We start from the raw sequence: 282,960 nt of genomic DNA on the forward strand, positions 1-282,960 counted from the left end.
CTTTCATCATCTGTATCATGAACAGGTTGGAATAAATGACCTCTTCCAACTCCAAATTTCTGATTCTTAGCAGCTATCTGGTAAACCTGATCATTAGATAGTCAATCTAGGTATTCTGGACACACACACACACACACACACACGCGCGCGCGCGCACAGAACCTTTTCCTCAGTGATAGATTTTTTTAAATTATCTTATTGGGGTAATTATTTTAACACAACACAAATAATAGAGTATTATGTTTAAACTTAGAAATTCTGAGTCAAAAAGGATCTTTTTAATTATGCTTCAAGAGTCAAAACTATTACCATGGATGTCAAAGAACAGATAAGAAATATGTCAAAAATACAGCAACCTCCTTATGCTAGTGGGGTCTCCAGACAGGTATAGCAAGAAAAATAAGTCTTTAAACCTCATCTAATCACCTGAAGTTAAACTCATTTTCTTTCCTTGCCTCTTTATGCTATTAATTTTTCAGGTATATTTTTTACAGGTATATTTTTTTTTAAAGTTGGGGTGGCAGGATATGAAGTCAGTGCTTCACTAATAGCTATTCTCTGATTCTGTCACTTTGGAATGCTCTAGGCCGTGGATGAATTGCTCCAGAGGAGGAGATAATGGGAGTCCCAGTTGCCACTCTGCTTGTACAAGTACCTTTCTCACTTCCTGGTTATGAATAGAGCAATATGGAAACACATTTTATTTTATTCTATTTCCAAAGAGTACAGGAGAGAATTGGTTAAATACACAAAGGTTAGGCAACACTATGGCAGGGTAGTATCAATGAGAGGGGTCCAGGACTAGTTAATGGAGATATTAGATTCATGAGACCGATAACAGTTCACACAGAATTACTATCCATTGCAAAAAAATATACACATTATCCATTTTATCATTTTTAAATTATTATTGATAGTATGAATGAATAAATCAGTATACAAATCTTATATCTTAGCTAAAAACATGTACATAAAATGAAATTTATCTTCTCTATATATATCTCCCTCTGACTTTGTCTATATCTGTCTCTCATCTCTCATTTTTTCTCTCTCTCACCATTTTGTTTCTCTGTGTGTCTCTATCTCTGTTTCCCTGTGTCTCTCTTAATTTGTCTATCTTTATGTCTGCCTCTGTGTCTCCATCTGTCTCTCTATCTCTTTTTCCCTCTCACACAGTCTCTCTCTCCTTCCTCCCCTCCTTCCTTCCTCTTTCCTTTTTCCTGTCATGTAAAACAGCACACTGAAAGAACAGCAACAGAAAGGAAGAGGAATCAAGTTCAAAATAAATTGGTTGTGCTGAAACATTTGTAATTAAGCATGATAACCAATTACAGAAATACCTGGAGTACTTCTGTGATTCACTCTCCCACATCAGAGGTTTCCTAATCAATTTGAAATAACTAGACGGTGTTATAGAAAATAAGCAAGATCACAGCATTTGCTAATGAGTCTCAAAAATGGATTTCACTGCATGAAAATGTTCATTGTCAAGAGAAAGACTGTTTTCTGAATCTTTAGGGCCATTTGAATTTGCATTTGATTGGAGAACAATCCTTTGTTCTTGTCTCCCTTCTTACATCCTCTACAACACTGCTTATTTTTGCTAGTGATTTCATATTATTGTATCAGTATGGTATCCCAAGTGCTAAAAATATACCCGAATAAATCCCTTTGTGCTGAAGCAGCAAGTAGCCACTTCAATTATTACTTAATTTCACTACGTTGTATAGGTTTCCTTGAATTTAAATTTGCAGATTTATGACTTTTTGAAAAACTGTTTGACAGAAGACAGAGTAGCAGAGCTCAGAAGTTGACACCAAGGCAAGGTATTTGTATCATGAAGAATAACACTTAAATATTTCTGAAATGTAAAACCACAGCAATCCCCCTTCCCCAGAGACTTGGATTCTTGGTGAACATGCAGTCTGAAGCTCACCAGTTCCCAAAAGGGATCCTAAGAACCAGCAGTGGCCCTCTAAAAAACATCACAAGCCCCAAGAGAATCTGTCATTTTCACAAGAAAAGAAAGACTGGCACACTCCAGACAGAGAGAAGGAACTGTCACTTTTATTTTCTTAAAGGCAATATTATTTATGGTGTCTGTAGATTTGCATAAGTTATCACAAGACCTTTTGTGATCTTTTCTCACAAATCTCCCAATAAATATGTAGTTGCTATGATTTATTTATTCTTTCCTAAACCTTAGTAGAACATAATTTTTCCCTTTCTTCCTTGTCCTCCATCCCATTTCCCTCAGTTGCTTTCTCTCTCCCTCTGTTTTTACTCAGGACACTTCCAGATTTCTAGGTATAATAGGGAGGTCCATTTGACTGTGTTGTCTCACAGCAAGTCTTATGTAAGACAAGACAGATCATCCTCCTGGTACTGATTATTAAATTCCATAATGATCTGAAACATGCACTTCTCTGATCTTTACTGTCAGCAAACCTTCAAAAAATACTTAAAAATTATTTGTACTGAAATATTCATAATTATGAATGCTAACCAATTAGAGAAACACCTGAGACAATTTTTTATTTCTTACCTTATGACTGCAGAAAAATGAAATGGGTGGTTTAATAGTTATCTGTGAATTTGAAGCACACATAATCATGCTAGATATCCCAAAACAAATTTAAAGAAATGTTTAAGTTAAAAACAACCCCCAAAACTCTGTTTTCTTCTCCAAACTATCAGGGGGCTCAAGCCTAAATTCCAAGAATTACTATATTTGGTTTTCAGTTACTTTGCCTGGATAAAGATAGCCCAAGGAAAAGGATATTTCAAGAGCTCAGCTGGAAAAGTAGCATTCAAGTCCATTGCATGAAATATCATCTGACCTTTTCTTCATAAGGGCAGTAGAATTCCATTACTTTACTATGGTTAGATCTTCAAGGGGCCTAGGACTTCTGATTGCATGAAGAAATGAAAGCCTATAAAGATGAAGGGACTTGCTCATGGTCACCCAGCTAGTCAGTGATAGATCTGGGATTCAAGCATGAATCTCCTTCATTCCTGGACTCATGCTTTTCCCACTATATTAAAAATCTTTGTCATCAATCTTTAAAGTAATGAGAAAATGTCTTTCACTCTTTACTTGGGTCCTAGGGAATCTTTTTCTTTTTGTTTGTTTTCTAACAATCTCTCCCTCACAGCAACATAAAATTGAACAAAAATAGAAAATCAATTAAGTAAATATTTATTGAGTTCCTAACCATGTAAACCTCCATTGGCTAGGCACTAGGAGGAATGAAAAGAAAAACAGATCATGATCTTTGCCTTTTATGGGGATCCTATAAATATTTTTGAGCAGTGAAGTTACATGATTTAAGTTGCATTTTAGAAAGATTAATCTTGCAATAGTGCTCAGAATAAAATAGGGGAAGAAGATGATTGAGGCAGAGGAAGGTGGAGACCACTTAGGATACTCTTTTTTTTTAGGGCATTGAGTGTTAAGTGACTTACCCAGGGTCACACAGCTAGTAAGTGTCAAGTGTCTGAGACCGGATTTGAAGTCAGGTCCTCCTGAATCCAGGGCTGGTGCTTTATCCACTGCACCACCTAGCTTCCCCCGCACTTAGGATACTCTTACAAAAATCTAAGTATGTGATGAAAAGGTCTTGATTCAGATCTGTTCTTCAAATAGGGAAGATATTGTACACTGTTGGTAAAATTAAATCAATTTATTGTTCTTGCTTTGCTTCCAATTTCCCTAATAATTGTAAAATGATAGCAAACTAAAGCTCATATTTTGGTTGTCTTTGCATTCCCTAGGTTCATAAACTATATAAAGTTAATTTTCTAAAAATGTCTGGACACCAGGTTCCACAAACTATTCCTAATCAAACTTGTGCTCCTTGCTAAATATATTGGTATCTATAGATTCTTTTTTAGTGTCTCTCTCTCTCTCTCAAAAAAAAAAAATGTTAACCAACACTTGGAGGCCAGAAATATGGAGATCTGGAAGAAAATCAGAAGAAACTACAATCTCCTCTGGATAATGATTGATTAGAGACATTCTTAGGAGGGAATAAACATAAAAATGACTAATGTTTTGCTAAAAATAGGGACCTAAATAGAGTAAGTAGAGAAGAATGAAAACTCCCTTTTCCTGTGTTATGCATCTTTCTTGGAATCTCATAACTATTCTGTGCCCAGGGCTAATTTGTCTGGAGCAAAGTTCACAAAAGAGACAAAAAAGAGAAAAGGATAGATCTCCAAGTGGGAAACTTCTGAATACATTCACTATGTCCATGGAATCCAAAGACCTTGGAATTATAGCCAAAGATGAATGACCAAAGCGTGTTACTGTTCTTATTTCCTGTCATCCTCACTTAGTTATCTGCCATTAGGGAGCTTCCCATATGAGAAGATGAAGGAAGACAAAAAATATGTGAAGGTAAACCCAGTGGTCCGGAGCTCTGATTGTGACTTGATGTTAGGAAAAAGCATGAAAACATGACTGGGACAGCATATTATCAAGAGAATGATCATTATTATGAATATCATTAAATCACTTTCATTTGATTGTACAAACATTAATTAATCCTCTTCGAAATATCTCTTCTGGAAGCAACTTTTTTCTTATGCCAAAGTTTTGAAAAGGCTTTACTTGGACCAATCTATTTGGCAAAAACAGGCTTAGAAATGCCAGTATTGATCTTAAACCTGGTAACCCTGTACAAGATATTGGGACAAAGCTTGACAAAAAGCATTCTTTGAAGCAAATCCTAATTTAGCTCGCTGTTTTAAGCATCCTCCCTTTACTTCTATCAGTGATTTTCAAATTTAGCTTTGTTTTTGTGTTTTGCTGATGGTATGTGTGAATATGTGTGTACTCATATGTGTGTGCATGTGTGTCTAATTTGATCAGCCTCATGGAGATGGAAGAAATTTTAAAATTATCTAACCAAGAATCCCTTAAAATACAATTAAGTGTCAAAACTTTCCTACCATGGTTTACTTGAGATGAAACACTTCAGAGAGGCTTACATTTCTCTTCTAGTTTTTTATTTATTCATTTTTCCTAAAGGGTTGTATAATATAGGGTTCTTTTAAAAGTTAGTGTATTTACCCTCAATTGATTGGTTCTTTTCTACATGACTAATCCATTTGACATTTGGCATTAACTCAATCTGGTCATTACTGCACATGCAACAGATGTCATATGATATAACAGAGCGATGACTGGCCTTGGAGCAGGAAGATGTGGTTTCAAGTCCTACCTCTGACAAAGAGGTTGTATGACCTGACATATGTCACTGACCCTCTCAGTACCCCCAAGCAATTCTCTCAACCTATAAATTATGGAGGAACTTCCCATCTGCCTCAATGTTCATAGATGAATTCCCTATACCAGTTAAATGAGAGGTCAGGAAAGAAAACATTTAGCATAGATAATCTATTCTTATTCCTTCTTTCATTCCCTTTGCTTCTCACTTTCCTTTAATGAGAATTTTCTGCGTTTTTTTTTCTTATATTGGATTCCATTACCTAATTCATCCTTTTAATTTCTACCCCTGAGCACACTGAATTTATTTCAAATGTTCATGACAGTAGCTTTCGTTAACTGCACCAGAAGGGGTTTGGGCCTCCAATGGTCTAGTATTCTTTTCTTTTCCATTTCCATTCCCATCCATAAGAAGACTTTTGTCTCCTACTTCCTGAAAGCTTTTATTTATACAATCAGGAGTTTCTAATTTTGAAAAAACTCTCCTTCCAATTTACTCTTGTAAATCTCAAATGCATTTCTTTTCCTCCTTTTGTGTCTTATCCTTTGAAGTCCACTTTATTTAGAAATATCACACATTCCCTTTAATATCTGTATTACATATATATACATATCAGTGCATACATACATGCACACAGATGGAAAAGAGAAAAGGGAGGTATCATATATTTGGGTCTGTGGGTGTGTGGTAGATAATATGAATGCAACAGCCAATGTCCATCTGAGATTTAAAATTTAATAATCTGTATATGTTCTGAAACTATTTAATTAAATATTTAACAATACACTAGAATAAGAAAAACTCCCAGAAAAAATAAAATCAAACATGGAAAGAAAAATGCAAATCACACCATTTAAAAACTCAAAAACTTCATTTTATATTGAATCTTTAAAAGCACAGCAACTGCTAGCTAAGCAAACAAATGAACAAAACAACCACTAATTCAAGAAGAAAAGTAGGAACATAGACATAATCTACTAATTTATTAATCACTGATGGACATTGGTCCATTGATAGATACTAGTCATTATTACTTCCCATTGTAATTTCAAATGAGAAAGTAAGAGCCTCACACCACCATATCTTTCTAGATCAAAATTAAAACAGGAAAAATTCTAGATAGACTTTTTTCTTTTCTGCTTTCATTTATAGAGTTTGGAAAACTTTGCCTTCTTGAATATAGTATCAGCACTACTACTAAGAGGAAGAAATTAAAGATCCTATATGTTTCTATTAGATGAACACCTGGTTGATTTATGACCACCACCATCATCATCCCTCCTCCTCATAAACAAAATGGAAATGCTAAACTAATCCCACTCCCCACACCCAGTACTTCCTTCCTTCTTAGAGTCCTGAGAACATGTATTTTAAGTAATTTTAACATACTGTAAAAGTAAAAAACAAAAAGGAAGCAGTGACTAGGGAGCTGACCATAGAAAGAAGTCTGAAAGAGCTAGGCTCAAATCCCACCACTAGTATGTGCTGGCTATGTGACTCAGGGCAAGCTTTAAGCTCTCTTTGCTGTAGTTCTCTAAGAAAAATTGCAGAGCTGGCTCTGAACTTCATTAATAGAGGACAATTCCTCATGATGACTTCTCCATACCAATTAAATCACAGGTTCTTTCCAAAATAAAAAAGTAAAAGGAGACAGACAATGTTTGCTTGCTTTTGTCCATGGGGTAGAGATTGGTTCTTTTTGATTTGCAGTTTCTGTTCATTTTTATAAGCTATATTTAGCCTAAGAAAACTTTCAAGGATAGAAGATTTCATAAATGTATATAAATATTTGTTTTTTCTCATCCCCCAAAAAGGGAAAGGTAGATATTTTTTTTCATCATTTATGGTTTTGTTTCACTTGTCTAATTGAAATTACAACCTTTAAGGAGTCATTTTCTCCCCTTTTAGAAGGAATATGCATGATATGTGTCATAAGGGGAAAAAAGTGTATCTAAAAGTCACATAAGTGACAGGGACAGATTATTCCCTTTGCAAACTAGTTTTTAAGAAGCTACTTTAAAATTTATTTTTCGGTATGATAGATATGTTAAGGTAATGTGTTTTCAGGAGGCAATTAATGAAATACAGGGAGAGAAGACTGTGAAAAAAAGGAAACATGTCAGAAGCACCTTTCTTGACCTACTATGTGTCAGACACTGTTCTAAGTCCTGAACACTGTGGTAAGTCCTGGGTAAATTCTTCCATAAGCTGGTAAATGACCTTCTGTTTTTCACAATAGAACTATAAACAGAAGCTTAATTTGTGAGTGTGATGATTATTCTTTCCTGTTTGCAGACATAAGCATCTGTTCAGTCTTTAGCTATAACATGAACATGACCACCTTTGCCACATAACTTACACAAAATGTAGGACCCATATTGTCTATGGCTGCTTTCATCACCTAAAATATTTAAATATGTTCTGTGCTTTGCTTAAATGCTTTCCATCTTGAGCCAAACGTGTAACATCTCAGCACAAAACTGTCTGATAACAGATAATTTAGATAAACCTCTGTTTGTCATGCACTACTTTGTACATTCTGTCACTTGAAACCCAAATAATTCCATAATCTTTATGGTATTTCATTGTTTTCACATAGTATCATCCCACTACCATATCATTCATCTGCCAAAAATGCATCATCCCCTGTCATTTCATTTGTCAGCCAAAAATATATTACTGGAGCCCACTCTATGGTATCAACTCAAACACATTCCAAAAGTTTTGTCCTTCTTTCTTAATGTTGGTCTAAAAAAAAAGTTGCCCCACTTCTAAAGCTGACATCGAGAGCCTTCATGCTTGGCATCTGAATTACTACAAATATATCTCTTGGACTCATCTCCAAAGTGTTAATTATTTCAGTGTGGATATTTTTTGCCATGTATAAAATTAAAATTCTGGTCTAAAATATTCCCTCAAATGACTGCTCTGTTTCTCCAAAGTACTCTTTTTCCTTTGGTCATGTTTTGCCTTTTTCTTCTCATCTTTGGAAATTTTGAGAAGCAGCAATATTATTTATCAATATCAAACTCACCTTTTCCCTTTTCCAGAATGCCTCCTTTGTCTTTACTACATGTATGATTCCATCATAAAATCTCATAATAACAAAAAATTATGATAAACAAGGTAATTGATGTGTTCTAAGGATTGTTTCATAGAATCAGTGCCTTATTGATCCAATTATATTGTTTCATACAATCTTATGTCTGGTCTTCTCCTGTGTAAAAGCCATTCTCTATTGTGGCAGAATTTGATCCTGGGCTAGTGGCCTGACATTACATGGATATTCTACCCATCTGTCCAAGTCAACATGTCCAAAATATTTTTTCCCAAAAACCTGATTTTACTCCTTCTGGCTTCACTCTTTCCATCTCTTTCAACATTGTTTATCTGCTCTCAAATGCTCTTGATCACTTTCATAATCTTTTATTCTCCTGAAACCCTCATCATATCCAGGCAGCCTCTTATTCCCATCAGTTCCCTTGCTCCAAAATCTCTTGCAACCATCTCCTCCTTCCTATTCCTAAGGTCGCTATCCAACTATAGGCCCTCCTTTTACCATCTACTTAACTAATGTGATGCCCTTCTAATAGGTGATCCCACCATCCAATTTTCTTTCCCATTCAGTCCATTCTTCATACCACTGCCAGAATAATCTTTCTTATACACGTCACTTTTCTCATCAAATAACTTTGGGCCTTATTGCCTCCTCAGTAAATTTCTCACTCCACAGCCTGTCTATTAAGAACTTCTACAGCATATTGGTACCCTTATGTTCCCAGACTTATCTCATATTATTTCCTTCATTGCACTGTAGCATTTATTTAAACTGTAGCACACTTTGCTATCCTACTCACGCTTTCCTTGGGCTCTTTCCTATGCCTAGAATGTCATATTTCTATTGTTAAAATCCAACCTATCACCCATGGTAAAGAGTGCTATGTACATTCTGATAGTGAGATCATAGACTAAATATGCAGCGAGACAAATTAGTAGACATGGTCAAAATGGGAATTTGTTTTTGTTTCATTATACATATTTTCCACAATATAGCATTTGTTTCTCTCGTGGGGAAAAGGTGGTTAAGAGAAAGAGAAAATAAATGCTTGATTATTGAAAAAAAATCACTTAAAAAATTCTTACTCATTCTTTAAAGTAAAACCTAATTTAAATGTTGTGTCCTCCAAGAAGTCTTCCCTAATTCCTCCCTTTGTTGATGATCATGCCCCTCAGACCTCACTTAGTAATGTATTGTCCTTGAGAGAAAGGATTGTTCTGATATTTGTATCCCTATGACCTAATACTGTGCCTTGTCCATAGTAGAAATTTAATAAATGTTTGTTTAAGGGAACTGAATTATAACTTTCTAATGCACTGAGCACCTATACACACACACACACATGCATATATATATATATATATACATATATATTCTGTATTATATCTATCTACATTGATGCCTCCTGCCCCAATTAGACTGTAAGTTTCCTATAGGTTCAGTCTTGTGACTTAGATATTTCGTATCTTCCCCTTATCTACAACAGTGTTCTACACATAACAGATGGTTACAGACTGTCTTACTAAATTGTTGCCTTTTGTTGTTATTTCACACTGTAATGGAAGAGAAGGTAGCTGATTTATGACAGAGTTCTTTGACCTCTTTTTGTCATGCTATCAAGTAGCAATTACTCTTTATATCTCTTCATCTTTTGAGAAAGAAAAAGGTGGGGGCAGATTTGGAGGAGTGGTGCAGGAGGTTTGGGATTTAAAATGGTAAATAAATAAATAAACAGACAAACAAATAAATGAATGAGTAAAAAAATTTAAAAATAGATGAATGAATGAATGAATAAACAAATAAATAAATAAATGAGAAAAAAATTTTAAAGGAATTTAAAATGGTAAGCAATAATAGGAGTAATGAGAAATTACTGAAAAAAATTATTGATATGATCCAATTGGTAGTCCATAAAAACTGATCTTGATGAATCCTCTCCTGATAATTTGTAGATAATAACCTTAGTTAAATTCACACTCTCATCCTTCACATTAATATTTTTTCTTAAAATTTTCCTTAGCATAATCACCAGTGCCATATAAAAGAGATGACAATGCTATGCTGTGATATAAACAAAGAGCTAGCTAATGTGATTTGGTAATCAAAGTGACATCAAAAACCTCAAACCTTAGGACTCATCATGGGAATTTTAAAATATTCTATGTATACACATATATTTAGTTGGTTAGAAGTTGAAATTTTAAAAAGGGAAATTTTTTTAAGTTGTTAGGTATTTTGTGGGGTCCATATCTGTCATTTCATAGGCATAGGAAACTCCCAATGTGGAAATTCCCTTTCCTCATGCAGATAAGCAATTCATTTATGGTATATAGTCTTTTTGAGTCGCTTGGGACAGCTAGAGATTAATCAATTTACCTATGATCACATAGCTGGTGTCAGTGGCCAAACTTTAACCCCAGTCTTCTTAGCTACAAAGCCAGCTCTCTAGCCACTACACCATGCTGTCACTCATTAAATAGTATCAATATGTAGCTAGATCCAGATTAGCATGAATAATGAATGCTGTGAAGTAAGTGACTAAATGCATTTGAATTCACATTATTCAAAATTATCATAATATAAAATATGGTAATTGCTTCCAGCCCAATGGAAATATTAAGAACAAATTCAAATAATATGACGACTTCATGAGGTTCATTATTTGCACTAATCCAGCTTTTAGGCTACCATTTTATAATGGTAAGTCAATTATTATAAAACTTTTTAAAATTTTTCTGCTACTTCAATGAAAGCACAAATACCAACTACCATTATATCTCAGCATGAAGTAAAAATCTTATTTCTCCTGAAATATATGCTGTCTGAGAATATGGTCCATGTTTTATACACACATGTTTTTGAAAGAGGACTTGAGTTATGGATGACTCTTATAGCAAACTAACTTCTTTTTTAAAAAACCAGGAGACTTTTAATACTATAGGTATACCTCATGTTATTACACTTGACTTTATTGTACTTTGTAGATGCACAGCATTCATTATGGAGATTTGGGGCATGTTGGGTTTTGGGGGTTTTGTTTTTTGTTTTATAAATTGAAGGTTTATGGCTACACTGTATCAAACAAGTCTATCAGCATTATTTTTTCCAATAGTATGTGTTCATATCATGTCTTTGTGTCACATTATGATAATTCTCACAATATTTCAAACTTTTTCTGTATTTCAATATGTCATGGTGATCTGTGATCAGTGATCTTTGATATTACTATTGTAATTTGGGGTAAAAGGGCACCATAAACCATACCTGTATAAGAAGGCACACTTACTAAGTGTTGTGTGTGTTCTGACTGTTCCTGTCTTTTTCTTTTTCCTTGGGCCTTTCTATTTTCGGAGACACAACAATATTAAAATTAGACCAATTAATAACCCTGAAATAGCCTCTAAACATTCAAGTGAAAGGAAGAGTAAATGGATGAGGCAAATTTCATTGTTGTCTCATTTTAAGAAATTGTCACAGCCCCCTCAGCCTTCAGCAACCACAACCCTGATGAGTTGGTAGCCATCAGTATCAAGGCAAGACCCTCCACTAGCAAAAAGATTGCAATTTGCTGAAGACTCAGATGATGGTTAACATTTTTAGCAACAAAGTAGTTTAATTATTATATGTTCATTTTCTTTTTACATAATACTATTGCATATATAATAGACTACAGAATAGTGTAAACGTAACTATTATGTGCCCTTAGAAACCCAAAAGAATTCATGTGACTCACTTCATTGCAAATATTTTCTTTGTTGCAGTGGTCTAAAACCAAATCTGCAATATCTCTGAAGTATGCCTGCGTTGCATTCTAAGAACTTGAATAGAAGTTACATCTTCTGATAATTTGAAAAATCTCTATGGCTCTTCATATGTTAAGTGCTTTGCAACAGGGGACTCTGAGGCCCAGGGGGAATGCAAGTCCATGACAAGGCAAAAGCAAAGGGGGAAAAAGACAGTTCTTCCAGTCTGAAAAAAAAAAAGTCTTCACTAAATGCCCATATACTGTTGTTCTTTTTTTAACTTAAGACTGAGTCTGCCCTCCAGCCCACTAAGTGAAGATTACTTACCAGTTTCAAATTCTTGGATAGTGACCTAGTTAAGGTCATCAGTAGCCATTCAAAAGCTCACAGTATTCTAGAAATTGTTACCTGTGGGGGGAAAAATGGAACAGGTAGTTGGCCCAGTGGATACAGCACTGGCCCTGGAGTCAAGAGAACCCGAGTTCAAATCTCACCTCAGACATTTACTAGCTGTGTGACCCTTGGCAATTCACTCAACCCCAATTGCCTTAAAACTTCTGAGGCCATCTCCAATTGTCCTGATATGTATCTTGCCACTGGACCCAGATGGCTCTGGAGGAGAGAGTGAGGCTGATGACATTGCACAGCCCTCCCTCACTTAAATCCAATTCTGGGCAAGTCATGATATCACTCCAATATCATTGTCCCCTTTGAAAACAAAGGACAAACAACAACAATCTGTGAAAACATCACAAATTAAAAGAGATTTCCACCTGATAGACCCAGAGGTGGGCTATGGTGACCACACCAGGGCATCTTAGGTCAGAAAATACTAAGAGGTCACCATGCTTTCACCTGGGGCATATTGTCCAACATGGAGCACCAATGATAAAGATACCAGGGGTTGTTTGGAGACCATGCCATCATTTTATATTCCAGGGATTAATCTATAGACTCATGTAGGGAGAAGATTACAGATTAACACCTAATGGGCATTCTGATACAGCCTTATTTACCAAACAAAAGTGGGCCCCAGCATGATGATATAGCCCCAGTTTGTTACAAATCAATAACAACCTGAATGATCTTGTAAATCCAATAATGCTTTGTGAAAGGGACCACATATGATTTTGAAAATCAACAAAGAATTCTCAAAAGGCAAATTTGTGATCAGCAGCACAAATGCAGTTGCATATGCTAATCTACACCTGCCACAGTAAATAGTACAATAGCAGGTATTTAATAAATATTTGCTGAGTTGAATTTAATGATAAGTATCCTGAACGATGCAACTCCATTAGTCTTTCAAACCTGTTGTTAGATGAGGCAAATCCTTAGTCATTTTTCAAAAGGATCTTTTCATCTAATTATTCTGCTACACACTTTTTATCCCCCATGAGGTAAAGGTGATCAACTAAATTTGGCATGTAGAAAGATTTGGTCAGGGGGACAATCAAGAGGATTGAAGACATGTCATTGAAGACAGGCGCAGTGTAACTCAGGCTGCTACAATGGATGCATTCCTCCACGCTTCTTGGCGGGGTAGGATGACCTAGCACAATGAGTTCAGTAAATGAGCGATGGTGTGAGGAGACAGTGTATTTCCTCACACTTCCTTACACCCCCTTTAGCCCTTTTTCTGAAGCTATCAACCAGGGAGGCAATTAGTACCAGTTACAGTGGTGGTCTGGTGACATGGACAGCTATTCGCTAGCAAATAGACCAATTCATTTCATCCAGGTCACTGAACAATCATCTGATCATAAGGACTTTTAGTCAATGCCAAACTGAACTGCATTTGAACTATTGACCTAATTGTGAGTGGTCATCTATCATTGCCATTGCTATTCAGTCACCCATACAGACATTATGTGGAAGATAAATATGATACCCTCCAGAATGAATTAGGAGTTTTATTCTAAATATAAACATATATATATATATGTTATTCTTGAGCATACAAAATAATTAAATTTAAAAGGAAGGGATATCAGATTTTACATATCCTCAATCCATTTTTATCTTTCTGATTTCATTACATTTAGAAAGTATCTACTGAAGGAAGCCTACATGGCAATATTTGTCACTTCTCTAGCCCAGTTTTGTTCAGGACTTTAAACTTTTTTCTGTTTTAAATGGGGGAGAAGGAAAAAAGGAAAGAAAAAACTAGAAAAGGAAGAAGATCAGAGTTAAAAGAAGATAATCGTGTATTCTTAGTACTCCTTCTCCCTTTCTCCTTCTCAGTCTCCTTTGCTAAATCTTCATCCAAGTCACACCTATTAACTATAAAGGTCCCTTAGGGCTCTGACCTGGGCCCTGTTTTCTTCTTCCTCTACACTGTTTCACTTAGTGACTTCATCAGCTCCCATGGATTCACTTATGATCTCTATGCGGAAATGATTCTCAAATCTACTTATCCAGCCTCAGCCTTTCTGCTGACCTCCAGTCTCATATCCCCAACTGTCTGTTCAAAGTCTTAGATCGAATGTTTCAAAAATATATTAAACTCAACATGTTCAAAACTAAACCCATTATCTTTCTCCACAAATTCTTCCCTCTTCCTAAATTATTTATAACTGTAGAGGGCTGTACCATCCTCCCAGAGACACAGGCTCACAACCTCCATGGTATTTTTGACTCTTTATTCCCTCTAAACCCCCAATCTATTGCCATGGACTGCTCCATTTACCTTCATAAAATCTCTCACATATATTTCCTTCTCTCCCTTGATACAAATATCATCCTAGTTCAGGATCCCAGGATTATTACAATAGCCTACTGGTTGGTCTCTTTGACATACATCTCTCCCCTCTCCAATCCATTCTCTACTCAGCTGTCAGAGTAATCTTCCTAAAGCACAGATCTAACCATTTAAATCATCCCCATACTCAATAAACTCCAGTGGCTTCCTATCATCTCCAGGATTAAATATAAAACCCTCAGTTTGGGATTCAGAGCCCCCTCTCAACTTTCCAGTCTGCATATAGATCTCACACACACACACACACACACACACACACACACACACACACACACACACACACAGACTCTGCAATCCAATGACACTAACCCCCTTGCTGTTACTCAAAAAATACACTTCCTCTCCCAACTCTGAGCATTTTCCCTGGCTGTCTTCCATGCCTGGAATGTTCTGTGCCTCATCTGTGCCTCCTGGCTTCCCTGACTTCCCTTTGAGTCCTAGCTAAAACCAGATCTTCTACAGGAAGCTTTTCCTCATCCCTCTTGATTCTATTGCCCTCCCTCTGTTGAAAATACTCAATTTATCCTGTAAATATGTTGTTTGTACATAGTTGTTTGCAAATTTTCTCCCCCATTAGATTGTGAATTGTTTGGGGTCAGGGGCTAGCACAGTACCTGGCAAATGCTTATTGACTGAGTAACTAACAAGAAAAGGAGAGGTATAATTCAATTCAATTCAATAAATGTATATTAAGCACATGCCATGCATCAGACACTGAAATGAAAATACAAAGACAAAACCAAAAAGGGTTCCTGCTCTGAAAGACCTTATATTCCACTTAACTAAGTAACTAAGGCTTCAGATCAATAAAAATTGTTCATTTTCTTGTTTTCATATTTAGATGTGCCAAGAGAAATGGCTTCCTATAGTTGAAAGAATTTTGGATTTCAATTCTGAGGATTTGTTTTCAAATCCTGCATCTCAATGATTACCTTTGTGACCTTTGGAAAGTCACTCTTCCTCTCTGGGCCTCAGTTGTTTCATCTGTAAAATAAGGAAGGCTATAATAGCTAATCTCTAAAACATCTCCAAACGATAAATCTTATGAAACCTACCAATGAGTGACAACCTATTCAGAGGCAGCATAGTATAGTGCCTAGAGGAATGAATTAGAAGTCAAAGGCCTCAGGTTCAAGTCCTGGCTTTTAAACACTGTGGGGACCAATTTTTTAATTGGGGAGTGCCAGCTAAGCGGCTCGACGCAATATTGGGGCAAGGAAGGAGACTGGCAGCCTCCCTCAAAACAGAACAAGATTTATTTTAACAAGAACGAACTTAAAAAAAGAAAAAACACAAACAGGATCAGTAGGATCAAGGGAAAGGAAATAAAATGGGGAAAGGGAAATTATAATACCTGAAAAAATACCACTGCCCAGGAATCAGCTGAAAATACGCAGCAGAACTCCTGTCGCTCTCCAGCTTCCCCCTGGAATGCCCAATTCTCCTCCCCCAAACCTAGAAACACCCCACAGAGTCCCAGTCAATGGGATGGCCACTCTGACAGTCACATGACTGCCCTCACTAAGCTTCCAATCATTATAATTTTGCCAGGCCCATGTAGGCTTCGGTGGTGATGACGTGAGGTGCCAGAGCCCTGGCAAAGGCTACAACCAGTGGGTGGAGCACCGTGCAGTTGCGGAGTCCCAGGCCAGTGCGCCCGGAGGCATAAAAACCTCAAATAACAATTAATTCTTTACAACGCTTCACTTTACTTTCTAGACCTCAGTCCCTCCATTAGCAACTTGATGAAATTAGACTAGATGAAGTCTCTCCCAATTTTAACATTCCACCATAGATAAAAATTTCATGTAAAGTTTCACCGTCCATCTACAGTAGAGAGAAGGAAGGAAAGAGAAAAAACAAAAACCATTTATTAAGACTTACTATGTGCCAAGCACTCTTTCTGAGCCTCATAATAATAGTGGAAGGTAGGTACTACTCTTATCCTCATTCTAAAGTTAAGGAAAAACTGAGGCACAGAGAGGTTATATAACTTGTCCAGGGTCACACAGCCAGTAAATGTCTGAAGTAGCATCTGAACTCAGGTCTTCCTGATTTCAGACCCATGCCACCTAGTGACCTCAGCCACCAGGAAATGATCATGGAAGAATAGAGGTGGAAAATTCTAAATATCAAAGAAGCAGACAGTGCTGTATTATTAGTATACCCACTTTAGATAGATATTCTGCTTTCTTGAGCAGATGTGGGGAATGGCTAGAATGCATTTCCCAAACTGTCCCTAAGGAATACCTACCAGCGATTCATCTAATTGGGCAATGGATATCTTTGCTGCTCTAAGCAAATGAAGATAACTCTCTAGATCAAAGAAAAGAAACAAGTGTCCTGTTCTTCCTTCCTTCCTCCCTTCTTCCCTCCCTCTTTCCTTCCCTCCTTCTCTTTTCTTTCCTTTTTTTTAATAATAATAAACATTTTTATTTAAAGTTTTGAGTTACAAGTTCTATCCTTCCTTCCCTCCCTCCCCTACCCTCTCCCTGATGTAGTAAGCAATTCTCTCTTTCTTCCTTCCTTCCTTCCTTCCTTCCTTCCTTCCTTCCTTCCTTCCTTCCTTCCTTCCTTCCTTCCTTCCTTTCTTTTAGTCAAGGTTGAATTATCAAAGCTTTGCCAGAAGGGGAGGGGGAAGGAGTAATAAGAATATTACAGTGCCATCTGCATTTCCTCAAATTGGCTTTTTTATTTACTTGTTTGAATCTAATACCCTTCATTTTTTTCTTTATTAAAAAAAGGGATCTATAGCTCATGGTATGCTGTGCTATGAGAAGCTAAAATTACAAAAAACGTTTGTTTTCTACAGTGGTCAGTCCATCGCACAAGGTGATGTTCTGGTAAAAGAAGCTGAGTAACAGATGTTAATGTGCCATCCGAAGCAGATGCAGTGCAGCCTCTCTGACAGGCTCTCTTTTAGAAGTCCTCTTTGAACTACAGGATTTCAGGATCTTAGTGGCTCATCATGCCAAACAGGGAAAGAAATGTTCCTTCCTCTTCCCCTGTCAGCCATGACTACCCTTAATGAGATTCAGTTTTGGTTCATGCCATGTCAGTAGATGCTGTGAGGGAACTGGGAACTATTTTCCTTGGTATGGGCTTTATATTGTAGCAAATCAACCATTTTATGTATAAAATTATATTTATTGTTTTCTAAATTTACCCCAAAAAAGAATTCTCTGAAGTAGATGGAGGCTTCTATTTTACAGATAAGGAAATTAAGTCTTGGGGACAATAAATACTTGCCCCTTAATAAAACAGCATAGAACTGAAAAGAGAAAGAATGCTTTAAAAGGCAACTCCTTCATGCCATTGTCTTAAAGAAAATGAAGTGCTCCCAGAAATCCCTGAAATATACTTTGTGAAAAGGAAATTTAAAGAGGAAAAATACACAAATATAGAGTTATATGTATGAACTTGTGGTTTTAAGATTTTAAGATAGCTATGTATCGGTAGTTGAAGCAAGGAATGATGCCCATTAACTGAAATCCAGCTCTCATTTGAAGTTCAGTTATATGTCACATGGGGAGAGAAAGGGATTTATCTAAATGTGTTTTTTGTTTTAGGAAAGACTCCTCAGTAAAAGGAGTAGTGAGACATTCATAAATGCTATCAAATTTATTCTGTAAATGAAATGCCAAATCTAAGAGTGCAGGAAAATATTCTTTACATACTTCCCCGAAAGATAATGTGATAACATGCAACTTTTCCTGGACTTGGAGTCAGAAAAGACCTGGGTAGATTCAGTTCTTGTCTCTGCTGCTTACTTGCCAACCATGAGCTCAGTTCCCTTTAGCCCTAGTTTCCTCATCTGTAAAATGGAATGATAGTAATAGCAATTACCCCCCCAGGACTGTCATGAGGATTAAACAACAGAGTTGATATAAGCCACTTAGCAATCTTTAAAGTGTTATGTGAATCCCACCCATTATTAATAGAAAGCACATAAATAACTTTTCCCCTTTTCTCTTGCTTCCCATTCAGGAGCATATTTTACTAAAATATATTTTTGGCACAAAAGTTCATAATGTAAGACAGATATTAAAGGTAGATCCATGATATGGAATCTAAGTACTTATAATAAAGATATATTAAGTCTCTATTATCTGTAATGAGCTATATTGGGAGTTGGGGAATTACACAGATAAATATGATTGAATCTGATAATGATAGCATTTTATAAATGTTAAATAAAGCACTATATATGTATTATCATCATCACCATCTTCATCATCATCATCGTTATTGTTATTATTATTAACTATCCCCAGTCTCCCTTCACTGAAGTCCTAGTCTAATGCCTCACTGGGTTCTTAATGACTAAGCCAGGAAAGAATAAACAAAAGAAAGAGAAAGAAAGAAAGTGAAAGAAAGGTCCCATGTATAGAGCTTTTTATATGTACCTTCTGAGAATCAGTCTAGCAAAGAGGGGATAGCCTCATCAATGGAAGGCTGAACACAGAGATTAATTTTGAGGACCAGGGTGTGGTGAGGCACACCAGTGTATGAAGACTATCTAACATGGCATGGAGACATAAGAATCTGCAACAGTAGAAGTAACACATATGCAGATAAAATGATGGATCTTTTGAAACCTCTTACCTTCGAGGAACTTATAACTTCTTGGGACAGACTGCCTTTTTGTGCGGAGCAATGAGGGTTAAGTGACTTGCCCAGGGTCACACAGCTAATAAATGTCAAGTGTCTGAGGCTGGATTTGAACTCAGGTCCTCCTGAATCCAGGGCCAGTGCTTTATGCACTGCTCCACCTAGCTTTGTTTTTATTATAAACTTAACATTTCAACAAATATTCCAAAACTTAACCAATATTAAATAATCACACATAAAACCACAAACCACAAATCATATATGATTAATTTTTGAATAGTCTATATAAACCTTAAGTAAATAACAATATTTGCCAACATGCACATACATACAAGTATGTATGCATGAATACACATACAGCTATATCTACATACGAATATAATGAATGTCCCAAAAGTCTTAGTCTAATTTTAAGTTATTAAGGCTTAAAGTTTCCATCAGTCCTAGCAGCATATCTCTCATAATCTGTCTTGACTACAGTCTCATCCATGCTATCCACAAGCCATTAAACCTTAACACTGAACTGTTATATATGTATATGTGTGTATGCACATATGTATGTATATATGTATATATATGTGCATGTGCATATACATATGTATTACATGTGCACATGTACTATTATAGTATATATATGTATATACTATATATGAAAAATCTTATTGAATCCTCAAAATACTGTGAAATGGATGTTAAATGATCCCCAATTAAGAACTTGAAGCTATAAGAGGTTAAGTGATTTGCCTAGGATCACATTGATAATGTCTAAGACAGGGGCAGCTAGGTGGTGCAGTGGATAAAGCACCGGCCCTGGATTCAGGAGTACCTGAGTTCAAATCCGGCCTCAGACACTTAACACTTACTAGCTGTGTGACCCTGGGCAAGTCACTTAACCCCAAATGCCTTACCGATAATGTCTAAGACAGGATTCAAATGCAAGTCTTCCTGACTCCAAGTCCAGAAGACTTTTACCCTACTATACCACTTAATTTCCTAATAATAATAATGACAAAATGTAGTTTGCTTTTGTGATTCCTTTTCATTTCTTTCTCTCCTAGATATGAAGAAAACTATGACTTCCAGAAGAGGAGTAGAAAGTCCTGTGAGATCAAATGAGGAGATAACTTTTTTTGGGGGGGGGGGCAATGAAGGTTAGGTGACTTGCCCAGAGTCACACAGCTGGTAAGTGTCAAGTGTCTGAGGCTGGATTTGAACTCAGGTCCTCCTGAATCACGGGTCGGTGCCTTATCCAGTGCACAGGAGATAACTTCTAGTTGTGAGAGGAAGGTCAAGGATGGCTTCCCAGAGCAGTAAGCATTTCAAGAATGGGCAGAATGCAAACAGATAGAGATAGGTAGATTGAAGGATAAGTAGTTCATACTTAATTTGATGAAAAATGTAAAATGATTTAGCAAGTCAATGAAGATGTTTGAGCATGGTCATGATTTGATCTTCCTGTGTAACAGGAAGATGAATCTGACAGTCATGTTAGGAAGGGAGAATCCAAAAGGCATGAACTAAGACATTAACAATACAAAAGGGGGGGAGGAAGATGTGAGGAAAATTGTGGAGATCAAATACTAAGACATTGTAGCAGTAGCCAGTACTCCAGAGTTCCCCAAAGAAGTCGGGATTGAAGACAAATATCTTAATTCAAAGATCATCACATAAAAGTCTGGTAAGAAAATGTGAGGATTTCAGTGCATTGAAAGTTATATGTGGGATAACAGTGTGATATAGTCAGTCAATAAATATTTATTAAGCCCCTACTATGTACCATTCACTGTGCTAACCACTGCAGATACAAATATAGGAGTATGCCCTCTAGGAGTATACCATCTAATGGGGCAAAATGACTCACAAAATGAAACTGAAAAGGGAGGAGGAAGGAGGAAGGGACCTACCTGCACCTAGTGCAGGAGAGAGGCAAGTCCAAGGGAGCATAGCAGAGATGGCCGACCCTAAGCACCTTCCTTACATCGAGGTTCTGGGAGGGCTCTCTCCTCTGCCCTCCAATCAGAGGGGCCCCAAGGGCAGAGAGCATGAATTCCAGGGCTAATATAATCTTGCAGATTGAAGAGGAGGTTCTTGGGACATAAGGGACGTGTCCAAAGGAAGACAGCTGGGTTGCAAATTAGGAGAACATAGAATCCAAGAAAACTAAATCGGCCTTAGTGTACATTAAAAGAGTCATAGTGGGATGTGATAGTGTCACTCTATTCTTTTCTGATCAAACTACACCTGGAATATTGTATTCTGTTCTGGGAATCATATTGTAGAAGGACATTAATAAGCTGGAGAGCATCCAGTGGAAGGCAACAAGAATGGGGAAGGGCTTCAAGTTCATGCCAAATGAGGATCTAGTGATAGAACTGAGGGATGTTTAATATGAAGAAGAAAAGACATAGAAGGTACAGGCTAACCGTCTCCAAGACTTTGGATGGTTGGGTGTAGTAACATGTGTTTGTAATCTCTGCTACCTGGGATGCTGGTGTATCACTTGACCTTGGAAATCCTGATTTGTAGTAAGGGTAAGGCAATCAGGTGTCTACACTAAGTGTGGCATCTATATAGTGACCCTCCATGAGCTGTGGGTCACCAGATTACCTAAAGAAGGGCAAATTGCCTGGGAGAAGGTCAAAACTCTCATACTAATCTGTAGTACGATTGGATTAGCAAACAGCTCCTGTTACTTACAGCCTAGGAGAGATAGACCCAATCTCAATTGAAAAAAAAAAATTGAAGGGTTGTCATGAGAAGGAAGGATTAGATTTGTTCTATTTGGCTTTAAATGGCAGAACAAGGAATGATATGTGGAAATTGCAAATCACCAAATTTAGATTTGATGCAAAGGGAAGAAACTTCAGGAAAATTAGAGCTATTTAAAAATTAGAATGGGTATTTCAGCAGGTGTTTGGTTCTCCCTTGTTGAAGGTCTTCAAGAAAAGGCTAGATGACCATTTCTTGGGCAGATCATAGTGGACGTTATTTTGTATGCAGAGATTGGACTAGTTAGCCACCAAGGTCCCTTCCAACTCTCCCCACCACCCCCCCCAAGAAAAACTGTGTAACATAAAGCAGAGAAGAACACTGAATCTAAAGTCCAAGGACCTGAGTTTGAATTTGAGCCCTGGTATTCTTTTTGTATTCATTACCTGTGACCTGGAACAAGTAATTAACTTTGTTTGTTTGTTTTTTTGTGTTTTTGTTTTTTGGCTGGGCAATGGGGGTTAAGTGATTTTCCCAGGGTAACACAGCTAGTATGTGTCAAGTGTCTGAGGCCGGATTTGAACTCAGGTACTCCTGAATCCAGGGCCAGTGCTTTATCCACTGTACCACCTAGCTGCCCCTAAGTAATTAACTTTTTAAAGAGTCACAGGACCATACCTTAAGAGCCAACAAAGCTCTTAGATGCCATCTAACCTAATCCTCTCGTTGTACAAGCCAGAGAGGTTAAATAACTTGTCTAATGGCCCATAGGTAGTAAATGGAAGAACTGGAGCTTGATTTAAGGCCTCTGACTCTGAAAGCAGTTCTCTCCTTTCTCTGAACCTCAGTTTCTTCATATGTAAAATGGAAGTATTGGACTAGATGAATTATAAAGTTCTTTCCAACTCTAAATCTAATAATCATGCCCATATCATAGGATGGGAGGAGGTCAAAAATTGTACAATCATATAAAACAAAAGAATAGAAAGACTATTGAGGAGGAAAGGATGGTATTATAGAACCAGAAAGGACCATATAGTCCAACTCCCTCATTTTACAGCTGAGGAAATTGAGGCCTACAGAAGGAATAAAGGGAATAGTATTTATTAAGTGCCTTTAATGTGCCAGGCACCATACTAGCTAAGTGCTTTGTATTTCATTTGAGCCTCATAACAACCATAGGTGGTAGGTGCTGTTATATTATTATCTCCATCTTAAAGTTGAGGAAATCAGGGCAGGCAGAGGTCAAGTGACTTGCCCATGGTCTGCAGCTAATAGTGCCTGAAGCTTGATTTGAACTCAGGTCTTCCTGACTTTGGACTCAGTGCTCTAGCCACTCAATGTGCCACCTAGCTATCTCATGGAGGACTGGGCAGATTAAGAGACTTGCTCAAGATTACACAGGCAGCAAAGATCAATGGCAGGACTGAATCCTGAAGACAGATCAAAAAGAATAAGAACAAGGAAAAGTTCATTTAATTTGGCAATGTGGAGGTCACTGGTTCTCTCTGAGAAAGCTGCTTCGATAGTATAACTGGAGAGGTGGAAACAGAAATCTGAAAGGGTTGGAGTTATATGTGGGCATAAAGAAATCGAGGTAGTGATTGAAGACCACAGATAAAGGAAATGAGTTTCAAAGGAGATATTTAGGATTATTAATAGGAAAATACATATATATATGTGTGTGCATATATGTATGTATGTATGTATATATACATATATATGTGTGTGTGTGTATATATATATATATATATATATATTAGGATTTAAATACTCCAGGACAAGAGATTAAGGACTAGAAGATGATGAAAATTAAGTTAGAATAAAGAATGAAGTTTTAGAAAAGGCATAGCCAACATTAAAGTGCATAGAAATTAGAGCTTTAAAAAAGCCTTTTCAACCCTGGATGATCTGGGCATTTCAGTTTCCAATTAGGCATTCTAAGAGAATAGAATTTTCTGACATTTATTTTATTTTTTTTCCTAGTCAGACATGTATTTGCATATCCGCATGAGTGATTGATTGAAAATGCCAGCATCGCTAAAGCACTTGGGGATGGCCAGAAAGCAGAGTTTGGAATCTGTGTCGGAGCCTCAAGAGCAGGGATTAAGAGCTGGACCTCCAAGGCAAAGCAGCTTTGGTGCTAGGTAGGGCAAGGATAGCTCCTGCCCTCCCCAAAGCAGGCTAGACATAGGGAGTATTTTTATTTTATTTTATTTCATTATTTTAAAAACTGGGTTTCGCCATCCTGTCCAGGATGTGCTGGAAGTGAAGAGGCTACTCTCAAGACTGATCCTACTACTCTTTGTTCCTACAACCACTCCATTTCTGCTCTGAGCTGCTTTAAGCAACTTAATAACCCCTCTTCTCCCAGGGTCTCGACATATTAGTGCCAAAATTAGTGCAGACACCTGGCCTCCATAACCCACTGCAGCTCATAGCTCACAGGCTCAAGAGATCTGCCTGCCAACCTCAATGTCTCTGGGAGTTCAGAAGCTGGGATTACAGTTGTGGATCACCACATCCAGCTTGGAAAATATTTTCAATAAACAGTCTACTTGTTATTTCTTTGTATAGAAAAAGAGCCATAACATAAGCTCCTGATTAATTGTTTTCTAATTGTTTCATGTTCTATCTCCCCAGCTACCCAGCAATCTCTTTAAGGTGTGGAGACTGTGTTCTATTTCTGCAGCAGTCCATTGAGCACCTTAGCGAAGTGCTAGACACTAGACACTAGACAGGCACTCAATAAATGTTTGTTAATTGATTTTTATTACTTCGTACCAGAGGCAAGGATAATCTGGGTACCAGAGGCAAGGATAATCCGGGTATCCAAAGTGCAAAAGTCATAGCTTAAATTTAGGGAGCAAATAAAAGTGGAATTTTTAAAAACATACATTTTGTTCAGTGGTTTGTTGTGCAATGATAGGGAAGTAATGCAGTCTCACAGAGCCAAGTATCTTCTCTAAGGAAACACTTTAAATATAGCAGAGAAAAACAAAATAAATTAAGCATATTCAACACAGGATTTAGAGTAAAAAAGAATCTTCAGGATCAAGTCTAATCTTCCTTTTCCTTCCCCATTAAGTAGATCAGGAAACTGAGACCCAGGGAATTTAACAATTAATCAGAGATAATAAGTGGCGAAACCAAGATTTGTACCTATATCCACCTAGATTCCAAATGGGTGAACTATTCATCATATTCTTGGGGAGGAGGGTGGTTAGCTTTTCTACACTCCTCAAGCCCCTCACTCTACCATCCTCCCTTCTGTCAGTGGAGCATCTCAACATATGATGATATCATCCCTGTTTTCAAAAGAATGAAAATGGGTTCCAGGGGCAGCTAGGTGGCGCAGTGGATAGAGCACTGGCCCTGGAGTCAGGAGGACCTGAGTTCAAATCCAGCCTCAGACACTTGACACTTACTAGCTGTGTGATCCTGGGCAAGTCACTTAACCCCAATTGCCTCACAAAAAAAAAAAAAAAAAAGAAAGAAAATAGGTTCCACACACTTTATACCAGTGATCTTGCAAACATGCTTAGCAACATTCTAGAAAGGAAAGCCATGATCAGTAAAAGTCAATATGGCCAATGATTATCCTAGCCTCACTTAAAAATAATGACCTTTGTTGGTGAAGAACATTTCTTGATTCAAGCAATCAATCATTACTAGGATGAACATGGCCTATAAACCTCTTTTGATAACTCTCCTGGACTGCTCCACCTATTCACCAGAAGCCTTGCCCCAAATGTACCCTCTTCTGTCTGCTCCTCCTCTTTCCATCTCTCCTTTATGTTTTCTCTTCCCCTATTAGAAGGTAAATTACTTTAGAGAATGGATCATCTCTGCTCTTTTGTATTCATAGCTAAGCACAATACTGGGCAAATAGTAAGCACTTAATAAGTGTTTTTAGATCTAAAGTGGACCAAAGGCCCTAGGACATGGTAAAATGAATATTCAAGTCACCAAGGATATAGGTAACAGGTAAGTGCATCTATGTGGTTACCAGGGAGGTCCCCTTTTAGATTCTTCATTTGTTTATATGAGAAGTTACTACTTTTCCAACATATCTTCTTTGTGCATAATTGTTTGCACAGGATTTTTTGATTGATTGCTGATTATCTGTTCCTTGTCTTTACTGTATGAAGAGCAATAATTATACCAGAAAGCACCCCACATCACTTGCTTTGAACACCTGAAGTAACTTTTAGAGGTTCCCAGCCCCTGCGGCCTCAACCAGGTAGTCTCTCAACTTGGGAGGTAGAAGGGGGACGAAGGAGAGATTCCACCACCTCTGAATTGTTATATATTTATTATACTCACACACACAAAAGGAATTCCTTATATTTAAGTTTAAAAATACATCAAGGGGGTGGGGCAGCTAGGTGGCGCAGTGGATAGAGCACCAGCCCTGGAGTCAGGAGTACCTGAGTTCAAATCCGGCCTCAGACACTTAACACTTACTAGCTGTGTGACCCTGGGCAAGTCACTTAACCCCAACTGCCTCACTAAAAAAAAAAAAAAAAATACATCAAGGGGGGCAGCTAGATGGCGAAGTGGATAAAGCACCAGCCCTGGATTCAGGAGTACCTGGGTTCGGATCCGGCCTCAGACACTTGACACTTACTAGCTGTGTGACCCTGGGCAAGTCACTTGGCCCCAGTTGCCTCACCAAAAAAAAAAAAATACATCAAGGGACAAATGTGGCTAGATAATAGTTCTTGTGATAAAGATTGGACAATTTTGTGGATTACAAGGCAAGCATGCTTATCAGATTCATAGGTTTCATTAAGAGAAACCCTGTGGCCTGAGAGAGGTGATATTTTCTCTATACTCTGCTCTGCCTTTAGATCACATATGTTTTCCATTTTGGGTGACATGTTTTAGGAAAGGCAATGGCAAACTGGAGAATGTCCATAAGAGGTTATCCAAGACGGTGAGTGGACTCAAGTGATAACATTTCTTGAAGGAAGTGAGGGTGGTATTTACATTAGAGAAGAAAAGCCTAAGCATGAGCTGGATAGCTCTTTTCAACATAATAGGGACCTGAAGCTTTGCAATTGTATCAGGCTTCCTAGACAGCTCTGGCACAGGCATTTAGTGCTTCCTTGAGGCCTCTCTGATACTAAGGGCAATTTGCATGCCCTAGCCCTAGAATTAGGAGAGATATTGACTGGGGCCTGAGACTAGAAGAGGTGATAGGATTTAGCAACCCTAACTCAAGAGTTACTATCACATTTGACCCTTTTTTCTCCTTCAACCTTTTAAGTGCTTACTATGCCAGACACTATACTAAGCATTAAGTATACAAATACAAGCAAAAAGACAGTCGTCTATCTCAAGGAGCTTACATTCTAATGAATGAAGATACCATATAAAAGAGAGCTGGAAAGGAAGGGGAGGCTGAAAGGGTCACTCAACAAATTGTGTCAATTTTTCTTTTACATTTTTGCTCAAGACCATCCCCTCATATCCATTATTACTGCCTCCACCCAATTCGGGCCAACATTGCTTGTTTTTTTTTTATCCAAACAATTGTCTTAAACCCCTGTTTTTACTGACTTGAGCCTCTCTTTTTAAATTATCTTGGTGAAAGCTAACGGAGTAATTGTCCTAGACCACATGCCTTATGCTGTTTTGCTTAAAGCCTTTCGGTAGCTTCCTCTCACAAATAAATAAATAGCTTAAAAATGAATGAATCAATCCCAAACTCCTTAGTGTAGAATTAGAGGTCCTCCATAAAGGGTTCACAGTCTCTCTTTTTTTGTTGCTGTTTTTACTTATGACGCACTGTTCTTCACATAGACTGTTTCATCCAAACTGGATTACAATCTCTAAAAATGTCTTTTTAGTAGATACTGTTACTACCACTTGGAATATTTGAAAACTGATCACCTTACACAGCCATCTGTCAAAGATCTATTTATTTTGCAAGGCCCAACTCCAGTACCTCTCCCTCCATGAAGTCTCACCTTTAGTAAGAAAAGATTTTTTCTTTCTCTTTGTCCCATTTCTGACATTTATTCCATGTATTATATTTTATAGTTTTTATGAACATGCCTTATCTCTCCTACTACACTGTAAATTTCTTGATGAAAGAGGTCATTTTTAATTCGTCTGTATCTCCCTGATGATGCCCAAAACACTCTAGGTATTTACTAAATATTTTTGAATGAACAAATGGAACAGAAAGACTGGATATGAAATGGATAGCCAAACTATACTAGTAAAATTTTGATGGATGTGAAAGCAAAAAAAGTACAGTGACTTTTTAGATTTTCAATATTTCTTTAGCTTTTCAGCTGGAAAAGTGATTGCAATCCATAGCTTATATCCAACAAATATGATGTAGCTCAGTGAAACTATACAATTACTCAAACAATTGCTCACTCACCCAAGTTGAGTAAAGATTAATGCTGGGTACATTGTAGAGAACGCTAATTTCACAGCTTCATAGTTCCTAGGGAGACAGTAGGTAATAAAGCATGTTTGTAGGGTGGAAAACATTTTGTACTCATTTACAAGGCTAACTTGGTTGAACTTGCTGCCATGTGCTGCATTGAAAAGATGCTATCTCCTTCACTCTACCAAGAGCCATCTCACCTATTATCCTCTATCTATTTGAACATCTTCCAGTAGGCACAAACATCAGATTATAGTAAAGTCTGTTTAGATGATGCTGAGATGCAGCCACATGATAGTTGTTTTCCCAATGTCAGGTTGTATAAAGTGAGTAAGTGGCTAAAGTGCCATCTGATGGAATGGTGGTAGGATCAAAGAAGAAAAAGAAGATGAGGACAGCAAAGTAGGTGACATTTATGACCACGGGCATAGTTGTAGCAAAAACTCCTGTGAACTAGCAGTGACAGACAGGCATGTATGAATTTCATGATGGTGAACATAGGTCATTCATGAAATGACTATTACCCCCAAAAGCCACTTAAATTTTCCAAAACTACCTCCTCAACTTACTCATAAACAGCAAGTAGTGCTATCCTAGAAAAGCAGAATTCTTGAGAGTAAAAACTTTATTAGCCAACTAAAGCTGATGTCAACAACCACAGACAGCCTATAAATTCAGGGTAACTACCTCCCTTGCTAACTGTATGGGGTTTGCTGCCCTGAGAGAAATCGTACTTAGGCATGACATGAAAGGCAGATGGCGCGATGCACTAATGCTGCCATGGCCAGGCCTAGTTGACAGTCCAATTTTGTCACTTTATATTGGTTACAGAGGACTAGGGAAATTTGAAATACAAAGTAGTGCCTTGGTTCTTTCTATATTCCTTGTAAGATAAGCTGAGGAGCTCTTTGGTATCAATAGTGTAACTACCTGGGAGAAGCAGCACCTACAGGATAGGGTGGGGGTGCAAAGACAGGAAATGTAAAGAAATTTCCTTACCACAACCATATGAGTTGGTTAGTGAAAGTGTAGATAAGCAAACATGTTGAGAAATGAAGTGATGATGTTCTGCCTCAGACTTACAAACTATGTGATTTGGGGCAAGTGTAACCCCTCATAGCCTCAGTTTCCTAATTGGTAAAAAAAAATGAGATAATAACATCACATATTTCAAGGGGTTGTTCAGCAAGGCAGAGGCAACTCAGGGTATAATGGGTAGACCAGTGGGCTTGGAGTCAGGAAGACCCAAGTTCAAATCTGTTTCAGACACTCACTTACTATGGAACTGTGGGCTAGTTACTTAACTTCTGTCTGCCTTGGTTTCAATAGGGATAATAACAGAATCTACCTCATAGCGTTGTTGTGAGGATCAAATGAGACATATTTGTAAAGCACTTAGTATAGTGCCTAGTACATAGTAGACACTCTACGAATGCTTATTCAACTTCCCCCTTTCTTTTTTTTTATTTTTTATTTTTTTTAGTGAAGCAATTGGGGTTAAGTGACTTGCCCAGGGTCACACAGCTAGTAAGTGTTAAGTGTCTGAGGCCGGATTTGTACTCAGGTCCTCCTGACTCCAGGGCCAGTGCTCTATCCACTGAGCCACCTAGCTGCCCCAAACTTCCCCCTTTCTAAGGATGAAATGAGATAATATGAACAAAGTGCTTTGCAAGCCTTATATTGCCAAATAAATGTCAGGTATTCTTCTAATCATCATAAAACTAATAATAATATAAAAGTAGCAGAGGTGAAATTAGGTATCGTCCAATTGCATTTGATTAGTGGATAGTAAACAAGACAAGACGTAAAGCTTTTGAAATTCTGAGTCAAAGGGATGTGTGACCATGTGAACATGCCTGCTTTTATGATAATATATCTCCTATAAAGAATGAGAACTTCATATTCTCTCTTCTGTTTCACCCTCAACTAAATATTTTTGCTATAAAATGTGTGCTACCACTAGGGACTAGGAGCTGACATATCTCACTGCTGGTCTCTCTACAACCAAGCTGGGCCACATCGTCAATATTTGGCTTGCTTTCAAAACTCTCTATGACCCTGGTTTTTTCCCTCTCTGTTGTCTCTTTTTCGCTTATTATGGTCCCTTACAAAAAAGTTATAGCAGCTAATTTGGGTATGTGGCATAGCAGCTGGGGTGGCCTAAATTTGTTAGTTGCCAAAGTTAGCCAGGAAAATCGGTCTCACTGCTAATCGTCCTTGAGTTTTCCTTGCACAAAACTAAATAAGGATCGTGGAATTGCAAAGCCCCAAACATCAAATTAACAAACTGGCGTCATTAACTCAATGAGCTTGCCATGTAGTGAAAAAGGGCAGCCAGCTAATCTGCCAGCTGCAGTTACCCTCGCAGATTAAAGCACAGGGTGCAGAGATTCAGAAACCATGACTGCACACCCAGGGAAAGGGAAAGAGGAGGTCCGATCAATCCTCATATATTTGTACTGATTTGACAAAGGAAATAGAAAATTCATGCCTAAAAAAAAAAAAGAAAGAAAAGTTTACTTCATTAGCAAGGTACTGTGAGGAACAACACACACATACACACACACACACACACACACACACACACACACACCCCTGAATTATTCAGATAAATCAGTTCTATAGTCTTTCTGAGAATCAGATGAAGTCTACCTAAGTAGGTAAAAGAGTTAAGCAGGCCAAGTGTGTTTTTTGTTGTTCTTCCTCCTGCTTTCTAAAGCCCTCTAGTCCCCTGTCTCTCTTTCACAAGGGACTTGCCTTATGGATTCATTCCCACAAAGCTTAGCTCTCAGCCAGCAACCTAATGAATCTTTCTCCACTGAGGCCTCAGCTGATAACTAGGCTAAGGGTATCATTCCATGGGATATTTGTATTTTGAGAGTAGATCATTAAAGACCAAAAAGAACATTTAATAAGTGACAAACACTGTTAAGTAATTGGAGAAGAGAGAGAGACAGACAGAAAGCAAAAATCACCCCTGACCTCTAAAAGCTTACATTTTAATGGCCATATATGCATAAACACAAGATAAATACAGAAGTAAGATAGGTTCAAAAGGTAAGTTACCAGTAGCTAATAGTAGAAGTTTAGACTGGTAGGTGAGATATATTTGAGCCTTGCCTGTAGCCCTAAGATTTTAGCACTTTAAGTGATTGCCTACTCCCTAGGCCAACCTCAATGCAATACCCAACATTCATAGTTCATTTACCTGCTGCTGATGTGGAATGTGCTGTTTTCCATAAGTTGTATCATCCACACAATTGACACTTACCAAAGGTGCCTAAACTCCATTTATCTTAACCATTGTTGCTGAAAATCTTTCTAAAATGCTATCTTTCCTTGCATTCTTATACAGATTGCACCAGACAATAATTAAACCTTTTTTTGAATTCTTGGGTTTCATCACTGTGAGCATTCCCCAAGGCAGAGGGAAGGGTGTAATAGAAATAATTGAGAAACTCTGATTCCCGATTGGGAGCCAAACCCTATATTCTAGTCCTGGTTGGCCATTTGACTGACTGTGCTATTTACCCAACCTGAAACTCAGTCCCCTAATCTGTAAAAGGAAGGGGTACTACTAGAGATTCCTTGAAGTACTGTGTCTTTTTCTTCTGTTATTAGTTTATTATTTTGGCCCCTCAAAAGTCAAGCTACTAAGTCTCCCACTTGCCTCTAACATTCTTTTTGTCCCTGTACTCTATCCCCCTTCTGTTGCATGACTTCTAATCACTTGTGGGCCTGGGAAACCAGATAACCAAGCTCATTTGTGAAATGTGTGTCAATAATGTTGTATGCTTTCTCCTAGGTTAGGGCCAGAGTTCTGAAACATAGAGGTTGTAAGAAACTTCACCCACCTCTACATAAAAAAGGCATGAGTCTGTGTATTTTTCATTTTTCTTTCTTTCTTTCTTTCTTTTTTTTTTTGGTGGGGCAATGAGGGTTAAGTGACTTGCCCAGGATCTCACAGCTAGTGTCAATTGTCTGAGGTCAGAATTGAACTCAGGTCCTTCTGAAACCAGGACCAGTGCTTTATTCACTGTGCCACCTAGCTGCCCCCCACAGTCTCTGTATTTTTCAATCTTTGTTTTATTCTCTACCAAAAAAAATTAGCAGTTCTCTTTTTATCCACTCTCTATTGCCTTCCTCCATCACTGTCCTTTTTTCTCTGGTTCATATATGAAATTAAGAAAGGGTGTTAATTTGAAATTTTTTTTCAATTTCCCTTTTATTTTATTTTATTTTTGTATGTGGTATCTTGGGGAACTCACAACAATTAGGATGTTTTTCCCATCAAGTGAAAAATCATTTCCAAACACCTGGCCCGAACAGAGGGCCACACACTGTGCCTACTTTCAGTTTTAAGCACATTGGAGAACTGAATGTGAAATGGTTGATCAGTATTGCCAGGTTTTTCCACTGAAAACCATTAAAACTGCACTATTACAAGCCTTGTTCTTGACGTAGAGGCCAGCTGAATTCTCACATACCCCAATATTTGATGTCCCCAAATGATTTATATGTGTATGTAAAAGAGTGATTGTGAAAATAATATGTAGAAATTCTAGACCCCTAATACACATGACAGAATTCTATCTGACTGGCAGCCCCTTGGCTGCCTCCCACGGATGACATGGCTGCAATGCCATCAGTGCTAGCTTGATTGTAAACTACCATTACTCTCAACTCTCATAGGCCAGAATACCACTGGCAAGGAAAAGCAGAGGACAGAGGCAATTACTTGGAGAACTCAAATAGAAATAACCTTGATTTTGGCTGAATTATTGGGCTAGTTCAGGCAGAAATGGATTTCCTACCTGGATTATCTAGGCAATTGCTTCAGTTCCCCACTTCACTTTGACTATGGAGACCTAGCCAAAGAACATCCACTCTTGTAAATTATAAGCGATTGCATCCCTAAACAAATCATTCATCGGGTCTTTTATTATAGCTATAGATCCCTCTAGAATAACAAACAAGAATAAGCTACTCTACAAGCTACCTATAGGAAGAGAGAAGATTCAGTAAAGGCTTTTTAAAAGTATTAATTATAAAATTAATATAGTTTTCATTAGTAATCAAATCATATCAAGGGGATCACGATGGCATGGTATTTCAGTGGCAACATATTCTTTATAAACGTTCAACAAGGTTTTCCCTTATAACTGGTAAAAATTTTTTTTTTACAATTTACAAAGCAAAATAATATTAATATTGTGGTTAGTAGCCATCTGCTTCATGAGAATTCTGTGCAATCATTAGTCTAAACTGATGGCATTGTGGCAAGCTGCCACTTCCCAAGAGACCAGTCTCCAAAACCCATCAGCATCTTTGAATCAGCCTCAAATCAGAGTGGACAAATCACATGCAGGAATATCTGCTCTGTGCAGAGACCTTACTCACTAAATCCAGTTTTTGGACACTCAAATCCAAAATATTATCCCACAATGAACTGTAGTATGAACCATAGATGGTAGGGGAAATCAAATGGAAGCACCAGACAGCAAGGAATAAACAGGAGGAATTTAGGTCAGATGCCAGGTCCAACAGAGTTACTAGCAACCTATGTTCTACTCAACAACAGTGGTTTTCACTACAAAGTCAAAACTTATCATGCTGTGGGTTCAGCTTAATGCAAAATCTCACTGAAGTTCCTATAACTTTTCAGGGAAAACTGCTGCAGAGACAGCAACATGCAGAGGGATTCAAAAGAAGTGTGAACTAAGTAATATTTTTCACATGCTTTCCACTAGAAGAATTTCCACTAGAAAAATCAGAATTTAAATTTTAAACCTGAAGTTAACTACTTTTTTCCATTCTCTCTCTCTCTCTCTCTCTCTCTCTCTCTCTCTCTCTCTCTCTCTCGTTCTCTCTCTCCCTCATGTCTCTGCCTCTCTCTCACATACACATACACACACACACACACATTACAATAGCATAATCTAATTATCTTTAATATACTGTATGAGAATTCCTATATTTTCATGTTAGGTTAACCTTTAAGAAGTTCTGCCTTATTTCAATCATGGACTATATGAAATCTTGCAGAGGAATGAACGCACCAAAAATATTATCAGGAAATGCCTTAACTAGCTCTCTTTAGGGACCTTTAAGGTAAGAAATAATTTATCTTGTGGAAAACCTTAAAACCTTGAGGGTCAAGAGGCGAGAGGATGAGAAAAATGAGGTGATGGGGGGGAAAGGAGCTTAATGTCATAGAGTGACCCCATGAAGTCAGTCACCATTCCCACTCTACCCCTAGCTCAAGACAGATCTTTTCAAAGTAATTATCTGGATAATTCAACTCTTCCTGATACTTTCACTTCATTTAACTCTTTTCAAGTGAAAACTTTTTCAAAGAGTAATGATAGATGGACAAGTAGACACAGACAAATAGACATAGATAGATAAAACCCAAAACTTTATACTTGAAGAACTAACATAAAAAATGACTTTAAATGTGAGGAATTCATAAATTTTAAATGAAGCTAAAATGATACTATCAAATTTTTAGCTGAAAGGGTTCTCAAAAATTATCTAATACCCTCTTTATACAGGTGAAGAAACAAAAGTGAAATGAGTTATCCAAGGTCATATTTGTATAAGTTTTTTCCTTTTTTTTTTTTTAAACTGTACCTTCAATGCTGCTTATCCTCTGGCTGTCTTTACCCATGTACCCTTTTTCACTCATCCCTCAGACACAAACCCACTTTTCACCTCTAGTTTTCAGAAGAGTAATCAAATCAACACGAACATTTCTGAAAAGAAATTTGTGAATCAAATTCCCTATTGCTCAATTTCTAGTCCAAATCACATCTCTCTAAACAATATTCCCTTATTTCTCATCTTCTCTTTTATTAGAATGTAAGTTTTGGTTTGGTTTGGTTTGGTTTTTCCAGGACTGGGACTATTTTTGCCTTTCTCTTTTTCCTTAACACTTCACACACTTCCTAGCACATAGTAAACACTTAAAAATGCTTTTCATTCATTCAAAGTAATAAAGTAAACTCATATGATAACTCATAACTCCTTTTTCCAATCCATCTTTCATAATAATGGCAAACCAATTATTCATTATACATAGATCTAGTCATGTCATTGTTCTCTGAAAAAAACTCTTCAATGACTCCCTATTACCCACTGAGTTAAGTTCAAACTACTGAGTCTGACCTTCAAAGCCCTCTACATTCTGACATTACTACAGGCTAAATTTACTAAACATTGTTCCATCCTGTACCTACTCCAGACTCCAGACAAATTGAACTGTATTCTCTATTCTCTCTTCCTTGGGGTTTTTGTGCATGTTGCACCTTTTATTTGATAAACCCACATAGTGACCCCCACATCCCTGTTGAATCTCCCTTAACTTTAAAGATCAGACAATTCAAATTCTGCTTCCTCCTGGAAGCCTTCCCTATTTCTCTCCTATTTCTAACAATTTCTCTATGTCCCCCCTTTATTTCTGACAATTGAAATCCACTGCGTCACCTAGCTGCCCCATAAGGCTGCATATTTTAATGACTAGAAGCACTGTGCTTGTAATCAAGAAGACCTGAGTACAAATTCTGCTTCAGATACTTACTATCTGTGTTACCTTGGGCAAGTGATTTAACCCCTCTGTATTTCAGTTTCCTCATCTTCAAAATGAAGAAGTTGGACTGGATAATCTATAAAGTCCCTTCCAGCTTTAAATTTATGAGGTCATACCTCATTCAAAATGAACAGAAGATATACAAAGGGCAGTAAAGTAATAGTATATATTAAAACAATGTTCTCAGTTAGGATATCCACAAACTGGAGAGGAAAAGAATGCTAGAGAGTATTAGGATAATTACCAATGAAGAAACAGAAAGGTGAAATTCTGTGGAAGTATAGACAAGGGAATTCAAGAAACAAATCACAGACCAACATGACACAGAAATAATGAGAAACGTTGGTTATCTGTACTTCTATGGCTGCCAAAATCAAAAAAACTTATCAATTTTTAATTTATCTTAAGAGTAATTTCATTGCTCAAAAGATGGAGGAAGTGATCAGGGGGACTGTCATTCTGGGCCTGATTCTTACCAGAAAGAAAAAATTGGCTCCTGAAGTAGAAATGATGGGAAACTTGAAAGAAAGTTATTTCTGCCTCTTAAAACCTGGGATTGAAGAAAGGAAAGTCAAGTACAGGCTGATATGAACCTGAGATTTGAGAAAAACAGATTTCAAATCATTCACGAAAACAATAGGTATCATCCTGTTCTGAGTTCTAAAATCTTATAGGGGAAGTATATACAAGATTAATGAAAAGCTCTCAAAAATAAAATTTTAATAACACAAAAATATTTTCTGTGACAATGAGAAGGGGGAGCTATTTCAAAAGACTACTGTGGTTTCAGAGAAACTCATTGAGCAACCTAGCTTTTTAAAAGGACAGATACAGAACAAGGAAGATCAGGTAAGGAAAAATAAATACAAAAGAAACCCATATTCTGGTAAGAAAATTGTCAAGAACCCTAAGCCTCAGAATATATTGAGAGGTTGGTGGTGAATTCTAAGGGTAACTAAAAGGACTTTAAAGTTATGTTGAGGGAACAGAAGGCAGAGAAAAGAACTAACACTTTTGCTAGAGGAGAATTATTGTTGTTGTTTCTCCTTCATTTCAAAAAGGACCAGTGACATCACAGGGTGATGTCTTGGCACATGGATGAATTGTATTTAAGTAAGACAGAGTTATGAAAAGTCATTAGCCTCACTCTGTCTTCCAGAGTCATCAAAGTCCAATGGCTATACAAAAGTTAAGCTGCCCAGTTATGGCCTGGGATGCAATGGATGACCTTCGAACAGACATCTTCGAAGTCTGAACAAACTCTAAGTAATCCACAACACCTGCTTCAGCCACCTTTGTGGCCATTGGAATAAACTCTTCTCATTGGCCCATTCTACCAGGGGAAATCTTCACAGGCTTAGGGTAATCATCCCCCTAACTCAACAATGGGTTTGAGGGCCATGAGTTACCTTCAACCTGGTTTAGTCCATCTGCTGAGTTGGTTTTCCAGGGTGTGGCCACTGTGCTTGCTACAGCTTCTTGGAGCCACAGGTGAGAGTTTGGTGACAGGTGGATATCAAAAGTAGATGAGCAGCACTAAAAAAGGCTCAGCACATCCTCACACAAAAGGTGTTCGTCCTCCCTGAGTGCCCTATATAGCCATAAGGAGAAATATGACAATGTTAATGGATGATGAAGACAAGTTGAATTACTTGACTGATTTTAGTTTGATTCTTTCTACCAAGAGCAGCTAGATGGTACAGTGCATAAAGCCTCTAGCCTAGAGTCAGGAAGACCTGAGCTCAAATTCAGCTTCCAACATTTACTAGCTGTATGACCCTGAACAGATCACTTAACACTGTTCGCCTCAGTTCCTCGTCTGTAAAAGGAGTTGTTGAAAGAAATGGCAAACCACTGCAAGAAAACCCCAAATGGGGTCACAGAGTCAGATAAAAGTGCAAGAACTCAACAACCACAACAACCACCAAGAAAAATGGTACTTGGATTAAAAAAGATAAGCCAAGGGCAGCTAGATGGCGCAGTGGATAGAGCACCGGCCCTGGATTCAGGAGTACCTGAGTTCAAATCCAGCCTCAGACACTTAATACTTACTAGCTGTGTGACCCTGGGCAAGTCACTTAACCCTAATTGCCTCACTAAAAAAAAAAAAAAAAGATAAGCCAAAAGTAGTCAATTGGGAACTGTAATATAAGTGAGGAAATCATGAAAGAACACAGCTGCTCTCATTGAGCTTAAGTCATCATATCCAGATGAACTGGTTCCCAGAGTCTCTCATGTCATCCTTGTGGGTCATATGAAAAAACTGAGCTAATTGGTAGTATATTTTGGTATATTTAGAACCTGCTGAATGTCTGGATCAAAAGAGAAGACATTAATGAATTTGTGAAAACTTAGATGGTGATTCAGTGGAATCTAGTGCAGTGCATCAGGGGATCTATTTGGGGACTATGGAAATTTTTGGATGAAAGCATAATGCCAGTTACATTTGCCAGTGACATGTGGGGACCAATTTTTAATTGGGGAGTGTTAGCTAAGCGGCTTGCCACAATATTAGGGCAAGGAAGGAAACGGACAGCCTCCCTCAAAACAGAACAGGATTTATTTTAACAAGAATGAACTTAAAAAAAAAAAAACACAGGGTCAGCTAGGTGGTGCAGTGGATAGAGCACCGGCCCTGGATTCAGGATGACCTGAGTTCAAATCCGGCCTCAGACACTTAACACTTACTAGCTGTGTGGCTCTGGGCAAGTCACTTAACTCCAATTGCCTCACCAAAAAAAAAAAAAAAAACCAACAACAACAACAAAAAAAAAAACACAATAAAAACAAAAAAGCCACAAACAGGATCAGTAGGATCAAGGGAAAGGAAATAAAATGGGGAAAGGGAAATTATACAACCTGAAAAAATACCACCGACGAGGAATCAGCTGAGAATACACAGCCCTGCTCCTGTCGCCTTCCAGCTTCCAGCTAGAATGGTGAATTCTCCTCCCCCTCCCAGCAAACCCCAGCAGCCCCCAACCTCTGGCCACTCTGACAGTCACATGACTGCCCTCACTAGGCTTCCAATCATTATAATTTTGCCAGGCTCAAGTAGTCGTTGGCCTGTCGTGATGACGTGAGGTACCAGAGCCATGGCCACGGCTACAACCAGTGGGTGGAGCACCCTGCCTTTTGAGGAGCCCTAGAGGCCAGTGGGAATGCCAAGGTTTTTTTTTTTTAATTCTAGCCAAAAGATGGGGTCATAAAAAACTCAAATAACAGTGAATTCTTTATAGACACAAAGATGAAAGAGTTAGTACATTATGGAATTACAAAAGTTATGGAATCAGAATCCAAAAAGACCTCAACAGGATAGAACAATGAATGAAATTAAGAAGTTAAAATTTAATCAGAATACATATAAATTCAGTCATCCAAATATAACATAGAAAAGATGTAGTGAAAAAGATCAGGGAGTTTTAGTGGACCACAACATTGATAGGAATTAATTATATAATATGGTACCCTAAAAAACTAAGCTAATCTTAAACTGCATTGAAAGACATATTGTATAAAACAAGGGAGATTATCATTCTGCTGGCCTCTGCCCTTGCCTCCTTCAAATGTTTTATTATCTAATCATATTAAATTCTGAATACCACATTTTAGGATGGGCATTGACAAATCAGAATGCATTCCAAGAAAAGCAACCAGGAAACTGTAGTGCATCTTGTAATTAAAGGGAAAAAACAGTTCAAGGAACTGGAGGAGAGAAAATTTAGAAGAGACATTATACCTTCAAATGTTTGAAGGACTATTATAAAGAAGTGGGATTTAACTTTTCTTGCTTGACCCAAAAAGAGAAAAGTCAATGGAATTAGCAGACAAGCAGATTTTAGTCAATGGCAGTGAAAAATTCCTAACAAATACAACTATACAAGAATGGAATGGACGGCCGTGAATGGTCATAGACATCCCTGTCAGTAGATGTCTTCAGGCAGCACTCTGAAGGGTCACTTGTCCCATAGGCTATACAGTGGATTCTTGTTCAGATAGGGCTTGGACTAGATGACCTCTGAGGACCCTTCCAATTTTGAGATTCTATGAATCTGTTGGTCTGGGGTTTGTAACAATCTTTCATCATGCCAAGAAAAAAATAACATATGACTAGAACTGTTCTAGATATTCCAGAATGACGTAACTTCTTTATTTTCAACAGGTTTGTTTTTTTTTTTGTGGGGGGAGTGGGATATGGGGGAGACTTAGTTGCAGTAGACTTCACTAACTTAAAAATGTTTTCTTTATAATCCCTCATGAGAACAGTGCTTTTTTTTTGCTTTTTTTTTTTTTTTGTGAAATGGCTAACTGGAATTTGAAGTGCAGTCTGTGGGCCATGGTAGAATGATTTTCTGCCTGTAATGCTAACTGGCTCAAATGGTCATTGAACTCATGACCTGGGCTTTTAAAAAATCAGGCTGTAATCACCCAGCTCTGCCTACCCACATATCTCACTCTGGTAGGAAGTACTTGAAACCTGACTCCCCCTCCCCCCATTTTCTGCATATGCATTCACACTTGGTGTATAGACTAGCACATATATTACACATCTTGATTACTTAAGGAATTATTGAGTGGAAAACAAATAAATAGATTTTTTTCTGATCTCATGGGAAGATTATAGATAGGTGTACAAGGAGGAAAGGTGTTCCCCTTTGTTAAGGTAGTTGTAAATTTAAACACATTACATGCTAGAATAGAAACTGAAGGTATTGTGGTGCCAAATATGTTGGCTCTCTACACTAAGGCCAATTCCATATATATTTTGATGGAATATTGCTGACCTACTGTAAATCGCTCAGCTTCAGCTTAATAAACTCTTACTGGCACTCCAAATGGCCATCTTCCTGGAGAAGTAAAGTATTCTCCTAGGTGACTTCAGAGCTACAAGCCCCATTTAACCACACAAGGAAAACCGATCTGGTTTTGCCTTTGGAAGCCTTAACAGTAAGGAACCCTTAGGGAAGAAACCTTCTTTAGAGGGTATTATAGGACTACAGACAGTTTCATGTGGCCCTGGAAGAGCAGTCGCCGTGAAAATTTGATTTTTAATTCTTCTTCCTCTGTTAAGTTTCCTTTCAGATTGACCGAATCCTGGGGGTAAAGTCCTAAACCACCTGTCTACTTCTGTGTGGAGAGACTGAATTTAAAAGTCCTTTAAATACTATCATTTAAAAGAGCTCAGCGATATTAGAGCCCATTTATCAAATGATTGTGCCTTTATTCTACCGATTCTTCTTAATTTTAGATGGCTGAGGAGTTCTGTGGACATAAGTACTTACTTTAAGAGATCACTTGTACGACAACTTTCATCTATGGATTTCAAAAACTTTCAGAGGCTTTAAATATAGTAATATCTCTGGGCTTCGAGTATTCCCCCTCCTACCCCGCTGCATTAAGGCATTTTACAAAGAAGGACATTTATCAATAGAGAGGATTAGATTACTTTCACTGTTGGGCAAAGGATAGTTGTCAGAGCCAGGAGATAGACTTCAAGAGTTTGGGCTCCAGACCCAGAAAGCGGGTGTTCCTGGCACTGCCTCTTGACGCTACCAAACCGAAGCAATAAGAAAGGGGGGTGGGGGGGGGAAGAAACCCCGCGTTTAAAAATATTCATTTAATCGCGAGGTAGGGGACAAGAGAATGTGTGGATGTATATTTTTTTGTGTGTGAAGGTCACCTTTTATTTACATCTTAAAGAATGATAAATGGAGGAATTGTCCCAAGGGAAATGCACTATGTTTGCCGGTACTCTGTATTCTGTAACATTATGAACCTGACCTAATGGATAGCTGAAAACACGGTTCTATTTTACTGGGAATTGTAATTGTTTAGTGAAGGGGTGAGGATGGGGGGAATACTCGATCATTTCTGATAATAGTATAAAGACGACAGCTCAATAGTACAAGGGGAAAAACATATGGACTCACACAAGTTCCGAGTATGTTGTAACCTTAAAAAAAAAATCCCTGCACATACTATGGCTGAGGGAGGATTACTGTGAGCTGATTGCTCTGGACTTCAAACACTGGGAGTCATTCTGTCATGAGGAGGGGGTGGGCGGGGAGGGGGGGTGAGAGAGGTTCTTTAACAAAGTCCTCCTCTCTCTGCACCCTCCCACTCCATTCACTTGCAAATCAATGTGTGCCCAGAAGAGCCTGCTTTCCCTAAGCCCCATCACCTTCCCATACTGAGTGCTGCAGTTTGAACAGGAAGCAGTGGGAACTGTGTAGGCTAACAGAGCAGCAGCAGCCCCAGGAGCAGAGGCGGCAGCAGTGGTAGCAGCGGCGACGGCGGCAGCAGCGAAAGCAGTGGGGGCAGTAGCAGCTGGAGCAGCGGCTGCAGCAGCAGCAGCAGCAGCAGCAGAAACCGGTAGCAGAATCTTTTCGTGTTTGTGACTAGGGGAAAGGGTTAAGGTGATCTCTTGTGTTGTTGGGGTGTTTTCTTTGCTCTTGTGGCTGTGGTTTCTGTCCTTGTTTTCCTTTTCATTGAATGGAAACCAATCCGCTAGAGGGTTCCTTCAGCTTCCGCTGCATGCATGCCAGAGTTAAAAGTGATGCTCCAAGAGTCAAACCCTTAGTTCCATGCCGGTAGCTTCGCCGGAGGTGGCGACACCAGGCAGCCCGTGGGAGCGGTGGGCTCACTCCCAGGCAGAGTGGCACTGCGGCCGCGGACTGGCCAGTGTGCTTCTCTAGGAGGCTGAGGGCTGGGTGCGTGCGGGTAAGGACTTCCTCCAGGCTCTAGACTGGTGTAGGGCAAATGTTGCGCTCGCTGCTTTCATCAGTAGCTCACTGGTCTCTGCTCTTTCTCCTATAGCTGCGGCTGACACTGGGTCATTTTGCAAAGTTGGCAGCTCTGTTGTGCGGGCAGCCGGCGCCCTTGGGAACAGAGGCACCGGGCTTGGGCACCTCTCTATACCGCCCAGGGTAGGGGCAAGGCTTTGGCAGGTGCAAATTTGCTCCTGGTCCTTTTGCACGTAACGAATGCTTTCTGAGCAGGAAAACTTTAGCTCCAAGCAGTCAGTAGATAGCTAGGGACAAGAAGAGAAGGAAGTCGGTTGCATCCACCTTTTGGACAGTGTCTTCTCGTGGACCTAGTGCAAGAGGGCTGAGTTTGAGAGGAAAGTCCCCCTATTATATAGAGTGAAGTTCTCTGCATATGGAACCTACAGTAGAGGGAAAAGTCAGTTGTGCGGTGGTTATGCAGCCCTGGAGCTGTTACTGAAGATGACAGATGAGACGCCAAGTCTTCTCTGTGTCAATGTGTTCTCGGGACAGGGAACGGAGCAAGTGTGTGTAGCTTTTGTAGGTATCTGACAGAAGAAAATCGGAATACTTGCACCTAGTCCCAAATGCATTAATTTCCAGGAATAAGTGATAGTAAGCTGGTAAGTAGGTTTATTTTGTGTTTCGTGTTTTGTTTTAGTGTATACATAGCTACAGTTACAGAAACGGATCTAATTTTGGATTTAGATATTCTTGTGTAAGGAGTTTTGTGACCTGGCGATAAGAGATGCTGTAAAGGGGGGGTTGGGGGAAAAGTGTTGTCATTGCTGCAATAAAATCCATATTTTATGGGGAGTTAAATGCAGTTCTTTGTAAGTGAAAGTATATGTTCAACTAAGAAACTCTAGGTGACATTCAAGGATCAAGAAGTTTAATGACCTGAATTATACCCAGAATACCCATACATCTGCTGGTGATATTTAAAGAATGAACCTTTGTCCGAGAATCTGATTATGATATTCATGCTACAGAGTTTTATTACAACTCTCAAAGTAAATTCTATGACCAGACTACTTAAGTAGCTATCTAAGGCTTCAGTTTTCATTTAGGGGTAAGGTGAAGGAAAGGGAGGAGTGTGAAAAAGAATATGTATATAAATCAAAAATAGGGTAGGAACAGTCTTGTACACATGTGACTGTGTCATGTATAGACATACACATTATGTTTATAATCTTTTCCAGTACTATAAAAGGGTTGCAAGTTTCACTCCATGCATTGGGAAAAGGAAAGAAGAAAAATGTAACTTTAAGATAGCATTTCCCTTGCATTAATAACATCAAAAACAATCTTCAAACCATAATAAGTAGTATCTGGGTCTGTTTTATTTTCTTTCCTTTTGGCAGGTTGGCTTTACCTAAAAAGGTTAGCATGGGAATCTAAGTGCCTCTACATACATGCATACATATATGTGTGTATATAGTTTATTCTTCCTGAATGCCTCGATCCAAAGTGTAAGAGTGTTCTTATCCCTGGGCATGCTGGCTTTGCTATTTTAAAGAAAATTAAGTCAACAAGTTACATTGTGAAGGGAGGATACATGGAATATAATCAATCAGATGTCTTCATTTTGTCATAAAGAGGGTGAAGTTTGTACTACAGGCGGGATTTTCAATGGAGAAATCCTTTTGCTCAGGAGTCTTAAAAAGAATCCAGCCGTGTACTAGAAAAAAAAAAAGCATTTACGTTTGTATCACTTTCTTTACACTTGTAGATTTTAACTAGTTGGGGGAGCATTTGGGGTGGGAGAGAGAGAAAAAAGGTACATAATACATGTTTCTACCTATTTTTATTTATTTTTGATATTTTTGGAGCAAAAGAAGAAACCTTTTTTTTTTTAAAGAAAACTCTAAGAGGCAGCAACATATTTTTCAAGGAAAATGGCAATGATTCAGTTCTACTGTAGTTTTCTGCAATTATCTTTTGCAGCCATTATAAGGAATTGGCATGTAAGAATCCCTGTAGGGACTTTGCAATCCCTCTAGATATTTAGTTTTTGCATTAATTCATTGCAGTTACATTTCTGGATTCTAACTCTGAAAAGATAAAATAGAAAAACAAAAATCATCATTTTCCATGTTGCTTACTATCAAAAATATACACCTTCTCTCATCCACCCACCACTTCCATCAGCTCTGAAAGTATAAACTTACTCTTAGAGGCAATATTCCCTTTAAGGAGAAAATATCTTTTGAAAATATTGTTTCAGATATATTTGAAATAGCGAGGATTGAAAGCATAGTAACAGACCAAAGCCCAGTGCCAGATAGTATGTCCTCTTTGCTAGAAATGTTTCAACTAGTATGTTGTACTTGACAAAAAGTTCTGATTTTCAAATTGAGCAATAGTATGGTTAACTTGGATGGAAAATGGCCAAGTGTTTTCATGAGGGGCACCTTCCCTTCCTTAAGACATGAAAGGTGTGGAGCCCGCTCCTGGGTCCTAGTTGCTCTGCAGTCATTTGTTTCCTCCTCATCGGATAGATGTAGTGGTTTTCTTTTAATTATAGAAACTTTTTTGGGTGGAAGGGACCTCTAGTGGGTCATCCTGTGCATTTCTCTCAGCATTACAGTTGCAGGAGGGCTTTTGCTGTCTGAAGTTTTGAAAACATAGCATCAGCTTCTCTATTTAAAAAGGAAGGGGGGAAAATGCCTGTCCAGAATAGTCTGACTTGTATGTTTATAAAGTGGCCTATCATCTTTATTATTTCTGTAGATGTCTCCAATTGGAGAACCTCAAAGTGTTTATTTTGTTTTTCCATGTCTCTGGTTAAAGGTTTAAACACAATGAGACTTTCACATGTATTTAAATGAAATCAGTAGCTACATGTTCACGTTCATTGAAAACGATAAACTGAGATTTCATTTTTTTGGACCTTGCCAAGAATGTACTTCTTGTTGCACAACTCTTATATCCTCATTAATAATTAAGTCTGATTTACATTTTTTTAAAAATCCATTCCCTGTGGTACAATGACATTACTGTTATGATTCAAGAAGGATAATATAAAGACCATGGCTCTGAGAAAAGTTGTGGGAACATAATTACCCTTTCAGAAATGTATAGAACTTCTCCACTTCTGCTGATTTAGTGGCTTCTGATTTAAAGAAATACCCATTCATATAAGTATTTGTTAAAAAGAGACCAATAGACTTTTAGATGTGCATGTCACCAGTGGGGATTGTCTGTTTTGGTACATAGTTTTGCTTTATTGTGATGCTTTTTGGGTACCCAAATCTTTTAAAAAGCATTCCCTGGCACTTGGAGTTAGATAAGTTCTATGTGGTGAATCAGTCTCTTCTGCTGATACTATGCAGGGCTCGACTTCCAATTTAAAAATCTGTTCTAAAGTTTGAAATGTGTTCCAAATGAGATAACATCCGGCAGAAGCTAGTTACCTCATGTTCCTTGCTTAGTCATGGCAGCCCATTATTTGGGGTCTGTAAGAATTAGGGTCTGGCTTATAAAAATGGAAAAAAATGACTCAGTCTGAATTGCATTTCTTAATGGTGTTTCAGCTTAGCCAGTGTCTACTGAGCCTACCTTATTTGCTTCACAAAAAGGTGGAAAAAAAGCAGATAATCAAACCCTTTCTGGCTTAAAAATTGTGAATAAGCCATCATAAATATAAAGAATTGGAATATTGTGCTAACAATGGAGTTACTGAAAGAAGAGTATTAAAAAAACAAGGAATTATCTATCAATCTTATTTTTGTTACACAATTCTAATAATTTTGGAGAAAAGAAATATAAAAATATTGGGAGGGATGACTTTTATTTGAAGATTTTCGGAGAGGAGAGGAGTTAAGGTGCTTTCTTAAAATTTGGTATACAATATTTTGTTGGGTTTTCATTCTTCTGAAAACTAAATAGGCTACAGTATTTTAAAATGTCCATATCACTATGTTTCTGTCTCTTTATCCATCCCAGTTCTCCCTTACAGTAAGTTATGAAAGGACCTCCAAGACCTTCTGTGTCAGGCACCATCATTATTTCTTGAGGTGGATAGTTTTTATGACCCTTTAAGCAACCATGTAGGAAGGCGGAAAAGAATGACTGATCTTCCAACAGGGTAAAATGTACCCTTGGCCAATACCAAAAAATACATTAAGGATGAGTTCCTGAAGCCAAAGAATGGCAGAGAAATGATTCAATAAACTAAATACTTCAGGCAAAAAACCTAACTTGACTTGAACTACCTAGGAATTTATCTGAAGAACTCACAAAGACAATTTAATGAAGTGGTAATGCCCTTTTGTGACACAAGCAATTTTTAGACCATAACAAGTGTACAACAGATCCTGGATACTTTTATCCCTCTATATTTAGATGTCATTTCAGTTAGCTTAACCTATTTACTCTCTTTCCACTGATTTTGTGGTACCTGTTTCTGGATTTATCATTCCATCTTGATGAGACTTATAAGCAGAAGAGTTTATAACTAGTATGTTACTATTAAATTTTATTTGCAGTATTGATAAAGCAGCATGTGCCTCAGTCTCCTCCTAATGATACATGGAACTCTTGTCAAAGAGTACAACCTATGAATGAAATAACACATGGCCTTCTTCTATGGAGGGTTTTGAATTATCTTAACCTAAATGCTGTTCCTATAACAAAGTCAATTGGTTCACATGTCAACAGAAATTGAAAACCACAAAAGAAATATAGCTTAGTTGAGTTGTCCATGGATTAGTAAAAAGTGAGTGAAATGGAAAGAGGGAGAAAAATGTTCAAGGGCAAATTGAAAATAGAAACAGAGATTCAGATTTGACATTTTTCCATATGTGGAATTATTGTTTCCTATCATAAGAAATGCAGGTTCATATGCATGATTACCATGTAGCCCTTGTCTACCATGACATGCATATTTTAAGATGGTAGTCTCTGCCTGAAGGGGACTCACTGTGTGTTTCAAGGAATTAGAAGTGGAATGAAATCTTTGCATTCAGGGATCAGCTCACAGATTGGCTCCCAAGAAGGTGATTTGAATTCTTATCAGAAAGCAAATATTGCAGTTAGTTCCAAAATGTAGAGCCTTGGATAGAGTTCCCCTACTTAACTGTTTAAAAAAGATTAACTTATTCATAATAATTAACAGTCATGAATGTTATCAACACAAGTCTAAAATAATTTGCTCACCATTGTTTGCCACTATCTTCCTTTCCACACCAAAGTAAACTAAAGAGACCCATCTTCTAAAGAGGCTCATCTTCTTGGACAATAGTGATAAACACAAATATGCCAACAGAAAACAGGGAAATCTACAAATAGTATACTGTGGTAAAATATGTTAGTAACAATATTTCAACTAATACTAAATATAGTGTTATGTGTTAGAGCAGCCTTAATGATAGATGGTGGCCAAAGAGGCCAGAGACTAAAAAAAATCAAGGATAAACTTAAGTCCTTTAGATTTAAGGCATTGTTGGGGAACTCTGTGGAAGTGGTTAATATTAATGCTTGCCTGAGTCTAGCCACAGAAGGACCAATGGATGACCTGGGAGGATAAATGGGAATGCAGGAGGTTGAACTAATAACATTTTGTCAAGGAGGAGGCAGATTTTTGAGGCCAAGTAGACTTCTTACAGGTTTTTCAATTTTGAAAAATCTATTTTCAAGGCTTTGTTAGCAGAGGGAGTGTTGTGGACATCTGAGTGCTTTGTTTGGCCATAAAGGCAATTTCAGTGACCTAGGAATCCATCAAAAGATTTCAATTGCAAGAGAAAAATTTATGGAGGAGGGACAATGAATTTAAAGAAATTAAATAACTTTAGTTTCCCTCTGGATAGCTATGATTCTTATCCACCTGTGGGCATCTCAGGCTCACTGGATCCTTTCAAGACTTATCTCTGGGCTCTCTCAGTGTACTTTTTACCTGATGGTCATTATTAGGTAAAGTTTTATATTGTTTCTACCCTGATAAGTGAAAAGACATTTTTTTCTTTCATAACAACATCATGGTCATTTACTTAGTATGTAGTTGGCATCAAAGTTCAATATGTACATAAACTGCAATTCTTTCCATCATAAAGTATTATACCAAAACACACTAATATGTCACAGTGTTGAAAACAAAGTAAAATACCGGAACTGTGTTTTCCCTGTATTCACTTTGTGAGTGTCTCTGTGTGTATAACTTTTGTGTACTTATGTGGGGGGTGGGGGGCAGGGAGGGGGATTATCCTTCAAAAGACAGACATTCTTTGAGGGTAGGGCCTGTGTCATTTTTTTCTTGTTTCCTCAATACCTAACAGAGTACTTAACATATATAGTAGGAGAATAATAGATCTCCAAAGCCTTAAGAAGCTGCTTAGAATTAACAAATGCTTCTTGACTGATTGGTTGAAAACAAAGAAAAGTCATAAAACTATTTATTACCTAATGCTGATTTGGCAACTATTGCAGGTAAGGCACCTTCCTTTATGCTTCTCTGTCTTTCTAAAGGTTTCACTATTAAAATGATCATGTAGAAACCTCTCTATTCTCTAGATTCTGATTATGCATTTTTTTTTGAAATATATAGAGAATTCTGTATTTGGAAAGGAAATGAAGAGGTAAATTGTTTCAGTCTCTTTGTTTTATATTTTAAAAATAAACAGTGCTGGACTTGCCCAAAGTTTTCTGAGGAGTTTATCCATGTCTTTTTCTGTTCTTTTTCTTTTTTCCCTTTTTATTGCTAAAAATAGTTCATTGTTTTTATTAGTAATATTAGATTATGGAAACAAGAGTAATTAAAATGCAAGCTAGGAAACATAACTGAATTTCTAGCAATTATGTGTGTGTTGGGGGGCGGTAGGTAGGTGTGTTGTGTGTATGTATGAGTGTCTAACTGTTGCAGAAAGGGAAACTGTTGAAACTGAGAGCTAAAAGGAGGTTTGGGTTTTTCATCTGTGATTTTCAGCTACAGTATCTTAAACTGGGTATATTTCAGTTACCCACCAAGTAGGAAAGAAAAGGAAGCTTCCTGTAATCTGTGGAAACTGCATATTTGTCTCTAATTTTTCAGGACCTTCATAGGATCATCCATCTAGAGTAAAAGGTGACCTTGGAGGTCAATTAGTTCAACCTCATCATTTTACATATGAGTAGACTTAGCATTAGAGAGACAAAGTAAATGATCCAGATCATACCAACTGTAAATAATAGAACTGAGATTGGAAACCAGGTCCTCTGACTAAATCCAAGTGGTGTTTTGTTTGTTTGTTTGTTTGTTTTTTGCTGTAGCATAAGAGTAGAGCTGTGGAGTAGTGGATGGAACACTAGACTGGAGTCAGGAAGATCTGCATTCAAATACAGCCTTAGACATGGACTGGTCATATGACCCTGGAAAAGTCACTTAACCTCTGTCTACCTCACTTTCCCTAGCTGTAAAATGGGTATAATGATAACACCTTTCTCCCAGGGTTGTTATGAGTATAAATTAAGATAGTATTTGTAAGGTACTTTGCAAAGCTTAAAGCCATACAGGTATTATTATTATTACTACTACTACTACTACTACTACTACTACTACTACTACTACTACTACTACTACTACTACTACTTTAAATAAAACCTTTCAATACCCTAATCTTTCATCAAACCAGATTCTAGATATTTGGAAAAGAAAATATGGTCACCTTATCTATATCTCTTTTATTACTAGAGCATAAGAACTCTAGACAAATAGCAAAAAAAAATGACCTAGTTATTGTTATTGTAGTTTTATTAAGGTGAATAATTTTCCATAGAAAAGTAATTGATCTTGGTGTTGGATTCTCTTTTTTGGACCTCAATAGAGTTAAGAATGACTATGCCTTTTAAGTCAGCAGACCAAAAACCACATTAGTCAAAAGCTGTTCACCTACTGTCCCCTTTATTATACCTCTTGTAAAGAGAAACTTGTACTTGTACATCAAGGAAAACCTTTTGACTATATCAGCAAGAATTCTGAAGTTATGCTGTGCCTAATTTTCTCCAAGTTCATATGACATTAATTTGAGTACCTGGTTGGTTGATGGATGTTCAGCAGCAGACGAGGAGGCCATATCTGATTACCTCAGCTCAGTTTTACCCATGTAGCAGAAAGGGGCATCCTTAACTTGAAAAGAATATGATTTCTGCACTAGTTGAACAAGGCATTTCAAAGATGTCTGTTTCAATTCCTAAAAATGTCTTTCCATTTTATTTTTAAAAGGCTCACAATCCTGCTTTTTTTGTATATGTCAGTCAAAAAATAAAATGATCATCCATTTTGAGCTGTTTTTTGCAGGGCTTGTTTTGTTTAGTTTGGTTCATTAATCCACCGCCATACGTAACTTCTGCTGTGTTTGATTCTGAGCTTCCCTTAGCAACAGGTTCTCATTTCACTAGTCACCATCAAACGGTAAGATTCTGCTTATCACAAATTTAGAGTGCTACAATATAACCTATCCAGTAAATTACCATGCTGAATCCTAATTGAACAAAGTTGAGCAGCAGCATTTCCCAGTTATTGCTCTTATCTCACAACCACTCACTTAAGAGGAATTAGGATTTTTGTCAGGATATAGAAGAGAAGGGATTCAGTAAGGTAGGAAATATGATGAAAATCAATGCTACAGCTGGTTTCCTCTCTTCTTGACTCCCTCATTTGCCTTTTTCTCAGGAAGAGATCACTAAGGGGGTAGTCCTTGACAAAAAGAGCTGAAGAAATTACTTAATCTGTAGTGCCCTCTAGGAGAAGTCGGTCACAAGCCTGAAAATACAAAAATGTTTTGGAAGCACACAAAACGTGAAAAAACTTCTGCATTTAGAAAAAACAATGTGGTCATGTTCACGTTCAGGCCAACAGACTGGATTCCATCTTTGAAATGGATCAGAGAAAGTGACATGATGAGGATTCCCATTGAGTTCCTATTGTTCCTTTTTCCCATTTACTTGTGGGGTTGCATTCTCAGAATCTCCTGCTCAAGATTAACTGTTTAGCAACTTGTTTGCTTCCCCCCCCTCCCCGAAATACTCCAGTAAACTCATTTCCATTCAATTCAGCAAGAATCTATTAAGCACTTTTTGTGTCCCAGGCAGTGTGCAACACCTCAAAGGGTTGGCTAAAATTTTTGCTGATAGGCTCAGTGGCAGGATCTATATTGGTTATCAGGGGAAAAGAAAGGAGCTGACTTTCCCCTCAAAAAAGGTTGATAGCTACTTTAACAAAGTTAACACCTACATCAAGTGTACCCCAGCATCTTAGAGTAAGATTTTGATATAAAATAGAGATTTAGAGAGAATCATCGAAACAGACAAAAGGTAGGTTAATTAGGTAGCAATGAGCAAGAAACTTTTCATTGTACCCCCAAGAAGCTGATAGTGTTCATTTAGCATATGTATGTGCTCCCATTTATTATTTCATTAGAATAGGTTTTTTAATTGTTTGCATTCTGTGTGACAATCTGATTATCATGGCTGATGAGAAAAACCAATCACAGAACACTACAGCTCAACTGATGGCCCTTGATGATAATTAAGAAATATGCAGTAATATCCATGACATCATGAAGAAAGGTTTCAAAACACTGAAGATCGGTGCTGCATGTTAAACTGAACAGTCTGGATACTAATGAGAAGTTGTGGATGTACAAAACCTTAAAGAAATGCTTTGCTTGTCAAACAATTACTTCCCCATTCTGCTTAGCTGACTGACAAGTAACTGCTCCCTGGAATGATTTTCAGGAAGAATTTTTGGAAGGTTCATTATAGGAATTTCTGCACAATAAGAGTCTTTCGGGAATAAGTGTAAGTAATTTTATGGGACAGATAAATTCTACTGAAAATAAAGAGGTAACTTTATTATAACATAGCTCCTCTGTCACCAGAATGATTAGCTGAAAGCATTTGAGCTAGACACCATTATTCTAACAAGCTGATTTTCAAAAGATGCTATACCAGTTTTGGACAACAAGATAGTATCTTAGATAAACATTTCTCCAACTTTATTTTCTGTTCAAATCCATTCATTTCCAGTGAAAAATCTGGCTTGTTATATTCTTTATTCTAATAACATCATATTTAATAATTCAGAATCCTTTAAAAAGGGTCCTGTTTCAAAGGAGACCATATCAATGGTGCCCTGAAAGCCTGAGGGTATAAAGATGCTGTTGGGGATACCCAGTCCTCAGATTCCGGATACCAACTCTCTTCCTCCTTTAGGCAGATTTTTTATTAAACTCAGTATTAAACAATGTTGCCTGAAGCTTGATTAACAATTTATGTCTTCCTAAGAAGGATTAGCAGCAGTCTGTCATTTTGATTTTTTAATTCTAAATTTGCATCTGGAAATGGGGTAGGCCTCTAAGTTTACATTTTTCCAATAGATTTTGCTTTTCGGGATTCAAAAGTAAACTGCATGCTATTCTTTCTGGTGTGATTTTTCTTCTTTTCTAGTAGGGTTGCTATGCTTGCTAATGAATCTTGGCTAACTTTAAATAAAATGTAATTGCCTCTGCCTTTAAATGAATTTTCTGTCTTTCATTTGAGCTTTTATTTTCATTAAAACCATTTATAATGAAATTATTTGAGGAGCAAAAATCAGATGGGGTGAGCATATATGTAGATATATATTCAAATACATGGAAACAAATATATGAAGGGTTTTTTACCTTTCTTTGTGCCATAACATCAGTGGCAGTCTGATAAAGCCTCTGGACAGCTTCTCAGAATAATACAAATGTATAAGATTGTAAAGGAAAATAATTATACTTAAATATAGATGTAATTTATTTTCTCATCCATGTTCATAGACCCCTTGAAGTCTTTCTACAGATTCTAGTTTAGGAACCCCCTCCCCCACACACAGGTATTGTATATATGTGTGTGTGTGTGTGTGTGTGTGTGTGTGTATACACATATATATGTATATGCAGATCTAGATGCAAGATGTCAAAAATCTTAGTGTAGTTTCAAGTTTTAATTGTTTGAAACTACCTTAAGACTTTTGGGAAACCCTGTAGATAGACAGGTAGATAGATAGTTAGATATGTTTATGTGCATATGTCTGTGTTTATATAGCATTTATATATAAATATAAACATATATAAAGCAGAGTAAGAATTTTAAATAAATACATATGTGTTTTGTTTATATGGGATTAAGTTTCAAAAGTAGGCAAGGGCAGCTCTCAGAGTTCTGGCTTTGAACCTTGCCTCTATCATTTCAGAGCTGGAATTTGGACAAGTCATCAAGTTCTCAGATTCATTTATATAAACCTGGAATAATAATATTGGTACTACTTACTTCATAGGGTTGTTAGGAAGATCAAAGTAGATAATGTATGTGAAAGCCCTCTGTAACCATACAGAGCTATATAAAATGTGAGTTTCATTAATAAAGAAACTATAGCCTGTATTTTCATCCTTTGTATCTGTTTATATCTTTGTATTTCATGTCAAAAATATGACAAATTTCCTTCCTTTTTAAAGCATGGTGTATGTGAGGCCAGAGCAGCAGGTGTTTCCCCATATGGATCATTTAGCTTTGGGCAGAGAAAAAGACAGTCCCATGCATGGCCCCAAATTCACCCCAAGTTCTTGCTGTCTTGCATATGCTTAGTCTTGATCCCAAAGGGGATCAGTTAAAAAGTGGCTGGCTCAGGGCAAACCACTTCTGGACAGGGGGCAAACAAAAATGCATTTCCTGCTCATAATAGGCCAATATTATCACATTTATACACCAATGACAATAATATAGATTCTGGTTGACAAGACCCACTTTTTTTTCTACCAGTCTCATGTACTCCTTAGATGTACAAATCATCCTTTGACTTCACATTATAAAAGTGTTTTGTATAGTCCATTTCTATTCTTGCTCTGCATTTTTTAACCTTCTGGGCTTAAAAAAGAATCATCACACCGCTGAACACTGTAAATGAGTTAGTCCACATATCAACTTACTCTCTTCTAGCGTTGCTGGTACTTGACCAACCCTCCATTATTCTTCTTTGACTTGCTGCACAGCAGTTTTACACAGATTATAACCAGCAAACTTTGTTGCTGCAAGCATTACTTCTGTACAGGAAGGCTGACTGCATTTTAGGATCTCAAATGGTTCCTGATGTTATCTAGACATTAAATGTTAATTATGGCATTAAGAACACTCTGATTTAAACCAGCTGTCATTAAGCTGGTTGAATGGTCTTTAGTAAGTCCAAGTCTTTTAGCCCCAGTGATATGATAACAACCTTTAGTTAAGTTAGAGTACAAAGCTGCATTGACACTGTAACACTAATTACCTAGAGGAGGCACGATATGCCTGGACCTCTGCAGTACTCATACCTAGCAGAATTGAGGGTGGGACTTCAGAACCTTTAGAATCTGCTTGGGATGAAGCTTTAATGGGCCTTATAAGGGGAGCAGGATAAGATGGAGATGACTGGCACGAGTAGCCTGGCTAGGATGAGTGCCTAATGACAGTTAATTGAGGGGTGGTAAAGTTGAAAGAGAAGGGAACTTCTTCCTGAGCAGAATGATCCTGATTGTGTATCCTCTGAATTCAAGGCAGTTTGGTTGAGTAGAAGGGGCTCTATCCTTGAAATGAAAAGATTTGGGTTTGAGTATCCCACTTTCGAACTGTACGACCTTGAGTAAGTCACTAAGCATCAGTTTTCTCATCTAAACTGAGGATAATTATGAGATCACCTAATATGCAGAGGAAGAATATTGTAAATCATAAAGTATTGTGGAAATATGAACTATTATTAGTTATGGAGTAGCAATCAGGTGAGAGAGGATGTTATGGTGACTCTATTAACCAAATATAGAGATATTAGTGTATTTAAGGAAAACAAATTCCTAAAAGTAGAATTTTTTACTTAAAGGGGGCTTTCTAAATATTAGTCCGGCCTTTCATTTTATAGATGGGAAAAATGGAACCCAGAGATATCAAATGATTTCCCTAAGGTTGCCCAACTAGTTAGTGGTGCAACTGAAAGTATATAACCAAGATCTTCTCTTAGCCAGCTCAGCAGTCTTTCCATTTATAGTATATTGCCTCCCAAGAAGCAAGTAAATTATAGCGTTTGGCTCAGGAGGAATTTCTAAGCCGTCCTTTAAGAAACCAGACCTTGGAAATGGCAAGATAAGGCTTAGATGTCACCAGAAAAAGAGATTAAGCTGAAGACAACAGAGTAGATCTGACAGAGTAGACAGAAGGAAAACCAGAAGGTTACAAGAAATGACTAAGCCTAAGTCGGAGGGATGATCCACTAATGGGGCAAGATATTTTGAAGTAGTTCTATTAGATGGATCACAGTCAGCATAAGGCAATGTAGTTGACTTTTTTAGGAGCATCTACAGTATCCTAGAATAAGGATCAGAGTAGTCACCTGCTCAAATTGGATAGACAGTTTTGTTATGGAATCAATCAATATGCATTTATTAAATTCCTATTCATGTGCCAGGCACTGTGAGAGGTGCTGGAGATCCAAAGACAAAGCCAGAAAAAAATTTCTGCTTTTTGTCAGCCTGTGGACTGTTATGGATTTTTTCCTGTGGCCTTACATCTAAGTGTTGTTGTTTTTCTTTTCTTTTAATAAAACTATTCTTTGACATGTTGTGGCCAGGCTAATGTAAATAGAAGAATTGCTTCTAGCCAACCAGACTATCCAGTGGAAAGATTTTCTGTTGTGGGTTTTTTTTTTTTGGTAGAGATTCAAACTCTAATAGTGAGATGCAGTGAAATAAGATGAAATTTAGTAGAGACAAAAAGTAAAACCTTTCACTTGGGTTGAAAAAATCAGTTGTATAGAATGAAGGAGAGATGTCTACAAAGCTGTTTGGTAAGACAACAACAACAACAAAAAATCTAATGGATTGTAAACTCAATATAAGCCAGCAATGTGAATTGATAGTCAAAAGTTACTGTTACTTTATGTTGCATAAAGAGAAGTGTACACACACACACACACACACACACACACACAGAAGCGTACAGGAAACTAGGTGTCTCAGTGCACAGAGTGCCAGGGCTGGAGTCTGGAAGGCATCTCCCTGAGTTCAAATGCAGTCTCAGATGCTTAACTAGCTGTGTGACCCTGATCAAGTCCCTTAACCCTGTTTACCTCAATTTCTTCACCTGTAAAGAAAGGGCAACACACTCCAGTATCTTTGCCAAGAAAACCCCAAATGGGGTCCCAAAGAGACATACATGACTGAAAAACAACTTTATAACAATAACAAATAGGATCCATATCAAGGAAAATGGTAATTTTGCACTGTTCAAACTACATCTGGAGTGATGTATCCAGTTAGTAGATCTGCATTTTAGAAGAGGTATTGACAGGCTAGAGTGCAATTAGAAGAGAAAGACCAGGATACTGAAGCTCTGAGAAGAGAAGACTCTTCCTAAATATTCTTCCTAAATATGAGTGATGCTTTCAAACATTTCAAGGGTTATTAATATGGAAGAATAATTTTTCTGGTTTGTCCTGGAAAAAAGAACTAGAATGAATGGATAAAAGTTATAGGGATGAAAATTTTAGCTCAGTATAAGGAAAAACTGCCTAATCATTAATACTTCACAAAATAGGATGGGTTGCCTTGGTTGGGGGAAAGGAGGAGATGAGAGGGTGGGAAGGCAGGGTGAAATGAGTTACCATTAATTGGATGTCTTCAAAATAAAGGCTGGATGGCACCTTGTTAAGAATCATGTATATAGGAGCCATGATTCGGGAACCAAATGAATTATTTTCAAGATTCCTTTCAACTCAAAGCATCTGTACAGGTTCCTTAACTTTTTTGTGTCATGGACTCCTTTGGTAATAATGTATTTAAATCCACAAAAGAGGATGCATAGGATTATAAAGGAAGCCAATTATATTGAAATACAGTTATCAATTTTTTTTAAAGTTCATAGACTCAGGGTTAAGAAACTCAAAATGAAGACCATGAAGTTGCTAAAAGACAACCTAGATCTTTTGTCACAGGCATCTTAAGAATCAAAAGGGGTTTTGTAACTATGGGGAGCTCTGGGGGCTCTAAAAACAATGTGCCTCAGCTCAGTCTCTAGTGCATGCTGGTAAACTATCTAAAATTCTCCCTGTGGCTGTCCTTCACAGACTCAATGTCAGGGAATGAGGATGAGGAGCTTAATTTTAAGAGTCATAAAGTTAAGGATGCAGGGAGAATGGGGAATTATTGTAGGTTTGTAAGTTCAAAGATGTAAGGAGCTTTATAGCAAAAGTTTTGTCGATCATTGAGAATTTGGCACACACCAGTAGGTACTAGTTCATGCATCTATGGTTGGGAAAGCACTGTTCTAAAAAGACTTTGACTTTCCTTATTGCACTATTGATTTCTGTGTTAATTATTGTTGCTTTGGCCAGTGCATCCACTAAGTAGAAAGTGTTTATGGTTTCTTATTACACATTGACACTGCAAACTTTAGCAATGATTGGTGTAGGTTAGGGTGTGACCTGAGCTGTCCTTTGTGATATGCTATAATGACTACAAAGCATCCCGTTGTATCATATATCTTGTGTGAACACTTTCAGGACAAAATCAAGATTATCCAGAAAAATCTTGTTTGTACATAGTTTGTATGCTGTCTCCCCCATTAGATCATGATCTCTTGGGGATCACAGGCTATCTTTTGCCATTCTTTGTATCTTCAGCACTTAGCATAGTGGCTGGCTCAGAGTAGGCATTTAATAAATGTCTATTGACTAACTTAAATGCCAGTCCTTCCATGAATTCCCCCCACCTCGAACTTTCTGGTCATTAATAACCCTCTCTCCTAGATCCCTCAAACACAATAGTTTTTTAATTCTTAATGAACCCATCATCTAATATTGTACATCACAGTTACCTTTATTGATGTTTTTTTCACTCCCACCCTCACCTGACTCTTATGTTCTTTTGGGGGCAGAGACCAAGTGTTATCCAAACTTGGTATCTATACTAGCACAGTGCTCTGCACATAGTAGGAACTTAGCAAATGGGTCTTGTGTTCCATTTTATTGTATTGCATTATATTCTCATATATATATGAGAGGTTCTGATGAGGTTCTCTATACTTTTTTATGTAAAACAAGACATCTGTTAGCCTAATACTGTGTGATATAGATAACAGTAGCTTAATTGATTGAATAGGAAATTATTTCATTTTATGTAAACTGAGTGCTTAGGCTAGAGTACCTACATTTCTGGTAAAGTGACATACTGTTCACTAACTCTGTAATGGAAAAATCCAGACAAAAGGAAGAGTAAGAGAAGGTTCTCAGGTTATGACTATAGTTGTAGGATAACCAAGCCTAGAAGAAATAACTGAGTTGACTAGGGAAAGGAGACAAATGTCAAATATTGCTTGGAAAAGGTTCCAATGTTCTGAAAGGTCAGCAAAGTGAGATAGCCCAATGTAGGGCAGAGTGGGCTGGATTTCAAATCAGAGAACTTGAGTTCCAATTCTAGCTCTCTTACATAGTACATTGACTTTGGACAAGTAATTTGCTTGTTTCACTTAGTTTCCTAATTTATAAAATGAAGGGGGTGTAATAGGTGGTCTTTCATATCTATTCTAGCTGTAGATTTGTGCTCCTCTTTCATACTCTAAGTGGAAGTAAACTTTTGATTTAGCCTTTACATTAGTTTTGAGACCTGTTAGAAAAAAATTAGAATTTGTTTGGAAAACTGTTAGGAAAAAAAAGAAAGGGGTTTTTTGTTTTTGTTTTTGCAGGGCAATGAGGGTTAAGTGACTTGCCCAGGGTCACACAGCTAGTAAGTGTCAAGTGTCCAAAGCCAGATTTGAGCTCAGGTCCTCCTGAATCCAGGGCTGGTGCTTTATCCACTACGCCACCTAGCTGCCCCAAAAGAAAGTATTTTTAACTAGAGATATAAAAGTCAACCGGCTGGGAGGAGAGAAAATTTCATTTTTGCCATCATAGTTTCATGTAAAGAATAACCTTCATGGGGTCGAGATTTGCTACCTTATCCAGTTATCTGCATTGCTCTCTGTGGCCTGGCTCTAACCTCAACTTTTCTAGCTTTTTCCCAGAGTGTTTTCTTTAAAAAAAAATTTACCTTGAATTTAATCCTAAACATTGACTAAGACTTTTAAATAGTCTCCAGCAATTATTGGTTTAAAAAAATCCCAGTAGAATAATTTCCTGTTCGTTTTACAGCTAAAAATCCCCAGTGCTTCTTTTGGAAGGTATTCTCCTTTCTGTTTTAGGAAAAAGGAAACAATTCTTCACAGATGTACCATAATGCAAATTTTCTACCTTCACAGGATTGCAGTGAGGTAAATGATTGAAAATTGTCAAATATCTAGCACAGTGCTGATAATAAATGTTGAATGAGTAAAAGTCTATTGAAAAATCACTTTTTCCTCATTTCCTCCATTATCTGATTAACTTAGTAGGAAAAAGAAAGGTGTTTTTTAATTGTTTGCTTAGACCAGTCACACTCTAGAGGAATGACAGAATAGAATAGCTATTTTAAAAAAAATATGAACTCCTTTACAAGAAACCCTACCTCTGTGACTTCACCTCTTCACAGAAATGTTAATGTGACAGAGATGTCCTTTATGCCTAGCACTTTAGGGGCAAAGCCTGTAACTACAGAACCTTTCATATTTAAGAGATGGGTTTTCATTCTCAATTTTGAGGGAAAAAAGGAGGGCACTCATACATAGTTTCTTGTCATCTTCTTGCTTCTAAATATCAAGTGAGACTCCAAAGTCACTGTTATTTGACTTAGTAACCTCAATGATAAAATAAAAATAAACTACCTGGGGCCTTGGATCTTTTTCTTGCTCCCTAGAAACTTTTTAATTCCACAGATTGGGACTAAATACTGCAATCATTGTGATGTGGTGATGTTACTGGGGAGAAAAATAATGAAGTACCTTGTTCTGCTTTGGGCGTTGATATTTATTTTTTTCCTTTTTTTAGTTTGAACTTGATTGCAGTTGTATATAAGTACCAACACAGATTCCACTACTAGTGTGGAATGTGTAGTGTAGTCATAGAAATATATAATAGAAAACTTCCTAGGCACTGAGAAGTTAATTAACTTGCCTAGGGTCAGATAGCCAATATGTGTCAGACAAGTGTAAGATTTGAATTCAAGTCTTCATGATTCCGTGGCTGGCTCATTCTGCATTATACCACATTTCCTCATGTCATAATAGCTACAGTAACCTGTTTGTACTTCCTTCACAATGTGGAGAAACTTTCTGTTTGCCAAATGTGACTCAAATCCAGATTCTCCTCTTATCCCTGCAGCATTCTTCCAAAGAAATCCTGTAGACAAGTCACTGATCTCCAATCAATCCTATATGGGTGAAATGAGTTAGAAAACCAACTGTAGAATGGAGTGGGGACATCACTGAATCTATCAAGTAGCTATGTTGGTCATTACCAAATGGCTTACATGTCTTAAATTCTTTAAAGCTTTTAAGGCGCTTTTTGTACATCCCCTGTGAGACAGGTGGGGGATAAAGAGGGAAACCAGAGAGAGACAGAGAGACAGAGAGGGACAGAGTCCTGGATGAAGAAACTCCCACCCATGGTAGTCAGCATTTTCTCTGCAATTTATAGGCATAGTGATTTTCCTTCATGAATTTGAAGGGCTAGATGTAGTAGAACTTGCCTGGCCTCTCTGCTGCTAGAGAGGGTGAGGCTAATGGATTTCTTGAACTCACGAGTTCAGAAGTGCAGTGGGCTAAAGCCAATCAGGTATCCACACTAAGTTTGGGACCAATATGTTAAGTCCTTGGGGAAAGGGGAGTAGGAGAGAAAGAGAGAGACAGTGGCAGGGAGAGACAGAAAGAAACAGACAGAGAAAGAGAGAAGACACAGAAAGAGACATAGAGAGGAAAGAGAAACAAGAGAGAGACAGAAACAGCGACAGAGAAAGAAAGGAAGATACAGAAGTGACAGGGAGAGATATAGAGAGGAAAGAGAAACAGAAGAGAGAGACAGAGAAAGAAAGGAAGATACAGAAAGTGACAGAGGGAGAGACAGACAGAGAAGAGAGAAACAGAAAAACCGAGAGACAGAGAAGAGAGATGCCTAGGCTACTCAGAGATTAAGTGACTTTTCCATAGCAGTGAAATGTGAGATCATTTTCCCAAGGTCACACAACCAGTGTGTGTCAAGGGTGAGACTAAACCTTCAAGTCCCCATGGCTTCGATACCAGTTCTCCATCCAATACTCCACACTTCCTCTCTGAAATAGGCAGTATATTTTGGGATTTTTTTGTTTTTATTTTCTTCCACCTCCATTTTATATATAAGGAAGCAGAAGCTCAGAGGGGCTAAGTGATCCATGATAACAATGCAAGTAGCAAGAAAGCACATAATCAAATCTTTGAGAAATGAAAACATACAGAAAGTAACAGCTCCAACAGGTTCTATCATGAGGACAATGGGAACTGCTGCTGCCTGAAGGGCATGTATGTTTCGTTCTGTCTCCATGATTCCTTAAAAGTCTTCTTGGGATTTTTCCCTCCTATTGAATTTTCTGATTTTTCACAATTCCATCATAGAAAGACAACTTGAGTTCTTTTAAAGACTAGTGAAGGACTATGAATGATTTTTCTATGGGCCTATAGCCAGGCAAGTGATACAATCAATGATATAATTAATAATCATCATCATCCAAAAAGAATCAATCGCCAAGTATATGTGGAATATTTTATAAATCAAAAAAGTAGAAAAACTTTCATACTGTTCAAGTCAATGAGATTTCAAGTGGAGTAGTTTGGGGTTGTTGTTGTTTTAGTCAACTCAATTCACCAAACAGTCCTTGCCTACCTTTTGTGTGTAAGACACTGTACTAATTGCTACTGAAGAAGCAGGTTCCAAAGGTTGAAAAGAATACAGTATGAAAGGAAGGAAGAAACATCCACAAAAATAATTATAATGCAAATTGGAATATAATGAAATGCAGAGGAGAGGTCAAAGAAAGTGCATTTGAATCTTGAGAACATACCACTGTACCTGGCACATAGTAGATGCTGATTGATTGATTGATTGATTAGCAAGGGAAGGAAAGATCTCTTTTAGTTGAGTTGGATCAGGGAAGATACTGTGGAAGAGGTATCACTATAATGCCCGGAGTTTGAAGAAAGAGGATTTTAGCAGGAGGATATATTGGAACATTCAAACACGGTAGGATGGCATGTGCAAATGTACAGGGGAAGGAGAGAGCAGGACAAGTGTGGAACAAAGGAAAAACTATGTAAGGGGAGAAGAGTGAAAGAGCCCGAAGAGCTAGGTTGGAGTCAGGGAGGGAAGAATTAAGAAACAGCATCACTAGCTGCTAGACTCTCCAGCTGGAGGTCATCTCAGCTGGAGAGTAAAATCTTAAGCTGGTCCCACCTGCAAATCCTGTTGCTGCGTAGATAATCAGTGGGGTGCTAGATTGTGGAGGGTGGGCAGGTGAGAAAAGAAAATAGCAGATTGTTTGGTGGAAAAAGGGAGGCCCAGGCAGAGCAGTAAACTGCTGTTTAAACAGGTTTACACAAAATGTGATTATATTTCTTTTTAACAGCCTCTAAAAGTCTTTTTTAAAAGCCTTTTAGGAAGCTGTTTCCTCTTCCCAGTAGAACTGTCAATTGGCAGATGCCTCTGGGAAGTGAACCTGCTCTCTAAAAGACTCTTAAATAATGTTTGTTAAAAACTACAGCATCATCACTTAAAAGCGCTCCACTGAAGAGCTGCTAGCTCCACCACTTCTGTAAAACCCCCACACTGTCACTTCCACCCCTTTCTTCAGGCCTTCCTATGCTCTCTGCTAATACCAGTGATACATCACCATAATGATTAATTTCCACTTTGTCTTATAAACAAATGTTTTCTGAATCATTTCTAATGTGCAGTAGGACCATTCCAGCACAAGCCACAGGGCACAACATACGCAAAGTTGTGCATGCAGTTGTGTCTGGGACATCATATACAGCAGGTGTTCCCCTCATTCTAGTGTGGGCTGGTTCTTCACATGTTTCTACCCTTTACCCCTTGTAGCTTCAGTAAGTTTCTGGTACTGGCCACAAGAGTAACAGTCTCGTTTTAAGATGTCATGGTTCAGCAGAAGGCTTTCCAGGGAACAGGTTGTTTACTACTATTCCTAAGGCACATAAATTCTTCAAAAGGTAAGGGAAATAAGAGAGGAAGGGGGAACAGGGAGAAGAAGGACACTTCTTCCGCAACTTTGGAGATTTTAGAACCAAACTAAGCACACAGCACAAAATAGACGTAAAAAACAGTCCAACCATTTATAAACCATGGAACTTTCTGTAATGAAGTTCATCAGACCCTTTCCTCCTGCTCCCACCCCACGGGGTGAGGGCTGAAGGGGACTAACAACCATCAGTTTCTTCTTCACAATTCTCTGATTAAAATTGGCATCAGCAGGTATGAATGGGGCTGGCCAATCTATGGCCTTCAGTCATTTGAGATCTTAAGTTTTAGAAGGGCAGTGAAATGTGTTGCTGAGATGGATCTGGGCCACGTAGGTAATAAAGGTCCTCTATGAAACAAACAAACAAAACCTGCCCAATCTAATCTATGAGTTCAAGTTAGCAGGGCCCCACGTAGTTGGGTTGGGTTCTAAAAAGAAATGGGGAGCAGTGGGATGGGGAATCAGCCACTGGGAAGAACTAAGTTGAAACTGTTGGCTCCTTTACTAAGTATTTCTTCCCATTGATATCCACTAATGAATGTTATTCTGACACTAATAACAGTCTTTAGGGTTGAGCCTTAAAATTTTGGGATTTAAAAAAGTAATGCTTTATTATGCACTCCCCTTTTTTGTGATTTTGGTCTCTGGGAAGTTTTAGAACTCAGTTTATGGAGCCCAGTGCATGCATCTTATTAATGAAATCCGTCAGAAGATGATATCCAAGATCTATGAGATTTTTAATGACAAATGATTAGCTTTCATTATGCCTCTCCTTTTCTTAGTTCATCTGAGAAATACTATAGAAACAGATTGGTGAACTGAGAACAAAACTATAGGATATACTATAGCAACAGAGATAATAGTAACAACTAGGTAGCACAGTGAATAGAGTGCTGAGGCTGCAGTTATGAATAACTCAGTTCAAGTCTAGCCTCAGACATTTGGTGAGTGATCCTGAGCAAATTACTTAACCTCTTTGCCTCAGTTTCTTCATCTATAAAATAGGAAAAATAATAGTACCTACCTTCCATAGTGGTTGTATGATAAAATGAGAAAATATTTGTTTTTGTTTGTTTTTGGGGTTTTTTTTGGCGGCACAGTGGAGGTTAAGTGACTTGCTCAGGGTCACACAGCTAGTAAATTTCAAGTGTCTGAGACCTCAGAACTCAGGTACTCCTGAATCCAGGGCTAGTGCTTTAACCAGTGCGCCATCTAGCTGCCCCCAAAATGAGAAAATATTTGTAAAGTGCTTTACAAACCTTAAAATGCTACATAAATGCTAGATATTATTTTGATTATTAGCTAAATGATTGATTACATTATCTCATTTTGATCCTCACAAACATCCTATAATTGAGAACAATTTACAAATTGATTATAGTAGTTTAAAAGAAAACAACATTTAAAGACATTAGAACTCTGCTCAATGCTGTGAGGAGTTCTGACTTCCAAAGATTTGATGATGAAGCATGCCCCTCCCCCACACCTTAGCTAAGGGATGATAATTGATAGGTGCTAAGCCATGTATTGATTCATTTTGCTTAATCACCAGTTCTCTTATTCAAGGGAGGAGGGGAATCATTGAGAAGGGACAGAGAGGTTAGAAAAAGAGCATTTATAAAACATTAACCTTTAAAGAGAAAAAGAACAAGACTATGAGGTAGGTACTAGTATTAAGATCCTGAGTTTATAGATGAGGAAATGTCAGTACAGAAGAGTTAAAGGAACTGACTAATAAGCAAATACCAATCAATAAAAATTAATTAGGCACCTACTATGTGCCAGACATTTGTGCTAAAGCCTAACAATCAAGAATTCAAATTCAGTTTTTGGAAATCCAAACCAAATGCTCCTTTCATAATACCTGAGTTGCCCTACAAAGAGAAAGATAAAGAGTAGAGAAACAATTACAGTAATCAGAGGACTATTATGGTTTATCTTATTTTCAGAGTTTTCTTAAAATAAATGCTGGTGTAATTGTTAAAAGATTAACTACAAAATGAACTAATAAATAATAAACCCAGTAACATTAGATGCCACATTTGTGAGACAATAATAATATTATTCACCCATGCATCAACAGGATTTCTAAATTAAATACTTGAGCCTATTAGAACCAAATAAAAACATTTAATTCTCTGTATTTGCATGCCATTTCCATAAGACAAGAATAACTGAACCATAGACCCTTTAATCAATTGGGTACAGGGGAAAGTGTACTTGCTCCAGAATCAGAGGATTTGAGTTCAGTCTCAGCCCCTGCTTACTACTTCTGTGACCATGGGAAAGTCACTAGACCTCCCTAGACTTCAGTTTCCTTGGCTGTTTAAAAAAGTTTAGGGAGCTGGACTTGATATCCTCTTGAGGTATCTTTCAGCCTTAGTGCTCTGATCCTTTGAGGCTATAAATCACAGTTTATACAACTACTAAGAAGGGAGAAAACATTCACATGAACTAGATATAATACATCCAATCAATTCCATAAATTAAAAATCATTACAGGGGCAGCTAGATGGTGCAGTGGATAAAGTACCAGCCCTGGATTCAGAAGGACCAGAGTTCAAATCCGGCCTCAGACACTTGACACTTACTAACTGTGTAACCCTGGGCAAGTCACTTAACCCTCATTGCCCCGCAGGGGGTGAAAAATCATTATAAAACTTTGGAGATGTACTGTAGTGGAATATGTGTTAAAATCAAATATGGAGAAGAGCATAATTTGGTATGCAGAAGAGATATTGTTCTTTTCAGATCAATAGGTTTAAGGCATAGTTAGAATAAGAGCTAAAAATAGAAAAACTTAACAAGTACATTCATATTGAAAATTTCTAAAATAATTACATTGCATCATAAAGAAATGTCGATAAAAATATAAAATCACATTATAAATTTTTCACTTGAATAATATATTATTGGGGGGGCAATGAGGGTTAAATGACTTGCACAGGATCACACAACTAGTATGTGTCAAGTGTCGGAGGCCAGATTTGAACTCAGGTCCTCCTGAATCCAGGGTCAGTGCTTTATCCACTGCACCACCTAGCTGCCCCCTGAATAATATATTATTTAACAGACTTTTAAATACTTCAAATCAAATCATATCTCTTTGAAACATAATTGGGGTGGAGGGGATGGGTGGGAGGAGGTGGGTGAACAAATAGGGGTGATAATGGAGAAGGAAATCCAATTACTGGAATGATGAAAGGGGTAGACGTGGGGCTGAAGGTGTGGGTATATGAAGGTAATTCTTTATTTTCTCTATGGGTTGAAGATAGAAACAAATTTCGGTTTCAAGCTATCTAAAATCCATTGGCTATTCAAAATGAGATGGGCTTTCCTTGGTAGGTAGGCAGTTTGTTTCTGCTAATTGGAGGTCTTCAGGCAGAGGGTAGGTAGCCAATATGTTATCCAGTAGTGAAAATTATTTTTCTGGCATGAATTTGACTAGATCACTACTGAGGTTCCTTCCAGCTCTGAAATGATGTAATTCTAGATATAGATTACATCCTTCTACATGTTAAGTCAGTGGACAGGCTGGAAATAAGCTTTGTGATTTTTGTTGATCAGACCTATGGGCTTGTCACATCCAAATTTACCTCACTTAAAAATGTGGGTGCTTGATGGAACAGCCTGAAGCAAGCTATTTTTCACTTTCTTTCATTTTTTCTTTTAACCAAGTCTTCTTGTACAACATGACAAATATAGTAATGTTTTGTATAATAATACATGTATAACCCATATCTGATTGTTTGCTGCCTCAGGGAGGGGGGGAGGGGAGGGATAAAAATTGGAACCCCAAACTAGAAATAAAAGTATTTATTACAAGAAAAAAAAAGAAATGTTTATTGTATTGAAAAAAATGTGTGTGCTTTCTGCAGCTTGTAGACCTATAATAGAGGATTTGTGTAGAATATATTTTATACACCATGTAGTTAAACCATATGTGTATATATAAGTATATATCAGCTTCAATTTCAAGGATATTAAGGCTACCTTTTATGAAAGTATAAGAAGAGAACAGAAAAAAAACTTTGTACATTAAATTGGATCCCAGACCACATAATATATCAGTTAATAAATTCTCTAATAGACCACATCCACCCGGTTGACTGAAACATGCAAAGGAGACATGATCCTGCTGTGCTTATTTTTTATTGATTGCATATATTTTAAGAAATCATTTTGTTCAGTAGAGCAAAGGACAGCATTAAACTCTTCCCCCAAAGTGTCTCCCTTGTATTTGGAAATATCAAACAAGTTTCCTTGATAAAAGCAATAGCAGAGATAATTGTTGTTCCTCTAAATATCAATATCAAGCAAAGCATAAAAGGAAGACATATTTACCAAAGATATTTACTACCAAAAAAGTGTGCCAGGGCACAGTCCAAGAGGATTCCTTACGAAGATTGCAGTCTTGCAATTAATCCTGGTTACAGATCATATGTTGAGTGTGGTAAGTCTCAGAAAACTATAGTCTCCTAAATTAAATGAACAACTTCTCAAGAGTTCAGCCTAGCAATCCACTCAAGAAAAACCAAGTGGATGAAGAATCCCTATTGTTTAAACTCTGGTATAGAGTTGAAAAGAGAGCAAGTAGAGCTGAACAATCAAAATATATATCCTGACCAGGTAATGCAGGTGGAAAATGAGTTGAATCCAGAATTGAATAGAAAAGAGAGAATGGACTAAATTGATTTGGGGAAATCCTTCAGGTTTTCTATGATTCCACCTTGCTTCCTCATTATTATTCCAGAAGTGCTGGAGGACTGTGAATCATTGAGAAGCACATTCTCCAAATCATCAAAATAGAAGCGATCCAAATGTCAGTGGAGAAATGGTGTGGATTCAAGAAGGCTGGAGCCTGCTGCCAAGAAGTAGGATAAAAGGTATCATACAAGAGGTAGGCGAGCAGAAAAAGTGAACTCACCCTGTAGTTAGAAATGACAGCCTCAGCACCACAGTAGTACTCATGTATGTTCAAAGACCTAAAGAAGCCCTCTCCGTAAGGTAGTAGAACCTCTTTGGAGGATTTCTGGGAGGACATGGAGGAAAATCACAGAAGTTGAAAAGAAGCGGGTCAGTTATGATCTGTGCTACTAAAGGTTACAGGTCTATTGAAGTATTATTTTATTATATTCTAGAGGCAATTAAGTAATGCCATGGACAAAGTACTGGACCTGGAGTCAGGAAGATCCGAGTTTAAATCCACCCTCAAATACTGACTAGTTGTGAATTCTAGGCTAGTCACTTAGTCTTTGCTTCAGTTTCTTCAACTGTAAAATAGGTATGATTACATAATAGCACTTAGCTTCCTGGGTTTTTGTGTGGATCAAATGAGATATGTGTAAAGCACTTAGTTCATTACCTGGAACATAGAAGTGCTTAATAAATTCTTGTTTCCTTTCTTCTCCTACTACCCCTTTTTTTAAATATATCAAACACTTCCTTTAAAACTTTTTTTAATCCAAACACTTTCTGATTCTATTACAGGCTGTAGGCTTCCATAGAAATCAATGGCACTAGCTCATAGGGTCTACACAATATCAAATCAACCAGAGAAAAAGTCACAAATTTATTCGTCATATATTTGGAAAAGGAACAAGAATGAGAATCAGGACACCAAGCTTCTTGTCCAGTGTCTGCCACTAATTAGCCATGTAAACTAACTGATAAATCTGTAGGAAGGAATGTTCACAGATAAACCTGGCTATAAACTATGAGGGAATTGGACCTCAGTTTCCTCATCTGTAAAATAAAGATATTAGAACAAATGATCTCTAAAATTTCATATACTATAAAAATCCAGGATTCTGTTTTGTTTGACCAAATATGTGTTTCTTTGCATAAGTTAATGTTGCTGTTTGAATTACTTTGAGCTGTTGAGAACTTAAGATTTTTTTAATTAAGCAAACTGATTTGATAGCTTTGTTTTTACACTGTTTTGTTTTTACAGAGTTTCATTTTTAAAAATTCATTTGGGGGCAACTAGGTGGCATAGTGGATAGAGCACCGGCCCTGGAGTCAGGAGTACCTGAGTTCAAATCCAGCCTCAGATACTTAACACTTACTAGCTGTATGACCCTGGGCAAGTCACTTAACCCCAATTGCCTCACTAAAAAAAAAAAAAATTCATTTGACATAACAAAGTATTCTAAGCAGTCACACTTATGTGTGTAGAAATAGGCTGAATGTCCTTTTCTTTTACTTGGTTCGTGTAAGTGTGTGTGTGTGTGTGTGTGTGTGTGTGTGTGTGTTTGTCCTCATTGGCCCATCCAAGGTGTTAAATACATAGGTAAGGATTAGGTTGGTGATATATTTTTGGAAATTTGGTTGCTAAATTTCAGAGGGTATTTTGTCCCATTATCATTAGCCCCTTTTAAATTTGTATTTTAGGGTAGATTTCGATAACTAAGTTACTAAATAATTTAATTAATTAATATAATCATTCATTTCAAATTTAAAAGCAGTTATTATGACTAATTTGAAATATCCTTACAATATCTTTTTAACTATGTTACTATTTAAGCTTCATTATTGTAAAGTTATATTACTCTAATCAGTATGGCAAGTAGATACAATATAAGCACTGAGAGTCATAGAAACAAAATAATTATTTTGCAGGGGAAAAATATGTGTTCCAGCCACTTTCTACTAAGAGGCTTCTAGCTCTGGCTAATGCAGGCCTGGGCCCAGGTTCATTCTTGGAGGAACCCCTTCTCTAAAGAAAGGGTTTGGGTTCTTTTGTTATATCCCCTGGCTTTTCATAATCTCCCCAGTATTCTTCCACCACCAAGGAAAAAAGCACTTAAAACTTAGTTATGGCTCAAATCTAGGGTGTCTCTAAAAGGTATCAGAAAGGTGCACAGTAGATCAGGTATGGGACAGTGTTTTTTTCCCCTCCATTATAAAAGAAATATGTAACACAAAAAGACCCATACCTGAGGTCTGGCAAATGATACATAACCCCTAACTTCAATTATACTCTCCAGGGAGGTAGATGTTAAACATAGAACACTTAAAAGGATTATTCACCCTAATCTTGACTCTACATTTTGTGAAAAGCTTCCTAAAGGGCTATGTCTTTTGTTCATCCAGGCCAGGGTATACTTGGAGAAACCATCTCTGGTCACCGATCAACTCTACCTAGTGGCATCAATCCTTAAAAATCATAAAGTTTTTCCCAGTCTGGAAACGTCCATTTCATAATCATTGTTCAGTGATCTATTTTAAGTCATTTAAATTTTTTTTAAATTTTTTTTTTGCAGGGCAATGAGGGTTGTGACTTGCCCAGGGTCATACAGCTAGTAAGTGTCAAGTGCCTGTGGCTACATTTGAACTCCTGTCCTCCTGAATGCAAGGCCAGTGCTTTTTATCCACTGCCTCACCTAGCAGCCCTACTCAGTCATCCATACTTGAGAAACACAAGTGGAAGAAGCAGCAAGAGGCCCAGGCAGAAATCAGAAATGTCTTTCTTTTTAAGTTATACTCAGTGTGTGGTTCTTTCTTTCTCTGTGTACAATTAGAGAATTGCTTCCCTTTCTCAAAATGCAAAATCCTTCAGCACCAACCTAGAAGTAATGGGGCCCACCAAACATAACAGATTCTAGCAAAGTAGAATTACCATAACATGTGTGTACTTCCATCACATGCACACACACACATAAATAACAACACAAAAGCAAACTAAAAACCCCTAATGTTTATAGAATTATAGCATTATAGATTTAAACCTCGAAGAGATTTCAGATGATATCTAGTCCAATTCTATAGTTTTTCAAATAGGGAACCCAGGCCCAGGAAGGTTGAGAGATTTGTTAGGTTTACATAGGCAATAAGCATCAGAGATGGGATTTGAACCCAGATCCTTGGACCCTAGAACTGGTGTGCTTTCTACTACACTCTATATCTTACCTGTTTCTTTGATGCTATACCTATGTAGAAGAAAGGTTGTAAAGTTAATTCCAAATATCATATAATTTATGAGAATACATAGAAAAGTACAGGTGTCATAAAAAGAAATTAAATACATGACCATTTATTTCCATAATGAAGAATCTTTTGTTTTTCCTAACATGTATACTAGGTCCTAAATCCTTAAGCCAATGTCTCCGGATCTATTCAATCCAGAAGACATTTTGAACCATGCCTTCTGCCAACTAGGGTCCTTACTTGAAAGCCTGGAAGCAGTGGGCAGAACACTTTGTCCAAAGCCGCAATGCCTTACGCGTTTGCGCAGGGGCCAAGAATTGAATCAAAAAAACTGGAAAGGATGCTAGGATTCTCTTTATTCAGTATTTTTCTTTGCTTAGCTTAATCTAATAAAGCTCTGATTAAATCAGAGTGGTTTTTATAATAACTATCATGAAAAGAGAGCATTAGTCTTTCCTCGCATCCTTTCATAATTAAAAGAGGAAGTTCTGTGTGTTTTGCTATGACAAACATCCCCTGTTTAGACCACTAAAGGGACTTGTCTGAATATACATCAGGCTGCAAGGGCGCCAGCTGCTGATCAGTTTCCCCCTTCTTTATTAAATTAATAGGAGAGATTGTTCCCATCTGGGGAAAGATTCTTTCAGTCCATCATCCATATTCATTTTTTTTTAAGAAATTCATCTAATTGTTGAGTATTGTCGCATCTTTGGAAGCTCTGCTTTCTTTTTATCTGTTTATTTTCATCTAGCGCAATGATAAACATTATTGAATAGGAACATGTTTTGAAAGGAAAGCATTCCTATGAGGGTTCTGGTGAGTTTTTACCCAAATATGTGTCACTATTTGTAGTTAGTTGGTCAGATACTACGCCGTGTAGAGTTTACAAGCAGGATTTTTAAAAATCCATTTTATGTTCCTTACAAATAACTGCCCATTGCTGGGCCTCTGTTATGTCACAGCAAGGATCAAATGAGATAATATTTATAAATGCTTAGCACAGTGCCTGGCATATAGTAGTCACAATAATTCTGACTTCAAAAATACCAAAGATCCAAGACTTTGGTGCTGTGGGTGCTCCCCGCATTGATACAGGTCATATGATCATAAGCCTAGACCTGGAAAAAACACTAGAGGCCCTCTAACCTACCCCCTCATTTTACGGATAAGGAAACCAAGGCCCACAGAAGTTGAGTAAATGGGCCAGGGCACAGAGGTGACAAGTATCAAAGTCAGAATTTGAATCCAGGTCTTCTAAATCCGGTCAGTGTTCGTGTCTTAGGGCAGTGGACTCCAAACTTTTTTTGATTACAGACATCTGTCTACAAAAATTTGTGAACATATACACACATGCATTTATTTATAAATAACATACATATACTACTGCCCTAATATATGATTTACATTATGAAACATGAAAAAATATATTTAAAAGGATGCAATGAAGAAATAAAAATATTTTAAAGTTACTTTTATTAGTGAAAAAGAAAACATCTTTGCTCTAAAATAGCCCATTTAATTCATAATAATTTGATTTTTAGCAAGAATGATGTGATTGAATATCTTCATTATTTTTAAAATCTTACTTTAACACTTTGTGAAACAGCAGTTAGAGGTCTGAATATAAGTTCAAATTTATTATGATAGACTGGTTGTCATAGCTGAAAAAAGATATGTAGATCCAAATGAAAAAGGTGAATCTTTGGCTACACTTGCTAAATCACATCACCTCTTCACTGATTATATAAAGGATTTTTTCTTCATTTAAACTTAGTAAATTTCCATCTTCCCTAATGTCATTCAGTTGTTCTTGAAATTAGTTTGAAAGTGTTTCACTTTTACATTTTTAATAAATGGGTTCCAAACCCCTTAAAACTCTTTGGAATATTTTTAAACAGTCTAAAAAGTTCTTTTTTCACATTTTTCAAGTATGATGATATGAGATCTTTATAGGTTATATCCTTTCATCGTTTTTAGGAACAAAAGCATAATTTGTAAATATCTTGCTAATTTTGATTGCTTCATATTATCATTAGCTAATATATCAAGGCACACAATATGCACTTAGGGTGAGACTCATCATTACTGATAGTGGCTGTAAATCCATATTTCAAATAAATCTTTTAATTTCAGTTCTCTTTTGGCTGACTTCTTGTTAGATATGGTTAGATCATCATTGTTTTTACCTTGCATTGTGTTTAATGAATAACTCATACTAAGAATAAGAGAATTATCAGGTTTTCTTGTTATTAAGAAAATTATCATTTTTGTTGTTCACTTGTGCTTGCATTATTCATATTTTCTTTAATCTTTTGTTCCTCTGCAGAAATCTTTTTAAGCCACTTGTCCATTTTGTGAAGTTTAGTTTCTATCAAACTAGATAATATAACCTATAAGTCCACTTAACTTGTCACATCTAAATTCAATATCTCACAATAAATAAGTGAGGGTACCAGTGTCAATCCCTCTTCATTGTAGAACTCTCACTTTTGCCTCAGAGTATCTTATATACCAGCGATAATGTGTCTGTCTCACATACAGACCAATCGAGGACATCATTGTTGGTCTATATTAAATATTAATAGCATTTTTTAAAATTTAGATAAAAAAAAATAGTAGTTTTATTATTTTGTTCCTGTTCCCCCAGTGGATCATCTTAAGTACACCTCATTTTGGATACCATTGCAGTGGTGGCCAGCATTCTGGAGGCAAGCCTCTCTACATTTATTAGTACTGGTCCTTGTATGACAGATGGTAGGCCCCTATAGCTTGACTGGATATACTTGTTCTTCCTTTGGGTAGCCTTTCAAAATCCAGGGTAACCTCCATGCTAGAAGGAGGTATCCAATAAGACATCTAATGGAGATTAGAAAAATAAAGCATAAAATTATTTGGATATCTTCACCTTCTAATTAGATCAAAATATTCATTTCTTCCAGTTGTACCCTGATGGCACTGGACTTTACTGTTAAATATGCAAATGTATTTTCCTTCAATTACACTTTTTTCTGAGTTTCAGACATAATTATAAACATTTCACCTTGTCAAAATGGTGGAATTGGGTGTAACATTTAGTGTGGCAGATAATTTGAGAGGATAAATCAGTCAGAGATCATTTAGATAATTTCTCCACATAGGAAGGCATGAGTTTACATTTTTTCCTGGGGAGATTCTGCACAATTTTTTAAAAAATTAAAAACATATAAGAACATTTACCTTTTAAATGTCCTTGTGGCAACAATATATACCCAAAGCAGAACATAAATTAAATCAGGCTAATTGGATACAGGTTTTACATCTTCCTGTCCAATTTTATTGATAAGTTCTTCTGGTTGTTATTATAATGATTATTCTTAGATATTATGCTTCAAAACTCTATGCCATTTCACTGATAAGGATTGCTTGGTAGATGGTCTTAGAGATTTGTCAGGGCCAAAACAAAATCATTAACCTATAGCCAACCTGATGAGGAATTTCCTCCACCTTAACTACACTGATCCTCCAACAACAGACACATAGTCTGTGTTTTGTTGTTGTTGTTCAGTCATTTTTCAATCCTGTCCAACTCTTCATACACCCATTTGAGGATTTCTTGGCAAAGATAGTGGTGTGGTTTGCCATGTCCTTCTCTAGTTCATTTTACAGATGAGGACACTGAGGCAAAAAGGGTTAAGTGATTTGCCCAGGGTCACACGGCTAGTGTCTGAGGCCAGATCATAATTCATCCCTGGCGCCATAGCCAGAACCTTCTAGCTTGGCAGAATCTTCGAAAACAAATACTACACTGCATTCCTGGGCCCACTTCCTCTTGAAATATTGGATTAGGACTTGAGAGGAACCTATTATTTTGCAGAATATTTTCATTGATAATGTAATCTTTTTTGGCATTTTAGGATACAAACATACTCACCAACAAAAGAAAAATATTTTTAGTTAACTGAGCATCCTCTCTTGCTTCCTATCCAGTAAGTCTTTCAGTAGTTGATAGAAATACCCCCTTTTTTGTCTTTCCCACTTGACTCATCAGCATGTTGATCATAACCATCTTTCTCTTTTGAGTGGTGTGGATCAGTTTAGAAGCCTTTTGAAAATGAACTGCATTTCAAGAACAGAGGCTTGCAGTGGGGAAATTTACTCCTGAGACTTGTGTGATACAAGATATATATTTCATCTTCCTTATTTAGGCTGCTTTCCTCTGATTTGAAGTTCAGTATTTCTCCTTGAAGAATTTGTTGTCACAAAAATTAATTACTTTGCTGCTAATAAAATTAGGATTTCAGAATAACAGTAGCTTTGTAACATTATCCTTCCTTCTGGGAAACATCTTTGTGCTCTCTAATGTGGAACCTAGTTGTTTTATAAATCCAATACTTTGTTTAAATAGTTTAATGAGATTCTTATTTTATTCTGCTTTGTAATTATTTGTAAAATACTTTGCTCTCAATGATTTATTTAAAAAAACTAATTAGTGTGCCATGGCATGATTTGTCTTTCATCAATTTCGATTAATGTTACATTTTGGTACCAGTACTGTAGGTTGCATTGGGTTCCCTATGGACCACACTGGGTGAAATGCATATTTATCTTTATAGTGATTACTAATAAGTGAAATGAGTCAAAAGAGAGATCAAGGATCCTTGCCAAGAGCACCAAAATGTGAAAGTTATTCATGTGGAATCCCATTAGGAATTTGTATATTTCTTTTTTCCAAAAAAACATAAGGAAAAGTACAACCATATTTTAAAGTGGGGGCCAGGTATCTAGTCTAGAGTTTCTAATCCTTTTAGAAGTTATTAAAAATGACAAACATTTACATAGCACTTTAAGATTTTCAAAATACTTTATGTGTTGTATCATTTAATCCTTACAAGAACCCTGGGAGGTAGCTGCTAGTGTTATCCCAATTTTACATATGAAGAAACTGAGGCTGACAGAAGTGATTTGCACAGTCACTTAGCAAGTGAGTGTCTGCAACAAGATTCAAACTCAGGTCTTCCTAACTCCAATTCTACTATTTTATCTACCTAGCTACCTCATTAATAAAGTCCTTCCCGAAACATTCCTATTTATTTCCATTTTCCTATGCTTAGCTCATGAATTCAAGTAAGTACTTAGTACCTGTTTTGCATGAATTGGGTTTTTTGTTTCCCCCCCCCAATTTCCTTTTAACATATGAAAGTGAACCTGTGTTCAGGAAAGCTTCTCTGAAATACCTAGGATTGACATGCAGCATGAATTCATTCATTTAGTTACAGAGAAGTCTCTTTTTGCCCTCCCTCCCCACATCTCTTCTGCCTGGTATTCACAAATACAGCATATTTCACATAGTAGAGAACTGGAAAATTGCTCAGTTTCCATCTTCATGTTTATCATTGTGAGTTTTATTGTTCTGATTCCTGCAGAGAAAAGTTAGAAATTCCTATTTTATCTCTAGAAACTTGTAGTACAAACTCATAACCAAGAATTATTTATATTCCAGGAGATTTCTGATAAAACCAGAGAGTAATCCTAGGCTCCATCCTGATTCAGAAGCTTTCATGTTTGGTGTAGTAGTAGGAGGAGGAGGAGGAGTGATAGTAGTAATAGTAGTGGTAGTGGTAGTAGTGACGATAATAATAGTATTTAATTTTATAGTGTGCTTTACATTTTCAAAATGCTCTATATACTTTGCCTAAGAAAATCAGATAAATCTACCCTATGAGATAGGTTAATCCTGAGAGGCTAAGTGTGCTTACCTGTGGTCATAGATCTAGTAAGCGTCAGAGGCAGAAAACAAACTCAAGTTTGACTCTAAGCCCTCCAAGACTCTTCCCACTATACCAAGCTGTCTCTAGTAAAGAAGGACACTTTGTGAATTGAACACTATCAAGGAAAAGAGGGATATTTGCCCTCAGCCCCAAATCACACTGATGTCTTAGTGGACATTTCACAAAATAGGTTTGGTTGATTTTTTTTTTGTTTTGGGGGGTAGGGGGCTTGTGCTAGGGCTGATTGAGAAGAAACTTTGAAATTATTTTTATAGCCCACGTATTTCACAGTGAGAAAAAAAGACAAGAGATATAATTTATTCAAGATCACAAAGTCAGTTATTAGCAGAGACAGGGCTGTAGCCCAGATATCTCTAACAGTGCAAGCCACTTTCTGCTCATATAATTAGGTTCAATTAAACATTTATTAAATGCCTACTATTTGCAAACCTCTGTGTTACCCATCACACTATGCTGCCCTTTGCTGCCTTATTCCCCCATTATACAGGGACAAATAATTAGAGATTAATCAGATGGGTAGAGTCATCCCAATGAATGAATGAATGAGCTCCATTATTGCAGAATCGGTAGCTTTGTAAAATTATTTAAGAATTTCAAAATATTTTACCTCATATAAAAATGAGGTTTGGTACCTCCTTGATCTCTCTCTCTCTCTCTCTCTCTCTCTCTCTCTCTCTCTCTCTCTCTCTCTCTTTAATCTAATAATGATAATTTAAGTATCTTACAGATAACTTATATTTATATAACATAAACTATGCCACCTACCTGTCCACTTTGTTATACTACAACTTTTGGAATAGAATGAAGTGATGTCAAGACTCCAATTCACATGAAAAAGACAAAACAACTAAGCTTCCTGTTATCATTAAGCTTTTTTTTTTGAGGGGCAATGAGGGTTAAGTGACTTGCCCAGGGTCACACAGCTACTAAGTGTCAAGTGTCTGAGGCCAGATTTGAACTCAGGTCCTCCTGAATCCAGGACTGGTGCTTTATCCACTACCACCTAGCTGCCCCCTATCATTACACTTTTAAGTACATAGTAAGTATAAGTATATGGGAGCTAGGTGCTTTCTTTGTTTTATATTCCTCTCAAGTATGCAACAGAAAGGGCAACTAGGTGGCAAGGTGGATAGAGTGCTGGACCTAAAGTCAGGAAGACTTATCTTTCTGAGTTCAAATCCTGCCTCAGACACTTACTAGCCATGTGACCCTGGGCAAGATACTTGACCAAACTTTGCTTCAGTTTCCTCATCTCTAAAATGAACTGGAGAAGGAAATGGAAAACCATTTTAGTACCTTTGCCATGAAAACTCCAAATGGGGGCATGAAGACATGACTGAAATGCCTGAACAACAAACAAACAAAAAAATACGGGTAGAATTAGCAATTAATCCATTCCTAGCCTGGTCCATCCATATCCAGCAACACTTTATCTTTCTTCCATCCTTATGGCACAAAACTCCTTAGTTCCTACACTGCATTCCAGTGAAACTGGAATGCTCATTTCCCCCTGCATGTATCTTATGCTTCTTAGTCACAGCCCTTTTATCACAAATCTCTCTAATAAACTGTTTCTCTTCATATGCTTTTTTAGCATGGTGCTCTGTATATAGTAAGCACTTTTAAAATATTTGTTGAATTGATTTAAAATGTATTACTATATTTCAAGTTGAATGAATGAATAAGCTTCATTATTGCATATCAGTGACTTTGTAAAATTGTTTTAAGAATTGCAGACTACTTTACCTCTCTTTTTGCATAAAAATGAATTTTGGGGGCAGCTAGGTTCGGCAACCCTGGATTCAGAAGGACCTGAGTTCAAATCCGACCTCAGACACTTGACACTTACTATCTGTGTGACCTTGGGCAAGTCACTTAACCCTCATTGTCCCTCACCCCCCCTCAAAATGAACTTTGGTACCTCAATCCAAAAATGATTGTGACTAATATATATCATTGTATTATATAGTGTGGTTTATTAAACTTTATCTTTGTGGAACTTAAACTGAATAGAAACCAGAATAAAGAATTCTAGAAAATTTTTCTCCCACTCAGCTATGGGGCATTTGCAGTAAGTTTCTAAAGCAGTTTGACTTTTTCCATTTGGGAAGTTTTCTCAGCCCTAAGTAACTCAGATGCTACCGACCAAACCAAGAAGTCTGCTTAATTTTTATGTTAAAAAAGGTGCATCTGGAAATAGTTAAGAATTAAAAGAAAGTAAAAGTTCTGATTTAGGAATTGTATTCTTATTCTTTTTCAGCAATGCAAATAGGGAGAAACAGTTCAATTGCCTTTAAGCCTGGTCACTGAACACCCTCATATTGGTAATTATTAAGGGGCAACATAATTACATTCTGCTAGTTGGTGAAATTGGTGATGTAATGTAGTCTGCTGTCTATTTCCCCCAGCTGGTGATTAAAATGCCCTTGACTTGGCTCATGGTATGACAATTACGACTGAGTGGTGTCATCTGTTTCACAATTAAGTTCTATCTTCCATGTCCTCTCAACACTATACTGGAGGCTTAATTGGATAACGATATCCACTATGCTGCACTGTTACTATGTCTCTACTACAAAATCCAGTTAAACATACCTACTGCAAAAAAAAAAAAGTCCCTAGTATACCTGCTTTTTCACATAGAAAAAAGAGTATTCATTTTTTATACCATTACAGGTTTTCCTCACCTAACATTTTTAATTAGTTATAGGAAACTATGACTTTAAGTCAAATAATATTGTTGTTCAGTCTTTTTAGTCATGCCCAACTCTTCCTGACCCATTTGGGTATTTCTTGACAAAGATACTGAAGTAGTTTGCCATTTCCTTCTCAAACTCATTTTACAGATGAGGAAACTAAGACAAATAATGTTAAGTGACTTGCCCAGGTCACAGCTAGCAAGTGTCTGAGGGTGAATTCGAACTTGAGTCTTCCTGACTCCAGGCCCTGTGCTCTATCCAGTGTGCCACTTAGCTACAAGAGGCTAATAGTTCCATAGCAAAAGTATGATAAATGGGAGATAGTCCCTAGGCAGCCAGAATTTAGATGGTGGAACCTTATTTTTTTAAACGAAGTCCTGAGACTGAATGGGACTGCTAAGGTAGCTAAAGAGCATATATTCAGGGTTTGAAGACCTGAAGTCATCAGAGGGAGCCCCATATGGAGAATACAATAGAAGAGCCTTATTGGAAGATAGCTAGGTCAGGGACAAGAAGCAAGGAGTAAAGCAACATCCTGGAAGGGAAACAGGAAAGGGGCCCATGTCTTAAGAGAAATACTCAAATTTACAATTTAAGATCTAGCTAGAGATGACAATTCCAAATTATCTGATTTTGGACTTGGATATGAGAGAGAAAGAAAGAGAGAGAGCCAAAGACAGAGAGAATTCTATACCTTTCTGTATATGTAAGATTTTATACATATGTACATACACCTATACATGCACATACACGTGTTGATGTGTATCTGTATGTATACATGTGTATATTACCCTAGGGGTATGTGTGTCTATGTGTGCATGTATGTATACATATTTGTATACATATGCATGTATAGATACATGTAAACACATATCCCCTGGGGCAATCTGTGGAAAGGGGAACATGAATTGATTAGGACTGGAGTGAATTTCCTTTGCCCAACTCTTTCAAGAGACTCAAGAAATTGGGAAACTCATAGGGAAGTGAACTGAAACTTGCAGAAGTTAAGCAAAAAGTTGTTATTTTTTATTAGGATTTTTTTTCTGTCCTCTTTTCCTTTGTGTCCCAAAAGCAGCTAAGTGGAGCAATTAACTTGCTTTTTCTGTTTTTGTGAATGGAGCTACTGCTAGTAAAGGAAATTCCTTTATCAGAGACTTCTTTGTCTAAAGTATTTAACATCTCTGAGATATTTCATGACTAGACTGAAGAACAAAGTCTCAAACTGGGCATGAGGCCTAAAGAATGGCAGTGTAGTGCAGTAGAAAGAGCTCTGGTTTTTGGACCTCTCTTCAGGCCTTCACTTTGCAACTCCTTTTGTGAATGTGATATTATTACTTATTTTCCTTATCTGTAAATAGGGAAATGGATGTTGTACTTTCTGTCGTCTCTTTGCCTCTGTAGCTCTTGATTGATTCTATGACCATCTGAAGCATATACTATCAGGAGCCCCAAGTTTAGGTTGAGACTTGTTCACATGGGATCAGGCCCAATTTAATGTGGAGTATAAATATAGTTGTATAAACCTAATTCTTCTATTGTGTATGCCTGCTTTCACATACCTGTACCCACTCCAGATATGTTTTTTTTTACAATAATATGACTTGAAATGGGCAAAATATCACAGAGAGAGGAAAACATTCCTTTTTTATTACAGATGCTCCTTCTATAATTATTTCCATAGAGGACTGAAAAACAATAAATGCAAAAGACAATCTGGGACAAAGGAAACCTCAAAAAAAATCCAGTTCAAACCCACCTTCATGCTGATAAATACTTTATATGTATTGTCCCCAGAGTATACTATATCAATCTTATCCACATACACGCCTTGTACTAAATACAGAGTTTAGAGATTGTCTAGACTAACCCCATAATTTTTAGATAAGGAAAATGAAGCCTAGAATCATTTAGCAAATGGCCCTAGGACATACAGCAATTGCTGGACCCTGACACCTGATCCAGTGCCCTTCCCACTCAACCAGACTACCTGGTATTGTGAATTCTGGCTATTGCAAAATCTGCCTTCTTTATTTTGCTCTCAAGTGTATAAATAGAAGGTGCAGCTAGGTGGTGCAATGGATAGAGTGCCAGATTTAAAGTCAGGAGGACTCTTCCTTGAATTCAAATCAGGCCTGACACTTACTAGCTGTGTGACCCTGGGCAAGTCACTTAACCCTGTTTGCCTTAATTTCCTCATCTGCGAAAGGAGTTGGAGAAGGAAATGGGAAATTAATCCAGTATCTTTGCCAAAAAGAAACCAACTAGGGTCATAGGGAGTTGGACACACAGGAATGACAACATGTAACAGTAGGTGCTATTCATGATACTATTCATGCTTTTATGGGGAAAAAAGGGAGGCAGCAAACTCAAAGGCAAAGTAAGAAGAAACAAATAAGTCAAGAAAAATGAAAATACTTTTTAAAAAGCTATGATCAAAAAGCTATCCATGTGATAATCCTCACTAGTCTTAAATAGAACGGAAACCAAGTTCAGTTAAAAACAAAGTGGTAATGAGAGGAGATTGGAACTGCACACAGAAATAATTAAGAAATGAAACAAAGCATCCAGTTATATATGCTTTTTCAAGGAACAAATGAAAACTTTTAAGTGAATGTGCAAGCCAAGGATTTCTGACTGTAGCCCTCCTGCAACTTACAGCAAAGTCTTAGGGACTTTCCTGCTAAGTGACTCACTGAAGGGCACCCACCCATCAAGTGCTCCAGGTGGGATTTGGACCAAGGTCTTCCTGATGCCAAACCTTATTCTACTCTGGCCTCTATACTGCCTATATCTATTAATTAATGTGAACCCTGGAGGAAAATGTGTAAAGTCATTGTGAAACTAGACACACTCTTCAAATTGCTGATTATAATGTGTAAATATTTGTAGGAAGGGTTTACTCTTTTATTTTCTTCTAATCATAGCCATATTTTTTAAATGGGGGTTGGGGTTTTTTTGCTAGAAATACATTCTAGTGCAACATTTTCCCCCTGTTCTTGTGGCAACTGCCGCTTATTTACACATTTCTAACATGACTTTGAATCTTATGATTCAGAGTTGTGACTATGAAGGCCAAATGTTTAATCCCATTCGGTAGTTTTAAAAATTCATAGTAATGGTTTCTAAAATTTCAGTGTTTATGCATAATGGTCTTAGAATCAACTAATGGCAAAAAAGGCCCAAGGTCTCTGAGGTCTGGGTCCCTAAAGAATTATAGGAATTCTTTCGTTCCAACCTAGTCTTTGTGAATTATTGATTGAAGTCGAAATTCTTGTGATTTAAATTTATTGGCATTTCACTTGATTTTAAGTACTGCAAATATCTTCCTCATTTGTGACTATAATAGTACCAACATACATTTATACTTGTAAGCTTTGTAGATAATTGCCAACTAGTAAAGCAGGCAGGGAAGAAATTATCCTCATTTTATAGATTAAAAACTGAGATTATAAAAGTTAAAGTGAATCAATTCATTTTTAAAAATTTATCAAGCACTTTTTTATTCAGTAAGTTCATTTATTAATGCCTGTTATATATCAGGGATGAAGCACGGTGTTAAGGATACCAAGACAAAAATGAAGCTATCAGCCCTCAAGAAGCTTATATTCAATCAAGAAAGGAAACAAAATATGTACAGAGAAGGAAATAGAAAATATATACACAAAAAATATGAAGTAATTCTTGGTGGTTATGGGAAAGTACCCACAACTGGCAGAATCTGGGAAACTATCTTTCCTGTGATCACACAAATAGTAGTAATAAGTAGCTGACAAAGTATTTTAATGCAATATTTTCTGATACATAGTTCAGGGGTATAAATTACTTCCCAAAAATAAGCCTTACAGCCAAGTACTACCAGAAGGGATATTCTGTTGAGAGGGAGGTGCCTGGCACCTAATACTGAAGTGATGTTTCTCCATAAATCACTCCCAATAGCTTTGTTATCTCGATGGTGGTGGTGACTCCTTGGTCATCTTCAAATTCTTTACCTCTGCATCAGAAGTGTAATTTTTTTTTTAATTTCACAGAATAGATGTTGGCATTTAGCTGCGATTTTTTATCTCACATTACTTTGTTTTCAGCTATTTAATTAGAAATAGTTAATTGGCCTTCGTGTCTTAAGGCAGGAGAAAAAATGAGTCTTAAACAGTATTAAGCTCCCATAAATATTTCACTTCATGCTAATTCCTATGCTTCCAGCTGGGCTGTTTGAAGTTCTCAGAAAGCATTTTTGTTCTCAATTAAATACATAACTGGAAAACAGTAGAAGGATTATACATTTTACTATCCCAAATGTTTTTAGAATGGTAAGGCACCCTTTGCTTTATGTTGTCTGGCCATCATTTGATTACATTCTACATATAATTTATGTAACCTGTACTATCCACCCTATTTCCTTTCCCACTTCAAGTGCCAAGTACACTGTTTCCCCCCCCAGAGGCCTGGGATTTACTCTATAGAAAGCTTGGGGCTCCCTCTAGTGGACGTAGGATAATGCTTTATGATACCCTAAATGCTGGGAGATAGATAACTTTTTCGCAGCACCTTCTACTCAGAATAGAGAAATTTACCTGCCCCCTTATTAGAAGCAGGAAAAGGTCTTCAGTTTCCAGCAAGAAATATGAAAACCAAAAGTGATAATTTACATATTTTTTCCATGAACAATATTAGGAATGCAAAGCAAAAACAAAAAACAAACACAAATTACCCAAGTTAAGAGCTGTGGGTTTTTAATTGCTTCTATTTTAGACTTTCACAGTACAAGATGGAATTGTGCTTTGCCAACAGTATACTTCTCATTTGGATACAAATGTATTTGCTCAAACATAATGGGGAAAAATTGGGGAGTGATTACATATGCCATAATCAAAATATTATGAAAATATTCATTTGACATGTAAGGGTGAAGAGGAAAAGAGATGATTACTAAGAGAAGAAATAGAGGTAGAATACATATTAATTCAGAAGTTCATTGGCAAAAAGTCTCAATATTGAACAATGTTGCCACTGAGATAAAAAATTATCAGACTTCACCTGAGATAAATATCTGATTTTTAAAAAAAATTCTATATGATATAAAAGTAAAGATTTAAACTTTTGTTTGTTTTTTCTTGTTTTTTTTCAACATTTAGATTTTTTATTTTCCCAAATTACATGTAAAGTACAAATTTGACATCAATTTTTAAAAACTTTGTATTCCAAATTCTCTTCTTCCCTCCCTCCCCCAACCCAAGAACTTAAGCAATTCAATATAAGCTATACATGAGCAGTCCTGCAAAACATTTCCATATTAGCCAGGTTGTGAAAGAAAACAGACAAAAACAAAACTTCAGATAGAGGAACTAAAAAAAATAATGCTTCAATCTGTATTCTGATACCATCAGTTCTCTCTCTGTAGATGGATTGTATTTTTCATAAAACTTTCAGAGTTGTCTTAGATCATCACATTGCTAAAAATAACCAAGTCATGCACAGCAGATCATGTCACAATATTACTGTTATTTTGTATACAGTACATTTCACTTTTTCATCAACTCATGTGGGTCTTCCCAGGTTTTTCTGATAACATCCTGTTCATTATTTTTTTATGATAAATTACATTTATATAGTAATTTAAAGAGACATTTCCTTACAATAAACCCATGAGGTTGATTATTACAATAACAGTAATAGATAACAGTTATATAGTAGTACCATGTACCTGACTAAGAATTTTCTTCACAATAGCCCAGCAAATTGCCATCAATCAATCACCATCCATCTATCCTCCTCCTCATCAATCAATACAAATCTTAATCAAACAATCCTACTCCTCATCAATCAGTCCCCATCATCAATCCTTCCTCATTTTCATCCAATCATCATCAATCCATCAATCAACCAATCATGATCATCACCATCATGATCACCATCTTACATTCTTCTTGCCTCTGCTTCAAACATTTTTTCAGTTACTATTGTTAACTGTTTCCCTCCATCCTATTCCCTCCCCATGATTTTTACTCTATTTTCTATCTTCTTTCACCCTATCCCTCCTCAAAAGTATTTTGCTTCTGACTGCCTCCTCCCCCATTCTGCCCTCCCTTCTTTCACCCCTCCCTCTTTATCCCCTTCCCCTCCTACTTTTCTGCAAGGTTAAATAGATTATTCCACCCAATTGAGTGTGTATGTTGTTCCCTTCTTGAGCCAACTCTAACAAAAGTAAGGTATTTGAGTCAATTCTGATGAGTGTAAGGCTCATTCACTGACCCACTCCTCTTTCATCTTTTCCCCCACTCCATAAGCCCTTTCCTGATTCTTTCATGTGAGATTTCACCCCATTCTACCTCTCCCCTTCCCCTTCCCCCAGTGTAATCCTCTCCCCCATCAATTTTACCCTAACGATGTCATCGTGGGGCAGCTAGGTGACACAGTGGACAAAGCACTCACCCTGGACCCAGGAGGACCCAAGCCCAAATCTGGCCTTAGACACAAGACATTCACCAACTTTGTGACCCCAGGCATGCCACCCATCCCTGACCACCCCACAAAAAAATGATAAAAAATAAATCCTTTATAGATATCATTCCTTCATAATCAATTACCACCTGTGTCCTCTATCTAAATTTATTCCTGTCATCTGACCTAAAATTGAGAAAGTTCTTATGAGTTAGATGTATCATCTTCCCATGTAGGAATATAAAAAGTTTAACCTTCTAATGTTCCTCATGATTTCTTTTTCCTATTTACATTTTTATGCTTCTCTAGGGTTCTGCATTTGAAAGTCAAATTTTCTATTCAGTTCAGGTCTTTTCATCATGAATACCTGAAAGTCCTCTTTTTTACTGAAGTCCCATTTTTTCCCTGAAAGATTATACACAGTTTTGCTGGGTAGGTGATTCTTGGTTGTAATCTCAATTTCTTTGCCCTCTGGAATATCATATTCCATGCCCCCCCCCCCCGCCCCCGATCCTTTAATGTAGAAGCTGATAAATCTTGTGCTATCCTGACTGTGGCTCCACAGTACTTGAATTGTTTCTTTCTGGCTGCTTGCAATATTTTCTCCTTGACCTGGGAGCTCTGGAATTTGGCTTTAATATTCCTGGAAGTTTTCATTTTGGGATATCTTTTAGGAGGTGATTGGTGGATTCTTTCAATTTCTATTTTACCTTCAGTCCCACTTCAGTCTATGGCCTCACCTCAGTTGATTATTTCCATTTTATTCTACATTTAGCTTATAATTGTTTGCATGTCTTCTCTTTCATTGGACTTTGAGCTTTCTGGGAGCAAGAACTGTCTTTTGCATTTCTTTGCATCCACAATTCTTAGAACAGTGCCTAACACATATTAGGGAAAGGAAAGGGGGGAAGAAAATAAGAATTGAGAGAGATAGTGATAGAGATAGAGATAGAGATAGAGAGAGAGAGAGAGAGAGAGAGAGAGAGAGAGAGATGATGGATGGATGTAGATATAGATATATCTTCTAGTATGTCAGGCACTACACTAAGTATTTTACAAATGTTATCTTATTCGATCCTCCCAACAACCCTGCAAGGTAGTTGTTGTTATTATCCCCAATTCATAGTTGAGCAAACTGAAGTAAACAGGTTAAATAACTTGCCCAGGGTCACACAGCTAGTAAGTGTTTTAGGTCACAATTGCACTGGAGTCTCCTGACTCCAGGCCCAACACTCTATCCACTATACCACCTAAATGTTTATTGATTGTGACTGAAAAAAATAAAATAACATAGCACCAACATTATAAGAAGAATATATAAATTAATGCATAAAGCTAAAAAGGTGAGGAAGGACTCCATCAAGTTGAGTGGTAGTGTTCACAAGAACAAATCCCCAAATCTGAAATAGTTTTGGAAAGAAATTTATCAGGTTGTTTGGTAGAGAAGAGTGACCTTGAGAGAGGGTATGTCTTCCTCTTGTTTAGGCTCTAGAAGGATTAAAATATTTAGGATTTAGACAAGGGAATCTGTACAGGAACCACACATAAACCAACATGAGGGAACCCAAAATGCAAGCTTAGGTGGACCATCACAAATCCTGGGTGTGGTAACACAAAATGAGAATTCTTTGGGTGTGGGGCAGATAGGTGACTCAGTAGATAAAGCACCAGTCTTGGATGCAGGAGGACCTGAGTTCAAATCCAGCTTCAGACACTTGACATTTACTAGCTGTGTGATCCTAAGCAAGTCACTTAACCCCTATTGTCCCCCCCCAAAAAAAAAAAGTTGTTAAGAATGCTTTGGATAGATCTAGGACCTGGGGAAACCCAAAATAATTTGTAGTCATCTCAGAACATTCCTAGGAAGTTACTGGGGTCAGGTGACATTTTGATTGTGGACAACCTTTAATCACATAAAGTTGTATTAAACATTAAAATAATGTTTCCTGGGGAGCAGCTAGGTGGTGCAGCGGGTAAACCACCGGCCTTGGATTCAGGAGGACCTGAGTTCAAATCCAGTCTCAGACACTTGACACTAGCTGTGTGACCCTGGGCAAGTCACTTAACCCTCATTGCCCCGCAAAAAAAAAAAACCCTGTTTCCTGAACAATATAATCATTTTTCCCACAGTCGACCCCTGTAACGTATACATGAGAAGGTGTGAACAAGAGTTCCATAGGATGAGGAAATATGGATAGGTTACAAGCTTTATCATTGGAAGAAATATCCATCTTGACATTATCACACACCAATGGAAGTACTGGGGCTAAATAATTCTATAAAATCTTCTGCTTTGTGGTATAATTTTGCACCTAAAATATTTAGTTAATGAATAAGTATACATACCTGAGAGAAATGTTTGCCCCAACAGTTACTGTGTTTTTCTCTAAGTGATAGTACTAAGATAAAGGATGTATGTAGCAGAGGTTGACTTGTGTTCTCTACAAAAGTACAGGGAAATGCCTCACAAGCTATTTTGAAAAAACAAACTAAATATACATAAACAGATCCATAAAGATGGAATAATAAGTTTGAGTTACTTATGAAATTAATTTTATCACTCTCTGGTAATTCCTACATAAGGAATATATGCAGAGCTGCAATATGGTGAGCACCCAAGAGAGGATGACCATCTGGCTGCATAAAGAGGGATAAACCAGCCCCAGTTGGAAAAAGACTGTCAGTGTGACCAAGCCCTTGAAGAATCCTAGGTGAGAAAGCCTGGGTGAGACCTAATCACAGATAGATGAAAGATAGATAGATAGATAGATAGATAGATAGATAGATAGATAGATAGATAGATAGATAGATAGAGAGATAGAGAGATAGAGAGATAGATAGAGAGATAGATAGAGAGATAGATAGAGAGATAGATAGAGAGATAGATAGAGAGATAGATGATAGATTTGTAGATACATAGCTAAATAAATGCATACATAGATAGATAGAAACATAGATACATAGATAGGTGATAGGTAGGTAGGTAGATAGACATACAGATGGATGGATGACTAGATAGAATTGAGATTCAAAAATTCAACAGTTTAACAGGGTACTGTAGAAGATGATGAGAAATTGCAAAGTTGGGGTGGCACTGTGGATAAAGTACCAGCTCTGGATTCATGAGGACCTGAGTTCAAATCCGGCTTCAGACCCTTGACACTTACTAGCTGGGCAAGTCACTTAACCCTCATTGCCCCACCCAAACAAAGAGAGAGAGAGAGAGAGAGAGAGAGAGAGAGAGAGAGAGAGAGAGAGAGAGAGATTGAGATTACAAAGTTTATACAAAGATTTGGTTCCTGTCTTTATTCAAGGAATTAATGTTCTAATATGAGAGACAGATCTCACATAAAAATAACCATAACAGAAAGTAAAACCAACCAATCAACATGTATTTGTTAAGCACTTACTGTGCACCAGGCATTGTACCATAGATAATGGGGCTAAAAAGAGATATGACTGTAAGTGCCTGAAAGGTACAAACCAAAGTTGAATATAAATAGTACAAGATGATAATGAGATAATAGTCACTGATTAGTCACTTTTCAAGAAATTGTTACTAGGAATTAAGCTAATTCTGATCCTCTATGAAGCCTCAATAATTAGGAGAGGGAACCAATGCAAAGTCATTTCTCCTGTATAAAAATAAATATTCTTTCCCAACACCTTAGTGAGTTCCCTCTGTGGCATTTTCATTGTCACTCCATTTCCTTGCTACAAAGGCTCCTCTAACCTATGTACCAAATCATAGTTTAGCTCATACCCAACTTAATTTCTGTTTACCCCCTTTTGTTATTAGTTAGGTTAAATGTTGCTGTAAAATTACTTATCCCCTGAAATGTTGCTCCTTTGAATTCAGTTTTCTTTTTGAGTATTATTTAGGACAAAGCTACTCTATGCATGCCTTCTGCCATATGTTTGCAGTATGTGGCCTTTCATGAGACCCCTTTGAAACAGTTAGGTGAGCTTACCACACTGTGGTCAGTGATATTACCTATTAAAAGATAATCCCATGCCCATTTCATGTATAGAAAGCCAAAGTATCTGACTGAGGATCAATAGCATAACCGTGGGGGAGTGAAATAATTCTATTCTCTATTACAAAGTAGGTATCATGTGGCTTCTTTTTATGGATGTTTTTTAATCTCATCATTGATGTACAGGAAATATGTGACTTTGCAAAGCTCATTATTCCACAGATTTGAACTTCACATAATAAGTACCTTAAAACCAATTTTACATTATTTAAGACTTTTGATGCTTTTTCCCCACATGCTTTACTCCTTTAAGAATCCATTTCATTGGTGTAGATGCTGCCTGAACCAATGCAGATGACAACCCTCCACTATTTATTAAATGTTCTTCATGGATTGCTGTTGCCAAACATAACAAACATAATAAAAAGGTGGCTTAATTTTCAGACAATGAACCCTTCTGTATTTAGACAAACTAACCTTTGGACGTAGGGATGTTGTTTCTCCCTGAATTTATAATCAGAGCCTTCCCATGATGCTAATCTTTGACAGGTTCCATTGGTATCTTTTTCAAGAAGCTAGGGCCACCTCTATGCCACAATAAAGCAACAGAGGAGGTTTTTAATGGCAGCTACACCCCTATATGTTACTGTTCTTTCATTTTGAAATCAGCTCATCTTTCAGTCAAATTACTGCTGTGTTGCTATCAGAACACTTAAAACTTTAGAAGTTTATCCAGAAGCCTCTTCAGTCTGAATTATGTTAATTTTTAATTATTATTTTGTGTCTAACTTACTATAATGACATGGGAAAGTTACTGCTCAGACGTTTTCCCTTGTAAACAACAATTGGATTGAACTACAGAATGTCATTTCTTCTAAACGATTGATTGGTAAAACTCTTCATTTTAGAGAAACAAGCCCCCAAGCCAGAAATTTCTTTGTAAAAATATGATTTTTTGTTGTCAAGAAACAAAGAAGAAAAGTTGATCTCTCATTTTCATAATGTATCTTAGATTTTCATTCTTTAAACATGGGAAAAGCTAAGTATGTGATTCATACAAAATGTATTTTAGCCTCACAATTTAGCAAATGAAGAAACTAAGAAACTTCTGATTTAAAAAGGGCAGAGCATATTGTCAACTATTGAGAATTCTACAGTATTTGATATACTTATGCATATAAAAGTAGAACTCCATAGTCTTTCAAGGCAGCTAAAGTTGTCGAACAATTTTGAATAGAAATTCATTATTACTTGTACTTTATTGAGTCATTCTATACATTTTTCTAAATTGTTGACAGCCAATTAGTTTAATATAGATAAGTTTATTATAATTACTCTCTGGATTTAGAAAGCATATAACCATTTAGAAATTCATATAGACTTTTTATTGGGAAGTAAACATTTACATATTTAATGATTCATTAAAACAAATATTTTGTTAATAATTATAAGAATAAACAACAGTTTAATGATATTCAGTACATCTAACCAAATCTTGGCTACGTTATGAGTTAGTTGGAGGTGTTTTTGATTAGTTGCAGAAAAGGAATAGAAAAACTTGAATGGACCACCATGAAATAATGATAATACTTGCTCCACTTATCCCTATTATATTTCATAGTTTACAGACAGCTATGTCAATCAAGGTCTCTTTAGCTAAAGAAAACATCTATTATTTTTTCACCTGTATTATAATATTGTATTCATTCTATTCCCTTCAAAGTATCATAATACTCTACGTAATAAAGAGCTGATGTGAGCCTAATATGAAAGTGAGACAGACGTGGTAAAAACACATTTCTCTATCCTCTCTGATTAGTTCTTTGAGATAATCCACTCTGTCCATTCAGGCAAGCTTGCAGACTTTGATAATGCTCATCACTACATTCAGTCTCCTGCCTAAAATAATAAATACACACCAACTTCTTTGGTTGTGTCCTGCTGTTTTTCTTTTTTTTTTCTTTTTGTTTGTTTGTTTGTTTGTTTTTGCAGGGCAATGGGGGTTAAGTGACTTGCCCAGGGTCACACAGCTAGTAAGTGTCAAGTGTCTGAGGCCACATTTGAACTCAGGTACTCCTGGATCCAGGGCAGTGCTCTATCCACTGCGCCACCTAGCTGCCCCTGTCCTGCTGTTTTTAATCTGTTACAACACTTCAGAAGACAAAGAGAATAGCTCAATTTGGATATGTCTTTTCCTAAACAATCAGATTGTTTAGGAGTGGTTTCTAATGCTCTAGACTTACTGTGGAGTCATATATATAAGTCCATAAAGAGTAAGATTTATGTAACTAGGGGAGAAACCCACATAAACCTGATCATAAACACACACACACACACACACACACACAGAGTTGTTGGTCATTCAGTTTCTGAAGAGGTTTTTGGTTTGACAAATGAGATTTTCTGGAAGCAAATGATATATTAAAAACGAACAAGCCAAATAAATTCAGCTTCTGATGTGCTTACTCAGCTTTACATATTACCTTATAAGAGAAGGAACAGGTACATTTTTGTGGCCTACTTTGTCACATGGGAAGAAGAAGCAAAATCCTAGGTGTTGGACACTTTTTAAGGGCTTCATTGTAAGGGGACTATGCCACTGGAACAATCCCACAGTTCTGCTCCTGAGTCTTATGGTCTTCCTGAAGCAGTATGCCAACTAGGTAAAAGGACAGTGGTTATTAGGACCACACATTTCAGTGAAGGGCAGGGTCAGATAGGAACTTTCCAGTTCTATCTCTGTAAGTTACATTATCTACCTCAGACAAGAGGCCACAAAATTAAAATTATTAAGGAAATATATGTGTGGTGGAGATATAGGGAGGGGCAGAAGGAGTTTGTTCTAAGCATGAGGAAATGGTACGTAGAAATTGATGGAGGTATAAAAAGGCATACAAGGAATGGCAAATGGTCCAGCTTGGCCAAACCATAAAGTATATGTTGGGGAATGGCCTGAAATAAGTCCAGAGGGATAGATCGGAGGTAGATTGTTCAGGACCATAAGTACTAGGCAATGAGGTTAAGTACTTTGTTAGCGATGTGAAGTCACCAAAGTAATTGGGGATGTATCAATTGACTAAAAAAAGACTCAAGAGGGGACACGATAGGTATACTCAAATATTTGAAGGGCTATAATATGAAGGATCAATTCAACTTCTTTCAATATGGTCTCAAAGGACAGAACTAGTTGCTGTGGGGACCAATTTTTAATTGGGGAGTGTTAGCTAAGCTAAGCGGCTCGCCGCAATATTGGGGCAAGGAAGGAGACCGGCAGCCTTCCTCAAAACAGAGCAGGATTTATTTAACAAGAACGAACTTTAAAAAAAAAACAACCCAGGATCAAGGGAAAGGAAATAAAATGGGGAAAGGGAAATTATTCAACCTGAATGAATAACACCACCACCCAGGAATCAGCTGAGAATAGGCAGCAGCTTCCTCTTGCTTTCCAGCTTCCAGCTAGAATGGCGAATTCTCCTCCCCCTTCCCAGCAAACCCCACATAGCCCCAGACAATTGGCTGGCCGCTCTAATAGTCACATGACTGCCCTCACTAGGCTTCTAATCATTATAATTTTGCCATGGCCCAGGTGAGTGGTGATGACATGAGGTGCCAGCTCCATGGCAACGGCTACAACCAGTGGGTGGAGCACCATGCGGTTTGCGGAGCCCCAGGCCAGTGTGCGCCAAGGTTTGTTTTTTTTTAATTCTAGCCAAAAGATGGGGTCATAAAAACCTCAGATAACAATGAATTCTTTACAGAGCTATGCAGAAAGGCAAGCAGACCTAGGTTTAATTTAAGTTAAAAACTTCCTAACAAATTAAAACTATATAAAAATGAAATGGACTTCCTCAAAAGGTATATTTTTGAGAGGATTAGTGTACAGGTATGTTTCAGTTTAGCTTCTAGGATCTCTTCTAACTCTGAAATTCTGGGTTTTTGAGCTCAGGATACAGTTCTACAAAATTAATATGCACCTATGTGTATAAGGCATTGTGCTGAGCACTTGTGATGGAAAGGCAGAAATGAAACAACACCTCTGTCTTGATCCTAAGGGCACTTCGTGGCTACAGAGCATTTTCCTGAGGACTGGCACTGTGTTCCAGGTCAGTGACAGATTATAAAAGCCTCACTCCCACTTTTTTTTTTCATTTGGGGCATAATAGAATAAGTTATTAAAGAAAAGAAAGAATGGAGGCTTTGCAGTTTTCTTTGGAGATCTTATTACTTTATCATTCTTATAAAACCCAGATTTCTTTGAAACTTCCAAATTACTATGGAGGGTACCTCCCTCCATAATATTATCTTCAAACCCTCCCATTCTTACCCACCTTTCATATCCATCCATTTGCCAAGTCTTGTTATTTCTAATTCTACAACATTCCTCACATCTGTCCCCTTCTGTCTGTTCACATAGCCATTACCCTAGTTTATTCAGGTTCTCATTACCTCTTGCCTGGTCTATAATAAAAGCATCTTAATTGGACACCCTGCCTCAAGTCTCTCTTTTTTCTCCAATCTACCCTTCACACGGCTTCCAAATTGATTCTCCTAAAGTGCAATTCTGAGCATGATTTCTTTTCTACTCAATAAACTCCAATGGCACCCTGTTGACTTTAGGTTCATATATTATTTCATCTTTATTTCATCCTTTTAAAATGTCTGCTTTAAGTTTAATAAAGTACATAATCATCAGCATATTAGAATATGTATCATGTATATAATTTATAAAAAATGTAAATTTACCTACACACATTTATTGATGGAGCAAGGGTTTGTAAACCACTGGCTTACAAAAAGTCTGAAGCCTGGCATGTACTCTTCTTTCTTTGGTTACACATTTTCAAATGCCAGCCTCAGAGAGGCTTGATCCAGACACATAAAAATATGACTTTTTTTAAGACTAGAGACCAAGACAATTTGGACTGGACTTTTTCTCCCCTCTTCACTTTTGGTGCTATGAACTATGTCTCTAAACCATTTTTCTATTAGTTCATCTTTCTTTCTTCCACTTGAAATTTTTCTCCTTTTATACTTTCCTAGGATGCAATACATTGAACTTTTTTAATCTCTCTCAAACTATGTAAAAAAAAAAAGTATTTGATGGGAAATGGAATCATCTGTTTCCTTAGGCAGAGAGCTTCAGTTTAAAATTCTGATAAACAGAATTTTGAATGTAATGGATTTATAAAGTAGGGAAGTAATTCATTTAAACAGAGCTGACATCATTAAAATAAGGAATTTATACAGGAATATGATTTGCTGGAAATGGTGGCAAAGAAGGTTACTGTAGCCTACCTGTATTAGACATTGTAAATACCTAATAAAAAGAAGCAGATACAAATTTCAGTAGTTGTGGGTATAGATTTAGGGAATCCTGAGACATGAAAGAAATTCTTGTTTATCTAATAAGACCTGAGAAGCAAGTGACCAGGAGATCTGCAAAGTGCAGCAAATTGCTATGGCAAAAGGGAAAGAAAACTGAGATAAAAAGAAGATTACAACTCTCAAAAGATAGATGGTACAACACCTGATATATAATAGGGATATCTATATTCTTAATTTAATTATTGATAAAATATTTCAACTGACCAGTGACCTGCACTCCCTAAGTAAGAAACAAGTGACCTCTGAAAGTTTATTGTCTCCCTTATGCCAATCCATTTGCAACTTATTTCTACTCCTCCCTCAAAACTAGCAACAAAACTGCCTTGGACCAGTCATGGAAGTCAGAGATCTTGGTTTCAGAGCCCATTCTGAGCATTACTGCATGTTGCCCACCTTGAAAATTAGAAGATTGGACTCTGATGTGCCTTCAAGTTCTAAACCTGTAATCATATGATTCTATAAAATCTGCCAAGTGTGAAAACTGGAAAAGAAGTGTGGGACTTAATGAGCAAAGATACTGAGGATAGAAAGATGACTATGATCTTGCCCCTTCCTTAAAGGAGTTTATAATCTAACCCAAAAGCTAAGAGGAGGACAGAAATAACTACAAAGTACATGTCAATAAAAGAAGTACGGGGTCATGTGCCACTTTGAAGGAGAAGTCATATTAGAGTAGTATTCTGGACTAGAACTGACTTATGCCAGTCTTTTCTGGTAGTTTCAGTTCCTTTTTGGAAAAAAATGAGATATTCATAGGCCAATCAATAGATAACAAAAGTAGATTTACTTAGCCATAACAGGGGAAAGTTAGGATAGGCATTGAAAACACATGGAATTGATTCTGCCGAGTAAGGGTCTCGACTCCTACTTGCCCTTCAGGATTTGCCAGGCAATCCTCAGAGCCATACTGAAGCCCTAGTGAGTATTGTTAACTTAACATGACCTGGAAGGGATCTGTTTTGCCTCAACTCTTAGTCCCCTAAGCAAATGAAGTCCTGAGGATAGCTCAAAACCTTTGAAGGAAAAAGTGGCTTCATATGAGCAGTTATTAGAATATTACTCCCATTCCTAGGTGGAAGAACATAGTATGCTTAGGATAGTAGTAATATAGCAGCTTAATGTTCCCAAAGTATTTTCTTTACAAACACCATGGTGGTATTGTCTTTAGAAAGATTGATTATTGTTGTTGCTGTTATTTTAAAGCATTTTATCATGTGCTTATTTTATTAAAAAGTAAACTACATGGTTGAAACTATTTTTAAATTAATTTTGAACTTAAATAAGACAAAAATGAAACATTTCCATGTACACAGCACAAAATCAAAACAGGATTCAAAATAAAACCATGTGTTTTAATTTCTCACTGTTTACTTTATTTTTTAAAAACTGTATAATAAATACTAGACATCATTTTCAAAGCTACTCTGCTTTTCTGTGCTTCCTTCTAAGTATTTTTTTGTTCTCTGCTGTGAACTTTTTATATTTTTTTCTCCCTCCCTCCTCACCCTGCCCTAAAGAAAGCTACATTAGACATAAATATATATATATATATGTAAAACCATATTATACATACTAATATTTATCATTCTTTCTTTGAATGTGGATAGCTCTTTCTTCATAGGTCCTTTGTTGTGGATTTGAGTGTTTATAATACTCAAAATGACAGTCATTTAAAGTTGTTCTTAGAACAATATTGCTGTTACTATGTACAACATTCTCTTAGTTCTGCTCATTTCACTCTTCATTATTTCATGCAAGTTTTTTCATACAGTTGAAACTATCGACTTAAAGAAAAAGATGACCATTTATATATAAATGACTGTAACATCTTTTTAATCACCTTAAAAGCTACAAAGTCTTTTGCATACATTATCTCAGGTGAACCTCACAACAACTTAATGAGCTTGGTACTACAAGGATTATGATCCATATTTTGCAGATGAGAAAACCCAGAGAGGCTCAAGGCCTTTGAATTCATGCCAATTGAAGATGAGCATGAAGGTCTGAGAATGTTCAACGTGGAGAAGGCTGGAGGAGGGGGAAGGACATAAGAATTTTTATGGAGTTTTTGCAATGTTGGCATGTGAAGGAAGGATTAGACTTCTGTCTGCTCACAAAAGAATAACCAGGCTCAATAAATAGTTGGGATTTGCAAAGAGGCAAATTTAGGCCTTATATAAGGAAAAGCTTCCTAGCAATTGGGTTTCTAACAATTTAGATGATCACTTATAATAGGGATCCTTAACCATTTTTGTATCATGGACCCCCCTTGTCTATCTAGTGAAACCTGGAGATGAACCCTATGTTAAAATAATGTTTTTAAGTGAATAAAGTAAAATATATAAGATTACAAAGGAAATCAATTACATTAAAATAAAGCTAAGAACATGTATGTGTGTATATTTGTATGTATATTATTTATATATATATATATATGTATATATGTACACACACACAATGGGTTGAATTAAACAGTGAGTAAAGTTCTTTTCACCTGTAAAATTCTGTGATTATTTGATTCTGACTTACCTGAAGTCATGCACCAATTACCTGGAAAAACCAAGACTAGAATCCATGTCTCCATATTCTCTGTATTTTGATTTTTCCAAAATATTAATTTTTGTTGTTTAGTGAGTGAACAAGCATTTCTTAAGCACTTAACTCTGTGTCAGGCACTGTGCTAAGCTATTGAGATACCAAAAAGAAAGAGTCCTTGTTGTCAAAGAGTTTATAGTCTAATGAGAAAGATAATATCAAAAGAACTATGTACAGTCAAGCTATATATGTGACAAATTGGAGATGATCAAAAAAGGGAAGGTTCTTCAATTAAGGGGGATCACAAAAGGATTTTTTAGAAGATTGTTCTACATTTTTAGCCCACTCAGTTATTCATTTCATTTCTTTTCCTATGCACCACTGTACTGAAAGTGCGCCGGACATAAAAATGTTATCTAAATGGACTTTATATGCAAAATGTATTGACAGTGATTGATTCCTGCTTCCTTGATGTCCTGTGCAAATGGCACCAAATATGTTTGAGAATTTTCTTTACCAATAATAAGATAGATTGGAGATACAAGGCAAGTTGAATATGCTTAATGGGCTGCTCACTCAATGCACTGAAATAAAAGCAAGATCTCGCATGTGGTCTTCCAGGTCCGAGGTTATTATCTACATTTCACAGATGGGACGACTGAGGATCAAAGAAGTTCAAGTCGTTTCCTTGAGGTTATAGGGATAATGGAGCCAGGAGTCAAACTTGGGACTCAGGGCTACAATTCCAGTGCAGTTGACACTATGCCAGGCTATCTCTAAAGTCATCATGAACAAAGTGGCATTTGACCTAGCCCTTGAAGGATGGGTAGGAATCAAACAATGAGATTGTATTGCCTGTATTTTAGACAGACAGATTCATATGAGCAAATGACTAAGTATTTCTTATGTGTTTACTAGGTGCAAGTCCCTGTAAGAGGTACTGGGGATATAAAGACCAAAGTGAAACAATCCCTTCCCTCAAGGAGCTTGCATTCTATAGATGTACAGGTATATACCAAGTAGAATGTGTTGTGTGGTGAGGAGGGGAGTCAAGAAAGGAATCATGAGAAAGGTGGTGCTTGAGCTGAAGCTTGAAGGACCTTAAAACTTGCAGGAAGTATAGGCAAAGTGGAAGTGAATTTCAGACATGGCAGACAACCAAGGCAAAAGCTCAGAGATGGAAGATGTGGTGTTGTGTTTGAGGAATAATAAAGAAGTCCAATTGCATCATAGAGTTTGCATGAAGGAAAATCATATGTAATAAAGCTGGAGTGATGTGTAAATAGGTGGGGGGGGGATGTGAAAAGCTTTGAATGCCAAATAGAAGAGTTTATATTTGCTCCTAAAGGTGTGAGGAAACAAATGGAGTATTGTATGGGGGCGGGATGGGGGGGTGGTGATATGTTCAGACCTGCACTTTAGGAAAATTCCTTTGGCAGCTGTCCAGTTCATTATATTATCAATGTATCGCGGGGAGCTAGGACTGGAAAGGTAAGGTGGAACCAAATCATAGAGGGTCTTGAATGCTAAATGAAAGTGTTTACATTTTATTTAGTAAGCAATGAGAAATCATTTAAAGTTTTTTGAGCAAGGGGTCAATATGATCAGAGCTTAAGGCACAGAATTTTAGAGCTGAAAAGGAACCTTAGAAAGCTTCTTGTCTAAACGCCTCATCCTATAAACAATAAAACTGAATCCCAGATAGATTAAATGTCCAGGCCACAGAGAAAGTTAGTAAAAAGAAATGGAACTCAAGCCTCTTCACTTCTAGTCCTCTGAATTCTCTCAGAATGATTTTTCTTTGTATATAAAAAGGGGAGAGATGATTGGTTAATGTTTGCAACCTAAGGATAAAATGACATAATGGACATGAAGAACTTGACTTGAATCTGATCTCTGAAACTACCTGCGTGACTATAGTTAAATAATTGAACCTGTCAGAGCCTTAGTTTTCCCCATCTGTAACATGAGGTAGGAGCTACCTTAGGGAAATGCTGTGAACATAATAATATGTAAAGTTTTTTGCAAACTCTAAAATGCTACATCATTGTTGGTTATTATTTCACATTGTCTGCAAAGCGGAATATCTCTGCTTCTTCATTTTGTGGTAGAAGATCCATTCTTTTTTTTTATTTGTGTATAGGAATTAAAATGATAAACCTAGATCATTAATAGGCTTTTGTATGAAATATGAAATAATCTAAAAAACCATCCCCAAAGATAAGGTTGACTGAACGGCCTAGAAATTTGTGGCTAATTAAAACGTACTTTTCAGCAAGGTGGCTGTAAAGCTGCTCCTTTCACACAAAAGCATGTAGCTAGAAAGCCACACATATATTAATCTTAGAGATGGGTTAAAGAGTGATAGTGGATTGTATGATGATAAGTGAAGTGTCTGTCATGGAAAAAGAAGAGCATTCATTTGAAAATGCTCTTCCTCAAAGGTTATAAATTAGAAGAGGCACAGAATAGCCAGGAATCCATATCTCTCTGGCACTGGAATGAAACATGAACACCAGTTTCATTGGCCTTCACTTTATCAAGGAAAGGGGAAAAGTTTCATGATATGCCCTGAAAAAGCATATCATTTTAACACAGACAATTCTTCAAAGGACTTTACAGACCATTGAAAAGAATGCCTCTGTCATCTCCTTAACCCCATTTATTCATTACTTGCTAGTATTTTTTCCCTGTAACTGGGCATAAATGAATTAGGCAGAAGAATGATTTTTCAGCTTCTGGGGTGTGGGGAGAGGGGATGTATCATGGTGTGTTGAGGTCGTTGAGGGAATTTGTTCCACAAAGAGATACTTTCCCTCAAGATTAATAGTTACGTCATTAGAAGCATCGAGCCCTCTGGATGGAGCTAGTACATTGTGGTACATGGCTGGATTATTCATACAACACACACAAAAGAATGTCTGGCCACTGATGACTCATGTCATAGCCTTCTCTAGCATATACAGTAGTACCATCTAGCTCTCCTCCTTAAATGTGAAAGATTTAAAATATTTTCTCAAGGCCCCATTAGCTGGCAGAAGAAATATAATCTGATGGTTCACATCACATGTGAAATCATAGATATTTCTTGAATTCCGCAAGTAATAGAAAAGTTTGTTGATTTGTTTTTTCCCAAATTACAAAGTACAAAATTGGAATTGATTAGCATTGACTTCTGAGTTTAAAGAGGCATAATGATTAAAAAAAGTAAGACAAATAAATACTTGGCATTATTCTTGCTTTAAAATAAATGCAAGATTGTTGGTGGAACTGTGAACTGATCCAACCAATCTGGAGAGCAATTTGGAATTAAGCCCAAAGGGCTATAAAGTTGTGCATACCCTTTGACCCAGCAATACTACTTGAGTCTTTTTTCCCAAAGAAATCATAAAAAAGGGAAAAGGACCCACATGTACAAAAATATTTATAGCTGCTCTTTTGTGATGGCAAGGAATTGGAAATTGAGGGGCTGCCCATCAACCAGGAAATGGCTAAACAAGTTGTGGTATATAAATGTAATGGAATTCTATTGTGCTGTAAGAAATGATGAGCAGGCAGATTTCAGAGAAACCTGGAAGGACTTGCATGAACTGATGATGAGTGAGATGAGCAGAACCAGGAGAACACTGTACACAGCATCATCAACATTATGTGTTGATCAACTGTGATAGATTTGATTCTTCTCAGAAATACAACGGTACAAGATAGTTCCAAAGGACTCATGATGGAAAAGGCTCTCAAATCCAGGAAAAAAAAAAAAAGAACTGTAGAATATGGATGCAGATTTAATCATACTATTTCTTTTGGTTTTGGTGCTGTTTTTCTTTTTTGAGGTTTTTCCTTTTTGCTCTGATTCTTCTCTCATAACGTGACAAATGCGAAAATATGTTTGTTATTGTACACATATAACCTATAAGATTACTTGCTGTCTTGGAGAGCGGGGAGGGAAGGGAGGGAGGGAAAAAATTTGAAACTAGGAATCTTATAAAAACAAATGTTGAAAACTATCTTTATATGTAACTGGAAAATAATAAAATACTTTTATAATTTAAAAAATAAATAAATAAATGTTAAGACAGAAAAAAATTCAAGAAGTAAAGTGAGCTCTAATCAATAGGGTGCATAGCTGGATAAAATGACAATATAGTAGAATACTATTGCATCATACTAAATGTACATGAAGAGTTCAGAGAAACATTGAAAAATTTGTTTGAATTGATTTAGAACCAATTAAATAGACCCAGGAGAAGCAACACTAAAAGGTAACCAAGCCATGAGTAATTGAAATGACCAATCTCAGTCCCAGACAACAGGTCTAAGAATACAACACTCTACACTTGGTATAGAGGTAAGGAACTGAAGATACAGCATAAAATATGTACTGCCTGATTAATTTTTTCATCATATCAGTTGATTTTAATAAAATCATGGATTTACAGGAAGAAGGAATTTTATAGATCATCCAGTCCAGCTTTACATCATCCAGTCTCACTTTACAGGTGAGAAAATGGAGACTCAAAGAGGTTAATGCAACTAGTGTCTGAATTAGAATTAGAACTCAGATCTTGCTGACTGCAAGCACAGCAATCCTGGCATGGATGAACTGCTTTTCCTTGTTGCAAGGGAAGGTGCAATTTGGGCTATATTGAAAAATGACCAAAAATGATGACCATGGTATAAAATCAAAAGGCATCAATAAACCTTTTTTTGAAGCCAACAAAGATCATTTGAATGAATGAACAGAGGCAATATTTCATAGTGCTCAGTCCAGCCTGATCAAGGGCAGAACACTTTAAAAGTGCAAATCTAAATTTTACTTCTGACACTTCTGATAAGTTTGGCATCAAGCCTAAGTAATAACATTCTTAAGGTCATGACCCCTACTTTGTGGCATTTAACACCGTTTTAAACTTTTAATTATTTCTTGCAATTTCTAATTGATTTTGTGTTGCTGCATTTTTATGACAACATCAGAATCACAGTATAGAAGAATGTCGAGAAATTTACTCCTAGTAATGACTAGAGGTTATTTAAGAAGATTCTTACAAGATGTTTTAATTTCTAAAAATTATGGGTGGTAGTGGTAGTAGTTGTGCTGCTCTTGTTGATGCTGTTGTTGTTGGCTTAATCAAGAACATGGCTCATGCAACACTAAAGTCATTTCTTTTACTGATATGATTATTAGGTCTGGCAAATGTCATAAATATACTTTACCTGTATTTTAGCCAAGCATTTGGCAAAGGCTCTCCTATCTTTGTGCACAAGATGAATGTGAGCTGGACAATAAAAGCACCTGCCTTACCAAGTTGTGAGAATCAAATGAGATAATAAATGCACAGCACTTTGCAAGCCAATAAAGCACCACACAAATGCTAGCTATCATTAGTATTGATAGAGTGAGTAGAGGCATGCCTAGAGTGTGGGGCACTATGCTGGTATAACCCAAGGCAAGCGTTACTATTGGCCCCTTCCCCTCAGTTAATCAGTAATCATTCATTAAGCACCTATTTTGTGCCAGGCACTGTGCTAAGCACCGGGATATGAAATAATTAACAGAGGGAAGGCACTATAGAAAGGATGGGGAAGGCTTCGAACAGAAGAAAGGATTTCGTTTGGACCTTAATTTCCATTGTTCTTAGACTCTTCTAAAATACTCTGCTTTTTCAGATGTTTAGCCACGCCTTCCCCATCTTTTAGATTTGTAAAGTTGCATTTTTGAACTGAATACAAGACCTTACAGTTATCCTTATTCAGTTTCATCGCAGTAGATTCAACTCAACATCGTAGCCTTCAAAACCTTCAGTCCAGGTCCTTACTACCATGTGTCTGAATCACCGTGACAGTAACTGTATCAGAGCTATTCTCTCTGACTCAATTCTCTTTTCCTCATCAATCTATTCTGCATAAAACTGCCAGATTAATTTTCTACTCTCCAAAGAAATTCAGCGTCTAGTCAGTGTATCCCATTATATCCAGAGCACCTCCTCTGACTCTAAGCATGTGTTGGAAGGCAGGCAGGAAAGGCAGGCAGGCAGGAAAGGCAGGCAGGCAGGAAAGGCAGGCAGGCAGGCAGGCAGGAAGGAAGGAAGGAAGGAAGGAAAGAAATAATTGAGAAATAACAGTGCCTATTTGTGCTAGTTAAAGATCTGCCTTGCTGAATTCAATATCTCCTTACTTTACTTTAAGAAACTGACCCATGTAAATTGTTTTGCTCAAAACAAATGAGACAATATTTATTTTGCTGTTTTGGGGGGAAGGGTTTTGTTTGTTTGTTTGTTTGTTTTGCCAAATCAGTTAATTAGTATGAATAAAACTAGCCCAAGACAAGCTGTGAGCAAAGGGTCCCTGTGGGTCCCTGGGAAGCCTTGCGATTAGTCAGGGTCTCAGGAGTCATTCCTGACAACTGAATTAGGGCCCTAAACATTTGTATAGTACTCTAAGGTTTGCAAAAAGCTTTACAGTTTTCAAAGCATTAATTTCATTTGGTTCTGACAACAGTAATGTGAGTTAAGTACTATTATTATCCTCATTTTACAGATGAAGAGACTGAGGCTGAGAGAATTTAAGTGAATTGCTCAGTCATACAAGTAAATAAGTATCAGAGGCAGGCATAGAACTCAGGTCTTCCTCACTCCAAGTACAGGGCTGTATCTACTGCACCCACCTACCTCTCTATTAAAAAAAAAAAAAAGATTTACTTGCAAGATGAAAATCTCTCAGAATCTCAATTGGTTCGGAAGAAAAGCTGCCTGCAGAGGATTTTATATTGGTTATGGGATACCTGATTGGATAGGTGGCAGCTGGAAGAACCACAATAGGTGGTCAACTATCAGAAAAAGAATTGTAGTATAGTATACAGGAGAGTGCTGTATTTGCAGCCAGAGGGTCTGAATTCACATTATGAATTCAGTGGATTCAAATTATCTGTTTTGCTGTTGTTCTTTAGTTGTTTCAGTCATGCCCAACTCTTTGTGACCCCATTTGGGGTTTTCTTAGCAATTTCCATTTGCCATTTCCTTCTCCAGCTCATTTTACAGTTGAGGAAACTGAGGCAGAGTTAAATGACTTGCCCAGGTTCACTCAGCCGGTAAGTGTCTGAGGCCAGATTTGAACTCTGGAAGATTAGTCTTCCTGACCCCAGGCCTAGCACCCTATCCACTGAGCCACCTAGCTGCCTATATTTAAAATAATATTGATCATTTATTCTAATATATTAGCTGGGTTCAACAGCAACCTTATCATTGTTACCTACTACCTTTGTGACTTTGGATATGTACATGTTGTCTCAGTTTCCTCATCTATAAAATGAGTAGAAAAAGCAGCACATTAATAGCCAGAGGACCTGGGTTCCAATCCTGTCCCTGTGACCCTGGCAAGTCACTTTAGCTGTCTTAGGTGCTAGCCTCCGAGGTCCCTTCTAGTTCTAAAGCTATGATCCCTCTGATCTCATGACTAGATGTTCTCTAAGGTTAATTCCAGCTCTGTGGTATGTCAGAATCCTATGTTAGCTTTGCTGATGTCATCTTTACTCTGGTAGAATCAGAGATGGAACTAGTTATGTGCATCCAGAAGCAACTGAGCTCTGAAAGTAAGACATCCACTCAAAATGCTTCTGACCATGTCATACCCCTCCCCATTCAGTGGTTCCCTGTTACCTTCAGGATCAAATATAAAAATCCCTTCTTGATATTCAAAGCCCTTCATAAGTTGGCCCCTTCCTACCCTCCCAGCTTTCTTATATCTTACCCGCCTCTACTCTAAAAACCACTGACTGGTCTCCTTGGTCTCCTTGAGCTTCCTCCCACAAGATATTCCATCTTCTGTCTCTAGGCATTTTTGCTGGATGTCCCCAGTGCCTTGAACTCTTTCTCTTCTCATCTCGTCTCGTCTCCTGGCTTTCCTGGCTACCTTCAAGTCTCAGACATTTTCACCTTTTACAAGAAGGTTTTGCCTAACCTCTTTAATATCCCTGAGATTATCTCCAAATATTCTTGTTTATATCTTATTGTGGGTTCCAGGCCCATGATAAGAAACTGAGTCCAAGGGGCATTAAGTGACTTATCTAGAATCATCTTTTTGAGTTAAAATCTGACCTCAGACACTTACTGGATGTGTGACACCAATTTGCCCCAGCTCCCCTTCTATAAAATGAGCTGGAGAAGGAAATGGCCCCAGATGAAGTTACAAAGAGTGGGACACAACTGAAACAACCAAACTACAACAAATATCATAGTTGGATATGAGACTGAGTTCCTTGAGATCAGAGACAATGCTTTTCACTGTTCTTTGTACCTCCAGCACTTAGCAGAGTACTGGATACATAGAAGGACTTTTGTTATTGTGTGTTGAGTTGATTCGGATTGTATAATGAACTGAGTGTGTCCAAAAGGTATTCTTGGGGCAGCTAGGTGGTGCAGTGGATAGAGCACTGACCCTGGAGTCAGGAGGACTTGAGTTCAAATCGGGCCTCAGACACTTGACACTTACTAGCTGTGTGATCTTGGGCAAGTCACTTAACCCTCATTGTCCCACAAAAGTCTCATTTCTTTAAAAAAAATATTCTTGGGAGAAAAAGCTATTTTGTACCAAAATAATAAATGAGTAAAACCCTACCATATGTCAAAATTCTAAGCTTAGGAAGACATAAAACTTTTCTGCATTCTGTGTAAGTCACTTAACCCCTCTAGGCCTCAGTTTCCTCATCTGTAAAATGAAGGGTTGGATCTGATGGTCTCTAAGGTCCCTTCCAACTCCAAATTTATGATCCTTTGATCCTGTGAACAATTTCTCTTGAAATTTGCCAAATTTTTATTGAATGTGGTTTGGGCGATTATACTGACAAAATAGGCAATTCCCATAAGAATTAATCTCTAGCCCCTAATGACTACAACACAGAAAAGGCAGCAATAGCAAAGATATATGTGTTGGAGACTATTTATTTGTTACAATCTTATTCTAAAGATTTTTCCATTAAGGTTTAACGTAGTTTAGTTTAAAAAAATTAAAAATCAATCTCATAAATACAGAGGTTCATAGCCAACATAAGAGAAATTGTTTAAGGAATTTTCATTAAATAATATATATGGTTCTCTTTCCTCATACCTCTCTCTCTCTCTCTGTCTCTTTCTCTCTCTTAAAAAAAAAAAACTACCTTTCACTTTGTCCAGTCAGGCTTTCTTTCTAATGTGGCTAAATCAGGAAAGGAGGGAGAGAAGGAGGGGAACAATTTCTTGCTATGAATTTATTGTTTATCTCCTCAGTTGACAAACCAAACTCAAAATGATTTTTAAACAATATGTGTGAAAATTTTTTGTATGCTGAAACCAGTAATGACCTGCAGGAGACAGAAAAACAACAAAAAACCCACTGTCTCATTCTCCATATTTCCCTCTCTGCCCTACTATGTCGGCGCCAGATATTCCCTGATAATAATGCATATATCGCTTTCAAACTAACTTACAGGCAACTTTAATTTACTAGACAACTTTAATTAAAAAAAGAAATCTATAATAAAGTAATCCCTGAATACTGTGAAAATTCTCTTGATTGTACCATTTCTTTTCATGGCAGCTTTCTCTTTAATAGTTCTTTTCATCTCTTTACTTTGGTACTTGTTTTAGTCTTATAATTATTCTTCAGACTCCTTCAGGTTAACACAAGTAGTAAATCTTGTATAGGTGAGTGATAAATTGGATGCTAACAAGTTGTACTGATTTTCTCTTGGAATTCTTCTTGTTTGAACTCACCTACCATAAAGCAACATGAAAAAATACCTACATTTCCTCTCCAGAAATCCCTCACTAGAAAAAACTTGCATGAACAATAAATCCAGATAGTATGAGAGGCTGTGTTTCGTCTTCAGGAAAGAGTTCATTCCTGTCATACCCTTAGCAATAGATTTTAGGGGACGTATTTTCTCTGGGCTCCCTAGCACATAAATTTCCAAGCACAGATATGCCACACTTTACAAATTTCTCATTAAGTTGCCCTATCCTGGGAATTGGAGAACCTTGAATTGTTATGTGTTAATCTTTTTTTCTTTTTAAACTTCTCTTCCAATTGTTACTAAACTCACTAACCCCCCCTTCTTGCTGTTCACCCCTGTTTCATTCCGCCAGAAAGAAAAATAAAATATGGAAACTTGAAGGATTGTCTTTTCCTCAAAGTTTAGATAACCTAGAAAGCTAGAGTTTCTCTGAAAATAAAAGAGGTTGGAGTGTGACATTCTTGCTTTTGTAGTGAGAGGATGAGTTGGCATTCAGAAAATGAAACAAGCCAGCCCTACGTTAATTTGCCTTGACCATATCATTTCACAATAAAATAATTATATTATAACCCAACAACACTCTAAATTGATGGTTCTCTCTATAACATTTAAGACCAGCTCGATTTGCATCTTTGTACTTAAATATCATAGAGGAATATTAAACACTTTATTGAAACAGAAGCAAGCAGCTCCTTCCACAATAAAGAAACATCAAGTTAATCAGTCTCTCTGCAAAAAGAAAAAGAAAAAGAGAACAGAGAGAAAAAATGTTAAAATATTCTAAAATTTTAACCCATATTCCATAAATTCGGTGTCACTGTTCTAGTAATTGCCCCCCTCCCCATTTTCCTGAAAGAGTGGGGATAAGGGACTCTAGTTACTGAACCCCCAGGCTCCAGTTCTGATCAGCTACCCTGCTCCTTTCCCCACATTGTACTAAGGTTCAATATTTTTCCATTGTTTTCTTTGTCTGAGGAAATAGATACTACTTTCCCCCAATTGGGAATAATTAATTTGTGTTTGAGAGATATGCAATGGCCAAACTCATTTAAGATTTGTCATCTGTAATTAAGTCTCAAACTGGCTGTTAGGAGATTCTTGGGGAGGAAAAAACTAGCTTCTCATCCTTTTCTCCTCTTACGATTTTTCTAGAATCTTTATTTCCTACCTTCAAGCTAGCTGCCCCTACTTTATTCCTACCCAGTTTTGCTACTGAAAATCTCAGAGGTCTCTGATCTATTGGAAAGAGTGCCGCCTTCAGAATCTGAAGAATTGACCTTAAATCGTAGCAGCGTTTCTTATAATCTGTGTGACTTTAGCAGCCTCTGGTCCTCTGTTTCCTTACTCCTAAAATGAAGAGGTTAGAGTTTGACCCTAAAGAAGAGGCATAAGAAGACACTTCCCCCAATTCCTTTGCAAAGAGAAGGCAGATAGCATGGAATATTGCATATAATGTCAGATTTTTTTTTCCAATATGTTGACTGTTTTGCAGAATTTTTTCCTCTTCCTCTTTTTCTTTTGTAAAAAATCCTTATTATAAGTGATGACTCCCTGGGAGAGGGGAGCAGGAGAGATACAGGTGGAAAGCTACAAGATTTAAAAATAAAAGATGTAAATTAAAATCTATTTTTTTCTTAAGTGAGGGGGTTGAACTAGATGATCTCTAAGTTTCTTTTCGTAGGAGCACTCTTGATATCTGTATCTTGCTTTTCCTTGGAAAGTACATCTTAGTTTGGCTATTCTTTTTCACATAATGCTTTGGGTATATGTATTCAAGAAGTCCACAGAAGAGCTTAAGTAATTACCACTTGACCAAGTCCCTTTGGGTTCTAAGTCCTTTGACTTAACTATATCAGATCTCGGGTCTGCTACCGTACCTCTGTCTCCAAGCTCAGGTCAGTCTGGTCTACATTTAGTCTCTGGTCTCTGTACGTTTTAACATAACTATGGTCTGAATGGTGGCTGCTTAGGAACAGAACTTTCATTTAAACATGGTTGCTATGGAAATAACTGCCCCCTACAACTCTGTCTTACCTAAAATGTTTTACAGAAATTAACAATGCTGGGGGAAATGAGGTGGCTGGGCTTTATATCTTAAGAAAAACTTCAAATAGAAGAGGAGGGAAAGCACCCTTATTTCTCTTGGGAGCTGAGATGGCATTTTATAGACCCCTTCATTCAATATCCATCCTGGGGGGGGGGGAAGTCCTGGAATGAAAATCTTGAATTTGAGTTCCTTAATGCTGATCCTTAGCATCCTAATTAATGGTTACCCATGACCCAGATCATGGAGTATTGCACAACTGGCATTTCTGGTCGTTGGCTGCAATTCAATTAATTGAGACTTTTTGCTGTTGCTAAAGGAAAATGTGAAATGGGGGTATTTATAACTCTGGATTCCTGGTTTTTATTTAAGGTTATCTGTAAGAAGTTTTACACCATTGACAGCAGTGCTGTAGCCTCCTGGAATTATAATATAATGTTGGCATTAATAAGCTGAGGCTCCAAAATTTCACCTAAGTTTTTGCCTTGCCTTCAAAGGAGACTTTTATACATTTCAAAAGCAGGTATATGCTTACTTCAACAGGGAGGGAAAAATGATCATTTTATACAACTCTCTGCTCTGTTGTGGAGAAAGGACAATTAGATTACACTCCATTAACAGTCCCAGACTCTGCAGATGTCCCCCAGCAATAGCTAGAAATGACAATTGCTTATAGGTCTAAAGGATGTTCTGAGTTCGTTTGCACATTCAGGGAGATTCATTTTATAATTGGCAGCTGTGCTGATTGTTATATTGGAGCACTTCAATTTCTCTATTATTACAGAAAATTTATCTGAAAGTATTGAGTTCTCTCTGCCAACTGAATTTGAAGAGACAAGGAAAAGGCATTATCAAAATGCTCCCCACCACCACCATTTTTTTCTGAGAAAGGCATATTTCTGTTTAACCAAAAAAAACCAAAATCAAATCAGATTTTTTTTCTTATTTAAACTAAACTTCATTTTATGTTCCTTTCAGATGTTATTCTTCATTTATCTTAACTAACCAGAAAGATTTCAGATTTTAGAATGTATTACCCCGTAGTACAGAATATGATTCACATGCAGTGGGGCACTCAATAAATACTTGTTGAATTGGATAATCAATTAATTTGTTAATTAATTTATATTGATCTTTTACTATTTTTATTGATATGAAATGCTGAATACAAAAATCATTGAGCCTATATGGAAGGAGGAGGGAAGTTCATTCCATTTTACCAGGCATGAGAAAAGGTGAAATTGGGGACACTCAAGGTGAATACTTCCTTGGACCTATAGATCTCCAGAGTTCAGGTGTGGATGAGCAACTAGAGAAGGGATAGGATCAGCCAATAAGTAAGTTAACAAATAATAAGTACTATGTGCTGCCCAAGACAGATTTTCCATCTCCCCAATTCATGCGCACCTCTTTCCAAAATCTAATAAACAATTCCATTAATAATCAATTTTAGTGTTTACCTTTGCTATACAAGACTTCATTCGCAGGTCTCTACATTTTTGCAAAGAAGGTGATGGCCAGATACTTCTTCTGCCTACCAAAATTGGCATGCACTATAAAAGGTTTTGCTTTAAGCTAAACTTAGAACTGCCTGTATCTGAGATATTAGAATATTTTATTGGAGTCTGGAAGCTTCCAATCAGGTGATCTTTAAAAACAAACATGATTAGGGATAAAGAATGAAAAAAGGATGATTCCCTGGAGATGCCTTTCAAATGAATATTTCTCTAAGTGGTAGTGAAGGTGATGCCTAGGATGCTTTTATTTGATCTTTCTCATAAAGATAGCAAAAATACTTTCATAATTTTCCTTTTCAATTCTCACAAAGCTAATCCTAGTGAAATTGACTCCATCTTGATAGCTCAGTATGTTATCAAGTAATCTTTATTGTCTATTTTACAAGGAGGCAGTATGGGTGGAAGACTGGAAAGTGCCAGAAATAACAGTGAATACCTGCCTTCATATCCTGCTTCTATTATTTCCTTGCTGTTTGACTTTGGAGAAGTCATTTATCTTCACTGAACCTCAGTTTCCTTATCTGTAAGATGGAGATAATGCTTTTGAAAATTAATTATTTACATCAATCATTATTCACCGTAGTATATATTGTAACGATTGAAATGACGACACCTTCTGGGGACTAACTGTAGAAGAGCTCCGCCCATGAGATGAAGGTCTTTGAGGGCAAGACCATGCATCTTTTCTTTGGCATCAGGAAGTGACATTTGCTTGTGGGAGGAAGAAGGGGGAGCCTGGCGCTCTGACTCGGGGCTTTTTCCTGAGGACTCTGGTGGAGAAGGGAGCTAGAAATGCGCTCTCCCTTTAATAGATAGATGAATGTAGGCCTTTCCTTCTCTCTTTACCAAATTCTTATTCTCCTTAATAAATGCTTAAAAGCCTAACTCTTGCTAAAGCTTATAATTTATTGGTGACCACTCATTAGATATTTTAGACAGACTAGCTAGAATTTTAGCTTTAACTATATATATATATATATATATATATATATATATATACACACACACACACACATATACATATGCATATATGTATACACATATGCATATATGTATACACATATGCATATATGTATATGTGTCATATATACATATACACACATATATAGTTAGATAGTCATCAGTAACAGTGATATCACTAGTAATTGTTATTAGTAGTAATTGAGTTGTATTCAACAGAGGTGGAAAACAGGGATCCTGAGAAGTTATTTGAGTTCGGTAAACTGGAGGAGAATTAGGACAAGGATCTAAAATTCAGTACTATGGGCTCTGTCCTTATAGTTACAAATCATGTTATTCAAGATTTTTTCTTGAACTTTAAGTAATTTTATATTTGAAAACTCCCTTATATTGTTTATGATGTGAAAAATTATCCCATTTCATATTAGTGTTATGTGTAGCACCTCAATATTCAGATCTAGTCTATTATAGTTCACACTAGGGAAGAAATGAATAAATGAACAGAATTGAAAAGTACTTGATTTGATGACTGAAGTAGTTCAACTCACATGGAGTGATTATTTTGAACAGTAATTTTCCAGTAAAATTTTAAAAGAGTTTAGTTCCCCACTGGCCTTCATTGCTTTTCTGGGTTTCTATTGTTTTTAATTGTTCTCTAGCCTTGTGATAGCCACCATTTAATTAGACATTGACCTTCTTTGACAACAGCAGTAAGACTTGAGGAAGGATAAATGATGGGTTTTTTTTGGTTTTCCATCTTCATCCTTCACTTACTTAAATATGTATTAATTAACTTGTTCTGGCAAGTGTTAGTAAACATTGAACAAGGGCATTGCTTTAGTGGTATAATTAAAATTCTCTTTTAAATGTTTTGCATAATACTTTATGCACAATTTGGCTCAAGTAAACAGAGGTTCTAATTAAAGTTTTTAAATGAAGCTAATCAAAACTGATAAAATGTTCAACATCCTACTGTAGCAAAGAGAATCTTTCTATCCAATCCAAGTTTAATGTTATGGTCAGTTGACAAGGATAGACCTGGATCAATAAATACATATATTTCTTTACTCCTTCCTTCACCAGTTTATCTGCTTAAAGGGAATACAATTTAGAAATTGCATTAACTGTTTCAGGCTACTTTCCAAGAAGTTGCTGGATTTTATCTGTAAAATGGGCCTAAAACTAGCTGACCATCCGGGGTTCTTCAGAGGAGAAGTTAACTTAAAATTATTGTGAAATCTCTTTTTTTTTGGGGGGGGGGCAGGGCAATGAGGGTTAAGTGACTTGCCCAAGGTCACACAGCTAGTAAGTGGAATTGAACTCAGGTCCTCCTGAATCCAGAGCAGGTGCTTTATCCACTGCACCACCTAAATGCACCATGAAAGCTCTTTTTAAAATGTGTTGAATGGAGGAAGTGCCTTTTGTGGTTTATATTTTGTGATATTATATAAATATCATTTGCTAAGTAGGTTTCTTCTTATGTAAAAAAGTTACTGTAGCCTCCATGGCTAATACCAGGAGAGGAGAAGTGAAAGCCCAGTTCAAATCCTCACCCCTGCAAATAAATAAAAATTAAAATTGTGACAGGAATAAAATCCAATTTGCCCAATCTTTTTCTAGACAGGCCTCAAGTGAAAGATAATATTGAAGAAAAGGTTCTGCTGGGTGTTTGTCTGATTCTTCCACTCGAGGTATTTTTCTGCTTCTTCCTTGCAGTGGTTCAGACTTAATCCTGAGTCCTCCCAGGTAGTGCCAGCCAGTACAACCCAACTGCTGCAAAGTCTTCTCATGTTGGATAGGCTTAGATTGTGGCTCTGGAAGAGACAGATAGATGTCTGCTATGGGAGATCCAGCCTCAGTAAACTGTGAGAAGCTCATCATAACATTGGCTGCCAGGTATAAGTTTTTCAGTCACAGCAACCGAGGAAAACAAACCTCTAAATTATAGAGGGATTTGGAATCTGCTTCTTTGGAAGGAGTGTTCACAATCACCACTGCAATTACAGTTTGTTTTTTAAAGTATTAGAATAAATTTTGTCTAATTAAAGTGCGGCTGTTCTGACCAATAGATTTTACCCAAAGGTGCATTTTGAAAGAAGACCTTGTTAACTGAAATGGATCTCTAATGAGGAGACTGCACAGCACAAATTTTCTTAACATTTTTGTGTCATGGACCCCTTTGGCAGTCTGTTAAAACCTATTTCTAAGAATATTTTTGAAACGCGTAAAATGAAATATATAGGATTACAAAGGAAAGCAATTACATCGAAATAAAGATGTACTCCTCCCCTCCCCAATTCAGGACTCCCTGAAATCTGTCCCTTAGATAGACACCTTGAGGGTGTGTAACAATTTTAAGGGGGAGAGGACTGCCCTCCTATCCACTGAATCACAGAATTATTATAGTTGTAAGGGAACACAGTGACTGTCTAGTCCAACCTATACAATCAATAAGCATTTATTAAGTACCTGCTATGTGTCAGGCACTGTGCTAAACACTAAGGATACAAAAAGAAGCAAAAGACAGCCCCTGCCTTCAAGTAGCTTACAATCTAACAGGGGAGACAACATGCCAACAAATATATTAAATAAATGCTAATTCTAGCATACCCGACAAGCAGTTGTACAGTAATCTCTAAAATTGAGTAAAAATTGTTATAAATTAGTGGGGAATTCATTTCAGATAAACTGTACTTTTTTTTTTTTAGTGAGGCAATTGGGGTTAAGTGACTTGCCCAGGGTCACACAGCTAGTAAGTGTTAAGTGTCTGAGGCCGGATTTGAACTCAGGTATTCCTGACTCCAGGGCTGGTGCTCTATCCACTGCACCACCTAGCTGCCCCTAAACTGTACTTTTAAATAGTGACAGCTCTATTAATTTTTTTTTTTACTAGAGAGGCCTGGGCTCCTGGCTCATGGAGCTTCATTGTAAGTAGATGCCAACTGTAGGTGCAAAGGCTAGGAAGATCATCCTCATCTCCATTCCCTGTCACTAGGCTGATGTTGGGATACTCTTTGATGTTTCCCACTGGTACTGTAGGTGTGGCAAATTACTTTATTATCTTCTAAGCCCTCACTCTTTGTATTTAGTAAACAGTTATTAAGTGCTACTGTGTGCAATGAGGACTGTGCCAGGTGATGAAAAAGAAAAAAAGAAAAGAAATCCAGCCCTGAAACTAGATCCGTAATAAGAGTAAGGTGATTAAGACTTTGGCCATTGTCAACACTCCCCATGATGAGGTGTAGGCTGGCATCCTCACATATTCATGGTCTTGTCTTAAGTTGTGTGACAAGGCCTTAGCCCTTTCCCCTTTTGCTCTCCCCACTTATACTCATCACGTTGCCCCTCCCTCTGGGGAGCCTGCCTCACCAGATGGACAAATCTCAATCTGTTTTCTGTGCCTCCAGAGAAGCTGGATGCTGAAGTGGTTAGAGCACCGCACATAAAGTGCAAAAACTCTGAATTCAAATCCAGCCTGACACACTAACGTCACTTAATTTCTGTCTGCCTCATTTTCCTCAACTATAAAATGGGGGGTAATAATGGTGCCTGCCTCCTAAAGTTATTGTGAGGATCAAATGAAATAAGATTTGTAAAGGCACATAGTAGGCACTTGGGAAATATGTTTCCTTGCTTCCTACTGCCCAACACATTTTTTTTTTCAGCACAGTTCTAAATGGTTCTCCAGAAAGGTTAATTCAGTTCACAGTTCCACCAACAATGCATTAGTGTACTTATTTTTCCACATCCTCTCCAGCATTGTAATTTTCCTTTTCTATCATGTAAACAGTGTGAGATGGTACCTCCAAGTCGTTTTAAATTTCATTTATCTAATTATTAGTGATTTAAAGCATTTCTTCATATGACTATTGATGGCTTTGATTTCTTCTGAACACTGCCTGTTCATATCCTTGACCATTTATCAATTAGGGAATGGCTTTTATTTTTATAAATTTGATTTAGTTCCCCATATATTTTATAAATGAGACTTATATCAGAGAAACTTGCTGTCATTTTCCCCCCTCAGTTCCTACTTTCTTTCTAATCTTGGCTGTTTTATTTTTATGTGTATGAAAACTTTTCAATTTCATGTAATAAGATTTATCCATTTTACTTCCTGTGGTCCTCTCTATCTCATTTGGCCATAAACTCCTCCCTTATTCATGGAATTGATAAAAAATTTTTCTGTGTTGCCTTAATTTACTTTTGATATCCACTTTTATGAATCGTGTACCCAATTCTAAACTTATCTTTCTATACAGTGCGAGATGTCACTGTGTACCTAGTTTCTGCCATACTGCTTTCCAGTTTCCCTAGCAGTTTTTATCACATAGTGATTTCTTTTCTCAAAACTGGGATCTTTGGTTTTATCCAATACTAAGTTACTGTGGGAATTTCTTTATATTGTGTAACTAATCTATTCCACTGATCAACCATTCTATTTTTAAGCTGGCACCATATTGTTTTGATCATTACCACTTTGTAATATAGTATGAAATCCAGTACCACTAGGGTACCTTCCTTCACTTTTTTACCCACTGATTTCCTTGATAGTCTTGACCTTTTGTTCTTCCAAATAACTGTCAATCCAGTTTTTAAGGGGAGAAGACAAAGTATAAAGAAATCACTTGCCCAGAGATTTATTGAAAATTAGTAGCAGACCCAAACTGAGAAACCATATTCTTTGATCCTTAGTTCAGTGATTTTAACTTGCATCACCCTGTGCTGTATGTACTGCACCAACAAGAACTTTACACATGGTTACCCCACCTCAATCTCATCCTTGTGTGACATACAAGGGATGCTAAGAAGATATTCCTGGTCCCAAATATCTTCCCCTCCCATGGATTGAAATTCTTTGTTTCACTTTATCATGCTCCCAAAAATTTCAGCAATGTGGGCTTTTGCTTATTTTGTTTCTTTTTGTACCAAAAAACATCCTAAAAAAAACCCTGCCAACACCCCAGGAGGATTAGGTGATGAGTCATTCTTACCTGAATGTGTTTAGTATAATCACATTGCCATCCTAACACATGGACATTTGAAGAAAGATGAGAGAGAGGTAATTTTAGAGCCTAGAGTTTGGGGGAGAGTAAAAGAAAGATCACAAAGCTATGAGTCTGAGGCTTCCAGAAGTCAGTAAGAAAACATTGACTTCCTAGGGAAAGAGGAAGGAAGATCAAGAAACTAGGACTCATCACAGGATATCTGGAAAGGATGTTGGAAGTCATCTAGTGCAACTCTTTCATTTTAGAGACATTTTGTTTTACATTTATTTGAGAGGTTAAGTAAGTTACCCATAGTCCCATAGGAATACATAGAGAAGAACATTGGCTTAGAAAGGCATCTAAGAAAAAATTTGGCAACTCTGTAATTTTGCCTAGGGCTGGCCTTTACAGAACTTGAAAAACCTGAAAATTGAAGGATGAGGAAGCAAGAAAACATGAAAATAAAGCATGTGATAGGAGAAATAAACTATTTATTTCTTCATTTCCTCATTCGTAGACTAACTCATTCAACTCTTCTGCTCCTAACTCTTCAATGGTTCCTTATTGTCTCCTAAGTGAATTTCAGATTTCTTATCCTGGTATTCAAGGGACTGCACAATTTGATTCTATATTGTTTTTATTGAGGCAGCTAGGTGACACAGTGGATAGATTACACTAGGCCTGGAGTCAGGAAAACCTGAATTCAAATCCAGCCTTAGACATTCACTGTTTGATCCTGGGCAGGTCACTTAACTCCCTTCTCCTTTCCAGCTATACATACACACACACACACACACACACACACACACACACACACACACAAACACTCCTCCCAGCCAAATTAGACTGTGCTCCCTAACCCTTCCCACCTCCATGCCATTACTAACCTTTTTTCCCATTTTCCCTAGATTATCCTCTTCTTCTCTTCTTCATGTTGAATTGTTACTTATCCTTCCAAAGCTAATTCTAAGGTCACCTTATCAAGGAAGACTTCCCAGATTTTTTATTTGGTAATGGCCTTTTGCATCCCTATCTGCACCCCACCCCCAGACCTCATTTAGCCCTCTGCTTTTACTTGTCTTAATAATTTGTAATTATAAAGGGTGTCATGCCCTTCTAGACTGTAAGCCTCATGAAGAGAGGTAACATGTCTTATGTAAACTATGAATTCCCCCTCTACCTGAGTACCTAGAAGAGCATCCTAAGAATAATAAGCACTTAATAAATGTTTGTAAAAATGATGTTGCATGTAATATTTTATGCTCATAATTTTCTTTTGTTCTTGTCATTTTTCAAGGGCACTGATTAAGCTGAAAGAGTTCTTGTAGCTTCCAAAAGGGACCCAACTTGTAAGCAGACAGTAGTGTATAGTGCTGGCATAAAAGCTGACTCAATAAATTATGCACTTTTACAATCTAAAAATAGTTTCTGCTTCTGAAAATGTCAAAAAATCCACACAACAAATATCTAGGGAAAAGCACATTTGACAGAAAACATCTTCCTCTCAGTCTCCTACCTCACTTCCTTTCCTACTATATGGATCCAAATCCAAAAGGAAGGAGGTGACATTGGTTAAAACCATAGAATTTCAGTGCTGGAAGGGACCTCAGTAGTTATTTAGTCTAGTTCTTAACCAAAAGATGAATCTTTTCCAAAACAGACTTGATAATGTGATTTCATCATCTTCACTTGAAATCTTCAAGGGGCATCTTGTCATTTGGAATCAAACAAAACAAACCAAGTCAGCAAGCATTTATTAAGCATCTTCTACATACCAGACATTATGTTAAGTACTGGGGATACAAAGGAAGGCAAAAAATAGCACCTGCCCTTCAGGAGCTCGGTCTCATATGGGTGGTGGTGAGAGGAAAAAATATAAACAACTATGTACAAACAAGGATATGCAAACTAATTTGAGATAATCTCAGATAAAAGACACTAAGATTAAGGAGGACCTGGAGAAACTTCTTTCAGAAGGTTAGAGTTTAGCTGACACTTGAAGGAAGCCAGGAGACAGCTATAAGTAGGGAGAACATTCCTGGCTGGCATGGAGGAAAGCCAATGAAAATGCCCAGAATCATAAGATAGAGTGGTGTTCCTCTTGTGTGAGGAACAACAAGGAGGTGTCATTGGGTTCTAGCATCACTGGATCACAGAGTCCATATTGAAGGTAAAGGAGGAGTATATCAATGTAAAAGATTGGAAAGTTAGGAAAGGACCAGATAGAGTAACTGGATGTTGATAACCTCAATAGTAATGGAGAAGTAAAAAAGGAGGGGAGGGGTTGAAGAGGAAAAATTATGAGTTTGGGTTCTGGACATGTTGAATAAGATGTCTACTTGACATCCGGTTCAACATGGTTAAGGCTGCATAAGTAGATCTGAGAATTATCAGTGTAGAGATTGATAACTGAATCCACCAGAGCGAATTAGATCACCAAGTATAATAACATAGCAGAAGAGAAGAGGGACTAGGATAGAGCCCTAGGAGACACCCAGGGTTATTAAGAACAAATCTAATCTCTCTTCCACATAATAAACCTTTAGCTTCTTGAAGAGTGTTCTCAAGTGATTCCTAAATCTTCTTTTCTCCAGGCTAAAAGAGCATAATTCTTTTGATCGGTGTTTATATGCTGTGGTTCCAAGTGTCTTCTCATCATGGTTGCCCTTCTCTATATGAGCTGCAGTTTGTCAATCACCTTTCTGAAATACAGCACCTATCAGTGCTGTATTTCAACAGATGTAGTCTATCAATTGTTTGACACAGGATCAGTGGAAGTAAGGTATCAGTGGACAAAATACTCTGTGTGGTCTAATCAAGGTCGTTTTTATCTTAACAGTTTTATCTGGGGATATAATAACTCTTCATTTTAATATGCCACCTCAGCATTATTTCAGCACTTCCTCCAACAAATACTTCACATATACAAATATTTACTGAGTGACTGCTAGGTACAAGACACTATGCTAGGTGCAATGAAACATTTTGTCTTTGTTTTCACTAATATTGTATGTCGAACATAATTTCAAGGCAAGTATAACATTGCAGAAATAAGTCATTTGGAAGCACATCAGTTTTCAAACAGATTGGCATATTATCTACAAATAGAAGCATTTACAAAGAAATCTGGCTCAAATAAGTGGTTGTGTTGCCATCCCAACCCACTGGCAAAAAGAAAATGCTCCATGGTGAGAGATGCCAGTGTTGTGTGACACATTTCAATAAAGCTGATTATGGACATAAAGTGGCACCAATTTCACTCAACAATGACTTTGACATTTACTGAGAAATGAAATGAGGGCTTTAGTGGTAAAGGTTTCATGTGAAATATCCACCAAAACATGAAAGTTGGCTCCTGATGTCAGATCATCTGAGAAAGAAGGTCAAAGCAAGGTAATGATTGGCAATGACATGTTTCCATGAGTTCATTTTTATTTGAAGCAGCTGGTGACTTATTTAAAACACAGAAGGTCTTTGCAAGATCAGAAAATTGATCTTGAGCAAAACCTGATTAGGTATAAAACTTTTCAGATGGAATAGCTTACATTTTTCCTGAAGATTTGCCTTAACTAGTATTTCAACTTGCATCAAAATGCCTGCAGATCTACATTCTTCTTCATTCTATTTAATATATTATAGGGGTATTTCACATCTCTGATCTTCTCCTTTTATTTTACAGTTCTTTGATCTTTTCCTTTTAACTCTGAGCCCTTTTCCTGCTTAAGAAGTCCTGTGATTTTTATCAGTATGGCTACTACCTTCATTAATGCAGGTCACAACATGTTATGGTGAGAGACAGTGTGGTGCAGTGGGGAAAGTCCTGATTTTGGAGCCCAGGGACCTGGGTTTGTATCACATATCTGCCACTTATTCCCCGTATGACTTTGGGCAAATCATTTCCCCTCCTTAGGCTCACCTTTCTGTTAAATGGGGCGTTTAAATGGTCCGTAATATCTCTTCTAGCTCTAAATCGATGATCCTGGCATTAAGTTTCCCAAGTTGCTGTAACCAGAAAAAAAAATTATGACCTCATGGCCAATTTCTTATCATTACATCCTTTACCAAAACCAAACTAAATGGGACTAGGAGGATTTCAGGATTTGGATGGATGAACTAAAGATGGGTATCAAAAAATCATGGCTCATTAAAGTGATAAGATAAGGATGTGACTTAGATGCTCATAAATAAACAATTGTGTTCTTTCTCCATTAAAGATAGAAAATGAGGGGCAGCTAGGTGGTGTAATGGATAAAGCACCGGCCCTGGATTCAGGAGGACCTGAGTTCAAATCTGACCTCAGACAGTTGACACTTACTAGCTGTGCAACCCTGGGCAAGTCACTTAACCCCCATTGCCCTGCAAAAAAAAAAAAAAAAAAAGATACAAAATGAGAAAATGAGCCAAGAGTTAAGGGGTTTAACTTTAACATTATAATAACAGCAGCAACCCATATTGATGTGATATTTTACTATATATTACATATATATGTGTGTGTATTCTCACAACAATTCAGTGAGTCACTTATTTTTATCCCTATTTGGTAGATAAGGTATTTAAGACTAGGAGACTTTAATGTCTTGCTTATGGTCACACAATATGTGAAAGAGATAGGACATAAAAACATGTCTTTTGGCTTCAAGTCCTGTACTTTTTCAGCCTCACCATAGCTTACAGCCTGAATTGATCATCAGTGGATTAGATAGCAACATTACAGAGATACCCCTGTGCCTGAAATAGTTTAGGTATTGCTTAATTAACATCAACTAAATGCATGCTGTGTAGAGGGCACTGTCATAGGAGTTATGGGGAGAGTTTTAAGCAAAAGAAGATATTGACTCTACCCTTAAGCACCTTATAATCTAGTTGAGAGATCAAAATAATGTAACCATTGACAGTATTGTACAAATTAAGTACATTTGGTATTCTTGGAGAGGCACTGTGGTAACATATTTTAAAAATGGAAATTAGAGTTAGAACTGGGTTACTAAGATTTAGACCTGGTAATAACATTAGAAATCACCTCTCATTTTACAGATGAGGAAACTGAATCCAAGAGACATTAAGTGACTCACCCAAGTCACTTAGTGGAAGAGCTGGAATATGAACCCAAGGTCTTTGCCTTCAGATCCAATGCACCTTCCACTATTTCACTGCCTCAAATTTGATTAGTGATCCTATGTTTTACTAGCCATGTGACTATAGACAACTCATTTCAGTCTTCTGAACCCAACTGCTGATCTGTAAGACAGGTTTTATAGGGTTATTGTGAGGATTAAATGAACTAAGGCATGTAAAAGTGATTTATAAGTTATATATCACTATATAAATGTGAGGTGCTGTTAATAGGGGAACAATCAGTCTGGTGAAGTAAATGTAGAAAACTTCGAAGGTGAGTTTTGACTTGGGAATCATTGGAGAAGGGTGGACTTGATCACAGTCTTTTTTCTATCATGTCAGTGTGTCTGTGAGTCTACCAATGATATGGATCAAAACCTGGCCAAAACTTCATCTATAATTCTTAGAGATTTGCCTGAGACTTATAGCAGTTATTTATCTGTGATCACAGCTAGTAATTGTTAGAAGAATTTGAATTTGGGCCTTTCTGATTCCAACTCCAGTACTCTGTCCACTATTCCACTAACTATTTTTCTATTAATTCATTAATAATTGTAGCAGTGATACTGAAAGCTTGTACAATTATGCTTGATATTTTGGTAGCTAGGTCATTTTGAAGTTGAGAGGTATATGGGAGTTCAGCTGTTAACATCACACCTTTTTTCTGTGATGAACTATTTATTTTAGTTATATATGGGTATGACATGTCTCATAACTAGTTTTAATCTTTTCACATGGTTATTGATAGACTATATCTGTTGGACTCTTGTTTGACACAGGATTTCTGGGAAACTGATGAGGAATGAATGTCTGAAAAAGCAATAGCTATTTTAAAATGTAAAACTCTATTTTACATGCAAAATGTTGATTGTATAAGGCAAGGACAGTTGAAATAGTGTCTTTGAATTTATTTTTTAGTTATGGTCAGGACTGATTCACATTTTTGAAGTTGGCATAAGAAATAACAACTACATCTGATACTCTATAAATGAATTTTATTTTTTAAACTTAGCAGTCAACAAATGTTTCAGATACCTACTAGGTGAACAAAACTATAGTAAAATCTTTTTTTAAAAAAATCTTAATAGTATTTTATTTTTTCCAGTTACATATAGAGATAATTTTCAACATTCATTTTTATAAAATTTTGAGTTCCAAATTTTTCTCCCTCTCTCCCTGCACTCCCCCTCCCTTTACTCCCTCCTCTCTCTCTCTTTCTCCCCCTCCCTTCCTCCCTCCCTCCTTTCCTCTCATGAATCTTCAATCTCTCTTTCATTAGTTCTGGTCTTACAAACATGCTCAACTCTAAGAATCAGAGTCAATAAATATTTTAAAGCACCTAATATGTACCAGGCATTAGGTTAAGCGGTAAGGATACGACAAAAAAAAGCATAAAACAATCCATGCCCTTCTAGAACTCACAATAGGGGAAGCCAACATATAAAAAGAAGCCAAAAAGCTTGGGGGGGGGGGGAGTTGGGTAGAGGGTAGTCAGCAGGGATGGGAAAAAGGATTATGAAGACCTCCAGCCTGGGTAGGAAATAATGAGGTAAATGTCCTGTGTGCCCTCCTTAAGTGGTGGAGGACCTGAAAAGAGCTTTCCAATGTATACTTTTCACCCTCTCCAATGAGAAAGAGAGTAGGGTACCAGGGGTAAGAAGTGCTGAGGAGATAGGAGTTCAGACTTTTTGTCATCTTGCAGGATAATAAGTTTCTTGAGATCATGAAATGCAGGGGAGCAGCTGGATGGGAAATGATTAGGGAAATATTCTCTTCAACCTGGTGGGGGAGGAATCCTTCCCTTGACTCTTCTAAGATATCTAGCTATCATCCAATCTTTCCCCTTACTTTTGCCACCGTTTTAAAAAAAAAGATAAGTTGTTTATAGTTAATATGTATGCTTTCTTCATCCTCCTTCAGTTAACCCCTGCTCTCTCATCACTCTACTGAAATAGCTCTAAAAAAGCACAAATTATTTAATTGCCTAATAATGAATGCCCTTTTCAGTTCTCATCTTCCTTGATGGTTTATAGAATATAGCACCTCTGCATTCTAGACATTCTCTCATTCTTTCTCTTTTGAGACACTACACCCCCCCTGATTATCCAACTACCTCTTTAACTGCCTCTTGTCTGTGTCTAAGGACAGAGAATTTGCTAATAAGGCAGCACTTCCATTTGGAGTCTAACTTACTGTTTTGTTGTTTTGTTTTGCTTTGTTTTATCTCGAAGTAAAACCTGACTGCAGCTTTCACCCACTAGTTTTAGTTCTGTCCTTTGGATACAAGCAAAACAAGTCTCAACACTGCTGTAGCTTACTTGAACAATCAAGTTAATTTGAATCTCCAAGCCAAGAAAATTGCTACAATATCACCCGATTCTAGACAAAATTAATTGGGGGAGTAAATTAGTGAAAAGTCTGAATTCTAGAGCATTTGTAAAGAAAATGGAGTTTTACTGTTTTACTGTTTCTCAAGTCAGTACTTTAAAAAACAAATGAATGAGTTTTACATCAGTAAACATGTGTTTATTAAACACCTGCTTTATGCATGCACTATTCTAGGCACTTGGTAAATAAAGACAAAAAAGTGACCTTCTAGGAATTTGCATTCTATCAAGGGAGACAATGTGTACAAAAGATATACATTTAAGATAATCTCAGCTAGAGGAAGCATTTGCTGTGGGGAATTAGGAAGGGGCCCATGGAGATGATCCTTGAGTTAAACTTTGAAAGAAACTAAGAATTGTAACAGATGGAACTGATGAAGGAGGTGCACTCCAGGAATGGTGGACAGTCTGTGGAAAGGCATGGAGATGGGAAATGGAGTGTCATGTGTGAGGAACGGAGAGAAGTTCAATTTGACTGGAGTGACATAAAGAGTGATATATGACAAGGCTGAAAGAGTAGGTTGAAAGCAAGTGGAAAAGGGCTTTAATACCTAACAGGTTTTTTTAAATTGTTACCTTGTAGAAATCCTTAGAGGATCTTCTTGCAGCTTTTAATTTATAATCCTATGGTTCTATGATCTGTTTTAATGAATAGCTGAGGCTGGTTTTTAAATTAGTATATCAAGTGTTTATATTCTAAATGTTCCTTCAAAAGTGCTTGAGGGACTTTCCAAAATAGTTTGTTTTGATATTATTTTAGACATCCTACTATATAATCTTATTTACACTATTAATTTTCACATATCCCTAAAGGGTTTGATCATCAAATATCTTTGGGTTTCCAAAAGAAAGAATTCAACTTTTTTTCTGAAATCTTATAAATTCAAAATTGATGGAGTTGAATTCATGATATAATGCCATAAATGGAAATATTCTGGCTAGCCTCTAAGTTAATCATTTTTTAAATTAGATTCAGGCCACACATCCTTCTTATGACTAAGGTACCCACAGCCATCTGTCTTGACTGAAGTAACCAGTTGCATATATCAGTAGTTTCAGAGAGCACAAGAAATACAGGCAACTGTCCTACAACCATAGATTATTATGAAAATAAAACCAAGAAAAGGAAATTAAAATGAGAGTATATATTAAACTTATTTAATACTCATTTTTTCAGATATGACAATGAGTGATGTTTAATATTGTTGGGGGGGATTCAGCTGTTGATGTTTTCTGCATCACTGGAGAATACATAGAGGCAAGTGAAGAGGAGGTGGTGTGAATTGGTATTTTTTTCTTTTCTTAAAAAAAACTCTTTAGAGTAAACATTTACTGCCTACTTATGTTAGAAGTCAAACCTTTCCTTTTAAAATCCACTCTCTATCTACACCTTTGCTTCTTTTCCTTGAGTTCTGGTTTCCTGCTTTTTTTTCTTGAAATGAGCTGCGTCCTATATGATTGTGACTTGAAAAGCTGCCTATCTATTACTCTGGCTTCCCTAGAATCAAGAGCTTTGCCACACATCTTGAAGTTTCAGTGTAGCATATCCCCTTTCTTTCTTTCTGAAGATGATACTTCAACTCATCATCCAGCAACTAACTGCTTAAGAATCCTGTTGCTGGTCTGCTCCATTTAAGATAGTTTTTCTCTTGCTTAGGAATAGATAAAATCTGAGATTTCTGTGCAGTTCGTAGGAAGTGAGACAAATTCTTACACTTTCTAATTCTAAGTAATATCAGCATGTTATATATAAATATTTCACATATTTGCTTCTCAAAATAGCAATTATAGGATATCATGTTCTTTTCCCAAGAAGAAAATTCTTCAGCTGAAACTGGGGTTCCTATTTTTTTTTACCTGAATCAGATAAAGCCATTGTAAAATGAACCAGAACAAATAATTGTTTTATTTGCACAAACGATACGAAGTCTTGTACTTCTGCAGTGTTCCTATTTATGGCCCCTTCATTTAAACCAGAGGTTGTTAACCTTTTTTGCTTGTGCGCACAATTCCCTTTGGCAGTTTGGTGAAGCTTATGGACCCTTTCTCAGAATGATTTTAAATGTATAAAATTAAAAAATTCATAGGATTACCAAGGAAACCAATTATATTGAAATGATTCACTAAAATATTAAAAGGATGTTTGCAGACTCTAGGTTAAAAACTTTTGATTTATTCCATTGTTGTAGCATTTCAAGACATTTTCTAATTTTTTTCCCCATTTTTGAGATGTTTGTTAGTGTTAACGAATCATATGGTAAAATTTCCACAGCAGTGAAAAAAATAAAACTAGAGAATTGATTCATTAGGATTTTGTGCACATTTCTATTCTCAGGAACTAATCTCTTTGTGTAATAACTTCTCCCTTAATTTCTGCTGCATTTAGAAAAGTTTAAATGGAGAGAATCAGTATCCTTAGAATTTGTCTAACCTGATCTGTATTCTATTGCTGGATATATCAGAGTAAAAGTTCCAGTTTGGAAATGCAGTGCAAAGAAATACTGTGTGATTTAAGTTCTCCTATCTATTGTTTTAATATTTTCTACTATAGAACTTATTCTTAGAAATTCTATAATATTGAATGTATCATTGCTATAGTGCAAATAGCCGCTGAATCTCAGCTTTCAATATTGAATCGCTGGTTAATACACCACAGCCTCATTGTGGTATTCCTTCACATTTAGGCAGAATGACCTTAATTTGGATTGCACTTAGGGCACATTTTTCCTGAAAGAAAAAAATCCTCCCGCAAACACTTTATACTTTATATCTGTGATATTACAGAAGAGCTAATATTGAACATCTGAGCAGCACCAGATTGCATAATTTACACAAAACACCCACGGGTATAGATTTTCCTTTAAACTGCCCTTTATGATTTTGCCTTTTAAAACAGCTGACAGGGCCATTCCCCATGTCACTCTTTCCCTGCCAGCACCATAGGGGATACATTGGATGCAGCACACATGTCTAATTCTTCACCACAGGATCTTTCTATGCAGATAATTAAGAGTGTGGGAAACATAGGGTAAGTGTGATTTCCTGTATCTGAACCCTCATATATATCGGAATCTGTACAACTGGAAAGAAAAAAGAGGGGGAGTAGATTTATTAGTAGGCTTTGCTCCATGCACACCTCATCCGTATGCCATGAAGAAAGAGAGAGAAGCTGCTCATTACCTAATGGATCATCAATCATGCTGTACCTGTACCAAAAGCCAACCTAAGGGCAAGAGTCCTGTTCACTGGACCTCAGCCAACAGTGTTAATTGTCACAGTACTCATTTATTCACCTGTGGAATTTCCAACTTCCCTAGCCTGCTGTCAGGAAGAAGTACGATAATGTAATGAAGGTTCAAAAAAATGCTGAATACCATAAAGTGCCCCATTTCTATCTCAACAGAAAGTATCCACCAAGCCAGATGATAGGTGACTATCAATTTCACTGATGCAAAAGGTAGTTACTGTTGCACCTCCTGTTAATGGTAACAAGAGCCAAGTGTGCAAATCTCCCAATCGTAGGAGGAAAGAAATCGAAACAAAATGCTGATCTGTGAATATAAAATGTGTTCATTGCCTTGTTGGAAATGACATAACTGGCTAATTGTTATTGTGTTCTGCTTTGGGAAGCACTTGGAATCCTTTTTTGTTGTTGTTTAAACAGACTCATTCCATTATCAAGTAATCAGATAAAGAAGTTAATGATATGGTTTTATGCCCTTGGATGGTTACTGAGAAACGTAGGCTAGGGAGAGCAAGTGAATATGTGTGCATTGTTTTAATCTCCGAGATTGGTAAACCAATTTGTAGCAGATGTGCAGAGTAGGGTGGACCTAGGATCTGCAAAGATACTAATCTGAACATAAAGGAAATCATGTTTATGAAAACTTAGATTTTTAATTTTGAAAAAATTAACCTGTGAAGTACAGGGTATGTGGAAAGAGCCATGGATTGGGAAATCGGGAGAGCTAAATTCTAGACTGGGCTCTGTCATTAACTTGCTCTGTGTCTCTGGGTTGGGCACACAAGTACAGAACTCTCCATCTAATACAAGGTATACCTGGTCAAAGTCCCCTCTCAACGTAAATGGTCATCTAGCCTTTCCTTAAAAACTTTCAGACATCCACTTCCTTCCAAGGCAACCCATTCATAGTTACTTATTTCTCTGAACATTTGTTTCCTCTTCCGTAAGACAAAAAAGTGGACCAGATAGTCCCTTCTAGCCTCAAGATTCTATAACTCTATGAGTCATGGTGCCATACCTTGTAAGGCTCTTGAAGCTCACTGTCATCACTGTGATGATGAGGTGTATGTGAAAGTTCCATGAAAGCTTTGTGGGCAAGTTAAAAATCGCCACCTTCATTTCTTAAAGTATCCAGTTGAAGCAATTGATTCACTAGACATACAGAATAATGGGGGCTGAGTTTTAATCAATTGGACTATATTGTGATTGTCCATGATATTCATTTCCTTGGACTTGTGCAGGAAAAGAGAAATGCAAAGAGAACCAGGAACAGCCAGACTCATTTCCTCTAACCAGATCTCAGCCCACACATGGAGATGTGAAAGAGTTAGTAACATAAATCCATTGTGACACTTTGTCCTATATTGAAGCTATTACTTAAACAGGGGGTTTTAAGTAATTGAAAGTGAGAGAGAAAGCATCTGCCTCCTACCCAACACATATTCCATTTAGTGTGTTCAAAGGCCACTTTCTACCTTTCCAAATTGATAGCAGACTTTTTTTTAGGGGATGGGGGGGTTGGAGAGAGGGAAGGCTATTCCATTTTCTGTTCTACTTTTCCAGTTTATTTGCTATAACACTGAATTTTAAGTATCTCTAAAAATGCTTGATATGTTATTATTCTTTCCAGATATCCTCCGAGACCTAAGCAACGAACGCTAAGGAAGAAGGGAGGAATGAGGCTGGATACAGTGCAGTAAAACTGAACACTTTAAGGACAGGAAGAGGCACTCCAACTGAGCCCTGCTCTGTGCAATCATAATGAGAACTTACCATTACTTCTTGCTGCTTTTTTGGCTTGGTCAGCCCTACCAAAGTTTCTCAAGCCCCTTCTCTAAGAGGACTAGTGGCTTTCCAGAGAAGAAAAAGGTACTGGAGCTATCTGGAAGTAGCAAGAATGAGCTTAATCGAGCGAAAAGGAGCTGGATGTGGAATCAGTTCTTCCTCTTGGAGGAATACACAGGATCCGATTATCAGTATGTTGGCAAGGTAGGATTCCTTTGCACACTTTTACATTCTGATTGCAAAAGCCTGAAGTCACTTCTCATAAATAGCTGGGCAGGATATGAGCCTCTGTACACTAAGAATTGTTGCTTATCTGGTAAGACTTTTTTCACATGAGTAGTTTCGGGTAAGAAGACTGTAGCAAGAAGCTGAGAAATGTTAACAAAGAACAGGGGAAAATGCTCTCGTCAAAATGAAACGCCCACAACTATCCGCATAGGATTATCATAAATCCTTTAATTTTTACCTTCACATGAAAAATGCAGTCCAGTTATGCTATAAAGTAAGATGCATTAAAAATAGCGCGATGGTGATTAGGCTTTTACTCTCTGAGGGATGGAAAGTTTCATTTTCTCACTGTGAAAGCCAACAATCTAAGCTTAGCACATTGACTGTCAGCTCCAAATTAACTATTTCATGGTAGCTCTACCTCTCCCTGCTCCCCTCTTACTCATTTAGGAGGAGAGTTATTTAGCCCTTCACTATGTTACCACCCTATGGAAGGGTCAGGTGGTGGGAGCTTTTACCCTAAAATGCTTTCAGAAGCAGTGAGATTAAAATCCTCTTTCTAAATTATGGTCAAGTTCACAGAAATCCCTATGTAAAGATGCTGTTTATCTGATCACTTTATTGACCCAGAAGTGTATTGGAGGTTTTGTTTATTTCTTTACAGTAACCCCTGCAGAGCTGCCAGCGCTGAGTCAGGGAAATGAGGCTTGCTTATGTCCTCAGCCTGAGCCTCACAGAAATTAAATTGTCAGCTACATTCTTGGCGCAGAATTTCTGTAGCAAGCGAAGATGTAAGAGACAGAAAGGTCTGATTCTTTAGGGATAATGATACTGTCAGGAGGAAAAAAAAAGCCATCCTTTCAGCTCCAGAGATGAGAAAGTGGACATGGAAACAGCAAATAGGAGACTGTAAAAGATGTGATCTTTACAGACAAGTTTTGATTATCACCACCTTTTTAAACATCTCTTCTAAGAAAGCTTGTAAATAACATGAATGCTACTGATTCTAAGAGCTTCCAATGTTCACTAGGAGACTTTCACACATATTTGAAGTAGAGTGTCAGAACTCACACCTTAGGAAATGCTAAAATATCACAGAAAAGAGAAAGAGGTACCATACATTGTTATTCCCCATATCTAAGTATCCCTTATTTTCAGTGAAGAAAAAGTCCTCAATGGCTCTGTCTGAGGCTTCTGGTCTTTGTTCCAATGTACTGAATTATTAATGGAGAACAATGTTTGAGAGGAAATATTCAATAGAAGGGTGAGGTAAGGCCTGGGGCTCAGAGGAACTAGCTTACCCCTACACACACACACACACACACACACACACACACACACACACACACACACACACACACACACACACACACACTCTCTCTCTCTCTCTCTCTCTCTCTCTCTCACTGTGAATCTCAGATGTAGTGGTGCCCTGAAGAAAAATCTTAATTTCTTTATTCCTCAGTCCCTTTCCTCTCTGAAATTTGAGTAGTTCTAAGTTTATAGGCTTCTTGTGAGGATAGTTGATATAAAAATGATTATATAGCATTTTGTAAAATGTAAAAGTGCTTTATTAGTGTTAAGTACTAACAACAGATGGTGCTTTTTATTCGGCATCCCTAAATCCTTCTTCAATAATGTGCTTTAAAGCTTTGCTTCTCAAATTCTGTTTGTGCATTGTAGCAACAATTCTGTCATAATTTTAATAAGGAAGGGACAGGATATTTCAGGATTCCAGAATCAACTGTGGATGAAGTTGTGTAAGAGGTACTCAAGAAAATTGAGATTGGTCAATAGCTTGATACTTTGTAGCCAAGTTCCAGAAATTATATTCTCCGATGAAGCTGTCTTAAATGTACCTGTAGGCAATGAACCAGCAATGCATGCATTTGGTAGCGCCATGATGGGCCATGAATAAATAAATACATTTGAGCCAAAAAAATAGCATTTGCAGATATGTCTAAAAAAAGTCATTTTGTAACTTCTTTTAATATGATTGATAGTAGCAGTGTGGTATAATAAAAAGTGTGCTGGGGTACTTAAGTCAGTGGAATCAGATCTTGGATCTGACATATTAACTGAGTGACTATGAGCAAGTCACTTAACCTCTCTGAGACCCAGTATTTTTTTCTCTCTTAAATGGGGATAATAATGTTTCAACTATCTTACAGGGTCATTGCGAGAAGAGTAATATGTAAGCTTGCATGTACTTTAAAAAATGTAAGCTATTGTGATAGGACAGTCAATCCATCGATTCATCAATTGACAACATTCTTTAAACACCTATTTGTGTGCCTGGAACTGTACTAATCACTGGAGATAAGAAGACAAAAATGAATCAGTCCTTGTCTTTGAGGGTCTTACATTCCAACAGGGGAGAGATTTGTTTCTAAGGAAACATAAAGCAGGTACCAATCTGATACTTTGGGAAGAGGAGCTTTGGATGGAAGAGGAGAACAGCCTAGTGCTACCCAATATATCACAACATTCCTCTGCTTGCTATAGTCCTAGTCAGATATAAAGACAGATCTGTTACCCCAGTCTTACTTCCACCTACCATTTATCATGGATCAGTGTTCTCTAGAGCAATTTAATTTATTAAGAATACAGCTAGTGTTCAGTAGCTACTGCCCTACCTGTGTTTCCTCATTTCTGAATGAATGAGAAATTGGATCTTTAAAAGCATATTTTATTGATCAGCCTAAACCTAACCACAGAGAGAACTTTGAAAAAAATTTTGAGTGAAATTGGTCATATTGCTGAACAACCTGTGAAGTCTGATACCAAGTGGAGGATAATTGACAAATCTTATTATGATCTTGACCTCTTTCCCCTCCATGATTTTCAGATTGTGAAACTTGGTAGAAGCTCAGTTTAAAAAAACAACAACAAACAGAGGAAGAAAGGGAAGAATTAAGAGTCTAAAAGTGGCCAAGGACAATTAGAGCAGAAACATTGCAAGTCAATTTAGATTCACTTAAGGGGCTACCCCTCCTTCCCCCCACAACAACACTATAGTCACATACACTCACATACATACATACATACATACATACATACATACATACAGGTAGATGTACATGTGGATAGTCTTATACACATATACATATGTATTGTGTATATATGTGTATGTGACTACAGTGTTATAGAGGAAAGAGGCAGAGCCTTAAGTAAACTTTTAATAAACTGATATTAAGATTAGTTCCTAACTATGAATTCATTTGTTAATGCTTCTGTGTGTGTGTGTGTGTGTGTGTGTATGTGTGTGTGTATACACATCTCTCTTTTTTTTTTTTGCAGGGCAATGGGGGTTAAGTGACTTGCCCAGGGTCACACAGCTAGTAAGTGTTAAGTGTCTGAGGCCAGATTTGAACTCAAGTACTCCTGAATCCAGGGCCGGTGCTTTATCCACTGCACCACCTAGCTGCCCCCCAACAACATCTCTTTACATAAATATACATATATAGATATATTCATGTATGAATGTACATATGTGTGTAATTGTGTATATGCATATATGTGTGCGCACACACACATATATATGCATGTGTGTGCATGTGTATGTCTGTTGTATGGACATGTGTGTATTGCAGAACTACATGAAGTGTATGTTATATAAATCACTAAGGACTGAAACTACAAGCCTGGGTTTCCATAGTTTGGGCAATTTCTATTCTGACTAAGCATAAGAATCATAGTCTGACTTCTTACTGATTTGTGGGTAGACAGCAAGTCACTTTATTTACCCCAATCTAATGAAAAAATAAAATTACTTTCTATTTCTGTAATAGGTCAATAAGAAAATGGTACCATGAATTAGATTTAACACATAACTATTGCTCACTCTCATATATGAATTCAGAGGTATATGATTTTGAAAACATAAGGATCTTGCCCAGTGATTTTAAATAAGCTAAAATTATGTCTTACCTTCCTCATAATTCTTTAGCAAAGTCCAAATCAAAGATGTTTCATTGAAAACATCCAGTCTCCAGCTGCTCTTTATTTAAACACTGGAATCACTAGAAGTGCTTTCAGAGCAATTTTAAGGAATAAACAGAGAAAATGATAGCAATCTGATCTGGAGGTTAACAAAGGCATGAGTCATGTGGTAAAGACTACATCATGGAGAAAAGGCCATAAACACCGCTATGACCTAAGAATCAGCTAGTAAATAAGCACCCCAAACACACTCCCTGTATCTTTGGCACGAATTAGTCCTATTAATTAAAGAAATTGCAGAGAGAAATTGCCCATCCATGTTTTCCAGCTGCTCCTCCCTTCCTACCAGATTCATATCCTTCAGCAATTCATTGAGAGATGTAATTGTCACTGCCCCTTCCCCACAAGGAATCCAGCAGGATAATAAGATAAGATTAGGTTCAATAAGAAAACAAATAAGATCATTTCCATTTGGATAGGACTTTCATACATCATTAGCACAGGGCATTCTCATAACAGTTTGTGAAGGAGGCAGTACAGTCATTATCATCTACATCATAAAGAAATTGAGCCTGGGAGAGCCCTAGTGACTGATGCAAGATCACACAGTTAGCAAATGGTAGATCTAGGACTTTCTGACTCTGTAATATATGCCATATTGCCATCTGCTCGATGAGAAATTGAACATTTAATGTCTCAAAAACATGTACTAATTGGAATGGCCAAAGTTGTGCACATCAAGTCTAACTGAAACCTGGATAGAAATCTCTGAACAAGACCCTTAAGAGCCTCCATTTGAAGGCCTCTGTTAAAGCGGAACAACCTCTTGAACTTGTTCTACTTGAAGTTACCTTTAATTGTTAAGACATTTTTCATTAATTCCATCAGAGGCATCTGTTTCTCTGCAGCTTCACAGAAGATGAGATTGAAAAGGAATCTCTAAGGCCATCTAGTCTAACTCATATCCAATGAAGAATCCTTTCTAATACCTCTCCCATATATCACCACCACCAAAATGGTCAGCCAGTCTCTGTGTAAAGAATACTAGTGTGATGTATGGGGTGTTCAGGGAGGACTAGCACCTCTGATGTGAGGGCTAGCTGAGCCCTTTTCAGGGCTGCTCATTCCCCTTTGGTGTCCACCTTTCACCCAGCTCTCAGCTGTGGTTCCAAGAAGCTGGAGACACATGTGCAGTGGCCACACCCTAGTAAAATTTTCCTGGTGGATAGGCTAAACCATGTTGAGGGTAACCAAAAGGCTTCACTAGTAAGTTACGGGAGTGTCTACCCCAAGCACATGATGACTTCCACCTAGGGAATGGGCAGATGAGAACAATTTATTCCAGTGGCCATGAAAGCGGCTCAAGCAGGCTCTGTGGAGCACTTAGAGCTCAGTCAGACACTGGAAATGCCAAGGTCCACCACTGTATCCCGGGCCATAGCTAGTCATCTTGACTTTTGACCTGCCACTGGACTTTCAGTGACTCAGGAAGAGAGAGGCTGATGACTTTGTGCAACTCTGCCACACTTAAATCCAATTCAAGCATAAGTCATTACATCACCCCTCTATGTCATTGGTCCACTTAAAAAACAGCTTGAACAACAACAAAACACTACAAGAGGGAATTGAGTTTGGGACAGTTCTAATTATTAGGAAGTTTTGCCCATATTGTTCTTAGGTCTACACTCTCTCTTCCACATGACAGCCTTTCAATTGCTTGAAGACAGATATATTGACCTTCTGCTCTAAAGTTGTTTGTTCTCTAAACTAAAACTACTCTGTTCTTTCAGGCAATTTTCATAAGATATAATCTTCAATTCTCTTATCTTTATCACTGCCCAGTTTGTCAGTGTCCTTCATAACATGTATCATCTAGAATTGAATATATGAATCCAATTATACTCTAAAGTTCAGTCACATGTATGGGCAGTGAAAAGAATGGTGGATATAGAATCAGAGAACCAGTGGTTGAAATCAAACTTACTATCTTCAAGATCCTGGCTAAGTCATTTAGGATCTCTGTGCCTAAGTTTCGTTAGCTATAAAATGAAACTGTTAGTCAAATCTAAATCTAAAATCCTATAGCCTCCCTCTTTTTAGACACTCTGCTATTATTAATGCAGTCTATGATTAGCTTAGGTTTTTGGCTACCATGTAATACTATTAAGTCATTTGACCCAAAAGACTCCAGATCTTTTTTGCATAAATTGGCTTCTAGCCATGCCTTCCTCCATCCTGTTCTTCTGCCACTGAATTTTTGAACCCAAATATAGAAATATATAACACATATATATTTATACACATACAAATATATATACACACACATATATATATATACACGTCTTAGTTTTCCTTATTCTCCTGTAATTTCCTGCTCTAACATATTACAAAGATTTTTTTGTCCTGAAGTTGCAAAAATGCCTTGTTCACATCAGATCTTAATCTCATACAATCATAGATATAGAGCTGATTTTAATGGCCGGTTTGTCCAGGTCTTTCATGTTATAGCAAAGGAAACTGACTTATCTAAGGCCATACATGTCATAACTATCAGAGGCAGGATTTATACTCTGCTGATTCTAAACCCAGTGACCTATCATTGTATCATACAACTTATTGATGAATTTTTAAAAAATGTTGCTCAGTTATTTTAGTCATGTCTGACCTTCATGACCCCATTTGAGGTTTTCTTGGCAAAGATCCTAGAGTCCTTTGCCATTTCCTTCTCCAATTCATTTTGCAGATGAGGACACTGAGGCAAACAGGATTAAGTGAATTGCCCAGGGTCATACAGTAAGTGTCTGAGGCCTAATTTGAACTCAGGTCTTCCCGACTCCAGGCCCAATACTCTATCCACCAGTTGCTATATTTAGTAACATATACATTTACTCCCTAAACATAATTTTAGAAAATATACTTTTCTCTTTTTCTGTAGAGCTGAGTTCATTCCATTTTATTATGGCTGTGACAAAGAATACTTTATCAACCCTGATCATCATCTTTCTGCTTCCCTTTCTGGCCAAGTGCTGCCACTGCCTTGGTCTCTCCTCACTGGAGAAACATCCTATTTGCTGAATGATGATGAGACACCACTTGCTATCTTTTTTAATCCATCTGTGTCAGGAGGAAATTGGGAGTTCTGCTTTCTGCAGTTACTACCACTTTGCCATGAATCATCAATATCATAGCTTCTGGGAGAGTATTTGATTATTCTAAATACAGGAATGCTGTTAAAGGAACAAAAGAAAAGATGGGCTGCTCATCTTGCTGCATCTGGAAATGCTTTGCTCAAAGCATTTTCATGAGATAGAAGGGATGCTGAGAAAGTGTCTGGGGCAGCAGCGGGCTGCAGCTGCTGAAGTGAGCTCCATACAAGGCAGCCCATGCAAAGAGTGATGGAATGAGCATATCTGACCAGGACCTTTAGCTGCTTCCATTACCATATTCCCTGCAGGCAGGGAAAGTGACAGAAAACTAAGCAGCTAAATAAGATAATCACACTAATACAAGGAATCAGCCTTGGCTATGTTGTGCAATGGCTTGAGTCTTCTATATCATTTTGACTATGGGGACTTTTCTGCATGTTCAAGTCTGCTTTTCAGGAGAAAAAAGTGAATGCTCAAGAAGGTGAATGAAGTTTCAAACAAGTCTCTTCTCTGACCATAGCAGTCTGTACACTGACCTACGCTCTGCCTCTGTGTCCACCCACAAGCTGAACTGGCCTATAAGTTTCCAGAAGATGAATTTTGGCACCTCATACACATCATAATGAATCCCTATCTACTTTTTTTATACTAATAATAATTTTTTGATTTTTATGATTTGTTCGCTGCAAGGGTCAAATCAAGATATGTACAACCTTTTTATGCTAGGCAAAATCCTTATTAGTTATCTTCTAAGTTCTTTTCATTTGAATAGGAGCAAGATGTACAACATATCACTAGCACCCTAGCTTCTGCTTTATTTCAAAACACAATTTTTTTTCTAAAGTCCTAGTAAATATGGAATGAAATCTTGCTTTGAATTATAATGGAAGCCATGGTGTTTCTGGATAATTTTATAACATAACATGCTTGGGCTTAAAAATATCACTTTCTCACAAAGGAAATGCCATTTTAGCCACCTCTCCTTTTAAACATGGTAATGAATAAAATTCTCCAATATAAGGAGAATCCGTGGTTAATAGCTATACTACAACCCACAAAAATGAAATCACTAAATTTTCCAGTCTAATTGAAATTATGAATAGTGTCAGTATATCATTTTAAACATGGGAAGCCAGGAACACGTTACGATCAGCAGTATATGTTTAAATAATGGGCCCAGAAGCAAAACATACTTGGTATACAATAAATACTTAATAAATCTGATTGATTGGTTGATTTTTAATTACAAAGTCATGACTCTCCTCCACCCTGATAGGTCTAAGACAGTATTTGGGTTTCTTATACTATTGACACATAGGAGCAAACCAGCTTTCTTTGGCTCAGTGCAGCTATCTGATATCACAAGACAGCATCTTGTTTTATCCATGAATTCGGATGACAATGAATTAGAACCTTCATCAGTATGCACTTTAAATGTGTCTGCATTCACAAAAACTTCTTTCAAGACTGTTGAATATAAGGGTGAGGGAAGAAGAGAATTTCCCCAGAGAACCAAGAAAGAATCAGTAGGATCTGTTGGGTTTTTTAAGTGCATGAAAAGAGAAGTGTAATAAGGATTGTTGAAGGCTGAATGAAAAATTGAAGTTGAAATCATGATTCATGGGAGGAGGAAGAAATGCAACATTATGGAATGTTTCAGTTGAAAAATATTTATATTTCCTTCAACTCCTATGTTCACATATTACATATATTCATGAGGAAATGCATTTTAAAGGATTAAAATCTATTCACTTGTGAAGATAAGGATAAACATTTTAGATGGACCAGTAGATTTCAGAAGACTGGGTGGAAAGAATGTTGTGGCAGAGCTAAAGGCATAAAAGATCACTTTAGATGGGACTTTAGAAGTAACTGAAGGAAAGAGAAATAAAAGTCAGGAAGAAAGTTGAAAAAGTTATCACAGATAAAGTATATTAAGGATAAATGTGGAGAGAAAGAGATGAGGAAAATGTTTTTCATTGATGCGAAGTATATGGCTGTTGTTAAAATGCTGATGAAAAATGAAAAGGGGGAGAAAAGGAAGAATTCCAAGACAAAACTGTAGACTCTCTTCCCAATCTTTACAGAAGAAAAATACAAATAGTCAAGGAGATGCTGATGATAAGTCCACTTGGGGTAGGTGTTTTGTTTATAGTACTGTTGGGCCCAGGAGGTGATACTAAAGATAAGACAAGCTATGAACTTGACTCTAATAGCATATCAGGAAGTTTCTGTCCAGGAAAAAAACTCTCCTCTGGAATAAAAAAAAATGTTTGGAATCCAAGGTTGAAACCAAGAGTTTACTGTTGTGCAGACTCTGTCCTTCAGTGGAATTCCAAAGAAATAGGGAAAGAGAGAAGATGGCATTCTTACAAAGGCACATGTTAAACAATAGAAAAAAATGGAAGGGGGGACCTGCCATGGTGTCACTTTCCAAAAATTTAATCATGATAAACAGACCTTTCTACTATACCACTTCGTATCTCCAGCTAAACTTCATTCATTTCATAAAATGCTTGTTTATTCAAGCACTAAGCCATGCACTGGGGATAATGAAGCACAGACCCTGAACTTAGGAACCTTATGATCTAATGGGAGAGAAAAGCATATTCCCAAATTTAAAAATGATACAAGGATGAATAAAAGAAGAACCAAAAAGAGATATAGATCAACTATTATGAAAAATTTGAGGAAGAAAAAATCTCTTTCACCTGAAAAGACCAACAAAGATTTAATGGAGGAGGTTTCATATGAGTTAAGCTTTGAAGGAAAGAAGGGTGTCCCAATCCACTGAAACTGCTTTTGGACTTTAAAGAGTTTGGATGAAACAATCAGACTTACCAGTGACACTAAAAACAATCATCCTTTACTGCAGGCACATTTTAACTCACAGAAAGGAATCCCTGACAGGAGAAATTTGGGACTAGGGAAGGATCATCAAAGATAAATAAAAGCCAGAGTGATTGAGGACACCAGTAAAGTTTTTCAACCTAATGTAGATGTGGGGGAGATAGTGGGGAGTGGGAAATCAATTCCAGGATTAGCAGAAGGAAGTGTTCTGCTTGGCTACAGAAGATAGAACTAAGAGTACAAGTAGAAGTCAGAGTGAGGAAAAATTATGCTTAATGTTGAGGGCAGGGGGAACTCCCTAGCAATTAGAGTTGTCTGAAGAATGGGCTCTCTCAGAAGAGGATGGGTTCTCTCTCCATAGTATTGTTCAAGAAAAAGTTGTATCAAAACTTGTCAGGAACATTGCAGAAAGACTTTTTGTTTAGGTTGAAATTAAATTAGATGGTTTCTGGGTTCCTGCTGGGAAAGTTTCAATGGGGATCTTTTCGCTAATCTCTAATCTCAGACTTCCAGCTATCTGATAGACATCTCCAACTACATTTCCCTCTATCACCTCAAATTCAAATGGAACTTATCATCTTCAGTCTCCATTCTTGTACCTCCTAAATACTTATTTCTCTTCATGGTCCTCTACCTCACCCCTCATATTCAATAATCTACCATATCTTATTTCTGTCTCATTTGTCTCCTGTTTCTCATTCAAATTTACAGCTTAACTCAAGCATGATTTCCTCTTGCCTGGATTATTGAAATAACATCCTAACTGGTTTTCCTGTTTATGCAAGTTTCTTTTCTCTCAAAGTCATCCTTTAAAATACTACCAAAATCGGGGCAGCTAGATGGCACAGTGGATAGAGCACCAGCCCTGGAGTCAGGAGGACCTGAGTTCAAATCCGGCCTCAGACACTTAACACTTACTGGCTGTGTGACCCTGGGCAAGTCACTTAACCCCAATTGCCTCACCAAAAAAAAAAAAAATACTACCAAAATCATCTCCCTAATATATGAGACTCATCATGTCACTCCCCTGCTGAAAAAAATTCAGTATCTTTCTATAGATTATCCAGTAAAATACTAACTCATTAATTTGGCATCTAGGTTCTATTAAATGTAGTTTCTAACTATCTTTCCTTTCAAGCTTTACTATAGACACCCTGTCATTCAGGGAAACTGGGCTCTATACTTGATCATCTCCTGTCTTTTCCTGTCTTCATATATTTGCACATCTAGAAAATACATATCCCAAACTCTTGAAATTCTTTTCTGCCCAAGAGAAATATTATATGAATATCAGTAAAATGTAATAATCAGAACCAGGAAAACATGATACACATTGACTCCAGCAATGGAAATGGAAAGAACAAGAACAGTAAAACTGAATACTGCAAAATTATAATGATCAACGTTGGTCCTGAAGAAGAGATGAAGAAATGCAAATGCTTCATTTCTTTGTAGAGGTAGAATGCTATAGGAGGAGAACACAGTATGTACTGTAACCTTGGTTGATATGTTGGTTGGTTTTCCTGAACCACTTTTTCCTCCTATTTTTTATTCTGTAACAAGGATTGAACCAATAGAATAGAAAAGGAAACAGGAATATATATGGAAATGAAGGTGGTGTCTGCCTGTAAATAAGTCAAACATAAGGCACCAAGATCTGTGGTAATCTCTTGAAAAATACAAAAACAAAATTGGAACAGTTAAGATTGCCTTCTAATTAAGGAAAAGAAGTATATGTAGAATAGATACAAAATTAAGAAAAATAATTTGGAGAGGGAGCAAGCTAGCAATCGCAGGGTCAGAACAGGCTTCATGTAGAATGTGGCCCTTGAGTTTAGTCTCAAAGGAAACTAGATATTCCCACAGGCAGAGGTGAGGAGGGAGTACATCCCAGGCTTGAAGGCCAGCCAACTCAAAGGCATGTAGACAAAGGCAGTCAGGTGGTGCAGTGGATAAAGCACTGGCCCTGCAGTCAGAAAGACCTGAGTTCAAATTGTCTCAGATGCAATTTGAATCTTACCCAAGGTACCAGCTGTGTGACCCTGGGCAAGTCACTTAACTCCAGTTGCCTTCAATATTTGGGCCATCTCCAGTCGTCATTATGTATATCTTGCCACTGGACCCAGATGGATCTGGAGGAAAGAATGAGGTTGGTGACCTTGCACAGCCCTGCCTCACTTAAATCCAATTCACTGTAAGTCATGACATCACCCTGATGCCATGGTCCTCTTCGAGAACTAAGGACAAACAATAACATAGAAAAGGAATGGAGGACCATGTGTGCAGAACAGAAATCAGTCCAGTATGACTGGACCATAGAGTGTGTAGACAGTAATAATGTTTTAAAATGCTAAAGCAACTAGGAGAAGACTGAAGAGCTTTAAATGTTAAACAGTAAGTTATATTAGATCCTAAAGGGGATAAGGAGCCACTGAGTTTATTGATTAGGGTAATGGTATGGTCAGACCTGTGTGCTTTCAGAAAATCACTTTGGCAGCTGTGTGTATGGCAGCTGTATGGTGGTTAGATTAGAGTAGGGAGAGGTTCGAGGTAGGGAGAACAAACAGTAGCCTCTTTCAATAGTCCAGGCAAGAGGTGATGAGGATATAAACAAGAGTGGTGGCTGTGTAGATGATAAGAAGAGTGCATATGTGAGAGATATTGTGGAGATAGAAATGGGAAGATTTGTCCATTGCGTGGATATGTGAGGGGAATGAGAGTGAATAGTTGAAGACGACACCAAGGTTGTAAATATGAGCAAGTAAAAGGGTGGTGATGCCCTTAACAGTAAAAGGAAAACTCAGAAGAGTGGGTTTGGGTAAAAACATAATGAGTACTCTTTTTGGACATAGTGAGTTTGAGATGTCTATGAGCTATCCAGTTTGAAATTTCTAATAGGCGCTGCGTGATGTGGGACTGGAGTAGGGAAGAAAAACTAGCACTGGATATTTAGATCTGAGGGTCATCTGCATAGAAATGTCAACAGATATGGAAACTAATGAGGTCACTAAATGAGAAAGTGTAGTGAGGAAAAAAAGAGGACTTGGGGAAAAGCCTTGGAGAACATCCAGTGTTAATGGAAGTGGGATGGATGATGAATCAGTAAAGGAGACTGATGAGTGGTTAAACAAATTGTCTAACCCAAGATGAAGAGAGTATCCAGCAAGAGAGGATGGTCAGTAGTGTCAAATGCTGCAGAGAGGGATCAAGAAGGATGAATATTGAAAGGAAGCCACTAGATTTGACAGTTGAGACCATCATGAAATAATGAACAAAATGAGCAGAACCAAGAGAGCATATACAGTAATAGCAGTATTGTATTAAGAATAAGTATTGAATAAATAATTTTGACTATTATAAATACCAAAATTAATATGAAGGTAGACATTATCTGCATCCAGAGAAAGAACTGATAAAGAGAAATATGTATAAAATGTTTTTTCATATCTATACACATACACACACACATACATACATATCTGTGTCTATTGGTAGCCGTCTCTAGGGTAGGGAGAAGGGAAGGAAGAAAAAGAGGGGAAGGAATTTACATGCTTCTTTATTATATATTTAAAAGGAATACTAATTTGTACATAATGGATTTGCAGTTTCATATGGAATCTTTTTATTATATTATGGAAATGCTTGTTTTATTCCATAAATTAAAAATATTTTTTTAAAAAGAGGTTATCAGTAACTGGAGAAATCTGTTTCAAATGAATAATGATTAGAGATCAGATTTCAGAGGATTGAAAAGTGAGTGAAAGGAAAGGAAGAAAAATTTGGAACTCAAAATTTTAAATAAAAATGTTTATTATTTAAAAAAAATGAAAGGAAGAAGAAATGATAGTTTTTTTCAAAGAGTATAGTTGAGAAAGGAAGGAGAGGTATAGATTAATTTTCTGTAATGATAAAATCTAGTATGGATTTTTTTAAGAATAGAAAATTTTTATATATTTGTAGGTATCAGGGAAGAAACTAGCAAATAGGAAGAGGGTGAAGATGAGAGAGGAGAGAGAGAGATGATAGTAGGAGCAATTTACTAGAAAAGAGAGGAGGGAATGAGAGCAAAGTACATATAAAGAGATTAACTTTGTGAGGAGTAGCACTGCCTCTTCATCAGAAACTTAAAGAAAGAAATGGTGAGGGGTGACATCAAGAAGTTGTCACATAAAGGAAGAAGAACTCTCAGTAAATGGCCTCTATTTGAGAGGGTAGGCAAGGCCTGGGAAAAGAAGATTTGAAATAGCCCTTGTGAAGTATATGATAAAAAGTCAATTAGAAAAGAAAATTAAATTAAATTAAAAAAGAAAAAGAAAAAAAGAAAATCAATTAGGAGGGAATAAAAAGATTGCCTTGCTGAAATGAGAGTCTAGTTGAGATTAGATGACTTAATTTTGTCATGGATTCAGTTGTGATTTCCTTCAGTTCTGTCTAGCTGCACATAAGAAGAAAAAAAGCAGGTGGATTATGTGGATAATTCAAGATTGGGATTCAGGGTTGTTGATAAAACAAAGAAGCAAGAAATGTGAGAACAGGTGGTAGAACTGAACTGGTTCTCTAAGGGTTCGAGGTTGGGAAGAGGCCAGAGAAGGGATGATAGCCAGGAAAAATACTGAGGGATACAGAGATTGTAGGTTATGATGAGAGCAATGAACAATGGGGTACGTATAAAAACAAAAGATAGCAATACAAATTTTAAAAAACAATAAGAGGGGCAACTAGGTGGCACAGTGGATAAAGCACCAGCCCTGGATTCAGGAGGACCCGAGTTCAAATCCAGCCTCAGACACTTGACACTTACTAGCTGTGTGACCCTGGGAAAGTCACTTAACCCCCACTGCCCTACAAAAAAAAAAATAAGAAACAAAAATAAATTAGCATCTGCTTTTAAAGGTGTACCTCATGGGGTAGCTAGGTGGCACAGTGGATAGAGCACTGGCCCAGGAGTCAGGAGGACCTGAGTTCAAATCCGGCCTCAGACACTTTACACTTACTAGCTGTGTGACCCTGGGCAAGTCACTTAACCCCAATTGCCTCACACACACACAAAAAAAAAAAAACCCAACCACCAAAAAAAAAAACCAAAAAAAAAAAAAAACCAAAGGTGTACCTCGTGCCACTTCCCTTGATAATCTGCCTCCTTCCTCAAATCTCCCTGCCTATGAAAAAATATGAACTTTCTCATATTCTAATACATTAGTTATTTGCATGCATATCTCTTTACTCCAATCAGATCATAAGCTGCTAAAAGGCAGATATTCTTTTTCATCTGTGCATTCCCAATGCCTAACATAGTACCTTGCACATAGTAGACACTTAATAAATGCTGTATTTACTTGAATTAAATATTAGTTCAAGGAAGGTGGCTTCAACAGCATGAAAAGAGATACAAAGTTGGAAGAAGCCAAAGCACAGAGTTAGAGGATAAAAAGTAAATTCATTTTCTAAGAATTTACAAGAAACACCAATGTGCAAACAAATCAAGTGAATGTTCTTTCAGGATGAAATAAAGAAAAAACTTGAGAAGGAGGAAGGAAGCCATGATGCAGGAGAAAGTAGCTGATGGCAGCAGCCATATGTGATGTGCTATCAAGAAAAATGAAATGGGACACAAGTCGTAATTCATTTTTACCAGCTGCATTTTCTACCAATCATTTTTGAACTTTCAACAGAAGAATATTTATTTCTGAAAAACAATTTCCTCCTAATGCTGCCTCCCCATTACTTGTGCTATTAAATACAATTTAGAATGGGAACATGAAAAAAAATCTCCCAAGACAAAGTCAGCATTAAAATGTAGCTATGAAAGTTATAGCACCTTCCTGACTTGGATTTTGCTTGCATGATTTTTTTTTTCTTTTAGTGAGGCAATTGGGGTTAAGTGACTTGCCCAGGGTCACACAGATAGTAAGTGCTAAGTGTCTGAGGCTGGATTTGAACTCAGGTACTCCTGATTCCAGGGTCAATGCTCGCTCTATCCACTGTGTCACCTAGCTGCCCCTATAGTATATATTTTTGTTGTTTGCTTTCATTTTTTCAGTTGAGAAAGGGCTGGGCATAAAGCAATTAATGACCTCTACTGGAAACCGTGTTTTTGTTTGCTCCCTTTTAAAATTGTATGTGGAGGGGGCAGCTAGGTGGCACAGTGGATAAAGCACCGGCCCTGGATTCAGTAGTACCTGAGTTCAAATCCGGTCTCAGACACTTGACACTTACTAGCTGTGTGACCCTGGGCAAGTCACTTAACCCCCATTGCCCAGCAAAAAAAAAAAAAAAAAACCAAAAAACAAACAAATTGTATGTGGAATAGAATCTACATTTTCCTCCCTTAGGATCATAGGTCTAGAGTCGGAAAAGGATTCAGATGTCATTTAGTTCAACCCATTCATTTTACAGATGAGGAAACTGAGTTTGTTCCTTCTAATCTTTCCCAGGTCATGAATTGTCTTTTCCAAAGAAGCCATTAGCAATCTACTGGATGCAAAGCTATGCCTCAGATAAAGGAGCATTGTTTTCCTTGCCTCTTAAAGGGAAGTATAGTGGTTAAATCAAGTTAAGAAATTAGATGTCTTGTAAATTTTACAGGAGAAATAAAGCAGTTTTTTAGCCCATTTCTATGTTTTATTCACCAAGCTTATACTTTATCTATTGCAATGTTCTTAAAACTCTATGTAATAAAATGGAAAGTAGGTAATCCTAGCTCAGCCACCAAGCATGGATAAGACCTTGGACGAGTCATTTCACTTCCTTAGGCCTCATTTTTCTCTCTGTAAAATGAGGGGTTAAAATTAGATGACTTCTGAGGCTCCACCCAACTCTAAAGCTATGTTCTCATGATCTTAGTCAAATGCTTTTTCATACATATTATATACATATATCCTGCAAGTAATAACAGAGATTGCATTCAGGAAGAAAAAATAATCAATAGCTACATAAAGGTCAGATCCAATCCAGTGAAACAATAAAATAGAGATGAAAAAAGGAACCCAATAAGCCAGTAAGGTAGTGTTACAACTAAAAGGGATCAACAGACCATTTAAGGACCATATTTATTCAGGAACTTTTGTGAGCACAGGAAGAGGAAGGATGCTATTACTTGTTATTTTTAAATTTACATCTACTGAAGGCTGCAGCAAGTTTCCCATGGACCATGGTGGGGGAAATGAAACATCTGTGCATGCTAAGGAGCTTAAACATAGAGCAAGATAAATCGAGTCTTTGGCATAGTATCAATCTCTATTCATTGGTCCCAAGGAAATTGTATTATTAGTGATTTCAAATATGCATATTTTTAATTTAATCGTGGTATTACTATCCAGGTACTGCAACTTCTACCAGTGCAATCAACTGTGAAATATCAATTTCTCTTCAACATAAGGTTCACAGGTGGTTTGTCAGAGAGCAAAACAGAGATGTAATCATTCAAGATTCTATAAACTGGTTCTCAGGAAAGAAAACCTTTAAGAAATGAGTTTGCCATTCCTAGGATTTATTACCCCTGTTTCCATGACTATAATGGTGGGTTTGCTAAAATGTTCCATAGAATATACATAGGAAAATATTTTAAATTTTTAAAATTCCCAATGAGTTAAACATAAAAAAGAATTTCTTTTTAATAGATTTAAAATAAACTATAAAGTTTTCACCATTCATTTTTATAAGATCTTGAGTTCCAAATTTTTTTCTCTCTCTCTCCCCTCCCCCCCAAGACAGCAAACCATCTGATATAGGTTATGCATGTTCAGTCATGTTAAACACATTTCTGCTTTAGTCATGTTGTGAAAGAAGAATCAGAACAAAAGGGAAAAACCATGAAAAAGAAAAAAACACAAAAAGGGTGAAAATAGTATGGTTCAATCTACATTCAGACTATAGATTTTTCTCTGTATGTGGATACCATTTCCCATCATGAGTTTCTTAGAATTGTTTTTGATCATTGTATTACTGAGAAGAACTAAGTCTATGATAGTTGATTATCACACAATGTTGCTGTTACTGTGTACAGTGTTCTTCTGGTTCTGCTTATTTCACTCAGCCTCAGTTCATGTCTTTCCATGTTTTTCTGAAATCCACCTGCTCATCATTTCTTATAGCACAATAACATTCCATCACAATCTTATACCACAACTTATTCAGCCATTCCCGAATTGATGGATATTCTTTCAATTTCCAATTCTTTGCCAACACAGAAAGAGCTGCTATAAATATTTTGTACATGTGGGACTTTTTCCCTTTTCATGATCTTTTTGGGATAGAGACCTAGTAGTGGTATTGCTGGATCAAGGGGTATGTGCAGTATAAAAATAGGATTTCTAGTTTGTTGTGACCCCTTGAGAGCACCCCATTTCAGACATACACCATGCTAGCCAAGAATGATTTTCAAAAGCTTCTTCACCTGAATTAATATGCCTCTGGTGATGCAGACATGCATTGTTTATGTATATATCTATATTTGTATGCCTCAGATATATATATATATGTATATTTATGTGTGTATGTATGTTTATATATGTGTTCAGACGATAGCCTATGACGCTTAGATATGGCAATGGCTAAAGAGACTACACATTAAGCCAGAGAAGTAAGATCTGAACTGCTGAGATTCAGTGCCGCACTAAATCAATTTCTGCCTCGGTATCTGGCACTCAGTTTGATTTAGTGTGAGCATGTGAGTTTGAAAATGTTGGAGTAAACAACAGCCCAGTCTGCTGTCACAGTCTGCCTGGGAGGAGCCATACACTGCAGCATCCAAGAATGTATACCCCTCCAAGATAGCAGCTATGGGCAGTAAACTGTAATGGGGGGGATAGCTTGAAGCTGATGATAAACTAAAAGGCATTTGTTTAATTGATAAAATCCCAAATGAATAATAAAATCCATTAGGTCTTATATTATTTGTGCCAGGAGAATTTTGCAAAATAACCTTGTCTGAGATCTAATTCAGTCCATACGAATGGAACCAAGGAATTTTGTAATCTATAGAAAAGAGCCCCAACCTGGTATATGCAATGCTTGAAGGACTTTGAGCAGATGAAGTTCACCTTGAAATCCAAGGAAAAGGAACTACTGCCATACTGTAGTTTTTATCATTTGATATTTACTCTACTTCCTCTAACATTAAAGTGTCAGTTCAAGGTATTCAAGTGCAAAAGAAAATTGTCAGGGGAATTAATAAATTTCTCTTGAGCTTAGATTAAGAACTCCTTAGCTTTTAGCACACTGCCAAAAATTCTCTTCCCCATAATGCAAGGTAGGTTTCAGTGGCTGCTAAATCTACCAGAGGACACAAAATGGAATTGAGCAGAGTAAATTGGCATCACTGTGAATGTTAGAGCTTTTATGTGATTATTTGAGTGCATCGAGAAGCTGTTTACTGGGTATGAATCAAGAATGTTTATACACAATGCAGAAATCCCGGAGAAAATATTCACTTATTTTCATGTTGACTTTGCCCCAACCCCAGCCAAATGAAAAGACAAAAATAATAATATTTCACATTTCCATAGCACTTAAAGTTATAATTATATTCCTTTTCTTCCCAACAAGGTAAACAGTTTAAGCATTATTCTCCAATTTTACTAATGAGGAAACTGAGACTCAAAGAAATTGAGCAACTTGCTCAGGATCACAAAATATTGCTCAGAGAGATAGGATTTGGTGATTCCAAGTCCAATGCACTTTCTTATTAGAGAATACTTTAAAGGGGCTAGAAATAAAATAAGACCAGCCAAGTCATCATGTTAGTTATCATTATCCATAAAACTTGTCTAAGAATTTCAAACAACTAAGGAGGTTATTAAGAATATAGAGAGAAGCAGAGGGCTTTCAAACTTAATCATTGTTTGGGTTTTATTTGCTTTTGCAGAAAGAATGATTAATCCGATGTATAAAAAAGGTTCCTAGACTGAACTTATTTTCTTTTGACTTTGTATTTAAATTACCTAGTGAATGATTACATAAAATAATTGTGTGTCATTCTTTGAATAAAAGGATAATTCTAACTGACCATGGAACAACAGAATGGCTCAGTGGATAAAGCACCAGGTATGGGGTCAAGAAGACTACTCCTCGAGGTCAAACCTGGCCTCAGACATTTACTAGCTGTATGACCCTGGGAAAGTCACTTAACCTTATTTGCCTCAGTTTCCTCATTTGTAAAATGAACTAGAGAAGGAAATGGCAAACCACTCCAGTATCTTTACCAAGAAAATCCCAAATGTGGTCACAAGGAGTCAGACATGACTGAAAAACCACCGAATAACAACTGACCATTTATAGGACATGTGCTTTGCATGTTTTTTTAAAGTAGTAGTGATGTCTGCAATGAACATCCTCAACCAAGGTCAAATGGCTAGTAAATGTTTGAGACTAGAATTGAATTAAGGAAGGTGAATCTTCCTTGACTCTAAGTCCAGTGCTCTATCCACTGCACCACTTTGCTGCCCTAACTACACGTATACATATAAGTAATAAAAAAAAAACATATACAAAGTCATATCAAAGATCAAAGGTATTTAGTGGCTAGCAGGGCAAGAGGGAGGGGACAGGGAGGAAAGAGCTTTACCAATCAAACAAGGGTTTTATTAAATTCCTACTATGTGCTGGGCATTATGCTGAGTGTTTGGAATATAAGTACAAATAATGAAACAATCACTGATGGAGTAGACAAGTACACACACACAGATATGTGTGCATAGCTTGAATATAAAGAAAATAAATGCAAATATGTACAAAGTAATTCCTATACCATCTTTCACATATGACTTTTCTTTACCATGCCCACTCCAATTCGAGACCTTATTTATTACCTTTCTTTTGGAATAATAATCCTAGCAGTATTATTCCTTCTGGAATAATAATAGCATCCTGCTAACAGGGACTTTGTTTCTAGTCACTCTATCCTCCAACTCATCTTTCATGCAACTGAAAGATGAGTCTTCCTGCTTCCTAAGTATGATCACATCAATTCAATGCTCAGAAATCCTTGAGGGTTCTCCATTGTTTACTGAATAAAGACCAATTTCTTCAGCCTGCAATTCTAGGCCTCCAACAGCCTGGCTCCCACTTAACTTTACTGCCTTTTGAAACACTATTCTATGCCATGTATTCTACCCTATAACAAAACTGAATCACCCTGTGTCCCCTATGCATGTTTTCCACCTTCTTTTCTATAAACATTGGTTCATACTGTTTATTATTCCTGGAATGTCCTTTCTCTCTAAACCTGTTGACACCCTACCTGTCAAGGTTCAGTTCAAATGCTATCTGTTCCAGAAAGCATACTTTGATAATTATTTGACAATGATTTCTTCTTAAGTTGATCTAATTAATACTACTTTATATTCCTCTTGTTTAATTATACTATATCCTAGTATGTTTATTTTTGTCATCTTCCTGTGGTAAATTATGTGAAGACAGAGACTATAACTTTCTTTCCTTTGTTTCTCTTCCACTGTCCCCTTTTCTCCTTGTCCAATACATTGTATATAATAAAAGCGCTTAATGTTTGTTGAGATCAATCAATTAATCGACAAAAATCTAAGCCCTCTTTCTCAGGTATCTACCAGAAAATTCTCAGAGTGACTATTCACAGCCCAAAATGTGTGTGTGTGTGTGTATATACACATACATATATACATATACGTATATATATATATATATATATATATATATATCAAGCAATTTGATTTCATTAATGTAGATCATTCAACTCAGTAATTTCACCCAGCTTCAATCCTATAAACCAAAATCCAATTCTGGGGGCAGCTAGGTGGTGCAGTGGATAAAGCACTGGCCCTAGATTCAGGAGGACCTGAGTTCAAATTTGGCCTCAGACACTTGACACTTATTAGCTGTGTGACCCTGGGTAACTCACTTAACCTTCCTTGCCCCCCCCAAAAAAAAAGAAAGAAGGAGAGAGACAGAGAAAGGAAGGGAAAGAAAGAAATTCTTATCTACGTTATTTGAAAAATGTAGAGAGGCTTTAGGAATATATCTATAGTAACATGTAAATAGTATATCTTTTTTAAATCTAGAAAACATTTTCAACATGAAAATGATGAAGCAATTGGTGTTTTGGCAAGTTTTGTAAATGAGCATTAGAATAATGCTTGTTCTCGAACCTAAAAAGTTTCATATTTTGGCTGTGAAGATTTGGTGAAGCTGTATTTGGCTGTGGTTTTTTCCACAATTTCCAATTATGATAATGGGTTCTAATTCTGCAAGTTGAGAACTTTAATGATGTTGTTTGGGAACAGCTATAAAAGTATAAATGTTCTCTTGTCAGAGATAATGCAGTGAGATTTAGAGGGTTTTTTTATCAGAAAATACACTTACTTAATGGTGGTATAGTTAGAAGAAATAGGGACAAGATTACAGTTTTAAAACTATGGAAGTATGCTGTGTATTCAAAAAGAATTTCTTAAAGCATTCAGCGTCTGTATAAGGAGTTATGTTCCAAATACAGCCATATGCAAATGTGTATATCACACATTAGAATAAACACAGCTGCATTCATTTCCATGGCTTTAAAAAGGGAGATTTCATGCTCAAAACCATCACTAAGAACAAGTTTAATCTATCGGTTAGCATTATGAAAAAGGCACATGTTAATTATTTCCCTTATAACATGCCATTTCTCAAATTTGTCCTGTAATGTTTTGTGGCTGAACCATTGCTCAGGATGGTGTTCCCTGTGTATGTCTGGAAGCATTCCCTTCTTCCTTTTCTTTCACCTTTCACCTGGGAAATCCAAGCCACGCTCAAAGCCTACCTCCAAGATCTAGGAATCTCTATGAAATCTTTTTTGCCCCCAACCCTTAAAAGGCCCACTACAGGTATGAAGACCTTTGCATGGAGCAGCCAGGTATCCTTCACGATAGGATACATTTAGCTAGACAGAAGGAAACTAGATTCAGATGCTGTTGCAGGAACAATGATAGAGACACAATCTGAAGTCAAAATCCAGAGGGCTGAAACCTAAAAGAGACATAAGCAAGAGGATTTTTTTTCCCCAAGGCATAGTGATGAGGTTGAGCAAAACAGCCCAAGGGAAGCAAAACAGTCCAAGAACCAAAAGTAGAAGGATGTATAGATAAGATCATTGTCACACTGTTGTTCAAAGAGCCCAAATAGCAAATCTTATCCCAGTGGGGAAGCCAAAAGGTCAAGGTCAAGGTCCATGCACTGACTCCTCCCCCAAAGTTGTTGTACTCACCAGTGCAGATTCACCTCCTCTTACTTCTAAATGAATAGTCACTGTTATAGCACTGGTATTTGACCATTCTGGCCAGAAGTGATCTGTCACTTTTTGCCTCTGAAATCTCCTTGCTCTTCTTATCTCATTTATTGATTCATGTCCAAGTTATATCATTATGTGTACCTCTTTGCATAATAATTAATCACATTTATATATTGCTTTATGTTAACAAATGGTCTGACATGCATAATTGTTATTACCTTAATCCCTAAGAACATGAGGAATACAAACTTATCTTCATTTTGTAGATTAGGAAATTGAGGTTCAGAGAGGTTAAACAATTAATGCAGCTAGTAAATAGTGGAGCAAACTCAGGGCTAGATCTTTAAATTCTAGCATTGCTCTCTATCTACTACATAATGTATTAAAAACCACTTTAGGTCAGGAACCAAATCCTATTTACTTTTGCATCTATCTCAGCACTTAGCTCTGTACCTTTTATATAGCAGGAACTTCAATAATTGTCTAATTAGATTTGTCATATTATTCATTCTATATACTAATATATTGTCAATACTTTAGGCTAATGATGTTACTTCAAGACATTGTTGTTTCAGATCACAACTGAGCCATACCTTCTGATCCTCTATAATCCTTGCCATGTTCCTCAACATATCCTCTATACTGGACAACCTCAATATACTGACAATTTTCTTCTAAACCTTATAATACTGCACAAATCCCAGTAAAACACTGATTGTCCATGAGCCTCTCCCTCTTCCTGTATGAATGACCTGCCTCCTTCACAATTTATGTATATTTTTGAGGAAGTCTTTCCTTCACTTCTGGCACACAAGTCATCATTGGAAATATAATATACCATACTATAGACAGTAGGCATCTTATTATCCTTTAAGCCACCAACAACTATGATTGTTTGGAAAGTGCGGTATAATCCACAACTCATTGCCATGTTACTTAAGAGATAATATGGTATAGTGGGTAGAACACTGGACTAGGAGTCAGGAAAACCCTAGTTCAAATCATACCTCATATATTTACCAGCTGTGTGATCCTGAGCCAGTCACTTAGCTTAAAGCCTTCTCTTTGCTTCAGTTTACTAATAGGTAACATGGAAGAGATAGACTGAATGGACTCTAAGGTCCCTTCTAGTTCTAAATCTATAATCCTGTGACCTTGTTGGAAAAATATTGGCATGAAAAATGCCATGTTACTGAATTAGTCATTCAGTAATTTTTATTTTATTTTATTTTTTTTAGTGAGGCAATTGGGGTTAAGTGACTTGGCCAGGGTCACACAGCTAGTAAGTGTTAAGTGTCTGAGGCCGGATTTGAACTCAGGTCCTCCTGACTCCAGGGCCAGTGCTCTATCCATTGCACCACCTAGCCGCCCCTGTCATTCAGTAATTTAACAATTTCTTACAAAGGAATATTTATATTCATATTCATATAAGCAAGGTGGATGTACATAATCAACAAAATTGTTGCTGGTAAACTATATGAAGTGTAATGTTTGCTCCCAGGAGCACACTCATTTCCTACAGTTATTGTCCATTGTAAATGTTCATGCTGGTGATAGTTCAAAAGGCCAGAGAGAGTTAGGATAAGGGTATGGTTAATATCTTGGATTGGGCAGCTGCTCATTTTTAACACCAGTTGCTACTTCATCACAATTTGGCAATATTCAAAATAAAGGTGAAAAGTCACAGAAATTTAATGGAGGGTAGTAATTCATTTTGTAATATACCAATTCAAAATCTACAGTTGTGGTTTTGGTTTTGGTTTTGGTTTTTTTGGGGGGGGTCATAGATTTGGAGCTTGAAGGGACCTTAGAGGTTATTGAATACAACTCCCTCTGTTTTAGAGAAAGGGAAACTGAAGCTGGAGGAGGTTACAGGATTTGCCCAGGGTCACATAGCAACTAGTTCTTTGAGGCATGATTTGAACTCAGGTCTTCCTGACTCCAGGCATTCTATCCATTAAACTACCTACCAGATTTCTGGAAATCCAGATCTTATACTTTTGCTGGTATGAATTCCAACTCTGTTCCCAGTGATATAATTTTCTGGACTTACTCTCCCACTTTCTCTGTTGTTTACACCATTCTCCTCATCAAGTAAAATTATTGTGTTTGCCATTGAGCTTGTTGTTTCATTTGTATTTTACATGTTGACTTTCATCATCATTTGTCCTAAAATTTCTAAGTCTTACTCAGTTACTTATTTGCTTCATCTTGTGATAGATACGTGTGTTAATTTTATTTCTTCATTTAATTTCTTTAGTGTGTTCATTATCCTTTTTATTGTGGCTGTAAACAATTCTGGCTTTTTTCTCATTCTCCTGTTTGTGTTGTTATAATGTACTCATCTTCTGGAGGTTTTGTTTCTGTTCTTTTGATCCATAGTGTTTCTCCATTGTGTTGAAAAATTTCTGTTTGCTTTTTCCTTTGAGTGATTTTTCCCCCAAAATAATTTTCTTTTGAGGATTTTTGGGGCTTTTGTTTAATTTCTGGTGTTTCTAGTGTTATTTTTGAAGGATATGGAGAAGGTATGTTTTCTTGCAATCTCTCACACCTTCTCCCCAGAAGACTGGATGATGATAGCATCAAAGAACTGGAAGGTCTCTGCAGAATATCTGTTTTAAGTTTATTTTACTATAGGAAATCACAACATATTAAAAACTTAACATATTTAAGAGATAAATAAATTAGAGGTGGTTACTGGATCTATAAAACATTTTTTGAATTTGCTGATTGATTTTCAAAATGTAGTGCTTCCTTTAAATAATAAATCAAGTATATGTTTTGACTTATACAATTTCAAGTTACATGACAGTTTTATTGGGACAAATCTATTCCAATAATGGATAGTAAACCTATATTAGTTTGCTTTATACTTAAATTTCTTCTGTGTTAGAGGAAAATATCAGATAATAGCTGTTCTTTGAAAGTTAAGAACAAAGGGAGATAGGGGCAGCTAGGTGGCACAGTGGATAGAGCACCGGCCCTGGAGTCAGGAGTACCTGGGTTCAAATCTGGCCTCAGACACTTAACACTTACTAGCTGTGTGACCCTGGGCAAGTCACTTAACCCCAATTGCCTCACTAAAAAAAAAAAAAAGAAAGGAAAAAAAAAGAAGAAAAAAGAACAAAGGGAGATTGTTCACATGTACTTTGGGCATTGTTATCCTATCACCCAACATAAAATTATATACAATATCATTTATAGAATCAGTTTGTATCTATATCATATGAACTTGAATTTAGACATATAAAATGTAAATATAATTTAACTCAGACTTTATTCTGATGAATATTTAATATTCACATCAGTATCTAGATAATCTCTAATATAAATTTCCCTTGTGCTTGTCATGGAATAAATGGATACATTCCATTTCCATATTAGACATAGTTTGGCACATACTTATTATGGATTAAGTATATTACTTTGAAACTTTGAAGTTAAGTAGATTAACCACAATTAAAATTTAAGAAGATCTAGAAAACTAGCTAAATGTAATGCATGCTAAAGTCTCTGGCATTCATTCAGCAATGAAAGAATATTAGGTTTGGAGTCGATGAACCTGGGTTCAGATTGTGCCCTTACCACTCACTTAAGCTATGTAATTTTGCATAATACTATGTCATTTAACCTCTGTAGACCTCAGTTGTAAAATGAAATAGTTGTACCAGATGACTTCTGAATCCTTTCCAGCAGCCCAACTATGATTTTGAGTAATGCTACAACTTGCAAAGAATTTCTGGATGACTGAGGCAAAAAATGATAGTTTTGTAATATGTTTGGCAAAAGACGTTTGATGTGCTAGTTACTCACCACTAAAAATCTACATTGACACTTTTGGGGCACTAAAATATTATTTGGGGTTTCAGATATGTTGCAAAACAAATGTAGAATATCATAAAACCAAAGAATTTGACACTAGCTGTTCAGGACAATCTTCCAATCTATTGCACAGCTTTATAGGAGTGTAAGAAAGGAATCTGGTATTTACTAATTAAACATTGACTATGGCTTGACCCTTTTTATTCTTTTACAGCTGTTCTGAATTATCACTGAAAGGCAGTGTAGAATAATGGAAATATTACTGACCTGGGAGTTAAGAGAAAGAAGTCTCAGAATGATATTCTGGGCTTCTGCTTTCTCACCTATAAAATAAAGGGTATGGTCTATAAGGCCTTGGGTGTCTTTGAAATTATAACAGATTGAGGGTAACTTAGGGAGTTGGAAGCTAATGCTAGAAGTAAAGCTTGAGTTTCTTAGCCTCCATCCCAAAATTGTTTCTGTTACACTAAATGCCCTTTTTTATCCCTTTAATAGAGTTAATCTCAAATGGAAATGGCAAATATTAAAGACATTTTGAGAAGCAGTGTGATATAATGGAAGGATCATTGGACTTGGATTCAAAAGACTTAAATTTTCATTCTAGCCAACAATTCAATTAATAACAAACCTTTATTAAGCACCTACTGTATGCAAAACATTGTGTTATATTCTGTGACAAACACACCTTTTAGAAAGCCCCAACCTTCATGCACCTTACAATCTCATAGAGGCATTTGACACATGGTCAATAAATACAATAAAAACACTTAAGTGGCTCATCCACTTACTAGTCATGTCATCTTAGTGAAGTAGTCCCTTAAAATCTCTGAGCCTCAGTGTCTATAGCAGTAAAATATGAATTAAAAATAAATATAATATATACTTAACAGGGCAATTATGAATGCCAAATGAAAAAAATATATAAAAACTGTAAAAAATATGTAACTGTATGTAACTATATATGTAAATCTAGTACTTTAAAGTTACAGTTTTTAAAAATCCAAATCCAGTTCTCTTTCCACTGTATCACATCGCTTCTCAAAATGTCTTTGATATCTGTCATTTCCATTTGAGTTTAACTAAATTAAATGGATAGTGTAACAGAAACAATTTTGGGATGGAGATTACCATGAAGCTCTATTCTGTTACATTTTCAAAGATATCGAAATCACAGAACATATGTGTGGGTATATACATATATACATCCATGTATATACATATATATGTTTTGGAATCATTTCAGTTCTGTCCAACTCTTCATGATCCCATTTTGAAATTTCCTTGGCAAAGACACTGGAGTGGTTTGTCATTTCCTTCTGAAGCTCATTTTACAGACAAGGAACTGAAGCAAACAGGATTAAGTGACTTGCCCAGGGTTGTACAGCTAGTAAGTGTCTGAGGCTGTATTTGAATTCATAAAGATGAGTCTCCTGATTCCAAGTCCAGTGATTTATCCACTGTGCCACCTAGCTGCTGCACATACACACAGAGACATACAGATACACACAAATGTATATACATACATAAGCATATACATTTACATTCATTCATTGGCTTATATGAATTATATTTGAGGAGTTGCTTGGGAAAAACAAAGCTGCTTTGACCTTAAACACTAGCACTTAATACTTGCTTTACATGATCGTTTAACTCCCACCTCTAACCTACCAAGACATACCATAACTTTCTCTCTCACATATCACTGTTAGCCAATAAACTTCTCTTTTTAAATAGTTTTTTTTAAAGCTTTGTTCTGTTAATCATGTAAGTGATAAAAGTTTCCAAAACTATGTCTACATTTAAGCCTACCATAGGCACTATTTACCATTAGTCTTATTCCAACTATTTATTTGTCTTTGTATGCATAAATACACATTTACATATATACAGGGATATAGAAATATAAACACTTAATATTGACAAGTATCAACTAAATATAACTTAATATAATTGTTAATGTAACAAGGATTAAACTAAATATAACTTAATTGGTTTGCTTTTCTGAGTTGTTGAGGGTTTTTTTTTACTTGTATATGCTTTTGTTTATAGATTTAATTGTGTCTGCATTTATACTCTCAGATTTGAGGCAACTTGAATAGACAGAAAGAGTGCTGGCTTTGAGGTCAGACTGGTGTTCATGCTAGTCAAGTTATTTCACTTCACTGGGCCTCAGTCATGTGAAGGGATTGCACTAAATAAGTTCTAGGGTCCCTTCCACCTCTCTATCTATAGTTATAAAGTTCCTACAGACTGAGGACTGCAATTTCTCTCTTTCCTTTTTCATGCTTAGACAAACATTGCATTAAAGTGAATGTTTAAATAAATGGGATGTGTTTTATTTTGTTTCGTTTTTGGAAATGGGCATGCTTCATAATGAAAGAATTGATTCATACATGAAAAGGTGGCTTTCCACCAGTTTTTTTTTTTTCATTTAGATGACTCAAGTTGGGATCTGGTTCTTTGGAAAATAAAGGTGCCTGAGACTTTAAAGAGAGTAAGGACAAGTAACTTCTGGCCCCAACTTTCTGAACCTCTCTACTACTTTTCACAGAGTGTGATATTCCCAGTCACATTTATCACTATTTTGAGGTTTGAGGCAATACTTAACTAGGCTTTTCAGTTTCCAGCTAAGAATTTTACCTCACTCTTCAGGTTGCTGCCACTAAGGTGACAGTATGTGTCAGGTATTCTGTGGCATCATTGAATAGTCTGGCAACCACAGGAATGTGAAAGTCATATATACAGAAATGTCATTAAAACAGACTCTGAGTCCTTCTTGTTTATAATTTTAAAAAATAAGTACTGTATTTCAAGCTACCTGCTGGATGTCTCTCCCTGGATGTACCACCAACACCTCATGCTCAGTTGATGTCATTACTGGCTTCGCAGTTGCTCTTTTTTAAAATCCTAGTGTCATATTTGACTCTTCAGACCCTCTCACTTTATATCCTATCAGTTGCCAAGTCCTGTTGATCCTATTTTCTATAAATCCCTTAATCCTTCAAATCTTTCTTATTCCAACTGCCATTTTCCTAGTTAAACCATTGGCATGCCCTGCCTAAGTTATTATTGTAGGCTATTTACTGGATTTCTAGCTTCTATTCTCTCCCTGCTGACAAAGTGATCGTCTTAATGATACACTGATCGTGTCGATCTTTTTCTCAAAATCTTTCTTTAGCTCCTTGTTGCCCATGAAATAAAGGCAAAATTTCTTATCCTGGCATTCAAAGCCCTACATTTCCAGAGATATCTATAGTTTGTAGCTGCTCAGGATCAAGTTGGAAGACAGGGGAAGGGCATGATCACATAGAACAGCCTCCATGTGTAAGAAGAGCTTACTGCTATGGGAAAATCTGCTAGGATAACTGCTTCTCTTTGTGCTTCTAGTTTCTCAATTTAAAAAAATGTAATTTAACAACCATGTATTAAGCACCTACAACATGCAAGGCATGGTGCTAGATACTGTGGATAAAAAGATGACATCCACTTCTCCCATTTTGATTTGTCCACCTCAAGAATTCTCTTTTGCCTTGATTATCTTGACCTCTGACTGCTTAAATCCAAACAATCAAACTGCTTTGAACCTGATAAAAATGTTTGCTTGTTCTTGCTAGTTTGTTTAGTCTACCAGATTTCCTGGATGAGAAGCTTTTCCTCCTGATTTACACAACTGTCTCCCTTGCTCATACTAGTGCTGAGATCAGTCTATTCTTAATTATCTACCAGGAACCTTGATCTTTCATTTTCCCATCGGTGTTTTTTCTCATGCAGTTTTCCAAAGGCCCAACTCAGATGCCACTTCCTCCATGAAATATTCTCCAGAAGTGATCTCTCCTTTCTCAGCTTTCTCAAATCATGTTTAATATGTATTGTATTTAGTGCCATATGTATCATCTCCCTTTTTAGAGTAAGTTTCTTGAAGACTAGGGCTACCTTATTGGGTTTTTTTGGTATCCTATATACCTATGATGATAGCAATTGGGAAATATTTGTTGACTTGTTTTTCTTGACTGACATATATTACTTAGATGAATCTGGGATTTTGCTGACATGGATGTCCCTTCAACTGACTCTCTTCACAAGCCTTATATGCCTTTTCACCCTGGGCAACTTTGGCTTATATCTCTCCATAAATCTTTCATAAAAGATCCACCCAATGTAGAGATGGCCCTTCAATTCTTTCAGCTGTCCCATCTCTCATTTCTCATTATTATTACAAGATTGGTCTTTCTCCTTTCTATCTATACCATTTCTTATTAATGTATTTTACTTAATTCTCATATACCGGGGAAGAGAGAGATGGGAAGTAATGAAAAGTAAGAATAAGTCCACAACTTGATTGTAGCTTGTTTACTTGCACCAAGGATCTTTCCATTGTTCGTTGGATTTCTTATGACTGTGAGTCTTCCAAAATTGTGTTCTTCCCTGATTTAATAGTCATATAGCAAATGCTCAAATGGATAGAGGATCTAATAAATTCCATGGTGAACTCCAATGATGCAGATTTCATACCTGCCTTCCCACGAGAGCCCTATTCATGTTCTCCCCAAAGTTCACTATAAAGAGTCTACCCTATGAGCTGGAGGGCTTCCCAACCTGGTATTAACTAGAAGAGCTTTTGTGGTAGTCACACTGGGCAGTTGCTCTAATGAAATCCTTTCTCCTCTTCAATTTCCTTGTTCCCCTCTCCTTTTTAAATTCTGTAAATAATCATGCATAAGCAGCACCTGTAAAAGACATATTTGTGGTCCATCTAGCTGAAGATTATAGTCTGGCCAATATCAACCTTTCATTTTTTTCCCTAAATGCATTGGCATGGAACATCACTATGTATTTCACCAGAAGACTTTGTAGAGTGTGCAATTAGTATGTTGTCCTCTGCAAATAGGAAGATATAAGCCATAAGTTATGAATCCTTTCATTTGTTCTTTGTACAAGTCTATGAAACTAGTGAATACCTTAAATAAACAGAAATCTCCTTGTCTGACTATGCTTGGTGTCACTACTCAATGAAATGTTTTGCCATCGAGTCTTGTTTCAGTGTAAGTGTCAAAGATGTTTTGCCTAGGAGAACATTCAAAGCTATATTTTATCCTTGTGAGTCAAATTTATCATTCGTTTTTAAAAACCAATAACTGTTGGGGGTCAGCTAGGTGGCGCAGTGGATATAGCACCGGCCTTGGATTCAGGAGGACCTGAGTTCAAATCCGGCCTCAGACACTTGACACTTACTAGCTGCGTGACCCTGAGCAAGTCACTTAACCCCCATTGCCCCACCAAAAAAACAAAAAACCCAGTAACTGTCAAAAACATCTTTTATTATTTGGACATCTAAGAAATGCTTTACTATAGGAAGTTATCTTCTAAAGTATTTCTTTTTAGGTTTTCACCAAAGATACCATTGATGTATTCATAGATGACTTTTTGAATTAAGACTTTTTTGTTTTTAACATTGCTATATAGATATGTCTATCTATATCTATATATGTATATATCTATCCTTTCCCACTTTCTTTGTCCAATGAACCTTCTCTCTGTCTCTCTTTTTTGGGGGGGAGGGCGGGACAATGAGGGTTAAGTGACTTAACCAGGGACACACAGCTAGTAAGGGTCAAGTGTCTAGGGCTGGATTTGAACTCAGGTCTTCCTGAATCTAGGGCCAGTGTTTTATCCACTGTACCACCTAGCTGCCCCTGAGCCTTCACTTACAATAAAAATTGAAAAGATTTGGGAAGTAAAGAAGTTCAGAAAACTGACATATCAAACAATTCTGAAAGGATAATGCATATATTTTTCAGAGATTTGATAGAGATGAGAAAAGAAGTATATTAACTAGCCATTGTTGATGACCAACTCTTTGGTTCCCCCCACACCTTGTTTTTTCCAAAAAAAAGTGATCTTTCCCTCTCTGGAATATATTGAAAATTGATGTATTTCTAAATTGACACATCTCTAAAATTTTGTAAGTGCCATTAACTTACACTGGACATTTAAGTGGTAAAGTCAAATCTAATTCAATTCAGTAAATATTTATTAAATACTACATACCAATGCAATTGTTATACCCATTGTGCACACTTCAAAGCAGGATTTCTAAGGGTCCCATAAAAATAAGATTTTCTTTTGCTTTTGAATGCACAATGAAACCAACTATTTTAACCCCTTCATTTACCTCTCTAAGAATTTTAAGCATTACTTTCGTTTGGCTGCAATTTTATTTTATTTTATAGTTTTTCCAATGTGGATCTATTTCATTTCCTCCTGTAGTATAGTAATTCATTGGTCATTGGACAGAGGTCAACTATTAGATCAACAAGCATTTATTAAGTACCTACCATGTTCCAAGCATTGTGCTAAGCTCTTGAGTTTTAATAAAAGACAAAATACAGTTCCTACTCTCAAGGAACTAGCGGTCTAAAGGAGGAGACAACAGGTAAACAACTATGTACAAACAAGATAGTTGCAGGATAAATTGTAGATAATCCCAGAGGGACATTACTAATATTAAAGGGAATGGGGAATGACTTCTTGGAAAAGGTGACATTTCAGTTGGGATTTGAGGCAAGTCAGGAAATCTTGGAAATGGAAATGAAGGAGAGAATCCCGAGTCCTGAAGATAGCCAGTGAAAATACACGTTAGAGAAGTAGAGCATCTTGTTCAAGGGACATCAAGGAGATCTGGATCTCAAAGTACAAAAAGGATGGTGCAAGGACAATAGAAAGGTAGGAAGTATCCAGGTTTGTGAAGTACTTTAAAAATCAGCACTGGCCCTGGATTCAGGAGAACCTGAGTTCAAATATGGCCTCAGACTCTTGGCACTTACTAGCTGTGTGACTTTGGGCAAGTCACTTAGCCCTCATTGCCCCCCCAAAACAAAACAAAAAAATCAAACAGAACATTTTATATTTGATCCTGAAGGCAATAGGGAGCCACTGGATTTTATCAAAATAGGTGGTGACACGCTTAGACCTGCACTTTAGGAAGACCACTTTGACAGCTTGGTGGAAAATAGACCTGAGGCAAAGAGACTAACCAGAAGGCAAAGTTGAGGCATGAAGTAATGAGGACCTGCACCTGGGTAGTGACAGTTGCAGGAGAGAGAAGAGAGTGTTGATGATAGATATGAAGGTAAGCACTACAGGACTTGGCAACTGACTATATCTGGGGGAAGAGAGACAGTGAGGAGTTGAAGATGAAACCTAAGCCACGCCTAGGTGAATAAGAGGTTGATCGTACCCTGGATAGTATAGTAGGAAAGATGGGAAGAGTAAAACATATGATGGTTAGATAATCAGTTCAGGTTTAGACATGTTGAATTTCAGATATCTATGGGAAATCTAGTTCAAGATGTCCACTAGGCATTTGGATATGAAAGACTGGAGCTCGAGTGTACCGATAGTTAAATGAATGTCTGGCAGATGTGGCAAGGAGCATGACCACATGAAACAGGTTGTTAGAGCATAGTCAGACATTTCAATCCTATTATAAATGGTTCATATCCACATTATCAATAAAATTTTGAACCAAATTCAAAGTCATTATTTTATTCCAATGGGTTCTTAATGGTTTTAAGGACTAACTAATGGGCAATATTTTTCTTATTAACTATGTATGATTGACTCCCTGACTTTGTCAGACTCTACTCCTAAGAATTCTGTTACTCTTAACATCCTCTCTTCTCTTTTCTACCTCTCTGTCTTATCACTATACAAACTGAATGAGGCTACCTAGGACCAAGAGCCATTTTGTATTTTTTGTGTATTAGGTAATATATCCCTCCCCAAATGTGTTACCTAATGATCAACCTTCTGATGATGAACTTTTCTGTGCATAGGTAGGCTGCTTCTCAGGCAAATATAGACATGGTTCTCATTTATAACATGCTCTAAGTCTCTGTTGTCACAGGCTTCAAGTACTTTAAGTCAGTTTATTACCTCAGTAGCTCTTACTCACCCCAGTAAGACTTTTGTAGTGGCAAAGACAAATAAAATGGGTTTCAATGTTGGTTAAAAGTATCAAGTAGAGAAGCTTATTTTTAAAAAATCAGAAACTTGTGTCTAATAAAATACATTCCCACTTCAATAAATCTTCATTCAGAGATTTAATATCTATGTAATATAAGAAAAGAAGTCACTCCTTCTTCTTGATTCTAAATGCAGCTATCATTCTTTTTGCAAGCCCTTACAGTGTTTGCTCTGCTTATTAACATTATGCTGGTTTGATTTGGTTAAGGCCCTATTAACTTAAATAGATTAAAGATCTTTTCTCTCTTGAAAAGCAACCTCTTTAGCCCAAAGAGGCTCTTGCTATAGGTATAGTTTTCATTTCCTAATTACAGCTTCAGTCTAACTGTCATTTCTCTCCACAGCCTGTCTTTGACTGATCCCTGCATCTCACAGAATGGCTTCATATTCTAAGTCTTTATGATTACAAAATTCCACAAACATTGAAAAATAACATTCATAACACAACATTTCAAACATATGGCAAAAACTAGATTTCTTTACATGGAACACTTTATACTATAGTAGACAATTCATATTCAGTAACCAAATTAAGCTATTATTTATGAACTAGCATTTCCAAGCAAAATAATTTCTATTCTTAAAAGATTCACTTTGGTTGATGACAAAGCCAGGGAGTCAATCATGCATGGTTAATAAGAAAGGTATTGGACATCAGTTAGCCCTTAAAACCATTAAGAACCCATTGAATTAGAATAATAACTTTGAATTTGGTTCAAAATTCTATTCATATGAACCACAAATAATAGGAGTGAAATGTTTAATTGGCTCTGCTCTAGCTACCTATTTCATGTGGTCATGCTCATTGCCATATCTGCCAAGCCATTACTCAAAACAAAACAAAATGGCAGAGTGGATAAAAGACCATGGTAGAATAAAAAGAGTACTATACCTCTAGAGCTGGAGGTTACTGCTTCAAATCCCTGACTTTCCCTTTACTACTTATGTGACACCAGGAAAAATCACAACCTCTTTGCGCCTCAGTCTCCTTATCTGTAAAATGAGTGTCTAGATGAAATTTAAGGTCCCTTTAAGCTGAAAGTCTATGATCCTATGAATAAATGAGCAACCACCCCCCCCTGCAAAAAAAAAAGAATAATAAGAGTTCTTTCAAAAATAAACTGTGATCTTGGTGAGAAGATAACTGATGCCACTGGCTCAGAGATACAGTATTTTGAGGGAGCTGGCTAATTTTTTACTTGATGGCAAATCATTAAGAGTGAGCCAGCTGATTATGCTTAATGGAACAATAACATTATACTGAAATTAGTAAATACATGCCTAAGGCAGTCTACAACCTTTTATTTGTCATTGTTTAGCTTCTGTATTTTACAGAGACTATGATAAATGACATAACAGAAGGGACAAAAAACAAAATCAGAGTATTCAATAAACTACTAACATCTCATTGTTGTCACAATAAAGTCAGAAGCAGTGTCATTGCTTCTGCCTTTCCCCAAGAAAATGTCAGAAGGGACCAGCACTGTAAGGGAAATGGAGGTGGGGAAGGAAAAAGAATAAAAATAGTCACTGGAGTCTGTTATATTTCAGGGTATATAGATACTATATCTTTGAATGATGAGGTTAAATGACTTTGCTATTGGACACTGTTGGGGTAAAAAGATGAGATTTCCACAAGTTTTCAGATATTAATAAATCAAGTTCAAGATCTCAAATGTGTTCCCAGTACATATTATTTGGTTTCTTTTCCTTCCTTTTATGCTGTCGTAAGTGTTTATTCTATAAGTCATCAAAATGGTCTATCTTGACAGCTAAAAATAAGTTTCAGATTACTTTTATCTGAATAAATCCTTTGACTAGACATAGTTTTCAGCCACTAAATGGGCTGTAATTATTTGTCAGTGGTCATGATAAATATCCGGTCAAGGACAAATATAGATAATTGACTATAGACAAATAAATCAGATGTGCAAAAACCAATTTTTGCCCAGTGAAAACATAATGGGTTTGATATCAGATTTAACCACTGGAAATACACTGTATTTGCTATGACCTGTATGTAAAAAGTATGTTTCAAAGTCATCAGAACAAAATTCTCAAAGCGAGTACATGAACTGGGACTATTCATTTATGAATGGTCCCATAGACTTGTAATTGAGAGTATATTTGACTTAGGTAATATTAAATTAGCTGTTGTTTTGAGTTAAATAGTTTTTAGTGCTCTTTTCAGTCTTTAGAAACTTATGGAAAAATTAAACTTTCTTTGGCAGTGCATCTGATGGGCTAAGAAGCTGACCAGAGTTACAGAAGTAGAAATTAATCCAGTCTAAGAAAACTGGTGTCCGAGAGAGTAAGAGATGTGATCAAGATCACCTAATGGCAGAGCTAGGACCAGAATCCAAGATTCTTGGTTGCCAGTACAGGGTTGTTTCCATATTCTTTTTTCTATAGTCATATTTTTAAAGGTTTCCTTAGTGCATATCTATTTACACTATTCTCTTTATTTTTGCACTTTTATGCAATTCCCCTTAGATTTCCTTTTGTTTCTACCTGATTGCTTCTGAAAGCTATGTATAACAAAAATATTTATTTTTCCCCAAACTAATAAATGAATGTATTACTGCCTAGAGAAATTCAAGGGAAAACTCTATAGTTGATGGTTCTTTGAATTTTGATATTTTCTATCATGAGGCCAACATGCTATGGTGGATAAATCTCAAGATCACAGATCACTGTATCTGATCATCAAAAGTGATCTGAGAGTCATTTAGCCCAACCTGTACTTGCCCAAAATCTTCCTATACAATTTCTACCCTGTTAGAAGACCTCCAAGCTAAGAACATGATCTCTCTGGATACAGTCTATTCTGCTTTTGAATAATTCTAATAGTGAGGAAGTTTTCCTTACAAAAAGCCTAAATCATTCTTCCTGCACCCTCCACCCATTCTTCCTGTTTTTCTACCCTCTTGGTCCAAGATGAAGGAGTTCATTTATTTTTTTTTTTTTTGCATAACAGCCCTTCAAATATCTGAAGATTCTCATATCCTTCCAGTCATCTCTGAATTACAGCAACTAGTTATTTGCTCTAAGAGAAATCATATAAACTCTCTAGCCCTCCTTTCCTTACAGATTAAAATGAGTTGGAGGAGTAGATTCAATTCAGTGGGCATTTTAAAAGTGCATCCTGGTAGGCACTAATGATGATGCAGAGATAAAACAAAATGCAAGCCAAACCCAGGAGGTTACAGCCTAGTTCCTAATGTCCTTATTTAAAATTTCATGCCACTAGCAACTTCATTTATTGAATTGAGTATTCATTATCTTCTGGTGGGATTTAGGTAAGAAGCAGACCAGTAAAGACATATTTTTTAAGCAAAGAGACCTTTTTGTTCTTTTTTATTCAGTTCTGAATATTCTCCCTTCCCCTGTCCCCTCACTCATCCATTGATAAGGCAAGAAAAACAAAAACCCTTACAAATAAATATGTTTTACAAATATGTATGTGCAAAACAGAATTCTGCATTAGCCATGTGGAAAGAGAGGGGAGGGGAGAGAGGGGGGGAGGGAGAGAGAGAGAGAGAGAGAGGGAGAGAGAGAGAGAGAGAGAGAGAGAGAGAGAGAGAGAGAGCGAGCACGCTAGCTTCAGTCTGCACTCTGACTCTGTCAGTTTTCTGTCTGGAGGTGGATAGCATGTTTCATCATGAGTCCTTTGAGCATAGCTTTTTCCATTAAAACTACACACCAGAATAATAATGTGCTGCCTTTCTATAACTGCATAGTAGTCCTAAACCGCTTAGTTTCAAATTCAGTCTTCTAAATAAAAACCAACCCATGACTAGTTTTAGATTATCTGATGGCCTGTGAAATACTTTTATTGCTTTTCTGTGGTAAAAATGTGAGAAAGAAGAGAGCACCAGTGACCGGCAATGTTAGAAACTCAACATCAGGGTTTAGCATCATAAAATATCTATAACTGGCCGGAAAACCTGAAATTTTTGAGTTGCCCTGTGAGGTCTAAAGAGAGCCTCCAAACATGATATGGTTAGCTATACCATTGGGGTTAGGACAAGAACATGTTAGGGTTTTGTCTTGTTTCTTTTTTTCCCAATCAACAAACATTTAGTAAATGTGCCAGGCATCATACTCAGTGCTAGGCAAAGGCAAAAATAAGATAGTCCCTGCTCGGAGGGAGCTTACATTCTATCTTATTTTTTAAAAGGAGAATTCAATGCATACTTCATAAATCAAGTCTGTGCTAATGAGGAGGGCAGCCAAAGATCTGCCAAGTCTAGAAACCTGGAGTCAGGAGAAAATCAATGACAGGCACTAGGTACAGAAAATTAGAATTAGTATAATGAATTTAAATGATTTAAATTTGTGGTTTGACATTTATTTTTAAAGTGAATATGAGAAAAGGGATAGTAGACCCTGGAACATATGATCAGTCTCCTCTAGTCCCTTCTTTTCTCATATCTTTAGCAAAGAAAAGGTCCCCAAAGCACCACCCAAGCTACTAGGTCCCAGTCCTGGCTATACTTAATGACAAGCTGTGACACAGAACAAGTCAGTCATTCAACCTTTTTTACTATCATTTTCCTTTTCTATAAAATGATGAAGTTGAGATCTACATGGTCCTTTTTCAGATTCAACTCATCTAGGATTAAAAACAATTCTCATCTAATTGTGAGGTTAATTTACTAGGGAGGATGCAAAAGAACAACAAAAAATGAAATATCTTAGATGAGAATGAATGAGTGCTGACAAATTATATATCATAATGTTGATGACTTCTTTTAAGAAAAATTTACATTTTCTTTTTTTTTCCTATATAGTTACATTCAGACCAGGATAGAGGAGATGGATCACTTAAATATATCCTTTCAGGAGATGGAGCTGGAGATCTCTTCATTATTAATGAAAACACTGGAGATATCCAGGCCACCAAGAGACTAGACAGGGAAGAAAAGCCTGTGTATATCCTTAGGGCTCAGGCTATAAACAGAAGAACAGGAAGACCAGTAGAACCAGAGTCTGAGTTCATCATAAAGATCCATGACATCAACGATAATGAGCCCATGTTCACCAAGGATGTTTACACCGCCACTGTTCCTGAAATGTCTGATGTTGGTGAGTGATATCTTAATTTTCAGCCCAAATTTATCTGTTTCTATATCTATAAAAATATGATCTATTCAAGAGACTCAGTTGGTTAGATTAATTCAGACATTGAATTTTTAAAAAATAAAAATGTCCAAAAAAGCTCTTTAAGGTACTTTTAAAGTGAGCCTTAGTTCTAAGTCTTGGTCCAATGTTCAAGAGTGTTGTCCTTGATTTATCTGCCACAAATCATAGAAGAGAATGTTTGTTCTAATGTATTAGAAGAATGGAGTTGAATAAAGGAGCTAGCCAATGAGAGGAAGAGGTTCCTGGCCCCCTCTCACAATGGAATTCAAAACTCTTTCCCCCCCTCCTTGCTTCCTGATATTCCTCTGAGTCTGGGACAGTCTCCTTCATACCCTTTGCAAGATATTTCTATTCCCTTCTCCTGATTATCCCCCTAAAACTCAGCCTTCAACACCCCAAAAGGCCAGTAGGGAAAGGGCATTCCATGATTCTCAAGGTAGGAACCATTGCTAATGGAAAACAAAATCCAAAAAGTACATTGATAGACTGGACCATTACATAAATAAATATGTGTTTTTGAAATAAAACCAACGAAGCCTTTTTAAAAATGCATGATATATAAATAATAATCAGAAGGAACATTGGCCAATGATCAAGGAGGTTGAGAGTGTCACAACACTTGATATGTTAAATTAACATTTTGTTTATTACTCCCACTACCCATGTGAAATTTAATACTTCGGGATTTCATTCTTCTAAATTAGAGGAAGGTAAAAAGGAAAGTTAAATTAAGAAAAATACTGCTGTAAATGCAAACCTTATCAAGAGACCTCCTTTGTGATGCTACTAGAATCAAAGCAACTTATATGTTTGCTTTGTAGTTTCATTAAAATTTACAGCCACATTTTAGAATGCTGAAATAATAAAAAGAAAGCTCTTTATAGTCTTTATGGAAGTGAGATCATAAATCCTATAGTCTACTTACACAGATCTACCAGGCTTGAAACAATCCAATTCACTAAAATAATGTGTAACTTAGCAGAATTTTGGCAATGATAGGTTTCATTATCTGCATTTTTTTTCCTCTGGGAAACGGAACGCATGAGCAAAATAAATGCAATGTGAATGAAAACTTTTGTGGGTGGGGGAGGTCACTCAGGGAAAGACATCCCCTCTTGATTGAATTAAAGAATAATAACAATGAGTATCAGACTAATGAAAATTATTATCTTTATTTTGATCATTAACATCCTGTGAAATACGCTAAATAGCCATAAATGAGTAGGTTTAAGTGGAGAGGGGAGTAGTTTTCACCAATTAAAAAAAGATTGATCAAAGAATATTTGTTAGGGTAATCAAAAGTTACTCTCAAACACAAAGTTCATTTCTTCCTAAACAGGCATAAAAATTTTATATGAACTTACTTCTTCCCTTAATACCCTGAAGGACAGTACCAGTATACCCAAGGGTGACTCATTACAGGTCTGTGAACAACCCATGAATGTAAACGATTCTTGAGCCTAATTTCATATTTAGGTTATAAAATAGTTCTTGAAACAGTGGATTTTATATTTTTACTAGCAACTAAATAAAGTTGTTTTCCCTTTACTTAACAGAAAGCTACTTCTTTTCATGGGTCAAGCAATGCCTCCTAGTTTTAGTGTCCCAGAGTTTAGTGAGCAAATTGAAATTCATCCTTATCTATATCTTTCTTGATGTTGCTGGTTTTGACATATACTATTTGAATTCTTATATTTATTAAATCTTAGAATGTTACAATTAGAAGGTAAAGTTCATCAGTCTAATTTTACAGAAAAGGAAATGTTGTCCTAGAAAAGTTAATGGACTTGCATCAAACTATAGTGATTTAGCACCTCCTCCTGCCAATTTCATTGTATTGATAGTGTATACATTTTTATTGTAGTTTCCTTAAAAAGAATGTAAGCTCCTCGAAGTCAGGGACCATTTTATTTTTTCCTCTATATTTTCAGTGCCCAACACAGTGCCTGGTCCATCATAAGAACTTAATAAATACTTGCTGAATAGCAGAATTGGCAATAGACTAGTATCTAATCACCAGTGTATTTCTCTTTCTACTACATCCTTCTTCTTGAGACAATGAGAAGTTTGAATATTTTAAATTTCCCTTCATAAGGAAACTGCACCATCCTTCTGTTTATCTAAATTGTCATTCCCTGCACCTTTCCTAGCTGTAATTCTTATTTTATTTACCACACACGAAATTATGACATGGTGTGATTGTGTTCAAGGGTAAGATTTTGCTTTCACTTGATGTGTGTCTAGCTTTTCAAAATGTAATATCCTGTCTCTTAAATCAACATAAATTCATTTTTCTTTCATTCCAGGCACTTTTGTTGTTCAGGTCACTGCAACTGATGCTGATGATCCCACCTATGGGAACAGTGCTAAAGTAGTCTACAGTATTCTACAAGGACAACCCTATTTTTCAGTTGAATCTGAGACAGGTAAGACATTCTTCCCATTCAATCCCTTACAATCACTAATTTAAATAATATGTTAAACCAATCTAGTATATGTTACATGAAACCATCAAAGTGCTTACATATTCCTCAGAGTAAAACATCTGCAAAGGTGACACCTGAATTATTCTAATCAAAAAAGCAAAATGTAATAAATATAATTGAAATGTTATGCATGAACCCTCTTTCAATCATTTTAAAATAAAAATTACAGGTGATTTTAATTATTTCCTTGTGTTGAGATGGGGCTGAAAGCCCAAGATTTCCCTGTAAATCAAATGAAATAAATGAATTCTCCCTTTCAACATTCAGTTTTTTAACATTTTTACCAAATTTAATAAACTGTCTTATGATAGCTAGATTCTTAAATAGAAATTATTTTAGAGTAATTTTGATTTTTAGAAGATGAGAACTGAGGTTTAGTGAAGTTAAATAACTTGTCCAAAATGACACAGTAAGTATTAGAGGGAAGATTCCAACTGAACTCTTCCTGACTCCAAACCCAGCACTACTTTCACTGTGCCAGACTGGGTGTGACCTTGAAGAAGGTTCAATAGAGAATCAAAAGAATGAGGTGACACAGGGGGAAAAAAGGATTATATAGTTTATGTCTAAGTAGTTGAAGGATCAAAGAATGGTAAGCAGCTATTTATCTCTCCTGAAGTCAACATCAAAGAAATAAAGTGAAGGGTTCATTAAAAGAAAAGAAAAGAAAAGAAAAGAAAAGAAAAGAAAAGAAAAGAAAAGAAAAGAAAAGAAAAGAAAAGAAAAGAAAAGAAAAGAAAAGAAAAGAAAAGAAAAGAAAAGAAAAGAAAAGAAAGCAAGGGGGGGAAGGGTATTTTTTGTCCTCTTAAAAAATAGTTGCATTCCTGCAACATATCGCCAAGATAAAATAGACCACATTCTCTGGTGATCTTTGATAGAATGTTAACAATTTGACACAATTCACATCTCAGAGGATAAACTGATTTGAAAATCTTTCCAAATTAAGTACTCTCTGGTTCTTTGAAAATAATCTATCCCTCTATTACTGGGAGACCAGCCTCTAATCAGCTGTAGGAAAACATTAAATGTTGTAACATTCTAATAACAATAATAATGATGAACATGGTGGTTGTTCACCTTTATTCTGGTCTTTGCAGTTTTCAAAGATAGGTAGTGCAAGTTTTATTTACCTCTAATTTGTAGATCTCACTTGAAGAATACTGATGGTATTGACTTAACCATCTATTAGCAAAAATAGGAGTGACAGAGCAGGCACTCAAATTTGGGTCTTCTACCCACATTCTAGTAATTTTATTTCATAATGTTGAGGAAAATGTTATCATTTCTTAACTCTGGTGATTTGGGAAATCCTCAAAAGTACATTCATTATATTAGGGATTGAGGCAGCATCCTGTAAGGGATGGAGTTCTGGAGTAGGAGCCAGGATGACCTCAGTTCAAATCCTTCTTTATATATATATGTGTGTATGTGTGTGTGTGTGTGTGTGTGCGCGTGTGTATGTATGCATGTATATATGTATGTATGTATATATGTATGTATGTATATATATATATTCAGTTGTGACTCTGAGAAAATCATTTAACTTCTTTTCTGAGCTTTAAATTTGTCCATCTGTAAAATATAAATTATAATAGAACCTGCTTCACAAGGTTTTGAGGATCTAATGGATAATGCCTATAAAACACTTTGCAAACCTGAAAAAGGATTATATGATGCTAGGTAGTATGAGGCACATTGAACTGTCAGCCAATTAAATGAGAAAATAGTGTAAGTCAGGGGGAAAATTAAAGGATTTAATAAGATCAATATAATATGTGACCTTGTTAAGGTAAGTGTCATATATTATTTCTAGATGTCATCTCACACAGCTAACATCCTAAAATGCCATGTGGAATTATCATAATTTGATGATCTGAATTGTGACACAATACTTTTACTAGCCATAGGTAATGATTTTATAGTGATGAATCCTTTAATGCATTTTATAAATTAACTGCGTCTACATGTCTCCCCATCTCTGAATTCTCATATTTGCAGGCATCATCAAAACAGCGCTGCTCAATATGGATCGAGAAAACCGAGAGCAATATCAAGTGGTTATTCAAGCTAAGGATATGGGAGGCCAGATGGGAGGCTTATCTGGGACCACCACAGTGAACATCACCCTGACTGATGTGAATGACAATCCTCCACGTTTTCCTCAGAGTACGGATACTTGACAGATTGAATTTCTTGCAAAGCCCTTTTATGAACCGTATGCTACAGAATTGATTTTTCATTTCAGTTATTATCATTGTTACAAATATAGAACCCAACGAGTACTGTCAAAAAAAAAAACCCTTGAGTGTATTGTCTACACTTAAGTAGATAGTGATGGCTTTTGTTGCAGATGTTTTATATTAGAAAATATATTATAAAAAAAACAAAAAAAAGAAAATATATTATATTAATAATTATTATTTTACAATTATATAACATTGTTATAGTATTTATGTTAGTGTTTTATATTAATTAATGATTAGCATTAGAGATGAACAATATAACTAGTCATTAAAGAGTAGCATTTTTGCTTTTACCTTCCTTACACTCTACTATAAGCAAAAATCTGTAACTCTAGAATATATGTATAAATATATTGCTGACTACTATTTGTGTTTTATGGATTTTAGCCAATTATAGATTTTTTAAATCCCCCACAATGTCTTGAGGCAAGGATATATTGTTATTTTAAACTTTATAATAGTAATAGCTGGACCATGATTTTTTAAAAAAATGTATCTATGTACATTTTTTGTAAACACTATTACTTATTAGATACATGAACTTGGATAAGTCACTTTCCTTCCCTGGACCTCAGTTTCCTTCTTGGAAAAAAGATCATCTCTAACATTCTTCATAGCTTTAATATCTTTTATTCTAGAATTCTCTCATAGTTGTAGTTGGAATTTTGATCTATTATTTATCATAATTTTTTTCTCTGATGTCACCAATTAAATAAGAAAATGGTATGTCACCACTGATTTAAGTGGCGATATTGAACATTAGAATGCGCCTTTTTTTAAAAGAAAAAATCTTCTCTATCCATGAACTTCTTAGAAAATTATTGTATCCTAAAAAAAAAGAAAATTATTGTATCCCATACATGTGAGCATGTAAGATGTCCCAATAGTCTTAGTGCAGTTTTGGCTATTAAAGTTTATGCATGTGTGTATGTATGCATATACATATACTTTAGCCTCAAATACACACTAAGAATTTTATATTTTTACAAGTTAGACAAACAGCAAGTAAAAACTTTTACAACATAAAAGTATGTATATATTTATGCACATGCATATTATACCCTCACATCCACACTCATCGATTTTGTAGTAGTCTCAAAGTATTGAATTGACATTGAATTTTAATTTCTATCTCTTCAAATGAAATGACTTAGTATTTCAAAGGCTTTTGTTTCCCTTTGTGTTCCATTTTAAGCGGCCCTAACACTTGCAGTCTGAATCTACTAAGCTACTCTCTGGACAAGAGAAATGCTCAGCCTTTTAAGAATGGTTCATTGTGAATTTCAGTAAATGTTTTTTTTTTATAGTCATGAAAGTAAAAGCAAAAGGAGCCCACATTATTGTTTTGAGAATAACTGGCACCTCTAGCACTTTAAGGTCTGAAGTTTTTACATGAATTATTGCTTTGGAGTCTCACAACAAGCCTATGTATATAGACTATGACTATCCAGCTGTCATTGTGCCCCATTTTAGAGATGAAAAATGGAGGCTTCAAGAGGTTTCAGTGACTTGTCCAGGGCCACATAATTAGGAAACAGCAGAGACAGAATTCAGACCTAAGGTTCTTCTTTTTCAAATCCTTCCCTCTTTCTATTATACAATGATTCTTACCATTTTACCCCCAATTTAATTCAACAGGTATTATTATGCATACATTTTGCATGAGGCACTCTACTTAGCACTGGGGATATAGAGACAAAAATAAAATCCTTCCTGCCTTCAAGGAGCTTATATTCACTTTATATTGACTCTCTATCTCTTTTAGGCACTTACCAGTTTAAAACTCCAGAGTCAGCCCCTCCAGGTACACCAATTGGCAGAATCAAAGCAATTGATGCTGATGTAGGTGAAAATGCAGAAATTGAGTACAGCATCATTGATGGAGAGGGATTAGACATGTTTGATGTCATCACTGACCAGGAAACACAGGAGGGAATTATCACTGTCAAAAAGGTGAAATTTTGTTCAACTGACTTTTTGTGTTTTCAAAGTCAGGGAAACTATGCTATTATGGTTCTCTGAATTACAAGTATATACCATAATGTTCTTTTTGTAAATGATTACTGTCAGTTTTCATTGGTGGTCACTGAACATTGGGCACTACCATAAACCTTCAGTTAACATACACTGAAACCTCATTAGTTTAGAAGTCCTGAATGAAACATCTGCTCTTAGCCAGGATTGATATGCTCAGGGTATTAAGAACAAATTAATCAGAATCACAAAAATAATACATTCTTAGTCTGTAGTTTCAATATCCTATAAGATATGATTGACCACAGACTACTTCTAAAAATCTTTTGGTCACCAAACATAAGCAAAACACTTATGTGTGTATAAAGGCATTTATATCCATAACAGTACCACCAGTTGAACATAAAGATGCACTTCTGTCATTTTGTATTACATTTTCCTTGTATCTGTTACTTTGTATAATAAAAATATGACAGCCCAATGAATGATAAAAATAAGTAACACATGCAGTACAAAGAGTGTGTTGCAGAGTTTAAAGCAGGTTGTAAACTGAGGCTGGAAAAATCACTGCTCTCTGATTTTGTGATTTGTTCAACAGGGGTTTCTTTTATTGCTAATGACAAAGTCTTTTCTCCTTCTTGTAAGTTTGCTATCATGCCTTGGAAATATTGATGCTCCTGGCTTCAAGTAACATGAATTTTGAACTCTCTAGCTTTGAATTACATGTCCCATTATCTGAAAGCACACTAAAACATGTTTTGATTCTCCTCAGACCAGCATTTTACACCATAACACGATTAGTAAACCCATTAGTGAACATTAATGTTCTTTGGTCTCTAGTACCTTATGCCTTATCAGATGCAAACTGGAATTTTATCATTTAGACTGAATGATTTTCAGTAAAGGATTAAGTAATTGAGTTCATGATGAGGCTTGTCTCCTTTTGCCAATCTCTTTCCATTCCAAAGAAGTCAATGTAGATTATGAATGTTATTATGTTTTTTAATCATGAAACGGATATTTGTCCTAAGCAATTTGTGCAAGTACTGCCTATGTTTAATCAGAAGACTGTAGTGGAGTGGGAGGGGGCGGGGAAGAAGGGTTATGCAGAGCTCCTTAGGATGTAATTCAAAATGTTTCATCTTCCTTCCTGAGAAAATTCTGTATCTTTTGTGTCTGTACAGTGGAACTGGGAATCAACCAGGGATCCTGCCTCCAATATTCAGGCATTTAACTCCCCTGAGCCTCAGATCTTTCATCTGTAAGATGAGGAGGTTGGACTAGACAGCCTCTGAGATCCCCTCCGGTTCTAGATCTGTGTTTCTAAGATCCTGTGGGTGGGGGAGCAGCCCACAGCTGGCAAGCTACATGCCCAAGATGGTGCAAGAGCAGGTTACAGTTTGCCTTTTCATTATCAGTGGAAACTTTACCTGTCTCTGAGTATATGTTCATGCATTTCCCTTCCCACTGTAGAATACAGCATCACTCTCTTCCTTGGGAGAAGGCCTTCAAGAACTACCCTAACCTCACATACTGAAAGGAAAGGGGTTGCTACCTTGGTATATTACATTTATAAGGAAATATTTGATGTGATGTTTCCAGTAGGGAAAGAATAGGTGAATGGGGAAATTGCCTGACAAAGCCCCATTAGCATTTAAAGCTTCCTATTCATATGTTACTAAGTACAGAAACCAACTATATTTTTTGTTATTGAGTGACTGCAATATAAATGTCAATTTTCTTCCCAGGTTTTGGACTTTGAAAAGAAAAAACTGTATACCCTCAAAGTGGAAGCTTCCAACCCACGTGTAGAGTCCCGTTTCCTCTACTTGGGCCCATTTAAAGATACAGCCACAGTTAGGATCATGGTGGAAGATGTTGATGAACCTCCTGTATTTGGCAAACTAGCCTATGTCCTGCAAATAAGAGAAGATGCTCAGATAAACAGTACAATAGGCTCAGTGTCAGCCCAGGACCCTGATGCTGCCAAGAATCCTGTCAAGTAAGCAAAATAGTACTATATTGTCTTTCTGCAATCGATCTCTTTATCACAAAATCTGCCCACATGTTTTATTTGAGTATACCTTCTGTTCACAGGCTGAAAACAATGACAAAAGAAGGCATCTGTGGATAGTCTTGGGGAGAGGACGAATGCTGATTTAAAATTTGCTATACAAGAAAATGAACCTGATTTTTCTTGTACCTTACTTATTCCCCGTTCTTAAATTATGTTCCACTAGAACTTAATACTTTCATGAGATAATACATGAGAATGCTAGAATCATAGAATAAGAAGCTAAAATAAACCCTGAGAAAGCATTAAGTTGGAATCCTCACCTTCTGACAGTGGTCAGAATGATCTAATGGTTGAACCAAGCTGTCAGGGTATAAGTAACTTCCTGGAATTGTGTTAATTCATTTGGAAAGCTAAAGTAATAGGGGTAAGATGCCGGGCAGCCATGTAAAGCACTGAACGGAGTAATATACTATAAACTGTTTTAATATCCAAAAGATAATTTGTTGGCTAAAAATATCTTAAGGGAAAACATAAACTTAAAGGGATAACAAAAATAATATAATAAAAAATTAAAGGGATAATAAAATTGATTCTGTAAAATTCCAATTTGAAGGTACTGACATACCATTTTTACATCCAAAAGCTAATCATTAAGATCCAAGATCAAAGGTTCAAAACACACTTCAAAATAAAATTATTAGTTTTAGTAACATTGTTGGGAATTCCTTGTATTTTTATAACACATTAAAATGTTAAAGATGTATTAACAAGCACTTATTAAGCACCTGCTGCATGCAAAGTACTGTACTAAGTACTGGAGAAACAAAGACAAAAAAAATCAAAAACAACAGTTCCTGCTCTCAGAAAAATTAGAGTCTATAGGATGCATACTTGTATGCTTGCTATCTCACTTGAAAATAGAAATGGGACTTTTTTTAGCTTTTTCATTTTTCTCTTGGAAACTAACGTTAAGGGTTTCATGATTAAAGGGTATTACTTCCCACCAACCTTCCCCTTTCCCACCCCTTTCCCACCCTTGAACCTTAAGATTACTGCTGCCCAAGAGAGAAAGGGATCAGTAGCAGATATGTCTTAGGCTGAGAGAGTATCAGCAGAAAATCATGTATATCCCTACAGAGTCTGGTGCCCAAGGCAAAGTAATTCAAATATACACCATAATTCCAATAAATCATTGATAAGACTAAATAAAAACTTAACTGCTGTATTACATACATGAGCAACTGATCATTTCCCAATGTGTGATTTCTCATTTAACAAGCAGTATTATGGTAACAAAGAGAAATAGTCTTTTGGTTGTGCAAATTTTTGTTGTTATGAAGCAAATTTTCACATTTTTTATTTGTCTCAAAAATGCCATCTCTGCATTGTCCCACAAAGAAATGGGCATCTGACCAATTAGAAAGCTAATTAGGAAAATTCTTTCCAGAAACCTTCCCTTGATGCTATAGAATACATCAACACTAATTGTCTCTGATTTGTCCTATGTATAGTTTGCTCATAGTTGTCTTTATGTTCTCTCTCCCATCAGAAGCAAGCTCCAGGGAGCAGCTAGGTGGTGCAGTGGATAAAGCACCTGCCCTGGATTCAGGAGGAACTGAGTTCAAATCCAGCCTCAGACACTTGACACTTACTAGCTGTGTGACCTTTGGCAAGTCACTTAACCCTCAGTGCCCCCCCAAAAAAGACATGAGCCCCATAGGAACAGGGATTGTCTTTTGCCTTTCTTTGTATCCTCAATGGCATTTAGTACAGTTCCTGACACATAGTAGGTCCTTAATAAATGTTTCTTGGCTGTCTAACCAATTCACATTGCTTTGAAATATTTGCTAGGGAAAGGTTTGTTAGAAAAATCAAACCAATATTGATATTTATGCTAATCCCTCTCTCAAAATGTTTGTTGTCATGCAGGCATAACCTTACTGAAAGAGAATGATTTTATAGCAAAACTTTTCACTGAAACCTCCATTGAACTTCCATGATCAAATCTTCTAAAACACCTTTATGAAAATGTACTGCAGAGAATTCACACAAATACTCACACTTCTTCCTGACCCACAAATTATCCTAGCTGCTCATGGTATATAATGAGAAGCTGCTAAAACTTAGGAAGTTGTAGAGTACAAGACATTCCTATCTGCCAGAGTCTCAAGTAGACTGATTGTCAAGTTTGGTAGTGGTAGAATCTGCAATTAATTTGTCTGGAAAAATTAGTTGATATTTTGATGTAGAGCACAGTAATGGTGGCAGGTGAAGAGTAGAGACAGAGAGAGAAAGATGAAAGAAAGGGAGAGGGGAAAAGGTAAAGAGAGAGGGAGGGAAGGAGAGGACCTGTTATTGCATGGTTATATGTACAAATATATTTACATATATACATATGTAAATATGAATATTATTTCCTAATTTGGGTTTATCAATAATTTTTAAATTCCCCATTGGAAAAATGTCTAGTGAGGGAGGACAATACCTAGACAGCTTTGGTATTTCCAAAATGATTCCCTTCTTTCTCTTCAAGGTCAAGAACCCCTTCCATTAAAGGTCCCTCACCTCTTTACTAACATTTTGGCTCTTAGAATCATAGATTTTGGTGCTGGGGATGATCTCTAGTGACCAGGGATTCTTAAACTTTTTCCATTTATGATTGCTTTTCACCTGAGAAATTTTACCCAACTCCAGGTATAGAGGTATATAAAATAGGTATCCATAACCTTTCACTGTTGCCAAACTTTTTATGACCCCCCCCACATTCAGTTATGCAGCCTTATATGGGGTTGCGACCTGCAGTTTAAGAACCTAGGCTCTGGAAGCAGTTAGGTGGCACAGTGGATAAAGCACCAGCCCTGGATTCAGGAGGACCTGAGTTCAAATCCAGCCTCAGACACTTGACACTTACTAGCTGTGTGACGATGGGCAAATCGCTTACCCACCATCGCCCTGCAAAAAAAAAAAAAAAAAAAAAAAAAAAAAAAAAGAACCTAGGCTCTTATCCAACCTTCCCATTTGATGCATTATGCCTTTTTTGTAAAATCCAAGGCTAGGGATGGAAGAAGGCCAATAATAAATAAGAAAAGGTGATGTTGTATGTGTGTACCCTAGCTATTTAATATAATAACCAAAGTATCTTAACCCAGTCATTTTTCAGGGGGTGAGAAAATATTTTTAAATATTTATAAACATGTTACTGAATTTGTGAATACACATTATCCTTTTCATTTATTGCACAGTGAAATTATCTTCATGCTCAAATTAAAATCACAAAAAATAATATTGTAAGTTTGATACTGACACACTTGCTTTTAGTAAGTTTCGATCCATAAACAGAATCAATGCCAATTTAATCAGATCTGAGTTAATCATTTAAAATAATAAAAAGTATCAGTAAAAAGAAAATGCAATTCCAATCCAGTTCAATAGAAAAATCATTCAAGGACTTGGTTCATTTAATGTCTATTTTCTCAGGTCATTCAATGAGAGAAATAAATTCCATCAAAAAAATTAGCATTTATAACACAGTAAGCAATGAATTGTGATAGCTAAACTATTCTAGGAGGAAAGTTTGGTTATATTTGCAAACTAAAGCTGTAAGTGGTGAACAATCCTCCCATAAAAATAAAAATTAATTTTCTTATAAGAGAATTATATGGAAATAAGATCATCATTAGGTATAAAGGAAATATAAGTAATTAAATAGTTTTACCCAAATATCTCACCTCTCTAGTCCATTATTTTAAAATACATTGTGTAATTTAAGTTTTAGGAATGAGCTAACACTTGAGAAACAATTGTTAAACATCTGCTATGTACAGAGCAATAAAATACTTTCTGGAGAAAATACAAAGAATAAATGAGGGGCAGCTAGGTGGTGCAGTAGATAAAACACTGGCCCTGGATTCAGGAGGACCTGAGTTTAAATCCAGCCTCAGACACTTGACACTTACTAGCTGTGTGACCCTGGGCAAGTCACTTAACCCTCATTGCCCTGCAAAAAACAAACAATAAATAAGACACAGTCTTGGTGTTCAAGGAGTTTCCATTCTGGAAAGTGGAGATGGCATGTACAAACCTAAATAAAACATAATTCAGAAAGTACTAAGTGCCTAAATGAAGCATGAAGTTCCATGAGATAGATGAGGGAAAGATCAGGATAGACTTCACAGAGAAAGGGACATTTGATCTGGAAAAATGGGTCATGATGGAAAAAAGGTATTCTAGAAACAGAAAGAGCATGAGCAAAAGTATGGAAGGGCATAAGAATGGAATTTGACTTGGTTCAGTCCAGTCTGGCTGCTCTGTAGAATACATAAAGAGAAAGAGTATGCAATAAGGCTAGGAAGGTATACTGGAGCTAAATTACAGTGGACCTCAATGTCAAACTTTGCTCTTGATAACATTAGAATTCTTATATGCTGCTTTAAAAAAAAATTCAATTCATGGAGCAAAAGAAGCATTTCCATTAACACTTTCCAGGAGATGGTTTTTATATATTTAAAAACATGTTTTCCTTCTAAATAACAATCATGATCGAAATGTTGCTAACTTACTGTTTTCACATTCGAGCAAAATCTCACTTAGGGATTTCCAGGAATATCAAATACCTAGAATGAATCCAAGAATGGAGAAGTTGAAAAGGTCTCAGTGGCTTTTGAGAAAACAAAATAACTGTTAGAAAACCAATTCACTAAAGATACGTATCAGTTCAGAGTAATTTGAATCTGGAGCAGAGATTAGGAAAATACAACTAGTCTAATCATTTCCCCTACTAGATATAAAATCTAAAGGTACTGAAAGGTTAAGTGACTTTTTTCAAGCCTCTAGGTCTTAGTATTTCTAGTCCAAAATTTTTCCCCAAAAAGTATTATATTTCCCACGGTTGTATATATAGAAGATACCTTCAAGCTTTCACTCAGAACCTATTTATTTTTGCTTTCTGCACAATACTCAGAAAAATGATCATGTGGTTTCTTAACTCATGGCAGATTAGAAGCAGAAAATTAGACAGTGGTAAAGGAATAGCTAGAGACTTATGCAATGACCTTTACCCACTGACATCACGGAAGGTTAAAAAAAAAAAGTGTGTAAAAAGGAAACAAAGACCTCATAAAGCATAGCCATCTGGGACCATCAATATAGAGAAAAATAGACAGATTTCACAACCAATATGAACTGAAGGTATTAATCAACAATGTACCATAACCATGTTTCATCATCACTACAAACTCAACGTTTTAAAATGGAATTCATAATTTTTCCTCGGAAACCAACTACCCCCTCCATACTGACCTGTTGTCCTAGGTATCATTTTCCCAGCCACTAAATCTTGGTCCCTTTACAAAGACCTATCAGTTCTTCCTTTGTAATATATCTTTCCATATTCCAGGTCCCCTTACCAGCACTCCTTTTGAGCCCTTAATTTCTTAAGGCATGGACCACTTAAAACTCTTCTTAATAGGTTCCCTGACTATGTCTACTCTCTCCCCACTACAATCAATCTTCCTTCTCACCGGCAATTTTCTTCTAATGTTATTTGAGACATATCACTCCTTTACCTCAAAAACCTTCAGTAACTCCTACTATGTATAGGATAAAGGCTAAGGTCATTAACTGAGCATTCAAGGATCTCCACAATACAATGCCAATCTACCTCTCCAGCTATTACTCACTACTCCCTAATATGAACAACATGATGTAGTAGGAGAAAATAGTTGAATTTAGAATTGGGAAAATTGGGTTAAAATTCTGTTTTTGATGCTTACCAGCTGAGTGACCTTGGGCAAAAGACTAAACTGCTAGTCTCCATGTCTTCATACATAAAATGGTTAATAATACTTTCTTTAATAATACTAATAAAACTATAAATTTATTAAACATTTATTAAAGCATACAGATACTTACAAGGAGTTCAGAAAGTTAAGAAAAAGAAGTCCTGGGGGCAGCTGGATGGCGCAGTGGATAAAGCACCGGCCCTGGATTCAGGAGGACCTGAGTTCAAATGCCAGTCCAGACACTTGACACTAGCTGTGGGACCCTGGGCAAGTCACTTAACCCTCATTGCCTAACCAAAAAAAAAAAAAAAAAAAAAAAAAAAAAAAAAAAGAAAAAGAAAAAGAAGTCCTACCTAGCCTAGAATTCCAGCCTGGTTGGGTTCTTCCTCAAGTCCTCCTCCATGAGCCTGCTTTAATCAGGAACTCTCTCCAGCAAACTGATTGTGGAAGCTTTTTATAGGTCTGGAACAGAGGCGGTCCTTACACACTGCTTCAAGCTGATTGGTTGGTATCCTCCAAATCCATTGGTTCTGAAGGTGTTCTCAAGGTGTGATTACAATCCAGTTAACTTGAAGTAGGCTAATCAGCAGTTAATCACTCTCACTTGATTCAATCAGTCTAGATTAATCTCCAGGTGGGTGTTTGAGTATCTGCTAAATCTCATTATTTCATCACAAAAGAAAGTATTTTAACCATTTTGTAGTTTCATTAGTATTATTATAGTATTTTATAGTTTTATTAGTCTTCTGGAAAATCTGTGTAAACTTTTTTGGCCCCTCCTTTGTACCAGAAAAGAAGTCTAAATATCTTCTTTTTCTCTTATGGGGTGTTGACAGTACCTTGTTATAAAACTTAGGTTAAGTATTTGGTCATAGGCTCTGTGTTGTTGCTGGCCTTTGCAAGTCCTCAGTGGCTTCTGCAAAACTCCACAAAAATTCCCATTTAATTTCTTATGCCAAACCATTATAAACTGAAACAAAAATGGGAAGAGTTACAATGTGGGATAACTGTATACATGTGTCATATAAATTTATGTAAACACGTGTATATAAAAACCGAACTTGCAGGATATAAAGCAAATTCATACAGATCACCAGTATTTTTTATATTATATCAATAAAAGCAGCAGGAAAAGATAGAAAGCAATTATTCCCTTTTAAAATTACCAAAGAACTTCTAAAATACTTGGAAGCCTATAATTCAATATATACATATATATGAACTATGTAAATGTAATTACAAAGAACTATTCACAGAAATAAAGACAGACCTAAATAATTGTAAAATTTATTAATTATTCATGGATAGAATGAAGTAATATAATAAAAATGACAATACCTAAATAAATTTACTAAGTACTAAATTAATTTACTTGTACAATACTACCTAAATTAATTTACTAATCAAACTACCAAAGAATTACATTGTAAAACTAGAAAAAATAATAACAATAAAAGTCAGGGGGGAAAAGAGTCTCAAGAGAAAAAAGAGAGAGAGAAAAGAAAAAAATCTTGAGAAATAATTGAAATAAATGGGAACAAAGCAAGTCTAGCAGAGCCAGATCTCAAATTATACTGCAACATGGTAATCATTAAAACAATTTGGTATTGGTTCTAAAAAAGAGAGATCTACCAGTGGAACAGATTAGGAAGGAAGGAAACAAGAATTTAATAAGCACTTATATGCTAGACACTGTGCTAAGTGCTTTACAAATATTATATCATTTGATATTCGCAACAACCCTAGGAAGAAGGTGTAATTATTATCCCCATTTTAAAGATGGGGAAAATGAGATAGACAAAGGTTAAGTGAATTGCCCAGGGTCACATAGCTAATAAGTGTCTGAGGCCAGATTTGAACTTGTTTCTTTTTTAATCCAGACCCAATGTATCTCCTAGCACACAAAATAAAAAAGCGAATGTATCTAATACTCAAGTATTCAATAAACACAAAAACCCTCACTGTTTGACAAAAATCACTATAAAAAATTGAACAGCAGTATAGAAGAAATTAGATTTTAGACAGCACCTCATATCTTATAGAAAGAAAAGCTCAATGGCTTTATGACCTAGATACAAAAGGTCTCATAATTAACAAATTAGAGAAATATGGGGAGGAGATTGCCTATCAAATATACAGATAGGAGAAAAGTTCATGATCAAACAAGGAATGGAGAGGATCACAGAAGATAAAGTGGATAATTTCAATTATGTCAAATTTAAATGGTTTTGCATAAACAAATCCAATTAAACTAGAATTAAGAGGGAAATAATTAACTTGGGGAAAAAAATCTTTGTATCAAGTTTCTCTATGATAAAGTCTCATTTCTAAGATATACAGGATAGGCCAAAAGTCACAGAGGGGTCAGATATTTTAATAACTTTTTGAAAATTAATTTTCTCTATTTTTTTTACCATTTATAAGACTTTATTTTTTACATGTAATGTAAATTCATTTTCCATATATACTGTATATGATGCTATGGTATTATAAATTAAAAGCAAAAAATAAAGGAGTAAGTAAATATTCATGACTTTTGGCCCACCCTTTTTTTTTTTCAGGGCAGTAAGGGTTAAGTGACTTGCCCAGGGTCACACAGATCATGAGTGTCAATTGTCTGAGGCTGGATTTGAACTCAGATCCTCCTGAATCCAAGGCCAGTGCTTTATCCACTGCCCAACCTAGTTGTCCCTTTGACCTACCCTTTATAAGGATCTGATTCAAATTTATAAGTAAAAGAGCAATTCCTCAGATGATAAATGATCTAAGGACAGTTTTCAAGGGAAGAAATTTAGCCTATCTACAATGACATGAAAAAGCCCCAAATTACTGCTAATTAGAGAAATGCATATTAAAACAATTCTGAGATTCTCCCCATTCTCATCAGAGTGATAAATATGACAAAAAAAGAAAATAATAAATTTGAGAGAAACTGTAGGAAAATAAGCACACTGATGCATATTTATGTTGATGGTCCTGTCAATGGGTATAACTCATTTGAAATTATACATAAAAGGTTTCTAAACAGTGCATGTCCTTTCACCCATCTCTACTACTACTAGGTCTTTACCCAAAAGAGATCAGAGGAAAAGGCTCTGATTTATGTATAAAAAATTATAACAGCTTTTTTTGGTGCTAAAAATAATGGAAACTGTGGGATGCCAACAAATGAAGAATGGCTGAATAAATTGTGATATATGAATGTTATGGAGTGCTTTCAGAAAAAAGGAAATGGTTTCAAAAAGACATGAAAGACTTACATGAACTAATAAAGAGGAAAGTAAGCAGAACTAGAAGAACAATTTATACTATAACATCAATATTATAAAAACAAATAATTTTGAGGACTTTTACAAACTGATAAAAAATGAAATGAGCAGAACCTAAAGAACTATTTATACAATAGCAACAATACTTTGAAAACAAATCCCTTTGAAAGCTGTAAAAACTATGATCAATACAGTGACCATTTGTGATTTCAAAGGACCAATGATGAAACATGCTATGTATTACAGAGAGGTGATGGATTTAAGATACAGAATGTATACACACACATACACACACATATATGTGTGTGTTGTGAGTGTATATATTTGGATGAAACCACTAAGAAAATTTGTTTTGCTTGACTGTACATATTATAATTTTTTTCTTTTTTAATGGAATGGGAAGTAGCAGAAAGTGAAAATAGATAGCTTTTAATTTTTTTAAAAAATAGAGAGGTTGGGTGCTGCTACAGATGTGAACTGTGTCATGTACTTTTAGATGATGTCACAGCATTATTAGTTTTATGTCACTGCTTCACTTTGTTGGAAGAGAACTTTCAGAAAGTGGGCATAAAATGTAAATAAATTTGTAATATAAAAAAATCAATAAAACTTTTTTTAACAAAATAAATAAATTCAGCCTGAAGAAAAAAATATGATAGCTATTATTAAGTATCTGAAAAGTCATTACATGGAAAAGAGATTAGATTTATTTTGCTTGTTCTCAAAGAACAAAATTTGGAGTGGGGGTGGAAGAGAGCATTAGGAAGGATTATAGAAACAAAATTAATTTGGACATGATATAAGGAAAAACTTCCTAACATATAGAACTGCCAAAGTATAATGGTCTGTCTCCAGAGGTACTGAAGATCCAGGTTACCTCTCCATGTGTAAGTCTTCCAGATTTCAACCTCCTTGGAGAGCTTCAAAGCCTGGAGACCTACTTGTCATGGATGCTTTTGAGGATTCTTGCATAGATATCTGTTAAATTAAATGGCCTGTGAGAACCCTTACATCTTTGAGATTCCATAAGCCTTTTAAGTGAAGACCTTGCCTTATCCTACTCTGTAATCTCAGGGCCTAGCAAACCATGTAAGTGCTCAATATTTTTAAAATCCACTTATGATTACTCAGGAATTATTCCTTAAGTGGTACCAGATAAATGTCATTATTCTAGAATATTTGATGATGCGTGTTAATCAACATTCCATAGGCTTTGCCACATAGAAATGAATTATTAAAATATTAGTTTTCTTAAAATAGATTATGGGATAAGTCCTATTAACTATAATAGACAAATATTTAAAATATATATTGCATATGAAAGACAATTCAATGACTTTCCTCTCCATGAAATTTAATATTGTCAGAATATTAAAAGTTCAAGTAGAGGAAAGCAAAGTTGTGTGTTTTGGAATCAGCAAAACAGAAATACTGTTCTCTCTTTCAAGTTCAAAGTAGTACAATTATTAAAAAGTCACCTTCCAAATTTCATACAAAAATGAAGTAAGTCATTGAAAATCCCCCAAATTATTTAAATTATAGAGTTCATCTAATTCTATAACATGTCATTAGAAAGTAATGAGTTTAGAAAAATACCAGAAAGTATCTTGGAACATTCTTCTTAATGTGAATCTATACACTCTGAAATAGAATCAACAAGGAAATAATAACTGCTAGGTGTGTTGTGGTAATTTTGGGAAATATTAGAACAGCATTTAAGAGAAAATCATTTCTAAATTCTGCTCTCCATTTCAGGTATTCAGTAGATCGACATACTGATATGGACAGAATATTCAACATTGATTCTGGAAATGGTTCCATTTTTACTTCTAAACTTCTTGACCGAGAAACATTGCTGTGGCACAACATAACTGTCATAGCAACAGAGATCAGTAAGTCAGAGCAAAATACTACAGCTGCCTCTCATGTCAGGAAGTGTCTTCTGGCTGAGGGCTTATGAAGAACAGTTGAAAATTGTCAGAGTGTAGAGATGATCCTACTCAATAACTCTTGAGCAAAAGAAGCACCATGAAAGATAGTCTGCAATAATTTTTTTCTTCCTAGAGCGTTTCTCTTTTTATACATGGAGAGGTAGCCTTGGACTTTCAGTGGGAGGAGAACAAAGTCCTATGCTTTGCAATCACCAAAATAGAAATATACCTTTCTCTCCTGTGATTTACTTGGTGTACATACCAAGATGTTATAGATAAGACTAGAAAGTAGATTCTCACACTGTAGTTATATGTACATAAATACATATATATATATATACATATATATTCATGTCTTATTAACCAAAGCTATTAATCATTTACATCTTAATCTACTTCAAAACTTCAAAAGATAGTATTTCATCAGTGTGGATACTTATTTTACTTCTATAGAATAAAATCCTTCCACACTTTAGTAGAGAGAGGAGGGAAAGGAGAGAACAGCATTTATTAAGTACCTACTATATGCAAAGCACTATGCCAAATCGGGGAGGTAGGTGCTATTATTATCCTCATTTTACAGTTGAGGAAAATAAAACAGGAGTTAAATGACTTGGCCACAGCTAGTGCCTGAGGTCAGATTTTAATTCAAAACTTCCAACTCCAGGCCCAGAACTTTATCTAGTGATATTTATGAGTTGCTATAGTCAAAAATTTCAGCACATGAAAACCACCATCCTTTTATTATGGTTCTCCACAGTTCACAGAGCTATTTGTCCTTAAGCTATCAACCCAGTCCTTTGCTAGTCCCCTACTCACCCTCCGTCCTGATAGTGCTTTCCATACCTTGAGTTATGCTTGCCTACTCTTCTCTGATCATGCCATGATTCAGGATTGCCCCAGTAGGAAATTATACTCATGTTCTCCAGTGGATCTGGCATCTTATCAGTGTGGACATTCCAACAGATTACAACTCATCCATACCTGCTCATTCTGTGAAACTCTTTGTCTATGTCGTTCAATAAATATGAGACCACCCTCCCCTAAACTGTGCAATGTGATGAGTTTCCTTTCTCGGTTTTTCCTGACACTATGAATTGACCAGTAGAAAACAGAGGCTGTTAACTGGTCATCGCTTGCTCTCACTGCAAGAATCAGCCTTTCTTCTTTATTAATCATATATTTTACAATGTGAAATTCTTTGGTAACCCATGAAACAAAGAGTAGGAAATCATATGCAAATGAGGGCAGCTAGGTGGTGCAGTGAATAAAGCCCTGGCCCTGGATTCAGGAAGACCTGAGTTCAAATCCGGCCTCAGACACTTGACACTAGCTGTGTGACTTTGGACAAGTCACTTAACCCTCATTGCCCCGCAAAAAAAAAAAAAAAAGTACACATGGAGGCAGCTAGGTGGCACAGTGGATAGAGCACCGGCCCTGGAATCAGGAGTACCTGAGTTCAAATCCGGCCTCAGACACTTGGCACTTACTAGCTGTGTGACCCTGGGCAAGTCACTTAACCCCAATTACCTCAACAACAACAACAACAACAACCACAAAAAGTACACATGTATATACATGTTATATGTAAGCATATATACATATATATTCACATACACACATACTTATTTCTTAAATGTGGATATCCCATAACATCAGTATTTCTCCTCTGGGAAGCCCATCTTCCTGGCTTCAGTCTTTTAAATAACTTCAGTATTAAAGAGATTATTATTTCAGCTGTCCTGTGGCACATTAATATAGGCTGAAAACCATCAGAAACCAATCAGAAAACCATTGCTAGTGAATAACAATGACAGATTTCATGAAATATGATCCAAAGTGGAAACTGCAGAGAGAGTCCTTGAGATTATTGTTTTGCAAAATACCAATTACATAATGTAGCTTAATGTAAGGAGCAATGGATGACAGTGATGAGACTATGAAAGTAAAACATTGCTTTATTGTTGTTGCTACTACTATTATTATTATTATTTTAGGAAAGAAAGCCTTTTTAATAGTCAAGTCTTTTTGGTTTGCTTGTTTTTCCAATGACACCTAACTGCCTCATTTAAACACCCACCCCATGTAATATTATAGCATGAAAATGATCCTCAGTTTTTCAAGCACTGTGCCAGTGCATGTTCTGGGAGGTGCTGCTAAGCTGGAAATGCTTCAAATATGGATCCAGTGATGTGTCATCTGAGAACCACTGTATCTAGATTTGGAAAGGTCCTTCATCAAAGTGTCATAAGAGGATGTATTTTTGAGTTGTGGTAACTTTCTGAGCTTCCACCAAGTCTAGAAAGATTATGAGGCATCCAGGTGCTATGCTTAGATTGGCAGTTAGGCAGACCTGAATTCAAATCTGACCTTAAAGCACTATATGAATGCTAAGGAAGAGGAAAAAGAAGAGGAGGAAGAGGAAGAGGAAGAGGAAGAGGAAGAGGAAGAGGAAGAGGAGGAGGAGAAGGAGGAAGAGGAGGATGTGTTAGTGAAGGGTCACAGATTCAATGAATCCAAATTAATAGAAATTATAGATCCATGAAGTAATGAAGTGTGAAATGCACTTAGTTTGTTTCTATTCTATGAACTTACCCAGAGAATCATAGAATGTTAGACCTGGAATAGATTTTACCACTTATTTAATAACAAATCTTCATTCTACAGGTGAGTAAACTGAGTCCCCAAGAGATTTAGTGATACCAATTCATCAACTAGTACTTCTTAAATACCTAATATGGGCCAGACACTGTACCAAGTGCTGAAGATACAAGCAATAGAGTATACACAGCTATATAGTAACAAGAAACAGAACTAAAATTCAGATTTCCTGGTTCCTAGACCATTCCTTTTCTTTTCTTTTTTTTTGTTTGTTTTTGCTGGGCAATGAGGGTTAAGTGACTTGCCCAGGATCACACAGCTAGTGTCAAGTGTCTGAGGCCAGATTTGAACTCAGGTTCTCCTGAATCCAGGGCTGGTGCTTTATCTACTGCACCACCTAGGTGCCCCCAGACCATTCCTTTTCTACTAAACCATCCCAACTTATTTTTAACACCTTAAATATGAACAATTTCTATTTTAACAACTAATAAGATTTCTATGAATAGTGTATACATATAATGATTAAGAAATGTTAAAAATTTATCTGGAAAAATAAAAGGGAATTTGAAGGCAAGAGGAGATTATAAATCATCCAGTAAAAAATCACATAATTTTATAGAAGAAACTGAATGGCCAAGAGGTAACATGGCTAGTTAGTGACAGATATAGAATAGACCCATTTCTTTTGTGTCCTAGTCCAGTGCATCTTTCATAATATAATACAATAATTGATCTTCCAGAATTATCAAAAGAATTTGTGCACCTTAGGTTTTTCAGTCATTACTTTTGTTATATCTTTATTCCATGTGACCATTTTACAACATGCCAACTTTTTTAATGCCTCCCACATAGCTTTCTCATTCTGCTTCCTGGCTTTTACTCATATTCTATTCATTTACTTTTTTTCTAGTTTCTATTGCTTTACGACTTGCCTTTTCTAAAAAACCTTCCCTGCATACTCTCACTCTGCCTTGTGTTCCCTTTTCACTAAACATAGATTGATATTATTATTACTTAGTTACTTTGCTTTCTAGTTTCATTTAATGCGTGGCTCACAGGAGGCTCATCTATATTTTGAATTACTTAGCTAATTATCGTTGCCTATACTAAATGAATGATCAGTCTGATAAATGAAAGCTCCTTCTTTTGTGACATTTTACAGACAATCCGAAACAAAGTAGCCGTGTACCTTTATTTATCAAAGTTCTAGATGTCAACGACAATGCTCCAGAGTTTGCTGAATTCTATGAAACTTTTGTATGTGAGAAAGCAAAGGCAGAACAGGTGAGTATAGTGAAATAATAAGGTACAGTCAGAACTCATTAATTCAAAATTTGTAATAAATCAGCTTGGGTTGGGTCAAAATTCTTACTTTCTGCTATCTCTGCTTAGGAAATTATTATTCTAAATAAAAATCTAGGAGAGAAGTTTAGCCTACTCAAAACCTCACGTTCATTATATAGAAATGATGCTGCTAGATACACATTAGTTTTATTTATACATTAAATCAGGCTAGTGAGACCCCCCTACTAGGAAAAAAATCGTTAGTTCATTTAAATCACTATATAGTTTTTAATTAATAAATATAATTCCTTTTACAGGATCCTATAACTCAGACTTTTCACGTGTACTACCTAAAGGGGCTTCCAAAATTTCCACTTTTAGTAGTGAGCTAGGTCTTTAGAGAAAAGATGAATATTCTTTTTTTTGTCTTGGATCATTGTATTGTTGAGAATAGTCAAGTCATTCACAGTTCTTCATCAAACAATATTGTTGTCCCTGTGTACAACTTTCTCCTGGTCCTGCTCACTTCATTATACATCAGTTCATACATGTCTTTCCAAGCCTTTCTGAAATCATCCTGCTTGTCATTTCTTATAGCACAATAATATTCCATCACTATCATATACCACAGTTTGTTTGGCCATTCCCCAGTTAATGAGCATTCCTTTGATTTCCAATTCTTAGCCACCACAAAAAGAGCTGTTATAAATATTTGTGTATAAACAGCTCTTTTTCAAGATGAATATGCTTTCAGAGTAAGCCTAGGTAATTGAGGGTGGTTTTCTAATACTTTCATTTACAAGTTCCCCATTAGATGTTTTCCCTCAAAATCATTTGACTAGTTGATATCACTCCAATGTCAATTGAGTAATTAAGATCAATTAGCTAAGGGAAATTTACTAAGAAGATATAACAAAGACTAAAGTCCATCCCTTAGACTGGGGGCACTCTGTCCCTTCTACATAGCCACTCAGTTCCTGAGAATAGTTGATTCAAACTTAATGTGGTTGGTATAAAACATCCCTTCCCCCAATCTAGGGGCAGCAGGTAGTGGATACATCTTGACTCTGGGAACCCTTTTCTCTCTTCATAGCATTCCTACCCAGTTCACATCTTAGTGTAGCATAACCACACCCTTGATGTCATGCCCTTGCTCAACCAGGCAGGATCTTTGCAGGGATGTTTTAGGCAGGTCATTCCTTTGGACTGGCTCCTTACTGAACTCAGCAGCTATGCCTAGCAGCAGACTCTACAACAAATTCCTGTGCTTACCTCTGATAGATTTTCTAAACTTTTAAAGTTTACAAGTCTGTAACCCGGTCTGTTCCATACACATTCACTTAAAATCAGGAAAGAACAAAAACAAGGCACCACACAATCATGGACACAAGATGGCCAAGTATGAGAGTCGATCTGATGTTCCTTCCCCACTAAGAGGCTTATATCAGGTAGTACCTACTGCAAGGGAAGACCATCCAGCCAAACATTTTGTATGCATACTCAGTTCCAGATCACTGACCATTTAAAAATCTTTTTATTGCCATGCAATAACTAATCAGAAATAGAGGAAGAGTACTCTTTGTGAAGAGAATGACTCCTCCATTATACATTTTGGGAAGAAGGTTCACCAAACTTCCATGTGAATTTTAGCCAGGTAGTGCATATTTTACATGCTCTAAGGCAGGGGTATCAAACAGGGGACAACACTACCAAATGCTGCCAGACGAGATTAAAATATAATTGGAAAATATTTAACACAATAATTAAAAAAATAAAAAATAGAAAATGTTAATATATTCTAAGTCAATATGCAGGACTCAGGAATCCCTGTTTATGGTTTAGTGGCTTCTGTTTCTATTTAAGTTTGACACCATTGCTCTAAGGAATGAGCCCTCATTGGCCAGTCTTCTGATAATAATCTTTCCCCCATTAAAAATTTGCTATCCTCAGCATACTGGTTGGGGTTGCATTTTAAAACACATTTTCCATTTGGCAAAATCCATAGTTCAAAATCCTGGCTAGCTTTCTTGGGAGGCTCAACATTATCATTTCTTAATGCCTTTGCCAAATTTGCAAATTAACATTCTTCCGAATTTTCATCTACATGGTGATACTATTTTAGGTGTTTTTTAGTTAACTGGTATCATTTGACAAGTTTCTCATAAATGCTTGTGAAAGGCCTTTACCAATTCAAAAAGAAAAGAAGGAAGTCAGGAAGGAAGCTGGGAAGGGGAGGGGAGGGGAGGGGAGGGGAGGGGAGGAGGGGTCCCTACTGTTTTCCAAAAGCACATGGGCTGCAGAAATGTTTAATGTGATCGTACATATATAACCTATATCAGATTGTTTGCTGTCTTGGGGAGGGGTGAGGAAGGGGAGGGATAAAAATTTGGAACTAGAAATCTTATAAAAACAAATGTTGAAAACTATCTCTACATGTAACTAGAAAATAATAAAATACTTTTATGATTAAAAAAAAAACATGGATTTTTAGGGACCTGGGGTCAACTGGAAGTCACCCAGTGATCCTTAAGTGAAAAACCAAACTATCTGGTTGAAAAATCTTCCATGGGTCCCTCGATGAGAGTCCAGACAAAACTTCTAGGTGTCCTTTTTGACACAGGGCATACTGATAACCTTGAAATTCCAAGCAGATTTCCTCTGGGTCCCTAGATTAATAGGCTCCCAAAATTTCCCTCTTGGGTCCCTGCCACTGAAAGAGCAATCTGAAATGGAATTCCAAACTCACCATCCAGTGGCTTCTTCTTTTAGGGAAATCTAAGTGAACCCTGATTTCAAGTTTTAGGGTTCTGCTTAGCAGAGTTATAGGGTTATATATAAACATCAGCTATGACTCTAAAATAACCCCCAAGGAGATCTTAACATCCCATGATAGAATTGCTGGGTCCTAGTATAGAGAGTTTGTGAAATATAGAATTCCTCCTATGGAAGATGATGCTGGCCATTCCAGGGGTGCCCTAGGATGTGTTCTCTTGCATTAAACTGCTTACGGCCCCTTTCCAAGCTGCACATTCTCTGTCCTTCCTAGACTCCAGCAAGATCTCTTTTCCTTTCCCATAAGCCCCTAGCAGCTGCTCTAGTCAGCCCCTCCCCCAGGGAACTATCTCATTGGTCTCTGAAAGCTGCGGGTGTGGCTTGACAGGTATTCAGACTGCCCTTCCCTCATCAATTCAAATGAGTGAGAGTTCCTAAGATTCCTCATGAAATAAGTTCTTGCTGCCAGTGTAAAAAATTATGTCAAATTTTGTCAAAATCAGACCTAATCATTCTAAACCACGCAAGGCAGGGTAACATGGAGAGAGGGGAAGGATCTAGTCAGGCTCTTTTCCTTGTACTTGAGATTTGATTGCTTAGGCGAGCTGCTGAACAGACTTTTCCCCGCCTTCGCAAACGGCCTCAGTTCTAGCAGGCAGTGAAATAATATAGTTTGATAGATCAAAATGATAATGTTTTATGGCTTTTTTTTTTACACCCAAGGATTTTCCAATCACCCAGTCCTTTGAATGAGGCAGATTCCCCATCAATCTTTTAAATCCCATCATTAATCTCAGCAGTTCAGTGCAAATGGAGATGTCAGGCCATCCCAATCAGAAAAGCAATACAGCAACTTTATTTCAATTGTAGCTGATCCAGACCCTGAGTGCTGTTGACAAGGATGACCCTTACAGTGGGCACCAATTTTCCTTCTCCTTGGCTCCTGAAGCTGCTGGCAGTTCCAACTTCACTATTCATGACAACAAAGGTAAATTAATACGAATGACATTCCAAAGGTTGTCCTCTTTATCCTTACTCAGTTTAATATAATTTTTATTTTATTTGCCCCTGCTGCTTTCTGGTTTCAGACAACACAGCAGGAATCTTGACTCGGAAAAATGGCTACAATAGACATGAAATGAGCACCTACCTCCTGCCTGTGGTGATCTCGGACAATGACTACCCAATTCAGAGCAGCACAGGGACTGTGACTATCCGTGTGTGTGCATGTGATCATCATGGTAACATGCAGTCCTGTAATGCAGAGGCCCTTATTCATCCAACTGGACTAAGTACTGGTGCTCTGATTGCCATCCTCCTGTGCATCATTATACTTCTAGGTAAGCTGCTTCTCTGTGGGCCCTCTGTCCTAGGGGTAACAGGGAACATGTAGTTATAAAACTTTAGCTTTTTGTCCACCTGCCCCATTAAAATATACATCTGGAGGTAGGTGAGTGGAGTTTTAGGTAATGGAACCTCAATGACAACCTAGCTTGCTTTGACTGGTTGTGGGAGCTAAAGATAAAAAACATGTGATAGCAGTTATTTTTTTCCAAAAATATTCTTTTTCTAATCTGAGTAGGTATGAATTAATGATGATTTGTTGCCTGTCAGTTTCATTTTCCATTTAGCAAGATACTTTGGCCTAGTGTAAAGAGCAATGAACTAGGAGATGGAGGGGTCTGGGTTCAAGTCATAACTCTGCCCTTTACTGTGTAATTTTGGCTGACCACATCTTTATGAGCCTAAGTTTTCCCATCTGTAAAATGATGATCATAATACCAGTAGATATCTACCTGACAAGGTTTTTATGAAGATCAGAGTATTTCATAACCATTAAACACCTATATATGGGGCAGCTAGGTTGCGCAGTGGATAGAGCACTGGCCCTGAATTCAGGAAGACCTGAGTTCAAATCTGGCCTCAGACACTTGAGACTTACTAGCTGTGTGACCCTGGGCAAGTCACTTAACCCCAATTGCCTCACAAAAGAAAACAAAAAACAAACACCTATATATAAATGTAATCAATTATTATTGATATTTAACTTGATTAAATGATATTTAATTAAGATATTGTTGATATTTAACTTGATCAAGCAATAAAATACATTATGTTTATGTATATATACTATACATTATATATGACAATACATTTATCTGGATAAAATCATATATTATTTGAAAGAAATATATAAAATATTTAATTTGGCCTCCACTAAAGCCCTCCTCATTGTGACATGGAAGTGACTTTGGGTTCTCTAAGGCTCAGACAAGAGAATATAGAACATATGGCATATGTAAGAACTTCTGTTTAGCTTTTAAAATCTTTCATAACCTGGCCCCAACTTATCTTTCTAGTCTCATTCAATACTACTGTCCTTCCCACATTTAAGGTCCAGCTAAATGGGCCTTTTCTTTCCCCTTACTCATGATACACCATCTTTCATCTCTGCGTCTTTGTACAAGTATCCCACATTCCTAGAATTCACTTCCTCCTTCTTTCTGCCTCCCAGTTTCTTTCTTCCTCAAACACCAGCTTAAACTAAAAACGTCTTTTATGATATACCAAGTTATAGCAGCCTCCCTCCCATACTGCTCCGTATTTAACAACTTTATAAAAAGTTGCTTCTCTCTATAAGTAGGTGGAGGTTTGGGGCAGTTTCCACACCAAGAATTCTTTACATTGACAAAATTAGTGTGTGATAATAAATAGAACAAAAAATAAATAAACAAAAGTTTTTAAAGATTAAGGAAAATAAATATTCTTTTTGTTAGGTTTTTTTTTTCCTTCTACCTTCCTCTCCTCCTCTCCTTGGCTTTCATCCTGTCCTTTCTCTCCATATTTAATGATGCCATCTAAGAACCCTGCCAATACTATCTTGGATTCAAAATTATGTGTTCCCTCCATGGTTTGTACTAGTCTTTGTGAATCTTCAACTTAAGTCAGCCTGGCTTATTTTAAGTGGCTCCTCATCTTCTCCAAAGTTGAAAGAAATTCCACAATGACTGCCCACTAATGGCATCCTGTGAAATTTCCTGGTCACAAACCATTGCTTTTAGCCAACCCCTACAGATCAACTCCTTAGAACCATCCCATGGGCCAACATGTATGAAATGACTGTATGGCATGATATACTGGGAGATAACTATGTCAGAGAAAGACTTACATCTGGGATTCATGAGAAATGAGTTGAATATCTGTCATAATCAAGAGCAAATGATGATCCAGCTTCCATTTTTACTCACAATGGACCTGTCATAATTCTCCCTGTAAAAGTTGAGTTAGAAATTTTGAGCAGTTCTATAGCTCTTTGAGAACCAAGAAAATCTTGCTACCCTTCAAAATATGGAGACTGGACTGGAAAAGTTCATGTTCCCAGTAGATAAAGTAGGACATTACAGTTAAGTAACCCAACTTCCTGAAAAAAGAAAGAAAGCATATGACAGACTCAAAGAATGTGAAGAATAAAATGAGTTACCTGCATTTTTCTCTAAAAGGATGCCAAAATAATACAAGAATGAAATATTCAGGAAGTCTGGATCAGTGTTACTAATTATTATAAAAACCTTGAAACCCAACAACGGAACTGTGAGAGTTTTTGACAACTAAGGTATGAAGGAGGTATTTAAAGCTATGAGAATAAATAAGATGCTGGCATAAGATGCAAAGGAAAAAGTGCAAAAAACAGTAATTTTAGTGATGTAAGTCAATAAAAATAATTGCATAATAGAAAGATTTTTAAAAATCTTTTCATAATTGGTGAGATCTAAGATTAGATAATAGAACCTTACCGAGATAGGGTATTGGGTTTTTAAATGGTTTTTCACATAATCTTAAATCCAATACTTTTTTGTGGAAGTCTGTGGAAGAAAACCTAACAGCCATCAAAAATCAGGTAACTTTTCCATTATCAAGAGGAAATGCATATATACTTGATATCTGACATTGTCAGTAGAAAGATTTCATGATACCTTCCATGAGTTAAAGGAAATTTTAGTGCAAACAAGATTTCTTACTCATTCTATTTTTTCCATAGCAATTTACCTTGGAAATTTTTATGAAAATCAATGGGAAAAATATGAGTAATTTTACAAAAAAAAAATAGAAGCCTACCTATTGTTTCACAAAGGAAGATATACTTCTATAGTGAAATATTCTACACAATAAAGATTTCCAAATCCCAGCTAATGGCCCAGTCACCTCAAACAAAATTCAATAAATAGTATTTGATAAAGGAAAGAACACTAGTCTTGAAATTTTAAGGCCAGGGTTTATGTTTTATGAGATATATGATCTTGGGTAAATTACAAGCAGCCTTAAACATCTTTTACGATGAGGAAACGCCAAGGAATCTCTATAAGCTTCAGCCTTCTCATCTGTAATATTGAGACAGCACTTCCATTATGAATTACTGACGGGGCTGTTGTGTCTAAAATAATGACTAATAATGATAATAAAATGATAATAATAGCTATTGTTTTTATTAACTCAGAAAAACTCTATTACAAAAAAAGAAGTGAGAATTTGTCATCATCAAATTTACCTGCAATAGAGCCACCCGTAACTTTAAAGTACAATTTACTAGCATAAATGTTAAATGTTGCACTGCCCAAACCCCAGATATCATTTGGATTATGCATCTAAATTCCAAATACCATAAATTATTTTGTATTGTGTAACTTTCTAAAGAAGACAAATTTCGTATTTCTCTCAGATTCTCATAAGAGATCAAGCAGGAATTGTTCTTTCAATACATATCTGTGAGATTCCATAGGATTAAATATTTGAAGAGAGCCAAGAATTTATTTGGTCCTCCATAAAAAGGCATACGTACATTACAGACAATAATAACTCCTATTTCTCCAGCCATTTGTGGTATATACTGTCCTTAGAACAATTATGTTGGTAGCAGAGGGTAATTATCCCCATTTTCTAAATGAGGAAACTCAGAAAGATGAAGTGGTTAACCTGTGGTCACATAACTATGGCAAAAATGAAATCATAGATGTCTATGCAATTTTCCTATTAAGAAAAATTACTCTCAACTGATGTGTTCTCTCTAAAAACCATGTCCAAAAACTATTTCTTTAAAGTTAAATGCAGATTATCTCCATTTCCCATTGTTAGAAAAACTTTCTTTCCTCTGGTTCATTCCAAAACCATTTGCAGTCTGTCTTCTGACCATATCACTTAACTGAAACTTTTAGAAGTTATAATTACTGGGAGCAGCTAGGTGGTACAGTGGATAAAGCACCAGCCCTGGATTCAGGAGGACCTGAGTTCAAATTTTACCTCAGACACTTGACACTTACTAGCTGTGTGACCTTGGGCAAGTCACTTAACCCTCATTGCCCAACATACCCCCACCAAAAAAAAAGTTATAATTTAATTCATCAATAAGTATATATTATTATATATTATATTAAATATATATTATAAATTATATTAAATACCAATTATTTGCCAGTACTGTTCTAAGTGTTGGGAATACCAAAATTTTAAAAATCTGTCCTCAAGGAGCTTAATTGGGTAAGACAGCACACACACACAAAAAAAGGAGGGAGGAGTGGAAAGTTCCTGACACAGGGGCATGGTGGAAAAATCAGAGAATTCCCAAAGTAGCACAGCCAGATGGGAAATGAAATGGCTGTGCTGAACCCCCTCCTTAAATGCAGGTTTTACAGTTCATAGTTTCACTCTCCAATCAGAGGGGCAGAGGCTAGTGATGAGTTTTGAGTATTAAGGCTTATTGGATCTTTTAGGATGATAAGATTTTCCTAGTGATATGTTTCCCAGGGCATGATGAAGAAGTCAGAGAAGTTCCAATGTAGTGTTTCCAGGAGCCAAATCTAATAGCTTTTTCTTAATCCTAAACCTTCTTTCTCTCTGTGTAGCATTTGACATTGTCCAATACTTTCTCCTTCTGGGTACTTTGTCCGATTTGAGTTTGGGATTTGCTTTGTTTGGGTTTGTTTTGTTTTTGTTTTTTGGGGGGTGACACTAATCTCTTTCAATTCTCCTACTACATTATCCGACCTGTTTCCCTTGCTAGATTATAATATATATCATACCTCCTAACTCTAGGTATAATGCAAGGTTCAGTCTCAGGCCCCCATCTCTTTTCTCTACTTTCTCTTAGTGATCTAAGCAGCTGTCATGAGTTTAATTATCATCTCTATGCAGATAATTCTCAGCTCTATATATCTAACCCTGACTGTCTACTGAGCTTCAGTCTTGCATCTTTTGATTGTTATATCAATAAATCTGTTAAATAATTTAAATAGTATTATGATTTTTTATTTTGTTGGTACAGACTATCCATGAGTACTGAATATCTCTCTAATTATTTAAATTATTTTATTTCTTTAAGGAACATTTTATAATTAAGCCTGAATGCACTTTGGTAAATGGACTCCAGATAATTTATGAATTTTATAAATATTTTGAATGACATTTCCATTTCTATTATAGCCTAATGGGTTTTATTATTGCTTTGTAGATATATTTTTATATTGGTGTTCATTTTGTATAATGCTACTCTACTCATTCTATTGTCTATTTCCTAAGACTTTGATCTGGATATCCCATAGGCTTCTCAAACTCACTATTTCCAAAATAGAAATCATTATTTTTGCCCCCCAGAATCCTCTTTTAAATTTATTTTTTCCATTAAGGATAGTACAGTCGCAGTGTTTAATAACTTTTTGAAAATTATTTTTTCTTTGTTTTTTGCCATTTACAAGATTTGATTTTTCACACATATCATAAATTCATTTTCTATACATACTGTATATGATGTTATGGCATTCTAAATGAAAAACAAAAAATAAAGGGGTTATTAAATATTGAAAGCCTTTCGTGAGTTCTGGCCCACCCTGTACTATCCTTCAAGCCACGGAGGTTCACAGCATCCCTATCATTTTTCACTCCTCTCTCCCTCACCTCTCAGATACAATTAGTTGCTAAATTTTATTTCTACCTCCAGAATATCTTCCATAATCAACCTTCTTTTTCCAGTTGTACAACCACCAATCTAGCTCAATCAGTCAATCAGTCATTAAATATTCACTAAGTACTTACAATGTGCCAAGCACTGTATCCTTATCATCTCTGTCTGGGTTTTATGCTATAGGCTTCTAATTGGTCTCCCTGTCTCTAGTCTTTCCCCATTGCAATCAATTCACACAGCTACAAAAGTGTGTTTCATAAACATCAGAACTATATCACTCTTTTACTCCATAAACTCTAGTGTCTTCCTACTATAAAAACTCCATCTTTGGTATTTAAAACCATTCACAACCTACCTTTCCTATTTGGTTACAGATTACTCCTTTTTATGCACATTGTAATCTAAGGCTAGGCAAACAGATCTACAAAAAGTCTTGCTACAAACATTTTTGAGTATATTGGATGTTTCTTTTTAACATTGACCTAGCAGTGGGCCAAAGGATATGGATACTTTCTTAGCAAAATTCCAAATTACTTTGCAGATTGTAACAATTTATATTGTCACAAAGAATGCTTCAGTGTGCCTATTTTCTTACACTTCCCCCAAAATTGACTATTCACCTTTGTCAATTTTCTGAGGGAATAGGTGAAACTGAATTGTTTGATTTATTTTTCTCTTATTAGTAACTTGAAGCAATCTGTCTTTTATTAACAATCTGTACTTCTTTTACATCCTTTGACTACTTATCTGTGGAGGAATATCTTTTGGTCTTAGATACTTGGTTTTAGAGGGCAGCTAGATGGCACAGTGGATAGAGCATAAGGCCTGGAATCAGAAATACTTGAGTTCAAATCTGGCCTCAGAAATTTACTAGCTGCATGACCCTGGGGCAAGTCTATTAATCCTCTTTATCTCAGTTTTCTCATATATAAAAATGAGCTGGAGAAGGAAATGGCAAACCAGTCCAGCATCTTTTCCAAGAAAACCCCAAATAGGGTCACGAGTAACCAACAACAATTACAAACTTGGTTTACTTCCCTGTATATCTTGGATATGAGATGCTTATCAAAGATTTTTGAAGCAATACATAATTTTGCTAAGTTTTTTCACCAATTAACTGCTTCTCTTTTTATCCTAGTTGTATTTTGTTCATGTATTTTTATGTAATTGAAATGATCTATTTTATCTTTTGCAATTGCCTCTAAACTTTTTTTGATTAAGATTTTACCCCCTAACCATAGCTGTGAAAGTTAGCTGGATCTATTTCTCTTCTCATCTGTTTATAGTATGACATTTAGTATTCATATCATATGTGCACTTTTGGTTTATTATGGTATATTGTGTAAGATATTGATCTGTAGTTTTCCCAACAAATCTTGTCATTTCCCAAGTAATTTATGTTTTCACATTTATCAAACACTCAGTTCTTGAATTTAATTATTTCTTATCCCCAATCCTTTCATTTTACTGGTGATTCAGAATTTAAGACTCCTGAAAACACATGCAAACTATTATTATGGTTCTCTGTATTAGGCTCTGGTCACTAAATAGGTTTACCACATTTACAAAAAAAAGAAAGAAAGAAAAAGGTCATTCTGGGTACTATTTATTCTAGATTATAAGGACTGATGATATCTTGTTCTTAACTTGTCACTTAAGGACTTCTACTTTCAGGTTCTAACTTCCATTCCCACCTTTATTTCACATTCCTCCCCTTCACACACTCTGTTCAAAGTGGGTTTCTGGTTATTCTTTGATTTCATCCTGTACTCTCTCACCTCCTTGTACTTTGTTTTGAGTTCTCTGTCTTTGTCTGTCACATTCTACTCTAAATCATGCTTATTTGAGGCTATGTTTTATCCCCTCCTCCCAAAAGATTACAAGCCCCTAGTTTTGAACAGATTATGTCATTTTTTAATTTTCATTCCTGGTTCTTAGTAATGCAGCTTGGTCATAATAAATACTTAATGGAATTTAAGCAAATTATAGAATTTTAAATAATTTTAAAGTGATCGGTGATTCATCCATAGGAAACTCTCATAGGTCTTACTGTGGAAAAGATCACAAGAAAATATCTGATTTAGTCTTCTTTCTTCAGGCTGGTAAGGAATTGACAATGCAACTAAAGCCCATTGTATGGGCCAAATTCAGTATGGGGAGAGTTAATTAAGCAACTCGCTGTAATATTGGGGTTCAGAAAATAATGGGAGACCTCTAGGTCCAGAGTTTCCCCTTCTCCAAACTGCCTCTTTTCCAGTTATGTCTCCCAGAATAATAAGAAAAGAGATTAACAGCCTCTTTTCCACAAACAAATCAGGTTTTATTAATGGGAACAAAATTTACAACACAAATGAAGTTAATAGAGCCAGGGACAATGAGAAAGGGAAAAATATGACCCACTTCCTAGATGGTTAGAATCTAAATCTCTAGGGTAAAAAGGCCCCCATGTACCTCAAATAAGCTCTGCTTCCTCAGCTACTCAGAACAGCTTGGCTCAAACAAAAACTGACTCAAACCCTAAACTTGCTTCCAGCTCAGCTGGCCTAAAGTGCCAGCCTTGCTTCAACAACATAAACTCACCACCACCTGGAATCTGTAGTTCTAGGGAGAATCAGCTATGCAGTGTCTCCTGGTTCAATTCAAAGGTCAATGACCACCAGCTCCTCTCTGTCTCTGTCTCTGTCTTTCTCTGTCTGTGTGTGTGTGTGTCTCTCTCTCTGTCTCTCTCTGTCTCTGTCTCTCTCTGTCTGTCTGTCTCTCTCTCTCATCCCTCTCAGAGTTCTCTCTTACCCTTCCTGCCTCTCCCACAGGAAGGGAGATTCTTAGCCATGCTGAGTCTCCAATTGGTTCAACATACCCCCTGGGCTGTCCGCATTATATGGGCCAGGCCCATGTGGGCATGGGGGAACTCCTAGGTGTGGGCTTAGGTATTTTGTTGGATACTTTGATTCAATAAATGTTCTTTGTGTTATTCAGTCCCACCTAATATACATGACAAATCTAATCAGAGTTCCTTTTGTTTGTTCCATTATCTCTTCAAGTACACACCCATCTTTTCTTAGGCTTTTCAAGATTACATCTTTTCAGTCTGACCCTAAGGCCCAAAGGCCTACATCTTCGTGAGTGAATAGAACTTAGGCCTCCAGCCTCTTCAGAATCCTTCATATGATCTTGATGCTAATGATGCCAGTGACTGTTCCTACTTCAGGGAAAAAAAGATGGTTTCCCCTTAGCCCAAGAAAACTGATCTCATTGACTATTTCCCCTCATTATTTGATTATTGTCCTTTATATTTCATTTTAAGCCCTTTGTTTCTGGTCTCTTTATTTTCTCCATTTTTTTCTGTTTCCTTACTCATTGACATCTTCCTTTATAAGGGAAATCTCTTTTTCTTATCCCATGTACTTCAATGTCTTCCTTCTACCATCTACCTTTTACGAACTATCCTGGGCTTTTTGTCCCCAGTACCTAGGACAAGGCTTGAGACATAGTAGGCACTTCTACTCAATGGTAGAAGGAAGGTATTGAGGTAGAAGAGATAATCAGAGCTCTGTCCCTCTGAGAATATGAATATGAAAAATAGGAGGTGTTTTCATATAAGAGGTGGAAAAGAACATTGAACTTGGAGTTAGGGGAGCTGGGTTGAAATCTCAGCTCTGACACTCTAACTGGGTGACCAGAGACAAGGCTAAATAAACATAATAGTATTTTTGCTAGCTACCAAGATTTAAAATGCCAAATTAACGTGGTATTGTTATTAATCTTAAGTTTAAAATAGTCTGCTTAAAGAGAGGAATAATATATGATGGAGAAAGCCCTGTTATAATGATGGTTAAGTAGATGACATTTTAGATTGACTTCTGATCTTGGGGTTTGGTGATACTTGTTTGTCCAGGGACTCAGAATAACACTGCTGTCACTGAACCTGATTCTTTTTTTTTTTTTTTTAGTGAGGCAATTGGGGTTAAGTGACTTGCCCAGGGTCACACAGCTAGTTAAGTATTAAGTGTCTGAGGCCGGATTTGAACTCAGGTACTCCTGACTCCAGGGCCGGTGCTCTATCCACTGCACCATCTAGCTGCCCCCACTGAACCTGATTCTAAGCCCAATTGCTGTTGCACTGGAGAATGGCAGAAAGTGGAGGGTCCTTAACTATTTTCTGTTTTGGGGTTTGTTTTTGGTTTTGTTTTTTGCAGGGCAATGAGGGTTAAGTGACTTGCCCGGGGTCACACAGCTAGTAAGTATCAAGTGTCTGAGGCCGGATTTGAGCTCATGTCTTCCTGAATCCAGGGTCAGTGCTTTATCCACTGTGCCACCTAGCTGCCCCCCTTAACTGTTAATAGAAGTTATATCACTGAAGAACGTTCTTAGAATATGTTCCCATTCAGTCTTGTACTGTGGCTTACAAACAGTTGCAGTAAGCCAAAGCTCTCCTCACAAGGAAAAATATGGCCCATTTAAACTGTGGATTTTTGGGGAGGCAAATCTGTGACTTCAAAGTGTGGCAATTTCTGGGATGGAAACTCCACAAATAACTTCTTTATAATTTAGTCTTGGAGAGGTGTGTGGAACAATGAGAGGTTAAGTGACTCAGACATCCTAAGTATCAAAGGTAATGTTTGAATCCATATCTTCCTGACTCTATCCACTTTGCCACACAACCTTAGCAATCTCAAGAATACAGGCAAAATAAATAATTCCATTTCAATTACTGGATATTCATGATAAGATAAAAAAATAGAATTCTAACTTGTATTTGTGATCATTCAGACCTACCCGGGACTGTCTTTATTCTGCAAACCCTATGGATCTCTTAAGGCCATTCCAGAGCTAGAATTCCATGATTCTAATTAATAGGATAAAAATCTAAAATAATAATGAAGACCTCAAAGTGTAAAGAAAAGAGTACTGCAATTAGAGGCAGAAGTCCAGGGCTTGAGGCCCAACTCTGGCATTGTCTACCTTTGTGATATTGTATTAGATACGTAACCAATGAGCTCCAGTCTTCTCAGGGGTAAAATGGTGATCACTTTTCTGACTTTACCAAGTTGTTGTGAGAAGTAGGGAGACAATGAACGAGAAAGCATGTGAAGTAGCATATAAGTTACATTAATAGTATAAACAAGCCTATAGGAGAAATGTTTAAGAAACATTTTAAAATAAAATTTTCAAGCACCCTTAAGTACTTCAGGAGGACCATTACCTACAAACTACTGATGAACTAAAAATAATTCTGATTTATTCATTAAAATAAATCCCTAAGACACTCCAATAAACAAGCCTCCCTTACCTGAGTTTGAGTTGCTCAGTGTTAATAAGGTTACTTTTGAGAGTACCAGGACAAGAGGAACAAGAGACTCCAGTACTTCTCTGACCCTACATTACAACCCTATACACAGCCAACCAACATATACAATTGATTCCAACTTTAAACAAAGGACCATTAACTAACAAGGATAGATATCTCTCTCCACCATCAGGAAAATATCACCAGCATGCGCTCTATTCATCTGGGGATCTCAAAGGTACCTGTTGACTCTAAACTATTTCTAGAATCAGAGGACTTGGGTTCAAAGCCAACCTCTGATACTGTTTGTGTGACCTTGGACAGGTCACTTCATTTCCCAGGGCCTCAGTTTCCTAAGCTGCAAAATGAGGGATTAGACATAATGGTGAAGTGACTTGCCCAAAGTAACAAACATATTAAATGTCAGAAGTGGGGTTTGAACCCACACTAAAAGACATCTAATGTTTCTTTCAAAATTCAGTCTATGATCTTATGAGCCCTCCCAACACACACACACACACACACACACACACACACCTATGTCAGTGAATAATAGGAAACTGTTGATGTGTTTGTCAGAAGGAATATGTATTTCAGTTCATTACTGATCTGTGAATTTTTTGATGAGGATACTTTCTCCACCAGTTCTGATTACAACCTTTCTAGAAATTTCCTAGTTTCCTCAAGCAAGTGATGAGCTTTCCTAAACTTAATTCAGCTGGCCCTCAAACAGTATGATCATAGGATTCCACATATAGAGCTGGACAGAGTGTCAGAGGTCATTCTAGTCTAACTCCTTCATTATTTTTTTTGGGGGGTGAGGCAGTTGGGGTTAAGTGACTTGCCCAGGGTCACACAGCTAGTAAGTGTCAAGTGTCTGAGGCTGGATTTGAACTCAAGTTCTCCTGAATCCAGGGCCAGAGCTTTATCCACTGAGTATCTGGCCTCAGATACTTAGCCAGTATCTTATTATCTATTCACTGTGCCACCTACCTGTCCTTTTGTAAATCATGGGACCCTATTATGATGAAAACATATTCCAGTCCCTACATTTTAAGTATGAAGAAACTCAGGCTTCAGAAAGTTAAATCATTGGTCACAAGCATAGTAACTGCCAGTCAGTATTGAAACCTACCTAGGGTTTTCAGTGTGCTTCTCAGTATATCTGTTGCAGATTACATGCAGAAAGTAGTCATTTGCAAATGGGTGGACTTCTCTATAAATTATTAGTTTGAATCGAATCGTTCAAATACATTGGATTCTCAATGACACAAATTAAACAAAACAGGGAAACCCCCTGTGTAGCATGCAACACTGAAAGCTGAATGAATGTCAGTGACTTGCAGCCGCAGCAGAAGACGTCCCCACTTAGGTTTGTTAGAGCAAATCCAAAGGAGCTTAAAATGTGTCTGGCTCTCAACCATCATTCCAAGAATGTTGATAGCTGATTGCTTTTGAAATTCTGAATCTTTAGCTATTATCTGCAGTTGGGAAGGTTTTCATGTACAGAAGTCAAGCATAGCTATACACAAACACATATTCACTAGCCTTCTTTGGACTTCAAACTAATTTTATACTATTCTCAGGGCAGGGAAAAGAAATCCTACTGCCAAGGTTATTTTGGATACGGAGCTATGCAGACATTTCCTCACTTTCCAAAAGGTGCTAGCCTTGTCCTCATAACCAGGTTCATAGCATTTTAGGTGTTCAGCATAATTGACACTCTTATTACAGCCCTTTAGCTATTTTATTTTTTACCTTAAGACTGGTTTGCTATTTCAAAAAGGCAAAAAAGGAACGACTGACAAAAAGATGACTGTGTCCTATCTTCCACTTAGATTGCAGTCTTGCTTCTTTCAAATTTTTATCCCTTCTTGCTTCCTAAATTGATCACAAAGAGGTAAGGAACATTCTCAAAATATGAAAGTTGCGTTTGCAGTTTTCCAGACAACTTTTAAAACTTGGCCGTTTGAGCAAAATATTTCTTCCCTGACGTTAATTGGGTGGCAAATTAATTTTTCCTTCCCCTTCTGTTTTATTTCTCTTTCTAGTGACGGTGGTACTTTTTGCAGCTCTGAGGCGGCAGAGGAAGAAGGAACCTTTGATCATTTCCAAAGAGGACATCAGAGACAACATTGTCAGTTACAATGATGAAGGTGGTGGAGAGGAAGACACTCAAGCCTTTGATATTGGCACGCTAAGAAATCCTGAAGCCATAGAAGACAATAAATTACGGAGAGATATCGTGCCAGAGGCACTTTTTCTCCCTCGACGGACTCCAACAGTACGAGATAACACTGATGTCAGAGATTTCATTAACCAAAGGTTAAAGGAAAATGATACAGATCCTACTGCACCACCATATGACTCCTTAGCTACCTATGCATATGAAGGCAATGGCTCAGTGGCAGAGTCCCTGAGCTCCTTGGAGTCTGTCACTACAGATGGAGATCAAGACTATGATTACCTTAGTGACTGGGGGCCACGGTTTAAGAAGCTGGCAGACATGTATGGTGGCACAGACAGTGATAAAGACTCTTAATATGTTGCCTTTTTTCATTTTCCAATACAGCATTGAGATATGTGAAGTGGCTATTTCTTCATATTTATCCACAGCTCTGTGAAGGGTCCTCTATTCTACCAGTTCCAGCTGTTAATGACTGCAGTCTGTGTGGATCAAATGTTAGAGACTTTTTCTAGTAAACTTTTATGCGTTTCCAAGAGGCAAAGTTTTATTTTTTAGTGCATCCAGTTTACCAACTCAGTCTTTCAGGCACAGTGGTAGTAGAGAGGACAGGGAACAATATTTTTACTTGTTCTCTCAGTGTATATTTGAGGACATTTTTCTTTCCACTCACCTGTTATTTTGACCAGCTTTCATCAATTCAACTCAGATGACTGTTCTAACTGTACATTACACATACTGATGTGATAAGGAATTGCAATTTAACCTAAATACAGTATTATAGTAAAAGTAATGGAGAGGAATAACTATGAAACTAGTATTGGCTGATAAAGAGATGAAAAAAATCATGTATGCTATTATTTTACAGGTAATTCAGAAGATACCAGTTAGCCATTGTCTCCTGTTCTTTGAATATTTTTTAAGTATTAACTACTCTTCTGAAAGCATGAAGTCAGTTAGTAATCAAGGGTATAAATTCCATAGATCAATCTTTCATTGGGCACACTCTTCCTCAGATATAATATGGTGGGCCAGCCCAATTAATACTATAAAATCTCAATTCCAGTTTATCATAGTTTTATGATAAACTTCAAGTCAACAAGCATTTAATAAGTGATTACCATGCACCAGTTCTAAGAATTGTAATCAGAAAGTGGTAGTTTAAAATTTCATTAATTCTCTAATTCAGAATTTATGATCCTATATAGGCATGCTGAAGTTTTACCCTTACATTATATTATGGTTCAATATTTCAAGGATTTAGCTTTCCTCTCTATGGATTTTCCTTCACCAATGCAGGTCACACAACTCCTCCAAGCCTTAGTAGACCCTGTTATTGAGTTACTGCAGCCAAACATTTATCACTTGGTGGCCAACCAAGTGGTGGTGAGCATCTATAAACTGAGATAGGCTAATAAGTGAAGGACAGTCCCCTATCCTGGAGCCTTTCCAACTTGACCTTTACTCACATGGCATTTGAAAACTGAGGGTTACTTCCTCTCTGAGGCTGTAACAGTATAAGAGTGTGAGAGGGCATCATAGGGGAAAGGGAGATCTGTGTGAGGGAAATCAAAGGTTTGACAGGCAATCAGTGGCAATCAGTAAACAAAGGAAACATTTAACTTTAGTAAACTGAAGACCAGCAAACTGATTGAAAGCATCAACTGAAATTATCTAAAAAGTTTAATTATTTAGATTCTAAACTATAAATAAGTTAATTACAAATGATACTATTTGTTAATGCCCATAAAAATTGTCAGAGATAGTTCCATTCTTTCTCTCCTGTTCTTGTCAGCAGTTTTACTGCATGTTTGTGAAAGTTATAGAATACTTCCTATATTTTTGAAACCTGGGGTTTTAGGCATTTCACCAAATTGAACTAATCTTTTCTTGATTAGTGTGAATTTAGTGATATTTTATTGAATAGCTCAAATCATGATGTTGGTGGTGAGGTGAGAGCCAAATTTGCAACTGAATTTTGTTGATTTACTGGGATTTCTATATATTTACTTAAATAGATTTGATAGCTAGATATAGCTATATAAAACTGGGCTCATAGTATTTAATGATAAAAATCGAAGTCTACCATTAAAATGCTTACAGAAGACAAACAAATGAAAATCTTTGGTATCTTAAGTAAGCTAACCAGGGTTGTTCAAAGTATTAATTAAAATAATAGTCAACTTTTTAAATGTATTTCTTTAAATTGATTTTACCTTTGTTCCCATGACAATTCTGTCATTTCTTCTTTGAAAATTAATACTAAAATCATGGTTCTACATCATGACAGAGGAGTAATGTAAAAATAGTTGAAACCATTGTTCCTATTATTATGCTTTTACTGTCATGTAGTGGGTTATTTGGAGGAGCTGACATATGAACAAGTCTTTTTAAGCAAATTCCATTGATTTCATGGTACCACCATCATGATCTTGTCATTTAAAGAACCCTATCATGTCAAATGATAAGGAATGTCCAAGATACTGTAACTTTAGCAATCTTTGTTTATAAACTTAAATCTTTAAAATATAATTTGTTTATATATAAAACAGAAACTTATAGATAGGCTTAATATACTGGTTTGTCTTAGGGATTTATTTTCTGGTATTATTGATTTACTATAGATATTCTGATTGTTATTTGAGTATTAGGATTTATTGCCATTTTTTATTCTCTCACAAAAATAAAAATATTTAAGTTAATAAAAAGGTATACCATTTAGTAGATGCAGGAGTAAAAACTAATAATGACTCCAAAAAAATTAGGGAAATGTATTTTTATCACATAATCAAATACAGCAAAACTTTTTTAAAGGACCTCAAAGTCATAGAATCATAGATCTAGATCCAGAAGAGACCTTAGAGGTCATCTGATCCAATACCCTCATTTTACAGGTGAGAAATCTGAGACCCAGAGAAGTTAAATGACTTACCAGAAGTCATACAGACAGTAAGCAGCAGAGTTGGGATTTAACCTTCATATAACTAGATTCATGGAGCTGGAAGGAACCTTAGAGATAATTTCATCCAATGGAGAATTTTTTAAATTTAGAAACTGCTCAAGAGGGCAAGTGATTTGCCCGAGGTCGGTTAATAAGTGACACAGCTGGGTTCCTTAACCCAGGTTAGCCTCCTGATCCTTCCCTATGCACTGCACCATCTTCTTATGAGTTCTTGAATGATACTCATTGTACAAACACTCTACACCCAGCAAGTGGCATTTCACAAGTGGATACTTCCCATTTACTTGGTTTTGTTTTCTAAACTCTTCATAAAAAAGCTAGATTTCACTATAATTAACCTATGTACATCGTAGCCACAGGATATTACTGAAAAAGATAACAGCAAAGTTAATTTAAAAGAATTAGGCATTTATAGAAATATAACAGCACCTTAATTACAATATTCAGTATAAAATGAAAAGGGCCATCGTTCCTTCTGCTTCAGGTCATAGAACAATTTGAATCTGGGAAGAAAGACATTTAGCCATATGGAAGACTGCCACACAGAGGGGGACTTCCTCTTGATCACTTGACAATAATTGGCTCTTTTCCAAATAGAAGACTTGTTGTTTAGATATGGGCACAACTTGCAGTGATCTTGTGTTCTCCTAAGAAGAGGGAGTTGTTCATTAGAATTAAATTCAAGGTTTGATTAACATGTTTTTATTGCAGCCCCTGAAATGCCACATTTTATCTAGAATAGACTAATCATGATTTTTTTTGTTTAAATATCTAAATGAATATTTGGCTTATTACTACAAAACCTAATCAAGTGAATCCCCAAGGAATTAGATCATGTAAGAAAGAAACTGTATGATTTACTTTGAGGTACTATTAGCTCATCCGTCATATTTAAATGCTATTTTTCTAGTAATTGACATAACTTGAAAAATTAGCATGAGGCAAATTTTTATTCCTCTATTCCACTATCCCTACTTCTCTCCCACCATGCTCTCAATTAAAGCACCATTCAGTGTGTAATTAAAAAAGAAAGTGCTAGAAACCTAGTTGAAAGTGCCAGCTAGCTATTAAAAAATAGGATTTCAGCTGAGTTTTTCATTGCACCTCATCTGGTATCGGATGGTGGTGTGGAGGAAGAGGAAAGAGCAGGAAAAAGGAGAAGAAAAGTTTTAACAGTGTTACACCCTTTTTGTTTTTCACCGAGATACTAAAAATTGTCAAGTGTGAACATTATATATTATCCTTATTTTTTAAATGGGTTTAGGAGTCATTTCAAGGACATTAATGGTGTTTACCCACATTTATATTCAAGAAGAAGTCATTCACCACCACTAAAATAAACTGAAGATTGAGGGAGAGAAAGAGTAAAGAATTTGACTATAACTTTAGACCCAGTTGTGGAAACTGCTTGCTGAAACAACAAAAAAAAATCACAAAATACAAAATTAATAAATAAAACCTAAGAGATGGGAAATACAGCAGCAAGCAGTGGGAAAGGAAGCTGCGTTGATGAGAACCATAGAGAAAGAATGCCTGAATCAATATGTTAACATCAGAATATTTGTCATCTTTCTCCAGGTGGATGTAGAAGGGGAAATCTCAGGGAGGTTCCCAGATCCAAACTGACTTCATTTTTCAGGTGCTGGGCAAAAATCCAATCAGCTGCTTCCTTTAAGTACTTGTCTCTCAAAAAAGTTTGCAGAGAATTTCAAACACACACACTCACACACACACACAGACTTTGTTTCTCCTAAATATTCTGGTTTTGTTAAACCAAAACAACTTTTAGAAAATGTTCCTTTTGTGATTATTGTCAAATGTTATAAGATGCAAAACCACAGGAAGTCTCAAATGTACTAATTTGCTCAGTGGTAAGCCACATCTTGATACTCCCCTTGGCGTGTGTGTGTGTGTGTGTGTGTGTGTGTGTGTGTGTGTGTGAATGGGAAAAAATAATGACAATTTAAGTCAAGCAATACGGGCTTCTGTATATTTGAGGCTCACAAACAACATGAGTGAGAAGAACTAAAAGAGCACAGTTATGGGGTAGCTCTGTGGTTGTTGCTGAAGGCAATTTGCAATTTTCAATGGACGTGTTTCTCTCAGCTTTTTCTATTTCTTCCAGGGACAGAAACTGGAAGGCAGTGCTGCATTGCTGCCCTGGGCCCTTATTTTATGAGAAGTAGGGGGTCCTAAGTTATGTATAAAGTCCCAATGAACTGAGGCTGTCCCTTTCCCCAAGCTGGGAAACGGTTCCCTGGGAAAGTTGTCAGTTTCACGTAATTTCATTTTATGTAGCTCTGTCTAAATGAAATCTTATCTAAAATTGTGACCTAGTGGCAGGTGGTCCAAGAATCTCAGCAACGCATTGTGTTTAAATTAACACTCCAATCTGGGCTTCTTTATCAAATAATGAAGCCAAGAAGATTAACAGATGTTATTTGGATCTCGACTGGTATATGAACTATTTCTTAGCATATAAGAAGGAACTGTCCTTTCAGAGGCATGGAGTGATGGGCCTACAAGTACTCAGGAGTTCAGTGAGTGTTAAAGCTGCAACATCTTTAATCTCCCTTTGGCTTATTTATAGGATAATTTTCTAAAGGGATGATTCTCTCCTAAAAACATGGGAACAAGATTGTATTTAACGCGGGAGGGAACACTCTTAGAAAGGCAATACATGGACTCACACACTTCTTAAAAGTTAATAAAGAAATATCTCATTTTTAAAGCTACTAGTTTATAGTCTCTGCACCGTCGATTTAATTTAAGCATTGCTGAGACAATCTTTAATCTGCTCACCATTTTGTAATACCTTATTTACGATGCATTTTCATGTTTTAATTTGGGGAAAACGCTAGCCTGACAGTGCCAGGAGATGAAAGCACCAAAAGGAGGTCAAATGGAAACAAATGCTATTACCAGCTGTATTTCAGGCAGGACTGTGGCACTTAGCAGAAGAGCCATTGGGTTATTAGATTAATTTCAAAAGAGCTTTTACAAGTTGCTTAACTACAGGTTTTTTTTTTTTTAACTCATGGGCTACAAGCTCAGATTTCCCCTCAAATGGGGTTAATTTGACAAATGAGGCATGGGTCCAGCAGCATTGTGGAGAGAGCATTCCACGCTAATGGGATCTTAGTCTTTCCTCCGAGACTGCACTATTTATGTAAATATGTCTGGAGACACTTTCTATAGCTTTTAGTTTTCTATGATCTATTAGTTTAGTGTTGATTAAAGAGACAAATGTATAGACTTACTAGGCATTCAGGTGAATAGAGCAAGATGGTCTATATAGAAGTGTTTTGCTCTGAAAGGGAAAAAAAGAGGAACTCTTCAAAAGCATGGGTTTTCTTGTGATTATTTTCAATGTTTTGGAAGTTAAACTGCAAAAGAAAAGGCCTTATAATAAATGCTCCGTTCAATTTAACTGGTACCAAGAGAAGTCAATCTGGCTGCAGAGTCCTACTGTGATTTGTGATTTTAAAACCTTAAAATAAATGTTTGGGGGTATTGATCTTTTTTAATTAAAAAATACTCCCAAGTATAAATTGAAATTGATGTCACCCTTGAAGATTTACTAGCTGGAGTGCTCTGATCATGCAGTTACTCTCAATGTCTTTCTCCTGTTTAACAGAGAAAGAGTCTGATGGTACAATCACTGCTCAGCACTGAGAATCATTTACAGTTAAGACTTTCATATTTTAATAGCATACATTTGGAAGGTTTTCTGTATGAAAATAGTGCTGGAATGATTACTTTTCATCTCGGTGTGGTTGACCCTTTCATTATGGTCAGATGGGCAATATGTACTCCCTCTTGCCCCTATGTCTTGTTCACTGAAATGGCTTTTTTGTTTTGTTAGACTTATGGATTTCAAAAGAATGCAATTTAAAAAGTGATTTCTCACAAAGTGTGAATTTGCCTTTTTGCAAATCAATTTTTGTAACAAGTTATTTATATGATATTACTTAATAAATTGGTTTTTTTCTAACTTGTTTTTTCCTCCAATTCTCTGAAACCATAGTTTATATTTACAGAGCGAAAACTATTTTTTAAAACCCACTCAGATTTGACCTTTCTGAATCTGCTTCTTTGAGCTCTCAGATACAGAGTCAGAGCTTTGACTGAGACATAGAACATGCAGATACATAAGGCCAAAGCTTGATAGTGTTTCCCAGTGTTTTGTGGCTTGAGACATCATTGGTAGGCAGACTTATTTGCTTCCTAGACTTGGGAAGTTGTGCTGTTATTTATTGAATTATTGCATTAAGAGAGAAAAGATGATTTCTCCATGAATTCTCATGGTATTATGTATATATTTTAAAAGAAACAATTACAATGTTTTTACCGCCACCTCCTCCCAGTTTTTAGTTCTTTATTACTCACCTTCCCACAATCATCCCCACAGAATTAATTACATGTGAAGATCCAGATTAAAACCAGAACAAATGTAAAAGCATAGGAATTTTTTAAACCCTTTCCAGGTCTACAACTTTATGATTCTGTTATCACTCACTATGATGCATTTTCATACCCACAATAATACCTCTGTACATGCTTTTTACTTTGCATTGCCACAACTATCACTGCAGTGATATTTTTTTCCTATCTCAAGAGCAGCCATGGTTTTTCAAACTTGACTTGTAAAGACTTCCACATGGAATAGAGGTGCTGCCACAAAATAGAGCGTTTGGGCAACCAGGTGACAATTCTCCATCTGGTGCTCTTTTGGTAAAAATATCCAGTAACATCATTGTTACACTGCTGTAATAGTCTTTAACACCAGTTAAGGCCAACTCACTGCTAGCACACTCATGTTAGTTTCCTGCTAGGATAATTGTCTAAGAGAGGTAGCATAATATAATGGATGGAGACCTGACCTTGAAGACTAGAAGACCTGCCTCTGGTCTATACTGGCTGAATGACCCAGGGCAAGTCACTTAATGTCTCGGTATTCTAAGCAACTCTCTAAAATTGTAGATTTCAGAAAAGATGCTAGCTAATCTCCTTTGAAAGAGAGTTTCCTCATTCTAGAACTCCCTATTTCAACAGAAGCACAAATCCAGTCCCTTTCCCCTATGCATGTCTAGAGGGTAAAATTTCCATGGTAAAGATTCTTCCCCTTTCACTTCTCCATTCTCTTTCTAAGGATTGATTGAATATACTCAACATTAGTATGTGGAAATAATACCCTGACCTTTGGGAGCATTCCCAAGATGCTATTATTTAAACTGAAAAGCTCAGGCTACCCCATTAATGAATCAGTCAGTCAATAAACATTTATTAAGTGCCTACTATGTAATGATCTAATTTCTTTATAGAACAAATAATTTCACATTTCAAAACCATTTTGTTTGAGGGGTAAGTACAGGATGTTGTGAATCTGCTATACCATAGTTAGTATATAAAATGGTCCTTTAATATTTATCTTCTTATTAATAGATATAGATTGACTGTTTTAGGTATTTCATGCCACATACCAATTTTATTCAGAATGTAATGGTAATGGAAAGAGAATTGGTTTTTAAGTCAAAGATGCAGGATTTGAATCAAATCTGCTTACCATCCCTGTGACTTGAACAAGTTATTTAAACTTTCTGGTTCTCCATTTCCTCACCCCCCCAAAAAAATGAGGGGGAGTTCGATTAAATATTCTCTAAGATCCATTACAGCACTAAATTTGATAATAATTTTCTAGATCTCCTTCCCTGTCCTCAATGCTCTCTAACTGAAATATTACACAAATAGAAATGACTTTTTCAAAAATGTTCAGAATCGGGGGCAGCTAGGTGGCGCAGTGGATAAAGCTCTGGCCCTGGATTCAGGAGTGCCTGAGTTCAAATCTGGCCTCAGACACTTGACACTTACTAGCTGTGTGACCCTGAGCAAGTCACTTAACCCCCATTGCCCCTCAAAAAAAAAATGTTCAGAATTAAGTTTTCTCCTATAGTTTTCTCTCTAGAATATCCAGTTTACTGCTCTTCTTTTGTATTCATTCCCAAGACTTCCATTGCCATGTCCATGAAGATAACTTACACATCTTTTTCTACAATTTTATCTCTCTTCTAAGATCCAGATCCACAGTCTCCATTTGTCTACAGGAGGATATTTATTTCCAACTAGTCTCCCTGCTAGCACATCAAACTCAACATGTACAAACTGAGACCCTTACCTTTCCCTAAAACCTGCTCTCCATTTCATTTACTAATTGTGACACCAGCACTCACCTTGTGTTCCATATTGAGGTTATCTTGGATTGCTCCTATCTTTCAAGTCCTATTTAACCAGTGAATAATCATCAATTGTCTCTCTAAAATATCTCTTAAATCAATCCACCTCTCTCTTTCCACTGCCACCACCCTAGTAGAAATTCTTCCTCCTTATCATGTGCCTAGGCTCTTCTACTACCTTTTGTAACATGTCCTTTAACCTCCCCACTCTAGTCCGGGTGTTCTTAACCTTTATGGTGCCATGGCCCCTTTCTGCAGCTTGGATTGTTTCTCAGAATAATATTTTAAATAAATCAAATAGAATTAATAGGATTACAAAGGAAACCAGTTATGTTAAAATCAAGGGTCAAAATATTTTTTAAGAATAAGGTCATGGACTCCAGGTTAAAAACCCATGCATCAGGGGCAGCTAGATGGCACAGTGGTTAAAGCGCTGGCCCTGGATTCAGGAGTACCTGAGTTCAAATCCAGCCTCAGACACTTAACACTTACTAGCTGTGTGACCCTGGGCAAGTCACTTAACCCCCATTGCCCCGCAAAAAAAAAAAAAAACAAACAAACCATGCATCTAAGCAATCTTCCATATAACTTCTAGAATAGACTTTTTGGGGGAGGGGGGGTTGACTTATCCATTTATTATTATTTTTAATAGAATTTTACTTTTTAAAATATATGTAAAAACAAAATGTTAACATCAATTTTTTTAAAACTTTGTGTTCCAACTTCTCTTCCCCTCCTCCATTCACACCCCCCACCCACAAAAACTCAAGCAATTCAAAATAAGTTATACATGAGTAGTCATGGAAAAATTCCCATATTAGCTAGCTGTGAGAGAAAACAGTCAAAAAACGCAAAACTTCAGATTTAGAAATTGTCAAAGAGGAAAAGAAAAAAAAATTTAATGTGTTTCCATCTGTTTTCAGATACTATCAGTTCTTTCTCTGCAGATGGGCTGCAATCTTCATAAGTCCTTCAGGGTTATATTAGATCATTGCCTTCTGAAAATAACCACATGCTTCTCAGCAGATCATCCCCCTCTATTGCTGTTATTTTGTATATAGTACATTTCACTCTGCTTCAGTTCATTTAGGTCTTTCCAGGTTTTTCTGATAGTATCCTGTTCATCATAACCTGTATATAGTACCTTAAGCTTGACAGAGAATTTTCTTTATAAAAGCCCAGCAAAGTAGGTACCCTACATTTTGCTATTATAATCAATCATCATAACTATTTCCCTCCATCCCACTCCCTTCCCATGACATTTACTCTCTCTTCTTTTTACCTCCTCAGAAGTGTTTTACTTCTGACTATCCTCTCCCTCGCTCTGCACTCCCTTTTTTCACCCATCCTTCCTTATCTTCTTCCCCTCCTATTTTACTGCAGGGTTAAATAGATTACTCCTCCCAACTGGGTATGAAGGCTATCCCCTCCATGAGCCCACTCCAACGAGATCAGGGTCCCTGAGCTAATTCTGTGTTCTAAATTGTTCTTCCTTCCTCCCTCCTCAACCCTCCCTATGAGATCAAGCAATTCAATGTCATACTGGTGCAGTAATGCAGAACATCTTCATCTTCCTTGAAAGTGTTTTGGTTTTTACTGCTCTCTCTCCCAATCTACCCTTTCCTCCTTCCCCTCTTTCCCCCTCCCCTTTTCTCCCTCACTCCTCCCCTCAGGGCAAAAATATATTACTATACCTACTTGAGTATGTATGTTGGTCCTTCTTTGAGCCAATTCTGATGATATCAAGGTTCACTCACTCCCCAACTCCTTCCCCGTCTTCTACTCTCCTCCATATGCTTTTTTCTTGTTTCCTTCATGTGAACTACCTCTCCTCAGACCATCTCTCCCCTTCTCCCTCCCCCAGTTTATTCCTCCTACACCTCAACCCTATTTTAATGATGTCATCATGGATTAGTTAGGTGGCACAGTGGACAAAGCACCAGCCCTGGACCCAGGAGGCCCCAAGCCCAAATCCAGCCCCAGACATAAGATACCCCACCCTGTCTGCCCTACAAAGAACAAAACACAAATGCTTTACAGATATAATCCCTTCATATTCAGTTCAGCCCTGTCTTCTGTGAATTGCTTACTGAGATAGTTCTTATGATTTCAAAGTATTCTCTTCCCATATAGAAATGTTAACAGCTTGATCTTTTAATATCCCTCATGAAGTCTTTTTCCTGTTTATCTTTTTATGCTTCTCCAGGGTCTTGTATTTGAAAGTCAAATTTTCTATTCAGTTCAGGCCTTTTCATAACAAATGCTTGAAAGACCTCTTTCTCATTGAAATCCCATTTTTTCCTCTGAAAGATTTTATACTCAGTTTTGCTGGGTATGTGATTTTTGACTGAAGTCCCAGTTCCTTTGCCCTCTGAAATATGATCTTACTTTATCCTTATTGGAACTCCACAGTATTTGAATTCCTTTTTTCTAGCTGCTTGCAGTATTTTCTCCTTGACCTGGGAGTTCTGGAATTTGGCTATAATATTCCTGGAGGTTTTCCTTTTGGGATCTCTTTCAGGAGGTGATCGGTGGATTCTTTCAATTTCTATTTTAGCTTCTGCTTCTAGAATATCAGGGCAATTTTCCCTCACAATCTCTTGGAGGATGGTGTCTAAGCTCTTGTTTTGGTCATGGTTTTCATGTAGTCTAATGATTTTCAAATTATCTCTCCTAGATTTATTTTCTAGGTCAGCTGTTTTTCCAAGGAGATATTTCACATTGCCCTCTATTTTTTCATTCAGTTGGATTTGCTTTACTGTGTCTTGGTTTCTTATAAGGTCACTAGCTTCCATTTGTTCAATCCTAATTCTTAGGTAGTTATTTTCATCAGACAGTTTTGTAATCTCCTTTTCCATTTGGCTTTTCAAACTGTTGAGTTTTTCTCATGACTCTCCTGCATCGCTCTCATTTCCCTTTCCTTTCTTTCCTCCTTTTCTCTACATCTTCTATTTCTCCTACTTTCTCTTCAAAGTCCCTTTTGAGAGCTTCCATGGCCTGAGACCAGTTCATTTTTTTCTTGGAAGCTTTGGATGTTGGAACGTTGACCCTGTTATTCTCTTCTTCTTTTGAGGTTGTATTGTGGTCTACCTTACCCCCAAAGAAGTTTTCAATGGTCTTCTGCTTTCTCTGCCTATTCATCCTGGCTTACTATTTCTTGGCTTTTAACTTCTTAAAGTGTGGCGCTGCTTCCAGGACACACTGTTCAAGCTACTGCGTGGCCCTGGCAATGGTTGGGCTTCTTCTCAGCCTGCCTGTCCTCGCTTTCATTTGATTTTAAACTCTCCACTGGGGGGTGGGGGTGGGGGCTGCTTCTCGGTTCCGCTCCTGTTCTCAGCTTCAGAGGGTCTCAGGTGTTTGGGGTTGAGGCAGGGCAGGTTTCAATTTCACCTGGCCTGTTCTCAGGTCTGGGGATAACTCTGGCCTATTCACTAAGAAACCAACCAGCAAAGCTTTCTGTGGTGTGGTTCTCAGTTTCCAATGAGACTGCTCCCCTGTTCCCCTCCCCCACCTGGGCCTTCAGCCGCTCAGGATTTCTTCCTGGTTGCCCACTCGGGTGAGACAGTCAAATCATTCCCCCCAGTTCACTGGTAACCCTGCACTTACCCCCCAGGCCAGCCATTCAGCCCGACCGCACGCTCGGTTCCAGAAGACGCATGTGCTGCAGCCGATTCAGAGGCACTGGGGCAAATTCCTCGGGCGGGTGTCTGGTGTGTTGGCCTACCTTCAGGGTTAGGCTTTATTCGTGGCCCAACAGGGCCCCCTAAAATCTATCTATAGCTGGAGAAAACTCTCAGCCAGGATTTTTGTGTGTTTTTCTACCCCAAGGGTTATTTTATTGCTATTTGGGGGGGCGATTGTATCAGGAGCCCTGTGCATCTAATGTCTTTCCTCTGCCATCTTGGCTCCCCCCCTAGAATAGTCTTTCTTGAACATAAATCTGGTCATGTCATTATTCTGCTGAAAAATCTTGGGCAGCTACTCAACAGTCCAAATTCCTTTGCCTGGCTTTCAAAGTTCTCTGAAATATAACACCTCAACAAGCTTCTTGACTCTGATGCACACCATTTCACTTTCGATTACACACACACACACACACACACACACACACACACACACACACACACAAATAAAATCTGCTTTCATTCCTCTTTTCAAGCTATTTCTAGTGCCTGGAATTACTTCCCTCTTCATTGTTACTGGTTGATTCCCCATCTTTTAAGGTTCAGCTCAGTTGTTACTTCCTCCCTTATGTCTTCCCTGATTTCCTTCTCCTCATCCTCCACCCAACACTTCTGGAATGACCACCCTTAGTTCTTCCATAGAACTTTGTTTTACAACTCTTGAATGTACTTATCATATAATACTGTGAATTATAATTTGCATCACTCCCAAGACCTACAACAGTATAAGCACATGTATGTACATGCATGCACTTAAACACACAGGCACATGCGTGCACACACACACTGCCCTTCATAAAATTCATGAATGAATGATTAAATAAATTTTGCAATATATATACGTGACTTCTCAAGTCATTTTGTCTCAACGCTTTTTTTTTTTTGAGGGGGCAATGGGGTGTTAAGTGACTTGCCCAGGGTCACACAGCCAGTAAGTGTCAAGTGTCTGAGGCCGGATTTGAACTCAGGAACTCCTGAATCTAGGGCTGGTGCTTTATCTACTGCTCCACCTAGCAGTCCCCCTCAATACTTACTTTTAACTGGAAATGTCAATACTCAACAAAAAATTCAATTCTGCAAGCATAAAGTTGATATGTTATTCAGTTGACAAGTATTACAGTGCCTATTCTGGGCCAATGCACTGTGCTATTTCCTGGGTATGCAAAGACAATAAATTTTAAAATCCCTGTTTGAAATGAATTTGCATTCTAATTAGCAATCACATATGAAATATATATATCTTAAAATGTAGTCAAAAATACATATGTGTACAGACACACACAAAACAGTTAAATATAAAGTACTTTGGGAGGGTGGGCACTAGCAATTGGGGAACAGGAAACACTTCATTGAGAAGATGGTTCCTGAGCTGCATCTTAAAGGAAGAGAAGTACTCAACTTCACAAATGCTGAGCACTGTTGGAGGTGGGGAAAATCCTGCCCTCCAGGATTTTACCTTGCAAGAATAACAGAGGGGGCAGCTAGGTAGCACAGTGGATAGAGGACTGGCCCTGGATTCAGAAGGACCTGGGTTCAAATCCAGCCTCAGACCCTTGACACTTCCTAGCTGTGTGACCCTGGGCAAGTCACTTAACCCCAATTGCCTCACAAAAAAAAGAAAAACAGAGGTGGGGGTGTTTCCCTGTCTGATGAGCAGTTGAGCCTAAATCACCTATTTATTTACCTTTGAGTTAGCTGCCAGCAAAGTCCTTTGTGAATATTAGCCAAACTTGACCCATGTGTGTGAAGAAGAATGTACTTATTTTGCAATGAAATCTAAGTTGGCTTAAAGGCCACAGCCTCACCAGAATAGGTCCTAATATACTGATGACATTTTATATAATGGATAGATTCTTCAAAAAAGAATATTCTGGGGGCAGCTAGATGGCACAGTAGATAGAGTACCTGAGTTCAAATCCGACCTCAGACACTTAACACTTCCTAGCTGTGTGACCCTGGGCAAGTCACTTAACCCCAACTGCCTCACCAAAAAAAAAAAAAAATTCTGCATATTAAACCCAATTTTTTCTCTCAAAAGCTTTTGGCCCTCTAGATATAATAAAGCTACACTTAACAATATAGCAAACCTTAAAGTAATAGCTATAAATTATTTAAGAGAATAATAGTCAAAATTAACTGGAAAATCTTAAAATTTCCAAAATCAGAATAGAGCACAAACTGGGTGGTGGTGCTCACAACTAGGTTGGGGAGGCATTAATCAGGCTTCCTACTTTACCCCATGGCTCATCTCCAGTTTTCACATTTATTATAAGTAGAAGAGGAGAGCAGAACAAAGTAGGCAGGCTTGGTCTCTCAGAAGCCATTGATCTGTTTATGATTCCCATTTCCCTAAATTCAGAATTCCCTAACACTTCTTGGTTGGTCTTTTAGTAAGAGTAACTGGCATTGATGTAGTATTTTAAAGTCTGCAAAGTGCTTTACATACACTAGGCCACAAATCTAATCCTTTCACCAGGTCTGTCAGATAGGTAACAGAACTTTTATTGCCATTTGATAGATAAGGAAACATGCCCAGAAAAGGGAAGGGTTTAAACAGGGACCCAAATCAGGGTCTCTCCTGACTCCAAACACTCTTTGAACTATATTCTTGGCTGCACTGTAAGGTCTTGTGTGGTATTGCCCTACCACTCCTCCCACCCCAACAAAGGCACATACACACACACACACACACACACACACACACACACACACACGACTTTCTCTTAATAGACTTTTGCATGCCACTTTCAATATCTGAATATAAAATACATTGGATTTAGAGTCAGAGGACCTGGGTTTGAATCAAAATTATGCTACTACTTCTGACACCTTGGGAAAGTCACAATCTCTCCAGGCTATAGTTAGCTCATGTGAAAAGTAGAAGAGTTAGACTAGACAATGTCTATGATCCATTCCAGTTCTAAATCCCAGTGTGTGTGTCTGTGTGGGTTTTTTGTTTGTTTGTTTTGTTTTGTTTTTTTGCAGGGCAATGGGATTTAAGTGACTTGCCCAGGGTCACACAGCTAGTAAGTGTCAAGGGTCTGAGGCTGGATTTGAACTCAAGTACTCCTGAATCCAGGGCTGGTGCTTTATCCACTGCGCCACCTAGCTGCCCCCTTTGTGTGTGTTTTAAATGCCAATAGAATCTTCACACTGTAGGTGGGGACCTAATATAGATAACAAAATTTCACCTCTAGGGAAATGGGTAGAGCTGACAATATCTCAAGCCCTAATTTTAGTGTTTGCCAATTTCTGAGATGTAAATGCTCACACTAAAAATTTAACAATAATCTGATAGTTTGAACTGGCTCCCACACCCCTGTTACTAAGATTAATTGCCAGGAAAAGAAGCCTGCTTTGAGGGTTTTCAAGAATTTCAGAACTAGAAAGAATGTCAGGATTATTTGTTTGTTTTTTGAATGGAGACAGGAGATAAAAGCGTAATGGTAGAATATATAAAAACAGAAGGGCACCCATCCTACACATTAATACTATATTGTATAATTTATAATTATTCTACAATTTTAGTTTTATTTAGATACTTTTTATTTTATGTAGTTAGTAATGTTATAAGAATAACTGAAAATTGGTACCTGGACAGGTAGGTGGTACAGTAGTGGATAGAGCATCAGCCCTGGAGTCAGGAGGACCTGAGTTCAAATTTGGCCTCAGACATTTACTAGCTGTGTAACCTTGGGCAAGTAACTTAACCCCAATTGCCTCTGAAAAAGAAAAAAAAAAGCTATTAAAAACATATGCAAACACACAGCATACATAATGAGGAAGTCCTTCAGGCCAATGGGTTGATCTTTTATGGAAGATTGACTAAAAGACATGAAAGAAAAAATCCAAGGATAAGCAAACATACAAAAATTATACTATGCACTGGTGGGGGGAATACACACAAGAATGAGATCAAATATCTCTTCCATTGAAGGATAAGTATTATAATTATTTATACGACATGTATTATATCCATACTAGGTTATAAGCACCTTAAATGGGAGTCTGTCTCATACATCTCCAGTATCTAGTATAGTGCTTTGCATAAAATAAAGCTTTGATAATCGTATTTGAATCAAATTGACAAAATGGACATCACTATCTTGACAATAGAGATGGCATCGAAATAGAGAATAACTGTTGGATAGAAGAATAGGTGGCAAATCAAGATTTATTCAAAGAAGTAGTCCTCAGAGAAGCAGCATCTAGGGAACAATTTAAATCAGACAGAATTAGGACAAGGAAATGAATTGAGATTACAGGATTAACTAAGCCAAATTAACTCAAGAGTTGAAATGTTTTTGCTCAGAGAAATAAAGTTCAAATCTGGATTAAAAGCTACCCCTTAGGGGCAGCTAGGTGGCGCAGTGGATAAAGCACCGGCCCTGGATTCAGGAGTACCTAAGTTCAAATCTGGCCTCAGACACTTAACACTTACTAGCTGTGTGACCCTGGGCAAGTCACTTAACCCCATTTGCCTTGGGGGGGGGGGAAGCTACCCCTTAATTTGACAGATGAGGAGACTGAGGCCCCAAAAATTTAAATGCTTTGATTAAAGTCACCAGGTAAGTAAATAACAGAGTGTAGATTCAAACACAAGTCTTCTGTGATGCCCAATTAAGTGGTTCCTACTTTTTCTCCAGAGCTGGGGGGTTTTTTTGCATTTCTTTTCCTTTTCATTACTTTTACCTAGTTAAAAAAAGATTATATCTACATAAATATATATGTAGCTAGAGAGATGATAGGGAGATGATAGAGAGATAGATAGAGAGATAGATGATAGAGATAGATAGATGATAGATGATAGAGAGATAGATATGTAAAACCTAAAAAATAAACAAAACCTACTTTGCAGAGGCAATCAAAAGCTCAAGGTTACCAAGATTCAGTGGCAGAGATGATGTTAGAGCACCCTCTACTGGCACTGTTTGGGAGTAAGACAACAAACCTAAAGTGAAGGAAAAAACCATGAAGCATTATCCAAAATGGAAGAGACAAAGTGGGATGGATTATGGGTGCCAGTAATGAATGGTAGTGCATCCAGTTTAAATCAGTGATATAATATTACACTTCCTGTCAATACTGCATCCAGTTTAAATCAATGATATAATGTGCTGCTACCTATCCCCTCTCCCACTTTTTTTTTTAATTTAATAGACAGTAAATTTTAAATACAGGTGTACCTTTCTTTAAGCACACCTGATATTTTGAAACTCGTATCAATCAATATTTATTGATCAATCAACAAGCATTTATTAATCACTTACTATGCTCCAGGAACTATACTGGGCATATAAAGGAAGGTAAAAATGTCTTTCCTCAAGGAACTTACATTCTAATGAGAGAGGCAGTACATAAAAAACCTACATAAAGATGGAATAGAGAAAATGCAATCTGAGAATATAAGGCACTAAGCACAGCTGCAGAAAACAGGAAGGGCCTCCTGAAGATGAGATTTGAGCACCTACTTATAAACACTTAGATGATACAAAGAACTATGAGAAGTAGTCCCTGCCCTCAAGGAGCTTATATTCAAGTCAGGAAGACAAGAGCTATACAGAAAGTTTATGTGAAGAAAATACTTTGATTACTTATCATTATTAATATTGTTTGAACCTAGCTTTATCTGACTAGAAATTGTCTAACTCAAAAGCTTACTGCAGAGATCAAGTTGACCTCAGAGATGCTATAAGGAATGCTTAATTCCCACATAGTATTTATTTTAGATCCACTCAGGTCAGGTTTAGATCTACCCAAGGTTTGTCTTTTGGGTTCTCCAAATTAGGTTGACATTTCAAACTGCCCTACTGCTTATATGTCACCTATCAGACCAAAGTGTGTCAAATAACTGACATAGGAAAATGCTCTATGAGTTCAGAGGAAGTAAAGATCACTTCAGAATGAAGAAGTCAGGAAAAGCTTCACCAAAGAGTTGGGACTTGACCTAGGACTATAAGGAAGAGAAGATATCATATAATCTTTGGTAAAGAAGTTCATTCCAGAGAGGTAATGTCTTAAGCAAAGGTTGGGAAGATAGAATGTCTGAGACTCATTCAAAGAAAAGTGCCTTCTAGTTGTACCATATCCGAGTTGGTAGTTGGATAGATGAGGCAGAGGCTAACTAGGATCCTATTCTCCAGGATCCTAAAGACAGGTAAGCACAGATGGTCCTTGAGAATAGTATACTTTTCAAGGTCCATTTGACTTCATTGTCCAAGATGTCCGGCTCTAAATCAGTAACCACACCATTGTGATTATTGATGATATTAATATCTTTCTTGTATAGTGCTTTTATATATCTTGCCACCTCTTCTTAATCTCTTCTGCTATTGTTAAGTCCCTACCATTTTGTCTTTTATCATGCCCATTTTTGCATGAAATATTCCCCTGATATTTCTAGCTTTCTTGAAGATCTCTTGTTTTTCCCACTGCATTGTTTTCTTCTATTTCTCTGCTTTACTCATTCGTTTGTTGGTTGGTTTTTTGTTTTGTTTTGTTTTGTTTTTTTAGTGAGGCAATTGGGGGTTAAGTGACTTGCCCAGGGTCACACAGCTAGTAAGTGTTAAGTGTCTGAGGCCAGATTTGAACTCAGGTCCTCCTGAATCCAGGGCCGGTGCTCTATCCACTGTGCCACCTAGTTGCCCCCTCTGCTTTACTCATTTAAGAAAACCTTCTTATCTTTGCTTGCTATTCTTCTGGAATTCCACATTCAGTTGGGTATCTCTTTTCCTTTCTCCCTTCCCTTTCCTTCTCTCCTCAGCAATTTACAAAGTCTCATCACCTGAATCACTTAAGCTATAAACATATTGGCACTAATAACTGTCTTGCCTATAGGTCAAATTGTTCTCAGAGTTTGGGACATGGCCAAAGTTACAGGAAGTAGCTGAAGCTGTGAGTGGTCAGGGATTGCAGGGCCAAGTAGGATTGAAAAGGTAACTCAGGTTCAAGTCAGAGAGGGCCTTTCTGGCTGAGAAATCCGTAATTTAAATATTCAAGAAATTAGGATCCATCAATGGAGGAGAGTTTAAATAAAAGATCAATTAGAGATCTTTACAAAAATATTCTTCTCATTCACAATGTGTTCATTAACAAACATGTTCCCCCGCTACTTTTAAAGTAAAATTTAACTTGCCAAAAAGAGAAATTTAGAGGTAGTTCTTGTTTTCCCCAGGAACACAATTATTTTAGATACCTCTAATGAATTGCTATGCAACAATAGTACATAAGTACCAATACCAGTTCACTGTCACTTAATAAACAATGTCATGGAGAACAATAAGAAAGAGATGGCAAAAGCTCTTAAATTAATAGGAATTCAGAGTAGCTAAAGCTAACAGAAGGAAATGGACACATACAGATGACATATACGGGAACACACAGACATGCACACATGCTTCATATTCAGCTAGTGCCCACCATGTGCCAGGCACTATGCTGTCTTGGGTTACAAAAAAGAGGGGTAGGAAGATGGAAGTCACTGTTCTCAAGGACCATTTAGTGTAATGGAGGGGACAATAGCAAACAACTAGCAGCAAAAAAGATAAATGCAGGACAAATTTGGGGCAGTCTCAAAAGGAAGGCACCAAAATGAAAGAAGACGTCCTGCAGAGGGTGATATTTTAGACTGGGACTTCACAGAAGCCAGGAGGCAAAGATAAGGAGAGAGTTCCAAGCATGGAAGACAGGCCGTTAACATCCTCTGAGTCCAGAGATTGAATGTTATGTGAAACAAATGAGTACGATAAATTTAGAGAAATATTTATCAAATTCTAAACTTTATAGATTACTCTAGTAATTGTGTTTAAGTCAACCCTGGACTTTGCTGAACTCATTAGACTTTATGGTGTTTGTAAAGAGCTTTAAGGTTTGCAAAGTACTTTATATACATTGTCTCATTTGATCTCATTTCCCAACAACCCTGTGTGGTAGATTTACTATAGATATTATTAGTTCCATTTTACAAGTGAAGAAACTGAGGGTCAGAGAGGTGTAATGACTTAGTCACAGAACTAATTAGTGTCAGATTTATTGTGGTTGTTGAGTTGTTTCAGTCATATCTGACTCTTCATGACCCCATTTTGAGGTTTTCTTGACGAAGAAATTAGAGTGGTTTGACATTTCCTTATCCACATCATTTTACAGATGAGGAACTGAGGCAGTTGGGGTCACACACAGCTAGTAATTGTCTGAGGCCAGATTTGAATTCATGAAGATGAGCCTTCCCAATTCCAAGCCAGTGCTTTATCCACTGTGCTTCCTAGTTGCTCATATAAGTGTCAAAGGGAGGCTTCAAACCCGGATCTCTCTGGATTCTAAATTTGGTGCTCTTCCCACTACACCAAACTGGCTGATTTCTTCATTAGATATGGCTCCTTGACTCTAGTCCTACAGCTGATCTTACAATACATTCATACTGATCTGAACTTATCTGGACAAAAATGTTGCCCCTACCACTTACCCACAGCCCAAGGGCAGGAATAGGAATAAAAGTAAAATTACTAGGTAAGTTACCACAAGCGTTTTCCCCACTCCTTAATTATGGCTACAAAGAGTGTTATGGTGTAATAAACAAAGTAATTACATCCAGGCAACAATTTATTTGGCAATGCATTTAGTTTCAAAACAGACCAGGTCCAAGGTTCTCCATAGCCAAGGACCCCAACTCTTGGTTTCTCACAGTTAATATACAATTTGGAAGAAGTTTAAAAAACATAAAACACAGGATTATAGGGACTGAGATGTTTTCTCATTGGTCTGAGGTGGAGGGGGGGGTCAAAAAACACTGGGGTGAACAGGAAAGGGGTGTTCTTGTGGCATTCTTTAAATCAGGTGATAGTGGATAGGGAGGGTATTATTGTGAAACCACCTAAATCAGATGACTTTAATGGAGCTGAAATTTAACCTCACAAAATGGTGAATAAAACAAAAATGGAGTCACTAATGCTAATTTTTAAAATGTAACATTCCTCCCTACTTTGATTCTGGGTTTCTCAATCCCCACAATCACTTATTTAAATGCTTCTTCTATTAGGAATTTCTCGATAAAATGATAGTCCAAGGGTCATCGAAGGGTAGGATGAGAGTCACAAGCAGCGTCATAATCTTATATACCCCCTAAGGAGACAAACCTTGTTAAATAGACTCTATAGATAAATTAAATCAGGCTATAGATCAAACTTCTTAAAGGACTCACCATGGATTAATTCGAGAGGGGAGATTTATACACCACCAGGGTAACCAAGAAAACTCAGCAAACAAAAATACCTTGAAATAAAAAGCCTAAGCAATAAAAGAATGATCATTGATATTAAATAATGTCAAGTCTCTGTGGTAACTCACTGCCAATGTCCATTTAATGAACACATTTCATCTTGAATCCCAGATGTTTCAGGTAGTTTGTCTGGTCATAGGAAACACCTTCCCTTGGTAATAGGTCCCATTCTCAGGGAAGCTTTGAAAGGGGCTCCTCCTAGTAGATCTGCTTCTCTAGTTCCAAGTCACTTGCAGAGATTCCTAAGAAATTCTGTTAAAATCTGCCAGTAACAAGATTCAATACAATTTGTATATTTAAACCAAGGTTTAAGGGACAGACATAGACCTGTAACAGTTCCTAGACTGCACTCCCTTTGGGCAACACATAGCATTTCCATTGAATTGTGGACTATTGACTTTATGACAATTCAGACTGTCATACTTGAAATCAAAACTTAGAATAATATCAAATTACAGTCCTTAGGGATTTTACCTCAAAATGCAAAATTTCACTCATCACAGCTTTGGGCTAGATTATTTTTCCCCTTCATGTTGTGATAAAAGTTAGCAATGAGCACATATAAAGACATCTTACTTAGCCTTCATTTATAATTTAAGAATAGTTATATTCAGGAGTTTCACCCATAAAGTGAATACATGATAGTTGACTCCAAATCCAAGAAAAATCACTGACTATAGTAAGTTTCCAATCTGTGTTGTCTATTCATCCCTAAGGCAAGATTAAAATCTTTGAATCTAAGGTCTATTGTTACTAAGTTGGTTCATAGACGCAACTCCAGTACATACTATTTATTAAAAGATATAATTCATGGGCAGCTAGGTGGCGCAGTAGATAGAACACTGGCCTTGGATTCAGGAGGACCTGAGTTCAAATCCAGCCTCAGACACTTAACACTTACTAACTGTGTGACCCTGGGCAAGTCACTTAATCCCAATTGCCTCGAAGAAAAAGAAAAAGAAGAAGAAGAAGAAGAAAGAAGAAGAAGAAAGAAGAAAGAAGAAAGAAGAAGAAATAATTCATAATATTCATAAGTGAAATTTGGTGAAATAATCTCAGATAAAACTCACTTTTTACTATATGCTGTTAAGGGCTAAAATTCTAGCTAGTCTGTCTAAAATATCTAATGAGTGGTCGCCAATAAATTATAAGCTTTAGCAAGAGTTAGACTTTTAGGCATTTATTAAGGAGAATAAGAATTTGGTAAAGAGAGAGAGAAAGGCCTAGATTCCTATCTATTAAAGGGAGAGCGCATTTCTAGCTCCCTTCTCTGCCGGAGTCCTCAGGAAAGAGCCCCAGACTGAGCGCCAGTCTCTTCCTTCTTCCTCCCACTAGCCAGCGTCACTTCCTGATGCCAAAGAAAAGACTCCTGGTCTTGCCCTCAAAGACCTTCGCTTCATGGGCGGAACTCTTCTACAGTAAGTCTCCAGCAGGTGGCGTCATTCCAATCATTACAATGCAAACTTGTAAGCTTCTCCCAATTTGTCTAGGAGCTAGTATTTTAGAATTTTATCATATGCTACCAGCAGTGCTGATAAGATCTTATGACCTCTGTCTAAGTAGAAAGTCCCAAGGAACTTCACAGATAAGGACAGCTTAAAGAAAACTTTGCTATTTTTTCCCCCAACAGTAAATTGTTACTTTAAAGCAAACATACCCCATTAAATATTTAACATTTTTGCCATGTTCTTTAACAGCTCAATCCATAATCTAACAGCATCCAGGTTAAAAGTGAAGTTACTTTTCTAACATTTCTAATACAATGGTTTCTCAAATTTCACAACACAAGAAAAATTTTAGAAACACAATAATTACATACATGTAAGGAATTAATTGTGATTTGGGGTTTCCATGACCCCATCTTTGCTTCATCATGGTCAGACTGAAAAGATGTAACCTTGAAAAAGCCCTGCTTGGGAGTTCCCCCATGCCCACATGGGCCTGGCCAAATTGTAGTGGGGAAGGCCCAGGGGGTATATTGGGCCAACTGGAGACTCAGCATGGCTGAGAACCTCCCTTCCAGTGGGAGAGGCAGGAAAGAAGGGAGAGAGACAGGAAAGAGAGAGAGAGAGAGAGAGAGAGAGAGAGAGAGAGAGAGAGAGAGAGAGAGAGAGAGAGAGAGAACCAGGTGTGTGGCGGACCTTCAGATGGAACCAGGAGAGACGGCACAGCTGATTCTCCTTGGAGCTGCAGATTCCAGGTGGTGGTGAGTTTGTGTTGTTGAGGAAAGGTTAGCTCTTTGGGCTAGCTGGGCTGGAGACAAGTTTGGGGTTTGAGTCAGTTTTTGTTCCACCCAAGCTGTTCTGAGTAGCTGAGGAGGCAGAGCTTGTTTGAGGTGTCTGAGGGCCATTTTAACCTAGAGATTTAGATTCTAAGCATCTGGGAAGTGGGTCGTATCTTTCCCTTCCCCTGTTCCCTTTCTCATTGTCCCTGGGTCTATTAACTTCATTTGTGTTGTTCCCATTAATAAAACCTGATTTGTTTGTGGAAAAGAGGCTGTTAATTTCCTTTCTTATCAGTCTTAGTGAAATAACTGAAAAAAAGGCAGTTTGGAAGGGGGGAAACTCTGGACCTAGAGGTCTCTCATTATTTTCTGAACCCCAATATTATGGCAAGCCACCCAATTACCTCTCTCCATACTAAATTTGGCCCAAACATACATAATAGCATTTATTAAAAACATGAAACAAATTTATTACCAGGCAAGTGATATCAATTTAGTTGAAAATATTTCCAAATTATCTTACATAGAAAATCATTCATTTTTATTAGGTTTGGCATTCTATATAAATCACATCTAAAGCCCAGTATAGAGTAATCCAGTATGGAGTAATTATATTCAATTAAAGAAATAATAACAAAAGTTAACATTTATCTAGTGTTTATCACATACCACACACTGTGTTAAGCACTTCACAATTCATGCTCATGACAACCCTAGGAGCCAGGTATTATTATTATTATTATTATTGTTGTTGTTATTATTATTATTATTATTATTATTCTCTTTACATATTAGAAACTGAAGTAAACAGAGGTGAAGCAACCTTATTAGGGCCACACATTTAATAAATTTCTGAAACCAGTTTTAACTCAGGTCTTCTTGATGCATGCATTTTCTAGTATATTGTTTTAATAGTAAATAGCAAATGTGATTTGTATTAGGTTCTTATTTACCACAATTATCCTAACAGGAGAATGGATCTCACAATAAATTAGATCACCTAATTATTTGGTTTCAGAACAATATTTTGACCAAATCAAATCTGGATTTATAATCACTATGGTAAATTTAAATCTAAAATTTCCCAAGGGCCATTAATTGGCAGCACTTCAAATTTCAGGGCCCACTGCTTTAAGGTAGCTCATGTTCAAAAATTTTTTGTTGGCATGCCTACCTCATCCTTAACGTTTTCTTTATTTTTAAAAAATCATCCAGGACAGCTAGGTTGTGTTAGGGCAGTGAGGTGGCACTGTGGATAAAGCACCAGCCCTGGATTTAAGACGACCTGAGATCAAATTTGACCTCAGACACTTGACACTTACTAGGTGTGTGACCCTGGGCAAGCCACTTAACCCCAATTGCCTCACCAAAAAACAAATGTATGGTCTATTCCAATATATTTTGGTGATTTTTGCCATTGGTTTACCTAAACATTTTTATTATATCATTTGTAGAAGAAATATAGTGGTAATATGAAACATTTTTCCAAATTAAATTTTAGTTACTTTTAAGTTTTTCCCTAATTTAAACAAGTTTCTAGGAAAGAATTGATGATAGGTAGTTCATACATATCAGATAACTTAAGCTGCAAACTAGAAACCCATTTTTTCTTTACTTTGGAACTTCATGGATACTAATTTCAAAAGTTTCAGTTCTCTTTCTCTAATCAATGAAATCACTTTTCTCCCTTTCACTAAAATAATAACTCAGTCACTCTCCAGAAAAAGAGTGATAAGAGGTCTAAGCACTGTTTCTATGTAACATCCACAGTTTCTTATTTTTCCTTAAAACAAATTCTACAGAATGATACTTCAAAACTCACTAAAACTTATCAGCATTTACAGAAATATTCAAACCATGATTTGGACATTTATATTAGAAAAAAAACAAATCTAGTCTCTAACAAATTGTATAGTACCCTGCAGACTGAAAACAAATATTCCCTTTCTTCTTATATGTCTCTTGTCTGTCTCCCTAACTTGGCCAAAGTTAGGAAGGCAAAGAAAAACTATTTCTGAGCTCAGACAGGTTCTTCAGAAAGGTTTTTACTTTTTACCTTCTTTTTTCCTTTTGACTGATCAGATCACATAAAAGCACAAACAATACAAGAGAAACACATAGAAGAAAGTTTTCAATAAAAAGTCAGTGGGTGCAATTTTCTAAAAGCAATCTCCAAGCCTTTAATTTGCAGTAATTGAATGCCCCCTTTTCAGGACACATTTGAGAGCCATTGAGATTTTTATTTATTTTAGACCAGTTTTAGTCATCCCCTTCTAAATAGGAAGTTTCCCCTGTTCCCAGGCCAAACTTCCTTAAGGGGGTATCTGGGAGCTTACCAGAGCCAGTTCTCATGGTTCCCTCATCAAGGACTATTCACCTAACCACATGGATGTTGGTTCAGGAGGATGTGGAGGTCCAGGAATAGACAATCCATTGCCAAGGAAGTCCATCAGTAAAAATCTTATCAGAGTACTTAGGCTGTTCTTTTGGCTAAGGTCCCATTATCATATAGAGTCTCATAGTTTTCCAAAACTGTTATAGTGGAATAAAGAAACCAAGTAGTTACATCCAGGCAACAATTTATTTGGCAATGCAGCTGGTTGCAAAATTAACTGGGTCCAAGACTCTTGCTTTCTTAAAGTTAGTATATACAATTTGATGGGAAAGAAAAAACAAGAAACACAGGATTAAAGGGATTGAGATATCTGGTTTCTCACTGATGGAGGGGGTCAGAAGACACTAAGATGAGAGGGAAAGGGGGTTTTTTGGGGGGATATTCATTTTCAGATGATAGTTGGAAGGGGGAGTACTCTTGACTTTACCTGAAGTCGAAACAATTTCAAAACGACGGACAAAAGCAATATGGAGTCACTAATGCTAATTTTTAAGGAGTCAGGAGTCAGTCCAGAAGCAGGGTTGGGGGACTGCTATTCCTAAGACTCTTGGGTCCATGGCCCTTACCTGTTTCCACCTCATTGGAGGTATCTAAGTGGCATGCAATGTAGAGGGAACTGGGCCTGGAGTCAGGAAGACCTGAATTCATATATCTAACCTCAAATACTTCCTTGCTATGTGACCCTGGGCAAGTCACTTGACCTCTGTATACCTCAATTTCCTTAGCTGTAAGATAGGGATAATATCAGCACAGACCTCACAAAGTTGCTGAGGATCAAATGAGAAAATACTTATCAAACACAGAAGAGGGCCTGGCTTATAGTAGGTGCTTAACAAATGTTTGCTCCCTCCCCACCACTTTTCAGTCTGAGAGAAAATAATGGCTCAAATGGCGGTGGCATTTTGACTTACTTGGCATATGCTGCTTCCTATGTCTCCCATACCAGACACCTGGGCAGTTTGTTGGGAGGGTCACATTAGATAATGATGTATATGAAAGTACCACACAAATATAAGTCTAACCTCCCCTTGTGCTCAGTCTTAACATCTATGTTGCTTTGGTGGCCACACACGCACAGTAGTCCTCTCTCCTTGCTCCTCTCTGGCTCTTTCTTTGAGACACTGGCATCCCAGGTTTCTCCTGCTGGAGCAGTAGCAGGGCTTTCTCACAGAACACTTCTTTCTGGCTCACTGTCTTTTACAAAAAGCAATGAAAATAGTTCCAGGGTTTTCTCCTTCAATATCTGGAACTCGTGTAGTCTTTGAGGTTTATAAAAAATAATACCAACACTCTTTTTGCCTCTGTGTGACTCTAAGTCCCTAGTTTTTTAGCTCCAACCACGCTGAACAAAATATCTCTCTTTTCTGAAAGGGGAAATCCTTCAGTATTTTTTTAAAACAAATTCAGTAGAGAATAAGCAAGCTCTTCAGCTTATACCAATTTCCCCTGGTCTCCCATGGCTCTTCTATTTCAATCCTCAGAGGGCTATTTGCTGTGATTCTCCTTTTCAGTCCAGCACAGCTTTTCCTGAAGCTACCTACAAAAGCCTGGTTGGGCCTACTTTCTTCTTGCCACAATCCCATTCTAATTTAGGGTCAAGAGTAGACCTCAAAAATTGGAATCTACTGCTGTTATTTTAATTAGATTGAGAAAAATCATTTCTCCAGGAGGGAACATTCTAATACCCACCCCCCAACACACACACACACACACACACACACACACACACAGTTTCTGGATAAATTCATGTTTTACCCAGCCAGCAAATCAATTCCCACTCCCTAGTTTCTTCAGTCCCTGCCTGGTCTGGACTGAGGCCAAAGACAAGTTATATAAGCAACATAATAATAATATAAATAATATATGATTATTGTCCAGTCTGTCAGTCAAATCTCTCTATATAAACCCCTTGTTAGCCAAAGCCCAGGATATAAGGTATTAGAGGATAATTTCAAATGTATCCTACTAATGACATGACTAAGCATAAAAACTTTCTGAAGGTTTAGTGGTTTGAATGACATTATTCTTATTCTCCCTGTCAGACTCTGAATTCCTCCTTCTTTTCTGATTTGCTATAGCGTCTTGGAGAGTCCAAAGTCATCAGCACACAGGAAACTGCCAATCAAATTGGGGACCAAATTAGCCCATGAAGATGCCCGGGGGGTGGGGGGGCGGGGAGATGCCAGTCAGCACAAAGGAGCCAATGGGTGAAACCCAAGTTCAACATTTCCTCCTCAATAGTTCCCCAATATGTTATTAATATTCTTTCATTCATCCCAAGTTCCTTTATTTTCAGAGTTTTCTACTTTTGTCTTAATCCTTATTTCCTGATGCTCAGAAGATCAAAAAAGCAAGAGACAGAGAGAGGAAGAGAGACTGATACTTTTGAATTTTGATTTCAAATACTCTGGATCTTGTTGTAGGTGAGGCAGATACTTGTCCAGAATGTGAGAAAAATAAAAGAGATTAGAAAAGCCTTTTTCCCCAGAAGTGATTTCCCCACTCCAATTAAAATACCTGTAGTAGACTCCTACACATTTCTTGAAATCCTCAGGTGAAGCTTTTTGGCTTTTTATTCAGAAGTTTTCTGGCTATTTTCCCTGCATGTATTAGTCAATAAATGACTAAAATCCCTTTTGATTTCTTTCAGCAGCCTTTTTAAACATCTGGTCCTCTCTCCCTCTTTCTAAAGTCAGCTGTTCTTTTATGAGGCTCAGCTGGGGAACTCCTCCTCTCCCAGGACCCAATCAGAGGTTCACTTCAATTAGCTTAATTGGAAAAAGGCTCAACCCATTTTCCAATTAAAGTTCTAAATAGTTTACTAGAACAGATTTTTTAAAAAATTGAAAAACACTTTCCCAATATTTTTTTCAGAGATCATTTTTTAATTTTTTTTTTTTAGTGAGGCAATTGGGGTTAAGTGACTTGCCCAGGGTCACACAGCCAGTAAGTGTTAAGTGTCTGAGGCCAGATTTGAACTCAGGTACTCCTGACTCCAGGGCCGGTGCTCTATCCACTGCACCACCCAGCTGCCCCACAGAGATTATTAAAGGTAAAAAAATATAAAGAGGAAATCATGTAGGAATCATATAAATGATAGTGTAGCAATTTCATTCCCCAATATAGCATCATAATAGAATGGAAAAACTCAAAGGGACCTAAAAGATTAGCAAATCCAACTCTCACATTCCACAGATAAAGAAATCAAAGTCCTTGGGGGCAACTAGGTGGTACAGTGGGTAAAGCACTGACCCTGGATTCAGGAGGACTTGAGTTCAAATGTGGACTCACACACTTGACACTTACTAGTTGTGTGACCCTGGGCAAGTCACTTAACCCTCATTGCCCCACAAAAAATAATAAGAAGAAGAAATCAAAGTCCAGGATATAATGATTTGACCAAAGTCTCATGGCTAATAAGTCTAATTTGGTGACTGGTATCCAGGTCTCTTGACTCCCAGGGTTTTATTATCAAATTGAATTACTTTCCATGGCCCATTCTTGTCTTGATTTTTGCCATTTCTGTGCCTTTGCTCATGTCATCCCCCAAGTCTGGAATAAATAGCTCCCCAGTGAGCTGTGAACTGATCCAACCATTCTGGAGAGCAATTTGGAATTATGCCCAAAGGGCTATAAAGCTGTACATACCCTTTGACCCAGAAATACCACTATTGGGTTTTTTTCCCAAAGAGATCATAAAAAAGGGAAAAGGACCCACATGTACAAAAATATTTATAGCTGCTCTTTTTGTGATGGCAAGGAATTGAAAATTGAGGGGCTGCCCATCAATTGGGGAATGGCTAAACAAGTTGTGGTATATGAATGTAATGGAATTCTATTGTACTATAAGAAACAACGAGGGGCAGCTAGGTGGCGCAGTGAATAGAGCACCGGCCCTGGAGTCAGGAGGACCTGAATTCAAATCCAGCCTCAGAGACTTAACACTTACTAGCTGTGTGACCCTGGGCAAGTCACTTAACCCCAACTGCCACACCAAAAAAAAAAAAAAAAGAAAAGAAAAGAAGAGAAGAGAAAGGAAAAGAAAAGAAAAGAAAAGAAAAGAAAAGAAAAGAAAAGAAAAGAAAAGAAAAGAAAAGAAAAGAAAAGAAAAGAAAAGAAAAGAAAAGAAAAGAAAAGAAAAGAAAAGAAAAGAAAAGAAAAGAAAAGAAAAGAAAAGAAAAGAAAAGAAAGGAAAAGAAAGGAAAAGAAACAATGAGTAGGCAGATTTCAGAGAAACCTGGAAGGACTTGCATGAACTGATGATGACTGAGATGAGCAGAACCAGGAGAACATTGTACACCGTATCATCAACATTATGTGTTGATCAACTGTGATAGACTTGATTCTTCTCAGCAATACAATGGTTCAAGATAGTTCCAAAGAACTCATGATAGAAAATACTCTCCAAATCCAGGGGGAAAAAAAAAAAAAACATGTGCAATATGGATCCAGATTGAGCCATACTATTTCTTTTGTTTTTAGTGCTGTTGTTTTTCTTTTTTTGAGGCTTTTCTTTCTTGTTCTGATTCTTCTCTTGTAACATGATTAATGCAGAAATATGTTTAATTTTATTGTACATATATAACCTATATCAGATTACTTGCTGTCTTGGGGAGGGGAGTATGGAGGTAAGGGAGGGAGAAAAATTTGAAACTAGAAATCTTATAAAAACAAATGTTGGGGGCAACTAGGTGGCGCAGTGGATAGAGCACCAGCCCTGGATTCAGAAGGACCTGAGTTCAAAGCTGGCCTCAGACACTTAACACTTACTAGCTGTGTGACCCTGGGCAAGTCACTTAACCCCCATTGCCTCTCAAAAAAAACCCCAAAAAACAAAAAAACAAATGTTGAAAACTATCTCTGCATGTAACTGGAAAATAATAAAATATTTTTATAATTAAAAAAATAGATGAATTAATAGATAAATAAATAGATGAATAAAATAATAAATGAATGAACGAATGAATGAATAGCTCCCCAATGAAATATGTTGAATTCCCTGCTTTCCTTTGAGGACAAATTTAAGCTTGGCCCCAGGCTCAAATTAAAATTATCTCTCTCTCTCTTCAAATTTCTCATAGCACTTTACCTGGAACTTACTTGCACTTGTCTTACTCTCTTGTAGCATGCTGAGAGAGAGAGAGAGAGAGAGAGAGAGTAAATGCATTCCCTTTATTAAATGGCAAATAGTTCAAGAAAAAGGTCTTTGTCAAAGGTCATAGATTTAAAGCTGTAAGAGACCTTAGGGATCCCCAGTGTCTTGCACAATGTATTGCACAAAGTATGTATTTAATTGATGTTTATCAGGTGAATGAATATAATTATAACATTTATATGGCACTTCAAGGTTTGCAAATCACTTTATAAATATTATCTCATGTTTATCCTCACAATAACTCTGGAAATTAAGTGCTATTTTCAGAACTATTTTTACAAATGAAGAAACTGAGGCTAAACAACTTGCTCATGATCATACAACTAGTAAGTGGATTTGAACTCAGGCCTTCCTGACTCTGGGTTTATTTCTATATTCACTGTACTACCTAGTTTCCTATGAATATACTTCATATTCTTGGAGGGCCTATAATTTTCAGTTGATACTCTCTCCACCATTACAAACTACAAGCCTAGCCTTAGCAGATTGTCTCTCAGATGAGGATGAAAAAATTCATGATATGGTAGCCAATACTCTGATAATGAGCTTTTGCAAACTTATCTGTGTAACTCATAGCTGAGAAACTCAAACTCTTGGGTCACATAAATCAAGTTTTATTTTCTTGACATCTCAAAAATCTCTCTGGCTTGCGTCCCATCTAAGACCTCCCCTAGGAACATCAGAATATAGCTTACAAAGAGATGTAGATAAAAACAGCCCTTAACTTCTGCTGAGATGAAAAGATTATATGATAGATAGATAGATGACAGATAGATAGACAGAAAGATAGATATATAATATTTAAATATTTCCCAATTTCACATAAAAAGAAATTTACATTTTTTAAAATTCTGAGTTCCAAATTCTTTCCCTCCATTAGAACCTTCCCCATCCTTTGAGAAGGCAAGAAATATGACATTGGTTACACATGAAGTCATGCAAACATATTTCCATATTAGTCACATTTCAAAAGAAAACACATGCACACAAAAAAGAGAAAAAATGAAGATAAAAAGGATCCTTCAGTCTGCACTCAGAATTTATCAGTTCTCTCGGGAGGTGGATAGCATTTTTCATCATGTGTCCTTTGGAATTGTCTTGGATCATTGTCACCGTGATCTTAATGGGAGGGCTTCAAGATAATTCCTGCTACAGTTAATGCTTGCTTTTAGTTTTAGATAAATACCATTTATCATTTTTTAAAAGACTTCATTGATTGCTATGCTTTCTAGTGTTTTTAATAGGATTGGGTGTTGTATTTTATAAAAAGCATTTTTGTCTATTAAGATAATTATATGATTTTTGTTGGTTTTGTTATTAATGTGATCAATTATACTTATAGTTTTCCTAATATTAAACCAGTCCTGCTTTCCTATTATAGATCCCACCTCATCATAGTGTTTAATCTTTGTGATTTAATACTATCTCTTTACTAGTATTTCATTTATAATTTTTGCTTTGATGTTCATTAAGGAAACACTAGTTTTCTTTCTCTGTTTTTACTCCCCTTGGTTTAGCTATCAAAAGCATATTTATATTGTGAAAGGAATTTGGTAGCATACCTTCTTTAAATATCTTTTCACATAGTTTATTTAGTATTAAGGTTAATTGTCCTTTAAATGTTTGCTAGAATTCACTCGTAAATCCATTTGGTCCTGGAGATTTTTTCTTGGGGAGTTTATTTATGACTTATTCAAATTCTTTTTTCTAATATAGGATTATTTAAGTATTCTATTTCATCTTCTGTTAATCTGGGCAATTCATTTTTTGTAAATATTCACCTATTTCACTTAGATTGTCAGTTTTATTGGCACATAATTGGGCAAAATCAGTCCTACTAATGGCTTTAATTTCATCTTCATTGGTGATACATTTGTCATTTTAATTTTTGAGACTTGGTAATTAAGTTTTCTTCTTTCTTTGTTAATCAAATTAACCAATGGTTCATCTATTTTATTGATGTTTTCATAAAACCAGCTCCTAGTTTTATTTATTTGTCCAATTTTTTTAACCTTCCATTTTATAATTTATTTTTTAATTTTCAGGATTTCCATTTGGTGATTAATTGGGAATTTTAAATTTTGTTTTTTATCTAATATTTCTTTTTAAAATTACATACCCAATTCATTAATCTACTCTTTTCTCTTTTTTATTGATATACACATTTAGAGATATATTTTCCCCCTAAGTATTGCTTTGGCTGTATCCCACAAATTTTGGCATGTTGTCTAATTGTTACCATTCTTTTTAATGAAATTATTGATTGTTTCTATGGTTTGTTCTTTGACCCACCAATTCTTAAGATTAAATTATTTAGTTTCCAACTAATGTTTAATATATGCTCTATGGCTTTTTATTGAATGTTATTTTTATTATATTATGGTCTGGAAAGGACACATTTAATATTTCAGCTTTTCTGCATTTAGTTGTGAGGTTTTTATACCCTAATATATTTTTCCAATTTTTGTGAAAGTCCTGTGAAAAGCCGAGAAAAAAAAAAGGTATCTTCCTTTCTATTCCCATTCTTTTCTTCAGGGAACTATCATATCTAACTTTTCTAAGATTCTATATATTTCCTTAGCTTCTTTCTTATTTATTTTATTAGTTAGATTAATCTAGCTCTGAAAGGGGAAATTTGAGTTCTCCTACTAGTATAGTTATTTCCTTTTGCAATTTATTTAACTTTTCCATTCAGAATCTAGTTGCTCTGCCATTTGGTGCACATATTATTAGTATTGATATTACATTTTCTATGGTGCCTTTTAGCAAGATGTAGTTTTACTACTCATCTGTATTAATTAGATATGTTTTTGTTTTTGCTTTGTCTGAGATCATGATTGCTACCCCTGTCTTTTTTACTTCAGATAAACTATAATAAATTCTACTCTAACCCCTTATTTTAACTCTGTGTCTCTGTTTCAAGTGTGTTTCTTGTAAACAATATATTATTGGATTATGGTTTCTAATCCATTATGCTATCTGCTACCATTTTATGGGTGAAATAATCCTATTTGCATTCACAATTATGATTACTAACTGTGCATTTCCCACCATCCTTTTTTTATCTATTTATCTTCCTCTCTTCTCTCTCTCTCTCTCTCTCTCTCTCTCTCTCTCTCTGTTCTGTCTCTTCTCTAAAGAACAAGCAAGAAAATAAAGTCAAAAGAATGAAAAAGAGAAGAAAAATATGAATCGTGGTTTTTAGGCAGTTCAATAATTCTTAAATTATCTCTTCTCAACCTATTTTCCAAGTCAGTTGTTTCTCCAATGAAATATTTCACATTTTTCTTCTCCTTTTGTTTCTTAATGTCTCATGGAGTCTGTAGTTTCTATTTACCCAATTCTAATTTTTAAGGAATTCTTTTCTTTCCATTTGTCCAATTGTGCTTTTTAAGGACAATATCTAGTTCTAACACTGAGATCCCTTGTAATTTCTTTCTAGATCCTATATGTCAGGCTTGAGAGCTTCCAAAGCTGCTACTACTTCCGTTACCAGTCCCTAATGAGAGAACACCTAGTAACACCTTGTCCCATTACCGGTATTTCGTCCATGTGGGTTCTGGGAGCCCCCACCCCCTGTATCATGGATATCTCCTTTCAACCTCCTAAGTTTCCTTGGGCCTTTTGTTGGGTCTGCCACTCTAGAATTTGATTTAGGGCTTGTCTTAAAGGGGAATGCTGGTAGAGCTCAGTTGAATAATTCCTCTACTCTATAGTCTTGGCTCTGTTCCCCTCACTCCAGGAATTCTTGATATTTAACTGTTTCCCTTGATTCCTGATCTTTTGAATGATGTGGTTCCTTTATCTTCTGAGATCACTGTGGTTTCCCTCTCAGAAACTACTCTGGCACCTAGTCTCTACAGCTACCACCTCTGAGACTAAGGGTTAAGGTTGCAAAGGTAAGATTTTTCTCCCCGAAATGTTCTAAAAACCGAAAGAAAAGAGCATATCAAGGAGAAGAGGGTGATCAATGGTGTCAAAGGCTACAGGGAAGTCAAGTAGGATGAAGACTGAAAAAAAATAAAACATTGAATTTGTCAATTAAAAGATCATTAGCAAAGCGCTAGCCCTGGATTCAGGAGTACCTGAGTTCAAATCCGGCCTCAGACACTTGACACTTACTAGCTGTGTGACCCTGGGCAAGTCACTTAACCCCCATTGCCCCGCAAAAAAAAATAATAAAAAAAAAAAAAAGGATCATTAGTAATTTTGGAAAGGGCAGTTTTGGTTTAATGATGAGGTCTAAAAATAGATTCTACTATAACTTAGCCAACATCTCCCCATCTTTTCAACAAGAATAGTATGATACATAATGATATGTCTTAATAAAATATAGATAAACTATATCAACATTATTTCCCCAATCTACCAATTTAGTAACCCTGTTGAAAAGGGGAAATAAAATTAGTCGGTCATGAACTGTTCTTGAAGAAACTCTTTATAATCACTGTTTCCTTTACCAGATGCATACCAACACTCTTATGATGACCTAGAACTTATGTGGGAATAGAAATCAAGTGTACTGGACTATGGTTTGCTGACTACTCAGTTCCCAGTTTGTTGACTTTGTTCTGTTCCCACAGGGAAAACATTTGTTTCAATTTTCTAAGTCCAAGTACAATCACTGGGCAGATACTTGTGAATTTTCTATGTTGGCAGGACTTGACTGACTTTTCCAGGAGAGCTACCAAGAATTCCAGATCACAGAAAAGAATTTAACCTTTTTCATTGCCACCATTTGCTAGTGAATATCAGAATTTTTTAAATTTTAAATAAAATTTAAAATTTTAATCTTTGAAGTTTAGCCAATTTAGGATACATGTGAAGGGGCAGCTAGGTGGCGCAGTGGATAGAGCACCGGCCCTGGATTCAGGAGTACCTGAGTTCAAATCCAGCCTCAGACACTTAACACTTACTAGCTATGTGACCCTGGGCAAGTCACTTAACCCCAATTGCCTTACCAAAAAAAAAAAAAAAAAAGAAAGAAAGAAAAGAAAAAAAAGGATACATGTGAGTTTGACAGGGATCATATGTAAACACATAAAACCTAGGGCTACTCACAAACTGTGTGCATCAGATAAGTCTACCCTAAATTGAAGGTACTCTATGGCTTTTAATCCACTTAAAACCATAGTTCATGAATACCCTACATTGTGTGATTCTTTACAAATTAGTCAGAGAACATGATTAATTCCAAAGGATTTAATAGAATTTCATATAAAAAATATCAATAAAATTTTTCTCCCTTAAATCAGGAGCATATTCCTTCCACAAATACACATACCATCTGTGGGAAGAGGGGACACAAATAGGAAATATATGTATAAAGGCACAAATGTAGAATACCTGTGCCTAGACAAATGAACAGAGAAGTAACTGATGCCTCTGACAAAGATAAAGAACTCAAGGGCAGCTAGGTAGCACAGTGGATAAAGCACCAGCCCTGAATTCAGGAGGACCTGAGTTCAAATTCAGCTGAAGACACTTGATACTTACTAGCTGTGTGACGCTGGGCAAGTCACTTGATCCCACTGCCCCACAAAAAATCAAAAAACCAAAAAACAAAGAGTTTATGCTCTATTGGAGAAGACAACATGTATAGATGTATGAGAGTAAAAATAAATAAATATAATTGAATTGGCAAAGAAAGGAGGTACCAACAGTTGTGTAGGATTAGGAGAGGCTTCATCTAGAAGATAGTTTGAGCTGAGTTTGGAAGGAAACTAGAAATTCTAAGAGGTAGGTTGAAGTCGAAATGATTTCATATTTAGTCAATATATGAATGGAACACTCCCCCCACTCACATACATTGAAATACAAGGTCCTTGAGGACAGAAACCTTTTTTATTTTTGTCTTCATATTTTCAACTGATACAAAGACAAATATCAGTCTCTTGGAGCTTACATTCTATTGGAGGAGACATGTACATACAGAAATACTAAATATAGACAAAATAAATATAATGTAATTGGGGGGCACAAGTATATGGGGAGGGGAAGAGAGGGCTTGTCTAGAAGGTAGTTCTTGAGGAAATATTTGAGGAAAACAAGGAATTCTAAGAGGTTACTCTTGGGATGGAAGAATCTTATATTTATTTTGTATTTAATCTCGACACATTTATATATGGACATGATGTCTCCTCTGATGTGATGAAATGACCTTGAAAGCAGGAGCTGATTCATTTTTGTCCTTGTATCCTCAACATCTGGACCATAGACGGTGCTTAATTAATGATGGTTGATTGACTTACTTATGGAAAGAAGGGATGCAAAACTGTGTCCAGGGCAAATCTGGCAAACCTAGATCATCCACAATACCCCTAGATGACTAGCCCATCTCAAAATTCAGCTCTTGATCCCTTGTCCTCCACTATGCCCAAAAGCTTCATCTACACATCATTTTTTTTTTCAGGGCAATGAGGGTTAAGTAACTTTTCCAGGGTCACACAGCTAGTGTCAAGTGTGTGAGTCTGGATTTGAACTCAGGTCCTCCTGAATCCAGGGCCAGTGCTTTATCCACTGTGCTACTTAGCTGCCTCTATACATAATTTTCTGTCTTGAAAGGAGAAAAGCTGCCTGAACTTTGTTCATAGACATAGGACTCATCTGGAGAGGGCAGAAAGGAGGGGGATTATTTCCTTATCCCAAAACAGACTTGCCAGATGTGATTGGAAGAGTGCTTTTCTGACAGCTCCCCTAACCTGGATACAAGTTCCTCCCCCTATACAACCTGATTGACCCCAGATTCTCTAATACAGTTTGGGATTATGACCTCCCCTAAAAACTGATTTGCTAGGTGATGGTGCATTATTTGTGATATTTATCCAGTTAATGTCATTTAAAATACTGGCCAGGAAATTCTTCCTATCAGAATCATCAGGGTCCATCAGCTGCTCTAGTTTCTTTCTTTCTTTCTTTTTTTTGGTGATGCAATCAAGGTTAAGTGACTTACCCAGGGTCACACAGCTAGTGAGTGTCAAGTATCTGAGGTTGGATTTGAACTCAGGTCCTCCTGACTCCAGAGCCAGTGCTTTATCCACTGTGTCACCTAGCTGCCCCTGGCTGCTCTAGTTTCAGTAAGAAACTCCATTCCTGAACCCAGTAGGGCTGATCCTTCCACAGCACGACCTGTGGGTCACTCCAACTCTGACTTTGGTCCTAGCATTCTCTTCTGCCCACTTCTCTAAACTTCATAACTGAACCCCCTATTGGGGAAAGTCTGGATTTATTCATTTACTCATCGAATATAAACACCTTAAGGGCAGGTACTGTTTCATTTTTGTATTCCTATTCCCAATGCCTAGTACCATCCCTGGAATATAGCAGTTACTTAATAACAACTTGTTCAATTAATTTAAAAAATAATAATACTTTTCACATATATTCAGGCTCTTCCTTTTTCTATAAACTTTCTTTCAGCATATATCACATATACTTCATATATCACATAATCTCAGAGTTGGAAAAGACCTCAGAGACTCTCTAGCCCAACCTGCACTTGAGCAGAGATCTCGTCTCCACAATTATTGATGAGTGTTCATTCAACCTTTGCCTGCAGTTTTCTAGTGAGGGGGAACACAACACCCCTGAGGCAGCCTGTTCCACTTTAGACAGCTCTGTTAGAAAGTTTTCCTTATATCGATCCTAAATCTGCCTTTCTGCAACTCCCTCCCAAGATCCTTGTTCTTCCCTATGGGGCCAAGTTAAACAAGTCTAATCCCTCTTTCATTTGTCAGCCTTTAAATATCTGAAGACAGCTATCATGTTCCCCCAGAGTCTTCTTTTCTCCAGGCTAAATAAACCTCACAGGGAACATACTGCAGACACCTGATCAGCATAGAAGACATGGGCTCTTAACGTAGCAAGAATGTTGGGATCATTGAAAGGCCCTTCTCAGATTCCCAAATTAAATACAGCCTAATCTCTTATTGCTAAAATCTCTAGTCCCTGCTTAAGGTACACACACTGAAGAACTAACTAAATGGGTGGTCTCTCTGGTTGTATGGCAGTCTGGTCCATCCTCATCAATTTTTGTTTGTCCAGTCATCTCTTTCCAAATCCCTGCAGTTTGTTTCAGGTTACATTATGGTATATCATAATTTTGATAAAATTAGCACAAAATCATTTACCAATGATAGCATTTGAAGTACTTCGCCATTGATAGGGAATTCTTTTGTTTGAATTCTATGCAGCTGTTTGTGGAGTAAAGCCATTTTTATTAGAAGTTAGATGTGATACTTGTAATTCCCTAAGCATTTGTTCATTGCATTTTACATTTTCATCTTCACTTTCACAAAGTAAATAAAAAGGCTTTTCATGCCTGTAGTGATTCAACATATTACAAAGTTTCCATATCTAGTTATCATGAATATTGACCTTGAAATCCCTTGGTACAACATTCAATGGTGATTCAGGAAAAGACATTGGGGGGGGGGGTTGTAAGTGTTGAATATTGTGGCTGGGCTTTTTAATCAAAAGGAAAGAGTTTGAATACCTAGGGGGCAAGTACTCTACACACACAGAAAGACAATGCTCATCTCTTCTGCATACATGATAATCTGAGAGAACAGTGGTGCTGATCAAGCAAAACTCTCAAGATATTAGTGAGAACAATGGGAATAAACCATAAAATCAAAGCTGTTGGAAAAAAAATTACTGACAACTTTAAAGATATTTTAAAAATCTTTTTAAAAAAGATTACTGTAAAGAAGTCAAAGCTAATATTTTAGTGTGAGTTCTTTTTCCTTTTTTCTCTCTTCCTCTCTAAACAGAGACAACCTTTCTGGACTCAAGAATAGGGGTATATTCTGGAGTTTGTGGGTACAACGAAGTGCCAGAAAAATCCAGTGGTTCTTTTTCCTGGAAAAAAAAATATAATAAAAGGACTGCTTGAGATTAAGATGAATGATTGTTCAAAATATCATCAGTACTAGCCTAGGCTGTGTTGAGGGTCACAGTATACGGGAAAAAGGAAATGATAATCCCACTGTTCTCTGTTCTAGTCAGGCCACATCTGAACCATTGTGTCCATTTTAAAAATTATACTTTAGAAAGTATATTAATAAAGTCAAGAGCATACAGATGAAACTGCCCAAAATGGGCACATGAAAACCAAAGGAAGGAACAAGAGGTCAGGAGAATAGAAGGCTCAGGATGATGATTGATACCTCCATTAATGTAAATGTAATGTTATGTTGACGTAGTATTAGAGCAGAACTAGGAGTGAGTGGGTAGAAGCATATTTCCTCTTAATGTAAGAAGGAACTTCCTAAAAACTAAAGCTATCAAAAAGCTGATGAACATAAGGGGACAGTTGCAGGCCGAGGTGAACTTTAGGGCTTAGAACAAAATTTTAGAGGAACAGGCACTTCTATGGCTATCTAGACAAAACTTATTAACATAAGGAGTTCTCCAGTATATTCAGTAAGTGGTCATTCAGGCTTTCCTTGAAAATTTCCAATGAAAGGGAATCCACCACTTCCCAAATAAGCCCATTCTATAGCTCTAATCATTAAAATGTGTTTTTTCCCCCAACCATGCTAAATTTGTCTCTTTGCAACTATTAGCTAAGGATTATAGTTCTGCCTCCTGGAACCAAACACAACAACACCTGCCTGCCATAATATGCATTCTTGATGAACTTAGCTTTAACATATATTGGTTGTCCAATCTCTTTTGAGATCTATGGATTTCATATTATAATATTCTATGTCTAAATGAGAGCAATGGAGAGCATCTTGAGAACCTCACCATCTACAGGGGATCTGTTGGACTTTGTACAAGTTACATACCCCTGGCAAGCATACAGATCAATGTCTTATTCTGCACTTGATGTTTATACTAAGAAGACTCTCCCTGCCTAAAGTCTTTTTTCACCATAATTTATCCTCACAGCTGCCAAAATGATGTTCTAAAGTGCAAGTCTAACCATACCATACCCCTAACCAAATCAATAAACTCTAATGGTTCTCTATAACCTTCATGATCAAATATAAACTCTTTGACATTTAAAGATCATCAGGTGGCCCCTTTCTTCTTTCTAGTCTGCTTAAAAATTAATACCCTTGGGGCAGGTTGACAGAGCACTGGCCCTGGATTCAGGAGGACCTGAGTTCAAATCCAGCCTCAGACACTTAACACTAGCTGTGTGACCCTGAGCAAGTCACTTAACCCCAATTGCCTCACCAAAACCAAACCAAAAAAAAAAAAACCTAATACCCTCCATGTATTTTATTGTCTATCCATACTGGCCATATTGCTGTTCCTCATATATAATGATCCATCTTCAAACTTCATGTTTTTCCATTGGCAAAAAGCCTGAAATGGTCTCCTTCCTCAACCCTACCTCTGAGGATTTCTGGCTTCCTCAGCAGCTTCTGTAGTGCATCTCAAACCCCATGCTCAGAGTATGATCTCACTTCCAGCACTAGCCAAGATTACAGGGGACTAGCCAAGGCAGGAATTACAGACCAAAGGAGAAACTACAATTTTGCCACTTTGAACCAACAGAACTTTTCTGCTGTCTGATAGAGGCAGAGGCCAGCAGCAAACTACTCTTATATAGATACAAACCTAACTCAGGAACTTGAAGAGCTCTGACCAAGGGGCAACAATCAAACTTTGCCCTGGATCAGACCACTCTGGAGGTACTGAAAGCTTGCAGGTCTCCAGCCTATTCCTAAAATCTTGGAATAACACAATACTCAATACCCCAAGAAAACAGCAACAAGGCCATCACAGACCTTCCCTCCAGAAGTATGGCAAAGTGTAGCCTTAACATCAATTCCAAAGCCACAAAGTAGGCTGAAATAATGGGCAAACAAACCCCACCATAATGGGCCATTACAGTAGTAGGGATGATGAAGACACAAATGCAGAAGAGAATCGTCTACCAGCAATACCTCAGTAAAGAAAAGAATTCCTTAAAAATTAGAATGCTAATGACTCCATGAGACATTAAGAAACAAGAAACCAAAATCAAAAGAATGAAAAAATAGAAAGATATAAAATATTTCATTAGAAAAACAACTGACCTAGAAAATAGATGAAGAGAGAATTTAAGGATTACTGGATCACATGAAAGCCATGGTTTAAAAAAAAAAAGAGCCTAGATATCATATTTCAAGAAATTTTCAAGGAAAACTGCCCAGATATCATAGAACCAGAGGGCAACGTGGAAATGAATGAATCCACTGATTACCTCCTAAAAGCACTCACAAAACAAAAACTCCCAGAAATATAAATTCCAGAGCAGCCATAAGGAATGAATTCAAATACCATGGAGCCTCAATCAGGATCACAAAAGATTTAGCAGCCACCATTATCAAGGAATGAAGGTCTTGAAATATGATGTTCTGGAAGGCAAAAAAGCTACAAATACAACCAAGAATAACCTACCCATTCATCTAAATCTGAATATAATCTATAGGGGGAAATGGATATTTAATGAAATAGGGACTTCTAGGCATTCCTGATGAAAAGACCAGAGCTGAATAGAAAATCTGACATTGAAACACAAGACTTGAGAGAGGCATAAAAAGGTAAATGTGAGTGACAAATCATGAAGAAACTAATCTTAACAATTCCAAATGGAAAGATGATACATTTAACCCCCAAGAACTTAATCATCATTAGGGCTTCTAGAAGGAACATCCTTAGAGAGCGTGGATGGAAGTCTATTATATTAAGAAAAAGAAAAAGGGAAGGTTGAGAAAGAGAGATATTCTGGGAATAGGGGGAAAGGTGAGGAAGAATGGGGAAAATGATCTCACATAAAAGAGGCACACAAGGAAGAGTTTTTACAAATGAGGGGGAGTGGGCAGTACTTGAACTTCACTCTTATCAGACCTAGTTCAAAAAGGAAAGAATATGTGTAAATCCTCAGTCTGAAAGATTGTACTGAAGTCATTTAAAAAGCTTTGCAATTACCCAAAGTCAATCCAACCTATTATCTACATCCTGATAAATTCTGAATCCAACTTAATGACTATTTGTACTATCTAGCCTAGATATACATGCTGATGGACAAGCTTTATAGTTTTTCTAACTGCAAATGAAAATCTGGGCAATAGACATGATTCATGTACTTGGTCTTTCCTTGTTGAATGATTGAACCAAACTCTTTAGATTTTTCCCATGAAGTACCACAAATTTGGGGCCTTGATGCAACTCACATAATGTCATTTAAAAAGAAGAGCATCAAGTGGACTTCACCAGAGGAAATTCCTCTTCAACTTTTACCATACAATGGATCTCTGCCATCAAAATGGTGAAGCCTTTCAGAGTACACACATTTCCCTTTATGCCTTCTCTGCTGTTTATGATCACAAAGTCATTAAACGAGGCTATTTTTGACACAACTTTAAAAGAATCTTGAATGATTTTGATGAATAGATGGGAGACACCTTATTACAAGACAGCCTTCAAATCATTGTTTTACACTATCAAATTTTTTTTTCATAATCTACAAACAATAAACACAGAAGAATCTTGTATAATCTACATCATCCTGTCAAACGTATGATGATAGAGATGTGGTATCCTGTAAAATATTGGCTACCTGTTCCCTAATAATAACCTCATTAAGCATGTCTTTGATTCAAATGCAGCAGTCTCATAAAGATTTTAAATAGATGGAAAATTAGGCACATAATTTGGTAGTTGTTGATGTCAACTTTTTCAGTATTAGCAATGTCTGAGATTTTTTTTTTCACATGACTTTGGTTATCTTCTACTTCTTCCTATATCTTGTGAATCAATCCTTCAATTCTTCATAATTATGTCACCTTCAAGACAAATCTCTTCAACATAGCAGCCAGGTTTGATATTATGTATGTCTTTTTTGGTGAATATATTTATATTGGTTTCGGTTTTTACCATAGTATATTAAAATTATAATCAATATTTCTCCATGAAGTAATATATCTGGTTTAGACAAAATTCTATATGGAGACAGGGAATAGATTAGATAATTACCCAAATTCCCACTAAGCTTAATGATTCAATTACCTTAAGTCACTTAGGAGAAAGAAAAGAATTTAGAATGTAGTTATGTCTCACCGCCCCTTGACCTCCCACCAAAGGCTCCACATTGCATTATATCCTTTTAAAAATCAAGAATCTGAAAAAGTTGATTGTCTTAACCTATTATCCTTTGTGATTCATGTTTATGACTTACTATAAAACCTCCATAGCAAGAGACTTCATCTGGTTCTTTTAATATTTTGTGGGTACTTTTGAAGTACTTAATTGTCCTCTAATTCCACACTCTCATCTTCTCTGAAGATCTCTGTAAAGCCTTCCCTGATCTCTACCTCTTTAATTGCTAATATGCTCCACCTCCACCAGTCACCTTGTATTTATTTATTTATCTGTAGATGTTTGTCAGCTCCTTGAGGGCAGGACTATTTCCTTTTTCCTTTGTAACCACTGTGTATAGCAATGCCAGGCATATAATGGGTGCTTTTTTTTTTTTTTTTTTTTTTTTAGTGAGGCAGTTGGGGTTAAGTGACTTGCCCAGGGTCACATAGCTAGTAAGTGTTAAGTGTCTGAGACTGGATTTGAACTCAGGTACTCCTGACTCCAGGGCCAGTGCTCTATCCACTGCACCACCTAGCTGCCCCATAATGGGTGCTTTCTTAATCAATACACTGACTTGAACTAATTTGTCCAAAAAATAAAAGAAGTACAAATGTCATCATTGATTTCTGTTTATTTCCTTTGTGTTTAATTCTTTTTTTTTCTTTTTGTGAGGCAATTGGGGTTAAGTGACTTGCCTAGGGTCACACAGCTAGTGTCAAGTGTCTAAGGCTGGATTTGAACTCAGGACCTCCTGAATCCAGGACCAGTGCCCTATCCACTGCACCACCTAGCTGCCCCATGTTTAATTCTTTTTAAACACCTTTGTCTTATACTGAGACAATGGAAGCCAAATTTTATTTTGGACTTTTGTTATAAACATTACAAAGTCTTCCAAAGCATAAGCCAGTCCCCCAAATATAAGTCTAATTGCCCAACCTACAGTAAAATGCGGGGGGGGGGGACTTGCCATGTAAAATGGGGAAAATTATACTGAATATTCAAGTTGCAAATCTGAATCTTGGTCAATGTGATTCAGGAGATTCAGCTTCAGAAATGAGGCTGTAAGAGATAAATACAAGTTCTTTGTTCTTATAGGGGAGTTTAATCATGAAATGTATGGTGGTTTTTTTTTAATCCTATGAATGTAATATTAAAGAAGCAATCAGAATCAGGTGATTAATGGATGATTCTAGGTGAAATTTTAAAAAAGAAATCCCCAGATCTGAGCCTCTAGACATAAGAAACAATGGCCTTCTAGGGCAGTATCTTTAAAGACTTTTCTATAAAATATATGTGACAGAAAGAGATCTCAGAGACAAATCAATAGACCTAAGTACAGAGTTCTAATACAATTGTGCTGATTAAGAGAAGCATCTACATTATTGGAAGCCTGTTGGCCAGAAAGCATTTATTAAATTCTTACTGTGTGACTGTCCAGGTATTGTACTGTTGTTTTTAATACATTGAATCAATGCCCTCAGTAGCAATAGGATAGTTATGGGAGAATTCCAGAAAGTTAGCTATATTTTAGGGGATATATAGAAAACTCTTGAAAAGCAAACTAACAAATTTGAGAATAAAAATCTATACACACAGAGTTCCACTTCATGCCCTGTTAGTCATTCGCAAATCTAAATTTGCCAAAAAATATCTTATGAGTTGGTTGCATCATTTTGATTTCCTTCCTGCTTTTTTTTTTGAGGGGAGATTCATAGACAAATACTTCTTGGTTCTCAGGCCAGTTTCTCATTTTGTGTTATCTATTATATTTTCTTAAGCTTTACAAAATCATAGAATACAAGAGTTGAAAGGCATCTTAGAGATCATTTTAAATAATCTTTATCTGAAGCATGAATCACCAGTATAGTATCCCTAGCCTTTGAGTATGCCCATATTGATCTTTCCATAGAAAATAGGCTTAAGAACTGAGATAATGACTGAATTTATTATTTCGTTGGTAGAGGCAGTTCTTAAGAGTTTTAGACCTGCCTGGAATGAAGAAGACCTGAGTTCAAATCTGGCCTCAGATACTTATTAGCTATGTGACCCTCTGCAAATCACTTAATTGCTGCCTGCCTCAGTTTCCTTACCTGTAAAATTGGGATAGCAATAGGACCTACCTCCCAGGATAGTTGAAAGGATAAGATTAGATGATATTTGTAAAGTATTTTTCAAACTTTGGAACACTATAAATATTAGTTAGTTGTGTTTTTTTTTTTAAATGGAGAACTCTGGAATGAGGAAACTCTCTCTACCTCTTCAGGTCAGCACATTCTCTATAACATATAGTCTTTTTTTTTTTTTGGCGGGGGAATGGGCTTTAAGTGACTTGCCTAGGGTCACACAGCTAGTGTCAAGTATCTGAGGCTAGATTTGAACTCAGGTGCTCCTGAATCCAGGGTCGGTGCTCTATCCACTGCACCACCTAGCTGCCCCTTATAACATATAGTCTTAAAGAAATGCTGAGATCACTAGGAGGTTAATTGGCTTGCCCTGGGTCACACAGCTAGTATGTTTCAGAGGCAAAATTTGAACCCAGGTCTTCCTGGCTTTGAGGCCAGCTCTCTATCCATAATGCTGCTTTCCATGGAATAAAAATAGGTTGTTCTGCATTAAAAAACAAAACAAAACCTTCCCACCTCTACATTGAAATCCATCTGGGTGGGAACATTGGAAAGACATATCTTTGAGTATGCCCATATTTCAAAGTAGTTGAGTTGTAAGTAATCATGAGAAGTCAATAGAGTGAAGGTAACCTAGGACATAGCTCCCATTTCACCTCAAAAAATAAACGAGAAAAATGACCCCAATATGGAGCAAATACCACAATGACAAGAACAGAAAGATTGACAGTACTCACTAGTCTAGTAGTTCTTGGAGGTGAAAAAAAATAATTTTATATATATATATATATATGTCATGGGGTGCAGAGCACCCCAGAAGTTCTCTGGGGCACATCAAGGAATCTTCTCCTTGAGAAACTAAACCAGAGGACAGATAATGCCTAGAGAGATAAGCGGAACCAAATCAGACTGAGCTAGCTTCGGATTCCTACCCTTCATTCTGGTCTTCCTTGGGTGTGGCTGAGGCCTTTGTGTCCTGAAGAGAGAGCCACCCCTCACCGAATTCCACTAGTCACTACCAGTGGGGGATGGTCCTCCCTCACTAAAGGAACTTTTCACAGGCAGATGGTCCACCCCCATCAGTCCTCTATAAAAGTACCTTCCAGTCTCCTGTTCAAGGAGATTTGGTACCTATGAGCCATGTGTTTTGTGCCAAATCTCCCCATGAAAAGTCCAAGGATTTCTTTCATGGTTTCCCTCCCCCCACCCTTCCCTTCCCTTGCTCCTAAATAAACTACCACCTTATTCTAACTACTTTTGTGTGCAAGAGGGTGTAATTCTTTAAAGAGGAATTCCTAAGAACCCCAACCCCTATCCCAACCCATACCCCATTTCCTACCATTACATACACACACACACACACACATACACACACACATATATACATTGTAGGCATTAAAATTAGCCTCAGGCTCCCTGAACAGAGCTGCCCCTCCCCCTCCATTTCAGATGGGGGGGGGTTGCCTCTGAGCCCTAAGCTACAAGGCTGAAAAACCCTGGGCCCTGGATATGGCAAGGCGAGGCCTGTGCGCACAGTGGAGATGCACAGAAAAAACCTGAGGGTCCCTGGAGCTTGCTTCGCCCAGCCCCCAGCTCACACACAGCACAGGGACTCTGCCACAGCCCAGGGGGCTAGCCCGAGTTTCATCTGAGAGAGGAAGTTAATAAAAAGAGATGCAGGGAGGTGAGAAGGGGGCTTTTCAGTGAGGGGGATGCTAGAAGAAGGTCGGTTGGTACAGAGACGCTGGAGATGCTGGAGGTTCACAACAGTATAGAGAAAGGGCTTGCAGTTAGACAGTTGAGGGGGTTGCTAGAAGAAGGTCAGTTGGTACAGAGGAGGCTAAGGAGGACGCTACAAGAGACAAAGACGTAGGTAGAGACACTGAGAAGTTGGTGGGAAGAGAGGTGCAGGGGAGCTGGAGTGAAGGAGAAAAAGAGTGAAAGGGGGGCAGCTAGGTGGCGCAGTGGATAGAGCACTGGCCCTGGAGTAAGGAGTACCTGAGTTCAGATTGGGCCTCAGACACTTAACACTTACTAGCTGTGTGACCCTGGGCAAGTCACTTAACCCCAATTGCCTCACTAAAAAAAAAAAAAAAGAGTGAAAGGGAGAGGACTGAGAAAGATGGAGAGGACCGAAGGCGAACCAGTCTGAGCGAAGCGTGGCTGCAGGCCGCAGTGGCAGCAGCCAGCAAATCCACAGGTGAGAGATGAGAGACTCTTGGCTCAGGGGTAATAAGCACAAGCAGCTGGGGTAAGGACAGGAGAGAAAGTTTAAAAAATTATATAACTTTGCATTTCTTTACCCTTATCTCTTACATTTATTTTTATAAATAAACCTTGCTTTGATTGTTTAAAAAAGAGGTGTTTGCTTATCAATTTGGGAGAAGCAGTTGTGGGGGAATTTTAAAAAGCCCATACTAAATTAATAGCAGTTAGATAGCCAGCCAGTCAAAAGTGCACAGATTAGGCCAGTTAGTTAAAATATTTTTACATTTTAATGGCAACCCAGATGGGATTTAGGATCCAATTATAATTTTTCTAAAGTTATATTTTTTCTTATAGTTATAATTTTTCATATAAGTCCAGTTATATGATTTTTCAGATTAGTAGCTAGCAGTTAAATTTTTCTTAATATATATATATATATGTATATATATATATATATATGCATATTGTGTGTGTGTGTGTGTGTGTGTGTGTGTACTCTTACTCTCACCTGTGGCTCTAGAATACAAGAGGCCTCAATCCCATTGGTGATTTAGGAGGATGTCTACCCCAAGCATGTGAAGACTTCCTCTGGGGAATGGGTGGATGAGAACAATTTGTTCCAACAGCCATGAAGGTGGCTGAAGCAGATACTTTGGAGTGCTTAGTGCTTGGTCAGGCATCCACTGCATCCTAGGCCATTGGCAGCTGTCCTGACTTTTGTTTTGCCACTAGACTTTGATGACTTTGGAAAAGAGAGTGAGGATAATGACTTTGTGTAACTCTGCCTCACTTAAATCCAATTCATGATCCAAGTCAAGACATCATCCCATGATGTCATTGGTCCCCTTCAAAAGCAAAGGATGAACAACAACAACACAGACATAGGAGAGAGAGAGAGAGAGAGAGAGAGAGAGAGAGAGAGAGGAGAGGAGAGAGGAGAGAGATTCTGGTGGGGTAGATCTACATATAGATCCCCACCAGACCCCATCTATAATACTATATAGATCACAAGACCATTGCTGCTGCTAGCACTCCCATCCCCCAAATTAGCCCTTATTTCAGAGTAGCTGTTCTAGCTCTAGCCTGAGTCATCTATAATCCTTGTGGAGGTTTTTAGTGGTAGATATGATCTACTGTATAGAGTCACTCATGCAGGCATGTAAACTGACCACCCTGGTCATTGACCCCATTATTACAACCTACTATATTGTAAGCACCTTCATAGCAGGGATTGTTTTATTTATGTCTGTATGTACCCTATGCCCAGTACCTAATAATACACTGTATGAAAAAGGGACTTAATAAATATATGTTAAATAAGTGAATGTCCTCTGTCTGCCATCTAGTGGAACTGGTAAATTACATGGGATGCCAGAAGAGGGAAGAGGGGGAAAAGACAGTGTCAGTATCAGAAGCTAAAGTTTTTTGTGTCCATTACTTCAGTGGTGCACACAGCAGAACAACCTGAAACCCATTTTCTGTGCCCACCACAAGATAGGGCCTGTCTCTTACACAGTCAGCAGTAGATACACCAAAGTGTCAAGCAGCCAGTTTCCCAGAGTAGCAATGCTCCCTGTCCCTGTTTCCCTCACCAGAAGGTTTGGAAAATGAGTGTGGTGGGTGCAGGCAGTTATTACAACACAGTTGTGGAAACCCAACAGGGAGAGCTGCCTCTTTTAAATACCATCACTCATAGCCCAGAGAGCTAATGCTAAGAGGAATTCTTCCCTACAGAAGCCTGGAGCTGCCTGCCAGTGTCAGACACTGCTCATTCTGGGCCCACTGTAGCATGGGGAGTTTCCCTACTGGATGTTTCCTGCTGTGATCAGTGTGAGGTATGCTGAATGAGGAAAACTGTTCACATTAACTTCCTTGCTTTTAGGAATGTCAGACAATACTATTAATAACAGAACTAACAAAACAAAAATTCCACGTAATTGTATAGAGCAAACAGTAAAGTTAATGCTTCTTTTTGGCCTGACAATCATTTAAAATATTTGCCAGTCAGGGAAAATTTTTATACACCCTAGATGATTGACCAACCATCTATTTATCCACAAGGTTGTTCGAGTCAGTCACCTAACATTTATTAAGTGCCCATTTATGTGCCAGGCATTGTGCTAAGAGTACATTTCTACATACTCCATACTGGATGACAGATATGTACCTCATGACTTTGATATGAGTAAGAGTAAAAATCCTAGAGGGTGTGCATGGGCTGTTTTGAAACAAAGTTTACCTCATGTGTTAATGAAGCAGCCTAGGCAGAAAATAGCGGGCTATTAGTACAATATTTAACTGGGGGGATCAGTGTGAATGCCGGAGCACAGATAGACAATAACTCTTTGTGATATTAACATTTTGTCTAAGGAAACACCAGAAATATCGAAGTATTACTGGATCCATGATAGAGATAAAAGAACCTGCTTTCTTTGGGCTACTTAGTGTTCTTCCTGACCTGTTTTGGACTAGTAGCAGCAGCAGCAACAACAGTGAGTGACCTTTCTTTAACTTTCTGGTTCTGTTTGAAAGTCTAATTTTTAATAGACTTTTCAAAACAGACCTTATTTATACTTATGCAAATGGATAAATAATTGCATTTCACACTTTCTATAAAAAGGTGAAAACCTGTTAGAGTTGCTTGTTCCAATTAAGGATGGCCAAGACTACAATGGCACCTTCTTGGAAGGCCTGTGCTAAGTAGTCCACCCATTTACATTATCACATACATGCATGCTGTGTAAGTTCAAATGTGTAAGAAATGACCTTGTAGAAATTGTGGGAATTTATGCTTCACAAAGTACTTATCTAAGTGCCCAGGAAGTCCTCTTAGATATCTCACAAATTCTAGTGTTACATCCAGAGGTCCCTCTGGAAATGAGCCACTCTGATTCAATACATTTTGAGGAGCATCCCCATTTGATGGGAATGTCATTACTTGGGAAGTGAGGGCTATGGTTTTCATTTATTTATCTGACTTTAGTCATGATGAATAATAATCCCATAGAAAGCATCAATACATCACAAGAATGTCAATATCTGAAGCTGATGGTATGGTTCATGGGCCTCTTCATGGAACACAGCAATACAGGATGTATAGCATTATAGTAGAAAACAGCAAAATGCTTGGAGACCATTTGCATTCCAGTTTTAAATTACAGAGCATTTCAGTGTTTACCTTTTAAATTCTTTATTGATTAAATGCAAAGTTTGCTTTTAAGTAGTAAGTGGTGAGGAAGTCCAAGACTATCTTTCTGACTCCCACTATTAAATTCCAATCTAGCATGACCTTCTCTGACCCAACCTTCTCTATTAACTAAAAATAAATGAGTTTTCTTTTAAATGTAGGTAAAGAAAAAAAGTCACCTTTTTATAAAACATCACATTAAATGTTGTAAAAACAACCACCACCACTACCAAACAAAATAGGGCAATTTAAGGCAGCAGCAGTAAATAGGTTTATTATTTTCATTTATTTTTTAGACTTGAACTGTTATTTCATCAGTGTGGGGGGATTCCTGGTGTAGAAACATCCTTTGCCTCTGTAAATTCTTCTTGAGAGGTGCCTAGGAGTGATTTGACCATGGTCACACAGCTATTATAGCAGAGACACAACTCCAGGCCTTCCTGACTCAAAGGTTGCATTTTATCCAGAAGGATGAAATTCACACAATTTCCTGGTATAACCATAACCAGATTAAAATGTCACTGGGAAATTTGAATAAAATAAATAAAATTACAACACAACATAGATAGTAAGAATTTGTGGTATTCTAAGTCAATATGGAGCCCACAGGGATTCATTTCTATTTGTTTGACAGCACTGTAGATTTATTTATTTATTTGTTTAATTATATTCCATCTACTTCCAAGCTAACCTGGGGTGGCCAGCAAGTTAAAGGAATATAACCAATCAAGCTTGTAAGAGATAGATACATGTGCACCTTCAACAACCTGATCACACAAAATGAGCACTGAATTTGACTGAGTTTCCTAGTAGCTAAGGCTGCACACAAATTCATTTTGCAGGACGATCTCTCTTTTTTTTTTTTAATAAACATTTTTATTTATAGTTTTAGGTTCCAATTTTTATCCCTCTTTCCCTCCCCCGCCCCAAGGTGGCAAACAATCAGATATGGGTTATACATGTATGATTATATAAAACATGTTATTTTATATGAGAAAACTTGCTTAAAAAAAAAAAACGAAAGAAAGTTAAAAATAGCATGCTTCAGTCTGTTCCATCAATATCAGTTCTTTCTTTGGAGATGGACCATCTCTTCTGCAATGCAACTGTTAGCATAGGTCCTTGCACAAAAGGCACAGTGAGAGTGATGCCTATGGCTTAATTACCAATTCATCGGGATGATTCCAAAACAGACCTCCTCTGCTTTTGTTTCACTGTACAGATAAACTTTGCAACGTCCTTCTAGGCTACAGAAAAAGAAGGATACTATTTCTGAAAATCACCAACTCAATATATAATACAAAGTGGCAGATTTCCCTCTTGAAAAAGAATTCCAATGTCTCAACTGTAATGAGATATCTGACAATATAATGTCAAAAGAATATGATTAGTCTAGTATGATGATGTATGGGAAAGGACATTGGTTTAAGAGTCAGCAGAATCTAAAGGACCCTCTTTAGCCTAAGTCTCTTAGTCCCAACTGATACTAACTGTGTGAGCAGGAGAAAGCTATTTAAACTCATTAAACTTCAGGATCTTCTACTGTAAAAATGGACAGACTATTCCTCACATTACCTACTAGTATTATTAGAGCTGTGGTGAGGAAAGTGCTTTGCAGACTTTGAAGCACTAAGTAAACATGGATAATTACAAATCCTTAAGCTCAGATTTCTACAGTAATAGTAAAAAACTGCTCCAAGACTTCATCTATACTAGGTATAAAAGGCAGATGTGTCTGTCTCTAAATCAACTGGACAAAAAAATGAAAATATCATGCTGAATTTTTGATTGACTATATTTTTCTTACTTTTTAAACAAATATTGTGGTGTCAGGTAACTATAACCTACAACAAGATTACTGATTTATTTAAATTCAACAAACATTCACAGTAATTGTGGGGTCCTGACGAAACTTCTAGGATTTAGAGTTAAAAGATCTCTATTAAAATGGTGGTTCTGGGGGCAGCTAGGTGGCACAGTGGATAAAGCACCAGCCCTGGATTCAGGAAAACCTGAGTTCAAATCCGGCCTGAGGCACTTGACACGTACTAGCTGTGTGACGTTGGGCAAGTCACTTACCCCTCACTGCCCCCCCGCCAAAAATTTAAAAATTAAAATTAAAAAATGGTGGTTCTGACATCTACTAGAAGTGTGACCTTGGCAAGTTATTTATATTCTCCATACCTCAGTTTCCTCATATTTATTCTACCTACTTTATAGGATATTGGGGGGCAGCTGGGTGGCACAGTGGATAGAGAGCCAGACCTGGAGTCAAAAAGACCTAAATTCAAATACTTACTAGTTATGTGATACGAAGCAAATCACTTAACCTTTGTTTTAGTCTGCTCATCTGTAAAATGGAGATAATAATAGCATCTGCTTCTCAAGATTGTTGTGATAAATGAGATAATAATTGTAAAGCAATTAGCATAATGCCTGGCACATAGTAAGTGTTATATAAATGTTAGATATTTTTATTAGGAAAGAGCATTGTGATGCTTAAAGCACCATGTTAATGTGAATTATTATTATCATTATCATCATCATTAAATGCTTACTTTGCACAAGTACTTTCTACTACAGGACTAGTATATGGAAAGGCAAATATAAAAATGACATTTTTTCTGCCCTCAAGACCTTTGCATTCCACTAGAAGGGATATGACACATGTGTATGTAAATTTAATACTAGGTCAAGTATGATAGGAGTAAAGGAGAAATCCAAACAATATTAAAATGAGTTATACTGTGATGACATCAGGGTCTAATGGGAGAGAACCCCTGAGGGGCGAAGGCACAGTTAGATAGGCATGGTTTAATCTCAGTTCACTAGTTCACTGAGCTGGTCACAAAGATTCTATCTCCATTTACTCCCTCCTAAAATTGACCTTTCTAAAGTGGGGGGGTAGGGTGGGGAAGAAAAACCTGACTAGAACTGGGTCCCTGGGTCCCCCCAAGAACTTCATTATTAATAATTATTTTCTCACAAAAGGTAGGGTGGAACCAAATTACAGAAAGTCTTAAATGCCAGATCTGAGAGAATTTTATTGTGGAGGAAATAGGGAACCATAGAATATATGTAAAAGCCTGAAAAGTGATATAGTCAAATTTGTGTTTTAAGAATATTATTTGGCAGCTGCATGAAGGATCAGTTGGGGAAAGGAGAAAAATGGGGGGAATATCTACAGATTTTCACAGAGTGCAAGTTCAGTATGAGTCAATAATGTGACATTACAGACAAAAATGCCAATCTATTTTTTTAAGAGACATTTACTTCAGTGATGCTGTCATTTTATTTTACTTTATTTTATTATAATTTTTTTTGCAGGGCAATGGGGGTTAAGTGACTTGCCCAGGGTCACACAGCTAGTAAGTGTCAAGTGTCTGAGGCCAAATTTGAACTCAGGTCCTCCTGAATCCAGGGCCAGTGCTTTATCCACTGTGCCACCTAGCTGCCCCCCAATCTATTTAAGAATATTTAAGGCTGCATTAAGAAAGATTCAGGATCCAGAACAAAGGAAATAAAATCATTAGGATCTTAGGATTATAGATTTAGAGCTAGACTGTTCCTTAGAGGTCATAGAGTTGAGAACCTTCATTTTATAGATGAACAAACTGAGCCCTACAGGATTTAAGTGATTTGCTAGTAAGTGTTTGGGGTGGAATTTCTTGACCAGATCAAATCTGGAATATTGTTTGCAGTTCTGGTAGGCTACATTTTGTTTGTTTGTTTGTTTGTTTTTTTTAGTGAGGCAATGGGGGTTAAGTGACTTGCCCAGGGTCACACAGCTAGTAAGTGTTAAGTGTCTGAGGCCAGATTTGAACTCAGGTACTCCTGACTCCAGGGCCGGTGCTCTATCCACTGCGCCATCTAGCTGCCCCGGTAGGCTACATTTTAGATAGGTTACTGACAAACTAAAGCAAACTTAAAAGTGACCAGGATGGCAACAAGGCTAAAAACCTTGCTACACCAGAATCAGTGGAAAGAATTGTGGATGTATATTTGTTTGTTTGATTGTTGTGCTTTGTTCTTAAAGAGGATCAAAACGACATCACTATGTTGGAGTCGAGGTACAGCGTGTCTGACTGCGGTTGATCAGACCAATATGAGCTCAGAAGAACCTACCACAGGTCCAGGCACAAGCAGTCCAGATGAACATTTGGAGTGAAGGTGTCTCTAAATTTGTGCCTCTCACATTTCTTTTGTGTTGCTGCATTTCTTCTTTGCTCATAGAGAACAGACACAGGCACACCATGCTGGGAGGTTCTTTGCTACTGTTTCCCATGTCACCCAATCAATCACAAAGTTCTTCAGAAAGACCTTGACAGTTTCCTTATATAACTTCTGACTGTATGTCTTGTGTGAGTTCTCTGTAAAATAGTCTTTTAGGCAAATGTATATTGGTCATTCAAACAACATGGCCAGTCCATCAGAGATGGGCTCTCTGCAGCAGAGTTTGAATGCTTGGCAGTTTAGCTTGAGAAAGAAGATCCATTTCTGTTATCTATCTTGTCAGGTCATCTTCAGAATCTTCCTAAGGCAATTTAAATGGAAGCAATTCAATTTCCCAGCACGGTACTGGTAGACCATCCAGGTTTCATAGACAAACAACAATGAGGTCAGTACAACAGCTCTGTAGACTTTCGGTTTGGTAGTCAGTCTAATAATACCTCTTCTTTCCCACACTTTCTTTTGAAGCCTTCCAGACACTGAGCTAGCTCTGGCAATTCATGTGTCAACTTCACTATCAATGTGTACATCCCTGCAAAGTGGTTAATAAACTTGGTAAATAAACTTATCCAGAGCATTCAAAAAATCTTCAGTTGGAAGTTTGGCTAAAGAGGGACTGACTTCATGTGCTGGAGGTAGACACCTCTCTACCTCACTGATGGCTTTGAGACCCCCGGGTTACCCTTAGCCTGGTTTAGCCCTTCTTTTTAAACAGTTTACCAGGAGGTGGCCACTGTGCATGCTACAGCTTCTTGGAGCCACAGATAAGAGATGGGTGAATCAGGTGGACACCAAAGGTGGAAAGCAGCCCTCACACTAGAGACTTTGATGAAGTTAAATTCTGCCTTCTTAGAGATGGATAAACTATCCTCCTTTCAGGTAAACAGAAGGCAGTGTTGGTGATGAGGTCATGAGAGGTATTCAGTAGTAAGTGACCATTGCTGTTATTGTTTCCAACTCCATTTCTCCCAAGGACTCCCTGTCATGTTTGGTAGTCTCTGACTACTTTTGTATTACAGTCACCCAGAATTATAAGCTTGTCTTCTTTTAGTACATTGATTTTTAGGGTCTCCAGATTTCCATTAAATTTTCATTGACCTCATGCAGATTTGTCATGGTAGAAGCATACACACTTATGATGGTGGTCTGGTGCTTTCCTTCAAGTGGCAATTGCATTGTCATGAGCATGTCATTGGCTCCTTTTGGTAGTCATACAAGTTGTTGACTAGATTGGTTCTGACTGCAAAACCTTTGCAGCTTCCCTTCACTTCAGCCATTCCAGAAAAGCATGTATCCAGCTCTGACTACAGTAACCTGGCCTTCATTTGTCAGCCTTGTTTCATTCAGGGCTACTATTTGTTTTTGTTTGTTTTTCTTTTTGTTTGTTTGGGTTTTTTGCTGGGCAATGAGGGTTAAGTGACTTGCTCAGGGTCACACAGCTAGTAAGTGTCAAGTGTCTAAGTCCAGATTTGAACTCAGGTCCTCCTGAATCCAGGGCCAGTGCTTTATGCACTGTGCCACCTAGCTGCCCACCAGGGCTGCTATTTGGACATGATACTTGCTGAGTTTTCTCCCAACAAGGGCTGTTTGTCTTTCAGGTCTACTGGATTTTCTGTTGTCCATGAGTGTGCGCACATTCCAAGTACCAATAGTGAGTGGAATCATCTTTGGAAAAATATTTTGTACATTTTTTTTTTTTGGGTATTTCAACAACAGGATGGGATCCCCGCTTGCCATGGTAAGCAAGCCAGGGTTGGATAAAGCAGACAATCTTTAGGGCACCTTTTCTAACCGCTTCCTCATATCAGGTCCTTAAAAAAGACTATTCAGACACGAGGGCCAGGGATGGGGGAAGGAAGAGCTGCTAATTCACACTGCTCTTTTAGCCCTGTGAGAAGACAACCCTATGGCCCAGGCCACCTGTGTTCAGGGCTGTGATTACAACTCACAATGGATCTGCAACTACTGCTTCCTCAGTTGCCTGTTGCCCCAGAACTTTGAAGTAGATAAAAATGGTAAAATGTGATGGGTGATATCTTTTGATTCCCACACAAATTGTATTTAAGGGAAGCAGAGTTGCACAAAGTCTTTGGCCACTCTTTCTTCCAGAATCATTGTAGTCCAATGGCAAGACAAAGTCAAGATGACTGGTGATTCCGGATGCATTGATATTGGTACTTCTGACTCCAGGGCCAGCGCTCTATCCACTGCCCCACCTAGCTGCCCTTATTCCAGTAGTTTTGCAAAAAAAAAAAAATTAAATAAATAAAAAATGAGTCAGATATGATTAAACTGACAAAACAAAAACAAAAATGCAGCCGAGATCATGATTTTTTGTTTGTTTTTGCTTTTAAGACAACATGATAGCAAAAATTTATAATATAGTAAGTCCAACCCTCAGAATTTCATGACTTTCTCTAGCAATATTCAGCAGTTCAGTTACTGAATAGGGGGATGGTGAATGGAAAGTATTACCTAATGTTGAGAATTAACAGGGTGTGAACATAGAATAAAGGCAACTAGGTCACACAGTCCTGGACCAGGAGTCAGGAAGACTCATCTTCAAATCTAGCTTCAGACACTTTCTAGCTGTGTGCCCCTGGGCAAGTCACTTAACCCTCTTTGCCTCAGTCAGTTTTCTTATCTACAAAATGAGCTGGAGAAGGTAATGGCAAACTTGTCCTGTATCTTAGCTAAGAGAACTCCAAATGGGGTCATGGAGACTTTGACACAACCGAAAAATGACAAAACAACTAAAGAACAAAGAATGGACAAGGGAGCTAGTTTTATTAATCTTACAAGATTTTCATCTGTCACCTTAGTTCCAGTTAACACAATGCTTAATCCATTTATGTAGAAATGTGTCCTCATTCTAATGATTGAGAAAGTGAGGTTGTTGTTCAGTCATTTTTCAGTCATGTCTGACTCTTCATGACCCCATTTGGGATTTTCTTGGCAAAGATACTGGAGTGGTTAGCCATTTCCTTCTCTAGCTTATTTTACAGATGAGGAAACTGAGGCAAACAGGGTTGAGTGACTTGCCACGGGGCACACAGCTACCTGAGGCCAGATCTGAACTGTTAATATGAATGTATGGATCACCTGCATTTGATGGGGCTACCTTGTTATCCAAATGGATTTTATCTAAAACTTCAGGCTGAACCAAGATAGCTAGCAGATAAGTCCCTATTTACTTCTTTCCCCAGGAGAGTAAACAAATCAAAATGCCCCTTTTGACTAAACTTCAACAGATAAGTCCCCATTCACTATCTTCTTTCCCCAAGAAAGTAAATAGATCTTATTGTTCTCCTTTACAAATATCTTGGCATTCTTGTCCTTGGTAAACTCTTCCTGTGCCTGTGTCTTTCAGCTGCCTTTTATAGTATTTGCTTTAGGTTAATTTGTATCATCCTAATAAAACTGACATTACCCCATAACCAGCGAGCAAAGAAACCTTATATACCCTCAGAAAGAAGGGGTCTCTACATGATTCATGCCGCTTGTTCTTGGGACAAATAAACTGGCACTATGTTTTTCCTGTCTGTCTCAGATCCAGTTTCTCTGATCTGTTCATTATTATTATTTTTTTTTGTAGGAGACAGGCAATAAAAACTATATTTAATTTTCGACAGAACTCAGGAATATGAGGCTTCCTGACTCTAACCCTAGTACTCTATCCACTGCATCACCTAAGGTTAAAGTTGTCTGTGGTGGCCTGGTCATTGATGGATGGAGCAAATGGTAGAGCTGAGTTTGAATGACTTCAAAATTTGGCCTCTTTCCACTAGAACATTAAATTGTAGAAAATTAAGGGCTTATTTTGCAACCAACTACTTTCTAAATAAGCAGAGTTGAGGTCTGAAAGAATAAAATAACACTGATTAAAACAGTACTGCTGAGAGGCCTCAAGGGTCTGATTTCACATTTCCTTTGGCCTTCTTTCTCTCCAGGCATTTGAGCATTCACATGTAAATCCCTTTTCTCTATTTATATTGCCTCTTCAGCCTCATCATTCTTGAAACAATTTTTGATAATATAAACACAATAAACCTACAGAAGTCTTTTTTTTTTCTTATCTGGGATGCCTCTTGAAATTTCAAACTAATCTTTAATATGCCTAATTTCTTCCCTTCCCCCAAACTCCACCCATTAAGAATGGTTTGATCATTGTGAAAAAAAGGAGTCCCTTGTGCTACTCTGAAAGAGTGTGTGATTTATAAGTTTTTAAAATCCTCCCAGCTCTGCTTATTTTGACAAAACTACTTAACACTCCAAGCAATGAACTACAAGGCATAAAAGTATAATCTGCAGAGAAAACCTTAATCCTCTACAGCAACCTATTTGAATCTCCTTAAACACATTTCTATGTGTAGGCCTGGAGAATTAAGTCAATTGTTTGATCTGAGAAGAAAGGCAATTAGGACTCTCCCTTGATCTTTCTGGATGAATTCTAGTCAGGGGCTGCTAGTATTCTCAACAGCTACATTGGAGACCCCTATTATTATAATAATAGAAGTATGCAGCAGAATCACTACAGTTAAGGGCCTCTCAGCATTTCCATTATAAGTTGTTTTTCAGGGGGTCTCAAATCACGATGGGCCAATACTGAGAATACAAATTATTAACATACTTTCTTTTGAAACTCCATAAAAAATGTTTTCCCTTAAAGTGAACAATTTTAAAGCAGTAGAGCTAGGGAAACTGCAGAAAGGTGTGCATTGTAGATAGTAGAAGCCTTGGGGGTTTCAAAGTGACTGAGGTCACCTCAGGTGGATGCCTTTGAGAACCCATGGCTATACCAATGCTATCATGAATTAAATATCTAGACAGCAGAGTCTATCAAGGAAACATGGAGATCTGACTCTTTGATCAACTATAGCCCAGAATTATTTCAGTTCACCAGGTTGCTTTTCACTTCTTCCATCATCCTCAGAGACCTTGGATGACACCTCTAAAATAGCTCCTTGACCTCTCAACCCAATGGTCAGCAGCTATTTCAATAATGTTCCCAGTCCAGCCTTGAATCCACCATCCCCTTCAACTGTTCCTACCCTGACCTACCAATACAGAAGAGTTCATGGGAGACAACATTCAAAGAAAAGAGATTATTATAATCCCTGGCCTCGGATATCCCTCCTCAAACTTCCAATGGCTTCCCTAGCCCCCTCCTTTCCCAGCTGAGAAACTTAATTCATATTTTATAGAAAAAAGTGAAGCCATCCATCATGAACTCCTACTTTTCCCCCTTTCTCATCTCTTATCATTCATATTCCTTCTGCCACTTTCTCCTCCTTCACCTTTGTTTCCCATGATGAAATGGCTTTACTCCTTACCAAGGTTAACTCCTATACTTGTTCAAGTGATACCATTCCATCCCATCGCCTCCAACAGATTGGTCCCTCTGATGTAAGAGGCAAAAAGGGGTTAATAGAAAAACCTAAGACCCAAGCTCTAATTCAGATATGAGCTCTAAGAGGGATTCAGACCCCAGTTAATGGACAACTTAAAGGTCAGGATGCTAAGTTCTCTTACCCATAATAATCAGTACCCATAACAGGAACAGAGCGAGCTTGTCCATGAAGGCCTGAGACTATAACAATGATACATTGACAGGCTATAGAAACTCAAACTAGGGACAAATGATAAATGAAGATGTTTTGAAACTAAGCATGGGAACCAGAAAGAGACATGCGCAGAAAAGGCCAAATTTGTCCCCAGATTCACCTTATGACTGTAAACCCCCAAAACACACTTCCATTGAAAAAGGTACCAACCTTGGGAGTTGGCTTAGGACCCCAGGAGCTCCAAATAAGGATAAGCCCTCTCCTGTACCTCCCAAAGGTGGAGATTATTATAATGAGACTGATAATCAATTTATCCATACCATAAATATAACTGTCTTTCCTTTCCTTATTCGACAGATACCTTTCTACTTTTCTGGTTCTCTCCCTGTGGTCACTCACAGCATTGCAATAAAACTTGAGAAACTGAGTCACTGAGTCTTATAATTCTTTTGGGACGACCCACGATCAATTTGATGCTAATTCCATCCCACATCACCTCTGTCATCCCCACTCTTTCACTTATTTTCAATCTCTCTTTCTCTCTAGTGGCTCATTTCCTACTACCTACGAAGATGCCCATGTCTCCCCTATCTTGAAAAAATCCCTTACTTTATCCTTTCATCCCTGCTATCATCCTCTATCTCTTCTGCCCTTTGTAGATAAACTCCTTGAAAAGGCCATCTACAATAGGCATGTCTACTTTCTTTCCTGTCACTCTCTCTGTAACTCATCACAATCTGGCTTCTGACCTTATCATTCCACCAAAATTGTCCTGTCCAAAGTTACTAATGATTTCTTCATTGTCAATGACCTTCTCGAATCTTATTCTTCTTGACTTCTTTGAAGCCTTTGACACTGCTTGTTATTCTTTCCTCATGGATATTCTCTTCTCCCTAGGTTTTCAGAATACCCCTCTCTCCTGCTTTTCCTCCTACCTATCTCATTACTCCTCTGTCTTCTTTGCTTCTCCACATCACACTTTCTTCATAGGTATCCCTCAGAGTTCTGTCTAGGACCTTCTTCTTTTCTATCTCATCAGCTCCCATGGATTTATCTCTTATGCTGATGATTCTCAAATCTACCCATCCTGCCCAATCTCTCTGCTGACCTTCAATCTCATATCTCCAACTCCCTTTCAGACATCTTGAACTGGATATCCAGTATACATCTGAAACTCAGTATGTCCAAAACAGAATTAATTCTCTTTCCCCCTAAATCTTTCTCCCTGACTTTCTACCTTCCCTATTACTGTAGAGTACATACAACACCATCCTCCCAGTCCCTCAGACACACATCCTAAGAGTCATCATGGATTCCTCACTATTCTCCCCCTCCTCCCCCACATCCAAGCTGTTATCAATTTCACCTTTGCAACATCTCTTGAATATGCCCCATTCTCTCCTCATACACTGCTACCACTCTAGTGAAGTTCCTCATCACCACATGCCTGAATTATTGAAATAGCTGCCCAAGTCTCTCCCTACTCCAATTCATTCTCCATTCACCTACTAAAAGGGTTTCCCTAAAGCATAGGTCTCATCATATTACCACTCCCTTCCCCCTACTCAATAAAATCCAGTAGTGGTTTCCTATTACCTCTGGGAATGAATACAAAATGCTCTGCTTGGCATTCAAAGCCTTTCATAAGCTAGCCCCTCCCTAACTTTCCAGTCTTCTCACACCTTACTCTTTCACATGTGCTCTTTGATCCAGTAACACTGGCTTTCTGGTTATTTAGTGAACAAGAAACTTCATCTCTTGGCTCAGGAAATTTTCTCTGGCTGTTCCCCAAGCCTGGGACATTCTCCCTTCTCAACTCTTACCATTGACCTCTCTCATTTCCTCTAAGTCCCTACTAAAATTTCATCTTCTACAGGAAGTCTTAACCAACTCTTCCTTACCCAACCCCACCTTAATTCCAGTGCCTTCCCTCTATTAATTATTTCCTATTTATCCTGTATATAGCTTGTTTTGTATATATTTGTTTGCATGTGTTCTCTCCCTTTAGATTGTAAATTCTTTAAGGGCAGAGACCGTCTTTTGCCTCTTAGCACTTAGCACAGTGTTTGGCACATAGAAGGTTCTTAGTAAATATTTATTGTTAGATTATATAAAAAGACACAAGCTAGGGATAACTAATTTTTTTTAAGTTCTTAACAAAAGGAAACAAAATGTGATCTGCAAGGAGGAATCAACAACTATGCTATCTTGTCAGTGGAAAAGAACCCTGAGATGACCCTGGAGGTTTGAATCTGGATATCAAAATAAATATTTTTTAAAAATACTGCGAAAAAATACTTCTAGTGGACCAGTTTGCCTGTAGACAAAGGGGAGGCTTGAATATTTCTGGATGGATGGTATTTCTTTGAACTCCTAGGCTTTTTGGCTTGCTGTAATGCATGATGCATATAAAAAGCCAATTTTCCTTTATACTGTAATGATTGGAATGACGCCACCTGCTGGAGACTTACTGTAGAAAAGCTCTGCCATGAGGTGAAGGTCTTTGAGGGCAAGACCATGCGTCTTTTCTTTGGTATCAGGAAGTGACATTTGCTTGTGGGAGGAAGAAGGGGGAGCCTGGTGCTCTGACTCACTCTCTCTTTCCTGAGGACTCTGGCGGAGAAGGGAGCTAGAAATGTGCTCTTCCTTTAATAGATAGATGAATGTAGGCCTTTCTCTCTCTCTACCAAATTCTTATTCTCCTTAATAAATGCTTAAAAGTCTAACTCTTGCTAAAGCTTATAATTTATTGGTGACCACTCATTAGATATTTTAGACAGACTAGCTAGAATTTTAGCCTTAACAATATATATTTATTAGGGCTGATAGACAATAGTAAAACTTATACTCATCAATGCATGTTACCAAACATTATTGGTTATTCAATAATATAGACATTAAAACCTCTAAGAGGGGCAGCTAGATGGCGCAGTGGATAGAGCACCGGCCCTGGAGTCAGGAGTACCTGAGTTCAAATTCGGCCTCAGACACTTAACACTTACTAGCTGTGTGACCCTGGGCAAGTCACTTAACCCCATTGCCTCACTAAAAACAAAAAACAAAAAAACAAAACCTCTAAGAACAAACCACTAACTTGATCACTAAAGGTCCCAGTAAACGTCTCCTACTGGTGACTATGACAAGGTTCTCTTGGAACCTTGACGCTGGAGAACATGAAGTGGCATCCTTACAAGTATCTCAAGTGAACATGGGATGCTCACATTTCTTTTTATTCATTCATTCTTTCATTTGTTTGTTTATATTTGTTTATTTATTTTTATGATTATGTAAAATGTTACCATACTTGCCATTTTGTACAAGAAAACTTGATTTTAAAAAAATGAAAGTGAAAAAATAGCATGCTTCAATCTGGAGGAGTCTGTCCTATTATCACCTAGTAGACTGATGGCTGAGGCCTCAGGTAGGTTTTTATAATTCTAGCTAAAGATGTTTACAAATTACATTTAAGTTCTGATTGATGATTGATTACCTAAGCTTATGATGAGAAGAAACAATCAAAACTTTAGCTTCCTGTCATTAGCAAGTGTTTACCAATTATTTACCAGACTTGGAACACACATGTGATTAGAATCTGTTTACCAAATCTGGGGGACATGCATATCAAAAGCTGTCTATAAGAATTGGGAGAAACATACATATTTGACAAACTATATCACTCTAGTCCTTGACTTATTACAGGGTAAAAAAATACAACCAGTTTACATAACAAAATGGAGTCTTAAAACAAAATGGAGCCATTAAGTTAACATACTTATTCCTATTATACTTGCCTACAGTACTGAGGGCTTCAGAGAAGCTGTATAGGCAGCTATGCAATATCTGATATTATAGTTATAAAGTGGTTAAATATGTTTGTTTTTTTGTTTGTTTTTCCTATGAGCAAAGGACTACATACAGTTATGCTATGCTTATGTGACTAAAAACTAATGAAACTGGGGTTGGGAGCCTAAAAGATGGAGTTTTCGGGGTGCGGGGGGTGGTCGGGCAGAGAAGGGAGGGGGAGGTGAGAGCTAAGAGAGAGTCTGATTAATTAGGTCAATCAGCATTTATTTAGGTTCTAGCTATATACTAAACGCCAGAAATACAATAAATGAAACAATTCCTACTCACAACTACCTGCAGGTATACCCCAAGGCTCTAACAGGAACCCTCTACTCTATGAGATGTCTTGGTGACCTTATCAGCTCACATGGGTCTAATTATCATACTGATGCTTATGATTTTCAATTATATATTTCTAGCTCTAGTCTCTATCTTGATTTCAAGTCTGACATCACCAACTACATACTGGACATTTTGGGCTAGATATTTCATAGACAATGGAACCACCATCCTTCAAGTCATCCAGGTGTGCAACCTTGAAGTCATTCTCAGTTTCTCACTGTCACACACACTAAATATTTAGTAGTTGCCTAGTTTTCTTGTTTTTATAAGGTATTTGTGGAGCTAGCTTGTGTTAGCATTCAAGATTCTCTACAATCTCATTCCAATTTAACTTTCCAGAATGATCAATCTGAGGTTAAAAGTTAATTTAGGGGGCAGCTAGGTGGCACAGTGGATAGAGCACCGGCCCTGGAGTCAGGAAGACCTGAGTTCAAATCCAGCCTCAGACACTTAACACTTACTAGCTGTGTGACCTTAGGCAAGTCACTTAACCCCAATTACCTCACCAAAAAAAAAAAAAAGTTAACTTAGGAGAAAAAAAACAACAACTTTGCAACAAGTTCCTCTGATAAAGGTCTCATTTCCAAGATAGGTAAGAAAATTATCCAAATTTCTAAAAATAAGAGCCATTCCTTAAATCATAAATGGTCTAAAGATATGAATAGTTATTAAAGGAAGAAGCCCAACATGTCTATAGACCCATGGGGAAAAAAACACCTCCAAATCACTAATTAGATAAATGCAAATAAAAATCTCTCATTAATCTTCATTCGGGTCAAACTGGATTACTTACTGTCTCCTCCTCTAACAACGCATGAAATATATTCATCTTTCTCTTCCTTGCAGGCATCTCTACCTTATAACCCCTTGGGGTGGATGGTGTCAGAAAAGATCAGTACCTTTGGTGTGAGGGCTGCTAAGCCCTTTTCACGGGGACCTTCCTCCTTTGGTGTCTACATGATTTCCCTAACTCTCACCTGTGACTCCAAGAAGCTGTAGCATGCACAGTCACATCCTGGTAAACCATTTCAGGAGAGACTAAACCAGGCTGAAGAAACCCAGGGGTCTGAAACCTGTCAGTGAGTTAGTGGGGTGTCTATCCCAAGCATGTGAAGACTTCCCCTCATGGAATGGGCAGATGAGAACAACTCATTCCAACGACCATGACAACAGCTGAAGCAGTTGCTGTAGAGCTCTTAGAGCTTGCTTAGCCATTGAAGACATCCACTGCATCCTGAGCCATCACTAATCCTCTTGACTCTGAACTGACATTGGGCTGTGATGACTCTGGAAGAGTGAGGCTGAAGACTCAATGCAATTCTGCCTCACTTTAAATCCAATTTATGTGGAAATCAAGACATCGCCCATACCATTTTAACCATTTTTTACCTTCCTCAGAGTCCTGTGGTGACAGGCAAGTGATGAAGCAGCAGGTGAGGATACAATGGGAGATGTAATCACAACCCAGGACACAGACAGCCCAGGCCATAGGGTCATTTTCTTACTGGAAGCAGAAGTGAGATTCAGCAGCCCCTTGAGTATCTGAGAAAGCTTTTAAAGACTGCACTGCTCAACTCCTGGAAGGGGGTAGAAAAACTGCCCTAAAAATTGTCTGCTTACCCAACCCTGGCCTGTTTACTGCAGCAGGCAGGGATCCCATCCTGTGGTTGAAAAAAATATATGCAATAAGTTTTGCAAAGATGGTTCCACTCACCATTTGTACATGAAATGTGTGCACACTTATGGACAACACAAAATTCAGTAGATCTCAAAGCCAAACAGCTTTCGTTGCAAGAGAACTCAGAAAGTATCCCATGAAAATAGCAGCTGGGTGAAACAAAGCTGATAAATGAAGGCCAGCTTAATGAAGTCAGAGTTGGATGCATTTTTCTGGAGTAGCCACAATGATGGGGAGTAATGTAAATCTGGTGTCAGTTTTGTAATCAGAACTAATAGAGCCAAGAAGTGTGTATGTCTTCCAAAGGAGAGGCTCACAACAATGTGATTGCCACTTGCAGAAAAGTGTCACACCATTATTATCAGTACATATGCTCCTACCATGATGAATGCTGATGAGGTCAAAGAAAAACTTAATGAAGACCTAGAGACCCTCATCACCAGTGGGTTGAAAGAGGGCCTGGGTGAGTTTAAGGCCAGAGTATGGAAAGACTATCAGACATGGAAGGGAGTCCTTGGGAGGAATGCAGTTGGAAATAGCAACAGCAATGGTCACTTACTACTGAAGAATTGTGTATGTTGTGACCTCATCACCAACACTGTCTTCCATTTATCTAAATTCAATAAAACTGCATGAATGAACACTCAAAGCAAACATCAACACTTAATAGACTATGTCATTGTAAGAAGAAGAGTCTGGGGCAGCTAGGTGGCACAGTGGATAGAGCACCAGCCCTGGAATCAGGAGTACCTGAGTTCAAATCCGGCCTCAGATGCTTGACACTTACTAGCTGTGTGACCCTGGACAAGTCGCTTAACCCTCATTGTCCTGAAAAAAAAAAGTAGGCTTATCCTTCACCGGGAATGTGGTCATCTACTTGAGAGTCATTGTGGCTTCAGAAAGGGCCGAGGAATGGTCAATATGGTGCTCGACAACCCCATGAGAAATGCCATTGATCTAATGCCTTTTATACCATCAGTCATGACAGCTTGTAGAATATAATGGCAAAATTTGATTGCCTGGAGAAGTTCATCAGTATTGTACATCAGTGTGATGACAGTATGCCTGGATGGGGGTTCTGGATAATGGAAGATGCTCTTGTGATTTCCAAGTCACTAACGGTGAAGTAGGACTACATGCTTGCTCCCACACTTTTTAACATGTTTTCAGTGATCCTTCAAGGAGAACTACGAGGTCACCTAGGTCAGCTACCACACTGACAGTAAATTATTTAACTTGAAAAGGCTAAAAGGCAAGACTAGAATGGAGGGAGAGAATTGGTGTATGACTTTTTGTTCCCGGATGATTGCGCACTCAATGAGGCCTCTGAGGCTGATGCAACAAAGTATGGATTGATTCTCTACTGCTTGTGATAATTTTGGTTGAACAATTAACACCAAAAAATAGAGGTTCTCCACCAGACATTACCTCATTAACTATTCATGGAACCATGTTACAACAAATGGAGAAATTTTGAATGTTATAGATAAGTTCATTTACCTTGTCAGTATACTTTCCAGGAATGAACACATGGATTAATGCCAGAGTTAGGTCAGTATTTGGGAGGTTCTGAAGGAAAATATGGGAGAGAAATGTTAGAGTACCTACTAAATTGAGGGTCTACAGAGTTGATGTGTTGACTTGATTGTTATATGCCTGTGTAATACCAACACTATGCCAGAAAACTGAATTACTTCTATTTGCATTGTCTTTTTTTTTTTTGGTAGGGCAATGAGGGTTAAGTGACTTGCTCAGGGTCACACAGATAGTAAAAGGCAAGTGTCTGAGATGGGATCTAAACTCAGGTCCTCTTGAATCCAGGGCCAGTGCTCTATCCACTGCGCCACCTAGCTGCCCCCATTTGCATTGTCTTAAAAAGATTCTTAAGACTTGGCAAAATGAGGTACCAGACACTAAGGTTGTTTCTTGAGCTGAACTGTTCTTGAACTCAACTTGAACATAAAAAGAATTTTAGTTTTTTCTTTCTCTCCTTTCTTACTTAATCTACTCTAAATTCATAGCATGATACCAAATGTAGACAGGGTAAATCAATAAGCAATTTATTGAGCACTTACTATGTGTCATGGTCTGTGCAAAGTAATGAAGAATCAACAGCAAAAACATGGTCCCTGCTTTCAAGGAGTTCACATTCTTTTTTTTTGGGGGGGTGGGGTGGGGGGTGCAATGAAGGTTAAGTGATTTGCCCAGGATCACACAACTAGTATCAAGTGTCCGAGGCCAAATTTGAACTCAGGTCCTCCTGAATCCAGAGCCAGTGCTTTATCCACTGTGCCACCTAGCTGCCCCTAAGGAACTCACATTCTAATGGAACATCTAATGGAGCAGACATCAAGCACCATTACGAACATGGAGAACAAGAAGGGTGGGAGCAACAAGGAACACTCTCACTGAAGGAACTAAAAAAAACCCAAAAACAAACCTAAACTAAACGATGGACAAACTGATCACAAGAACATAAATATTCATATAAGCCCAGCAAATGTGGTGATTTGGGACAATTCTTTCTTTCTTTCTTTTTTTTTTTTTTTTGTTTTGTTTTTTGGTGGGGCAATGAGGGTTAAGTGACTTGCCCAGGGTCACACAGCTAGTAAGTGTCAAGCGTCTGAGGCCGGATTTGAACTCAGGTACTCCTGAATCCAGGGCTGGTGCTTTATCCACTGCGCCACCTAGCTGCCCCTGGGACAATTCTTTGTCTAATTCAACACCTGGTAATTATCTGGTAGAAATTGTTAGTCTTTTTTAAGAGAACCAATGACATCATGGGGTGATGTTCTGACTCCCTTGAGTTGGATTTGTGAGGCAGAGTTGCACAGTCATCAGTCTCAGTCTCTCTTCTGGAGTCATTGAAGTCCATTGGCAAGTCAGGACAACTGATGCTGGCCTGGGATGTGGTGAATGTCCAAGCTCTAAGTGCTTCAGGCCACCTGCTTCAGCCTCCTTCTTGGCAGTTGAAATAAAGTCTTCTCACCTGGCAATTCCAGCAGGCAGCAGGCAATCCCCCCACCAACTCACCTAT

The 282,960-nt window shown here is 37.1% G+C and overlaps 1 protein-coding gene across 1 annotated transcript; it reads left to right on the top strand.

The window, feature by feature from the left end:
• Positions 1-42,434: 42,434 nt before the first annotated feature.
• On the top strand, positions 42,435-218,652 carry CDH6 (cadherin 6). The gene is made up of 12 exons (XM_043976765.1): positions 42,435-42,523; positions 130,409-130,767; positions 170,610-170,904; positions 173,268-173,387; positions 175,446-175,613; positions 177,456-177,643; positions 179,413-179,666; positions 190,486-190,622; positions 194,425-194,546; positions 198,189-198,306; positions 198,407-198,658; positions 211,609-218,652. The coding sequence occupies exons 2-12, from the start codon at positions 130,540-130,542 to the stop codon at positions 212,097-212,099; spliced, it is 2,373 nt and encodes a 790-aa protein (XP_043832700.1). The 5' UTR covers positions 42,435-42,523; positions 130,409-130,539; the 3' UTR covers positions 212,100-218,652.
• The last annotated feature ends 64,308 nt before the right edge of the window (positions 218,653-282,960 follow it).

This window comes from Dromiciops gliroides, chromosome 1, assembly GCF_019393635.1.
Source record: "Dromiciops gliroides isolate mDroGli1 chromosome 1, mDroGli1.pri, whole genome shotgun sequence".
Taxonomy (NCBI): domain Eukaryota; kingdom Metazoa; phylum Chordata; class Mammalia; order Microbiotheria; family Microbiotheriidae; genus Dromiciops; species Dromiciops gliroides.

Bases quoted from the DNA above. Each gene is read 5' to 3' on its own strand.
- CDH6 (XM_043976765.1), top strand. From the start codon at position 130,540: ATGAGAACTTACCATTACTTCTTGCTGCTTTTTTGGCTTGGTCAGCCC. The intron at 175,614-177,455 runs GTACGGATACTT...TATCTCTTTTAG, and splicing joins TCCTCCACGTTTTCCTCAGA to GCACTTACCAGTTTAAAACT. The intron at 194,547-198,188 runs GTGAGTATAGTG...TTTCAATTGTAG, and splicing joins AGAAAGCAAAGGCAGAACAG to CTGATCCAGACCCTGAGTGC.